Source organism: Camarhynchus parvulus, chromosome 20 (genome assembly GCF_901933205.1).
Source record: "Camarhynchus parvulus chromosome 20, STF_HiC, whole genome shotgun sequence".
In the NCBI taxonomy this organism is placed as follows: domain Eukaryota; kingdom Metazoa; phylum Chordata; class Aves; order Passeriformes; family Thraupidae; genus Camarhynchus; species Camarhynchus parvulus.
Genome location: NC_044590.1, coordinates 12,276,089 through 12,560,143, shown reverse-complemented (window position 1 = coordinate 12,560,143; position 284,055 = coordinate 12,276,089). Strand labels below are relative to the sequence as shown.

General features: G+C 49.9%; 7 protein-coding genes across 10 annotated transcripts; 3 read left to right on the top strand and 4 right to left on the bottom strand.

Annotated features, from left to right (window-relative positions):
* Positions 1-30,338: 30,338 nt before the first annotated feature.
* On the bottom strand, positions 30,339-33,887 carry LOC115912105 (perilipin-3-like). Its single transcript, XM_030963488.1, has 7 exons — positions 33,825-33,887; positions 32,869-33,043; positions 32,499-32,581; positions 31,909-32,140; positions 31,122-31,321; positions 30,861-30,989; positions 30,339-30,770 (listed from the first exon to the last, which is right to left on the bottom strand). Exons 1-7 carry the CDS (start codon positions 33,885-33,887, stop codon positions 30,339-30,341), a joined length of 1,314 nt encoding a protein of 437 aa, XP_030819348.1.
* Positions 33,888-91,377: 57,490 nt separating this feature from the next.
* CHMP4B (charged multivesicular body protein 4B) lies at positions 91,378-117,701 on the bottom strand. The gene is made up of 5 exons (XM_030963332.1): positions 117,380-117,701; positions 96,542-96,719; positions 95,743-95,857; positions 95,104-95,230; positions 91,378-92,200 (listed from the first exon to the last, which is right to left on the bottom strand). Exons 1-5 carry the CDS (start codon positions 117,573-117,575, stop codon positions 92,133-92,135), a joined length of 684 nt encoding a protein of 227 aa, XP_030819192.1. The 5' UTR covers positions 117,576-117,701; the 3' UTR covers positions 91,378-92,132.
* Positions 117,702-122,905: 5,204 nt separating this feature from the next.
* ZNF341 (zinc finger protein 341) lies at positions 122,906-144,731 on the bottom strand. The gene is made up of 15 exons (XM_030963364.1): positions 144,445-144,731; positions 140,395-140,505; positions 139,144-139,331; positions 137,944-138,096; positions 136,821-137,054; positions 135,402-135,597; positions 134,755-134,839; positions 133,556-133,746; positions 132,125-132,312; positions 130,949-131,157; positions 128,380-128,476; positions 126,906-127,038; positions 126,021-126,132; positions 125,165-125,235; positions 122,906-123,981 (listed from the first exon to the last, which is right to left on the bottom strand). The coding sequence occupies exons 1-15, from the start codon at positions 144,473-144,475 to the stop codon at positions 123,482-123,484; spliced, it is 2,499 nt and encodes an 832-aa protein (XP_030819224.1). The 5' UTR covers positions 144,476-144,731; the 3' UTR covers positions 122,906-123,481.
* Positions 144,728-153,368, top strand: PXMP4 (peroxisomal membrane protein 4). Its single transcript, XM_030963365.1, has 4 exons — positions 144,728-145,050; positions 145,403-145,465; positions 145,992-146,190; positions 147,945-153,368. The coding sequence occupies exons 1-4, from the start codon at positions 144,920-144,922 to the stop codon at positions 148,206-148,208; spliced, it is 657 nt and encodes a 218-aa protein (XP_030819225.1). The 5' UTR covers positions 144,728-144,919; the 3' UTR covers positions 148,209-153,368.
* A 5,084-nt stretch (positions 153,369-158,452) lies between these two features.
* Positions 158,453-162,969, top strand: E2F1 (E2F transcription factor 1). The gene is made up of 7 exons (XM_030963267.1): positions 158,453-158,814; positions 159,476-159,566; positions 160,129-160,348; positions 160,641-160,793; positions 160,910-161,024; positions 161,770-161,974; positions 162,374-162,969. Exons 1-7 carry the CDS (start codon positions 158,620-158,622, stop codon positions 162,628-162,630), a joined length of 1,236 nt encoding a protein of 411 aa, XP_030819127.1. The 5' UTR covers positions 158,453-158,619; the 3' UTR covers positions 162,631-162,969.
* A 6,598-nt stretch (positions 162,970-169,567) lies between these two features.
* Positions 169,568-203,567, top strand: NECAB3 (N-terminal EF-hand calcium binding protein 3). The gene is made up of 12 exons (XM_030963583.1): positions 169,568-170,222; positions 175,332-175,356; positions 176,448-176,556; positions 183,223-183,248; positions 184,442-184,539; positions 196,888-197,024; positions 197,752-197,873; positions 198,272-198,459; positions 199,787-199,899; positions 201,331-201,408; positions 201,646-201,737; positions 203,016-203,567. The coding sequence occupies exons 1-12, from the start codon at positions 170,130-170,132 to the stop codon at positions 203,042-203,044; spliced, it is 1,110 nt and encodes a 369-aa protein (XP_030819443.1). The 5' UTR covers positions 169,568-170,129; the 3' UTR covers positions 203,045-203,567.
* Positions 203,568-205,184: 1,617 nt separating this feature from the next.
* CBFA2T2 (CBFA2/RUNX1 partner transcriptional co-repressor 2) lies at positions 205,185-267,771 on the bottom strand. Of its 4 annotated transcripts, XM_030963185.1 has the most exons (12): positions 267,707-267,748; positions 244,229-244,475; positions 222,834-222,977; positions 219,488-219,729; positions 217,845-217,934; positions 216,953-217,134; positions 216,079-216,332; positions 215,328-215,413; positions 213,004-213,199; positions 210,675-210,746; positions 209,930-210,120; positions 205,185-207,591 (listed from the first exon to the last, which is right to left on the bottom strand). In XM_030963185.1, the coding sequence occupies exons 3-12, from the start codon at positions 222,949-222,951 to the stop codon at positions 207,310-207,312; spliced, it is 1,713 nt and encodes a 570-aa protein (XP_030819045.1). In that variant the 5' UTR covers positions 222,952-222,977; positions 244,229-244,475; positions 267,707-267,748; the 3' UTR covers positions 205,185-207,309. The 4 variants fall into 4 exon arrangements, with proteins under 4 accessions (XP_030819045.1, XP_030819042.1, XP_030819043.1 ...); XM_030963182.1 differs by lacking the exon at positions 244,229-244,475 and having other exon boundaries at positions 267,707-267,771; XM_030963183.1 differs by lacking the exon at positions 244,229-244,475 and having other exon boundaries at positions 210,675-210,743; positions 267,707-267,771.
* Positions 267,772-284,055: the final 16,284 nt, after the last annotated feature.

Genomic DNA, 284,055 nt, shown 5'->3' with positions numbered 1-284,055 from the left:
CAAGCCACCAAGTGTTCCAGGCATCATGCCAAGATCTCCGAGCCCCCCGATGGGGTCTCGGCTCTCGACGTGGTCTCGGGAGGCTCCTCACATCTGAAGTGATGTGCTGAGTTCCCACAGCTCAGCCTCTCAGGCTCCTCAGTGGGATGAAGGGAGGCAGCAGCACCAGCCTGGCACAGAATCCACTCCTGTGCTCCTGAGTCGCCTTGGGAGGAATTCACAGGTTGGTAATGGGCCCCAAGTGGGGAACAAGTGTCATTCCAGCTGTAATGGAAGTGCTTTAGTCCCCAAAAAAACCCAACCTGGCTTTAAAAAGAAGCATGAGATGGATTCATTCCAGGATTACTCAAATACCTTGCTTTGGGGGAATATCCTTCACTTCTCTTTTAACTTTTATATCACATTAGAGACTGCTGGCTGGGGTGGTGGAGGCTGTATCCTGAATACTTTATTGCCAGGCTCTGAGAGCTGGTGGAGTGTTTTGGATAATAGAAATGAATAATGTATCATGCATTCATTGCCTACCAGACTGATTTGTTTACTAATAATTTAGTTTAAAGTACATTATTGTTTTACTACTCACACACTGATTTACTTCCTAACATTGACTAAACAGATATCATTAAACAAGACTAATTTTTAACTCTAAAAATATATTGTTTACAATTTGCTCCTTGGAAGGCAATTGGTCTCAGCTGCATAAACTTGTCTCCAGGATTATGTGTCCAAAGTGTTCTTTAAGCCATCTCTGGGATATTTCCAGACTTTGTGTGTGGTACCCAGGGTTCATTCCAGCCCTCGCTGCTCAGCTCCTCAGCAGAGGAACTCAGTAAAGCAAGAGGAGCCCATCACTGCAGAGCTCCCCAAGCCACTCTTACAGGAGCAAGGCTGAGGCTCCATGGAGAGTTTTCCCTGCAGTGACTCTGGCTCCTGGCAGGAGCAGCATCTGCATCATTCCAGATTCCTGCTCCAGCTCTGCAGAGCCACTCACACCTGGGACCTTCAGCAGCCTGTGCAGCAAGGGCTGGGCTGGAGAAATGCAGAAGCAGAAACTTCTGAGGGGCTGGGGACACAAACCCTGTGAGGAACCCCTGAGGGAGCTGGGGCTGCTCAGCCTGGAGAAAAGGAGACTCAGGGCTGCCCCCATCACTCTCTGCAGCTCCTGAAAGGTGCCTGTGCTCACCTGGGGCTGGGCTCTTTCTCCAGCAGCACTGACACAGCCAGAGCACACAGCCTCAAGCTGTCCCAAGGGAAATACAGGTTGGAGATTGGGAAAAAGTTTTTCATGGGAAGGGTGATAAAGTTCTGGAATGTTCTGCCCAGGGAGGTGGTGGAGTCCCCATCCCTGGGTGTGTTTAACAAAGCCTGGATGTGGCACTGGGTGCCAGGGTTTAGTTGAGGGGCTGGGACTGGGTTGGACTCAATGATCTTGGAGGTCTCTTCCAATCTGGTCATTCTGGGAATTTTGTGAATTCTTCAGCCTTTGAAGCCTTTCTCTCTAGTTCAGCCTATGGAATGAATCCAGAGGCTACAGCTGAAGGGATGGAATGAGGTTTAGGATTGTTGCTAATAACCCTGACACCTGTTTGCAGCCATTTCACTGAAGCTCACCTGATTTTGTACTGATGCCATGAAGGAAAAGATCTCTTAGTCACAAGTTTCATTCTTGTGAATAAAACTCATCCCTTGCAGTTATGCCATATTTTAGCTCCCCAACCTATGGAGAAAGGTGAACCAATTGGGGCTTCTCAGCATAAACCAGAGGAGACAGAAGAAGGGGAGGATGCAGAAACACTCTTCAAAAATGCTGCAAAGAAAGAGATTGAGTTTTTTCCACTTGTGTGGATGGCAGGAAACCATTCATTTCAAATACTGTATGAAATCCTCTTAACTCGTCAGGAACTTTAAGAAAATTGTTGCAGGCAGTAGAGGACTGGAGGAGATTGGTGCAAGCCCAGTGAATCCTTCATGGGAGGCTGCAAGGAGTGGCTGGAGCAGCATCTGTGGGGTGAGATGGGGTTGAAACCTGGCTCAGCTCCAGACTTTCCCACAGCTTCTTCCCAAGCTCCTGCACCCCTGGCTGGGCAGCCCAGTTCTGGATCTCTGGGGTGTGGGAGTGTCAGTGCCTTCAGAAACCTGGCTTCCAAAAGAAACAAATGTACTCTTTAATTATTTATACCTTCCATACTTACATTTGAGTAATTCCAACCATGCTGGAAGAGGGTTCTGGATGGATTCACTGCCAAGGATGTTCAGCCTCCATCTGCTCCTACCTGAGCTCTGAGGGGGGTTTGGAGAAGGGCTGGGCTCTCTGCTGTGTGGACAACCTTCACTCGAGGTAAAGGGGTCAAAGGATGTTTGCTGAAGTGGGAAATTTCCTCTCTGTTGCTATAGGACATGAAATAAAACTATACACATGCTGGAACTTCTAAAGTAAAAAGAAGGGAAGTTTAATTTCTGACTCTAACATTTATAAATTTCCAAAAGTGGCAGTGGATTGGAGGATGACAGTGCCACCTCTCCAATGACACTGGACAAACCAACAGTCCATCAAATTTCTCCTCCTTCAGAAAAGAATGTAAAACAGTAATTATTTACATAAAAGTGCGTGAGAAAGTTCGTTACAAGAATGTCAAACATCAGAAGGCTTAGAAGAACTTAGAAGAACAGGGCAACCCCTGTCAGCTGTTAATTTGTGACAAAGAGGAGCTGAGGTGTAACAAACCCTCAGAATTGGCTCTCCAGCCAGACTTTGCAAATCTCCAGAGAGAAAATCAGCACAAGGTGCTGGGCTGCTGTGGTTATTAATTGTTGTGGTGTTGATGTGAGGGTCCCCAGGATGAGGTGAGAGATGAGAATTGACTCCAAGTTCTCAGAAGGCTGATTTATTATTTTATTATATTATGTTATATTAAAAGAAAATTATATACTAAAACTATACTAAAGAAAGAGAAAGGAGACATCAGAAAGCTAGAAAGGAATTATAATAAAATCTTGTGACTGACCAGAGTCCCAACACAGCTGGACTGGGATTGGTCATCAAGTAAAAACAATTCACATGGAACCAATCAAAGATGCACCTGTTGGTAAGCTCCAAACCACATTCCAGAGGAGCAAAACATGGAGAAGCTGAAGCTTCCCAGCTTCTCAGGAGAAGAAATCCTGGCAAAGGGATATTTAATAAAATATAACAGTGACAGGCTACAGAGCCGGCAACTTTCTTTTGAGATTCCTCTTAGACTTGGAGGAGTTAACAGTGTCAGAGCAGAGGGGAGCATCCCAACATTGCTCTCAGGGATAAGAGCTGGGGAGAGATTGCAGAGCTTACAGGATGAGAAAGAAATTAAATCACAGCACACAAAAACCCCAATGTCCCCGCTGCAGGCTCATCCACTCGGTGAAACCAATCTAATTTGTTGGACTCTTTATTTCCAAAGCCTCCTGAGACCTTGGAGTAACAAAATGAAGCTCTCTGGGGAGAAAAGAAAGTTTCCAGCCCGGAGGAGCAAAAGGGATGTCACGTTTATATGAAAAGAGAGAGGGGACAGTGACACAGGAGGAAATCCTGGGTGCCTCCAAGCCCTGGCAGGCAGATCCCAGAGGACAGCAGGCGTCAGAAGTGGCATTGTACTGAAACAGCTCTGATAACACCAAAGGAGGAGCCCTTGTGGTGGCAGTGGTGGGAAAGGTGTTGGTGCAAAGGTGAAACAAGAGCTGGAGCAAATCTTTCCTCAGATCCAGCGGTGTCAGCTCCTGGTATTCATCCCAGGATTTTGCTTTTGTGTTTATTGACCTTTCTGAGGCTCCCAGCAGCCCATTCCTGCAGCTGGCCAGGTCCCCATGGCCAGTAGCCCTGTCCTCAGGGCCCCCACCCATCCCCAAAATGTGGGGGAGCTGCTCCAAGGTCTGTGCTGCCAAGCTGAGCAGTTTTATTCTGAAACAGCTGCAAGAACATTGCTATGTTTCCATACAATTTAAAACAGAAACTAATAAGATTATTTTTTAATTGAAATGGAGTCGGCATTCTGTGCTCCAAACTCTGCACAAACCAAAATTTCTGAAGCCTGACCTGTTGGTGTAGCTAAATCTGCCTTCCCTCATTCAGACAGAGCTGCTCACATTAATACATTATTCAGTGCTTCAGTCCTTCTGTCCACGAGCCAAACCCATTTTTGCAAATGTATTCATTGCTCCCTCCTGTTTGTTGACTTGTTATGTGAAGGACATTCAGCCTGGGAGGAGGATTTAGGAATATTTTGCTTTGTTTGCCAAAGAGGGAGGGCAGAATTTTACTCAGAGCCTGGCTGAGACACTCTGAGGTCAGTCCCACCCGGACATGAACCTGTCCCATGTCCCTGCCAGGGAGGATTGAGCCCTCAGGAATTCCTGAGCTTGGTCTCAGCCCTTGTTGTCCATGTGCTGGAGAAAATCTTGGATTGTGTTTCCGTGATATTGGCATCAAATTCCTTCATTTAGCCATTGAAGCATTTCCCCCTTCTCTGGTTATCTTACTGTGATATTTTGGAAACTTCTGAAATGCTGCTTTTAAAATTTCAGGTCAGGAAATGCCCAGGATTTACCCTCTCACAGAAAGATAAACAATAACGTGCAAAAAGAAAATAATCACATTTCCACTGAATAGAAATGTCCTTTCTGGGTCCTCTGGGACATCTACAGCTCTGGGGATATCTGGGCAGGCCCCCCTCCCACGGGCTGGAGCCTCTGTCCCAAAGAACATCTGGATCTCACCTCTGGCAGCAGGGAGGGATGTGCACAGCCACACACACCCCAGTCACTGTCCCCCATCAGAAAGCCCATGATGTGGCAGTAATTTGGCCATGAGTTGTTGCTGGAGCTCTGCTCTCCCTCCTGCCTGGGGCTGCAAAAGCTCTCAGGTGAAAGATTTACAGTGTTTTGGAGAGACAGGGTTATCCTTCACGAGACGGGAACAGTGACAAGCTGGGTTGTTTCATCTTCATTCCCCTCCTGAAATCCCTCTTGATTCATTACCCTTTGTCCTTCCCGTTGCTGTAATGAAATAAAAATGTTTATGTTGATATATAAAGATAGCAACATTGATTTTCCTTTCTGCAGTAGATTTGATTACTATCAAGCTCCCAAAGCCTTCCCCGGGTCTTTATTTTATTGCAACACCTTTTCAAACTCACAGCTTTTTCCTAATTGTGTTTTGTGCTGAGAGAAGCATGTGGAAGGGCTGAAGAGGGAAGCAGGTGAGCTCTCAGAGGGGCCCTTTCAATGCATTAAGATTTTGAGATGCTCTGATTTTACCAAGATGCTGCTCCGAAAATTCCATATTTGCAAAGACTGGAGATGAAATTATAAATATGAGACTGCGAGCAAAGTTATTTCAGATTTATTATTGCTGCTTCTGGATTTTCATTTCATCTCTGATCCCTGGGGGTTTTAGAGGTTTACCAATATTTTGACACTATTTGTATTCCTGTCTCAGTGCAGGATGCCTGCGATGTGCTCATAGGAAGGGATGAACAGCTGTGGGGAAGATATTCAGGTGCCTTAAATATGATCAAAACCAGAGGCAGATTTAAAGTTTAGACAGCATGTTCTGTGTTAAACCAGAAGAAAAAATTCCAGCCTGGAAATCTCTGGGAGGACAGAAGGATTTGATATTTACAGCTGAATTTTACACCTTGGTGTCTCAAGGTTCCTTCTCCACCCCCCCTCTGCCCTGTGGCACAGGGACAGCAGAGGCTGAGGCTGTGCTGGTGCAATATTTCCAACCCTCGAGATACAAAAAGCACTGGAAGCTCTAACATTGCCGGTGCTGTTTCAGAGCAGGACACAGAAATCACCCCCAGGCTCCGGGACAATCTCCAGCACAGCTGCTCTGCTGCCAGGGCTGAGCTGGTCCTACAGCAAAGCCTGCCTTGTTAAGCTGCTTAGAGTTATTGATTACTCAGGCAGAATGTTCATTATTCTGGGACCCATGGAAAGGCTGCTTGTTTCCATTTTTTCCTAATGACCAGCATTCCCCAATTAATCTTGGCTTTGTTATGAATGCAGGAAAGATTCCTCGTAACCACGGAAGGAATTGATTTTTTGGGTTTCAGTGTGTTTCTGTTCAGCACAACTTCACCCTTTCCTTGTTTGCCTAAAAGAAAAAAAAAAAAAAAAAAAAAGGGGGATGTACAAGAAGCTGGAGCAGGCTTTTCCCTCCAGGTGTTCACTTGGTGGTTTAAAGATCCGTTTCCCAACAGTGCCTGGAACACATGTTTGAATAAGGCTGGATTCAAAATGTTTGTGGAATTCAGCTGCTTCCTCAGTGAGTTTTCTGGGAAGATCCTGGATGAGCCTTCCCAATCCACCAACACTGAATGTTAAATGTGCATAGACGTGGGACTGATGGCCACACATCCCTCTTGGGAATCCTGTAATTCTTCCATGGCCCTACAGAAGCAATTCCACAAGTTTCTCCCTAAAGTCCTTTTGTTTTCCAAAAAATCACTCACTGAAAATCACTCACATGAAATCTCAGCATGCCAGCAAAAGTTTCAGAACATTTCTAAGAAGAGTCGCTCTCCTGCTTCCCTGTAGCTCCTTCACACCTTGGAAAGGTTCTGGGAGGTCTCCACACAACCTTCTCTTCTCCAGGCTGAGCAGCCCCAGCTCTCTCAACCTCTCTGCAGAGAGGGGTGCACACCAGAGGGAGGCTCTGAGCAGTCCCACACCTGCTGACAGGCAGGATTTTCAGTACTGCGGTGTTGGTGAGATAAATGCTGGTGTCTCTTGGCTATTTCCACCCCCAAGACCCACTGGGGGTGGTGACAATCTCAAGTTTCAACTCAAGAATTACACCTCCACCAACCTAGCCCTGAGCTACACGCCTCACTTGGTACTTCTTGTCTCCAGATGCAGCTGAATGCCCAGGAAACTCCCCCGGCATGAAACCCTTTGTTAGCTGGATTAGCCCAGGAGGGGCTGCTAATGGAGCATTGTTAGGGCTGTGTGAAAAATGCATATTTTATGATTGGCTTCTTGCAAATATTAAAATGAATATTATATGTGTTATGTTGGAAAGTTATGCTGTGTTAATTTACTTAAGTAGTGTGTTAAATATAGTTTTAGGTTATAACATAATGTTAAAATAGAAACTATGCTATGTAAGATTTTTTTATGAGAGGACTTGCACCGAGATAGCAGCCACAGGACACCTAAATCTTTCAGAGAAAAAGAATTTATTGCTCTTTTATCGAGTTCTTCCTGCCTCACTGAGCCCTGAGACGCCGTCAGGATTAAGAGGAAGAAGCTGTCACTGACCAGACAGAATCCTGTGTTTGAATGGAATTTATGCATCATGTAGGAGGTGTATGAATATGCAACAGGTTATTGTTTTTAAGGGTTAATCCTCTGTTAATGTGTGTCCTTTTTTGGGCTTATTTTGCCCAGAAAAGGTACCCAGACTGCCCATAACTCTTTGGGTTTTTTTATTGTCTTGTATTGTCCTAATCCTAATTGTCCAAATTTTTATTTCTCTAATTATATTACTATTTTATAACTATTTTATTACTATTCAACTTTTAAAATTTTGAAAACAAGTGACTGGAGTTTTTCACAGGCTGCTTTTCATCCCCCACCACTCTGGCAGAGATGCTTTCACTCTCAGAATCCTGTGGTTTTCCTGGCTCTGGGCTGGGCACAAACCCCTGGCTAAGCTGAGATGTCTTTTCTGTAAAGTCAATTACCGTAGAAAATCCACCAATACAAAGGGCATAATGCAATTATTTGGAATTGATTTCTAATAAGCTTATGAATAGACACGTGGGCAAGTTCAAGTTTGCTGAGGGAGTTTATAATAATAGCTGTCACATTCCCATTAGCTTCCATCCCAGGGGATTTCACAGCACTCCGCAAATCCTGAACTCACATCCCTAAAGAGGAAGTGTTGCCCAACACCCACTTGCCTTTTGCTTGGGAAATCTGCATTTAATTCCCATTTTCAACACCAGAACAATTCATCAGAAGTCTTCCAACAAAGCAAAGAAGAAAAAAACGCGTTCCTTCTGCAGGAGACGGAGGAGACACCGCACGAGGATCAGCAGGGGCAGGAAGGTGCAAAACAAGGTGACAGCCTGGGCTAGGGAAAGGTGTCCCCACCCATGGGAGGGGCTGGAATGAGATATAAGGTCCCTTCCCATCCAAACCATTCTGGGATTCTCAAAATTTCAAAGAAGCCCATTTGGACCAAAATCAGCCCTAAGAGGGGAGGATCAGTATTGTATTTGCTGGGTGCCCCAGTGAAGGCAGGAATGGTGCATCTGACTCCATGTTCTCAGAAGGCTCATTTATTACTTTATAATAAATATAATACTATATTATATTGAAGAATATTATACTATACTAAAGAATACAGAAAGGATACTTACCGAATGATAAAAAGATAATAATGAAAACTGGTGACTCTCTCCAGAGTCCTGACACAGCTTGGCCCTGATTGGCCAAAGAGTGAAAACAACTCACAGCAGAATGCAATGAAACAATCACCTGTGGGTAAACAATCTCCAAACACATTCCACATATGAGCACAACACAGGAGAAGCAAATGAGATAAGAATTATTTTCCTTTTCTCTGAGGCTTTTCAGCTTCCCAGGAGAAAAATCCTGGGGGAAGGGATCTTTCCAGAGAATGTGAATGCCACAGATCCATCCTATCTTCAGGCCTGAAATGGGAGACTTGTCCCACTGCCAGCTGCTTTCTGTGGGCTTTAGAGGAGCCTAAGAGGGAAGAACATGGATTTACTCTCGCAGCTTTTCACAGCCAAAAACTCCTTCCTGCTCTGCCATGCAGTCCCAGCACGATTCCAAGGTGAGGGCATTTGGATTTCAGCAGGAGAGTCGAGTGAGGATGCGCACAGCAACCCCAGGGACAAGAGAGAGCTGGGAGCAGCTGCAGGAGGATGCAGCACCTGCCAGCAAGGGAGGAGGGAAGGAGCAGGGGGATGGAGATGGGTGAAAACACAGGGGCTCCTGCTGCATTTATGAGTGAATTAGGTTGAAAGATGTTAGTGGGGGCTGTGTATTCTGTCCCCATCTGTCAGAGCTGGGGCAGCTCTCTGCTGTTCATGGGCAGTTTTCTTTATCTCTGCCACAGCCAATCCTCCCTCCAGGAGATCTCTGCTGTCCATGGCCACTGAGTGTCCCTGCAGGGCTGATCCAATTCCAGCATCCCATGGGGAGATGCTGCGCCCAGGGGAGGAGCCAAGCATTCCTACCTGGATCCAATCTGAGCCTGGAGCAGCACAGCAGCCTTTGCCCACTGCATTGCCAGAGGAGCAGCTTTCTGCTGCCCTGCATTGCCAGAGGGAGCCCAGGCCCATCTGCAGCAGCCCTGGAGCTGCAGAGGAAAACTCCCCCCTTGTGCAGGATCCCTGCTCCAGCAGCAGCACAGCTGGCACTGCAGGAGGGCTGAGCCCCCATGGGATGGGGCTGTGCCCCCACCCTGACACACAGGGGGCAGGGCCTGCTCTCACTCTGGCAGGGTTGGTTTGTATTGCTGCATTGTTTATTTTAAATTTCCTTCATAAAGAACTGTTATTCCTGCTCCCATATCTTTGCCTGAGAACCCCTTAATTTCAAAATTATAATAATTTGGAGGGAGGGGGTTTGCATTTTCCATTTCAGTGGAGGCTCCTGCCTTCCTTAGCAGAAACCTGTCTGTTCAAACCAAGACAATGAGAAACTTTATGTGCTCACTCTGCAAAGCTCCAGAGCCATCCAAAGGCAGGAGCTGCCCAGGAAAAGAGGAATGACACCAGCAGGAGCTTTCACGAGGCTATCAGGGTTGGTGTTGGCCTTTCCTGACCAGGGCAGCCTGGCCCCTGGAGAGATTTCACGGCAAATCTAAATAAAGCTGAGGTACCCAAGTGAAACTGAAGCATTCATGCCCCCTACAATAAATATCTCCTCCTGTGTGAGGAACATGGAATCACGGCTTTATTTATTTTTCCTTCTGAGATGAGCTTCACATAAGTTTGCAGACCAGGAAAAGCAGCATCAGCATAGAGAGGATTGTGATGGAATAAATCCATTTCTTCATCTGGCATCCCCCACATTTATTTGGCCTCCTGGTCCAGCCTTTTTTAGTTGGGTTTTTTTTTTTTTTAGAGTTGCAATGGACATAAGATAAACCCCACCCTTCCTAATTTATATTCATCTCAATTGATGCCATTTGCAGAAGAGTTTTCACTTTCTAAGCACACCAGATAATAATTAATAGACTAGATAATTGCACCATCAGGCCTGCCATTTTGCATGAATGGGGATGTGTTACTTTAATATTTTAAAACTTCCCAGATTGTTTCAGACATATGGGGATTTCAGAATATTTACTGTGCCAGGCTGCTGAAGGACCAGGCTTAACTGAAGTTATTGTAATCATGCCATTGTTTTCGAAAAACCCTGAAAAAAAAAGACATTGTAAAGAAATATTGACAGCTGAAACAGATTCCAGGATGAGAACTGGGAAATTGCTCCATTAGAGCACGTGTGTATTACAACATTAGGCAATTATTGAATTAACAGATGGCAGAGGCTGCTCAGAGCCCTGCAAATGGAGCCCAGCAGCAAGTGAGGAAGGGAAAGTCAGATGCTACTGCAGGCAGGAGCCTGAATAGCCCTTCAATCACTGGCCCCTGGGAATTGCAGGGATTAAAGGGATGCCTTGGTCTCCCAGCAGCAATAAAGTGATGAATCACTCACTAATGGAAATCTGTGCCTTCCCCCACTCCCCCTGTTTATGGCAAAGTGGTCCCCAAAAGGTGAATTCCCTGGTTCTCCCAGCAGCAGAGGAAAAACACTGAGCAAAGAGAGGGGAGGCCAAGAAGGTGAAGTCACAAAATGGGATATTGTGGAATTTGGCCAGGTGTGAGTCTGGGAATGGTCGCCTGGGACACAGCAAGGCCCAGGTCACCCCAGCCCCTCTCCTGGAGGGATCCCAACCCCAGCCTGCAGTGACACCTGGCATCTCTGTTCCTTGGAATATTCCCCTTGTGAAGGGATGAAATTTCACTGGAGCAAAGGCTGTAAGGCTGGGGAGCCACCACAAATCCCTGGGGGCAGGAGGGTCTTAAAACCTCCTGGGAAAGCCCTGTGGACACAATTCCTGGCCCTCTTATAAATACATATTATATTGTTGTCTTTTCACAAATATTGAGATAAATTCTATATGTATGATGTTTAAATAACTTTGCTTTTATTTCTGCTAATAAAAAAAACTTAGACATAGTAGTAGTGGTAGCTGATATAGTTATGAGTGAACTGTTTGGTCAAGATAACATCCAGTGAACATACAATGAAGACCCTGCTATTAATATACGAACTATCAGCAATTGCCATCTAAAAAAATGTATAGACCAAAGCCCAAACTAGAAGAAAAAAATAAAAGAAATAATAATTTAATAAAGAAAACAGACCAAAACCACAACCAAGAAACATGCATACTCTAAAAAGGAACACCCAAGGAAGGGCCATGCAAAATAGTTCCTAGAATATGTAAACTAGTTAATGAAAAATAGGAATATGCATTAGAGTCTATAAATATACAACAAGCTAATGTAATAGAAAAAATATTTAAGGAATACCTCCAAAGATAACAATGTGCTCTTAGCTGAATGCCAAGCACCTGGTATTTTTAACCCTATGCTTTATTTCTGTCTCCTACTGTCTTTTTAATAAACTTTTGTCTTGGTTTGGAAAGCCAGGTGTTTGCTAAGGAAGGCAGGAGCCTCCCCTGAAATGGAAAATGTAAACCCCCTCCCTCTGAATTGCTATAAATTTTAAATTAAGGGGCTCTCAGGCAAAAATATGGGAGCAGGAAATAACAGTTCTTTACTAGGGAAGAAAATAAAAAGATAAAATAAACAATGCAGTGAACCAAAACAACACTGCCAGAGTCAGAAACCAACCTGACACCCTGTGGGTCAGGGTGCTGGCAGCAGTCCCATTGGAATTGTGGCTCAGCCCTCCTGCAGTGTCAGGGGTGGTTCTGCTGGAGCAGGGATCCTGGAGAAAGGTGCAGTCTCCTCTGAAGATCCAGTGGCAGAGGCAGCTGCTGTTCCTCTGGGCAATCCAGTGCAGAAGCCGTGCTGGTGTTCCAGAATCTCCAGATTCTATCCAGGTAGGAATGCTTGGCTCCTCCCTCTGGGCTCAGATCTCCCAATGGGATGCTGTAGTTCTTATCAGCCATGCAGGGACATTCAATAGCTGTTATCAGCAGGTGCCTCCCCTGAGGGAGGAGTGGGTGTGGCAGAGATAAGGAAAACTGCCCACTGAACAGAAGACAACTGCCATACAGATGGTAATAGAATGCATCTTGCCTTGCAGTCTGGGACAACTTTTTAAATTTTACAAGAAAAGTAAACCTTGTTTTTCACAGCCCTGCTCTGGGCATGGAGGAGGATTTTGAGCCTGGGCCCAGCCCTGTCCCCTCCAGGAGAAGAACTCTGCTCCTGCCTCTGCAGTTCCTTGTGGGAAATGATTAAGTTTATATGCATTGATTGTTATAGTGACAGTGCCTTGTCTACTTCACTGTGCACAGCAATCGACGAACGAGGCCATCAAAGAAGTTTCTTCTGTCCAAGAGAGAGGGGGAAATGTGGGAAATGAATTTGTAGAAAATTCTCAAAGCCTGACAGAGGGCCCACACAGTGTGCATCTGTATGCAAGGTTTAAGATAAGAAATACTGACTCAGAAATGCCATGGAATAGGACAGGCATTTTTGAGAGAGAAATAGAGCTAGAAACAAGTTTCAAAGGGTGGCCTTGCAAATATGACTAGATACTTTGGAGAAAGAGAACTATGAAAGATGCATTGCAGTGGGACCCACAAGGGGTAGTTTTAGATTATTGGCTTTAAGGTATTTAAAGCATGGTGTGACAAAAAGCTGATAGGCCAAGAAACACTTATAGTGTATTGTAATCAGGAAATAGTTGCCTTCTGATTGTGTGAATTATAACATCTGTATTGTCTCACCCTTCTCATGAGACTGAAAATGGAATAAAAGGTTTTAAATCACCTCGCAGTTGCCCCATCTCTGGGTTCAGGAAAGGGATGAATCTGACAGTTCCTCAGCTGGGAGGAGGTTTAGTCCTTGTGAATTCCAAGAGCAAAAGCTTGAGAAAGGTTCATTAGCCTGGAGGAGGGAGCAGGAGCTTGGGAAGTGGCTTTGCTCAGGGAACAGGGAATTATTTGTACAAAGTTTCACAGCTGGAAAAGTGGGATTTACCATGGAGGCACCCAGGGCCTCTCCTGGCACTGCCTGTGGCCACAGCACTGCCCTGGGCACATGGCTCATCCCCTAAATCCCCTCAGGCAGCAAGAAAATTCAGATGACACTAACTTCTTGAGCAGTTTATAACCCCAGGCCTCTATTTTCAGCATGAGAAGTTTTGCATTAAGTGGAAAAATGTGCATTGAGCCACATGAAGTATTTAAGAGCTGGATTTTTAGGAGATGGACAGTGAGTGTTTTTTCAGCTCTCCGAAGCTCAACAGTTCCTTCAAAAAGTTTGGCTGTCACATGGAAAAAGAAATCAATCATTCACACCATTTTAGCAATTATCCCCCTTTTTAGATTTAATTTGTCAGAATTGGAACCCCTGGAGTTCAATTCAAACCTAAAATAGCTGTTACATTGTTCTGGACTTTTTAATATTTACTAACTTCAAATTCTATCAAATACAAGTAAAAGTCCTCTTTTTTTGCAATTTTTTTCCCACTGCTGACAAGGTCTGGTCTGCACATAGAGCTCCCCTGGATGGCAGCAGGGATTAAACACAACTTTTGCCTGCAGGAACCTTTGGGTGTTAAGAATTAAATAGGGAATGAGTGGTTGGAGGGGCTGTAGCCACACTGCAGCCCGATCCTCCCCTGACACAGCCCCATGTTGTTAATATCTTATATCTATAATTAACTTTTATCTTCTGATTTAAAGATGAGCCACAGCTTGGCTTAGAACTTTTTCCCTCTCCTAGGTAGGGACTGGGGATGAATTATCTGTGGGGAACATGGAAAACAAAGACATTTTGGGGATTTGGGAGCCCAAGTCCTGTTTCAGTGGCACCATGGAAACTCAGGCATGCTGAGGGCCAGGTTCCCAACGGCATGGGGGGTTCAGGGATGCAGATGGATGGGGGCAAAGGCACAGCAGGCAGGGAAAAGGATGGTTTAAAATGCAGGTGCAACAGGAAGAGCTCAGCTCTAGGTCAGGGATCTCAGGTTGTGATCTGAGAGCTGTGGGCAGGGGACAGGGGGCAGAGGGCCCTGAGCCAGGGCAGGGGAGTCCACAAGGGACTTAAAAAATGACTTTCACCCACACAGCTGCACAATCCACAATGCCCAAGTGTTTGCTTCTCCACTCAAAGCTGAAGTAGAATCCAGAGGTTTGGAGATGGTTGAAGGTCACAGACACATTTTCTGAAAAATACCTTTGCCAGGATTTCTTCTCTTGAGAAGCTGAGAAGCCTCAGAAAATAAATGTCAACAATAATTATCTGCTGCTGTGGAATGTGGCAGGTGCATCTTTGATTGGTCTCATGTGGATTGTTTTTACTTGATGACCAATCATGGTCCAGCTGTGTCAAGGCTCTGAGCAGCCACAAGTTTTTATTATTCATTCCTTTCTAGCTTCCTGATGAAATCCTTTCTTCTATTTTTTTAGTATAGTTTTAGTATGGCATTGATATGATATGATATGATATAGTATGATATGGTATAGTATGATATGGTATAGTATGATATGGTATAGTATGATACGGTATAGTATGATATGGTATAGTATGATACGGTATAATATAATATAATATAATATAATATAATATAATATAATATAATATAATATAATATAATATAATATAATATAATATAATATAATATAATATAATATAATATAATATAATATAATATAATATAATATAATATAATATAATATAATATAATATAATATAATATAATATAATATAATATAATATAATATAATATAATATAATATATCAGCCTTCTGAAACATGGAGCCAAGAGTCTCATCTCATCCTGGGGACCCTCAAACACCACCACAGTTGAAAATTCCTGGTCTAGCCCGTTTGGAAGACCCAGACTCCAGCAAGAAGGGCAAAACAACTCTAATGATCCTTCTCCCCAAAGAAATCATTTATGCTTACAGAGAAAGTAGAAATTGAATTGGGCATTATGAAAAATTCTCTGTGTAGCTGCAACTACAACCCAGATAATTCATTTAGGCTAAATATACGGCTGTAATTGAAAAATCCAAATAAGGGATGCATATGCATTGATCCATATGATTTAAATCAAGCTATAAAACATCAACATTATCCAGCAAAAGCTGCTGAGGAAACAGCAGCCAAGCAGAATATGAAATTCCAGGGAGACCATTGCACTGGTTGGGAGGAGGACTTAATTGATTTTGACAAAGAAACCTATTTGCTGTTTAATTGATTCCTACTCTAAATTCCTAGCACTTTCAGAGCCAGCAGAGAGAAGCAGCAGAATAGTGATTACCCAGAGCAAATTACAGCTGGCCAGGGCTGAAGTACTTCAGGTCTGGTAATTCTCTGTTTACCAAATTACTGCTGTGGATTTTCAGAGAAACACTGAAACGAGCTCCTAGAAGCACACAAATCAGCCTGAGTTACAGGAGGGTTGAAAGAGTGCCCAGGCCCCAGAAGGACCTGGGGGGAAGCAGTAAAATCCTCACTTTATCCCAAAAGTGTCCCTGCACCTCTCTTTACAGTAACAAGAGCTGTGTGTGCTGGGAAGGACGGGCTCACAAATTAAGCCAGTGCTGTAAAATCCTCTTGGAATCCCTTCCCAGCTTTGACAGGTGTCTGTGTCACACTTCTCCAGGAGCTGCCACCACCTGACTGAGCTCCAGGGTGTCCTCCCTGCTCAGCAGCCCCAGCAGTGGCAGCACATCTGGGTCCAGCTGTGTAACCCTGGGTTAGGCTGGAGCCCATGGGGCTGCTGCCCCTCTCACATCTCCAGTGCCTCCCCAGGGACTTCATGGGCATCACTGAGCCTTTGCCTGTGGTGGTGTTTGAGGGTCTCCAGGATGAGGGAAGTGATGAGAATTTGACTCCATGTTTCAGAAGGCATATTATATTATATTGTATTATATTATTATATTATATTATATTATATTATATTATATTATATTATATTATATTATATTATATTATATTATATTTTTATATTTATTATATTATATTATATTATATTATATTATATTATATTATATTATATTATATTATATTATAAAGAAAGAGAAAGGATTTAATCAGAAAGCTAGAAAGGAATGAATAATAAAATCTTGTGACTGACCAGAGAGTCTGACACAGCTGGACCATGACTGGTCATCAAGTAAAAACAATTCACATGGAACCAATCAAAGATGCACCTGTTGGTGAGCAACCTCCAAACCACATTCCAAGCAATCAGATAATCATTGTTGACATTTCGTTTCTGAGGCCTCTCAGCTTCTCAGGAGAAAAATCCTGGCAAAAGTATTTTTCAGAAAATATCATAGTGACATTTGTGCTCCTACCAGGGATGGGAGGAGAATGATTTTCTTCCCATCTTAAACCAGAGAAGCAACCCCTGCAAGTCAGGCACTGCCTCACACCCAGGTCACTTTATAGACAGTGATGGTGTGAAGGTGCTCAGCAAAGTCATGGAAATGGGAAAAGGAGCTCAGAAATGGCTCAGGACCTCAGAAATGGGACAAGAGACAGAAATGGGAACAGGATCTCTATTCTGCTCTCCACAGCTACCTGAAAGGAGGTTGAGGCATGGTGGGGTCACCCTCTGCACCCACAACAGGGCGTGGGAGAATGGCCTCAGGTTGTGCCAGGAGAGGTTCAGGCTGGAGACCTGGAAAAATTGTTTCATGGAAAGCCTTGGAACCTTGGGACAGCAGCAGAGTCACCACCCGTGGAAGGTTCAAAAAGAAAACAAGAAGAGCAGATTTCACAGTCTGGTTTAGGAGATGGTGTTTGGTCAAATGTGACTTGATGGTCTTGAAGGTCTTTCCCAATCTTACAGATGCTGTGATTTCCAGCATCACAGGGAATGCACAGCTGGACACTGACTGTGCAGAGTTGCCAAGCCCAGCTCCATGGGCCCTTTCCTGTGCTAATTCCAGCTGTGCCCAACAGCTGGAGGATGCCCAGTTCCTCCTGCTGCTGCCAGCCCTGGAAGCACAAACCAGAACCCCAAGGCATCACCTCACTGTTTATAACCCCCTGCTTCCCCAGGGCCTCCCTGACAGTGCCCAATGGACTCAGGGCAGAGATTTCTCCATTTGAGAAATCCCCTCCCATTTCAGAGGCCCTCCTCCTCCCAGCTCACCCATCTGTCACACAGGTAGAGCTGGGGCTGGCACCCACAGGGAGCAAAGGTCCATGGAAAGCCAGGATAGAAATGTGACAATTACAGCCTGGATAGGGAGAATAACCCACTGGCTTTGTTCCAAAATAATTAAAGAAAGCATGTTTGGAAGTGTTAAGAGGTAGGTTGAATCTAGGAAATTTTTTTTTCTTTAATTACCTGGAAGGAGGGTGCAAGCAGTAAGGGTGCAGTGTCACCATGATATTTTCTGAAAGATCCCTTCACCAGGATTTCTTTTCCTGGGAAGCTGAGAAGCCTCAGAAAAGAATGAAAACAATAATTATCTGACTGTTTGGGAATGTGATCTGGAGATCGTTTACCAACAGGTGCATCTTGGATTGGTTCCATGTGAATTGTTTTTAATTAATGACCAATCACCATCAGCTGTGTTGGACTCTTTCATTATCATTCTTGTTAAGCCTGCTGATGTATCCTTTCTCTTTCTTTAGTATAGTTTTAGTATAGCATTTCATAATATCATATCATATCAGCCTTCTGAGAACTTGAAGTCAAATTCTCATCTCTCACCTCATCCTGGGGATCTCACAACACCCCAGGGTTGGGTTCTTCTCCCAGGGAACAAGGGACAGGACAAGTGGACACAGCCTGGAATTTCATCAGGGGATGTTCATACTGGATATTGGGGCAAATGCCTTCACTAAAAGGGCTGTAAGCATGGGAACAGGTTGTGCAGGGAAGCAGTGGAATCCCTATCCCCAGAACATTCTAGAAACATGTGCATGTGGCACTTGAGGACATGGGTTAGTGGTGAGTGTGGCTGATGGTTGGACTTGATGATCTCAAAGGTCTTTTCCAAACTTAACGATTGTGTGATTCTGTGATTATTATCAACAATATTTTAGGACAGATCTCATTCTTTCAGGACTTAGACACTTCTTCCCCCTCTCCTGCTGAAAGTGACAGAGCAGAACCCCCCGAAGACCTCACCACAAACCTCTGTCCAGAGCTGGCACTTGTCCACAAGCCACTGAAGTTTTCTGTAACCTCCAGGAAATGCTTGAAGGGAAACTCCAGCTCTGTGTAAAGCTGGGTAAATGCCATGAGCAGGGCTCAGGATCAGAGAGGGGAAACCATTCCCTGCTCTGGCACAGGGACACAGCCCCAGGTGACAGCAGCAGGGAGCTGGGGGACCCAGACACCCCAAAGTGTCACATCTTGGTGCTGCCCTCTCTTCCAAAGCCCATTTATTGGTGAGTTTGGGCTCCAGCTCTTTTGTCCCATAGAAGTGAGTGGAAATTCAGGACAAAGGGGTGGCCAGTGCCAGCTTGAGAAGGGGACAGGAGGTGGCAGGAGGCAGGGAGAACTCCTGCACCTTTTTTAGGCAGTTTCTATCTCTAGACCTGTCCCAAGGAGATGATGGGACAGGGACAGAAGGTAGGGACACAATAGCTGGGGTGATAACTGGGGTACAGAACTTGTAATATTCTTAGAACCCCCTCCCAAACCCTCAATCACCTCACAGATAGGAGGAAACAATGGATAGAACTTCCCAACCCAAAAATCCCCTTCAGCTTGCAGAAAATAGAGCTTTTACCCAACCTTATCCCAAAAGCCAACAGGCCAAACTAACTCACACATAACACCCAGAAAATATTTGAAAATCCAATGAAAAAAAACCCTTTTAAATCCCCCTTAGAGAACCTTACATTATTTCCAACAAGGGTATTAGAAACTTGGGAATAAACTTCTTTCTGCTCTTGTCTGACCCCTCTGGGAAAGCAAAGGTTGTTCCACATCTTCCAAGCCTCCCAATCCCACAGGAAAGCAGCACCCCAAGGCTTGTCCTGCTGTGCTCAAACACTGCACTGTGGATTAGCCAGCAGCAGGTTTGATCTAGGACTGTTTCAGTATGAGCAGGAAAGAAAAAGAAATGTTAAAAAGCAAAATTAAAAGTCAAAAGCCAAACAGAGCCTTCACCTGAGGGTGGCACTGAAGCTGCTGCAGGGGTGTCCATCAAAATCCAGCGTGGGCACAAAGGGAGGTGGGAACAATTTAGCTCTCAGGGCTTTTAGGAAAGCACAACAGGATCATCCCCCTGGGGAGTGTGTCCAGGGAAGGGAACAGAGCTGGGAAGGGTCTGGAGCCCCATGGGGGCTGAGGGAGCTGGGAAGGGGCTCAGCCTGGAGAAAAGGAGGCTCAGGGGAACCTTGTGGCTCTGCACAGCTCCTGACAGGAGGGGACAGCCAGGGGGGTCGGGCTGTGCTCCCAGGGAACAGGGACAGGAGGAGAGGGAACTGTCGGGACCCAGGACATGCCTCTGACTCTCTTGGAGGACTCAAGACCCTGGCAGGGGGCTCAGAGACCTTGGAATGGAGTCAAAGACACCTGTGCCTTCCATTTTAACCCATGGAAACAATTACCAACTTTGTGTGAAGGTTTACAAACCACAAGAGTTTGAGTAGAATGATAGTGAATTTGTCACAGGGTGAAAATGTAGAATTTTGGGGTTTTAGAAGGGGGTTCAAGAGGCAAGATGGAGGAATCTGGGTGTGTCCTGTCCTTCTTCTTGTCCTCCATCTGCTGCTGTGATGGTGGCACTTCTGGATTGGTTTAGAGTAGAGACAAACTGTCTAACATAGGTGACAGGTATTGGAAAATTATTGTAAATAAAGTACATGTAGTTTTTAGTATAAAAAGCTAACACCACCCTGAGGGCAGGGACTGTGCCACAACTCGACCTGCTGGACAGATCTCAGCAGGTCAGAGAAAGAATGGAATAGATAAGAGGAAATAAACAACCTTGAAAACCAGAGCTGATGAATCTCGAATTCTTCTTCGGTCACGGGGCTGGGAAAAAACGAGACTTTCTGATACCTTGGGGTCATCTCAACCACAGAAACACTGAGAGGGAACGGCCTCAGGCTGGGCCAGGACAGGCTCAGGTTGGACATCAGGAGGAATTTCTTCATGCAAAGGCTGGTTTAGCACTGGGAAGGGCTAGAAAAGACCTCCAAGATCATCAAAACCAATCCTTCCCCAGCACCATCAAGCTGTCAGAGAATAAAAGTGGGTCCAAAAGCAGGAATTTAATACAGAACAAAAATGCAGCAATGGTTGTCTCCAGTGGGATGTCTGGGCTTCCAGCCAGTCCTCTATGCTCCACAGTCCAACCTGGCCTTGGACACTTCCAGGGATCCAGGAGCTGCTCTGGGCACCTGTGCCAGGGCCTGCCCACCCTCACAGGGAAGAATTCCTTCCCAATTTCCCACCTACAGCTCCACCCTGTCAGCTCAAAGCCATTCCCCTGTGCTGTCACAGTGATGTGCTCAGGACCACCTCAGATCTGATCCTCCCCTGCTCCAACCACTTCTCCAGTGCCCAAACCATCAGTGAAGCACAAACCCCTCCGTGCTCCCTGCACCTGGGGCTCACCTGCCCTCCTTGGGGCCGTGGTTCAGCCTCCCCAGGGGGATGAGAGGCCCCAAAACAGCCACACCACCACACAGCCAGTGCCAGACCATGATCTGTTGGGGATCAGTGGGACAGGACACAGCCAACAGGAGACATCACAAGCAAAAATACTTCAAACTCCTAAAATTGCTTTTTTTCTGTTCCACAAAGTGGCACAGGTGTTCCCAATCCATCTCTCACAAGGTAAACACAGCATTTGGGCTGTAATTTGTTTAGCAAATGTATTTCCAGCTGTAATTACCCCATGGAGGCAGCTAAATGAGGATGGCATTTCAGGTGACCTTCAGCTTCCAGCTGCAGTCACCCTCCCACGGGAGGGATGGAGCAGGGAGGGGAGGCAGCACAGGGCTCCCCAGGTGAGAGGGGCCAGGTGTTCCTCCAAAATCAGCCAGCTCCAGGCACAGTGGGGTTTTAGGGAGGACAACAGGCATAAACCCAAAATGATGGATTTTTCTGCCAGGAAAAAGGCCACTGCAGTTGGTGTTTCCTCAGCTGGGAGTGTGGAATTTGCAGGCAACCCCAGCAAGGGAAGAGATGAGAATTTCACTCCATGTTTCAGAAGGCTGATTTATTATTTTATTATATATATTATATTAAAAGAAAATTATATACTAAAACTATACTAAGGAAAGAGAAAGGAGACATCAGAAGGCTGGCAAAAAATGGTTATAAAATCTTGTGACTGACCAGAGTCCCAACACAGCTGGACCATGACTGGTCATCAAGTAAAAACAATCCACATGAGACCAAAGATGCACCTGTTGGTAAAGCATCTCCAGACCACATTCCACAGCCATCAGAGAGCTATTGTTTACATTTCTTTTCTGAGTCTTCTCAGCAGAAAATCCTAGCAAAAGGATTTTCATAAAATATCACAGTGACAGGGAGAGCTCAGGATTTGTTTCCTTATAGAAAATCTTGCAAAGCCAAAATGAACGACTGTTGAAGATTGCATGTATGATGTTTTCCATTACCATCTGTATGGCTGATTACCTTGTCAAGTGAGCAGTTTGCCTTATCTCTCTCTTTGAATGACCACATTCACACCTTCCTCGGGAGGGGACCTCCGCTGATAACAGACTATTGAATATCAGTGCGTGACTGATAAGAACTGTAACATCCCATTGTGAGATGCTCCGCCCAGAGGGAGGAGGCAAGCACTGCTACCCGCAATACACTTTGAGATTCTGAAAAACTCCAGCAGAGTTTCTCTCCACGGGATTTCTCAGAGGAACAGCAGCTGCCTTTTCCTCCACTGGATCTCCAGAGGAAGACTACATCCTTCTCTACAGATCTTCCTTACTCCAACAGAACCACCCCTGACACTGCAGGAGGGCTGAGCCACAATTCCAATGGGACTGCTGCCAACACCCTGACCCACAGCGTGTCAGGTTGGGTTCTGACTCTGTCAGTGTTGTTCTAGTGGACTGCATTGTTTATTTTATTCTTTGTTTTCTTCCCTATTAAAGAACCGTTATTTCCTGCTCCCATATCTTTGCCTGAGTGCCCCTTAATCTAAAATTATAGCAATTCGGAGGGGTGGGAGGGTTTACATTCTCCATTTCAGGGGAGGCTCCTGCCTTCCTTAGCAGACTCCTGTCTTTCCAAACCAAGACAACGACACTCACAGCTGAGATGTTTAAGGCAAAAAAGCCACGTTTATTTCCAGACCTCGATATTTATAGAATTCCAAAAGCGACTATGGAATGGAGGATGAAATTGCCACTTCTCCAACCACACTGGTCAAACCAACAGTCCATCAATTCTCTCCTCCTCCAGAAAGGAATGCAAACCAATCATTATTTACATGAAAAGTGTGTGAGAAACTCCATTACAAAAATGTAACATCAGAAGCCTTAGAAGAACTTCAGAAGAACAGGGTGACACAGGTGTGTGAGGACACCACCCTGCAGGATGGTCCAGGCAGGAAATATTTTGGGGTTCCCTTGCAGAGGAGTGGGGTTTTCTCCAACATTCCCTTGCCAAAGGGCAGAGATGGTGTTTTGCCTTGCACTGAGACACCTTGATAAGTGACAACTTGATAAGAGACACACGCAGTACCCTTAAAATAACTGTACAAAAGAAATTTCCAGTCCCTTCCATCTGCTCTTCCTCTCCTGCTCTCCAGTTTTCTGCACTTTTCCCCAGGTGAGCCCATCCCAGTCCAGCATTCCCTGCTCCCTCAGACTCCCTGAATTCTCACCTTTCATCCCAATCCATTCTGGGGGATTTTCCACTGGTTTTTCATCCAGCCTCTCACCTGCTCTCTGGCTGTTCCCAGCCCTCCTGGTGGCTCCTCCTCCAGGTCTCTTTGCTTTCCCACTCCACCTCAAACTTCTCCCCCCACCTTCCCAGCTGTTTCTGTCCCAGATAATCTCCTTTAACAGCCCCCATGGCACAGCCAGGCAGGACTCTATCACCAGCTGGGGGCTCTGTACAAATCACAAACAGGACAGGACTGCTGTGGAACGTGCCTTGAGCTGTTTTATTTTCCAGCATCAGTCTCATTACATGGTTATGACAATGGGAAGATGCCACCAGCTCACATCCCAGGCAGCAGACCCAGAACTTAATGTTACAACTTACTTTATAAGTTTTTTGACCAATCACACAAAGCAAAAGCACATTGACAGTAGTTCCATCCAACCACTATAAGCACAGGTACCTTTGGTTAAACAATGCTTGCTTATTTCAAATACAATACCTGCTTGTGAGCCTTAAAGCACAGTGCACAGAGCTCCATTATTAAGCTTCAAACTTCCTAATATCTCACTAGATAAACTTTTCTGTAGCTTAGACAGTTATTTTCGACAAGTGTTAATATACAGACCATTGTTCTATTTGTCCTTACTTTCTACTTTTTACATAATTTTTCTGCTGACCAATCTCATGGCTGCTGCTTAGCTCTAATCACAGTTCTGCTGTCTCTGAGGCTTGCCTTTTGCAGCTTTCCCAAAACCCTCCGATTTTGTGGATTCCCACAGACTCTGTGCCTCCTGCATCAAACTCCTGCCACTGTGAAGCAAGCTTAACAAAAACATGAATTAAAAAGTGAAATGCATGCAGAGAATGGCACAACCCCAGCCATTTCAGCATCCAGCAGGTCACTCACCCCCTGGATCACCTCCCCTCCACCTCAACTGCTGGAGAAGCCAAAGCCATTCCTGGATCTGAGTAAATACAGGAATCAGAGGCACTCCAGGAAGTCCATGCTGCAAATTAACTGCTCCTACAAATGGATTTTCCTTCTCACAGGGGCAGCAGCAGTGGCCAGAGGCAGCAGGGCAGGGCTGTGCTCTGTACCCACAGCAGCAGCTGGGCCCTGTTCCTGCAGCCAGGGGCAGCCCAACATCGATCAGGGCAGCAGCCTGTCAGTGCTGCAGGCACCAGGGCCTTCAACAAGCCCTGCCAAGATCGTTTGAGCTGTCACAAGCTCACACTCACTTTGTAAGGCAGTCTGAAGCAGATTTATTGACCCCCACACCGCAAGGAACAGAGGGAAGGGAAGGGAAGGGAAGGGAAGGGAAGGGAAGGGAAGGGAAGGGAAGGGAAGGGAAGGGAAGGGAAGGGAAGGGAAGGGAAGGGAAGGGAAGGGAAGGGAAGGGAAGGGAAGGGAAGGGAAGGGAAGGGGAAGGGAAGGGAAGGGAAGGGAAGCCCAAAGTCCAGCTCCAAATTCTGCCAGGACCTGCCACAAGCATCTGAAGGGGGGAAGAGCCGAATGTTTCCAGCAGCAAATATTCTGGCTGGAAAAGCACTGGAATGCTTCACCATGTGTCCTAGGGTGACGTTATGATGCTTGTATCCCCATCTGTGTGTTCTGTTTATGCTGGATATTATGTTCTGTGCCTTCAAGACTGGCTCTGAAGAGTGAAAGTTTTGTTTTGGTTTCTTATCAGCTGCTCCCCCATGACTGGTAGGACACACAGACAGGGCAGTACATGGTGCTGCTTTGGCTTTTTGCTTTGCTCTTGCTTTTTGCTCCTGCTCATTAGTTAGTTTAGCTAAGCAGTCCAAATTTTCCCTGGACTGTTTTTCTTTCCCTTTCTTGGAACCCCTCGAGCCTGCTCCGGACTGGGCCCCTTTGTGGCCTAGCGGGGCCTACTCTGGGCAGCAGCCAGAGGGACTGAGAACAGAGCGACCACCCCCAGAGAGACTTTCTGAATTTGTCATCTTTTCCAGAGCAGTGACAGAGTGGTGTCACCCAGTATTGTTCATTCTGTGTGCTGGGGGTGCTGTGCCTGTTAAATAAACAGGTTCTTTCCACTTTTCTCTGAGGAATCCTTCCCAAACCAGTTGGGGGCAGGGGCTGTGTGGGTTTGCATTCTGGAGGGGCCCCTTTGGAGCGTTTCTCCCAAGTTTGCCCTAAACTGGGACAAAATTTGGTGTCCCAGTCCACAGGGCACTGCAAAGGGATGGCCCTGCAAGCACCTGTGGCCTCTCACACAAACCTGTGTTCTCTGGGGCTCCCAAACCCACTCTGATCTCACCTGGCCACTGCAGGCTGCCACAATCCAGCTCAGAGAGCCTCCAGGGTTCCCTCCCGTGACAGCGGTCACAAGGGTTCTTGGATGAGGCAAGAGACGAGAATGTTGACTTTATGTTCAGAAGGCTTGATTTATTATTTTATGATATATAAATATTACATTATAGCTATACTAAAAAGAAAAGGAAAGGTTTCCTCAGAAGCTAGCTAAGCTAAGAATAGAATAGAAAAGAATGATAACAAAAGCAGCTGGCTCGAACAGAGAGCGAGAGCCAGCTCTGCCGTGACTGGTCACTGAATCAAAACATCTACACGAGACCAATCATGGACTCACTTGTTGCATCCCACAGCAGCAGATAAGTATTGTTTACATTCTGTTTCTGAGGCCTCAGCTTCTCAGAAGGGAAAATCCTAAAGAAAAGGATTTTCACAAAATATGTCTGCGACACCCTCCAGTGCCCTGAACTCTTGGCTTCCTCTAATACAAGAGAAGATGCAGTAGGACAGGGAGGGGAGAGGGGAGGAAAGCACAGAACCAAGTGAGACCCAGCAGAACAAAGCCCTGCCTGCCCACATCAGCCACCAGAGCACGGCCCACAATCAGATTTTGCTCCCACACTGACCAGCCACAGCAGCTTCAACCCATCCCATTCCAAATTAATGCCTATAAGCTCTGAACATCTTGAATTTTATGGGAATAAATCACACATGACCCCATTTTCTTCATGATGGAAAAAGCCCCTTTTTTATTCACATAACTCATTTTTATCCAGTTTTACAGATCTTATGTGACTCCCATTGGTCAGAAGCTTTTTTGCCAATTATTAGTCAGTAACAAGTTGTTATTTTGTATTAATTGGTCACTCAAACCCCGGGTTTACATGCAGGAAAAGTTGTTTGTGAGAGATGTTTTTACATCATTAGATAGAAAAATGAAAACTACTTTATACAGGTGCTGGTTGTTTTTCACCCAGGAATAGATTGTTCTGTTAATGAACTGCTCACACCAGGATTGCTTTCGCATGGGAACTTGCAAAGGACTACCTTGACAAGGCCAGCCACTGATTCCAGGAGAGCAGGCTTGATTTGATGATTTCTTTATGATTTTTCTACTTTATTGCAACAAATTTTCCAAGCACAAGACCTCGAGGTGACCCAGAAATTGGAACCCAACAGCTCCTGGCTGGGCAGGGCCTCAGCTCCCCAAGCAGCCCTTCAGGGAGGCCTCAAACCTGTTTTATACTCGGTATATTTACAGCAAGTAATAACACAGCTCTGGAAAAGGCAGGACAATATCCAGGAGTGACAGAAAACATGGAAGGGAGAAGGGGAAATCAAGCTCCTTGAAGCAGCTACAGAGCTTTTGCCTTCCAGCACTTCCTGAGAGCTTCCCTTTCCCAATCTATTGCCTTAAAGCTGCTTGGGAAACTTTCCTTAATCCATTCCCTCTACCAGGTAGGAAAACATCGAAATAACTTGGTTAATGGCTCCTGATTTCAGTCATAAGAATTGTCAGCCCAAGAGGCCCCCACCCAACAGCAGCACATTCAATCCCTGACCCACAGCTCAGGCTTTTGAGCAGAGAACAGCAGGGAGGGAAGGAAGAACAGCATCAGGACATGAATGTGTGAATGAAATTAATTAAAATGTTACAAAAGCTGGCAGAGGGATGTGGTGGCACCCACCAAAAGTGGAACAAGAAGCCCCTGTGAGTGCATTTAAAGTTTAAATCAGCCCAGAAGTGGGCTGGCACAGGGGAGGGTGAGACAATCACCAGGACAATAATTAGCAGGATTAAGGAACACTGCAGCATTCCCCAAGGCTGCTGGGAGCAGAGGAGGTCCCTCAAGGCACAGCTTCCCTGCCAAGGTGTTTGCTTGGGGTTGTCACATCACCAGCACATTTCTCATTTCTGTCCAAAACTCCTCAAAATAAGCATGGAGAATCACCCGAGCTTGGAGATGATGAAGAACAACCTGGATGCTTTCCCAGAGCTCAGAGGAGCTTCTGCCTTAAACACTGCAGGAAGCCAGTCCATTCATCATTCTCAACTTCTTCCCACCTTCATCCCCTGCTGTTTCTGCAGCATGGATGAGAGCAGATCAAATTTAAAAGTCAAACTCTTCCCACATGCAGCTGCTCAGAGTTCTCCCTTCTAGTCTGGTGTAAGAAGTCTCCCTGGCTCCCTGGATCTTTGGATGTTAAACAGTAAAATGAGGAGAGGCTGCTATTCCTCAAACTCTGCTTGAGAAGCCTCCTCTTTTCAAATTCAAGCAGAGCTTTAGGAGCTGCCACAGGAAGGGCCTTTCAGCCTGTGGCAGCTCTTCTGCTACAGTCTCTGTAGCCTTTCTGGAGGCTTTTTTAGATTTACAGGTGCTGGGCTGTTCATCACCAGCTCCAGCACAGGGAGATTCCAGCCACACACAGCACTGGAGTTCCCAGAGGGTCCCATGAGCTGTGGGCTCAGGCAGCCAGGAGTGTTCTCAGTAAATAGATTTAATGCCCATGCAAGAACACATCCCTCTGATCCACGGGCAGGAGCAGCAGGATTTGCTGGCTAAGCACTCTGTTAGCACAGCTCAGATGTGCTGCACTGACAGATCAATATCAAGTGTGGGAATGCCCAGCTATTCCTTAAAATTCCCTTTATTATCAGGTAAATTTAAATTGCAGGCATTCCTAGGTGGTAAGGGGCAACTTTGCTATTGAGAGGAATGACAGATTTGTCTTTAAACAAGCTGTGGGTCTGCTGGTAGATAAAACCAGCACTGGGAAATAAAAGAAACAATGGGAAGGATTCCACTGATTGATGAATGGAAAAAGATATTTGCCTTTACAAATAAACTTTAGGTTTGCTGATAAATGAAATTAAACATTGCAAGATGAAAGAAACAATGGGGAAAACCCCTAAATTCCATAAGAATTAAAAATTAAAAGGGAGGGTTATACATTGGAGGGAAATCTTCAGTATCAGGCAATTTGGGAACTCTGAACCTCTCAAGTACCTCAGCCAATGGGGAAAGAGAGAAGGGAAATGTGGCTGGGAAATTGGGATAAAAAGGAGGCCGAGTCCTCCAAAAACTGGAGAGATCCCAGGGGAATGCCCCATGGCCTCTCCCTTTATTGGAATAAAGGAAAAGGACTCCTCTGTCTCCTTTTTGGACATAAACCTCTGGTGTTTGTGGATTAAATTCCCTAACACTATGAAGAAGACAGCACCCAGATTATTTCCCACCAAGCAGCAAGACTAGCTCCAATATCCCCAATTCCCACTTCCCAAATCCAGCAGGAGTTACAGGAGACAGAACTGCTGAGCTTTTTTCCAGAGAGAATTCCCTGTGCAGCTGAGAGCTCATAGTGCAGGGATGACCCCTGCAATTCCTCTCTCACATCTCAGCATCACCTCAGCCTGGCAACTTAAACTGCCTGATCATTTTGCCTTTAGCACAAACTGGTTGCTACAGGAGGAAGACCCTTGTCTGGTACATGCTGAGCTCAGGGAATCAGGATCCAAATTCCTCCATGAGGGGGTTGTGTTCCATGAAGGAATAATTGCTGCCCACACGCTGCTGCTTCAGCACAAAGCCTTTACACACAGGGCTGAGGATGAGGAGTGCTGCTGGAAAAGTGGTCACTTCTATGTGAGAGAGGAGCAACTTCCACCTCTTCTCTCACCGTGATATTTTCTGAAAAATCCCTTCACCAGGATTTCTTCTCCTGGGAAGATGAGAAGCCTCAGCCTCTCCATGTTTTGCTGCCCTGGAATGTGGCCTGGAGATTGTTTATCCAAACATGTGAATTGTTTTTTTTTATTAATGACCAATCACAGTCCAGCTGTGTCAGATTCTGAGGGGTCAGTCACAAGTTTTTAATATTCATTTTTGTAAACAAATGTATCCTTTCTCTTTCTTTTTAGCCTTCTGATGTATCCTTTCTCTTTCTTTTTAGCACAGTTTTAGTATAGTATAGTAAAAGACAACAAATATAATATAATAAATATAACATTAATAAAAATTATAAAAATATAGTAAAATAAAAATAAATATATCAGGCTTCTGAAAACTTGGAGACAGATTCTCATCTCTCACCTTCTCCTGGAGACGCTCACAAACACCACACTCTTCAAGCCTGCATTCACTACCCACAAAGAAAGCCCCATACCCAGCCCCTGTCTCTGACTGCCATGAAACAACTTTAATTATCTTTATATAAAAAAATAACTCTGGAAGAAGCAGTACTCACATGAGAGCAGATTCTACTTCTGGTCTCAAAGACAGAGGGATGGGAAGCCAGGAGCAGAGTTTTCCTCTCAAAGTCCCACAGGCACCTGGTCCATCCCACAGCCCTTCCTGGCCAGTCTGAAGGCATTGGGCTGTTCCAAAAGGAGCTGGACATGGCACTGGCAGAGTCTGAGCTCCCCAGAAACCCTGTGCTGGCAGCAGGTGTCTGTCACCCACAGCCTGGTGCCCCCACCAGTGAGGCCACAGCTCCCCCACCCCCCCAAACCAACCTGCTCCAGGCAGCAGCAGGGACATGCAGGAGAAGAATTTGGCCTTGGAGGAGCAATGCCAAGGGATGCCAGGGCTCTGACAGCTCTCCCAAGCACAAGGCAGTGCCAGCAGGGCATGTATTTGCCTCCAGGCTTGGGAGAGAGAAGGAATTACAACCTCCCAGGACAGCATCAGTGCTCACCAGCACTCACCAGTGCTCACCCAGAACAGGATCAGTGCTGTGATCCTTCCTGTACAGCTCACTGCTCTTCCTCCATCCCCGAGTGGAATTCCAGCAAGGAAGAAGTGGAAGAGCACAGCTCACACCCACTGAGCAATCCTCCCAGTCTTTGTCCCAGAGAGACCAGAGACAGGGTTTTGTATGCAGCAGTTTTATTTTAAGCAGTTATCACCCAGTACAAGCAGCTTTTTGGAAGACAATTCTTTACACTTTCCACTTACTGAGGGTTTAACACCAACAGCCATTAATGTTTTATCCTTTACATGGGGTTGCTGGAGGTTTCCAGGTGCCCAGCTCCTGCTGCCCCTGCCTCCTCCTCCTCCTGGGAGGACTGATCCTGTTCCTCCTCCTGGGAGGATTCATCCTCCTCCTCCTCCTCCCTGGGGGAGAAGGGTCCCACTAGCCAGGACAGAGGAGTGTTGTTCTTCAGGTAATCCAGCAGCTCCTCCATGTACTCCGGGATCACAGCCAGCTCCCTCTGGCTCTGGGTCAGGACACTGCTGGACAAGTCCTGGAAGGAGTGTGCCTCTGAGAAAGCAGCATGCAGCTCCCTGATGGCATGCAGAGCCTGCTGCAGCTTGTCCTGCAGGCTGCAGGGAAGGTCCTGCACGGCAGCCACCACCCCCGAGCAGGAGAGCTGCAGCTGCTGGCTGATCCTGCAGGCCATCAGCAGTGTCAGACGCTCCATCTCCTGGGGGGGAAGGCAGGACACCATCAGGAATAAGTCACTCAGAAATCCAGGGGATGCCCAGAGCCCTTGGCCTCCCTCCCCAGGAGGTACCTCAGGCTCTGCAGGGCTTTCAGCTCCACTCTCTTTGAGATACTTCCTACTCCAGTCCAGCCTCATCTGGTGTAGTTTCTCCTGCCCCTCCTGAAGTTTTTGATTAAATTCTTGCTTGAACGCCTCAACCTGTGGCAGGGGAAGAGCAGAGAGCCAGGACAGACAGCTCAGCTGGGGAACTGCAAAGCTCCTCAGCACAGCAATGAGCTGAGACAACACCAGGGCTTTGGTGCCCTCCTCCCAGGGCTGGGCTTCACCTACCAGCTCGATGATGCCGTGGAGCTGTGCCAGGGCCCCCTGCATGCCCTGCCAGAGCTGCTGGATCCTGGCTGTGGAGCGCAGCTGTGCCAAGAGACGCAGATCCTCAGGGAGAGAGGTCGGGTACACAAAGTACCGTCCGTGCCGCCACTGCTGCTCCAGGGGCAGAGCTGCCGTGCCCTCCTCACACACTGCCAGCTGGGCTGGGGACACAGTGCCAGGGTCACAGGGGCACAGCAACAGGCTCAGCACACCCCAGACTAGCAGCCAGGCACCCTCCAGTGAGGCACAGAGCAGCTGGGGCTGCCCCTGGATCCCTGAAGTGTCCAAGGACAGGCTAGACAGGGCTTGGAGCAGCCTGGGACAGTGGAAGGTGTCCCTGCCATGGTGAGATGTCACAGACATATTTTATGAAAAATCCTTTTGCTAGGACTTTTTTCTCCTGAGAAGCTGAGAGGTCTCAGAAATGAAATGTAAACAATGATTATCTGCTGCTGTGGAATGCAACAGGTGGATCTGTGATTGGTCTCATGTGGTTGTTTGTAATTAATGGCCAATCACAGTCCAGCTGTGACGGTGTTCACAGGGGTCCCAGGATGAGGGAAGAGATGAGGATCTGACTCCATGTTTCAGAAGGCTTGATTTATTATTTTATGATATATATTACATTAAAACTATGCTAAAAGAATAGAAGAAAGGATTTCATCAGAAGGGTGGCTAAGAATAGAAAAGCAAGAACAATAACAAAAGCTTGTGTCTCAGACAGAGAGTCCGAGCCAGCTGGGCTTACCTAGCTCCTCATTTCCAGTGGGGAGAGAGCCACCTTCTGCTGTCCCCAGCACAGCCCCTGCTCCAAGGACACCCATCTGTGCCACTGCAGGCCCCAGACCGGTCACTGCAGGTGTGGCTGTCCCCTCGCTGCCCTGCAGGGTGTCCCTGGTGACATCCAGCACTCTGCTGCTCACAGCCTCCTTCACCTCAGCCCCTCTGGATGACAGCAGCTCCTTTGTGCCAGAGAGAATGTGGGGAACAGGGGGAATGGCAGGTGATGGAGTGGGTTGTGTCTCTCACTGAAATTCTGAACTGCACCAAGAGGGCAAATAGCACGGTGTCAGTTCAGTGTTTACTCAGGTGTGGGAGCCTACATCTTCTTTCCACTTTCCACTTACTGCGGGTTTCATGCCATTATTGTTTTATCCTTTACCTGGGGGTGCTGGAGGTTTCCAGGTGCTCAGCTCCTGCTGGCCCTGCCTCCTCCTCCTCCTGGGAGGATTGATCCTGATTCTCCTCCTCCTCCCTGGGGGAGAAGGGTCCTAGCTTAGAAATCCCACAAGAACCAAGCCCCTCTGCCTGCCAGGGACAGCAGAGAATAACTCTTACCTGTTCCGCTGGCTTTGGAAGGAGTGGCATCTTCTCCCCCAGTTCATCCAAACCCTTGGCAGCATATTCACTCACTGCAGTGACTGAGGAGAGAACCAAAAAAAGTGTCAAAATTTGGTTTTCTGCAGCTTCACCTCAAGTTCCACCCTGCAAAAATCAGTTTTAGGAAAACCAGCATCAGAGTCAATCCCTGACTCTCCCTCACACTGCTGGGATCAGGGCCCAGCTTTAGCCTGATTTACAAGCCATGGGTTGTCCTTGCACTATGGCAATGGGGAGGTGCATTTCCCCACCCCAGGACTCCTCCCAGGTGCGGAAGGAGCCCAGAGAGCCCATCCCAGGCAGGGCCTGCCCTTCCCCAGGGATTTACCGTGGGGCTGCACACAGCTGGCCATGGCCTGGGTCACATTCTGCGCTCCCTTCTCTGCAGCATCACACACAGAGCTCAGGCAGGGGTGGCTCTCCTTGCTGGAGGGATCAGCTGCAGAAACCACCTCACAGGCAGAGCTCACCAGGCTCAGATTGGCCATCTCCTGCACTGCAGCCTGGAAGAGCAAAGAAAAGTGCAGCCATGAAGCTCCAAACGTGGCCCTGAGGAGTTCTGCCCTGAAATTCCCTCTTTGGGAGGAATTGTCACCAAATCACCTGGCCTGGCTGAGGGAGAAACTCTTGCCTTGCTCACACATCTAATTAAATCCATAATTCAGTCGTGACATGAGCTGGGGAGATTTGGCATGAATGATTGACCACCTCAGGAAAGTTTGCCTCGAGCGCAAAGAACAACCAAGTTTGGGGCAACCTCAGTCCTTCTGCCATGTACCCATCTCCAGTTCACCTGGAATGGTTATTTGACAAGGCAATATTCCAAGAAAAGCTCCACCAGGCAGGACTGAGTTGGTTTTAAGCTGACAGACTTGGTCACAGGAGCAGAGCAAGAGCAGCAGGTCTCAGGGAGGCTGAAACACTGCAGTCTTTCCATGGAGCCAGGATCCTGGGTTAGAGAAACATCCTTCCCAGCCCAGAACCAGCTAATTTTGCTGAGCCTAAGAGGCTACAGGGACTTCAGGCCCACATCTTTGTCTGTGTTGTCTCCCAGAAGCTGCAGGGCACAGCCTGAGCAGAGGAAACCCCCATTGTTGGGGGCTCAGCTCCCCTCAGCCACAGCAGGGCCACCTCCTCACTCTGCACCCCAGAGCTGCCACTCCACATCCCACAGGGAGCACCAACCTCCTGCTCCTCCTCCTCCTTCTCCAGGGAGCTCTGGGCAACCTCCTCCTTCTCCAGGGAGCTCTGGGCAACCTCCTCCTTCTCCAGGGAGCTCTGGGCAACCTCCTCCTTTTCCAGGGAGCTCTGGGCAACCTCCTCCTCGTGGGGCACAGCAGAGGCCATGGCAGCTGCAATGCAAGGAACACCCAGGCTTTAGGGAAACATCCCCCTTCAAGGGGACACATCCCTCAAGGGTCATAAAAGACAGAAATCCCTTTCAGGAATTCAGGGAAAACCCCAAAACAGCCTCATAGGAGGGGGTCTGTGCCGCTTGCAAATCCACCCAATTTCAAGTTTAAGTTCCAGGTGATTTGTGATAATTAAAGGAACAAGGAGAGCATTCTTTCACAGAACTCACAGAATCACTGGGTTGGAAGAGACCTTCAAGATCATCGAGTCCAACCCAGCCCCAACAGCTCAACTCAACCCCAGCACCCCATGCCACATCCAGGCTTTGTTAAACACACCCAGGGATGGGGACTCCACCACCTCCCTTTCCTCACCCTAGACACCAAGTATTATTAATATGTTTATATTAGGGAGAGGCACAAGGACCTGGGGGGCTTTGTTTGCCCAAAGTGTACCCAAAGACCCCTCAATAAACATAACTGCTTTTTTACCCTCTTAATTTTGCCCAGCCTCTGTTTTTAGGTAGCCCCAGAAGAGGCATCACCTCCCCACCAAGGCTTCAAAAAACAACAACACCAGCAGCAGAACTGAGGGAAAACAGAGCTCAAGGGTCTGTCCTGCTGCTTCCACACCCCAGCACCTGAACATTCCCCCTGGAAACTCCAGAACAGCCCCTGTATTACCTGCTGGAGGTGAACAGAACAGCAGCAAGGAAGACCCAAACACCAACCACACTCCAGCAGCTCTCCTGCCTTTTTATGGTGCCTGGGATGGGGCAAGGCGGGACCCTCAGGGACTGACAGCTCTGGGGAGCAGCAGGAAGGAGCCAGGCCCTGCCCTGGCCAATTAGAGGGGAATAGAGCTGCTGGGGCTCGTTAATTACTGTTAATTACTCCGGAGTTAGGCAGGCACACCTTGCCCTGTGTGAAGCAGCTTCACTTGGAGGCCTCCATTTCATCAGCAATGACTACGGGAATGTCTACTAAGTTTTCTGCTTTGTAATGTCACACGTTTTTATTTAAACTCTGCACTTGTAATCTCAGTGTTATAAATTAATTTTGGAAGTTTTCTGTATGGTTTTAGGTTAAATACAGTATTTTGTTGTGGGTTTGTGCTTTTCAGCACAGAAAGTTTACAATTCTCAGTATCTAGGGGTCCAACAGGAACATGTGAAAGCAGTTTCCTATTCCTGAATGAATGCTATTTCATGATTAATCATGTCCCTAGATGACGGATGAGCAATAAGATTTCAGGTTATTTAAGGGGTGAGTTCCCCTTAGATATTTATTTACTTAAGGGATAAGTTCCCCTTAATCTCTAAGTTTGTCTGAGATGCCACAAGCCTTAGCCAAGCATGTTTAGTGCTCTCTCACCGGTTGCCTACAGTTCTCCTTTTGGATTCTGAATCTCCCTGGATTCTGAACATTGCAAGCAATTGCAATTTATTTATTTATTTTAAATTTTATTTAATTTTATATTTATTTTATTTAAATTTATTTATTTATTTATTTATTTAAATGGTTTTTCTGATGGCAAACACTAAGTACCAAAGATCATCATTTTTACACTAAATAGATGGCATTATCTGTGCTTTCTCAGGCACACCTAATGGTAAACTCAGTGCTAGAAAAAGGAAAAAAAAAACCCTTTGGGATGGCCCTGGATGCACAGAGATCACAGTCCCGTGCAGTTCTCTGTGTGATGAGCCTGGCTGATTGTGAGGCTCCAAACAAAGCTGTGTGAATGGCCCTGGAGCTGCTGCTGGAGGCTCACCCAGGAAATCTGGGGCTCTGACACACTGCCTGGAATCAGAGCTCACTATCCCCACAACAGAGGCCAGGAGAGCAATCACTGAAATGTCTCTGTGTGTTCCCTGGGCTCTGTGCTGCAACAGAGGAAAAAAACCCTCCTGTTACTAACAGACACGAACACGCTGCTGTTCTCAAGGTAAAAAAGGGGAAGTTTATTTTCTGACTCTAACATTTATAAACTTCCAAAAGTGACAGTGGATTGGAGGGTGACAGTGCCACCTCTCCAATGACACTGGACAAACCAACAGTCCATCAAATTTCTCCTCCTCCATAAAAAAAATGCAAAACAATGAGTTATTTACATAAAGTGTGTGAGAAAGTTTGTTATAAAAACGTAAACATCGAAAAGCTTAGAAAATCTGAAAAAATCAAAACAACACCCTCCAAGCACCCTCTGCTCTCCAGGCCAGCCCTGGAGCAGGGGGGATCCCTCAGCCCAGAAGGCCTGGAGGGAGGAGCAGGGGTTGTGCTTTGCCTGGACTTTGTCCCTCTGCTTTGGGCTGTGACAGCAGTAGCCCTGGAAGGTGTCACCCTCCTGCACAGAGCTCCCACTGCTCTGTAAGGCTGTGGATGACCATGCTCGTGGTGCTTCTCGCCTCCTACAGGGACAAAAAGGTCCTTGGTGGCCTGAGATGTCCAGGCAGTCCCTCTGCCTGCAGCAGGAACAGCCTTGAGTTTCACCAGGGGAAGTTCAGGTTGGATGTTGGGAGGAGTTTCCTCACCTAAAGGCTGGTGAGGCATTAGAACAGCTGCCCAGGGCACTGGTGGCATCACCATCCCTGGAACTGCTCCAAAAACCTGGGGGGTGTGTGTTTGATTAGGCCCTTTCCTGACCCAGAGATGGAGTAACTGAGAGGTGTTTTAAAAACTTTTATTCCATTTTCAGTCTCATGAGAAGGGTGAGACAATACAGATGTTATAACTCACACCATCACGATCAGAAGCCAACAATTTCCTAATTACAATATAAGCATTTCTTGGCCTAACAGCTTCTGCCACACCATGCTGTAGATGCCTTAAAGCCAATCATCTAAAATTACCCCTCGTGGGTCCCACTACAATGCATGTTTCATAATTTTATTTCTTATTTCTCCAAAGTATCCACTCTTATTTGCAAGGGGCTTGGGGACATGGTTTGCTGGAGGGATGGTTCGACTCTATGGTCTGAAGTGCCTTTTCCAACCTTAATAATTCCATGATCCCATGATTCTGATTCCATCTTCTGAGGATGTTTACATGGGAAATTGGATTTTCAACCTGTTGAAATGGGAGCTACCATACTCCAGAGGATGAGCTTCATCTGGCTCATCAGCACAGCACAAGCCATGGCTCTGAGGCTGCCAGAGCTCCTGGAGTGTTTGGACATTGCTTGGACAGCTCTGCCAGGAATGCTCAGGGTGGAGCTGTTGGGTCTCTGTGCAGGAGCTGGACTCCATGATCCTTCTGGGTCCCTTCCAGATGAGGATATTCCACAATTCTATGAAAGAAAAAGGGCATGGGAAGAAGCCAAACAGGCATTGGCTGTTTGGGCTTTTCCCCATAATCCACCCAATTTCAGCCAAGTCACAGCTTGGTTCTCACCTGGGTCTCTCTGCAGCTGCAGCCTCCTCAGGGGATGCTTTGTGTGGGTGTGGTGGGTGTTTCCACTGCTGGGCCCACCCAAGGCAAGGGCAGGGACAGAGGGGTACTGTGGGCCTGGGAAGTGTCACTCTAGGACACAAAATAAAACTACACAGACACTGGACTTTCTAAGGTAAAAAAGACAGTGTTTAATTTCTGACTCCAACATTTATAGATTTCTAAAAGTAACAGTGAATTGGAGGATGACAATGCCACTTCTCCAATGACCCTGGACAAACCAACAGTTCATCAAATTTCTCTTCTTTCATAAAAGAATACAAAACAATATTTTTTTTACATAAAAAGCGTAAGAAAGTTCGTTCCAAAAATGTAAACATCAGAAGGCTTAAAAAACCCAAAACAACAGGGAAGGGCACAAGCTGTGTGTGAATCCTGCACAGAACTGTTGAGAGGTTGTCGCAGACATCTTTTATGAAAAATCCTTTCCTTTGGATTTTTCCTCCTGAGAAGCTGAGAGGCCTCAGGAACAAAATGTAAACAATGATTATCTGCTGCTGTGGAATGCAACAGGTGGATCTGTGATTGGTCTCATGTGGGTGTTTCTAATTAATGGCCAATCCCAGCCCAGCTGGCTTGGACAGAGAGCCAAGCCACAAACCTTTGTTATCATTCTTTCTTATTCTATTCTTAGCTAGCCTTCTGATGAAATCCTTTCTTCTATTCTTTTAGTATAGTTTTAATATAATATATATCATAAAATAATAAATCAGCCTTCTGAAACATGGAGTCAGATCCTCGTCTCTTCCCTCATCCTCAGACCCCTGTGAGCACGGTCACAAGAGGTGACTCCACAGGTCCTGGCAGCTGTTGGCACTGGGGACACTGGTGACTCCAGCAGCTGGGTCAGTCCCAGATGTGCCAGCTCAGTCTGTGCTGTGAAGTCCTCACCCTCCCTATGCTGATGGCTGCACTGGTGTCTGAAGCCCCCAGAGCTCCTGTGGAAGAGCAGCAGCACAGCCTGTGGATGCTGTATCCATGACAACAGCTCCTTCCAGCCCCCCTCAGCCGCCTGACAGCAGTGAGCAGTGGCCATCCCAGTGCTGCTGCTGGGAATGGGGCTGGAACACTGGGCTGTGCTTGAGGAATCTGGGACTGAGTCCCCAGCCCTGCCAGCTGCCTGTGGGGTGGCTTTGTCTGAGGCTGTTGGGCTTTGTGTCTCAGCTTTTAAATGGTGTCCATGATTTTGACCTTTTTCCAAAACAGGCTTTGGGATCAGTTGGTGCAAAGTGCCAGGTAGGAGCTGGGGTTACTGAGCACATCCTGCTCAACTCACAGCCCGCCAGCCAGGGAAATAAGAGTTTCCCAGAGCAGATCTGGCCATCAGAAGTTGCTAAATCCTTGGATGTGCTCCCCTCTGGGAGGAGGAGGCACAGCCAGTCGCTGATGTGGCAGAGTTCTGGTGCAGGAGCTGCACTCAAGGTGACAGCAGGGCTGCCAGGAGGTCAGGCTGGGCTCTTCTCTCCAGCCCATGCAGCCCCTCCTCCAGACACCTGGAGGAAACACATCCAAGGGTATGGAAGCTTCTGCAGTGGCTCCAGAGCAGGCACTGAGGTGATCAGAGGGGTGGAGCTGCTCTGATGGAAAGGCTGAGAGAGCTGAGTTGTTCAGCCTGGAAAAGAGAAGGTTCTGGGGGGATCTAATTCCAGCCTTGCAGTGCCTGAAGGAGCCAACAGGAAAGATGGAGAGAACCTACTGACAAGGGCCTGGAGTGACAGGACAAGGGGGAATGGCTTCAGGCTGAGAGGGAGTGGGTTTGGATGGGATTTTGGGGGGGAATCTCCCCTGAGAGGGTGGTCAGGCCCTGGCACAGGGTGCCCAGAGCAGCTGGGGCTGCCCCTGGATCCCTGGCAGTGCCCAAGGCCAGGCTGGACAGGGCTGGGAGCAGCCTGGGACAGTGGGAGGTGTCCCTGCCATGGCAGGGGTAGAATTGATAGGCTTTAAGGTCCTTCCACCCCATTCTGTGATGATTCTGTGATGAAACAGACCCTGTCCCCCAGAAGAGGCCTTGCACCAGCACCCCTTGTATCTGGGCCAGAACTTCCAAAGCAGGCTGGACCTCTGGACAGGTTCTGGCTGCAGCAGGCAGGGGCATCCACAGGAGACCACCCACACCCCTCCAAGGGCATCCTTAGAGAGTGATACCAGGCTCAGTGCCTGCATTTGAAGGGTGGCATGGTGCACGTGCACAGAGGGAGTCACAAAGGAGAAGAGGAGCTCTGGGTGCCCCTCTGTCCCACAACACACTTGCTTAGAGTGTCCTGGCCTCTTTCAGTCATCCCCACATCATGCCATCAGCAGGTGGCATGTATTTCAAGAGGGTGACCAGCAAACTGTCATAAACACCCCTCAGAAATATTATTTGAAGTCCTTTCCATAAAAAGAAACTGGAGTTTGATATATGTGCAGAGCACAAAGAATGGGCTCCAGCAGCACATTTTGAAAATCACTGCTTTAGGCAATCTCCTTAGCAGCTTGTTAGATGTTTTATAAGTGTCCTTCCCAGCTCCAAAAGAAATAATACCACTAATGATTGTGTCAGATACAAAATAATTTCACAGCCTTTTTTGTCTGCCAGCTTTCCAATTGCAATAAATCACATGCCCTTCTGTGCAGCTGAAGAAATCCAAATCCCAAGGAGCAGGCAGCTTGGCTGGGAAAGAAAATAAAAATAGGAAGGACACTGAGGCCATTTTTTTCCTGTATTAATTCCAGCAATACTTTGTTTGCCTTAGCAAGCCAGGCCTTGCTGAGCTGGGATTCCTGCTCAGCCTGGGATGAGCACTCCTGGGATGCCTTGGGATGGCTGGGATTAAATGTGGAGAGAGATAATGAAGGAATCTGCACAGCCCTGCATGTGTCACCAGCCTGCAGAGTGGACTGGTGTCCCTGAGAACATCCCAGCCCCAGGGAGGTGTGGAGATGTGCCATGCCAGATCTCCTGTCACATCCCAGGGAAGGGATCTGCAGGAGCTGGGCAGGGCTTTGAGCAGGGAAGTGTGGGGACCTGAAAGCTCCCTGCAAATCCCCCAGTGCCCAGGAGATTGTTGTCTTGGTTTGAACAGACAGGCCCTCCTGCAGTGCCAGCTGTGCTGCTGCTGGAGCAGGGATCCTGCACAAGGGGGGAGTTTTCCTCTGCAGCTCCAGGGCTGCTGCAGATGGGCCTGGGCTCCCTCTGGCAATGCAGGGCAGCAGAAAGCTGCTCCTCTGGCAATGCAGGGGGCAAAGGCTGCTGTGCTGTGCCAGGCTCAGATTGGATCCAGGTAGGAATGCTTGGCTCCTCCCCTGGGTGCAGCATCTCCCCATGGGATGCTGGAATTGGATCAGCCCTGCAGGGACACTCAGTGGCCATGGACAGCAGAGATCTCCTGGAGGGAGGGTTGGCTGTGGCAGAGATAAAGAAAACTGCCCCATGAACAGCAGAGAACTGCCCCAGCTCTGACAGATGGGGACAGAACAGACACATATCTTATAACCCAGTACATGGGGTAAGGCCAGAATTTCTCTGGCCTGATGCTCCAGAGGCCTGTGGAGCACTTGAGAAGAAGTTCTGTGCATCCTTTGGCCCCATGCTGTCCCCACACACTGGGGCTGATGGAGCAGGTTTAGTCTCATGACTAATTCCAGGTCCCGACTGAGCTTCCCCTGGGATTTGCACTCTCTCCACCCAATCCTGCAGTGGCTGCTGCTCTCCCAGCTCACACAGTGCTGTCTCCAGCACTTAGGATGCTTCCCCTGCCTGTCTCTTGGCCAGCTGCCCATTTCTTTAACATTTTGTAAGAATTTAATTACCTTTGAAACCTTTTCCGTGCTCTGTAAGACCTGATTGAAATTTAGTAATGGATGTAGAAAGCACAACTTAAACACCCAAAGGAGACAGTTACTCTGCAATGTGAAATAACATCTGATCCAGTTGAGTTTCATTCACCCACAGAAATTACAATTTTTCCTTATTTGCTGACTGACAGAATTTTGAGAAATTTATTCCAGTCCTGCATAGTCCCTCATTTTCCATTGAGATTCCTGGAGTACCTGGCACCACCAGGGAGATCATCCCACTCAAGGCCTGCCAGGGACCCCTCTCTGGGTGGAGCCACAGCCTCAGCTCATCACCTACAAAATAAAAAATATAACTCAAATGAGAAGGAAAAACTCAGAAAGCACATGACTAACTAATTTTTTGTGTGTATGCATAGATATTTATGGTTTTAATTGTAAAAGCTGTCCCTGAACTCCTGGGCTTTGCCCCAGAGGTGAGAGGGTAACTCAGGTGTGATGATCTCCATCTCCCACCCGTGGTGTTTTCACTTCTCTGCTCTGGGTTGGGGTCTTCTCTTGAATATTCCCCTGGCTCAAGTGGTGCTAAACCCCCACAAAATCCTTGTTCCTTTCATCCATGGCCACTGTCTGGGGTCCCTCACACTGATCCCTCATGGGCCATGGATAGTTTGGGATGGTTCTTCCAGGCAGGAGAAACCCCCAGTAACTGCAGGAGATGGATAAGAATGGTTGGGGCATTTGGGTGTTTTGAATCCTCCCATTTATTGTCCTTTTTTTTGAAAATCACCATTACCACCCTTTGAATTGTACTGATCCCAAAAAGAAGCCTCTCTTCCCCATGGCTTGAGGCTTTCATGGGACAATGATGATGAAGTGTGGAGCCCTGAAGTTTGGAAACATCATTTCACAGGGGACAATCTGTGCTGTGCCCTTGGCAGGGTGACACAGGGTAGGAGTCATTAATTGTGTGGCTCCAAATGAAGGTTGTCTGTCACACTTTATCTTCTTTTTCTACCTGGGTCAGAGTCAGGATTGAAAGTGCTAGAGATGGTATTTCTTGTTCAGACTCAAATGTTTATTAATTCTTATTTTTATTACAGTCTTACAAATAGTGAGTTCTACAGCATTTCACTAACAAGGTACAAAATGGCCCCATATCTATCTCTGCAAGGCCTTTTAAGGATAAGCTGTCCAATTAAGAAATGACACCTAAATTATTTTTACTTTTAACCCAATAACTAATCACCCATGTCCCACAATGCAGACTTTTCTGTCCAATAACAAAATACCACCCAAACCCATGGAGAAGAAGGTGAAGAAGAAGGTGAAGAAGAAGGACCGACCACCGCCCTAAAACCTCCATTTTGCTTTATATATATTACTATATTCTAAATCCTTAAACTCTAAGTTTTCCACCATGGGATATTACACATTTCTATTCAAACTCCACACCCACAATCCCAGTGCTATCATTCCATTTTTGAAGCCTTCTCCACGGCCTCAGGTCAATGCAGTGTTCTCTTGAGGGTCTGTGCCTAAAAACACAGAACATCTGAAATTCTCTGCACCCAGGGTTCCAACAATTGAATTCCAGCTGCCCAACCCAAACTCTGAGGTTCTGAACTTCCACAGAACACCTGGAATGTGCTGTCACCAGTTTAAGTGCAGTTGGGAGATTCATTTCCCTGTGGTTCAGTTTGCACTTTAATGACATCAGGGGCAGGATGGATCACAGCCATCCCCTCTGCCCTGGGGCTGCAACGCCAGTGCCAGGCTGAATTCCAGGAAGGTTTTGGGAATAGCACAAATTCCAGGAAGGCTTTGGGTATATCACCTTGCTGAATTCCAGGAAGGTTTTGGGAATATCACAGTATGGAAGCAGCAGCAGCAGCCTGGGCACCAGCCCAGCTATTTTGCACTTGAATTTCAGACCTGGAGGCCTGAGGGCTGAAACAGTTTTAATGCTTGGTTCTGCAAATAAACATCCAATCTTACATGGCTACACGATGCCAGGCAGCCAAGATAATTTATAAATGCAGGAATATTATGGATAACCCCGATGGAATCAAAGGTGACTTCCCTTTAACACTCACATATTGCTTTCCCACGTCCCAGCAGCTTTTTCATTGCTTTTTTTAGTGGTTTGCATTTTTGAAGGCAGAAGTTAAAGATGTTACAGCTGACTTTGGAGTGATGCCTTCAGCTCCAAAGAGGGATTTTCCAGCAGCCCCATTTCCAAGCCAATGCTGCTGTGGCTTCGTGGCCATGCTGCCCCAGCATCCTGCAGGATGCTCTGGGAGGTGAAGGTGTATTTTCCTTGCTGTAAATCTCCTTTCTGAGTGCCTGGAGGCTCAGAGCTCCTGCCAGTGGTGAGCTGTAGCATTCACATTCCCTGAACATTATTCCTTTGCCTATGGTTTTTCTCCTGGAAAGCTGGAAGGCAGCAAAAGGCCTCAGAGAAAAGGAAAACAACTCTTATCTCATTTGCTTCTCCTGCATTGTGCTCACATGTGCAATGTGTTTGGAGATTGTTTACCCACAGGTGATTGTTCCATTGCATTCTGCTGTGAGTTGTTTTCACTCTTTGGCCAAACAGGGCCAAGCTGTGTCAGGACTCTGGAGAGAGTCACCAGTTTCCATTATTATCTTTTCAGCATTCAATAAGTATCCTTCCTGTATTCTTTAGTATAGTTTAGTATTCTTTAATATAATATAGTATCATAGAGTAATAAATGAGCCTTCTGATAAGCTGGAGTCCTCCTCATCATTCCTGACTTCATCAGTGGACCTGCATTTATAGTAGTGAGCCATGGCCAGGAGCTCCTCTCCTGCTCAATGGGATTGCAGACTTTTCCAGCAATCCCTGTGTTCCAGGGAGGTGCTGGGGTTTTATCCCAGTGGTGCTCTGAAGGAGCCTTTGTTTGCATTATTATCCTGAGCAGTGGGATAGGACTGCCCTACTTTGCCTCCCATAAAAATAGCCCTGAAATAAGGTTTGATCTTTTTCCAGCCACAGAAATAATTGTGAGCTGTTTGCTTCCATGCTCTTCCCCATCAGTTGTTGGAGCTATTCTAAAATTATTCTTTCAGTGCCTTTTTTTTTCTGATGGGGTCACTGAGATTGCTGGTAAATCTTGATGCACCTGTCAAAATACCTTTTTTTTCCCACTAACAGAACATTTTGTATTCGATGTTGCAGCATTAGTGTATTTTAATATGTATCCCTTTCTTTTGCCGTTCTCTAAAGTAGTTGGAAGATGCAATTTTCAAATCTTTTATTGTACAGCCTTTTATCAAACTGTCTCTATAGCTGCTGCTTTTTTTAAATCAGATTTCTCTCTGATAGGATCAGATCTGAAATAATTTGTTACATTCCTTGCATTTCTCATTTCTAAAGCCAGGCATTGCTTTTTTTACACAGTTTCTGTGGGGCTTTTTGAGCCTTTTGTACTTCTTTTCTCCCCTTTTAATATCGATTCTAATGTTTGTCAGACCATTTTATTCCTGCCTTCTTTGTTCTCCGCTTTTTTGATCTTTCCTGTTGGTGCTTCCCTATGAGTTTTATAACTAAATTTCTTTAATTTCCACTTGATCTCCTTTCTTTAAGTACTGTTGATACTGAAGAAATGCAGAAGAAACGTGATAGATTTTCTGCTGGTTTGACATCTAATAAGAGGTGGGACAAACCACACACTCCAGCTCCTCAGAAATCCTACAGGTTTCTTGTAATGGGAGGAGAATGTGTCTGAAAAATATCAGTGACATCCAGGGAACATCATCCAGGTGTGGATCCAGTCAAGCCAGATTGGGACCATAAATAAATTGCTTTACAAAGTACATCTCTATTTCAGGAATCATAGAATCATGGAGTGCCCTGAGCTGGAAGGAACCCACAGAAAACACCCAGTCCAGCCCCTGGCCCTGCACAGACACCCCAATAATCCATCCCTGAGAGCGTGGTCCAAAAGGAGGAGAATTGGAGTGACTTCCAGCAGACTCTGATATATGATATATTTAGGTCTGGGTAGGGATGGATCTCTTCACTCCCTTCCCAGAAGAATTCAGCAAGAGGGATTTATCACTCAGCAGGCTGAAATTCCAACTCCAATAATAGACTCGCTGAAGAGTGATGTGAAAAATTAATGAGCAGTTTGGAAAAACTCAGTATCCAGCTGCTGAGGAAGGCTGGGCTGGCTCGTGCCCAACTGCTGCTGGTTCCAGTCCTCATGCTCTGCTTGTTCCTTCCCTTCCTTGCCACCTTCTTTGTTTGGGATCTTTTCTGCATGTCCCCATGCAGCCCAGGATCATGGAGGGGCACTCCTAAACCATTCCTCCTTCACTGTTTAATGCATGAAATGTGTATGGGCAGCACTGGTGTGGACCTGAGAGTCTGGGTGGGCTGTTCTCACACACACACAGGTATCCTCTGCCTCTAGAGGCACCATTTGTGTTTGGAGGTTTTTCCACAACTGCTGGGATTTGTTCCTTGAGCTTTTATTGCAGCATCACCCTCATCACATGGTTGAGACAACAGAAGGATGGCAAAAGCTCATATATAACCAGGAGGAGCCAAAGATTTCTTTGTTACAGAGCATTTAAAAAACTTTCTAGCCAATAGAATATTGCTAAAGCTTACAAACAATTGTTTTAGCCAATTATTAAAAGCACACATACACCTGCTTCACACAATGTATACCTTCTATTAACAATACAATGTCCATTATTGTACCATTACCATTATTCTATTATTATTACCAATACCATTACCATTATATTATTATTATTATTATACACAATACTTCGTTATTAAGCTTAAAAACTTCTACTATCTTGCTAGGCATATTTTCCTGCAGTCTTAAGGTCTTAGCCAAGCCTAAAACTCAAGCTCTTGTTTCATGTCCTTGCTTTATTGGTTATTAACAAGTTGTTATCCTGTATTCATTGGTCACTCAAACCCCCAGTGTGTACATGCAGGAAAAGTTGTTTGTGAGAGATAGTTTTCATTTTTCTATCTAACAGTGTAACAGTTTATACAGGTGCTGATTGTTCTTCACCCAGGAACAGATTGTTCTGTTAATGAACTGCTTACACTAGGATTGCTTTCACATGGGAACTTGCAAAGGGCTACCTTGACAAGGCCAGGGACTGATTTTAGGAGAGCAGGCTTGATTTTATGAAGCTTTCTTTATAATCTTTCTACCTTACTGCAACAGAATAGTTTTCTTTTTTTCCAAAATGCTGAACTTTCCCATCCTTCAGCAGCATCTCCCCAGAGCCCCCTTGGCTCGAGAGCTGCTCATTTTAAACCATCCTCTCCTCCCTGTTAAGGGGAAAGTGCCAGGGCTCCCAAAGGAAAACTGAGCAGCAATACAACCTTTTAACAGGGCTGTTTTCTGTGTGAGGAAACCAAGCCAGCCACAGAGAAATTGTTCCCTGAGGATCAGGAATATCCTGAGTCCTTCTCTCCATGTTGCCAAGAATCAGCCCCTGCTGCTGATCAGGCACAGCCTCCATCCATTCCTGCTTTCTCATTCAAGAGCCTGCTTAAAAAAAGTTATAACTCAGCTGTTGGGGCAGGATCAAAGGAGGAGGTGACAGGAATGTGTCACATTTGGGAATTCTGCTGGAAGATGCCACTTGCAGACAGTCTCTTCTCCCAGCCCTTGGCAAGCCTGGCCTGGCCCTCCCCGAGGACTCATCTAAACTAAGAACAAACACTGCACTCAACAATCCCAAGGGAGGAGAGGTTTCCACCACCTTCTCCTGCAGCCTTCCCATTCTCTTTAGATGGAGGAAAAAGAATAAAAGGAAAAAAATAGATCTTATAAAATCATAAGATGATGTAGCTTTTTTGCTTAGAAGACAATTTTAGATTTGGGTTCTTTTGCACATCTGCTGCCTTTGTTTAATTGCAAATAACAAACTGGGGTTTCCTTTAGGAAGCCCGGAGGTGACACATGTCCCAGCTGTGCCAAACATCCATAAAATTGGGGTTTTACCAGAGGTTCCAGTGTCCAAACTGATAGGCAGTGAGACACACCCAGAGTCCTGCTAAGTCCTCACCCCCATGTGAGCCTTTTCATCACCCAGGAGTCCAGGATTTCACTTTAAATCATTCTCATGGTTTGGGTTCAGCTGAGAGGCTGATGAACAGCCCAAAGCCAAACCTGTCCATGTTCTCCTTGCCCCAGCCCTGCTGCATCGTGCTCAGAGCAGTGATTTACTGAGGTGCAGCTGGCACGGGGCCCAGCCATGCTCTGAGCCCCAGCAGTGCCCAGGAAAACAAATCCTGGCAGAAAATTTCTTTCTTTGCAGGCAGAAGAAGCCGGCCCAGAAGATTCCAAGCAGGAGCTGCTCTGCAAGTCAGGAGCCACTGATATATCCAGCCTGAGGGAATTAATGCAGGAGGGGTGCAGCTGTTCAGAGGAGGTTTGGTGAAAGTAAAACTAAGCTAAAAACTGAGATTTGCTGCCTCTTTCTACCAAATGTCCAGTGGCTGGTGTGTTTGCAAAGCCCTTGCTTTGGTCAAGTGGCACATGAGCATTTTCTCTTTCTCAAGAGAGGGAGCACAGGGGAAAGAGGTGCCTGTGTGGCAAACCTTGACATTTCCTGCAAAGCAGTGGATTGCCTGGGTGTCATAATGAAAACGAAAATGAAAATTAATTTTAAAAAATTTATATATATATATATCTATATATATATTCTAATAATAACAATATTTTAGATATTATTGATATAATTATTAGTTATTTTTAAATATTAGAATATAATAATGGTAATAAATTATTATTGTTATTGTTATTATTATTGTTATTGTTATTATTATTATTATTATTATTATTATGGCTCCCTGCTTCTGCAGCAATGGGAGCACAGGTGCCCAAAACCTGGCTGCCCACAAGCTTCCCTGAACTTGGAGAACTGCTGAGGACTCTGAAAAGCCCCTCCACTCCAGACCCCTGCAGCCAAAAACATCTCTGAGAAAGCAAGACAACAAAATTCCCTTTGAAAAGATCAAAGGGCAAAACGTCACTTAAAAATGCTCAAAGTATTTTAGGGCATTCTTCTTTTAAATCTTTTTTCTCACTCAAAACCATACACTGAGCCTCACCCTGGGCTGTTTCACACCCTCAGAAACATGGTTTTAGGGCAAACACCCTGTTCATGGCAATGTTTCACCCAGCTCTTGTTTTATAGCCAACCAAGCATCAAATTTACAGATGCAGGAGGCACAAATGTGCCGGGAGCTTGGAGCAAGAGCCCTGGGCTCTGCAGTCACTGCTGTGACTGGAATTAGTGCAGGTTTGCAAGAACAGGTTGGCAGATGCCAGCCCCCCTAATGGCAGCTCTGTGTCTGTCCATGCACAATCCCATTTCTGAATCTCCAGCCCCCAGTCTCACAGCTCCAGGAGGTTTTGTTATCACATCTTGACACTGAAGATCTCCAGGAGATAAGGGCTCAGATGCTGCTGGTATTGGACACCAGCACCATCTGCTCCCCGTCCTTATTCACTCTACATTAAAGACTAGAGAGCTCTCATGAAGGCAGAAGAAAGAAAAAATCATGGATATGTCATCTGGGATTCCTGCTGTTTGCTGGTAATTAAGTTTGTCACAATCTTGACAAGAGCTGGGAACAATGGAGGGAATCAGAAAGAAAAGGCAGAGGGAGGGAAAATATAAAAGAGTCACTCTGGAGCTTTTTCCTTCTATTCTGATGCTAAAGAAAATGATTAAAGGAAATGATGATATCTCATGGTGTTTGCTCTCCAGTTCCACTAGAGATAGGAATTCAGCCTAACAATTTGTCAATTTTTTCTCAAACTCAGGTAATGTCATTCCAATATTTACTGGGCTGCACACTGTTCCTGGGGTTTCTATCAACTCAAATCTAGGCCTTCCCTCTTTGTCACACTCCCTCTGTTGTTTTGTCCTAGTTTTAGCCTATCTTTTACTTTGGGAGAGCAAATAAAGCTGGGCCCAGCTTTGCAGCAGTGTCCCAGTGCTGGCCTGAAGGGCACCTCAGGAGAAGGACCTGCTCATCCTCATCTTCCTGCAGGAAAAGGGATCACTGGAGTTCATTTTCACCTCTTGCTGTGCTCACTGCAGCTCATTGGGGTTGGGTAAAGCTCTTAGATGATCAGACAGTGTGCAAAGATGCAGGAGAAGCAGGAGCTGTTGGCAGAGCTTCTTTTGGGTGGTGAGAGCTGCAGGAAACCAAACCAAGGGGCCACAAGTTTTGCCCTGCGGCACCCAGAGAGTGCAAGAAGGGCACTGCTGCTGGGGCTTCTCCTCTGGAGAGGAGTTTCCAGGCTGGAAAGACACATTTCCCGGGAAAACAGCAGCCTTGGTACCAGGAGTAGAGGGTACAGGAATGTAGAGGTGTCTTGGTTTGGAAAGCCAGGTGTCTGCTAAGGAAGGCAGGAACCTCTCCTGAAATGGAAAATGCAAACCGCCTCCCTCTCTGAATTGCTATAAATTTTAAATTAAGGGGCTCATAGGCAAAAATATGGGAGCAGGAAATAACAGTTCTTTACTAGGGAAGAAAATAAAAAGATAACCAATGCAGTAAACTAAACCAACACTGCCGGAGTCAGAACCCAACCTGACACCCTGTGGGTCAGGGTGCTGGCAGCAGTGCCATTGGAATTGTGGCTCAGCCCTCCTGCAGTGTCAGGGGTGGTTCTGCTGGAGCAGGGATCCTGGAGAAAGGTGCAGTCTCTTCCTCTGAAGATCCAGTGGCAGAGGCAGCTGCTGTTCCTCTGGGAAATCCAGTGCAGAAGCCATGCTGGTGTTCCAGAATCTCCAGATTATATCCAGGTAGGAATGCTTGGCTCCTCCCTCTGGGCTCAGATCTCCCAATGGGATGCTGTAGTTCTTATCAGCCATGCAGGGACATTCAATAGCTGTTATCAGCAGGTGTCCCCCTGAGGGAGGATTGGGTGTGGCAGAGATAAGGAAAACTGCCCACTGAACAGAAGACAGCTGCCACACAGATGGCAAATAGATACAATTTGCTTGGCAATCCCAGACAGGAGGGGTCATTGCAGACAATCCCCCCAAAGCAGTTCTGGAGTTGGCCCCATCCCTGCTCTGTCACAGCTCTGGGGCTGCTGCTGGCACCTCCCTGTCCATGGGATCACTGGTGGGTCTGGAAAGGCTGAGTTCATGCTTGGATCAGATCTTAGACATCTTTTCCAACCTAAAAATTTCTGTGATTCCTGCTTATTTTCCTTTAGTTTCCTGGACCGAATAATAATCATTTGCTCTTTGGTTAAAAATATAGACCCTGCCAAAATAACTGCAGGAAGTGGAAGTATTTTGAAGGAAACTGGAGGAGAAATTCAGTCCATCTCACCTGTGTCCTCAGAGCAAAATTTTAGAGGCATTTCCTCTAAATTTAAAGGCATTTCCTGTGCATTCCCAACTTCATGGCCAGAGTTGAGGCTGGGTTTGAAAAATGTGGACAGCACAGGGCTGCTGCTGTGGTGTGCATCTGGTGCTGCCCCACCTCCTCCCAAACTGCTACATCTGCAGAGGGTTCTCAGAGTGGACTTTGCAGAGGGCCATGAAAACAGATTTATTTTGGAATATTTTCACTTTCCATTACAATTAATCACCAGAAGCCAAGGAAAAGAAGTGCAGTTTATGAAAACATCAAGCAGGGAATGTGCCTGCAGGAAGCTGACAAATGGGACAGCCACACAGAGAGATGGTTTAGAATAATCCATTTTCATGCCAGCTCCAGTAAAGAGAACAGGGAAAGACTGAGCAGCATCCTCCACTCTGACAACCTCCAGAGCATAATTGTGGCCCTCATCTGAAACCTTACAGTGGCTCCTCAGAGCATTTTTGAAAGACAAGACATTGTATTTTTCAAACTCTGTCTCAAGCAGGAAACTCAAAAGAGTTCCCTCTGCTGTGAAAAAAATAAATGTTCCTCAATAAAAGAAGTAGATCCACATTTTTCAAACCCAGCCTCAACTCTGGCCATGAAGTTGGGAACACACAGATTTTGCCATCTGAAGTTTTGCTCTGAGGCACTGGTGAGATGGACTCAGTTTCTGCCCCTTTTCCTTGGGAATGCTTCCACTTCCTTCCACCACCTGCCAGGAAGCAACAGGCTCCTCTGGGATGTGTCTTTGTAGTGTGACCATCATTAGGATGTAAGAGAAGTGAGGAGTGGCTGTTTCTAACTCAGCCTGGGTGAAGAGTCCCAACCTCCAAATTCCCTGAAAGGATGATGAAGAGAACTTAGAGGAAGAGAAGATCCTCTTCCAGCATCTTGGTTTGAACAGACAGGTGTCTGCTAAGGAAGGCAGAAGCCTCCCTTGAAATGGAAAATGCAAACCCTCTCCCTCTGAATTATTATAATTTTGAAAGTAAGGGGTTCTCAGGCAAAGATGTGGGAGTAGGAACAACAGTTCTTTATTAGGGAAAACTAAAAAATACAAATGTAATAGTACAAAAAAACCCCAACCCTGCCAGAGTGAGAGCAGGCCCTGCCCCTGTGTGTCAGGGGGTGGCACAGCCCCATCCCATGGGGGCTCAGCCCTCCTGCAGTGCCAGCTGTGCTGCTGCTGGAGCAGGGATCCTGCACAAGGGGGGAGTTTTCCTCTGCAGCTCCAGGGCTGCTGCAGATGGGCCTGGGCTCCCTCTGGCAATGCAGGGCAGCAGAAAGCTGCTCCTCTGGCAATGCAGGGGGCAAAGGCTGCTGTGCTGCTCCAGGCTCAGATTGGATCCAGGTAGGAATGCTTGGCTCCTCCCCTGGGCGCAGCATCTCCCCATGGGATGCTGGAATTGGATCAGCCCTGCAGGGACACTCAGTGGCCATGGACAGCAGAGATCTCCTGGAGGGAGGGTTGGCTGTGGCAGAGAGAAAGAAAACTGCCCATGAACAGCAGAGAGCTGCCCCAGCTCTGACAGATACAATTCACACAGACGTTACAACCCAGGACATCCAGTGATCCCCACCTTTGGCTCTGTGCAGTGTCAGGCACTCACAGCAGAGCAGATGGTTCAGTCCAACAGGAATTCCTTCAGACCTTCACTACACAGACAATAAATGTCTTCTGTGTCCATCCAAACCAATTTCCTTTTTGCATCCTGGCATTTGAGCTGTAAAGGCAAAACAAACAAATGCCCGAAGTGCAGCCCTGCTTTGGGAAATCAGCTCCTCAGTGCCCTGAAGGCAGGTGTTTGGGGAAGGCTGGGGGGTTCTGGAGTTTGCCTCCCTGTGGGACAGAGGGATGGAGCTCCCATGTCCAGGCAGTTCAGGGAGGATGATCCAGAGCCTCATGGCTCTCGTCCAGTCTCTGTGGGAGGCAGGAAGAGATCAGGCAGGTTTCCTCCAAGATCTCGTTCCAGCCTTCCAGGAAGCAGAGTTTTGCTTTCTCCTACTCTGCTTCCCCAAACCTGTGTGTCTCTTCATCTGCTCCACCCCTGAGTGCACTCACAGCCATGCCCAAATAATTAGAGGTGTTGTGTGGCTGGTAATTCAAAAGCTATGAAAGCTCACAGATGTATTTTGTGGGGTTGGTTGGAAAGACAGAGCGAGTTTTGGAGGGTCTTTGCTCTCTTTGCTCTTCATCTGCCTCTGGTGACCAACCTGGACAGGTCTTCACACAGCAACACCCCCATGTGCCATTACAAGTCCCAGCCAGAGCTCCTGCTGGGTGAAGGAGAAGCTCCATAACCATGAAGTGGAGCATTCCTTTCATCCCTTTCATTGATCAGGAACTCCACGGGTCACTGTGAGGAAGTTCATGGCCAAATTTCACCAGGAGTAGTTCATAACCAGGAAAAGGCACTCCTGGGAGCCCCAAAATGAGTTGTTATTAGGGAGTGCCTCCTGAATAGATCATTATCCAAGGCATGATGCCTTCTGAACATGCTCCTAGCAGGGAGGCTCCCATGGGACGTGCATTTTAAGTGGATACACCAAAACCCTCTCCAGCATTCCCCAGCAAGGAATCCCTCAGCTGGAACCTGCAGAGGGAGGGAACTCATTGCTCCAATAGCTGAAATTTAATTTGACCTTAATAATTAAGCTTCCAAATAACAGCTTTCACACGCCAGCTGAACCATTAAATTCCAGGAGTGGATACAAGCCTTTTTGCACTGAGCGGAGTTTACTCATGTGGAAATTTCCTGGTGCTCTGCTGGACTTGTTATTGATGTGAATTTCATGGCACTGATTAAAAATGTTTCTTTTCCCTTTCAGACTACGATAGAATCTGTGAGTTGCTTGGTTGGGCTGGGTATTTTCAATCCACTTGGCACAAAGAAATTCCTCATTGAGCTGTGCCTCAGTGATGATGCACAGGACCTTTCCCAGAGGTGCAGTTGGAACTGGAGTCACTTCACAGCAGCCTCAGCTGGAGTCTATGGGGCTGGTAAAATTGAACAGTGGTGGCTCCAGAACCCCTCTGAGAGTCTGTAAAATTCAACCGTGGTGCCTCCAGAATCCCTGTGAGAGTCTTCTCCAGGGCCTTCTTCTGAGCCTCATCCTTCAGGATGCACCAGCCAAGAAATGCAGTGGGACCCCATGGCACCAGCACTTCCTGACGGACTCAACCACAGGAAATTAAACCAGAGGGTCTGAAATATCAGATTTGCTCTTGTTCCTTGCTCTACTCAAATGGCATTGTACAACACAACCAAACAAACGTCCCTGAGGTTGGCTCAGTTTGGCAGGTTTGGATAAAACCACTTTGCCATCACATGTGTAAGGCCAGCAGAAAGGCTTCCCGCAAGCAGCTCCTCCTAGATTCCAACCACAGACCTCTTTTTAAATCTAAGTAATTTCAAAGGCACAAGCAAGACCTCTCCAGCTGCTCACACATCCAAATCTGGGTATCTTTGCTCACTGAAAAAGTGATGATTTCATTTCACTAATGAAATTGTAATGTACACCATAATTAATGTACATATTTTCTCAGTAAATTTTGCACAGCTCTAAGTGGCCAAATAAATAATGAATGTTCTGGAATAATTTATGGGAGCTCTGTTTCTTACTGTACATGTTTTAATTACCAGAATGGACGCACCTCAATGAATTATTGAAAGTCAAAGAATAAATAATATTAAAATTAAAAAGTACATGGGAAGCAAAGTTCAAACAGATATTTAATTCTACTAACACGCTGCAGTGTAATCCTTGCCCAATAATTGGCAGCAGGAGAAGAAATGTTCCTCCTGGCCAGCTTGAGTCCATTTCTTCTGGGATTTTTTTGTGCCTTTCAGTGTTGAAATTGATCAGCTAAAGCTACAGAGATGCTTTTCATCATTGGACCTTCAGAAGGAACGATGTTCATTGCATTAATTATGTCAATTCTGCCCTGTGATGGGGCTGAGGGCCTGGCACAGGTTTCCTGTGGCTGCCCCATCCCTGGAAGTGTCCAAGGCCAGGCTGAATGGGGCTTGGAGCACTCTGGGGTGGGGGAAGGTGTCCAGGCTCCTCTGTGATGCCCCAACACCAACTTAGAGCATCAGCAGCAGCTTTTCACACTCACACAATCCTTCAGCAGAGAATTCACACCACTCAGGGGTTTATTAGTGAAGCTTTAAAATTCCCCCGTGGAGCTACAAATTGCCACCTGACTTTTGCACATCAGCCAAAGGCCAGGGATGTTCTGGGCCTCTAAATGCAGTTGTTGCACAATGTGAGCTGGTTTTGCAGCTGGGAACAGAGGTTGGGAACAACTGGGAGATATGGCCAGTAATTAATGCTGCTGGTCATTAGCACACTTGATTGCTTGCTACTTATGCACTGCAGTGTAGTTCTGTGCAATTTCCTACAAACTGTGGGTTCCTCAAAGGTGCTGCTGTGGCCTTTGGAAGAACTGCCCTGGATGCTTTGCCCAATTGCTAAATTTCAGCAGAAGCTGTGCCTGAAGGCCTCCCTCAGGTAAAAGTCAACAGTGGTGCCTCCAGAACCCCTCTGAGATGCTTGACACACCCCTCAGGGGATGTTTGACACACACTGAGAGTGTTCCCTGAGTGGATGGGTGCAGCCACTGCCCTCAGCCCAGCAGGAATCCTCCAGCCAAAACAGCTGCTGGCCTGGCCCTCATCCCCTCCCCAGTGCACTGTGATGGGAACTCTTCATTCCAACCCACTGCCTTTCCCTCCCCAGCAAACCCATGGACTGGGTGGGGTGGTGTCACATTCACATTCTCTGGAAAAATCCCTTCGCCCAGGATTTTTCTCCTGGGAAGCTGAGAGGACTCCGAGAAAAGGAAAACAATTCTTATCTCATTTGCTTCTCCTGTGTTGTGCTCACATGTGCAATGGGTTTGGAGATTGTTTACCCACAGGTGATTGTTCCATTGCATTCTGCTGTGAGTTGTTTTCACTCTTTGGCCAATCAGGGCCAAGCTGTGTCAGGACTCTGGAGAGAGTCACCAGTTTTCATTATTATCTTTTTAGCATTCAGTAAGTATCCTTTCTGTATTCTTTAGTATAGTATAGTATTCTTTAATATAATATAGTATAATAAAATAATAAATGAGCCTTCTGAGAACATGGAGTCAGATGCACCATTCCTGCTTCCATCAGGACATTCCCAGCAAATACAATAGGTTGGTTCACCCCAGCCCCTCTGGCTGCTCAGTCACTCCCCCAGCAGCAGGACCAGGGAGAGAACTGGGAGGGTGGAAGCTGGAAAACACATGGGGTGAGATAAAGACAGTTTGATAGGGGAAGCAAAAGGCACACACACACGGAAAGCAAAATAAGGAATTAATTCACTGCTTCCCAAGGTTGGGCACCTCCAGATGAGCAGGGTCCCATCTCACAGTGAGTTGGGAAGACAAAAACCATCCCTCCAAATGTCCTTCACTTGCACTTTCTTTTCCCCACTTTATATCCTGAGCCCTAAGGTCTGGAACATCCCTGGGGTCACTTGTGGTCACCTGTCCTGGCTGTGTCCCCCCCAGCCTCCCACATACCCCCAGCACATCTATACAAGGGGCAGGAAAGGCCTTGGCTCTGTGCAAGCCCTGCTCAGCAATAACAAAAATTCTGTATATATACAGAATTTATATATAGATTTATATATATATATAATTCTGTAAATATCTGTATTATCAGCCCTGTGTTCAGCAAAATCCAAATCAACCTCTGGGAAGGGAATTAACTCCAGCCCAGCCCAAAGCAGCTCTCTGTGGTACCCTGAATGACAGATTAACCCCCCAGACCCACCCTAGCTGGGATGCTCATGGTGGCATTGCCTTCCCCACGGCCCAGCCAGGAAATGTCCCAGTGGACAGTGCCAAGGCTCATTTCCCTGTGAGGAGCTCCAGTGCCACATCCCACAGCTCCCCTGCTCCATCAGGAGCTCCAGTGTCACCTCCAACATCTCCCCTGCTCCATCAGGAGCTCCAGGGCCACATCCCACACCTTCCCCTACTCCAAGCTAAGCAGCCAGGCTGAACTTGGGCTGAGGTGCCCAGCTGGCACAGCTCAGCTCTGCAGAGCAGCTTTTCCTATCAGGAGCTGATGGGTGATTGAATCATTTATTAAATTATTAGCACATGTGGAAAACAGATCAATGAGCAGATCCTGGCTTGGAAATGCCAAGTCCAGGTCCCTGCTCTGCACTTGTGGGTGCATCCATGGGCATCAGGAGCTGCTTGCCCAGGAGGAGCTGGGGCACCAAGCCCAGTCTCCAGTGATGGATAGAATTCCCTGTTGGGAAGGATGAAAGTTTGACAAGAAAGCCTCACAGATATTCTGCTTAGCAGAAAGATTTTTAAATGTAGAGTCTGATGAAGGAATAGAGATGGAAGCAAGTTTTGATATAGAAGAAAAGAATTGCTGAGCCAGTCTTACTGGATAACCAAGGAGGCAAAGGGTGTGTTGGTTAGAAGGGGTTTTTATGGCTTAGAGCAAAGGATAAACCCACCCCAAACAAGAAGATGTTTTTACCAAGCAGAAAGATGGCACAGGCAAACACGTCAGCAAATGTGGTAAGTAGAAAAAAGGTCTCAGAATTTTCCACTGCAAGAAAACTGAAAAACAACTTCTAGCTTAAACTGTAATGTACTGACTTTTAGTGATTGGAGAACAGTAACATGAATATGGTAATTATAGCAGTTATGATAGACTATAGATAAAAGTTAAGGTATAGATTGGTTCTACTGTATTGAGATGCTCAGCAAAGAAAAGTAGATAATGCAATGTAACCAAAACCAAAGGGTCTCCAGGCCTGCCTGCAGCTGGAGCTGACAGCTGTAGGCGCAGCTCTGTCACCCACCACCCTGGGCTGCTGTAACTCTTGGATACAATAAACTGCATTTTGGAGAGCCCCTGGAGTCCTGCATCCCTCATTTCGGCTCTTACAATTCCCTCTGCCTGCTCACGGAGCACAGGATGGGAGGCCCAGCAGACAAACACCAGGGAATGAGACAGACTGGAAGTGACATTCTTAAATGGTGTCACTTCCAATTAGTCTTTGTGCCTGCAGAATGAGAAGAACTATTTTTAAGTTATGTTGGAGATTTGTTTTCAAGCTTTTTCAAGGTATACCAAGCATTTTCCTTTCAGAGATGTCACAGCTTGTGCTTTTGATCCTTTTTATGAGTTGCTTTTGCTTTTTTTTCCTTTTTTCTTTCATCTGTCATATCCCAAACACTCACCAATCTTCCCCACAAAGACAGTATCCACTTGTGATTTTTTTACAGAAGGGTTTTCTGTGGAAATCCTCAGTAAACAATTAATTCTTTAGCCAGCTCTACAAATGGAAAATACTTGATGGAAGAGCAGCAATACGTGGACACCTCCAAAACAAACACACGAAATATCCTTAAGACAAATTCGTTTTCAAACAAAGATAAAATAAAATTGCAATTTGCAAATACACTGAAGGTAAAATTCACCCACAGAATGGGTTGGATTGGGAGGGACCTCAAAGCTTATTTTATTCCAACCTCCTGCCATGGCAGGGGCATCTTCCACCACCCCAGGCTGCTCCAAGCCCTGTCCAGCCTGGCCTTGGACACTGCCAGGGATCCAGGGGCAGCCCCAGCTGCTCTGGGCACCCTGTGCCAGGGCCTGCCCACCCTCACAGGGAACAACTTCTTGTGTATTTCTAACCTAAATTTCCCCTCTTTCACTTTGATCCCATTCCCCCTTGTCCTGTCACTGCAGTTCCTGAGGAAGAGTCACTCTCCTGCTTCCCTGCAGCCCCTTCACTCACTGGGAAGGTGCTCTGAGGTCTCCTCACAACCTTCTCTTCTCTTCTCTTCTCTTCTCTTCTCTTCTCTTCTCTTCTCTTCTCTTCTCTTCTCTTCTCTTCTCTTCTCTTCTCTTCTCTTCTCTTCTCTTCTCTTCTCTTCTCTTCTCTTCTCTTCTCTTCTCTTCTCTTTCTTCTCTTCTCTTCTCTTCCTTCTCTTTCTTTCTTCTCTTCTCTTCTTTCTTTTCTTCTCTTCTCTTCTCTTCTCTTCTCTTCTCTTCTCTTCTCTTCTCTTCTCTTCTCTTTCTCTCTCCCTCCCCTCCCCTCCCCTCCCCTCCCTCCCTCCCTCCCTCCCTCCCTCCCTCTCCCTCTTCGTTCAACTTTCCCAGCCTGTCCCCATGGACTGCCCCAGTCTCTTTGCCAACATCTCCACCAGGTTCCTCACAGGACGCAACCCATGGCATTGCTCAAGCTCAGCTCATGGACATGACCAGGACAATCCCAGACACTGCAATTTAGACCCCAAATGCTCAGGATGGTGAGGCTGAACACGAGCCAGCCCAGCCCACATCTCAGTCAATAGCCATCCTGGGATGGATTCTCCTCTGCTGATGTCCCCTTTTTCATGTGTCCACCTGCAGGACTGTGAAACTTCCCTCCTTTGAAGTTTCCTTTGCTTTCCCAGAGGAGAAGATGAAAAACCAAATCCCTGGAGAAGAAAGAGGTGAAAAATCATCCCCTTTTCACCACCTGGAAGCAACACAAAATTCTGCTGCTCCAAACAACATCTGGGGCTCTTTGCTAAAAAGGAAGAGCAGAACTCAGGGACTGTTCAGCTCCAGACCAAAAATAAAGTCCAAGAAGCAAGTCAGAGTCCTTGCCAGGCTGTCCCCTGCCCCTGGCCAGCCAGGTGACTGTCTCTGAATACTGAACTAGAGCATCTCACAGGAACTTTGCCTCAGAAATGATAAATCAAGCAGGTTTTTTCAAGTTCCACCTTATCACAGTCTCTCCTCCAGCACTTCCATGGGAAGGAATAATTATTTTGTGCTTGCTGCATGTATAATGAATTTTCAGGCATACTTGTTTGATCTATAGCCTTGAAAATAAAAATCCCATTAGTCTAACAAGCTCACCAATTATTTCTTGGGATCACTGAGCCTATTCCAGCAGAGAAAGTTACATAAAATTGAAAGTGAACAGGGAACAGTGCAATATGTTGTTTTACAGGGTAAAACATTCTAAAACAGTGTTTCACATCATGTTTGGGGGCAGAGGGAAGAGAATTGGAAAGAATAGGGAGCTTGGGTCTGCCTTAGCTGGGTGGATATACCTCGGCAGGGAAGAAACACATTTAAATTTGCCTAAATTTAGATATTAACTACTCATGTGTCTCTGTCCAAGCTAGCTTTATGTTAAGAAAAAAAAAAAAGGCTTTTCCAGGACAGACATTCTCATTCTGAAATCCAGAGTGGTGAATGGCATTCCAGAAAAGTTCATTTCTCTCTCTCAGCTCCAAAAAAAACCTCACTCAGACACAGCTGCCTGCACTGGAGATGCACAAAGTTGGGTGATGCAGATTTCCCCTCCCCACCCAATCTCCCTCAGTCCCCACAAGCTTCTGGGGACACCCAGAGCCACCCAGCCCAGCTCTCTCCAGACCCCAACCTCCAAATTAGTCCTGCTGCCCTCTGGGGTGACCATCTGTCTCTACAGCCTTGGCCAAAATAAAAAATAATTCCAATTGCTCTCAGGAGCTGCCTGAGCTTCAGCTGGATGGTGATGCCAAGCTGACCCCAGCACACAAAGGCATTTACTGATGGCAGCAAGGGGCCAAATCCAAGGCAAAGATTCCCAAGGAAATCTGCAGCTTGGAACAAGCTGGGGGTGGGCATGGACAGGGCACAGCTTCTGTGTCAAAGCATCAGTAAAAAATGTGTGTAGGAGCAAGATTTGGATGTAATCCTGATTTAAACCCCCAACAAGTGATTTATTGCTGGGGGTGTAAATCAGGATTACATCCAAATCTTGCTCCTACACACATTTGGTAACTCCTGGATCTACACATTGAGAGAGGCACCAGGAAAGAGGCTGGATGTTGTTGTTCCTCTGTTGAGGTGGCTCCTGGGCTTTCATCAGCCCTTTCCCTGCCACTCTGAGTGTTGGAAGGAGGAGAACATACCAGAATTCAAAGCACAGCTTCATTCTTGTTTGCCCTTCAGGGATGTTGGGAGATGTTTTTTCTGTGGCTGTGGAGGGGCAGAGGAGTCTTGCAGCAGCAGCAGCAGCAGCAGCAGGCAGTGATTAGAGAAATGCCTAAAATAGACACATGTGACTCTGCCATTCCTGACTTCCAGCACTCCCCTCTGCACCCAGAAAGGTGGGAATGACTGCTCAAACACCCATGAAAATTACAAATTAGACAGACCATGAAAACAGAACTGTTTTGTCCTGAGGGATGGGTCAGCAGCAAAAATGGACTTTCATGGACAGAAAGGATGATGTGAGTTAATCTAACAGGATAATTGCAGTCCTGAAGAGTGTGGGGATTGAGCATGAAGAGTTTTGAGGGTTCCATGGCACCAAATCGAGGCCAGGGTTGTCCCCCAGATGCCATCCCAGCCCTGGGAAGAGCCAGGACCAGAGGCTGCAGGATCTTGTCTGGGCTCACCCAAACTGCTGCCTTCTGCTGTTACCCCCAGCATGTCCTCTTTTCCTGTGCCTTGGAATATCCACCCGTGCTCCTGCCTGTCCTGGACTGCCAAGCAAGTTGTGTTCTCTTTGCCATCTGTATGGCAGCTGTCTTCTGTTCAGTGGGCAGTTTTCCTTATCTCTTCCACACCCAATCCTCCCTCAGGGGGACACCTGCTGATAACAGCTATTGAATGTCCCTGCATGGCTGATAAGAACTACAGCATCCCACTGGGAGATGTGAGCCCAGAGGGAGGAGCCAAGCATTCCTACCCGGATATAATCTGGAGATTCTGGAACACCAGCACAGCTTCTCCACTGGATTTCCCAGAGGAACAGCAGCTGCCTCTGCCACTGGATCTTCAGAGGCAGAGACTGCACCTTTCTCCAGGATCCCTGCTCCAGCAGAACCACCCCTGACACTGCAGGAGGGCTGAGCCACAATTCCAATGGGACTGCTGCCAGCACCCTGACCCACAGGGTGTCAGGTTGGGTTCTGACTCCGGCAGTGTTGGTTTAGTTTACTGCATTGTTTATTTTATCTTTTTTATTTTCTTCCCTGTTAAAGAACTGTTATTCCTGCTCCCATATTTTTTGCCTGAGAGCCCCTTAATTTAAAATTCATAGCAATTTGGAGGGGGGTTTATATTTTCCATTTCAGGGGAGGTTCCTGCCTTCCTTAGCAGACACCTGGCTTTCCAAACCAAGACACTGCCCCTTACCTCCCTACTACAGCTCACAGCTGATTGTAGCATCCCATGGAGCACCTCCAATGGACTTCTGCAGCTGCTCTTCTGTTCTTTGCAGCCTCAGGGGATCCAGGGGCAGCCACAGCTTCTCTGGGTACCCTGTGTTAGGGCCTCACCTCCCTCACAGGCAGGAATTCTTTCCCAGTATCCCATCCATCCCTGCCCTCTGGCAGTGGGAGCCATTCCCTGTGTCCTGTCCCTCCATCCCTTGTCCAAAATCCCTCTCCAGCTCTCCTGGAGCCCCTTTAGGCCCTGGAAGGGCCTCTGAGGTTTCCCTGAAGCCTTCTCTTAATTTCTGCTGGCCCAACCAGTTACACTGCTCACAGAAACTCCCAGAGTTCCTGCCTGGTCTCCAAGAAATGCAGCTTTTCATCTTTGTTTCCCCTTCAAATGGCTGTTTATCATTCCTCTCTATTAGCTGTCTTCCATCATCCAGCTTTACTCCTGCCTGTGAGTCCAGTTGGGAATCTCCACATTTCCTCTTTCCCACCCAAGACCAGAACTTCACCAGAAGCAGAGAGCCCAGCCCAGGCCCCCCGAGCTCTGCAGCAGACTTGGTGTGACTGCCAAGGTGAGGCTGCTGAATTCTGCCTCAGTTCCAGATATATTATCCCAAACCCAAAAGGTTTCTTGAATAAAACATGAAAATCCAGAATGCCATCTGTGTAATATCATTGGGCTAATTAAGTTGATATTAAATACAATTTGTTTTACCCAACTCTTACATTTTAATTTTAAGCGAGTTACAGAATATTCTGGGTGAAACAAGTGTTACCAAAGCTGTTACTGGAAGCTCCAGCAGCTGAGCTGGAAACACCTGGGCTGCAGATGAGGGGGGAGTCTCAGCAGAAACCTCCTGGAGCTCCTGTTAGCAAAACAAAAATGATGACAAATCCCTGGCAAAAGTGACCCTGCCCCCATGGGGCTCTGTGTGGGAAGAGCCCTTTGCAGCCAAAAGAAAATTCTGTTTTTCCAGGAGCAGCCCCGGGGTCTGCCTGAGGGAAAGCTGCCTCTCAGCATCCCCACGAGCCTGTCCAGCCTCTGCCACTTTCTTGGGTGCAGAAAAAAAGTCCAAAAATCTCGTAATGCACTCCAGAGACAGAGCAAGCAGCCCCTGGGCAGGTCACCTGCCTTGTGCCTTGTGAGGCACCAAGAGAAACAACTCCATGGGCTGCCCAGCCACCCTCAGCTCCACGGGGAAAGGTGCCATCCCTCCCCATGCCCCAGATCCATGCTGACCAGGGGGAATTCCCTGCCAGGAAGGCACCAAGGGAGGGGTGGGAGCTGCTGTGCTGCCCTGCAGTGTGCCCAGCCTCTGCACGATTGTCGTAGGTTAGAAATGGGGCTGTGTGTTCTATTTCTGTATCTGTCAGAGCTGGGGCAGTTCTCTGCTGTTCATGGGCAGTTTTCTTTCTCTCTGCCACAGCCAATCCTCCCTCCAGGAGATCTCTGCTGTCCATGGCCACTGAGTGTCCCTGCAGGGCTGATCCAATTCCAGCATCCCATGGGGAGATGCTGCACCCAGGGGAGGAGCCAAGCATTCCTACCTGGATCCAATCTGAGCCTGGAACAGCACAGCAGCCTTTGCCCACTGCATTGCCAGAGGAGCAGCTTTCTGCTGCCCTGCATTGCCAGAGGGAGCCCAGGCCCATCTGCAGCAGCCCTGGAGCTGCAGAGGAAAACTCCCCCCTTGTGCAGGATCCCTGCTCCAGCAGCAGCACAGCTGGCACTGCAGGAGGGCTGAGCCCCCATGGGATGGGGCTGTGCCACCCCCTGACACACAGGGGGCAGGGCCTGCTCTCACTCTGGCAGGGTTGGTTTGTATTACTGCATTGTTTATTTTATTTTAATTTTCTTCCCTAATAAAGAACTGTTATTCCTGCTCCCATATCTTTTCCTGAGAACCCCTTAATTTCAAAATTATAATAATTCGGAGGGAGGGGTTTACATTTTCCATTTCAGGGGAGACTCCTGCCTTCCTTAGCAGACACCTGGCTGTTCAAACCAAGACAATGCTGCACGGCTCCAGGGCACACAGCAGAGCACATGAAGCCACCACAGGTCCGTGGACATGGTGACTGCCAGCTCTGTCACATGGAATCACCAGTGCCAGGGCATGGAAGGACAGCAGGAAGGGTCCCTGCTCTTTGGCCACCACCCCTGCAGTGCTGCAAGCTGGGGCAGAATGGCTGGGAAGGGACCTGAGCTGCTGGGACCGCAGCTGGACACGAGCCCAGGTGGGCAAGGAGAACAATCCCAGGTTGTACCCAAAACAGAGTGGCCAGCAGCACTAGGACAGTGATTGTCCCGTGCTGGCACTGCTGGGGCACCTCGAGTGCTGTGTCCCATTCTGGGCCCCTCATGAGAAAGGCACTGAGGGGCTGGAGTGTCCAGAGATGGGAACAGAGCTGGGAAGGGTCCAGCCCCAGGAGGGGCTGAGGGAGCTGGGAAGGGGCTCAGCCTGGAGAAAAGGAGGCTCAGGGGGGACCCTGTGGCTCTGCACAGCTCCTGACAGGAGGGGACAGCCAGGTGTGAGTTGGGCTGTGCCCCCAGGGAACAGGGACAGGAGCAGAGGGAACGGCCTCAGGCTGGGCCAGGGCAGGCTCAGGTTGGACATCAGGAGGAATTTCTTCATGCAAAGGCTGGTTTAGCACTGGGAAGGGCTAGAAAAGACCTCCAAGATCATCAAAACCAATCCTTCCCCAGCACCATCAAGCTGGCAGAGAATAAAAGAGGGTCCAAAAGCAGGAATTTAATACAGAACAAAAATGCAACAATGGTTGTCTCCAGTGGGATATCTGGGCTTCCAGGATGGGCTTTCAGGTTGGATTTCTGGAAGGATTTCTTCCTGCAAAGGGTGCTCAGGCACTGGCAGGGGCTGCCCAGGGAGGTTTGGAGTGCCCATCCCTGGAGGTGTCCAAGGAAGGGCTGGAGGTGGCACTCAGTGCTCTGGGCTGGGGACAAGGTGGGCATCAGGCACAGCTTGGACTCTGTGACCTTGGAGTTCTTTTCCAACCCCAGTGATCCTGGGATCCTGTGAAGGGGTGCTCACATCAGGAACCCCAAACATAACCAGTGCTGGCTTCACCTGTGCTTTCCCTCCCTCCCAACACACCGCTGCTCCCTGTGGCCTCTGGAAGAGCAGGGATGTGCCTAAACCAGCAAATCCCAGCTGTTAAATGGATCTGGGGTACCAGAGAGGCAGCACAAAGAGAATCCCAAGTGCAGCCACTCACAGCCATGACTGCAGCTGGTGAGATGGCCACTGCTGGACACACAGCAGCCAGTGGGACACTCCTCACCCCTCCATCCTACACACAACTCCAAGTTCTTGGTGCCAAAGAGCTTTATTTGCCATGGATGGAGGGGAAAAAAGCAGGAGGAAAAGAAAAAAATAAAAGCCAACCTGAGGAACTCCAAGCAAGAGTTGAGCTCCCTGACTGAGGCTCAGGACGCTCTTGTCCCCCATGATTCCTCCCAAAACCTGCTGAGCTTTGAAAAGGACACTGAAATAGGCTTAATTTTGTGCAAAAATCTTTCACAGCCTCTCCAGCACCAAGTTTTAATAATAATAAAAAAAAAAAGGATCAGCCATCAGGATGCCCACCAGGCTGAGTGAGAGCTCCTGCATTCCCTGGCACCCTGAATTCCAAGGCCCAAGCCAAAGAAAATGAGCAGAGCAAGCCCTGCTCCTTCCCCTTCCTACTGGGCGAGGCAAGGCAAACCATTCCTGCTGAAATCCAATTCTGAATTGGAAAGGGCTCAAAGATTGATGTGTCCCCTGGATAAGAAAGCTGGCAAGAGGGGAAAATATTATTAAAAATAAAATACATCAATCATTCCACAAATTATACTCCAATACATCCTTCAGGCAGGAAGGTCCCCTGCTTGGTGCCATATTCTCTTTGCGGTTCTCTTTTTTAGGAAACACCTGGATTGCAGCAGCTGAGTGGATCATTTAAGTGGATCCTGCACATAACAGACACAAAAACTGTGTGGGGCATGGGGTCAGGACCCAGGACATTCCTCTGGCTGCCCTGGAGGACTCCAGACCCTGGCAGGGGCTCAGAGACCTTGGCATGGAGTCAAAGACACCTGTGCCTTCCATTTTAACCCATGGAAACAATTACCAACTTTGTGTGAGGATTTACAAGCTGCAAGGGCTTGAATAGAATGATAGTGAATTTATCACAGGGTGAAAAAGTAGAATTTTGGGGATTTAGAATGGGGTCTCAAGAAGCAAGATGGAGGAATCTGGGTGTGTCCTGTCCTTCTTCTTCTTGCCCTCCATCTTCTGCTGTGATGGTGGCACTTTTGGATTGGTTTAGAGTAGAGACAAACTGTCTAACATAGGTGACAGGTATTGGAAAATTATTGTAAATAAAGTACACCTAGTTTTTAGTATAAAAAGATAACACCACCCTGAGGGCAGGGACTGTGCCACAGCCCGACCTGCTGGACAGATCTCAGCAGGTCAGAGAAAGAATGGAATAGATAAGAGAAAATAAACAGCCTTGAAAACCAGAGCTGAGGAATCTCGACTTCTTCTTTGCTCACGGGGCTGGGAAAAAAGACTTTTTAATACGAAACCCGAGAGCATGGCTGTGTGGTGTTCTGGGAGGGATGGGAGCCATAGGATCATCCCAGAGCATCTCTGGGCTCCTCTCTGCAGCACAACACACTGAGAAGAGCAGCATGGGCTGTAAGCACTGCGAGGAACCCCTGAGCCATCTCCCTCCTCCTCCTTCCCTGCAGAGGATGTGCTTCCCTTCATCCCCTCAGTCCCAGGGCTTTTCCCCTCCCATTGTCATTCCTGCTCTTCAGCTGCATCCCAGTGCTTGTGTTTGTTTTTGATGTTGGGAATGAAAAATCAAAGCTTTCCTGGTGTTTCAGGGCTGGCTGCAAACCTCTCACGGGGATCAGCCAGGTCTGGCACAGCACCCTCGAGTTAAGGATACAAACAAGAGCTGTTATCACCCTGCTTTTCACATCCAGGTAACTTTTCCAGCCCTTCATTCTTTATTTAAGGGTGAAACTTCCTGTATTTTGTGTCTGCCTGAACTGTTTGAGAAGGAAAATGGTTTGAAGAACATATTGTCTTTTTTCCGGTTTTTGGGGAATTGAAAGATGCTTTCCCCAGTGGTTTAAAAAGAAAATAACCATAGATGCATTTCACAGTCATATTTTCTGAAAAATCCCTTCCCCAAGGGTTTTTCTCCTGGGAAGCTGAGAGACCTCAGAGAAAAGGAAAACAATTCTTATCTCATTTGCTTCTCCTGTGTTGTGCTCACATGTGCAATGTGTTTGGAGATTGTTTACCCACAGGTGATTGTTCCATTGCATTCTGCTGTGAGTTGTTTTCACTCTTTGGCCAATCAGGGCCAAGCTGTGTCGGGGCTCTGGAGAGAGTCACCAGTTTTCATTATTATCTTTTTAGCATTCAGTAAGTATTCTTTCTGTATTCTTTAGTATAGTTTAGTATAGCATTCTTTAATATAATATCATATCATATCATACAATAATAAATGAGCCTTCTGAGAACATGGAGTCAGATTCATCATTCCTGCCTTCATCTGGGAACCCCACAAGTACAATAGATGCACTTTTCCGAACTGGAATAACACACCAAAAAAACAAAGAAAGCACAAAAGCTTGAAATTGGTTAAGTTTCAAGCAAAACACTTGAAAATCAGATGAATAAATCAGGTCACTTCAGGAGCAGGAGCAGCTGATCTCTGTCCCTTCAGTCAGCTTCTGTGTGATGGCTTTCTTTGCTTCTTTGTGCAGAGGAGCCAAACCAATTCCTTTCCCCTCCATTCCTCCTCTGGCGCCGGTGGAAAATCTTCCCTCACCCCTTCTCCTGGAGTGTTCTGCAGGAGGCTGCTGTGGCTGTGTCAGGGGCACAGGGAGCCTGAGGAAGCTGAAAAGTGGGAGCCTGGAAAAGGAAGGAAGGAAGGTCTGCAGCCTTAGGCTGTGTGCTGTGTAAAATACTGCAAAAACTGCCATGAAAACTGGTCATTCCCCTCCTCTCCACCATCAATCACAGCAGATTTCTTTCAGGAATGAGGGCTCTGGCCTCAGCTCAGCCCCTGGGGACTCTCATCACCCATGGAGCCACTCAGAGCATGCAGAGGCCACTGGGACTCCGTGGGATGAGGTTTGTGTGGATACAAACCCCAATACCAACCAGAGTTCCCTTCTTGGGCTCCATAAAGCAGATTTAGCTCCTAACCCATCTCTAAAATGTCTGCTCCTCATAGCCAGATGAATAATGAACAAATATAAATCACAAGGAATTTATCTGATGATGGCAAGGAGAGAAAGGGATGAATAATTTATTTGATGGATATTATTCATCCATCCATGGAGCCAGCCAAGTAATGAAAACATTTATTCACAAATCACTCTGTTGACAATCGAAAACTTTGTACAAGAAGTAATTCATATGTATGATTTGACTCCCTAAAACCCAAAATAGAGAGCTGACCTTGCAGAGGAGCAAGAAGTGCCAGAGCTGTGCTTATCTTAGACCCAACCTCATGCTTTCCATCTCTTTTCCATCTCTGGGACTATGGAAAACAGATTTCCAGCTTTGAACTATGGAAAACCTGACTTTCACCCACAGCCACAACCAAAAATTATTAAAACATGGCATGTGACTCCCATGAAGGCAGAGATGCTCTTCCCACCAACCCAGCCCCATTCCAGAGTGCAGGAGCTCTCTCCATAAATAAACCACTAGAAAGGCCTAAAAATAACTTTGCTTTTTTTCTTCTAGAAGACATTCAGCTGCTTTCCAAGCCTTGTGCAGTTTATTCCATTATCAGAACTCATTCCTCCATCCCATCTTGGAGCTTCCAGACTGTCTAAATAACCCCAAAGTGTCCATGTTCCCTCTAAATAACACCAACAGCAGTCAAGCAAAGTTAGAGCTGCCACAGATGAAAACATGCTATTTATGGCCCCCTGAATCCCAGTCACTATTTTATGGCCTCAGCTCCTCTGAAAAGGATCACAAATCTACACAAAGTCCCCAAGTGCAGCTCTGTGCATTTGGGTCCTCCAGGATATTTAAAATCACATGAAGATGGACTGCTCCCTATTGACCATCCAACCAGAGAGGCACAGAAACACACATTATTCCAACATGACTATGGAATAAATTGCCATCTGCTTCCAAGAAGAAGAGGAAGAATTCCTATGGCCACAGCTCTGGAGCTGGTGAGCCAGAAAACTTGTCATGGTTCAATTAATCTCATAGAAAGAATCAAAATCACTGCTGCCTCTCTGAAATAGATGCAAATCTCCATTCCCCTCTGATGAGGGAAGCAGGGCTGGCACTCGTGTCTGAGCAGGTTGCTGATGAGATTTTAGTGCTTGTGGGAAAGCACAGTGGCACAGCCCTGGGCATATGGCATTTGTAAGGTACTGTCTCCTCCCAGGGAGATCCTCTGTGGGAAGGAGAAGGAACACAAAAGTTCAGGCAGGCTGAGCACATGGCTGGGGGCTCTTGGCAACAAAATCCCTGGAGAAGACCTAAGTTTGGGGGGAGAAAGGTGGGAGGGATTAGAGGAGACTGGGATGACTTAGGACACAGGGCTGGGCTTCACACCCAGGTCCCAGCAAAAGCTCAATGAAGGCAAATGTGTTCCCAGGTAAGAAACTGCTCTTGGAACCCCAGACTGGGCTGGAAGGGACCTTAAAGATCACACCTTCCACTCTCCCAGGGTGCTCCAAGTCCCATCCAGCCTGGCCTTGGGCACTGCCAGGGATCCAGGGGCAGCCACAGCTGCTCTGTGCCAGGGCCTCCCCACCCAGAGTAAAAAATTTCTTCCCAAAATCCAATCTAAGCTTGTCCTCCTTCAGTTTAAAACCATTCCCCTTGTCCTGTCACTGTCTGCCCCTATGAAAAGCCCCTCTTTCTGTTTTTTATCAGCCACTTCAGGCATGGGAAGGGGCTCTGAGGACTCCCCAGAACCTTCTCTCCTCCAGGCTGAGCCTCCCCAGCTCTCCAGGTCTGTCTCTACAGATCAGAGGTGCTCCAGCCCTCCTCATCCCCATCTCCACCTGCACTAGGGCAGGATCTGAGCAGCAGGACAGGATCTGAGCAGCAGGACCTCAGCCAAACTCCCAGCCCAGGCACAGGCACTCAGCTTTTGGTCCAGATTAAAGAACCCCTGTGTCTCCTCCTTCCCAGCACCCAAAGGGAGATCACCCAGAGGGGCCATCCCCAGCCCTGCCCAGAGCCAGCCCCAGGGGTGACCAGCCCTCACCCCAAGGAGCTGCTCCCTCCTCCCCCATCCTCAGCCAGGCCATAGTTCCCATATTTCCATGAAAGTTTTCAGTGGCACACAAAAACAGCCACAAAATTAGCAAAGTTTCATCTGAAAAATAACCCAGAGCTGGGCTTGGAGCCTTCCCTGGAAGCAGAGCTTTGGCTGAGACACAATTCCCTGCTCCCCACAGGAACAGTTGATCTCTTAGAGAGCAAAACCTGCTTTATCCAGTCCGACTCTGCTACTGAAGGGCCATACTGAATATCAGACACTCCTTCAACCAGAGAGATGCCCCATTCCATCAGCAGCGACCTGGGCAGCCTCTACAGCCCAACACCTTCACTTAATATACAGTGCTTCCATTTCTAACCCTCTCAGTAGCACTGTACTCAGAAGAGCCACAAAAATGATCACAGTCAATGTTTTGGACTCTTAACAGAGGCTTTAGTACCATTTATAAAGGGAATTTTTAATAAACCGCTCCTGCCTGGAGAGCAGGATCTCGCTGAGAGCCCAAGAACTTCAGAAAGATTGCAAAGTTCCACCCCAACCATTCACCTTCTGCACTTCCATTAATTTCCCCCTAATTACCAAACCCAGCACTTTCCATTAGCCCCAGTCAAACCTCCATCGGTGTCTACTAAGCCAGATTGAAGGGAAATTTGCACCACAAGAACCTGCCAGCAAGTTTTATTTAAAGAAACAAAGAAATCTCCTCCCTCAAGTAAATTCCTCCAGACTCAGCCAGCAGCAGGTGAGCTGAGGGCAAGACCTACCAGCCCTTCTCTGTCCTGATTCCCAGGAGGATGGGATGCTCTGCCTTTGGGCTGACCAAAGGGATGGAAGAGGGAAGGAGGAGCATCCAGTGGGGGCAACGAGGCTGGAGAGGGGCTGGGAACACAAACGCTGTGAGGAACCCCTGAGGGAGCTGGGGGTGCTCAGCCTGGACAAAAGGAGACTCAGGGCTGCCCCCATCACTCTCTGCAGCTCCTGAAAGGTGCCTGTGCTCACCTGGGGCTGGGCTCTTTCTCCAGCAGCACTGACACAACCAGAGCACACAGCCTCAAGCTGTGCCAAGGGAAATACAGGTTGGAGATCGGGAAAAAGTTTTTCATGGAAAGAGTGATAAAGTTCTGGAATGTTCTGCCCAGGGAGGTGGTGCAGTCCCCATCCCTGGGTGTGTTTAACAAAGCCTGGATGTGGCACTGGGTGTTGTGGCATTCACATTCCCTGGAAAAATCCCTTCCACCAGGGTTTTTCTCCTGGGAAGCTGAGAAGCCTCAGAGAAAAGGAAAACAATTCTTATCTCATTTGCTTCTCCTGTGTTGTGCTCACATGTGCAATGGGTTTGGAGATTGTTTACCCACAGGTGATTGTTCCATTGCATTCTGCTGTGAGTTGTTTTCACTCTTTGGCCAATCAGGGCCAAGCTGTGTCAGGACTCTGGAGAGAGTCACCAGTTTTCATTATTATCTTTTTAGCATTCAGTAAGTATCCTTTCTGTATTCTTTAGTATAGTATAGTATTCTTTAATATAATATAGTATCATAAAATAATAAATGAGCCTTCTGAGAACATGGAGTCAGATTCATCATCTCTCCCCTTGTCAGGGTTGCCTGCATTTACAATAGGGTGCCATGAGCTGTTGAGGTTGGGGCTGGGTTGGACTCGATGATCTTGAAGGTCTCTTCCAACCTGGTCATTCTGTGAATTCTGTGAATTTTTGAGCCTTTTTTGTTTTTACAGGCAGCCAAACCAGCCTGGAGGCACCAAACAACATCAGCTAAAGGCATCCTGGGGGCTTTGCTGGATGGGCAGGATGGTCACTGATGTCCTGGTGCAGGTCACGTCCAGCAGCTCCCTGTGTCCAGGCACCTTGCAGTGCTGGGCAGGAGCAGGAGCTCTCACCAAGGAGAGCCAGCTGTCCTGGAGCTCCATCTAGTGCAAGGCACCCTGGGTTTATTCCTGTCTCTACATTTGGAGAAGCTCTGGCTCCTGGAGTCAGGATTTCCAGAGACTTGTGCTTCAGAGTCCCCCATCAGTAAATGAGTCCATTTGCCGCTGTTGCTGCTGCAGGTGACACCATAAAAGCACAGTAAACACATAGGGATTCTCTGTTTTTTTTAATCCTCTGGATTTATTTTAGTTTTGACTTGGAAGCACTTGGGGATGCAAAAGGTGTTGCTCACAAGCACTGAAACCTCTGAAAGAGCAGGGCAGCACCGGGGCTGGGGTGGCTGAAACACAGCTCTGGTTTTCAGGAGGATTCACACTTTTCATGTCTTACACCTGCTCCATTGTCTCTGAAAGCCTCCACCACACCAGAGCTCCAGAAAAGGTGATTTCCCCTGGAATTCTTGCTGGAAGCTGTCAGCAAACAGGGAACTGCACCATGAGCGTGAGCTCCTGGTTTTGCTTTAAACACCAGTATCAAAAATGGTGGTGGTGGGGAGAGAAGAAAAATAAAGAAGCCTTTTTGGGAAAAGGGCAATGCTATTTTTCAAATGAAGAAGGAAAAAGTGGGATGAGATCCTTCACGCTGCTTTTTCCCCAGATGCACTCAACACAGAGATCAAGATCTCTCTCCCCAGTACTCTGTGCAAATCCTTTTCCTAAAGCCCTTCTGCCATCCATGCCCACCACAACAGCCCCAAATCCCAGAGTTTTCCCCTCCTCCTGCACAGTTGCTCCTCAGGGAAGCCAGGACTTTGTGCACATCATAATATTTTTAACCACCCCCAATATTCAAGGAGTTTCAACTCCTGAGAGGGAGGGGAGATTTAAACAAAGGGAGATGTGCAAATACCTGAATAAAGACATGAATGATTAACAGAAATAACTGTTAATAACTGTTAATAACTGTTAATTGTTTCCATGCCAATTGCCAAGATGCATTAAAGAGGCTACAAAGGGATTTCCAGCTATTAAGCTATTATGTCCACACCTCCAGGTGGGGAGGCAGTGGTGTTAAATGAAGGTCACAGAGCAATTTATTCAACATGCTACAACACTTTTGCTCACTTTTTTATTAAATATCTCTGCAGTGCTATTCCCTGGGAACTCTTGCTTTACACACCTCACAACTGCTCAGCTTTCCATGGAATCACAGGATCATTAAGGTTGGAAAAGATCAAGTTCAATTTTGAACCAAACACCACCATCCCCACTAAACTGTATTGCCAAGTTCCACAAATAGTTGGTTTTGAACACTTCCAGGGAAGGTGACAACAAAATCTGTGGCCAAAATGTGGGGGTTTGCAGCAAACAGTGGGATGTCCCCAATGCACAACTCCTCTGGAGAAATATCAGGCAAACTCCATGCTGTCAGGCTTGGGAGTTTGAAAACTCTCAAAACCAAGAAAGAAATCAAAGCACAAATGTGTTAATTCCTTGGAATAAAATACCTGTGGTTCCCCATGCTGGCTCCAGGGCCGGGGAGTGCCCGGCAGGGGTGGGCTCCAGCCAGACACAGCCCCCCATCCCAGGGGGACGCTCCATTTTCTGTGAGCCCATCAGCTGCTGGGTTCATTTGGCCTTGAGCTCCATGTGTGTCACAAAACAACTTCCAGAAATGCTTTTATTCCGAGGATGTTCTGACTTGAATGCATCTGATTCATCCCCCCTCTAAATGACCCTTTTACAGCACAGCCTGAGCAGCCAAAGGGAAGCAGGGTTGTTTTCTCCCTGCTATCACAATCAAGTTGTTTGGTATAAAATGTGGCTGAGAAGCGAATCCATAATGTTCCTGGCCATGTAAGGAAACTGCTATTACCAGGAGGAAAATGCAGGTAGTAACTCTGTGGGTTTTTCTCCACTGGAACTGTAATTAATGTGGATGCTGTGCACTAAGTGCAGGGAGAAATACAGACTTCACAGCAGTGAAAATGCATCTCATTAACACACAAACTACTGTATCGTCCAAATGCATTATGTTCAGCAAGGAAAAGCTGTGTAATTGAATTCCCACCAAAGCACACTTCATCTGCATCAAACAGCACCGTGCTCATCCTGCAGCTCCTTCAGGCTGCTGCTGGAAATGAGGATTAATTAGGATACCTGCTCCTTACTCAGGGAGCAGGCACACACGCTGTGCTCAGGCTTGGGGCTGCAGTGAGAGGCTCTGCTCAAACCCCAGCCAGGCAGAGCAGGGTGACTCCAAACATTTGGATCTTCTTGCACTCAGGATGCACCAAAAAAATCAACATTCTTTTGTCCGTGCAGAAAATGCTGGTAAAAAACCCCAACAATTCACAGGAAGGCACCTCTGCTGCATAAATACTTCAGTAATAATTTATAAATGATTTATGGAATTGGTTTTGAATTATTCTAGGCTGGATTGGCTCGAGTGGCAGGGATGTGTATAAATCATTCTGTGCACAGCACCTCCCAGTTCCAACATGCAGCTAATGAATCCTCTGGAGCTGAACACGCTCCTCCTTCAGGAAGAACCCACTGATCTGCAGCATTTTAATAAGTAAATTATTATTAATTTAAATAAATACAGTAATAACTCCTAAATACAGCAGAGGGGAGAGTTTGGGAAGGGGTAGGAGGCATCCAGACAGAAACAGCAGAGAGGGTTTGGAGATTTGGAGCGGGAAATCTGTGCTTTTCTCTCTATTTCAGTGAGATCCAAGTGGGACTAATCCATCTCTTTGCTACAGAACCTCCCATCCATGAGCCCTGGCACTGGGGTGTGTAAGGGCAGCAGGAGCTTGTTAAATGCATTTTAGCTCATCATCATCATGGATTCTCCCTTTTCTACCCCTGTCCCATGTTCACCAGAGCCCCAGCACGCAGCTCTCCAGCATCCCACCAGCACAACTTCCAGGCTGAGAAAGCCCTGCAAAGCCAAACCCCAGAGTTTTTCTGGTCAGAGCCATCCTGGGGCAAAGCAGCACACAGGGAGGAGGTCACCCCATCTCATGCTATGATTTTCCTCCATGTTCACCCCAGACCCTGAGTCCCACAGTCCCCCACAGTAAGAAGGGCTCAGCCCCCTCAGCATCCCCTTTGGGTGTCATTTTGGTCTGGAGGGGAGGCAGTGGGAGCAATCCATCACCCTCAACCTTTGGAAAACCAGCTGGGATATCATCTTAACCTGCCAGTTGGGTGAATTTTACTCACTGGAGGTGCCAGGTGTGAAAAACGCCAATCACTTGTTTTAAAATTTTAAAGGTTTAATAGTAATAAAATGGTTATAAAAATAGTAATACAAATTAGAGCAACAAGAATTTGGACAATCAGAGTTAGGACAATCAAGGGCAATAAAAGCAAAGAATTATGAACATTTGGATGCTTTCCTCTTGAAAGCATGGCTCACTAACAAAGGATTAACCCTTAAAAGCAATAGCCTGTTGCATATTAATACACCTCATATATGATTCAAAAACTCTTTTCAAACAAAGGGTGTCCTCTGGTTATTGTCAATTTCTCTCCCTTAATCCTGTTGGTGCCTCAAAGATGAGAAGGAGGTGAAAGAAAGTTTGTCTTCTCCAATAAGGGGCAATAATTCTTCTCTTTTGGATCTTAGTGTCTTGATCTCTGTGTGAAGAATTCCTTGATTATCCCATGTCTTTCTTGAGCTAGTTAAAAAGTATCTTACCTAGCATGGTTTCTATTTTAACATTATGTTATAACCTAAAACTATATTTAACACACTACTTAAGAGAATGAATACAGCATAACTTTCTAACATAACACATATAATATTCATTTTAATATTTGCAAAAAGCCAATCATATAATACACATTTTTCACACCAGGGATGCTGAGCTCTGGCTCATTCTGGCTCCCTAAATATGTGGGACATGATGCCATCACTGCCAGGACCTCACTGTGCTCACCAGTGCCTCAGCTCCCATGCAGCCTGGCACACCCCATTACTTCCGTGTTTCAAACGCCATTATTCAGCTCTAACGAGGAAATAATTTTAATTAAGGAAATTAAAAATGTATTTGTGTTGGAATTTTAAGTAGGTGCTAATTTGAAGTCATGGAAAGGAGCCCTGGGGCCTGTTTGTATCAGGAGCAGCAGGAGATGGGGATGGAGGAGGGGAGGGGCCCTCTGCATCCCCTGGCGACAGCAAAGGGTCCCTGGGGAGCAGGGACAGGGCACAAAGGCAGGAGCAGCTGTGAGAAACAAGTGCTCACTTTGAAAATTTAAAAAAAGGTTTATTAAACCTTGACAAAAAATACAACAAAGGACTATATAAGGAAAAAGCTGCAGCAGTGGGATGAATACCACGTGGCAGGTTCATCTTCAGGATGGATTCTCAGTCTTTTATACCCCTGGGGTTGCATCAGCCAGCCCTGGGCTCTCCCAAAATCTGTCAGTCAGCTCTTCTTTGCCATTTATCAGTGGAGACTGCTTTCTTGTAACTGGATTGGAGATCAGGTGCCGTCTGCCTCACCCCCTAAGCACCAAGCTTTTCCATTCCCAACTGCCCCATGCAAGGGGCACATGTGCAGCTTCTTTGTACCTGTCCTAGACAACCCCAGCTGTCTGATGGTAACAATACAGGGGAAAAGGGGGAAAGGGAACTATGTGGAGAACAGAGGACATCTAAACTACAATAACATAACTATACATCATTAAAGCTTTTCTTAATATTCACACAATAGTTATCCCTGAATTGCCAGAGCCAATCATCTTATTATCCATCTATAACACAGCAAAAGGCAGAGCCACCCCCCAGCTAAGGAGGGCTCCTGCTGACTCCACTCCTGAGGGAGGCTGCAGCCAGGTGCCAGTCGGGCTCTGCACAAAAGGAGTAGGCCTCAAGTTGCCAGGGCAGCTTTAGGTTGGATGTTAGGGAAAATTTCATCATGGAAAGGGCTGTCAAACATTGGAACAGCTGCCCGGGGCAGTGGTGGAGTCTCCATCCCTGCAGGAATTTCAAAGCCCAGTGCATGTGGCACTTGGGAACATGGTTTAGTGGTGGGCCTGGCAGTGCCGGGAGAACAGCTGGTAGTCAGTGATCACAGAGGGCTTTCCCAACCTTAATGACTCTACAGATCTATGAAAAGCAGAAAAAAAGGAGTTGGAAAGTCCTTCAGAGAAGCTCTGAAGCCATGAGGCCACAAGGAGGGATGAGAATATTCCCAAGGTGTCCCAGATCCCCATGGGCTGCAGAGGCCTCTCGTGCCCCCTGCACAGGCAGCCCCAAGGGCTCAGGATCATCCAGAGGTGCCAGGTGTCTTCCATTCCCTCCTTTACTTGACATTGGAACAGTGCCCGGGGGTGGTGGAGTCTCCATCCCTGCAGGAATTTCAAGCGGGACTTGGGCATGGTTGTGGGGGCGCGGCTGGGAGAACAGCTGGTAGTCAGTGATCACAGAGGGCTTTCCCAACCTTCATGATTCTGCAGATCTCTGAAAAGCAGAGAAAAATGAGTTGGAAAGTCCTTCAGAGAAGCTGTGAAGCCATGCAGCCACAAGGAGGGATGAGAATATTTCCAAGGTGGCCCAGATCCCCATGGGCTGCAGAGGCCTCTTGTGTCCTCATCTGGAGGTGCCAGGTCCTGCTTCCATTCCCTCCTTCACTTGTTGCTGGTCTCCAAACTCCATCAGCACTGTCCCACGCTTTCCACAGGTGCCACCAACCCACTGGGAGCTCAGCTGAGTGACAGTGCCACGGGGAGGTGGCTTTTGGCCAGAAGGAAGGAGATGCTTCTCATTTTGTGTCCTTGCAGCAGAGACAGCCCAGAGAAGGCTGCAATGCAAGGCTCAGCTTAATGCAGCTGGGTAAGAGTCCTATCAAAACCAGCAGCTAATTAAAGTAACATCCAGCGTTATTAATGCTGCAGCTCTGCCATCACCCATGTATTTATAATAATAGTGTTCCCACTGTAATAGCATTAATCATAATGGATTTACTAAGAAATTAAGGGGGAAGGGATATTATCTCCCTCGGGAACAGCACTTGACAGCAGCCCTGCTTAGTGTGTGGATTTGGATTGCTTTAATTCTCAATGTCTCACTCATTAATCTGCTTTTCTAAGGGCTCCTCACAAACATCCCTGTGGGAGTGCAAGCACAGGAGGAAGGAGGCAGGACAAGCAGAGCCAGGAGAGGGGGGCTCAGGCAGAGCAGCCCCAGGGAATCCTGGCAGAGGGTCAGCACAACCACCAGGGCTTCCTCATGGGGTGTGAGGGCACGCTCCTCTCCTGCCTTGGTGGGCTGTGTCCATGTCTTAGCATCATCTTTTTCCCCAGCCAATCTGCTGTTCTCAGCTCCATGCTTAAAAGACTCTTCTAGCTTTACCTGGGGAGCAAGGAATATTCAGCATCTCTTCCCAACATTTATAATGAGCACTCAAAGGTTTTATTGAAACTTGTTTTCCCATAATAAGCCTTTCTCCTCATCAGGCTTCTGGTTCAGGACACCTGGACCAACAGCAGCTTGTCTGGGCCAGGGAATGCAGTGAGACACCCACAAGACTCAGGCCCACCATCCCCACCAGAACCCACCCATGATCAGCACATGGAGCTTCCACCAGCAGCTCCTGTCTGATAAAAATGAAAGCTTGATGTATCTCCTAAAAGTCAGATGATCTGAATAAATGAAATCCTGTTAAAATCAAAGCTTGATAAAAATAAAAGCCTGAAGTCCAAAGTGATCCAATGATTTTTACCAGGAGTTCAGCTTTCCTTGATTAGTTTACAGCTGTGTGTAAAGACAGACATTTTATCACAACTTGCATTAAACCCTTCTGATGCCTTTGCCTGGGAGAGTGGAAATGGCCTGGAAGGTGTTCACCTGCCAGCAGGAAAACAAGCTGGAGGAAAAATGCTCCCAAACCTCGGAAAGCCCTGGAGCCCTTGGGGCTGGTGTCCCCAACACTGGCATCTGGCTGTCCCCAGCGTGGCCTCTAAGGAAACGTGGGGGTTCCACAGCTCATGAGTACCTGGATTTATTGTGCCTACCCTTTGCATCCCACAAAGGGCCTGAGGACACCAGGTTCATTTTTTCCCCCCAAGTTCTTGATACACAAATAAACACATTTCCTCCTTTTCTTTGCCCATTTAATTTTTTTTCTTTCTTTTTTCTACTTAAGGAGAGGGCTGGGCTGAGATTCATGAGTGCCCACGGACACCCCCATGCCCTCCCCCAGCCAGGGAGGCCACAGTGAGGCCTCCCCAGGGCCTTGTCTCCTCCTGGCTGAGCAACCCCAACTCTCTCAGCCTTTCCTCAGAGCAGAGAGGCTCCAGCCCCTGCAGCATCTCTGGGGCCTCCTCTGCACTCCCTCCAACAGCTCCAGGTGCTTCCCGTGCTCACGACCCAGAGCTGGGGCAGGGCTGAGCCCGGGAGGGGCCTGCAGCTTCATGGGCACCAGCAGGGAATTCTGTGTTATCCCTAGAGAGGAACTAAGTGCGCTTGGATGCTGAGGGATAAAATGGAAGGAATGAATGTGCTGGGCAGTTCCTTGTGGAGGCTGAAGGGATCTGGCAGGGGCAGATCCTGGGGCTCCCCTTGTCACTCCCCCCACACCGGAGTGGCTGCAAGGGGCAGCAGGGCCAGGCTGTGGGTCCATGCCCGACTCAGCTCAGAGCTCCCTGTGCCATGGGTCCATGCCCAGCTCAGAGCTCCCTGTGCCATGGGTCCGTGTTCAGCTCAGCTCAAAGCTCCCTATGCCATGGGTCCATGCCCAGCTCTGCTCAGAGCTCCCTGTGCCATGGGTCCGTGTTCAGCTCAGAGCTCCCTGTGCTGTGGGCCCATGCCCAGCCCAGAGCTCCCTGTGCCGTGGGTCCATGCCCAGCTCAGAGCTCCCTGTGCCATGGGTCCATGCCCAGCTCAGAGCTCCCTGTGCTGTGGGCCCATGCCCAGCCCAGAGCTGTCTGTGCCGTGGGTCCATGCCCAGCTCAGAGCTCCCTGTGCCATGGGTCCATGCCCAGCTCAGAGCTCTCTGTGCCGTGGGTCCATGCCCAGCCCAGAGCTCTCTGTGCCGTGGGTCCATGCCCAGCTCAGCTCAGAGCTCCCTGTGCCGTGTGTCCATGCCCAGCTCAGAGCTCCCTGTGCCATGGGTCCATGCTCAGCTCAGAGCTCCCTGTGCCATGGGTCCAGGCCCAGCTCAGAGCTCCCTGTGCTCCCATAAGTACAGGCTCCAAAGCAAACCCTGCCCATGGGGACACAGCAGCCGTGCCATGCTGGCTCCCTGCAGCTGAGGCTGGGCCTGCAGCACCCAGGGGTGCCCACACAGCCCAGATTGTCCCCAAGGCTTCCTGGACCCTGAACCCAAGCCAGAGGCCCCTGTACTGAGACTCCCTTCTGTCTCCAGCCCCTCGGGGTGCCCGGGAGCAGGGCGTGCCCACAGCCCAGCGCAGCCTCGGTGGCACTGGGGACACCAAGGGAGGAGCCGTGGCTGAGGCTCTGCAGGACCATGCAGGCTCAGCCCTGCTCCCTCATGGGCTCCCATGGCCCAGGGCCCACTGGGATTTTGCCCAGCAACTGCAGGGGCAGAGGGAGCTCTGCCAGTGGGACCCCCTGTGCACAGGGACCCCCAGCCCCAGGTGTCTGTGCCAGCACCCCCAGAGACCTCCAGCCCCAGGAACCCAGAGAAAGTGGAAACCACAACTCAGCAAACGCTGCTTGTGCCCAAAGAAAATGCAAAGAGAGCTGTGACAAACAAGGACAATGTATTTACAGAAGAGCAGCAACAACAACGAACTACAGAATGTATTTACAATACGTTATAAGAATATTTATAGCAACAACAATCTGTGAAGTGTATTTACAGTAAAAGGATCTATATAGCAATCTAAGAAATGTATTTACAGATGAACCTAACTACAGCTTATAGAACATATATACAGAAGGGACTGTGTCCAGCATCTCTGTCAGTTCTGGAAGAGAGGGAAGCAGCACAGGCCATTCCAGCCCGGCCCTGAGGGCTGTTCCCTGTGCCCCCAGGCTGGCACACACTGGCACAGTGGGACTCTGCTGCCAGCACTGAGCCCAGCTGGGCTGGGAGCTGGGCCCCAGGCGCTGGGACGGGGCTGGTGTGGCCCAAAGCAAGCACAGGGCAGGCTGGGTGGTGTTTGTGCCACCACAATGCAGAGTCCCCTGGGCACTGCTGCTGTGCCACCCAGCCCAGCCCCGGCCTGGAAGCAGGGAACCCACCCTGCCTGTGGGCAGGGCATGGCCAGCACCTGCCTGTGCTGCTGTGGGGCTCCATCTTCATCCCAGGATCATGGGCTCCTCCTCATCTTCCTCATCGACCTCCATGTCCTCCATCTCTTCCTCCATATCAACCTCCATCATCTCCTCCAGCTCCTCTGCCTCATCAACCTCCATGTCCTCTGCAGTGTCTTCTACATCTACTTCCATACTCTCTTCACTATCCATATGCACTTGCATGTCCTCTTGGGTGTCTCTGCCAGGCTATATCAGGAAGGTGCCTCAGAGGGAGTCTCTGTTCCACACCAGCAACACTTTGCTCCAGCCTGCCCAAGCAGTCAGGGGTATCCCCCTCCCTAGAATGGCACTGTATCTTCACTGGGACGGCAGTGCACTTTTTTCATCAGTGATTTGCAGGAAATGAGCTTTGGAAGAGGCTGAGATTGAATTGTCCTGGGATGGGAAATGGTTCCGTTTTGGGAAAGGGATCCCAGCAAACTGCTGCCAGACCGTGGTGCTCCTCTGTAGGCAGCTCGTGGGGAGTGTCCAGGCTCTGCAGCAGGCAGGGCGTGGGGCTGGGAGCACAGCAACAGGGGGGGCAAAGAGGGAGGTCAGCCCAATCCCCTGGCTTTTGACTTTGTTGCCTACTCAAGGGTAAAGTCGAAAGACTTGATGTTTTCTGGGGTGGTAAGAGGCCCTGTCTTGGTGTGGGCAGAGCAGCTTTTCCCTGGGACTTGTCTCTGAGCTCTGTCACACCGCTCCAGTGTTCCTTTGGTAGCCTCCTGCCTGTCCTCCATACCCACCCTGGACTGCTCCTCACCCTCCCAAAGCTTCTCAGCAGCTCCTGGCTGGAAATGCCAGCAGCTATCAAAGCCTCTACTCTGCAGGGCTGACTCCCTGGGGACTTCGTCGCTTAGAGGAGACCACAAGGAGCAGAGCAGAGTCAATGAGGGTCCTGCTTACTCTCTCTCTCACGGTGGGGCACAGGGTATTTCTAAAGTCTTACTAACGAAGCTGCAAACCCTGTGGAAGCTGCTGGCCGGGGTGGGAGCGGACAGCGGCAGCAGCAGGGTTTGGTGCGGGGCCGGCCCGGCTGTGGATCCGCAGGCGGAGCGGGCAGGACGGGCCGGGCCAGGGGCCGTGGAGCGGAGCGGCCAAGGCAGGAGAGCGCCGGGTGCGGGGCCCGGGCCCTGCTCCCTGCAGCGAGGGCTGAGCGGGGCTGCAGCGAGGGCAGCGGAGCGGGCCGGCAGGCCTGCCCCGCTGCCCCAGAGCTCCAGCGGGGCCGAGCCCCCGGGCTGCCCCAGAGCCTCCAGCGGGGCCGAGCCCCCGGGGCTGCCCCCGGAGCCTCCAGCGGCGCCGGGCCGAGCCCCTGGGGCTGCCCCGCAGACTGCAGCGCTGCCGGGCAGAACCCCGGGGATCCCTCGGAGCCTGCAGCGCTGCCGGGCCGAGCCCCCGGGGCTGCCCCGGTGCTGCCGGCCCCCTGCTCCGGGCAGGGGCTGCCTGGGAGCTCCTGCCTGCCCGGGGGTGCTCGGGTAGCGCCTGCGGAAGCTGCCCGGGAAGGGGCCGAGTTCGGGCACTGCTGGGCCCCGGGCTCGGTGCGGAGCGGCCTCGGCTGCTGTGGGAGCCCGCAGCCCTGCCCTGCCCGCCGGGGCTCGGTGCCAGCGCCCAGCGCTCCCACAGCGACCCTGCAGCCACCGCGGGCACCGGCACCGCGGGGCACAGAGCCCCCGGCCCTGCCCAGCACGGCCAGCGCTGGGCCCTCCACAGAAGTCCTAGGGCCACTCCACAGTGAGAGACAGAGATCATAGAATGATCGAATCCTTGAATGGTTTGGCTTGGATGAGACCCTAAAGATAATCCCATTCCATGCTGAGCACCCTCCCTGCAGACCAGGTTGCTCAGGGTCCCATCCAGCCTGATGCTGAATGCTCCCAGGGATGGGGCATCCACAATTTGTGCCAATGTCTCACCAGCCACACTGGGGAAAAAAAAATCTTCCTCTGATCGAACCTAAATCACCTTCCCTCCGTTTTCAGCCATTCCCCCTTCTCCTCTCTCCGCAGTGCTGAACACTCTTGTCCCCATCTTCCATGTGGGCCTTTCCTCAGCTGCTCTGAGGCTTCCCAGGCTTCCTGACCTCGCCTTTGCTGGTGCTCCTTTCTCAGAAGCCACCTTCCTCTGAGAGTCTTTATGGCTTTTCTCTCCCTGCTGTCCCGTGTTAAAATCACCCTTCCATCTCCACAGCAGCTCCTCTCCATGTTGCCATAACCATGCAATAACACAGCCCATCTCCACCAGGCTGCCAGGGCGTTAAATACAGAACTGCTTCCTCCTATTCCATAAATAAATGCTAAAGCAAGCCCTTACTAGTGTTTTGTCCTGGTTTTCTGGACATTGCTAGAAGAGAACATCACCTGTGGGTGAAGCTGGGATGGTTTGTGGGGTGTGGGAGCAGTGGGTGTCACAGAGGGGGACACCCCAATGGGTGGGAGTAGGTCACAGGAAGATTGAAGGAAGCTTTTAAAGGTGAAGACTTAAGTGAGACATTAAATTGAGAATGAACATGTGGAGATGAAGCCTCAGCTGCAGGGTCAGTGTGTGTGCCCATGCTGAGAAGCCACCACGGATTGTGGATCAGGGGAGGGAGCAGTGGGATGTTCACCCTGCCTAAGCCAAAACCTTTGGCTCCAGTTCAAGGCAACAGATTTGAGGCAGTTCATGCCCACAGTGTCACCAAACCCAGAGCCCCAGCAGGGACAGCCCCAGCCCCTCAATGGTCACACAGAAGGGGTGGGAGCCCTGTCAGCACGTGTCCAGGAGAAGCTGCAGCGCTCCCTCAGTCTCTATCCCAACATTCCCATGGCTCTCCCTGAGCTGGAATTGCTGTTTGGTGGATTGGTAAAACAAAAGCATCCCAAACTTTCCAAGCAATAATGTGAGCCCTGCTGAGGAGCTGAGTTAGGACCTCCTGACCTTGCAGCGGGATGGTTTGGCAGGGGAGAATAACATCAGGTGAGGGGTGGAAGAGGTGGTGAGGGAAGATTTGTCACATTCTCTGATGGCAAATATGTCCTGGAGGGTTTTGCAGCTGGACCAGGACACTGGAATGAGTCCCTGGGCACAGAGGATGCCCCCACAGCCACGCAGTGCTGACAATCCTGATATGGGCAGACATGGGGGAAGAGCATTCCTGGTCCCCAAAAGCCCTCCCAGCAAACCACATGCACACACAGCCCCTCTGCCCTTGTCCTTTATTTTCCAGTTTAACTCGGCTCGTGTCCCTTGGCTCCTGGCCAGGGGATGTGGAGGGCACCAAGCTCCCTGCAAACAGAAGGGAGTTCTCCAGCACTGTGCTTGTGGGATTCTATCAGATTTGTCAATATTTGCTCAGGACTGAGGTGGAACTGAATTCAATGAGGCTGAAGAATAATGTCAGATATTGGACTGGGAAGTGCTGTGACAGCCCATGGAGGTGCCTACTGAGGCATCCCCAGCTGTTCAACTAAAAATGTACGCTTTTTTTCCCCTTTTTCTCCCTCTTTGTATTTTAATTTAATTTGAACTTTAATTTTGTATTTTAACTTACATGCCAGGCAGAGCTGCTCCCTGTTGCAATAAATAAGGGTGTTTTGCATTTTATCTCGGTGTCATTGCTGGTCAGGTGGAGCTGATACCAAACCATCCCTGGCATGAGAGGACAGGAGCCAGGAGAGGCCGTGCCTGACCCCAGGGAATCACAGAATCCCTTAGGTTGGAACAGACCCCCAGGATCATCGAGTCCAGCCATGAACCCGGCCTTGCCAAACCCAGCCCGAAGCAGACAGGCCCAGCCTGGATCTGTGTGAGCTGTGCCCACACTCAGCATCAGCCCCAGCCTGGTTTGGGACACCCCAACCCCGCCGCCCGTGACAGAGGGTGGCAGCTCCCGGTGTCACCTCCAGGGACAGGGGTGTGCTGGGCTGTCCCCTCCTGCCGGGGCTGAGGCACTTGGGGACCCCAGCATCTGTCACCTTCTCCTCCTGCACCGGAGCTGGTTCAGCGCCCTGAGCTGCTCAGGGAGGGAAACCCATCCCGGCATTGCCCTCTGCTGGCAAATCCCTCTCGGATGAGCTTTTCCTCCGCTGTGTTCTCCCAAAATATCCTGGGGAGAAGCTGCGCTGGCTCTGGATGCCATCTGGGTACCCACAGCGTCCCCAAATCCCGGCTGGTGGCACCAGTGACCTCAGCTGGAGGGATTGGGTGAGGAGGGCCTTCCCTGGGGCTTGGAGCAGGGTCAGGAAAGCAGCTGAGTGACCAAAAACAGGGACTGGAGCCCTTCAGGGCTGGGCCTTCCCTTGGGGAAAAGGGAGCCTGAAGTTAAAGTGAGGGAAAATGTTTTTATTAAAGGTGGCAGCCAGTGACCCCATCACAGCAGGGAAATATTTAATTTAAAGAAGTTTTGTGGTACTCAGGAGAGAGACACAGAGAGTGGTTTGTTGGGAGATGGTTTTCCAGAGAAGTGGGGCGCTGGGTGAGTGACACTGTTATTTAGGGTGTGGGTGACGTTGTCAGGGTGGCCTCAGCAGGGTCACCTGTGCCCCATCACCTTTGTCCCCCCGGCTGAAGGTCGGGGGCTGGCAGAGCACCCCGGGTCAGGCCCTACATTCAGGACAAGTGGCTTGTGGGGTTAGTGATCCCCGAATGTCAGGGGAAGAGCCAGGAAGGTGGGCAGGAGCCTCTGCTGTGCCACCACCCCACAGCAGGGAGGCATCCGGCTGTCCCACGTCTGTCTGTCTGTCCAGAAAAGCAGCTTTGCCTCCAAGTGTTCGAGTGGGAAATTGCAGGGACGGGCCCACGCTCTGGCTTGGAGAGGGGTTTGTGTCACTGCAGGGGTTGGGGAGGGGGATACTGAGCAGGAATCCTTCCTGTGAGGGTGGGCAGGCCCTGGCACAGGTGCCCAGAGCAGCTGGGGCTGCCCCTGGATCCCTGGCAGTGCCCAAGGCCAGGCTGGACAGGGCTGGGAGCAGCCTGGGACAGTGGGAGGTGTCCCTGCCATGGCAGGGGTGGGATGGGATGGGATTTAAGGTCCCTTCCCAAACAAATCCAAGGATTCTGCAGGCACAGCAGAGAGGATGGGCCAAGGCAGGGCAGCAGGACAAGCTTTGAGGTTGTGTCTCTGCTGGACAGCCCAGCCTAAACCCCACTGGTGCCTGGGACATTTGGGATCCTGAAGCCAGGGTGCTGCCAAGCCAGCACCCTAGGAATTCCCAGAAGCCTCAGTTCTACCTCATCCCAAAGCCATCTCCTCCCTAATGCCCACAGGGGAGTCCCAGGAGCTGCAGAGGTTTTGGAAAACTCACCGGGGATGGGGAAAATCTGCCCAAGCCCTGCACATCATGTCCCTGTTCCTGCTGAGCAAACCCCTCTGAAACCTCCTCCCATCAAACACAGAGGAGGATGGGCCAGAGCAGGGGAACAGTTCAGCAGAGGGCAGGAGAACCCCAAGGACAGCAGGAGAACCCCAAGGACGGCAGGAGTACTCCAAAAACGGCAGGAGAACCCCAAGGACGGCAGGAGAACCTCCAGGGTGGCAGGAGAACCCCAAGGACGGCAGGAGAACCTCCAGGGTGGCAGGAGAACCCCAAGGACAGTGGGAGAACACCAAGGATGACAGGAGAACCCCAAAGATGGCAGAAGAACCCCAAGGACGACAGGAAAACCCCAAGGATGGCAGGAGAACCCCAAGAATGACAGGAAAACCCCAAGAATGACAGGAAAACCCCAAGGATGACAGGAGTACTCCAAGGATGGCAGGAGAACTTCAAGGATGACAGGAGAACCCCAAGGATGACAGGAGAACCCCAAGGACGGCAGGAGAACCCCAAGGATGACAGGAGAACACCAAGAATGGCAGGAGAACCCCAAGGACAGCAGGAGGGTGACGTGAAGGCAGCCCCAGCCGCAGCTGGATCCACCCCTCCTTCATTCCCAAGGGACAGCCAGCTCTGGCCACAGCTCTGAGGTGACACAGAGGAGGTCACCAGGTTCCCACAGCACAGACCAGGAAAGGGAAACCTCTGATAATGCCCTAAAACGTGGCCTCAATATCCTGCCAGCTGAGCAGATTGGGAGATGTCCAGCTGAGCTGAAGGCCTGGAGCCAGGGGAGGGAGGGAGGGAGGAAGGGAGGGATGGGGCTGGGCTGCTGAGAGCCACAAGATTTGGAAAGCATCACTTTGATTTAATGGGCCTTGATGTTTGAAAATGAAGTTGAGAGCTCTTTTCTTTGCCACAGGGCTGAGCAGCCAGCAGGATGTAGAAGGGCAAGAGCTTTCCAGATGAGCCGTGCAATTTTGTCATAAGAACCAAAATAATGATACAAATAATGAGCAGGGGAAGGAGGGAGTGCTGGGCTCATACAAATGTTAACCTGAGGGTCCTCTCAGCAGCACCTAATAAAGGGATTAACCTGGACTATCAATTAGTGGTGTTACACCTCTAGAGTGGGAATAAATTCATCCTAATTCCATAAACATGCTGCACGCAGGGCCTTCAGTGAGCAGAGTGCTTTTAATGAAAGGAATGAGATTTAAACACAAATGAGATTTAAACACACACCTCTCTGCCAAGGGATTAGAGAGAGTGGCCCCTGCTCTTGGCATCTTTGGGGCTGGAGCCACGTTGCAATAATAACCCAAAAGGCTGGGATGCAATGGGGGCACCCCAGAGTGGGGAGTGCATCCCAGGGGAGCTGTGGAGGGATGGAACCCCCTGGTGAACCCACAGCCAGGGCAGCCAAGGGGGTGCCCAGCCCTCTCTGCTGTTTGGGTGCCCTGAGCTGGCAAACCCTCACCTGGCAGCAGCAGCCCGGAGTGACAGAGGTGTCCCCAGCAGCCCGGGGTGTGGCCCTGGGGCTGTGCCTGGGCGTGGAGGAGCTGCAGCATCACCGGAGTGCCCTGGGGATTTTGGGGTGGGGTTTAGCAGAGGGAGAGCAGCAGGAGACAAGCACGAGCAGCTCAGCCCAGGCTGTGAGCTCCAGGCCACCAGCTCTGTCCCTCAGCCTCCTTCTAGAGCGAGCACAGCAGAGGCTCCCAGCTGCAGCTGGGGCACAGCACATCCCACATGGCACCGTCAGCCCTGCAGGACAGCCCAGCACTGGGACACCTGCAGGACTCCAGAGCCTGAGGGTCCAGTTGGGGCTGGGAAAACTGGGAGCAGATGGAATGAGGCAGTAACTCAGGTGAGACAGGGTGGGGCAGTGCCAGGGAGCTGGGATGTGCTGCTGTGAGAGCTGCAGCAGTGGAACAAGGTCAGCTGGTGCCAGAGCAGGACCTAAGGGTGACATGTCACAGGAAGGGAGAATGTGACACAGGGGAAGGCACCTGATTTATGGCACTGCCAGCCACGAGCTCTCACTCACAGGAAATGCCACATGCTGTGTGCTGCTCCAGGGGACACTTCCCTGCAGGCAGAGCACACAGGGATCTATCTATCTGATGGCATTGTATGGAGAAGTTGTGCTGTCCCTCAAATGCTTCAAATACCAAACTGTAGATGACAGATTTTAGTGAGGACATTCCCCTCAGTGCACGCTCAGAGGTTCCCTGGCATGTTTCTGTACCCACCTGCTTCCATGTGAGGCCAAAGGGTCTCCAGAGAGCTCTCAGCTCCTCAGAATCCCCTACTAACCCATTGCTAACCCACTACTAACCCATACACACATTAACAACTCACCAGTGAAGCCATTGAACAGCAATTTGCCTCCCCAGTGGCTGATGGAGCCCCCCATTCCCTGCCTCTCTAACATTGCACTGAAGTTCAATGTCTGTGCCTTAGAACAGTCCCAGAAGAGCGGGAGAGGCCCACAGGAGAGCCATTTATCCACCTGGGAAGGGAAAGATCCAGCTGGATCCAGTCTGACAGGGTAGTACTGGGCAGAGCCATGGATTCCCATTATTCCTGGAGGGAACAGTGCCCCAGCTGCTGCAGCCCCAGGGATGATGTCTGCTCAGGTTTATTTATCCTCAGGTTTATTTATCCTGGTTTATCCACCTCACCTCGGCCTCTCTGGCCCAGCTTTTCCAAGTGTTCTCTGAGTGTTCACCCTGTTCCAAAGGTACAAACACAGATCCTCAATGTCAGTGGACTCTGAGCCTTGAGCAGCCACCAAGGAGGGATCTCCTTCCTACTCCCCTGACCCAAATGTGCAGCACAAACACAAAACCCTTCCCTGTCCCTCCCAGGGTTGTGCTTCCCTTGGATCCCAGTACAAATTCCATGTCCTGGCTTCTCCAGCTGCACAACAGCCACTGTCTCTGTGCTGAAAGCATTCCAAGGGAAAAGCAGGGATGATGAGACCCTTCAGCCCAGTCTGTATTTTCACAGAATCCCAGAATGGTTTGGGTTGGAGGGGACCCTAAAGCCCATCCAGTGCCACCCCTGCCATGGCAGGGACACCTTCCACTGTCCCAGGCTGCTCCAAGCCACATCCAGCCTGGTCTTCCAGGGGATCCAGAGGCAGCCACACCTTTTCACCCTGCTTTAAATGAATCATCTCACACACACATACAGCAGTGACAATGCTTTCCACCTTCCCCAGAGGAAAAACCAAGGATTTTCCCTAAACTGAAAACACCTGGATCCCAGATTTGTGCTTGCCTCCTTTGACAGCTCCACAAGAAAACACTGGCACAGCTGAACTTGAGTTGCTGGGGGCAAATGAATTGAGCTGAGTTTCCCAGCAGGAACTGGAGTGGCTTTGCCAGGAAAAGGGACTGAGTGACACTGAGTGGCACCCACAGAAAGTGCTGGCAGGCACAGCTGCTCCCTCCTGCACTGCCCCAAGGTGCTCTGGACAGGGAAGTTCTGCCCTCAGAATCTCTGAGCAAGGCAGAAAGTGTTCCCTGTAATTATCCAGCTGCTCACTAAGGCAGGGATAAGGAATTCAGGGAAACCCAAAGCAGAAAGGTGCTCAGTCCTCAGACATACTGTGAACCTGAAGGAATAAGAACCACCCCATCACTGATTAAAAGGATGAAGAAAGAAGAGGCTGTAGGGGCTGAGGTTGTCATCTCTCAGAGTAACCAGGAAGCCCAACACACACTGCCTGCTGCATCTCCCCTGTGCTTGGGTACAGCTGAGTGAACAGCTAAGCTTCGAAATGAAATGTTAGAGGGACAGCTTAGTGCTTTACACGACCAGTCCCTGAACAAGTACTAAAAAATTTACTTAAGAATTAAAATATATAAGAAAGCTTTTACAAAAAGTAACTAAACAAAACCACAGAGTTTAATCAAATAACATATTAACACTTGTTAACTTTACTTACTTACTTTTGCAATACAGCTATACCTATAAATCAACCAAAGATGAATGTTTAAGTTACTTTAACCAAGTAACAAACTCAGACACCGTATGTTTAACCAATTCAAAGCCAGACCAACTCTTTAGGATCTATTTAGTCAGTGCACCAGGGCTAACCAAGGAGTGGCCAATACCCAATGGTAACAATTATTGGATAAAGCTGCCAGTGAGATAAATCCCATCACCAATGCCAGGGGCATCACTGGCCCCTGTCACTGGGCTGCCAGGGGCTGCCCTGCCACCCCCAGCTCTCAGCTCTCACATCAGGACACTGCACAGCATGAATGGTGCTGGTGGGGCTGGGTTTTCCCCTCCCAGCTCCACCTGAATGCTCCTGCTGGGATATTTCACTGCATTTGAGATGCCCCCTGGAATTCCCAGAATAAAACACAGCTGCTTTAACAACATCTCTTAGCACAGTGCACAGTAGAGGTGATTTCCATGATGAAAAACAAAGCCAAGGGCCCCAGCTCTGTCCCTAAACCTCTTGCTTTGAACTTAATTCAGGTGATTTGTCCTTGGAGTGGGGATTTTCACACAGAACAGAATCCCAGGATCACTGATGTTGGAAAAGATCTCCAAAGTCACTGAGTCCAACCTGTGACTGATCCCCACCTTGTCACCAGCCCACAGCACTTGTTCACATCCAGCTGTTCCTTGAGTCCCTCCAGGGATGGGGACTCCACCACTTTCCTGGGCAGCCCCTTCCATGAAGAAATTCCTCCTGATGTCCAACCTGAACCTCCCTTGGCACAGCTTGAGGTTCTCTCCTCTTGTCCTTCCCCGTTCCCCATAGCTCAGCATGCTTTAGAATGGATGTCCCTCATGTAGAAAGAGGCCAAACTCCACCTAAAGCACAGCCAGATCACTTAAACAGGACACAGAATTGACCACAGCAGCCACAGGTGAAAATTAATCGAGATATTTAATACAGTGCAATCCATAGTAGTTTCTTAATTAAAATAATTGTGTGCATGTATCTGAATGGGTTATCAATTATCACAAAAAAGCAATAAACATTGTAGTGCTGTGTAGAAAAATGTACAACAGAACTTGAAACCTTCCCTACTTCCAAGAGAGTGTGGATCAACTGCAGATCATTCTCAGCAATTAAAATGGGCACAGTGACTACGTCGTTGCAGTGACAGACACAGGGCTGGCACACAGCAGTCAAGGGATATAAATAGACCTGGCAAAGAACTAAAAACCTAAAGCATTCTTGCACCTAAAACACAATAAAGAAGCCAATGGGGGCTTACGACTTTTCCTGGTTTTTAAATGCCTTACAAGACTCCTAGACACACTTAAACTGACTTAAAATTACAGAGTGTTTTGCAGCTTATTTCAATTCAATGTATGGCCCAAATTGAAGATGAAGATCCAGCAGTGGCAGGAGCACAGTCCCAAAGCTGAGTGTTTGATTTTGCAAATACCTTTTCTACAGAAATTCAACCGTATCGACAGCAGGCAATTCCCCTGCTCCCCTTCTCTCCTCTGGGCAGACTTTTTTCCATGCTATGCAGAAAACAGCAATGCAGTTCCCACTGCTCTGGGTTAAAATTAAAGATAAAGACATTTTGCTTATGCTTTCTCCTCAACAAAACACATTTGCACCCAGAATAGGTAACCAAAGTCTTTTTTCCAGCCAGGGGCTGCTGTGGTTACATGGTTCCTGCCCAAGCTTCCAGCTCTTTCATGTCATCATCCTCTTCTTCCTCTTTCTTCTTGGCTGCAAAATCACAAAAGAGAACAGGTGAGTGGGAATCCTGACAGAACCCTCTTTGCCACTGACAAACCAGTAAATGAAGAACCTAAGGCCAGCTGTGGACAAAAAAAATACATAAAATCTTTTTGAACTGAAGTAAAAGGTGATTTGCTGAAAGAGCCAGCGTGGGCTAAACTTCCTGAGTGGCAAAAAACAACAGCTCCCACAGGAAGAAGGCAGGGGGCATGAAAGTTCAAGTGTGATATTTTTCCATAATTTCCAAGCCTCTTTCAGAGGGATGCAGCTTCTTACAGAAACTCATCTGATGTCTCCAGTGGGAATCTCTTCCCCATCCAAATGTAATTCCTTATTGCATCACTGAATACTGTGACTGCAGGGAATGAGGTGTTTGGGTCAGGTACAGAATGTGGAGGGGCTGGAGAGCCCTGGGAACATCCCACTCCCCCACTCCTGTGCTCCCTGGCAGCTGCTGGATGTGGATGTGGATGGGAGGGAGCAGCCTGGACACTGCCCCCTCCTCCTTCCTGGCTGTTCCAGGGCAGAAAATGCTGCTCTTTGTTAGAATCTGACAAATTCAGTTTCCATTAACTCAGCAAAAAAGGTTTGAACCCACAAATAGCTGCAAAAATTCTGGAAAAGGTAAAAAAACCGAAGAGTGAAACAATTCCTGGTCCAAGTGGTGTGTGTCATTCCAAAGGAAATGTTTACATCAGGAAAACTGAGTCAGCTCCAAGCTCCAGACCCCTCACTTGTACAAGGCTGGAATTTGGTTTTCTATATTAAGCTCCTCCAGCCACCATTAAACAAAAACAGCTTCTGCCTGAATTTCTCCTGACACCACCAACATCAAAATTCCTCATTCAGACTGATTAAAGCCAAAGTCCAGAATGCTCCTGAGAAGTGGAAAAGCAGGAAAGCTTATGGTAATCTTCCCTTCAATGGATAAAAAGGAGGTAACAGACTCAGCTCTACCTCAAAAGACACATTATTATTCCCAAAAAGACAATTACACATGAACCTGAACCATGAGGGACAGTATTCCCTTTGGAGGTCTGACCATGGTATGCACAAACAAACTTTTAATCCCAGTGTTAAGTCAGTTTTAAGTGAAAATCAATTTAGGTTCAAAAAATAAACCCACACAAAATCCCCACCCAACACTACCCCAGAATCCCAATTTTTCCCAAATGCCAGCCTTGGAGGCAGCTTTACTGAAGCAAAAATTGCCACTTAAATACCTTAATGGAATTCATGGAATTCTCATTTCCATCCAAAAGCAGCTTAGCATAAATCCTGTGAAACACTGAGCTTTATGCTTGCAGCTTTTACTACCAAACTTGTACACAATTTGTATTATTTTAGGGAGTTTCCCCAAGTTTTAGGCTGTGTAGCTCCTTAAATATATCCACAATTACAACACCCCTTACTTGTGTGCAGCCACAAAATGCAAAGAGTAGATTTGGGTCCAGACATTGTGTTTTAAGAATATTTAGAGAACAAACCTCATTAAACCAGCCAGGCAATAAAAAGGCAATGCACTGGTTCATTTAATCTATTTCTCCTGAATCTGATAAAGTCTCAGATTTCAGATATTCTGATAGAACTCCCTCCCCCTCTCACCAACTCTGGTCAGCAGTTCTGGCTGGTAAAACACAACCAGGAACACACAAAATCAGTGGTGGTAGAATAAGGAACACACAAAATCAGTGGTGGCAGAATAAAACCAGAGGAACACACAAAATCAGTGGTGGCAGAATAAAACCAGAGGAACACACAAAGTCAGTGGTGTCAGAATGAAAGCAGAGTAACACACAAAATCAGTGGTGGCAGAATAAAACCAGAGGAACACACAAAGTCAGTGGTGTCAGAATGAAAGCAGACTAACACCAGGAGCAGTGGCACAAAGCAGAACCTGCTCAGGCAGTGCTGCTGTTTCCCACACCCATCCAAGCCTGGAAAGGCAGCAGGATAATTACAGATACACTGACCAACTGGGATTATTTGCATCCACTGCTCTTTTGGAGGTTTTTTTTTCCTGTTCCAAGTAAGGGCATGGAATAGAGCTGCAAATTCTGTAAGTTATTCATCATAGTCAGGCAGATTCAGCAAAATGGGCTTGTAAAGCTTTATATCCCATTAGTGCTGCCAGAGGTGTCCCAGCTCAGCTGAATTCCATGGGAATGTTCACACAAGAGGGACCAGTTCAGATTTAAGTGCAGCTTTGAACCCTCTGTGTAAATTCAAACATTTCTTGTCCATCCTCCAGGTAAAATCCTCACACCAGTTACAATTCCCTGGGTATGTGTGGGCTAGGACTGGGATGATCCTGACTTTGGGAATGCCTGGTTTGGGTACTGCAGAGGAGCCCCCAGCCTTCCCAAAGAGGGAACCCCAAAGGAAGATCCTCCCAAGGCCAGAAAAGCAGGGATCAAATTCAAACCCAAAGGAAACATGGATCCACGGGGGAATCTGAACCTGCCTGGGACTGGATGACCCTGGAGGTCTTTTCCAACTGCAATGATTTTATGAGTTCATTTACTCTGCCTTCCTTTTTACCTCCTCAGGGTGTCTTGTCAAGATTTCCTCCTTGTTGGCCCAACAGCAGCTGGAAAAAGGCTCTTTTCTCCCATACCTCCACAGCACCCTGAGCATCATGCAGAGTACCTGGATGAGCTGGAGCAGAAAACAGCTGCTCCTGTGACAGGGAGTGATTTTTGTGCTGCTTCTGAAAGGCAGGTGCCCCTCACAGAGAAATGGCAATCACTGGGTGTGATTTGGGATTCAGGAAGCAATTCCAAGCAAAATGTCTGTGCTGTTTGCAGCCAGATCTCCCAAATCCAAGGAACTGGCAGATGAATAAGCACATTTTTAATGATGCAGGATGTTTCAGTAAAGGTTGATCATACCTGGCTTGGAGGGTATTGATATTGAGGGCACGTTTGGTAGTGGTACTGTCTCCGGCCCACTGATTTCCAGCAAGTTTTTGTCTAGTTCTTCTTGTTCTAGTTCCTCTAGCTCTGCCATGAGTTCATCCTAGGATTTCAAGGAGAAAAAAGAAAAAAGAAGGAACTTTAAGTTATATTTATTATCAATCAGATATAGCTGATCGCATTATTAAAGAAAATAGCACAAATGCACAGGGTCAGAGCGAAGTGAGGAGATGAGGAGTCTGATTCTGATGTGATTCCTGTACTTCATCTCTTGGAGGGAAAGCAGAGGAGGGAAGGGGAAATCCAAGCCCAAATATTCTCAGGTCAGGCCATCCAGACCATTCTGAGCATAAAGTCCAAGTCACAGCCACCAAGAACTGCAGGAGAGATTTCAGAGCCCAGTCCTGCAGCCAGGCACACACAGCATGCAGATCTCCAGAGAGAGATCCTGGGGGACATAATTCCTGCAGGGATTTCAAAGCCTTCACAAGAAGATGTGCTCAGGGTTGGTGATGGGGCTGGCAGTGCTGGGCCAATGGTTGGACTCCCTGACCTTCCCATCCCAGAGGATTCCATCATTCACTGGTGCAAAGAGAAGCAAATTAAAAACCATACCTCATCAAATTCCTCCCCAAATCCTACTGGCTTGGAGATGGCTGTAGAGATCTCATCTGCCAGCTCTTGCTGTTCTGCAATGTCCTGCATTAATTCATCTACTTTATCAATGTCCCTGGAAAAGAAAGGAAAGAATTCAGTATCAGCAGGCTCCTTCCCAATCAACACTGCATTTCCTGACTTCTGTAGAAATGCCCTACCACAGTGACATTTCCAAGGCCCTTCCCCAAAATACACTTTGCATGCAAGTCTGGGTTTTATCCCCCTGGTCTCAACTCAATTAGAGATGTATTTTTAACTCTTCCCTGCAAGCTTAGCTCCCAGCAGTTATACAGACACCAGGGAGAGCATTTGTTCTGCATCACTGATATTAATAATAATTTGCTCTCTTCCCTGATTCAGCATTATTACATCCACAATATTTGCTTGTGGAGCAAGCACAACATTCCCATAATGCACTTTTACCTTTAATTATTGCTACATACACCAACTCCACTACAGAAAAACAAGTTTTAAGACCCCCCTTGAGGCTTAAAATTCTTGCTGTTACAAGATGGATCTGTAACTGCTGCAGGCTCCCATTTTCTTTAGACCACACTGGTGCTACCCAGCTTTTGGATAAATGTAGTAGTAAACTGAGGAAGCATCATATTTGTGTGTTTTGTTCAATTTTAGTTTGAAGTGAGAGCCTTTCACAAGAAGGTTTTGCTGCTCCAGCTCCACCTTTGGTTTGGAACAGCAGATCTGACAAATGCCAAACTACAGATCCCGTGGGAAGATGCAGGAGGGAGTGACTTACATGTTGTCATGAGCAGCTTTCATAGCCTTAGCAGCAAACCCCATGTTCTTGAGCACTTCAGTGTTGGTGTTGGCATTCTCCAGGGCTTCCCTCTGGAATTCAATTGTTGATAACGTGCCATCAATCTGTGCCAGCTGCTTCTCATACCTCTTCTTGCGCTTCAGGGCCTGCAGGGCAGCTGCAGAGCAAAGGACAGGGTGGCACTGGTGAGCTCTGTGCCCAGAACAGCCCCTCACTCTTTGCACCAAGCGCTGCTCAGCACAGAGAGATATTTAGCATGTTCTGGTGTTTGTTGTCTACACAGATCACCTGTGCTGCCCAACCCTTGATTTGCCATCCTTCAAGGGTGGCACAGAGGTGGCTGCTGCCCTGTGGCTGTCACCTGTCACCTGTCACAGCAGGATGCCAGCCCAGACTCACTCCTGACACACCACAGACAGAGACCATGCTACAGCAAACAGAAACCTTCAATATCCAGGCTCATCCACCAAAACCAGCCTTGTTCACCTTCCCCCCCATCACAGGAAGGCAGCACTGCTGGTGCAGCTCCTGCCAGCTGAGATCTTTGTGCTGCTGCAGATCCCCCCCTCCTGCTGAACCCCTGTTCAAATCCAAGGAGAAATGTTCCCTCAGCTTTGCACTTAAACGTGAAATACACATTCTAAAAATGTTGGTATTTATGGATGTTTTGTGTTACTCCTCCTAGAAGGTGTTTACACAACAGCCTGAGCTGGGAGAAGCCTCACTGAAGGTGGTTTGAGAAATTTGCTGCTTGTGGGCTGTGCAGGAGGAGCCCCCCCAGGACAGCTCCCACCCCTGGCACCAGTGTGGGAGGACTGCTCCAACCTGCCCTACCCAGGGAGCAGCCAGCAGGTGACAACAGCCCACAGCCAGCTCATCCCAAGACACCTGGGCAGAAATCATGGCCATTCCTGAGACAGACAGGTGTGAAAAACACGTTCACTCTCTTGTAAAAATTTAAGTTGAATAAAGGACTTTTAAAAAGTTTTAAAAAGTTTAATAGGAGATAAAGATTATAAAGCAAAGATTATTAGAGTCAGTTGTGTCTGGCACTGAGCTAAGAGCACATTTGCTATTTTGGAAACACTCTTTATACCCAATTTTTACTGCACTAGTTTGTTACATATTTATAAACAATTATTCATAGTAAACTTTTTTCTTCAAATTAGTTTACATATTCTAAGAAGTGTTTAGTATAGTCCTTTTTCAGATTTGTTTTTTTAGCGCATGTGTATTCTTTGGCTATGGTTTTAGTCTATTCTTATTATAACTTCTGGTTTTGGGCTTTGGTCCATAATGTCTTTAGATGGTGAGTGTTGATACTTGGTATATCTGTAGTGTCTTCTTCATATGTTTACTGGATGTTATCTAAGTAGGTATTTTAACATAAGCATACTTTTATCAGCTATTTCACTACCACGTCTAAGCTTAATTAACAACAGAAATAAAAACTATATATTTATAGCAAAGTTACTTTAACACCACACATACAAAATCCATTTTAATATTTGTGAAAAGCCAATATTATAATAGGTATGTATAACCCAGGGAACACCAACTACCTTTACCCAGAGCTGTACAAGATGTGCTTAATGCCACAGCCCTGGCAGGGTCCACGAATGGTGGCAAATAAAAGCTTTACATCTTGCCATCTCTGAGAGAGATGCTTTCCTGCTTTCCAGAGCAGGAAACGAGGAGTAGGAAATCCTGACAAGAGACAGGTTCCCTTATCTCTCCTTGCAGAGGGCTGCTAACTCAGGGATGTGATGAATATGTTTATAAAGTGGCTGCTGATGGAGCCCACAGGCAGCCCAGGTGTTCTGGACTTTGCCATCCTGAGATGCTGACAGTCCTGCAAGGTAAAGTCCTAAACAGAGCTCCAGCTCTGCAACTGGTTATGAATATGCTGTATTTGGTTAATTTCAAATTAATGTGTTAGAAAACAAACAAAAAAAAAAGCACTTTTTTATGGGAAGGCCCAGCTAAGGATGCCAAGCACACAAAGCAGCTCAGGATTATTTAGGAGAAGTCAGTAAAAACATCTCAACTGCTGCAAGAGAAGCCAAGGACCCAAAACAAACCACTCACAAACAGTGAGTGCAAAACAAACAGCACCTCTGCACTGACTTTCTCTCCAGGGTCAGTAAATCTGCCCAGTTTTGGGCCAGTCCAACATCCATGTGTGTGACAGGACTGAGAACAGGGGGTGTGCAAAGGACAATGTTTGATCTGCAGAATGAGGCACAACACAAACATCCCAAACATTCCAGCTTGATGCCAGATCATAAATCGATGAGCAACACATTGCTGGGATATTTAGGCTGGTTCATTCTGCCCTAATGGTTTCATTAAGGATATAGGAAGTTTTCTTACTCAGAAAGATTAAAAACTGTTAATAGCTGTGTTTATATAGTGACAGATGCTGGGGAAATGCCCAACAATAAGGGGATGTGAGAATTTTGTGCCTCATGGAGAATTACTAGCAAAAGCAGAAATTTTTTAAGCATTATATAACATTATACAAAGCCAAGTAAAGTGCTGCAATTTCTGTACAGCTCCCCACTCCAGCCTTCTCTGAGAACAATTAGAGTTTGCCTGCATTTCATGCAGAGTTTAAAACAAGCTGCTCAGACACAAACACTGCAGGGATCACTGTGAGTGATCACAGGATCTTATCAGGATCACAAGTTCTTATGAGGCTTGTTGGGTAACCCTGTCCCTCCCATCCCCACCCACACCTCTCGTGCACCAGAACTGCCCTAAACTGCTCATGGATTTGTGGGATTTTCTGTTTCCCACCCCTTCAGACCAAGGAAAATATTCTTTTCTCCTCCCTAAGGCCAAAGATCAGGAACATACTGAAATCTTATGAACTGCCAGAGTAACATGTTTTTGTCAAGTTTTTATTAAAGCCAAAGCTATAAAAATTTAATCTGAAGGGAATTACATTGGCTTTTTTTCCCAAAAAAACCCATCTTTTCCCAAAATCAGAAATAAATAAGTGTTGGAACCCTGGTTGCTGAGAATTTTAGACTTTCTGTGCTGCCAGGCACTGACCCCCAAGAAAACACTGCATTTGACCTGAAACCATAGAGAAAACTTCCAAAATTAAAGAACAGAACTAAGATTATGAGTGGGTAGCTTGAATAGAAGTGTGTATATCACATAGTAGAAAACTTAAAGTTTTAGAATATAGTAAGATACATAAAACAAGATAGAAGTTTTAGGGCAGAGACCAGTCCTTCTTCTTCATAAATTTAAGTAGTATTATATAAGTAAATTAAAAAATCTACACTGCAAGCCACAAATAATTAGTTATTAAGTTAAAAATAAAATTATTTTAAGTGTCATTTCTTAAATAAAAGTTTATCCTTAAAAGACCTTATACAGACATACCTCTCCATTTTAACTAATTAAAATTAAGCACTACAAAATTCACAACTTAAGACTATAATATAAATAAGAACTAATAAACATCCAAGTCCAAACAAAAAATACATTTAATCCCAACCTTAACAAAAAAAAAAACACAACAAAAAATCCATTAAATAAGAACCAGAGACAGTGGGATACAAATGTCCTGTAGCAATTTTAACTTATTAGAATTACGCACTACAAAACTCACAACTTAGAAGACTATAATATAAATAAGAACTAATAAACATCCAAGTCCAAACAAAAAATACCTTCTCATACATTTAATCCCAACCTTAACAAAAAAAAATCCAAAAAATCCATTAAATAAGAAGCAGAGACAGTGGAGTACAAAAATGTCTATAGTATTTTAAGTTATTAGAATTAAGGACTACAAAACTTACAACTTATAAGACTATAATATAAATCAAAACTAATAAACACCTAAGTCCAAACAAAAAATAGATCTTCATACATTTAATCCCAACAAACAAACAAAAAAAAAAAATTAAAAAAAATCCATTAAATAAGCACCAGAGACAGTGGGGTACAAATGCCCTGTAGCATTTTTAACTTATTAGAATTAAGCACTACAAAACTCACAACTTATAAGACTATAATATAAGTCAGAACTAGTAAACATCTAAGTCTAAACAAAAAATACCTCCTCATACATTTAATCCCCCTCCCAAAAAAAAATCCATTAAATAAGCACCAGAGACAGCGGGTACCAATGCCCTGTAGCATTTTTAACTTACTAGAATTAAGCACTACAAAACTCACAACTTATAAGATTATAATATAAATAAGAACTAATAAATATCTAAGTCCAAACAAAAAATACATTTAATCCCAACCTTAACAAAAAAAAACCAAATAAAAAATGCATTAAATAAGCACCAGAGAGAGTGGGGTACGGATGCCCTGTGGCACTGAGCACATGCAAGAACTGGGTGTGTCTGAAATCAGAGTGGGACGGGGCCCTCCTCACAGGCTGCTATCACATCCAACAGCCATGGCAGAGGCTCTCCTCAGCACCCACACCCCAAATGATGCCTTTACTGCTTCCAAGGCAGTAATTAGAGGCAGAAATGCAGTTTACAGCCAGCTTTAATTGCTGTGCAGCTGCTTCAGCAGCACCTGGGACCATACACTCGGTTAAAAACATTTATCCCTGGCCAGCCAGAGTTCACTCACACCCTAGAATGTGCTGTAGAGATCACCCAGCAGGGTTTTCTAGAATCAGCTGATCTCAGCTTCCCAGCAGTGGGACAAACTCCTTATCTTGCACCCAAAAGCCATGCAGGATTTCCAGGGCCAGCCTCTCCCAGCAGCTCCTGCACAGGGCCTGATATGCAGAGTCCAGCTGGGCTGAACTCCCCTGGAATATCCCTGGCACATAAAAACCAGGACCAGGAGGACCATGGAGCATACAAAACCTTACTCTGCTAACCCCCAACAATGCTGCTTTTACAAAATACAGGAGTAAAAGGTTTGTTCATCAGTATAAAGCAGACTACAGTGATAATTTTATACCTTGGGTTCCCCAAAAAGACCCCCAACAGCTCTTCTGCCACAGCTTAATGGCTGAACTCACTCTGGATTATCCCTGGGACATAAAATCCAGGACCATGGAGCTTACAAAACCTTACTCTGCTAACACCCAGCAATACTGCTTTTACAAAAAAGAAATAAAGGTTTGTTCATCAGCATAAAGCAGACTGCAATGACAATTTTACACCCTGAGTTCCCCAAAAAGCTCTTTTTCTGTCACAGTTTAATGGCTGAACTCACTCTGGAATATCCCCCTCCATAAAATCCAGGACCATGAGGACCATGGAGCTCACAAAAACGTACTCTGCTAACACTCAACAATGCTGCTTTTACCAAACACAGAAATAAAAGGTTTGTTCATCAGTATAAAGCAGACTGCAATGATAATTTTATACCTTGGATTCCCCAAAAAAACTCCCAACAGCTCTTCTGCCACAGCTCAGTGGCTGAACTCACTCTGGAATATCCCTGTGACATAAAAACCAGGACCATGGAGCATAGAAAACCTTACTCTGCTAATACCCAACAACACTTGCTTTTTACAAAACATGGAAGTAAAAGGTTTGTTCATCACTATAAAGCAGACTGCAATGATAATTTTATACCTTGAGCTCCCTAAAAAGACTCCCAACAGCTCTTCTGCCACAGCCTGATGGCTGAACTCACTGTGGAATATCCCTGTGACATAAAATCCAGGACCAAGAGGACCATGGAGGATACAAAAACTTATTCTGCTAACACCCAGCAATGCTGCTTTTACAAAATACAGGAGTAAGAGGTTTGTTCATCAGTATAAAGCAGACTGCAATGATAATTTTCTACCTTGGGTTCCCCAAAAAGCTCTTCTTCTGCCACAGCTCAGTGGCTGAACTCACTCTGGAATATCCCCCTGAAATAAAAACCAGCTGCTCTAAGAGGGGATTTAACAACCCTCAATGCCAGCAAAATATCTCATCATTCCATGGGCAGTTTTCACAAGGTAATAGCAAGAACCTGCCAATAAAGAATGTTTTCCACACCTCCTCCTTACCAGGCACACTGGTGGTTTAACTTGTAAGTCCAATGTGCAGCATGAATTGCAAGCACTTAAAAGATCCTCTAAAAAAAACAATCAGCAGATAACAAACCTCAGCTGTACTTTATCTGAATTGTAATAAAGCTTTCAGAGAATATATATGACTGAGGGAAAAGCAGTTAGATATATTTGTATATAATTATTATTATAATTGAATTAAAGGTAATATATTTAATACTACCTGGGTGACTTCTGCCATCCATCAGGAGACAGTGAGTAGGCTCAAAATTCCCTTTTCCATATGAAATTTTGATATATTAATTGTCTTTATTATCAGCTGTGATGGGGATGTTGGAGACAATTTTTATTCATAAAGATTAAAATGATTGCCCCACAGAGCCCTGACCAGTTAAAATGGGTATCAATAGTTTATTATCTCTTTTTCATTGGCAAAGGAATGTAAAATTTCTGTGTTAATGAACATCAGACTGTGATCTCTGCAGTTCCTTTTCACAGAGAAATTCTGACAAAGAAAACACCACATCCAAGAGAGGAATAAAACTGCAGCTGAGTCCAGTCACACCTGGGCTGGCTGCTTCAATTTCTTGAATGTAAAACCTGCCTAAAACTACATTCAAAGAACATTTCTCAAGCTTTATAACACTTAAAAACCTATTCCTTCCTCTGCTTTTTTTGTTTGCTTTGGGGTTTTTTGAGGGATGACTTGTCATTGATTGTTGGTTGGTTGGGTTTTTTTTTATTTCCAGTCTTTGATTGAAGTATAAAATACTGTTTCAATTGTCTATTTCTTTGAATTTCTGTGGTATCCCCCACTGCTAGAAATACCAGCAGAAGTTCTACACCTCCTGTTTGACCATGGAGATTCCCAAGAATGCAGGGTTTCACTGGGATGTCACCATGGCAGGTGACAGCAGTGACAAGCAGAACTCGTGTCACTGTTTCCAGTCACTCCTCCTGACTGATGAACACCCAGAAATGAAAAGAGCAGAGTCACTCAGCCAGACTCTCCTCTGTCAGCAGATCAGTCAGAAAAACATGACTGCTCACCCAGATAATTTCACTTTGTCCTCCAGAAATGCTATCTGTAAGAATGTGATGTATTTTGAATTATTTTAATCCGTGTATAGGCAAATTATTATTATTAAATGAACTGTTGTAAGTCTGATGATTTTCTTTGCCATATTTACAGCAGTTTGCTAGTCAAATGAGATGAATGTTCACTGTGATAAGCAGCTTGCAGGATAATAAAATATAATTTTACTACATGCTATTGCATTCAGAGAGGGAAAATTGACTATGAATGTCAGTGGTTTTGTTAAAAATCAACAGCCCTCCTGCAAATAAATATTCCTTACACACTGGTAGGACAGGCAGTGTTCCTGGGATATTTATGTACAGCAAAGCTGGGGAATTAATGCTTTTAAATATCATTAGCAGAAAAGAGTAGATCAGCAGATAAAAACCTGGAAGAACAAGGCTTTCTTACATAATTGGAACTTCAAAATTTGCTGGCAAAACCACATTTCAGCTTGAGAGGAGCAAAGAGCACTGGGAATAGAACTCAGGAATTTCACTGAATTCAAGAATACACCTGGCCAAGTTTCACTGAATTCAAGAATACACCTGGCCAAGTTTCACTGAATTCAAGAATACACCTGGCCAAGTTTCACTGAATTCAAAAATACACCGGGCCAAGGTGGAAGTGTTGATGATGCCACAGGATTTGTCCCCCCACAGTGCAGGTGTCTCCTTCCTCTGCAAAACCCTCCCAAAATTCACACTGACACCTAAAATAGGGGTCAAAATTTTTGCCTAAAATAGAGAGGCTTCTCCTCTAGGGGAAAACACTGCAGTTAGTAGCTCTAATTATTCCAACTGAAGGGGAAAATAACTTCATCTCACAGCTAATTCTTGCATTCTCTCTGGCAGAAATGGCAGCAGCAGAGATGCCAGGGCACAGGGACAGCAGCAATTTGAATATGGCATGAGAGAGTTCCACAGCAGCCTCAGGAAATAATGTGCACCAAATGTCAGCCACACCAAAATAATAAAGAGTGCAGGAGCTGCAGAGGAGCTGCCCAAATTGGGGTGCCTTGGCCCCTTGAGCTGCAAGCCCAGGCACTAAATAGGATTGAGATAATCAACTTAATAGTGGAAGAGCATTTTGGACATTACCCTGTACATCCAGCTGTAATTTGCTCTGCAGAAAGAAGCATCTTTATTTTTGCTGCTTCTGAAAATCCCATTCCATCTTCCTGGCACTCGCCTGGGCAGCAAATTTCATCAGGAACAACATCCTGGCTGTCCTTGGAATGGGATAAACAAGGAATTGCCTGCCTTGCCTGCAGTCAGGAGCTTTATCCTGGGCAGCAACTGCTCATCTCTCACTGCTGAGATCCAGCAAACTGCCTACAGATCTCAAAAAAAAAAAAAAAACTAAAAAGAGAATTGCCAAGTTATGCCCCAATAACAGATAAATGTGTCTGTGAGCAGATAAAAAGACTGCTGACTACAGACTGATCAAACTCTGATTTTTGCCTTGAGTAAGAACCTTTCTGCAGAGGTTTGACGGCTCCAGGAGTTGTTACACCAGGACTGCCCTCGTTGGTTCCATACAGAGGCATCCAGGCCATAGCAAGGATGGCTCATCCCAGGTGAGTCTCAGAACACAAAATGTCAGAAGTCCAAACAGCCAGGTGTGATTTTAAGCTCCAAAAAACCTGGTGTGATTTTAAGGCCCAAAAAACCTGGTGTGATTTTGAGGTTCAAACAGCCAGGTGTGATTTTAGGTCCAAAAAAACTGGTGTGATTTTAAGGCCCAAAAAACCTGGTGTGATTTTGAGCTCCATAAAGCCAGGTGTGATTTTAAGGCCCAAACAGCCAGGTGTGATTGTAAGATCCAAAAAACCTGGTGTGATATTAAGGCCCAAAAAACAAGGTGTGATTTTAAGGCCCAAAGAGCCAGGTGTGATTTTTAAGCCCTGTGGTGTCCAAGTGGCTGGGACACAGAGGTACCAAAGGATGGTTATAAATAAATATATTTATGATCCTGTGTGCAGCAGCAGCTCCTTTCCTGTGAGATCACCTCCTGAGAGCTCTGCTGCCTCAGGGATGTGTTCAGCTCTAAAAGCCATGATCCATGTTTGTCCCTGATGCCAGGGCCTGTCTCAACAGTGTCCTGTGCTTTTCTTTTGGGAAATGTGCACTTTTAGCAGAGAATCATAGGCAGAGTTAAGGCTTGGTGCTTCCCTTGTCTTTCTCTGCCTGTTTATTAAATTTCTAATAAAGTTTCCAAACCCTGCCCTCAAAGGAAGGCAACTATTCCCAGCTCAGAGATTGGGACTGATTAAAACAATTTCAATAAAGGACCCAAACCCAAGCAGAGAATACAAAGTTTTTGCCTTTTAAAATACAAGATTACAACTTCCTCTTGAGCAAAGCAGTGCCAGAACATTTAGTCTAGTGTGCAAGAGATGGAACAAAACAATAAACACTCCTGCTTTAAAAATCTATAAATGTATAAAAGAAACAAAAAAAACCCCAAAGAGATAAAGAAAAAAGCATCTGTAGAGCAGCAATCAGGGCTGTGATACAGCAACACCCAAACACAAGAGGAAGCAGCACTTTCACACCACCCTGGCTCTAATTCTCTGTAAAATAATCTCCAGGCAAGCCTGGGACAGTTTTGTCCAAAAAAAAAAGCTATAAAAAAAAAGTCATTAAAAATGTCATCAAAAAAAAGGTCATAAAAAGTCAGTTTTGTCCCAAAAAAAATTTAAAAAAGGAAAAAAAATGTAATCAAAAAAAGGGTCATCAAAAAGAAGTAATAAAAAAGGGTCATCTAAAAAAAGGGCCATCAAAAAAAAGTCATTTTTGTCAACAAAAAAAGGGGAAAAAATGTAATAAAAAAAGGGTCATCCAAAAAAAAGGGTCATCACAAAAAAGGTCAGTTTTGTCCAAAAAAAAAAAGGTGAAAAAAAGTAATCAAAAAAGGGTCATAAAAAAGTGATTAAAAAAGTAATCAAAAAAAAGGTAACAAAAAAGTCAATTCTGTCCAAAAAAAGGAAAAAAATGTAATAAAAAAAAGGGTCATCAAAAAAATAAAAAAATAAAGAGTCATCAAAAAAAGGTCATCAAAAAAAGTCAATTTTAAAAAAAAAAAAAAATTAAAAAAGAAAAAAAATGTAATCAAAAAAAGTAATTAAAAAAAGATTCATCAAAAACAGGTCATAAAAAGGCCATAAAAAAAAGTCAGTTTTGTCAAAAAAAAGAAAAGAAATGTAATTTAAAAAAAGGGTCATCAAAAAAAGTAATAAAAAAGGGTCATGAAAAAAGTAATCAGAAAAAGGTCATCAAAAAAAGTCATCAAAAAAAAGTCAGTTTTGTCAAAAAAAAATTTAAAAAAGGAAAAAAAAAATGTAATAAAAAAAGGGCCATCCAAAAAAAGTAATAAAAAATGGTCATAAAAAAAGTAATATTAAAAAAGGCCATCAAAAAAAGGAAAAAAATGTAATTAAAAAAACGGGTCATCAAAAAAAGTAATTAAAAAAAGGGTCAAGTCATCAAAAAAAGTCAGTTTTGTCAAAAAAAAATTTTTAAAAAGGAAAAAAAATGTAATCAAAAATGGGTCATCCAGAAAAAGTAATAAAAAATGGTCATCAAAAAAAGGTAATAAAAAAATAGTCATCAAAAGAAGGTGAATTTTTTCAAAAAAATTTTAAAAAAAGGAAAAATAATGTAATAAAAAAAAGATCATCAAAAAAAAGTAATTAAAAAAAGAGTCATTAAAAAAAGGTCATAAAAAAGGCCATCAAAAGAAGTCAGTTCTGTCAAAAAAAGGAAAAAAAAAGTAACAAAAAAAAGGGTCATCAAAAAAAGTAATTAAAAAAGGGTCATGAAAAAAATAATCAAAAAAAATCAAAAAAGTCATCCAAAAAAAGTCATTTTGTCAAAAAAAATTTTTAAAAAGGAAAAAAAAATGTAATCAAAAATGGGTCATCCAAAAAAAGTAATAAAAAAATAAAGTCGTCAAAAAAAAGGTCATCATAAAAAGGTCAATTTTTTCCAAAAAAAAATTTTAAAAAGGAAAGAAAATGTAATCAAAAAAAGGGTAATCAAAAAAAGTAATTAAAAAATGGTCATCAAAAAAGGTCATTAAAAAAGGCCATCAAAAAAAGGTCAATTTTTAAAAAAGGAAAAAATATGTAATCAAAAAAGGGTCATCAAAAAAAAGTCATAAAAAAGGCCATCAAAAAAAGTCAGTTTTGTCAAAAAAAAGGTAAGAAATGTAATTTTAAAAAAGGGTCATCCAAAAAAAGTAATTAAAAACGGTCATCAAAAAAAGGTAACAAAAAAAATAAAGAGTCATCAAAAAAAGGTCAATTTTTTCAAAAAAAAATTTTTTAAAGGAAAAATAATGTAATTTAAAAAAGGGTCATCAAAAAAAGTAATTTAAAAATGGTAATCAAAAAAAGTAATAAAAAAAAGTCATCAAAAAAAGTCAGTTTTGTCAAAAAAAAGGTAAGAAATGTAATTTAAAAAAAGGGTAATGAAAAAAGTAATCACAAAAAGGTCATCAAAAAAAGTCATCAAAAAAAAGTCAGTTTTGTCCAAAAAAAACAGGAAAAAAAATGTCATCTACAGTGAGTCTTGAAGTTCAAATGAGCAAACCAGGAATGAGAAAGCGCAGTTCCAGAGACAGCTTTGTCCCACGCAGGAGCTGGAAGGAGTCTCAGAAATGCCGGTTCAGCCAAAACCATCCAGGCCTGAAGCTGCAAACCATTCCCTGAAATGTGATCCAGGCTCTGGCAGCAAAGCCTGCTCTGCATTTCCCAATTCCCAGTGCCACTCCTCAGGGTCCTGCAGGTCTTTGGGTGATGGCAGGGGATTGCAAAAGAAAGGGATTTCCAAATTAAATTACGTATTTTCTAAGGCTGCCTGAGTAAATTATCCTCTCTTACTCTTTCCAACTGCCACCAACTTTGCCAGTTAAAAATCTGCACCTTCTTTGATACACACATACAATTCTGGTGTGAAATGAGGTAATTATTCAGTATTCAACCAAAGTTTAAACTTTTAGGATGAGAAATGTGTGTTCCCTAAGGTGTCCCTGAGATCCTCACAGCCTGCAAACACTCTTCATGAGTTTTCTATTTTATTTTGTAATTGCTGAAGGTACCTTGTTAAAGAGAATTTCAGTGAAAACTCAGCATCTTCCTTTGAATCCCTGCCAGAAATGCATCAGGCTTTGCAGGAACAGCTCTTAAGTATCTCCAAATGCTGGTTTCTCACAGGAAAAAAAACAACCAACCAACCAACCCAGTTCCCTAAGCTGAACAGTATTTTTGTAATTAATTCACAAACTGAGAAGCTCCTACCCAAAAGTGGCACCCTTCAAGACCTTTTCTTGCTGGGGAATTCAAAGAGTGGCTGCCTGGGAATCCATCAGGCATTTTCCAGCCTTGGACCATTATTATTAGAGCCTTGCCAAGTCTAAAAATTTCATTGATGCTGTCATAATATTTAGCATTTCTCTTAGCAGCCTGACTTCCCCAGATGAGATATTCTGGGATGTAAAAAGCACTTTTTTTTGAATGCTGAGATTCCAACACTGACATGGGAGGGAAAGCTGAGAACACAACCCTTTAGAAAGCCAAAAGTTATAAAGCAAATAAGACAAACCATATTTATATTTAAAATTTTGTACTTGACACAACCTCCAAACACTCCTGTGGCAACACTGCAGTACTTTTTTGAGGCTGAATTGCAGTTTTGAATGGCAATCCCATGTTCTGAGGCTGGGATCAGCTCCAGAGCCAGGCTCAGCAATAAATTCTGCTCCTGCTGATGGGGCTGCCAGGGAAGCAGTCCCAAAAAAGCCTTTCTGCCTCTCACTGTCCCCCCAGGACAGGGCACGTGCAGAGCCCACCATGGAGAGCCCCAGGGCATTTTCAGGAGGTAAAATCATCACCTTCACTGCAGATGCAGTTCCCAGGGAGCCCATGATGAAGTTTGCTTTCTATTAACTTGTTTTGTTTCATAACCAACCAAAATCACCTCCAAATGTTTGAATACCACTGATTCCTGTCACTCTGCCATTTCTCTTTTCAGTTCACAACATCTGAGCAACCTCTGTGCACAGAATCCCTGAATCTGGATGAAATCCTGCCAGGCCATGAGGAGCACACACAATGTGGGTGTTTGGTGACACTTTCACCCCACCACTGCACATCCCATCACATCCCAGGAAATGATACTGATCACATCCCAGAGATGTCACACTGGTTATTTGGACACCTCCAAACTTCAGAGGGCTTTCTGTTTGAGCTGTAGATGTAAATTACTATTAACATGTTTAATAGTTAGAAAATTAGAATTTATCAAGAAGCAGTTCAAAAAATTAAAAATATACAGTGCCTTTTATAAGTGTTTTGAGGGGCTAATGTCCTTCTTTTGTTTTCCAACATTGAAATAAGACAATTTATACAGTGAAATAAGAAGCTCAGAATAGGCTAGAATAAATAACACATGTGAAAATAAATTATTATTAACGTCTAAAATATTGTACTATCACCAAATTCACTGCCACCAGTCAAGAGCTGCAAGACAACAGCTGCCCACACAATTATCCTAAAACTCTGTTAGCTCCTAGAAACTGCTAATTGGCAAAGCTTCATCTCAACAGTGAACCCACAGCAGAGCTTTTACCAGCTGGGCTTCCACCTGGAAGGACATCATGGACAGAACTGCTACTGCCTTTGCCACAGCCCGGCACTGAGCTTCACACTCTGCTCTTCTGGGTCCCACCAGTGCTGGGCCACTGTGGCCACCCCAGTGCCCTTGGTAGTGGACACAAGGAAGGATCCATGGGATCACAGTGGTTTGGGTTGAGAGGGACCTTAAACATCACCCAGTGCCACCCCTGCCATGGCAGGGACACCTTCCATCATCCCAGGCTGCTTCCAAGCCCTGTCCAGCCTGGCCTTGGGCACTGCCAGGGATCCAGGGGCAGCCCCAGCTGCTCTGGGCACCCTGTGCCAGGGCCTCAGCACCCTCAGAGTGAGGAATTCCTGCCCAACGTCCCACTCTGGCAGTGTGAAACCATTCCTGGTTATCGTGTCCCTCCATCCCTTGTCCCCAGTCCCTCTGCAGCTCTCCTGGAGCCCCTTTAGGCCCTGGAAGGGGCTCTGGGCTCTCCTCAGAGCCCTCACCTGTGCAGGTGAGCCCCCCCAGCTCCAGCCCTTCCTTCAGGATCTGGATCCCTGCTCCAGACTCTGGGGGATGATTCAGAGCAGAATCAACCTCCTGATCACCAGCTCTGCTGCAGCCTTGGGCTGTCTCAGGGAAAGGCAAAAAACCCCGACAACATTGATGTCTGGTCTGTTCTGGATTCTCCACCTGCATCCTGTTTGTTTCACACACTTTGTGCCAGGAGTTCCAGTTTCTTGAACACCTGGTTGCAAATATGACGGGAAGTCAAGAATGAGATTGCTCCAGCTTTTAGTTTTGCAAAAATCATCCATTTTTAAGCAGTGGGAGTAAATGACAAGATTTTACTTTAAACCCCACTCATGTCCACACTTTGCTGGCTGCAAAATTCAGGCCACAATCTGCTACCCAAAGTCTCTGGGACAAACATCACATACTCAAAAACCAGAAATGGCAATGCAATTTTGGGTTTTTGGGAGCAATAAGGGACTGACAGAGAGACCTGAATGATACAAATGCAAAACCCAACATATCCCAGTGCAGATAAACTCTCCACAACTCAGCATAAGTCTAAAAGAGGGTTAAACCAAATTGATGATTTGCATCACCTGCAAATTATAGTTTTTGAATTAGCCTAGGAGCAGGATTCAGTAATTAGGCCTGGAGTTTAATAAGATACTAGAATCCAACATCTAATACATTTGGAGAGAAAAAGTAATAAACACAAAGTTAGTAGCTGCAATCATGCCAGGTTTCCCTCCTGACAGGGTACAGGAACAGAGGAAGGATGTATTGCATCAAGTACAGTTACCAAATCATGTATTTCAGAATCACAGGGTTTGGGGTTTTTTTTAATGCCACTTTTTAAAGCAGTTTTTTCAAATGGTGTTTGTGAATCCCACCACTGCTGTTTTATACCTGAGAGTCTTGTCTCCAAAAACCCCTGCTAAACATAGGTAGGGTGAAATGCAAAGAAGATGATCTAATTAAAAAGAGCAATTATCGCTTTTCCCAAGGCAGGTGATGAATGCCCATCTCATTACCTCGGGGGAAGATGAAAGACTCAGGCCTGCACTGCCATCAATACTCCAGCACTGAAACCCTGGGTTATGGAGAAGCACCTGGAACTCAAACATCAATTTTGCTTTAGACTGTGACTTAAAACACAGAGAGGGCAGGCTGAGGGCCTGAAGATGGGCTGGAAGTGCTGCAGGACTCCCTACACAGCACCTGATGATTCATGGAAACAAAACCAGGGGCACATTTGATTCTGGGAGAACCACTTCTGCTGGCAAACAGGAGTTTTGAGCCACACTCCCCAAACCTGAGCCCTTGCAAACACTCACAAGGATTCACCCTCTGAATCCCTGCCCGTGCCCAGAGCTGAGGCTGCAGCTTGCCCTGCCTCACTGCCAGCTTTGAAGCACCCAGCCTTGCACACAGAACCACCCTGGCCCTCCTCCCTGCTGCCATGAGCTCAATAATGAGCCCTGTGTCCCTCAGATGTTATCACAGGTACTGTGATAACAGAGCTGCCCTCTGAGCAGGGACTGCTGCCAGCAGAGGCAGAACTGCCCTCCCTCCTCCTTCCCATCAAATTCCTGCCTCCCTCTCCCAGCCAGCTCCAGCATTTGTGTGGTTAAGTGTGGAAAACAACTTTTTTCTCTCTTTTTTTTTTTTTTGCTAAGAGTTGGGTTTTGTCTGGCTCAGCGAGTTAATCCAAGTCATGGTCTGCCCACACAAAGGGGAAGAGCAGCACAGAGGAACGGGCAGGGCCACTCCTGGAGCAGCCTCACTCAGCCAGTCCCAGCTGGACATTCCAGGCAGGGTCCCAGACAGGGGCAGCTCTGACACCAGAACCCTCCAGCTGCAGGGAAATCACATCAACAGACTGATGGGACAGCTTAAAAAAGGTAAAGGGATGTAAGGAGTTAATTTCCATTACAAACCATCACCTGAGGCAGCACTGAGAGCCCCAGGTGGGCCCAAAGTCAGGACTTCAGCCAAGCCCAAGTCCTGGTTTGTTTGGTTTTGGTGCTGGGTGGAGAACAGGAGTGTTCTCTCTCCAGGAAAAGCCTGAATTATACAGCAGGAATCTAGCAGTGGGTTTGCATCTATTTTGTGTACTTAGTGCTGGGGAAAAACCCAACATTATATTTATGTACAGTGAAAAGAAAAACTTTGACATCAGGAAAGAAAAACTGCTCACTGAGAGAAAATCCATGAAATGTCCCTCTGTTGCTAAAGCCTCAATATATTTTGGCACAAAATTGGCTTTTCACCCATTGCACTGTTTGTAGCCGTAGTGTTAACTAACAGACAGGTAAGATCAGTGGCAGGCAGGCACAAAAGTGCATCCACTCACCCTGGATCTGAATGAGCTCCTTTTAACACTGGCACTCTAAAGCAGCACTGAGCTTCTCTCCCTCCTGTAACGTTCACACGGAGACAGAACTTGAGCTTCAGGTTCCAGGAGAAACAGACTCTGGAATTGTTATACCCGAGGTAGTCAGAGCTCAAGGCATTAACCCCTTGTTGTCTGTGTGCCTGGGCTATTCCTCTGTGTCCTAGGGTGACGTTATGATGCTTGTATCCCCCTTTGTGTGTTCTGTTTACGCTGGGTATCATGTTCTGTGCCTTCAAGACTGGCTCTGAAGAGTGAAAGTTTTGTTTTGGTTTTGTTATCAGCCACTCCCCCACAGCTGGTGGGACACAGAGATGGGGCAGTACATGGTGCTGCTTTTGATTTTTGCTTGGCTTTTTGTTTTTGCTCATTAGTTAGTTTAGCTAAGCAGTCTGAATTTTCCCTGGACTGTTTCTTCCTTTCCCTTTTTTGGAACCCCTCGAGCCTGCTCTGGACTGGAACCTGGGAACACCGAGAGTTTGCACCTTGTAGCTGCAGCAGCTGCCCCAGCTGGAGGGACTGAGAACAGAGCGACCACCCCCAGAGAGACTTTCTGAATTTGTCATCTTTTCCAGAGCAGTGACAGAGTGGTGTCACCCGGTATTGTTCATTCTGTGTGCTGGGGGTGCTGTGCCTGTTAAATAAACAGGTTCTTTCCACTTTTCTCCGAGGAATCCTTCCCAAACTGGCTGGGGGTAAGGACTGTGTGGGTTTGCTTTCTGGAGGTTTTCTCCCAAATTTGCCCTAAACCAGGACAGTGAGGCAGCTCAGCTTTGCGTGATCAGCCACAGGAACAGAAACACCAGAGCAGCAGAGATTAGGATCAGCTTCAACTCCCCTGAAACTGAACCCAGAACCGTTGGAGTAGATGGAGCAGCTTAGTTTGTATCACGAGGTTTGAGCGCTGAGAAAACATCCCAGACGAAACAACAGCACGGACAAACTGGAGCGGAATAAAAGGAGGCAGCAGCAGCAGCACGGGGCTCCCAGAGCATCAGGCTCACAGCTGCACTCTGCTTTTGTTAGAGCAAAGTTGGTTTTCAGGGCAGATGTAAAATGAGTGAGATACTGGCTGAGCAGCGTTCAAATTAGTCAGCACTGCTGCTGCTGTTGTGAGAAATTCATTGAGGAGTAAATCACTACTCACGAGGTAGAGTTGAAGTGTGGGAGGGTTTCTCAGAGGGGTGGGGACAAAGCCCAGAACGCTGTTTTCGAAAGATTGAACGTTTCCATGAGAACACAAAGCACAAGCACAACCCAAGTTCCTCCCAGAAGAGGGAAGAGTAATGTGCCTGTTTTCAAACAACCCTTCCAATGATGATTAATCTTGAGAGTTTTTCATCCCATGAACAAAACACAGCAAGCACATTAAAGCCATCACTGCTGCTCTCCCCAGCACACTCAGAACTTTTCATACAACATGAAAGCCTCCCATGCCAAGAAACAACACAGATTGAGTAAATTTATACTGCAAAGTTCCTTATTATAACCTCAGAACGTCCTGAGTTGTTTGGTTACACAGCCTGGATACCTTAAATACGGATTACAAAAAATACACACGTAAAATAAGTTCATAAATTAACAAAACCCTGCATGTGCTTGGGGCAGGCACAGGAACCAGAAGCCTCTAAATTTCTTAGATTAAGCTTTCCTTAGACTCCAGAAGTGCTGCAGGAATGAGTGAATGAGCCTTTGGAAAGCAGCTCACTTGGCACCTGAACAATCACCCAGTGTGCTGGGGAGCTGAGAATGTTTCCTTTTGTTTCCTCAAGTGTTCCAGACACCCGCCTTTCCTCTGGGACAACAAAAACGCCATTCCAGGTTTTCCCAAGGTGATTTTAAGCTTCCAGGTAAACTCCCCGCACCACTCTACCACCTTCTTCTGGCTGTCCCACAGCAGCTTCCAGGGCCATCAGCAGGACTGCCCAGCTCAGATCACCAATGTGCAGCATCCACAGGAGATCCTCCAGGAGCAGCAGGGATTCCAGAGTGAAGTGATTAAATCTTGGAGAACTAAGCCTAAGGATTCTCCAAATTTAATTTTTTAAAAGTTGATCCAACACTTAAAATAATCTCTAGCTAATTATCTTTCGTTCAATTTTACTTGAAAGCATTTTAACCATATCAAAGTATTTCCATTAAAATGACAGACTTTCACATATAAAACCAATATATTTTTATATTCAGTTAAAATATGGTTTCAAGTGACTTTGCATCAAAATCGCATAGATAATGGATTATAAACCAACCTAAGGTCAGAGAAAATCCAGTATCTGGATATCAAAAAAATGCAATTTGTAGGAGCTCAGTATTGATGAACTCAGAAAAACTGAGTGTGTCCTGAGGGGAATTCACTTCCCAACAAGCCACAGACAATCAGCTGCCTTAACTCCCAGCCCGGTAAGAACAGTTGGCCTCTCAGTTCCAGAAATGGAAAAAGAGTGGTTTCCTTTTCCAGCAGAAACCCATCCCTGCCCTTCTCCTATTCACAGCTCCTTAATTACTCCTCAGGCTCCTGCGCTGCTGCAAGCCCTCAATTAGTGTGAGCCAGAGCCCCGCCGTGAATGGGCAGGTTTTCCTCCTTCCTCCACCTCCGAGGAAATTTAATCCCTCCCCGGCCAGGTTCTGAAGGGCAGCAGACAGAGAGATGCCTTTACAGCAGAGAGACGAAGCTCAACAGAAAGTTTAGCAGTTCAAAGGCCCAGTGTGACCCAGGAGATGAAGAAACTGCAGAGCCACATTTTGGTTCTCATTCTGAGCTCATTGCCACAAAAACCACAGCCCAGGCTCACTTCTTAGAACTGCTGCAGTGTATTTAAATTAGAACTGACTTGGTTAAGCCTGAAGTCAGGCTCTGCTGAGGTCTCTGATAATCCCTGAGCCCTCATGAGCCAGCTCCATCCACGTCACCCACACACAAGGAAGTTCTGGAGTCTGCAAGGAGCTAGAAGTGCTGACTGAAGGAGTGACATGAAACTCCTGAGGGTAATTACTGCCGACGAGCCCTTGCCAGACGCGTGTTTGCAGCTCCCTGTGCCACAGGCAGAGCCACTCCTGCTCCTGCACAGAGAGGGCAACAACATCCACGCAGAAATCAGGATGTGCTTTCCTGGAAACTTTTACTGACCAAGCTAAAACAAGGAAGAAGTTGGTTTTCAGAGCACTGGAATATATAATGCGACAACTGCCTTATCTCTAGACATATCAAGCACTGCCTGGAAAACACAGCCAGACCTGTCTGGGGAAGTCAAGTTCCACCCGGGAAACAGCAATTCCATTAATTAACTTAAGAGTGTGTGTGGAAGAGCCTCTTGGAGGGGGCTGAGCAGTGGGAATAAACCCCAAAACAAACACTGCTTCCGAAAGAATGAGTATTTCCATGAGAACACAAAACAAAGGACAAGCATAACCCAAGTTATTCTCAGAAGAGGAAATATTAACTATTCAATCTATGTTTATTTTCATCAGCTCTTACCAAAAGTTCTGAGTGCGTTGGGGAGACCAGGAGCTACAGCCGGAATGTGTGTGCTGTTTGTTGTCTCTGGGATATTAACTTACCTATTTTACAGAAACCCTTTTAATGCTGGCCAGTTTTCTCCTAGAAATTCTTCATCCCAACAACAAAAAACAACCAACACACACAATCAGGCTGTAACTCCTGCCCTCCCTAGCACGCTCAGAACTTTTGGTAAGACGTGACAAAAATAAACACAGATAGTAAAGACTTTTGTGGGTTGGAATTAAAACCACCAGCAGGGTAAATCAAGGGCTGACGGCAGGGTGCTGCCCTGCTTTTCCCTTTCCTTTTCAGGGATATTCCCCTGAGCTCTCCCCACAGTGAAGGGCAGGAACAGCACGGAGGAGCCGAGCACTATCGCGACATGGGAGTCACGGGGGAGTGACGGGACTTCACACGGGGCAGCCCCAGGGAAGGGAAGGGACGGGAAGGGAAGGGAAGGGAAGGGAAGGTGTCCTCCCCTCACACTGAGGAAACCCGGCTGGGGCGGGAACTGCGCCGGGAAGGGCGGTACGGCCGCGGAGAGGTGGGATACCGGCAGTAGGTACAAAATAAAGCCACTACGGTATAAAAATAAAGGCTCTGGGTGTAAAACACAGCAGCACAGCTGCGTCTGCGCTGGCCAAGGCCCTCCCGACCTGTTGCCCGGGTTCGGCGCGGCCCGGCCCGGCCCCCCCCGCTCACCGCGCTTGTTTTTGGTGCCGTGCTTGCGGGCGGCCGCCAGCTCCTGCTCGATCTTCTTTTCCAGGAACTCCTGCTTCTTGCTCAGCATCTCCTCCGTGTCGCGGAGCCGCTGGATCGCCTCCTGCGGGGACGGGCCCTTCCCGCCGCCCTTCCCGCCGGCGCCCGTCCCGAACAGCTTCCCCAGGAGCCCCGACATGGCTGCGCGGGGCCGGGCCGAGGCCGTGCAGCTGCGGTGCCCGCTCCCCTCGCTCCGCTCCCCGCACACACCGACCCGAGGCCCGAGGCCGCCGCTGCCGCCGCCCGACTCCGCCCGCTCGCCTCGCCCCGCCGCCCCCGCACCGCCTACAACTCCCGGCGTGCCTTGCGCCGAAGCGCCGCGCGCGCCGGCGGGCTCCGCGCGCGGGGGCTGCTGGGAGATAGAGGCGCGGCCGCAGTGAGGCGCGGGGCACGCCGGGAAGGCGGTGCCTCCCGAGCGAAACCCGGCAGTGGCGCTGGGGCGCGTGCCGTTACGTGTGTGGTGACGTCACGCTCCCCGTGACGTCACGCGCGGTGCCGGGCCGGGCTGCGGCCGGGATGGAGCGGGGGCGGCTGCGGCGGAGCGGCTCCGGCGGGCAGCGACCGGGCAGGGGACACACGAGGGCACGGCCCAGGGAGCCGCGGGTGAAGCGTCACAGAGTCACTGGAGTTGGAAAAGCCCGGCAAGGTCACTGAGGGGTTAACCTGGGCCCGAGCCACACCGAGCGGCGCGTCCAGGCCTTCCTTGGACACTTCCAGGCACGGGGACTCCGAACCTCCCTGGGCAGACCCTGCCAATGCCTGATGTTAAAAACGGGCTATCAACAGTTTCTAACATACTTTTAACGCCTGACAACTTTTTCCATCAATAAATTCTTTGTAATAACCATCCTGGCCCAGCCTGAGGCTGTTCCCTCCCTCCTGGCCCTGGAGTCCCCCCGGCTGTCCCCTCCCGGCAGGAGCTGTGCAGAGCCACAGGGTCCCCCCTGAGCCTCTCTTTCCCCAGCCCCTTTCCAGCTGTTCCCGGTGCTCCATTCCCCTCCCTGGAGACACCTGAGGTGCCCAAGTGCTCAGGGGAGCCTGCCCAGGAGCAGAGCCCCGTGTCAGTGCCAACCCCTTCCTCCAGCACCCATCCCCACGGCCGGGGTGACTCCCCTCTATGTACCCCTCAAGCCTGCTCCAGTGCTGAGATATTTACTCTTTCAAACTTCCTTTTCTGACGTGCCGACTGTACAGAGGCGAGTGTTTAACTCCACAATTACCAGCAGGGATGTTTCATGGGTGGTGACTCACTATGAGCTCATTTCCTGGACACTTGAGGCACATGCTCTGAGCTGTGAGGGCAGCATGATGTATTCCATAATTTCACAGTACCTACAGACAAAATCCTATAAGGAAATTGAGTCTTGAGTACCTCAGCCTGCTGATAACTGGACACTTTTGACTTGTCTTTCTTTGTGTTTGGCCTCAACAACCTGTAAAAGTGATAACCCCCTCTCCATCTCCAGTCACAGCAGGGTTGTGAGAACAGATAATTAATAACAGACTTTAGACAATAATATTGTTTGTCAGTGGAAATCACCCAAGAAAATTGATCACTGCTTTGGAGCAGGGCTGGGATATCACACATCACATGGAAAAGAGGAAAAATGACCCAAACAAATGCTGGTTGGGTTAGAGAGCTTTTCTGTGCCCTGAACAAGAGGGAAAAGCACTGCTCTGGGAAACACAAAGAATGTCCTACGTGGCAGGTGGGAGTTGAGCAAGAGTCCTGTAATGGCTCCTGCCCTGTTCCACCTCCCTGACACTGCAGGTGGGTGGGAAAGGAAAATACACAGAAAAAAATCAGAGGCTGATGGAAACACTGCCAGGGCAGGAAAGCTCCAGCTGACAGCACTGGAGGCTGAGAACAGGGGAGGGGATAGCTGTTATGTGCCCTTTGCTTCCTCCCACACAAGTGTCTGCTGTCACTGAGCACCACAGACCTTTGCTCTGATCCACTTCTCCCTGGGCATGGCTCTGGTGCTGGGGTTCTCCTGGGAACTTCCAGAAAATGCTTCCAAAAGATGCTTCCAGAGCTGGGTTTGTAAAGAAAACAGCAGTGCCCAGGTGTGCAAACCCAGGGCACAGGGAATATTTCTCTCTCTGCTCTGGGGTGCCCTGACCCCCAGGGCAGCACTGACTCTGACCCTCATTCATGGAGAAAGTTTCCCAGACTTCAAGACAGACTGGAATCCACAAAAGTGTGAAACAGATTGTAGAGAGTAGTGCAGGTGTATCACTTGGTGAGACATTGAGGTTTTGGGATTTTTAGTGTGTTGTGGATGGAAGCAAGATGGAGGGCACAGGGTGTCATCCTGGGTTTCTTCTTCATGCTTCTTCTTCCTCCTCCTTCACGGGTTTGGGGGGCACTTTGTAATGGGACAGAAAAGTCTGCATTGGGGGCTGTTTGGGATCAGTTATTGGGTTAAAAGGGGAAACAATCCAGGTGTCAGTTCTTAATTGGATAGTTTAGTCTTGAAAGACCTTGGAACAAGAGATTGTTGGCCATTTTGTGCCTTCTAATGAAAAGCTGCAGAACTCACCGTGGTGAGACTGTTTTACTGATAAGGAATAACAAACACCTGAGTCCAAACATGAATTACTGCCTGAAGTGCCTTCAATCCAGACCCAGAGAAACCCACAACTGGGACCCCCACACCCAAGACACAGGGAGAAAACCAGTGCCCTGAGCACCTCTGATCCACCCCAGCCCATGGGCAGGGCTGTGCCAGGGAAACAGAAACAGAGGGAATTTGGGCAGAAATCTTCCCTGCAGTAAATGAAGAGCTTGTAGACATCTGAGTTTGCAGGAGCTGAGGCAGCTGGGCAAGAGCAGGGCAGGGAGGACAGTCACTCTGAGGTTTACTCCAAGAGGACAACCATTTTGCTCAGGATAAAACTTGTTCTGGTTCAACACCACCCCATATGCAAACACCTATCAAACACCCAGGGTGGCATCTCTGAGCCCTGGTGTCCCACAGGTGTCCCACAGTCGTGTCAGGGGAAGTCCCCAGCCTTGTATCCCTCAGCAGTCACACTGAGCTGGGTGGCTCTGCTCCCATTGCCAGCGTAGCCAGCTGGGTGCCAGCATCCCACTGAGCTGGGGGAAAGCAGCATTTGGGAAGGGCAGGCCAGGTCTCCAGACAGATCCCTGCCCTAAAGCCAGTGCATCCTCTGGCAGTGCAAAAGCAGAGGCTGAGGGCAGTACAGGGGCAAGAAGCCTGGCAGGGCACTGGAATGCCCTGCCAATGGGAATTTTCAGTTTCTGGGTTTGGTGCTCCCATGCTGGCTTTGGGACTCCTGCTTAGGAAATCAGAAAAGCCAAGAGGACAACAAATGTCCCACTGACACCAGCCCAGACAGGGCTTGTGAGCTGGAGGAGCTGCACCACACAGCAGCACCCCAAAATAGACCTGAGTGCATAGGACACATAATGACACAGTGGGACAGAGGAGAGGGAAATAGGAAAAGTATATTTAGCCAACTATTTCCTGATCCTGTTCCCCTCCTGGGAGAGCAGGATAAAATAAACACTGTGGGTAAATAAACTGCCCTTCAAAGCAGACAGGAGCTTTCATAGAAGCATGGGCACACCTAAGGAGGAAGGACCACCTGGATGTCCCCAGCCCAGTTAGCTCATGCCAAGCACATCCACCCAGGGCAGGACAATCTGTGCAAATTGGTGATGAGGTCTCAGGACCTCTCTGCAGCCTCCTTCCTTATACTGAGTCAGATGATGGAATCAAGGAGTGGTTTGGGTTGTAAGGGACCTCAAAAATCATCTTATCCCACCCCCTGCCATGGCAGGGACACCTTCCACTATCCCAGGGTGCTCTAAGCCACGTCCAGCCTGGCCTTGGGCACTGCCAGGGATCCAGGGGCAGCCACAGCTGCTCTGGGCACCCTGTGCCAGGGCCTCACAGGGAACAATTTCTTCCTAATATCACATTTAAATCTTCCATCAGTTTGAGGCCATTCCCCCTTGTCCTGTCACTCCAGGCCCTTGTGAAAAGTCCCTCTCCAGCCTTCTCATAATCCCCTTTAAGTACTGGCAGTTGCCACATTTCAACACATCCCTGTTACCTCTCTTCCCATGCCTGTGCACCCCTGGAGCCTGGCACCTTCTCCACCCCCTTCTATGAGGCAGGGGCAAGACTTTTCCTTAGCCTCACTAAATCCTCAACAAGCCCTTCTCCCAGCCTCCCCTGGAAGCCCTGAGCTCCATTTCCTCCTGCCTCCAACAGCTGGAGGTGCACAAACATCATCAAAAAATGAAATGAGCAGAAAGTAAGTCAGGAAGTGAGTGAGCAAAGTGAACTGGTGGCAGACCAGTGCAGACTGTCACTGTGTGACAGTGTCCCAGGAGTGACAGTGTAAAACATCATTACACAGAGCACTCAGGGAGCACAGTGCACAGCTCTCTGCAAGCTGCTGGTTTTAAGATTTTAAGAATCAAGGAAGGAGACAAGAACACCTTGAGGTCAGACAATGGGCTGGATCAGACCAGTCAGACCAGTAATGCTGGGCTGACTGCTGCAGTGGCCAGAACAGGCACAGAGTCCCTGACACAGCCAGGATTTCCATACTCAGGACTGACTGAACCCTGCCAGGATTTCCATAGCCAGGACTGACTGAACCCTGCCAGGATTTCCATAGCCAGGACTGACTGAACTCTGGATAAACAGGATGGGAATGCAGCAGTTTGCAGCCACAGACACCTCAGCAGCTCATCACACAAACTCACCTGGGAAAGCTCAGCTTGGCTTGCCCTACCTTGGAGCAGGGAGAAGCTGTGGGAGAGCAGAGCATGGGGACACAAATCCCAGCAGGCAGCAGGGATGAGCAGGTCTGGGTGCAGATCCTTCCCCTAAAGCCAGTGCATCCTGTGGCAGTGGAAAAGCAGAGGCTGAGGGCAGTGCAGGGAGAAGGAGCCTGGCAGGGCACTGGAGCAGGCAGCAGCACCCCTGCCTGCTCCCAGCCCTGCCTGGCTCCAGACCCACCCCTGCACAATGGGAATTTTCAGTTTCTGGCTTTGGGACTCCTGCTTAAAAAATCAGAGAAGCCAAGAGGACAACAAATGTCCCAGTGACACCAGACTTCCTTGCTGCTGAACCACACCAACTCCCCACAGAAACTGCTGACAAGCACTGAGCTGAGGGAATGTAGAGGCTGGGAAGCAGCAGGCAGAGCTTCCCTGCAGCACCTGGCCCAGAGCTCACACTGGGACATTGGCTCCTGGAGGCATCACAGGTTTCCTGTGTGACCTGGCCAGGTCACCTTACCCTGTTCACCCTTAGGGAACAAAGGGGTCACATTGATCTGCTCCCAGGGATTGACTCATTGATGTCTAAGGCACACAGAAATCCCTGGATCTGGGGAAAAGCCATGAGCAAACACTGTGGAGAGACCAGCACCGAGACAGAAGAGCCCCCCCCACATACACAGGATCTCACACACTGACTCCACAGGTGAGGTCCAGCGTGTTTATAACTTGTAGTACAGACACGGTGATCTTTCTACTGAGACAGACAGAGAGAAGATACCAGACAAAAGTCTATCAGGGTATTTCTGAACAGTGTTCCCAAAGGATCTCAGGATGAACTTGCTTCCACTAGGAAGGATGTTTGCTCTCAGAAGGGCCACCCAAATACTGGGCAATACAGTTTTTAGGCCAGAAAAACCACAGATGGGACAGGCTGTGATTTGCAAAGCCACCTGATTTCAGCAGCTGTGTTTGTTGCAAGTTTGTATGGTCCTTCTTCTTCCCTGATTCAGGGATCTTTGTCTTTCTTGCCCTAAGCTGACCCGTGGTACAGAGGGACAAGAAATAATGGAGCCACCCTCTTCAGTGCCTTGTAGGCATCGGTGGCCACCAAGCAGTCCTCTGCCCAAGGATGGGAAGAACCACTGGAGATGGAAGCCATTCCCTCCCATATCCATCTACCTCCCCAGAAGAGCTTTGGTCTTTTCCACAGGGATAAACTTGAGCACCAAGTGGGACAGTGCCAGCAGCAGCCCCCAGCCACACAGTGGCTCTGGGCATTGTCACTCGGAGGTCTGGATGTACACAGGCACAGCCAGCATGGTGCAGGGCCCATCTGAGGCCGTCTGCAGCTCTGTCAGGGCCAGGTTGGAGCCCATGCTGTTGGGCTGCCCAGGAACCAGCTCAGGGTCTGCAGTTCCTGACCCACCAACCACGATGGACAGGACAGCGTCCGACTCCTGGAAGGGCTCCTTGTTGGGGCCCCCCTCGGGGGAGCTGTCCCCGGCAGCGCCGTCCTTGAGCTCGGGCAGCCCCAGCGGCAGCCCCGCCTTGCGGCCCCGCGCCGCCCGCTTCTTCTGGGCCTTCCTGAGCTGCAGCTCCTTGTCCTTGGGCGAGCCCAGGCGGCACTTGTGCTCCCTCATGTACTTGTGGCGGGTGAAGCCCTTGCTGCACGTGGGACAGCGGTATTTGTAGTTGCCGGTGTGCGAGCGCTGGTGCTCCACCATGTGGGCGCGGCGGCTGAAGGACTTGTTACAGTACTGGCACTTATGGATCTTCATCCCTGCACACAGAGGGAGCCAAGTTACACCCAGCCATCCCCCCAGGGGGACAGCTTTGCCTCCTCCAAGGAGGTGCTCCCTGATCAAAGGGAGGAGATATTGTGCCACACACAGTAAAGGGTGGGTGGCTACAGCCTCAATGTCTGTGTTTAACCATACCCACTTGTGACTTTGTAAAGTCATAAAATGTCCTGAGGTGGAATGGACCCACAGGATCATCCAGTCTAACCCCTGGCCCTGCCCAGACCCCCCCAACAACCCCACCCTGGGCATCCCTGGCAGCTCCTGGAGCTCTGGCAGCCTCGGGGCCGTGCCCATTCCCTGGGGAGCCTGGGCAGTGCCAGCACCCTCTGGGGAAGAACCTTTCCCTGATCTTCAGCCTAAAACCCTTCTGACATAGCTCCAGCCATTCCCTGGGTCCTGTCACTGTCACAGAGAGCAGAGATCAGTGCCTGTCCCTTCGCTGTCCCTCAGGAGGAAGATGCAGATTGCAAATAAATATTCTTGCCTCAAGTAAGAGCATTAAAATAGTGCCAGAAAAACATGTCAAGTTAATTGTGATGAAAATGCAAAACAATCTTGAAGTACTGTTTTTACCAAGTATATTTAGTAAATAAATTTTCACTTTTTTTCCTCTCCAAAATATGGCAATGTACAGTCAGAAAGAACCCATGACTGCACTATCAGCCCATCCCATCTGCTCCCACTCTGTAGGGCTTTGGGCACAAGGAAAGATGTCCAGTTTTACCCCAAGAGATAAAAGTCTGATTGTTGCCCTGGGGCAATGGGAATAAATTATTTGTATTTATTGTAACTGGGAGCATCATTTCTAGAACACAAGAAGGGAATCAAATCCCATGAAATTTTCTTTTGCATGTGAGATGGGACTGGGGAGGAGTGGACAGAGCACTCTGAATATTCACTTGATAGCAAACAGACCAAATAATGCAGCTCAGCTCCTTAGTCTCATCAGCAGGTCTTGCCTACAAATTATATTGTCTTAGAAACCAGCCCAAAGTTTAAACATAACCCTGAACAGACACTCACTTAAACAGGCCTGCAGCAAAACAGAGAGAAATAAATCTAAAGCTAGTAAATTATTCTTATTTCCCAGGCTTAATCCTTCTGTCACATGCTCCTACAGCACCACAGGGAATCCCAGTGACTGCATTCCCAACCACTCACCTGAATGGGACAGAATGTGAGCCTTCAGCTTGTCAGGCCTGTTGAATTCTTTATTGCAGCCTGTGTGGCTTCTGCAACAACAACAAATGCTGGTGAGATGTGGGAACGAGCTGAGGAGCAATGCACAGACAGATCCCAGATCATAAGGATATCCATGACCCTTCTCCTTAGCAGCAGCTGGATGTTTCTCTTGGTGCAGCCTCAGCAGGAGTTCCACCATTTCAGCCTTTCTGGGGAGGGGCAAGGACTAAAGAGGCTGCCACAGAGACATGTGGCTTTTCCTAAACTACACATGGTCTGTGTCTCACTATGAATGCTCTAAAATGCAGCAGGTTCAAGATCCCAGCTGGAGACAGAAGCATTTTGGAAGGAGGTTGGTTGGAGCAGGGAGAAGCTAGTCAGCCTTAGCTATCTCAGAAAGTCCATGGCTGTGCCATGGATTTGGGACTGCACCTTCCAAAACTCGATTCCTCTGGTTTGTACGTTAGGTCCTATGTTGTCACATGCTTTTGGATGTGACAAAATCATGCCACATGATTTTGTGACAGTGAGTGAGAGCTCATCATCCAGGGAACCTCTGTGGTCAAATAATGCTCCTTCTCTTTCTAGTGTTCCCCCAAGCCTGCCATGAAGGCAGAATTATTTACAGGGCTGATGAAGCAATGAAATGTGGCCCTACAGGAAGTCAGTGACAAAGAATCGAGACTCTTGGGTTCCCAGTTCAACAGCACACAGCATTCCAACCTCCCCAGGCAGCCTGGGAGGTGCCACAGTGTCCCCTCGGACACCTGCAGGACACATTTCCCCCCTCCCAACCCCATTCAGATATGCTGCCATGTGCAGACACACTACATACGAGAAGGGACATTTGTATTTCTTGAAGGGCTCGTGGATGAGCATGTGGCGCTTGAGCTTGTCCTTGCGATTGAACGCTGCGTCACACACCGAGCACTTGAAGGGCTTCTCACCTGGGGAGGAACAGAGCAGGCCTCAGGGACACTGCAGCCACACAGGCTGCTCTGGCCATGGACAGGCCAGCTGTGCCACACTATAAACTGCCCTGCCTTATGGATAAATCACACAGAATTTGGTTGGAAAAGACATTTGAAATCATCAAATCCAACCTATAATCTAACACCACCTTGTCAACTACACCATGGCACTGAGTCCCACATCCAGCTTTTCTCAAACACCTCCAGGGATGGTGACTCCACCACTTCCCTGAGCAGTCCATTCCAGTGCCCAATCACCCTTTCTGTGAAATTCTTCCTGATGTCCAGCCTAAACTTCCAGCCTAAACTTCCCCTGGTCAAATTGGCACAGCTTTATGCTGTGTCCTCCTGTCCTGTTGCTGGTTGCCTGGGAGAAGAGACCGACCCCTACCTGACTACAGCCTCTTGTCAGGGAGGTGTAGACAGTGATAAGGTCTCCCCTGAGCCTCCTTTTCTCCAGGCCAAACAACCCTAAATCCCTCAGCCACTTCTCAATAAAATAATAAATGGATGGGCACAACCTGTGCTGCACACTGCTCCTGCTCTCCAGGGCCAGACTCCTTAGCTCTGCCAGCACAGCAAGTGGGGGAGCCCTGTGTCCCCCATTTCTAACGAGTGCAGTGCTAAACCAAACCCACTGATCTGAAACCACGTTACTACAAATAACTCTGTCACTCCTGCTGCCAGGGCACAGAGCAGTCGGGGCTGTGGCACAGAGGTGGGGAGCACTGGCAGCAGGGGAGCCGTACCCGAGTGGATGTGGGCGTGCAGCTTGAGGTAGTGCTCCCGCCGGAAGAACTTCTTACAGATCTGGCACTTGAACTTGCTGCCCCCGCCGTGTGTGGGGATGTGGCGGCGCAGGTACCGCTCACAGGGGAACACCTGGAACACAAACCCCGAAATCAGAAGGGACACCGCCCACACCTGCAACACACACAAAAAAACACAGACATCAGGGGAACACCTGGAACACACAAACACAGCTCAGGGGACACCTGGAACAAACACAGATCAGGGGGACACCTGCAACACACTGCAACACACAAACACAGAGATCAGGGGAACACCTGGAACACACAAACACAGACATCAGGGGACACTGCAACACAGCAACACACAAACACAGAGATCAGGGGAACACCTGGAACACACAAACACAGAGATCAGGGGGAACACCTGCAACACACAAACACAGAGATCAGGGGGACACCTGCAACACATAAACACACACCTGCAAACACAAACACACATACCTGCAACACACACACACACACCCCTGCAGCACACAAACACAGAGCTCAGGGGGACACCTGCAGCACACAAACACACATTTGCAACACAAACACATGGCTCAGAGGGGAACACCTATACCACAAACACACAGCTCAGAGGGAACATCTGCAACATACACACACAGAACTCAGGGGGACACCTGCAACATACAAACACAGAGGTCAGAGGAAACATCTGCAGCACACAAACACACACCTGCAGCACACAAACACAGGGCTCAGGGGGAACACCTGCAACACACACACACCAGCAACACCCAAACACACAGCTCAGAGCTGGCACCACACACAGGACATCACAGAGCTAGCACAGAGTGTGTAGCCAGGATAAAACACATAAGAATCATGGAATGGTTTGGGTTGGAAGGGACCTTAAAGATCAACCAGTCCTGCTGCTGTAAGCAGGGGCACCTTCCACTATCCCAGGCTGCTCCAAGCCCTGGCCAACCTGGCCTGGGACACTGCCAGGGACGGGGCAGCCACAGCTGCTCTGGGCAACCTGAGCAAGAAGCTCAGTCACTGCTTTCCCAGGAAGGATGCACTGTGAAAACCTTCAGGATTGTATAATGAAAGTATAGATAGGGCTTTAAAAACAAGCCAACAAAAATTTGAAACAGAAAAAGTGTCAGAACTTTCTTAAGAAGCACACAAGCTGAAACCTTGCTGTCAATTATGTAACACTGTGCTGAGCAGCAGCATCCCAGAAGGATGCCCAGCCTCCCACCAAACCCAGCAGTAGGATGGGCTGGGCGAGGATCCCCAGCAATTCCTACCTTCCCCACAGAGTTAACTTCACTTTCTGAAGTGAAGCTTCATCATAATCTATCCAAGGCTCCTACTTATGGAGCTGAGGGTTCCTGTCCCCCTCAGAGCCCTTGGTGTCCAGGCCTGGCTCAGCAGGCCATGCTGACCATCCATGGTCAGCACTCACCTTCTGGCAGTGAGGGCAGGGGAAGTTGTGCGTTGCTGTCTGCAGATGGTGCTCCAGGGCTTCTGGGGTGGAGTATTTATTGACACACTTCACACACCTGCATGTGGAAAGGACAGAGCCTGTGAGCAAGGCTACTGCAGCACACCCCACACCACAGGCACACCTGCCCAGCCCAGCCACCTTCCAGGGTGATCTTTGACAGGACTGATACACAAAATAACCACTCAGGTGCTCTAAAACCTCAGCAACCCACGTGCCAGTTCACACTCACACTTAGCATCCTTCAGAGAGGGAGATGCTGGAAAACTGGGTGGAGAAGCCTTTAAATACCAGTGCACTTGCCACAGGCTGCCATGGGAGCAGCCAGACTTGAGCACATATTCCACACTGCTTCCTTATGGAGACAAGCCTTAGGTAAGGACTTCACTTTCCTTCAAACACCTCCTCCCATCTTCACTGCTTGAAGACGACAGCCCCCAGAGAAGGAGCTGAGAGTGGGAACACAGCATGGCAGGGGTCACACATCCTGCCAGTGCTTCTGCCAGAGGGCTCTGCCAAAGCTGACTGATAGCAGGTACTGGGGATAGGCACCATCAGCAGTGAGGTCAGAGGCACTCACGCCCTGCTCCTGCTGTGAAACCCCTTCTCCCTAGGTCAGACTAAAACCTCCTCAAGCTCAAGCAAGGTTCTGATCTCAGGGATCCCCACTACCAAGCTGTAGAACAAAGCTCAGTAGTGCAAGGATAACTAGAAACCATGGTCTAGGCAAGAATTAGCAGATATTTATTCCATGAAGTTCCTAAGTGACTCCAGTATCTCCTGGGCTTCCTACTTCCCCTGAACATATCCATGGGCTTTCCAAAAGCTATGTAGAGCTCTTTGTGGAACTCCTCACACCTTCCCTCCACAGGTGTAGAAAACCTTTCCAAGGAACAGACCCTTTTGCAGCAAATGGATAGGAAACTTTTTTCTGGGCACGGCTTCTACAACTGTTCCAGACTGCAAGGCAAGATGCATTCTATTACCATCTGCATGGCAGTTATCTTCTGTTCAGTGGGCAGTTTTCCTTATCTCTGCCACATCCAATCCTCCCTCAGGGGAGGCACCTGCTGATAACAGCTATTGAATGTCCCTGCATGACTGATAAGAACTACAGCATCCCACTGGGAGATGTGAGCCCAGAGGGAGGAGCCAAGCATTCCTACCTGGATATAATCTGGAGATTCTGGAACACCAGCACAGCTTCTGCACTGGATTTCCCAGAGGAACAGCAGCTGCCTCTGCCACTGGATCTTCAGAGGAAGAGACTGCACCTTTCTCCAGGATCCCTGCTCCAGCAGAACCACCCCTGACACTGCAGGAGGGCTGAGCCACAATTCCAATGGGACTGCTGCCAGCACCCTGACCCACAGGGTGTCAGGTTGGGTTCTGACTCTGGCAGTGTTGTTTTAGTTTACTGCATTGTTTATCTTTTTGTTTTCTTCCCTATTAAAGAACTGTTATTTCCTGCTCCCATATTTTTGCCTGAAAGCCCCTTAATTTAAAATTTATAGCAATTCAGAGGGGTGAGGAGGGTTTACATTCTCCATTTCAGGGGAGGCTCCTGCTTTCCTTAGCAGAAACGTAGCTTTCCAAACCAAGACAACAACCCACAATCCCTTTGCTGCAGGCAAAGAATCATAGAAAACAGGCTGGGAAGGGCTTCCCTGGGTCTCTGACCCAGCCTAGGGCAGGTTCAGCCATGTGTATTTGTCCTGGTTTAGGGTCCTGGTTCCCTAGGAACTTCACTGCCTGCCTTCACTGTCAGAATCAGTCTTAAAGGTGCAAAACTTATTTCTGGGCTAAACAGATGAATGGAGATACAATTCAGCATCATAAAGTCACCCCAGGACACCATCTCACTCTTGACTGGTGATAAGAAGAATTGCAGTGATGGGATCTTCCCACATAAGCAATCCCAGCTTTTCACTGTCATTCAAAGAGACTCCCTGAAGCCATGATATTTTCTGAAAAATCCCTTTGCCAGGATTTTCTCCTGAGAAGCTGAGAAGCCTCAGAGGAAAAGAAAAACAATGATTATCTGCTGCTGTAGAATGCAACAGGCGCATCTTTGATTGGTCTTATGTGGTTGTTTCTAATTAATGGCCAATCACAGTCCAGCTGTCTGGGACTCTCTGATCAGTCACAAGATTTTATTATCATTCCATTCCACTTCTCTCCTTGCTAGCCTTCTGATGAAATCCTTTCTTCTATTCTTTTAGTATAGTTTTAATATAATATATATCATAAAATAATAAATCAGCCTTCTGAAACATGGAGTCAGGATTCTCATCTCTTCCCTGGTCCTGGGACCCCTGTGAACATCACCACAACTCCCGGCATTCCAAATGACTCCCTGCATTCAAAGTGCTTGGCCTTTGCAGTCTGGTGGAGGGAACCCACCCCCTGTGTCACCTGGGTGTCCAAAAGCACCACAGCCACAGGGCCCCCTGTCCCCTCTAAGGTCCCACCAAGCATGCTCTGCACCCACTCACTCCTACAAGCCTTGTGAGCAGCGATTGTACTGTACTTGTACACGGCCATGTCCTTCTTGGGGCTGTGCTGGGGCAGCAGGCTGTGTGAGTACTGGTGCACGCCCAGCTCGTACAGCGAGGGGAAGTCCTTGCTGCAGAGGTGGCAGCGGTAACTCAGCTCCTCCTGGTGGCTCTTGATGTGCTCAAGGAAGGACTCCAGCTTCTGGAAGGTCTGGGCACAGGTCTTCACCACACATTTGTATACCTGGGGGAAGGGAGAGCAACTGGAGAGGCTCACCATGGAAACAGGCAGGGAAAGCCCTCTGCCAACAGGCAGAAGTGCCTTCCTTTCTGGAAAGAAGCACAGACTGTCAGGGCACACCCCTGAGAAAGCAAGGTGGGACAAAGGGGTGTTGATGTGAGGGCCTGAAACCACTTGAGTGGGTGGGACCACAATACCCCGAAGTGATTGTCCCAGGACCTAAGAGCTGCCACTTACACTGAAAATTTTGGACTTCACAGAATCATAAAGGTTGGAAAAGACTTCCAAGGTCAGTGAGTCCAATCTTTGAGAGAACACCACCTCGTTAACTAAACCACAGCACCAAGTGCAGTCAGTTACTGAACACTTCCAGGGAGGATGACTGCACCAGTTTCCTGGACAGCCTAGTGCAATGCCTGAAAATCCTCTCAGTAAAGCAATTCCTTCTGATGTCCAACCTGAACTTCCCCTGGCACAGCTTGAGGCTGTTTCCTCTAGTCCTGTCCCTTGTGGGAACAGAGCCTGACTCCCCTCTGGTTGCACCCTCCTGTCAGGAGTTGTGGAGAATGAGGAGGTTCCCTCTGAGCCTCCTTTTCTTCAGGCTGAGCCTCCCCAGCTCCCTCAGCCCCTCTCCTCTGCCTTACTCTCTAGAACCCTTCCCCAGCTCTGCTGCTCTTTTCTGGCAGGCTCCAGCACCTCCATGTCTTTCTGAAAGTGAAGGGCCCAGAACTGGACACACTTCACTTCTTTGCTTCCTCTCTAGCCACCCAAACCTTCTTTCTGAATTTCTCACTCAGTTTTCAAAGGAGTTTCCAAAGCCACCCAGCCACACAGTTACAACCCTGAGAGTTGAGCTGCATGTGAAGAACTGGCAGCTCTACAGATCAAAAGGCTCAGGTCAAACCCTGAAAACACATTATATGGAGCCAATCACAATATTGCCACCCAGCCAGGCACCCTCTGTCCCTACCTGCTCATTCTTGTGCTGTGTCATGTGTGACTTGAGCTGGAAGTAGGTGTTGAACTTGCTGGGGCAGAACTGGCACTGGTAGGAGCTGTCAATGAGGACAACCTGCTTGGCCTCCAGCTTGGCCGCCTCGCTCTCCTCCAAGGGGCTCAGCTCCTGGGCCGGGGGCACCGTGTTCCTGGGGGGCAGTCCTGGGGAGAGAGAGTCCCAGCCTGCCATGAGACAGCTCTGCAAGCTGCTCTGCAAGCCCTGTGCTGCCAGCACACACCAGGCCAGGCCCTCCTCCCTTTCAAAGACAGGCTCTTCAGATCACATGAATCTCACTAACAGGGTTGTTTAAAATTTGTTGACAGATTATTAAGGGCTCTGACCCTTCCATCTTCCCCTCCCTAGCCCATTCTCTTTTTCCAGGGATATAACTGTGCTCTGTGGAGCAGTCAGAAAAGGCCTCCTGTCACAGACATGAAAAATTCTTTCGATAGGATTTTTTCTCCTGAGAAGCCGAGAGGCCTCAAAAACAAAATGTAAACAATAATTATATGCTGCTGTGGAATGCAACAGGTAGATCTGTAATTAGTGTCATGTAGTTGTTTCTAATTAATAGCCAATCACAGTCCAGCTGTCTCAGACTGTCTCAGTCAATCACAAACCTTTGTTATCATTCCTTTTCTATTCTTAGCTAGCCTTCTGATGAAATCCTTTCTTCTATTCTTTTAGTATAGTTTTAATATAATATATATCATAATATAATAAATCAAACCTTCTAAAACAGAGTTAATATTCTTGTCTTTTCCCTCATCCTAAAACCCCTGCAAACACCACCACAGCCTCCACCAGTGAACCAGCGCCAGGAGACAGGAGGTAAGATCCAGCCAGTGGTTCACAGTCCAGGATGCATACAAACAGAGTTCCAGTTGTCCTAGACATGACATTGCCACTGCATTCCCTCCCCTAGATGCCACCAGCAGAAAAGGCACCCAGACACCAGCAAGGAGCTCTTCTCTGCCTCAAGTATTTACAGGTGGCCACTATGGGCAGATCCAGACCTGCACAGTGCAAAGCCAGAGCACTGGGCTATCCTAAACCAGCAGCTGTGTGTCCCCTGGGGCAGAGCTGCCAGGTGTGGCTTGTGCACTGCCAAAGCTGTACTGCCAGGGAGTGAGAAGGAGAAGACACCTGGCCCTGTTTATGCACATACTGGGACAGAGTCTGGAGCCCCTGTCTCCAGCAGCACCTGAACCCACCATGGGGGTATAAAATGATGCAGCTTCCAGCTGGAGCTGAGCAAATGCCTCTCCTGGTGTGAGATGCTAAACACTACCAAGGAATGCAGACAGCACACACAGCTCCTCTCCCTCCCTGTGGAGGTGCAGCGACCTGCAGCCTCCTCACACCAGTGCTCTGCCCCACACACACCGTGCCCAGGTACCACACCTGTGTTCTCCTCGTCCTCAGGCTGGCTGGGGTTCAGGGCCATGACCTGCACAGTGATGGAGTTGCGGGAGATGGTGCAGCCCAGCCCTGGAGGCCACACCTTATGGGTCTGCATGTGCTTCTTCACGTTGGACTTCTGAGCAAAGGCACGGCCACACACGATGCACTGGAAGGGCTTCTCACCTGTGTGACTGAAGGACAAGGTACCAGGTCAGCAGTGGTGGAGACAGGAGGCAGCCCCCAGGCACAGCCTGTGGGGGGACAAGGACAGTGTCCCCAGATCTGCCAGCACTTGGTTTGGCAGATCACACCTGGACCCACCAAACAAGGCTTTGAGACCTCATTCACCAGAGGAGGTGCATTGTGAGAGGCCTGGGGAAATGAGGCTGGTGCACAGACAAAACACCTGTGGTCTGGGAATGACAGGGGATCAAAGGAAGAAGCAGGAGAGGAAAACAGATCTGCAGCAACATCAGGGTCCCTGCACAGACCTTGGGGACTTCATCACTTTCTTAAGGTTACAAGCTTTTCCTTCCCTGTCACCCTTCTCTCTCCTGCATACATCTTTTCTAGCTTGCAGCCCCCGTATCTGCCCAAATGTGCTCTCCTTTGTCCACAGCAAAAAAGGTTTTTCTACTCCGCCCTTCTGCTTCAAGAGAAAGTAAGAGTCCAGGCTGGGAAGAGGTGCAAAAACCACCACTTGTTCCTTCCCATCAGTTCTGAGTCCAGATGACTCCACTGAGGGAAAGAACTCTGCAGATTTCAGCTTCCTCCTGCCAGGGAAAAGCTCTGTGATTAGAGCTCCCTGTACAGACACCGAGCTTGGCTTACACTTTGCTAACAGCAGCAAACAGGAAGGCTGCAACTTGCTAGGGAGGGAGAGGAAAGGGAAGGGCAGAGGCAAGCAGTGAGAATGCTGCTACTCCAGTGATCAGACAAGAGGTTTGGCTGTCAAGGTCTCATCAACAAGGAAAATAAGCCTCCAGTCCCAGCTCATAATCAGCATGAAGATTACATCCATGATACAGCCTTCATTCCAGTCACTGAGGAAAAGGTATCCTGGGGTGAGAAGCATGAAGAATCCCTCCCATTGCAGCACAGATTCTGGGACATAAACTGGGCTGCACAGACTCCCTCAGCAGAGCTGTGCCCTGCTCCAGCCCAGTCACTCTGCTGTGTGCAGGGCAGGGCACTGTTACCTCCTGATGTGCTGCTGCAGGTCAAAGTTCTTGGTAAAGGCCTTGTCACAGTATGTGCATTTCAGCTTGGGGGACTTGGGTTTGCCTGAAAGGAAGAGCACACACAGGAATGAGATCACTAGGCACAGTCCTGTCCCCACAGCCTCACAGGGCCCTCACCTCAGGACATGACTGCTCAGGACCAATAAAGAGCTTATAGGAAGATAAGATCTGCCTGGCCAGACTGGGCACAAACATTCATTAACACAGCCTGAGACAACTCTACAAATCCTGAGCAGTGCAGTCTGCTGGGGAGGGCATCCCCTCAGGCAACAACCATTGCCTTCCAGGGACCTTTCCAGCTACAAAGCACCAGCCTTAAAGGTGCTCTGGGCATTGGGAAAAGACACAGCATGAGTGAGAGGAAGGGCCTCAGCTCTGTCTCTGCTGTGAAACCCCTAAGGTCATCCACCAATTTCATGCAAGGCCTTGTGTTCCCCTTCCAGAGCTGCACAGCCAATGCCACCCCTCAGGGAGCCCATGGCTCAGCAGCCCAGCTGGGACAAGCGCAGTGACCCTCAGGGCAGGGGTTGGAAGGGATTCACCTTCCTGCAGCCCACTCAGGACAAGCCCAGTGACCCACAGGGAAGGTGCTGGAGGGGACTCACCTTCCTGCAGCCCACTCTCGTTCTTGCAGCGGCGAGTTTTGGCAGCAGCAGGGGAATCAAAACCAACCACAGAGCCTCCTCCTGCACTGCTCAGGGGGGTGGGAGCACTGGTGCTCTTGGCCTTGAAGCCCTGCTTCCCAGGGCTGTACACAGGGGGAGAGGGGTACACTGGGCTTTCCACACACTGGCTTGGTACCTGTGAGAGAGCAGTTCATCAATGGAACGTGTTTGCTACAGAGAATTATACCATGCCCTAACTTCCATCTCTGCCCACACCAGGCTGCAGTTGGGTTGACTTTTCTTCTGCTAAACTGGATCAAATTTCTGGTTCACCAGGCCAACAATGTCTCTCTAACCAAAACTGACACCCTGCACAATGTGGAACTCTCCTGCTGAACATCAAAAGCATTCAGAAGTTATTACACCAGGAACAGGGCAGCAAAGAAACACTCTGAGGAGCTGTCTTGTGCCCCATCTATGTCTCATGCCTGGAAGAGTTTCTTATCCCTCTGGAGCAGGTTACCAGAAGGGTCACTGTTGACCCTGTGGGTTCACACCAGTCCTGAAGCAGGGATCTCCAGGTCCTGCTGCCTGTCCTGGCAGGACTGCAGAAGGAAAGGAAGGCACAAGGAAACTCCAGGTGCCAAAGCACAGCTGTTTATGACAGCAGCAGGATTAGGAAAGAACACTTAAGAGACAGAGTGATGAGTCTGGGGTGACAATTTAAAGGCATTTCTGCTGCCCACTCTGATAAATTAACACAGACCATTATTTAGCCAACATCTCCATCCATTCCTGTCCACTGGCACTTCCAGATCAGATTCCAGTTACACAGGTAAGGATGCCACACCTCAGCCACACCCAGCAGCTCCTGTTGTGAAGGGCAGTGCAAATGCAGAGACTGCAAACAGCTGATCCACCAGTAAATCCACACCTTGCCTGTGCCATTCTTTAGCAAAAGCCACCTTGACAAGCTCATTGAGATTTAGACTGGATTTTTCCCTCCACATAAGCTGAAGTGTGCAGTGTGATGCTCTGTGCTTCTACAGAAGGTGAGGCTCTCACCTCTCACTCCCAGCATATGCAGGCATCCCTCGGCCAGAAACAAGTGTTCAGGTCTCCTAAGCCTGTGCCAGTCCTCTGTCTCTGTTGGCTGTTTCTCCTGTTCTCAGAATCCTCATCATCTTACTGATCTCTTGTTTGCTGCCTTCTCCCAGAGAAGATAATTGTTGTCAAATAACCTAGCCCATCTTCCCACACTGCAATTCCACATTCCTCAAGGCCAGATTGGATGGGGCTTGGAGCAATCTGATCCAGTGGGAGGTGTCCATCCCCAAGGCAGGGGATGAGCTTTAAGATCCCTTCCAACCCAACCCATTCTGTGATTCTCTGAGGACAGATCCTTAGGAGCAGCCTTACCTCCATGGGCGGGTATGGCTGCATGCCCAGGGTCTGGATCTCCACGGTGCTGGATGCTGCCATGGGAGCAGGGGCACTGTACACCTCCACCACGCCGCCGCCGCCGCCGGGCTGCCCGGGAGCCGCCAGGCTCGGCGGGGGAGGCGGGGGCTGCGGAGGGGGCGGCGGCGGGGGCGGCGGCGGCGGAGGGGGCTGGGACAGGTAGCCAGCCCCGGCGTGCATACTCATGCTGCTCTGCAAGCAGAGAGACACGGCACGTTGGAAATGCAGCAGCCACGAGCTGAGGGGCTGCCCCCTCACACATTCCCCATCCCAATCTGCCTGCGGCACCAGCGGGGATGTCTTGGCACACCACAGCACATCCAGCTGGCAGGTTGGACCACAGTGTCTGGAGGCTGGAATGACCTGCAGGTACACACTGCCTCCTCCAAAACCCAGCCTTCAAGTCCCACTGCTTTTATTGATTTGTTTTTAAAGATTTTAATCCTTCTGGTTACAAGGAATATTTTCAGAGCATGGAGAGCGTGTACAGCCCAGCCAGCCTGGGGAAAGCCCAAACAAAGCTCCCAGGAGGAGAGGAATCCATGGAGTAAGCTGACAAGGGCCCTGGAAGCCAATCATGATATGAGGGCTTAAAAAAAGCTGAAGAGACCACATTACAAAGATCTGAGCATCCAGCAACAAACAGGTTTGTGAGCAACACCAAGCTGTGTGGTGCAGTCCAAACACTGGAGGGAAGGAATGGGCATCCAGAGGGATCTGGACAGGACTGAGAGGTGTGTCTGTGTGAACCTCAGGAAGTTCAACCAGACCAAATGCAAAGTGCTGCACCTGGGTCAGGTCACGGCGATCCCAAGCACAGATGGGCACTGAATGGATTGAGGGCAGCCCTGAGGGGAAGGACTTGGGAGTGTTGGTGCATGAGAAGCCAAACGTGACCCAGCTGAGGGCACTGGCAGCTCTGGGAGGCATCCTCAGCAGTGTGGGCAGTATCCCTGGAAGTGGTCAAGGCTGGACAGGGCTTGGAGCAACCTGGCCTAGTGAAGGTGTCACTCCCATGGCCAAGGGGTTGGAATTGGGGGAGCTTTGCCCGTGACTCCCTGGATCCACACGTGCCCCTTACCTGCACTGGGGGCTGCACTGCTGGCATGGGCTGGTCCAAGGAGGTGAAAGCAGACATGGCTGACATCAGCACCTCGTCACTGACCAAGATGTTCCCCTGCACCAGGGTCTGAATCAGAGGGGATGGGGGAACTGTGATGTACGTAGAGATTTGCTGAAAGAAAAGAAAGATACACTATTAACCAGCAACAGGACAAAACAATACCCAAAACACAATGACAATGCTTTTTCCTGAGCCTCAGGGTCTCTGCTTTCACTGCCTCTGGTCAGCAGTGAGCCACAGTAACTATCTGTAGCTTCCTGCTGAGTCTGTGGGAGTTCTTAGCTCCACAAATGTTCTTCAGAAAGGAGGAAAAAAATATCACAGTGGCTCAGGAAGTGGCCACTGGCTGCAAGTCAAATCAGGGGTTATTAAACAAGATCTGCAGGACAGACTGGTCATGGACAAGTTCAGGCCTCTCCTGGGTGCTTGCCCCAGCAAGGGAAGGTGGAAAACTCAGGGAGGCTGCTCTGGCTTAGATGGTGAAGGTCAAGCTCATCTCTTCTGACTGGACTCAGGTTATAGCAGATGAGGGAGGCTGTTGAATTTCTTGGCAGTAAATAACCTGTGTTTACAGCCCTGCGAAGAAGCACCATCCACTGGGACTACATTAACTTGCAAAAAGCAGCTGGTTTGAAATCACTTTGGAAGCCACAACTGCAGGCACATTACGTGTCATGCACCAGGGACTCCCACTGGAGGATTCTCTAGGGAATGAGAATTACTCCAGAGGGGATATTCCCCCAGCAGGCATCACACCACATTACATGGGCTTATTTGCAAGAGTGAGAGAGAAGGGATGCAGGAACAAAGCTGCTCCACGTCTGCCCATGAGCCAGACCACAGCCCAGGGGACAGCAAGAGCACTGTGAGAGTGCACCCAAGCTTGTGGCCAGGCTCTGACACTGGGGCTGTTCAGTAGAGCCAAGGTCTGGCTGCAGCACAGACAGAACACGAAACCCCTTCTGTCCTGTCCTGAAAAAAGCCTGTCAGACACTCCTGCTGTGTCACCTCACTGCAGAGGGCCCCACTTTAACCATGAGGTGAAAAGCCAACAAAAGGACAACAGCTGAGCCTCCTAGTCATGAGACACCACTGATGTCCACCCCCAGCCCCAAATCCCAGCAGCAGAGCACAGAGCCTGTGCCTGCAGCACGGTACCTGGCGGGCAGCACTGGGAGCCTGCTGCACTGAGGTGATGGACGGGGTGTACACGCTGTTGGTGGCCAGAGATACTGAGGAGAGGGATGGGGCACTGCCCTGGCACTGCTCTCTTTTGTGGGTCATGAAGGCAGGCAGGGAGTTGAACTGCTTCTTGCACTTCCCACACAGGAACACGTCTTCGTCATCTGCAATGAGGAAGAGCAGAGATTCAGGCCTTCTGCATTCCCCAGTGCTCCACCCAGCACCCACCTTTGGATCTCAGCACCTTGAGGACATCCTTGTCAGGAGAGAGCAGCTGCAAGGGCCAAGCTGTCCATCCTCTTCTCCCTAAAACTAAGTGATGTGACTGAGCCCATCTTAGCCCTGCTCCCATACACAAACCCCACTGTCTCCCTGGGACACACTAATCCCACTGTCTGTCTTCTCACCCCAAATACAGAACAACCAACCTTGCTCCTGTAGCACCCTCTGCTTTTAGTCAAAGCAGTTCCTTCCAAAGCATCAGCATTATGCTGCCTGAGGCAGATTTTTTTACTCAGACTGCACAAAGCACAAGAAGTACCTTGGATAAGGGCACAGAGTCACTGTCAGCTTGTGTCCTAACACCCCTCCACAACACTGCTGGGTTTTGGCACCTATGCCTGACATTAGAAGCAGAAAGAAGACAACCCAGTTACATGTCCCAGCTGAAATCTGCAGCGTTAGCAAACCACACACCATTTGCACTCCATCCAGCAGACTCACAAGGCTGTTCCCCTGTCTGAGTCACAACCTGAAGTTGATCATTTTTGGGGACACAGACTGTAACTCCTTGGGGGACAACCCCCCATCCACCCAACACATTCTATTCCAGCACTGTGAGGGTCCACATGCACAAAAATGACCAGTTCCCATATTCATTAACACAGAGATGTTGCAGGACTGGAGCACTTGAGCATCTCTAGAGGAGAAGGAGTGGATATTAAATAAAAAACATGAACAGTAACAGGCACTAGATGTGGGGACAGTGGCTTCCCCCTCCCTTTGTGTCTTTATTGGAAGCTCAAGGTCAAGTCTGTAGTCATGACTGTCTCCAAAGACATCACTGCTCGTTTGGGCACTTGTCCCTTCCTCCTGCTCAGTCTGGTCCTGCTGAGGGCTCACAACACTCACAGCAGTATCCTCCACACCCAGCTGTTGTGCCAGCTGTGCAGGGGAGCTGTGCAGCCCTCCTGCCCTGTCCTCTGTCCCAGTGCCAGCAGGACTCACCCATGGGCTGGATGGCGGTGGAGGAGTTGACACTGGGAGCAGACGGGTCCGTGACACCTCCTTGGCCATCCAGTAAGGACTGCACAGCCAGCACTGTCTGGTTATCCATCCCTGAAAGGAGACACAAGCATGGATGGTGAACTGAACACAGCCACACAGGGGTGTCTGGGCACTGGGAGCTCACTCCTGAAACACCCTCCAGCTGCTGCTGCCTCCTCCTGAGCCACTGTCACCTTCTCACCCTCTACCCCACAGCACCAACTACCACACAACAGCAACACCCCCACCTGTCTTCCAAAGTCCTTTGGTGCAAAAAGAGAAGGGAAGAAGGGCAGGGAAAGCCAACAGGGGGTTTGGTTTCAGGCACCTGCTGCAGAGAGGAAAGATGCTTGTCACCCTGGGTATGAAAAGAGCTGAGAATGTCACAGGAGTGTGGGGATGTCACAGGGCAGAGGCCTGGGTGGAACTGCCCAGGGATGCAGCACAGACACCGAGCTCAGGGCAGACAAAATCCTTGTGTGCAGTAGCTCTCCCAGCAGCAGTGTCACAAATGCCTCCCTGCTGCCAAGGCCAGCATGACCACATCTGATCAGACACAGGGCACACACACCCAGTCAGATTTGTTGTTAGAATCAGCTTACTTGCTTTGGCACAAACATTTTTCACTACAGCTAAAACGTTTTAAAATATTCCAGATAAATACAGAAGATTGGGACTGCTCATCTAAGGAGACAACCGGGCCAGCAGCATGGAATTGTGGATTAAGCATGACACACTCTATTTAGAAATTGAATGTAAAGACACAAAGGACAACCTGATTTTGGGAGGAAAAGAGCAAAAAGGGGTGATTTTTACCACTCCTTCCTATCACTCTTATGACACAGAACTCACAAAGGAAGCAAATGGCACAGCAAGGTTGTACAATAGATCTTGTGGATTAAAGGAGAGAAGAAAGCTGCAGGGTTCTTAGGTAATTTTTCACTTCCAGGTCTTTGCAAAACAAAAGAGCAAAGCTCTGAACTCAGAATTATGTGCCACAGGAAAGGAAAATCAATGGGTCTGAGCACTCCTAAAGCAGTGAGGTGAGGACTGTGCTGAGATGAGGGGAGGTTGCTCAGCAGACAGCAGCAGGAAAGACAGTGAAACAGCATCACAGCATAAGGGACCAGCAGAGCAGGAGCATCCACCACCCCAAGTTCCTCTCCTAAAATTTCTCCTGAACAACTGGAATGTTACCTTCATGGTGGGGAATACCCAAATAAACTACAGGCTTTTAAAGATACTCTAAATACTCATTTCTCCTGTATGTCACATTAAGATTCTGTGAACACCTTTCTCATCCTTTCACTGAGGAGATGCTGCAACCCCTGCTCGTGTCCCTGGGAGAGAGCAGAGCACCACCCTCCAAGGGCACAAGCAGCTGCTGGAAGGCAGCAGATCCCAGCACATCACACCCATCAAATTCCCACCATGCCTATGGGAAGCCTTTCACACAGATCAGAGGCACAGCAAAGCTGCAGGTCCAGTTCAGCAAGCCCTGGCTTGCAGGGAGAGCTGGAGGCAGCCCTGCAGCTCAGCCCCACTGGCAGAACAGTGCTGGGAGGATTCCTCACTCCAGCCAAAGCTCTGCTCTAAAATTCACCTCCCTCTGCACAAAGAACCTCTGGGCAACTGCAAAGGGAGTGCTGCAGCCTTCTGATGGCACAGCCAAAGCACACAGTGGCATGGAGCAGCACTTCTCCAGCAAAAATAAGCTAGGAGGAAAAGAAGGATCAAAAATTCAGGTGAAGTATAGTATGGGGATAATCATGACTGCACAAACAGTGCCACTCTTGGCATGCCTGGCACTGGGCAACTGGGTTTCCTTCTGGCACAGAGTCAGATCTTCCAAGGAAAAAAGCCAAACAATTGCCTTGATGCCACAAGGAGGAAAAAGCCTCAGGAGAGGCCAAGACCTGAACAGAATGATGCAGCAACATTGTCAGTGTTGCACTCAGCCTCTCGATGGAGAGAAATGGCCCAAGACAACAGAAATATTTATTTGGCAATTCAGAGCCCCTGCACTTCACTGAGGAACTGCACACCACCACACTGCCCAGAGGGAAACCCCTGAGGACATGGCTAACAACCCATGAAGGCAGGCTGGCAGTTACTTGGTTACATGGATGCCAGTCACAGCCATGCACAGACTCCAGGAGAAAGCTCTGGATCGATCCTGCCCTGCCTACAGCCAGCAGCAGCCTGCAGGATGCTCTTCAGCCATGGAAGTGAAAAATCCCAGCTCCTTTCTCCTGGCAGCAGCAGGAGCTGAGGTGCCCAGAGCCTGACAAAACCAAAGTGATTTGGGGAAGCCAAGATAAAAGCACAGGACTACTGATCTGTACTTTTTTCCTTCCCTTTCAAATTTCCCTCAGCTGGAGATGAAGCAGGACTGTCCATGTCACTCAGGTGCTAATTTACCCCTGCGATAAAGCCTTTTTTTCTGACAGGAGCACCTGGTGCTTCAGTGACAGGTGAAAATGCACCTGTGCCCTGCAGCACCCTGAGACCAGGCTGCTCGAAGAATGCCAAGTCACCATCGACTTGTAATCCAATCAACAAGACAAAACAAACAAGCTCAGGCACTAAAAGCTGCCAATTGCTGCAGGCTTAAAAAACCCCCACTCTTTTTCAATTTGCTAAAAAGCTTTGCTGTCCTGAATGCTGCAGGGAAACTAACACAATGAGGAGCTGATTGCAGAGAGGAAATACGGACCTGTTTCTACACGGGGGTGCTGGCAAATGCACCGAGTAACCTGACAAAATAGAGAAAAAAATATTTATTCTCTGCTCCTCTCTCTGCTGCTGTGGTCACAGGTGATATTCAAAAGCACAGGTAACAATCCCAATGTCACACCTTCCAAGCAGGGCTGTCATGTAAAGGAAAATACATCTGTAATCCAATTTAGAAAATCAATCCCTATGAAATAGTTTCTCTCCAAAGAAGGTCGCCCTAGCCCAATGTGAGACTGCCACAGCTTGGCACCTCATCCTTCAACGGCACCTGGCTGTAACAGTGTCCCAACACTGAAGCGAGATGTATCCGAGCACAGCCTGTTCACCCACACAACAGGCACTGCCCAGCTGTGCCAAGAGCACACACCTCAAAACACACATGCAGGGGCCAGCACCCACCCAGGCACTATCCCTGGGGCTGGCACGGAGCATGGCACAGCAGGGGGACTGGCAGTGTGAGCCCTGGGGCAAGGGGAGGATGGGGGACCCCAGCATGCAGGGACACCAGAGGTGCAGGGGTGGTGAGAGTGCCCTGGGCACTGCTGGTGCTGCTTCCTGGGCACTGAGACAGGGGTGATGGGAATGCCCTGGTGGGCACAGGAGCAGGGATGCGGTGAGAGGGGCTGGAGCAGCAGGGGCAGGATGGGGATGGAATATCCAGGAGCAGTGTGGGGATGGAGTGTCCAGGAGCAGCAGGGGCAGGATGGGGATGGAGTGTCCAGGAGCAGCAGGGGCAGGATGGGGATGGAGTGTCCAGGAGCAGCACTCACAGGGACAGGGTAGGGATGAGGTGCCCCAGAGCAGCAGGGACAGGGGCGGGAAGGCATGGAATGCCTCGGGCCGGCGGGCACTGGCACAGGGTAGGGATGCGTTGCACCGAGCACAGGGCCCGTGGTTAACAAGGGCTGCCCGGTGCTTAGGGCACTGCTCGGGGATGCCGCGGCGCACAGGCAGGAGGTGACACAGGGCCGGGGACCGGAGGTGACAGTGGCGCCGCAGGGAGCCGCGGACGGCGTGGCGAGCCGCGGGCTGCGGCGGGGGCTGCAGCCGTGCCTGCGGTGCGGGCAGCGGAGCAGCAGCGCGGGAGACAGCGCGGGGCTCCCGGGAGCGCCACACGCCGCGCCGGGCCGGGCCTCACGGGGCGGCCCCGCCGCGGCTCCGCGACCGCGCGGCGGCGGTGCTGGACAGGGGGAGCTCGGAGGAGCGGGGGTCGCGCACCCCGGCTGTGGCCGCGGCCCGGGAGGTCCCGGCGCGGCCCCGGTCTGGCCCCGTTACCTTCCAGCGCCTCGAAGATCGCCTGCGCCATCTTGGAGCGGCGGCGGCAGCGGCGCCGCCAGGGGCGCCCGCCGCCCGCTACGGGCCCACAGCGCGGGAGAGGCGGGGGAGGCCCCGGGGGCGGGGGGTTGTGTTCAACTCGGGGCGCGGCGGAACAGCCTGCGCAGACCGGGCAGGGACCGCCCGGTGGCCGCCCCTGCCCCGTTCGGGCTCTCGGCACGGCCGCGGCGGCCACGACCCCCGGCCCATGACCGGGCTGTGCCGGGCCGGGCTCGCAGCGGCGCCCGCCGCCCTCACGGAGCGGGTGGGCGGGACGCCTCGCTCGGCACCCATTGGCTGCAGGACAGACTCTCCACCCTAATGAGAGAGTGAGGTGGTGCCGCTTATTGGCCGAGAGCCGTGATTGACAGGAGTGTGGGCCTATGGGAGCGGCGGGCAGGGCGGCGCCCCCGGACGCGGCGTGCGGCAGGGTGCCATGGCCGGCGGGGCCATGGCGGATGGTGGGGATTCGTTTCGCGCTCTGCTCCGTGCCGCCAACGCGCTCCTGCAGCAGCGCCGCTACCACGCCGCGCTCGCCGTCATCAAGGGCTTCCGCAACGGCGCCGTGTGAGTGCCGGGCCCGGGCCGCGGGGTCTCCATCCCTCCCGGGGTGCTGTGGCGGGGGTGCTGTGAGGGGGAGGCAGCCGTAGTTGGGGTGGCCTGGGCTGCGTTGAGGGTCCCCTTCGGGCCCGAGGGTTGAGGGTCCCCTTCGGGCCCGAGGATTTAGGGTCCTCTTTGGGCCTGGCTTGCTGAGGTGCGTGTGTTCTCTCTCCTGCTCGGGTCCTCCCGGTTTGCTGTGCTGCTGCTGCTGGGCTGGCTTAAAAGTAATAGATTTTTGGCTAAACAACCTTTTTTGTCTGAAATACAATGATTTCATGGTATAAAACGAACTCTGTGAAATATTTGTCGACCTTTACAGTTATGGAGCCAAAATCCGTGCCCCACACGCCCTGGTGATGACTTTCCTGTTCAAGAGTGGAAGGTACAAACGCTAAATCTGTATTTTTGTGTTGCTGTTTAGAATGTTTTCGTCACAGCTGTCTGTTTTCCATGTTTGTAGGGGGTTTAAATAGCAGAAAAGTGTGAGCCATGGTTGAGCCTTGTCCTGATAGTGAAATGCACACAAATATATATAATTGAGGGATTTAATCACTCATGGAATGGTTGATGAGGACAGAAGGGGAATAAACAGATGCCAACAGCAATGTTCTGTGCTGTGTTGAAATATGGGAACCTGGGCTGTAACAGTGCACATTGTGCCTTTCCCTGAGAGCCAGAGGTTTGCATTTAGCAATAAAAAAGTTTTTAAAGGGCTGTTTGAGTAGAGGGAAAATGAAACACAATCTGCAGTCTGGGCAGGGCTGTGCTCTGATGAGGGAATTTCTCCTCCTTCCCAAGACGTTGCTGGGGTGCCCAAACCATCAGTGTAGGTGGGGAGTGCAATGCCCAGGCTGTGAGTGAGTGCAGGATCTTGCCTTTTCTCTCCTATAATTGTTTCTTTCCCTCAGTTTCAGGGAGAAGCTGAAGTCCATTGCCCAGGCCACGTACACCCACTCCCGGAACCTGGCTTATTTCGTGTTCACCTACAAGGGGCTCCTGGCAGCCCAGTCCCGGCTGCAGGGGAAAAAAATCCCATTCCATTCCTTCCTTGCAGCCTGCATTGGGGGCTGGCTGGTGTTTGGTGACAACAATCCCATCAACAGCCAGGTAAAGGCACTTGCTGAAAGTTTCTGTGGCCAGGAAAAATAAGAGGTGTGCCGGGAACTGAGTGGGGGCACCTATTTCTGGTGGTTCTGACCAGAAACAGGAGCTCTCTTATGATGTTCTCTGCACAAATTGCAGTTTTGACTGCTCTGCACTCAAGTCCCAGGTGTGGTTGTGTGTCTCCATGAGCAGTGTGGGCAGCTGCAGTGCTGGAAGCCCAGGTTTGCCTCCAGGGCTGCACTGAGTTTGTAGGAAGGCAGTCAGGTAACCCAAAGCTGTGGGGTTATCCCACCTGTCACCTGAGCTGTGGTCACTGCTGTGTGTTCCTGGTCTGGCCATCACAGGGTTAAACTCTTCACCTGAAGTGTTGTGAGTGTAGAACTTGATCAGTTAGAGCTGCACTGAACTAAACTGGCTAAACTGACCATTAAACTGGTTAATCTGACAGCTAAACTGGCAACTAAACTGGTTAATCTGACAGGTAAACTGGCAACTAAACTGGCAACTAAACTGGTTAATTTGACAGCTAAACTGGCAACTAAACTGGTTAATCTAACAGGTAAACTGGCAACTAAACTGGTTAATTTGACAGGTAAACTGGCAACTAAACTGGTTAAACTGACAGATAAACTGGACACTGAACTGACCACTAAACTGGCAACTAAACTGGGTAAACTTGACAACTAAACTGGCCAAACTGACCACTAAACTGGTTAAACTCACACTAAACTGGTTAAACTGATGAAAGCTGCTCAGGGGGTGTTTGATTTAAAGCTGGTTGTTAACACACAGTCACAAAGCAAGGAATAAAACACAGAGCTGCAGATTAATCCCAAGTGCTCGATTTAAGCCAGGCCTGGTGTTAGGCTGTGTCCAAACTCACACCTGCTTGGCAGGACTGTTCTATCAGCACCATCTGAGGTGGCATGAGCTGGGCAGAGACAGAAGTTGTGCAACTGCCCAGCAGTGCTGCAGGAAAGGCAGCCTGTGATTGCCAAATCAGAGCAGCAGGCCTTGCAGGAGACACAAACAGAGTTTTGGCAGAGTGCTGACAGGGGCAATGACAGCCTGTTTGCTTTGAGCTGGGGGAGCTGTTCTGTCCCTCCTGGCTGGGTTGTCACTTCTGAGCCCCTGGAGGTGGCTGTGCTCAGTTCTCACCCCGCTCCCTGGGTTTCTCTCTTGCTGGCTGGGGGCTCTGTACAAATCACAAACAGGACAGGACTGCTGTGGAACGTGCCTTGAGCTGTTTTATTTTCCATTATCAGTCTCATTCCATGGTTATGACAATGGGAAGATGCCACCAGCTCACATCCCAGGCAGCAGACCCAGAACTTAATGTTACAACTTACTTTATAAGTTTATTGACCAATCACACAAAGCAAAAGCACATTGACAGTAGTTCCATCCAACCACTATAAGCACAGGTACCTTTGGTTAAACAATGCTTGCTCATTTCAAATACAATACCTGCTTGTAAGCCTTAAAGCACAATGCACAGAGCTCCATTATTAAGCTTAGAACTTCCTAATATCTCACTAGGTAAACTTTTCTGTAGCTTAGGGAGTTATTCTAGACAAGTGTTAATACACAGACCATTGTTCTATTTGTCCTTTTCTACTTTTTGCATAATTTTTCTGCTGACCAATCTCATGGCTGCTGCTTAGCTCTAATCACAGTTCTGCTGTCTCTGAAGCCTGCCTTTTGCAGCTTTCCCAAAACCCTCTGATTTTGTGGATTCCCACATTTCTCCTCTGCAGATCATCATGTACCTGCTGTCCCGCATCCTCTTCGGGCTGGCCCGGCTGGCTGTGGAGAAGGGCTACATCCCACAGCCCAGGCAGGATCCCTTCCCTCTGCTGGCTGCCCTGGTGTGGGGGACAGTCCTGTGGCTCTTTGAATACCACAGGGACACACTGCAGCCCTCCCTGCAGTCCTCCATGACCTACCTGTACGAGGACAGTGAGGTGTGGCACGACGTGTCTGACTTCCTCATTTACAACAAAAGGACAGACAGCAAGTAGGTGCTTCCCTCTAAACCACCTTGGAATGGGATGGGACCTCCCAGCAGCTGGGGTAAAAGGTATTCTGTTGCTTTTGACCAGTGATTTTTTAAAATTAACATCTGTCAAGCAGAGTTGGCTCTTGTCTGCAGGCCAGAATGTTCTGATCAGTTTTTTGGCTCCTTTTAGAGCAAGCTCACCCCCCACAGAAACTTGTTGCAGTCTGTTTTTAAGAGGCCTTATTTTCCCTACAAGTGTGGCATTGGGGTTTGTTCTTTAAAAACTAAATATATTTATAAAATGACATCCTGACACAAAGTGGAGAGTATGAAAACATGTTCTAGGGCTCATCTGAATGTTTACAAGTGGTTTTTTCTGTGCTCACTGTGGTGTGTTTGAGGGTGAAGGGAGTGGGGGACCTGCTGAGCTCTGAGAGCAGGGCCATCATTTCTTCATTGCTGTAGATGGCTGAGAATCCTGTGTAAACTATTGTAAGGACAGTTATGTGCTCCTTGAGAGAATTCCTTTGCAGTTTTCCCTCAGGGAGACAATAAAATGTGAGACTAGAACTGTTAGGATTGTCTTGTACCAGCCTGGTAAATCAGGCTGCAAAGACTATTTTTGCTTGGTTTCTTTCCTGCACTTAGGCTGAATCTGTGCCTCTATAAAGTGCACTAATGAATACCCTGTAATTATTTTAAACTTGTTTGTAAAGCTTTTAAAAGCTGCTTGAACTAAATACCAAAAACAGTTACACAACTTGGGCTCCTCTATGACCAGGCCTCAGATCTCATGCTGGGGATTTTGTGTGTCCAAGGGAGCAACATTTCCCAAGCACTTTTATTTATTTTATTTTGGTGGAGCATGGCAAGGGTTTCTCTGAGGTCCAGAGTCTGCCCTCCACAGCAGTGGAATGTGTCAGCTGTAACCAGATTTGAATCTGATTTTGTACCTGTAGTTTGTGCAGGCTTAATGGATTAATTTAATGGATTAATTTATTAATTATCTTCCTCTCAAAAACACTCTGCTGAGCCCCAGGACAGGGCAGCACACCCTGGGTTATGGCAGAAGATAGCTGAGAAAGCACAAAAACTGGTTTAATGAATCAATGAATAAATCAAACTCCTCATAGTGCAAAGCACTACACAATTCACTCAATGATGCGCAGTGAAATAATTCCTGCCACGCTGCTTTGATGTGGTGAAATTTCCAAGAGAATCATGAAATTCCCTGCTCCCTTTTGGCTCAGTTGGGACTGTTTGGTTCACTTTCCCTGTATCCACCTGCTTTTCCCTGACCTGCCCATGGCATTTCATAATCCTGCTGATGATCTCTTCATCATCCTTGGAACTCTTTACCCTCCAGGCTCTGGCAGTTTCTCCTATTCAATGGTACAGGTGAAATGGTACATTTAATTTCAGCGAGCTTCTGAGTGGAAAAAAAATCTCAATTTCTTCTTAAGTCATTTTTCCTTGTCCTCTAACCTCCTTTATTACTGCTGCACATATTCAGAGTCCTCCTTGCTCTTTATTTTTCCATTTTTCTTTGTCCATGCAAATCCATGATGTAATGGTGCCCAAAAACCAAGATACTTCTTTGTCATAATAATTCTCTATCATCCCTTCAACTTCTAATTTCATTGCTAACTTCTAATTAGCTGCTGTTACAGTTTGGACTGAATAATTGAATTGGAATCTATCAGACCCCATGAAAGCTGTAAAATTAGGAATTTGGTTTGTTTCTTTTGATTAAATATTTTTCTCTGTATAGAGAAGCCTAAAGATTCAATGCAAAAAATTGCTGAAGCTACAGGTGAGGTCTGATTCCTTTATAAAAATCTTTCTTTCCACCACTGTTAGGTGTTTGAAGCATCTCAGTTTTTCTGTCAGAAGCCTCAGTATTGTTCCAACTAAGAGCATTTATATTCTGCTAAAATTGCTGAATTCCTGCAAGCTTTGATGGGATTTCAGAAAGCTGACAGCTGTGCCTTGGGAACTGCTCCCTAAAACTATTAAACTCACAAATCCTTGACCATGTGTAATTATTGCAGCAAAAGAAGCTGTGGGCTGGGTGTCTCTGAGAAGGTTTTGATCTTTTAAATTTGTAGCTTGTGGTTCCCTTAGAGGTGGAATAACCTTCCTCTGCTGGGCTTTGTACCACTGTGGCTGCTGTGGAAGGACCAGTGGCCTTTCCTGACCTTTTCACACTGCTGTGTCCTCTCCAGAAAATAAATCCCAGCCAAAAACCAATGTCTCAATCAGCAGTGACCATGACTTCTTGGTTCAAAACTCCTGTTTTTCTTGGGAATCTCTCCCTTTCTTAGAAAGCCATGGCTGAGCCTGCAGTGGAGCTGCCATCCCTGGATCCCAGCTCCTGACCTTTTCACACTGCTGTGTCCTCTCCAGAAAATAAATCTCAGACAAAAACCAATGTCTCAATCAGCCTGGCAGCAGTGACCATGACTTCTTCTTGGTTCCAAACTCCCTTTTTCTCTTGGGAATCTCTTCCTTTCTTAGAAGGCCATGGCTGAGCCTGCCATGGAGCTGCAAGGGGCAGCTGCCATCCCTGGATCCCAGCTCCTGACCTTTTCACACTGCTGTGTCCTCACTAGAAAATAAATCCCAGCCAAAACCCAATGTCTCAGTCAGCCTGGCAGCAGTGACCATGACTTCTCCTTGGTTCAAAACCCCCTTTTTCTCTTGGGAATCTGTCCCTTTTCTAAGAAAGCCATGGCTGAGCCTGCAGTGGAGCTGCCATCCCTAGAATCCCATCTCCTGACCTTTTCACACTGCTGTGTCCTCACTAGAAAATAAATCCCAGCCAAAAACCAATGTCTCAATCAGCAGTGACCATGACTTCTTGGTTCCAAACTCCCTTTTTCTCTTGGGACTCTCAAAGGAAGGCATGGCTGAGCTGCAGGGGGCAGCTGCCATCCCTGGATCCCAGCTCCTCCCGGGATCCCAGCCCCTGGGGCTCTGCTGACCGTTGGTTTTCCTGCTGGGCTGGGCCAGGACGTTAAGCTGCAAGTCACTGCTTTCCCCAGGGAAGTAATTGGGACAGCTCCTTAATGACATCAGCCCCCCTGGCTGTTCCTGGGAGCAGATAGCTGGGGATGAGCCCCTTCTGCTGCCAAGGTGTTGGAACAATGCAGGAGTGTCGTGGGGAAGTGAACTAGAAGTAATTTGTCTGAGTCAGACTTTTGGGATATGTAAGTGACACTCCCTGCCCTCCCCCAGGGCATTGTCTGGGGAATGGAGTGCCCTGTTTGGGTTCCCTTTTTATTAGCATTAAAAGCAAAAGAAATAAAGAGACAGTTGGGAAGCCACCTGCATATGGCCAAGTGCTTAAGGATCACAAAGAAGGGTCATTTTCTCCCTGTAGCCCTGACTGGTTTTGAATTTTAAGATGACCATGGGGTTGTTTGTCTACAACAACTTTATTTTCCTCCTTGTTATTTTTTCCTTGACACCTGACTGATGCTGAGTGTCTCTAAAGAGGAGCAGAGTGTCTCTATCTTTTCTCAGTTTGTCAAAAGCAAGGAACTCTGGATAAAATTGAAGTGTTTAAAATGATGCTTCTCCCTCAGATTTTAAGCCTCTCTTAGAGGCAGTTTTAAAGGTTAATGAATCGAACTGATCAAAAGTTTTCAGCAATCCTGAGCTTTTCAAGCAGACTGACTATCCTGGGCTATTAATCATTTATTTTATGAAGGAACAAAGCAGGCTCAGGGTTATTTACTGCTGCTGCCTGCTGCCCTGGCATACCCACTGTGCTTCCCTTCCCTTTGGAGGACAGCTTGTGTGCTGGGCTGGAGAACCCTTTCCGGGACAATTGCATTATTTAACAAAGGTGAAAATGAGACAGCTGCCTGACATTTGGGTTAGGGAAGCTTTTCTGGGCTGTGTTTGATGCTGGCAGTGAAGGAGAGGGTGTTTGAACCTGTGTTTGGCCATTCAGTGCTGCAGAGGAGGGTTTGAGGAGGCTGCTGGGAGCTGTGAGCCTGTGTCTGTAATGGGACAGTGCATTTGTCCTGGCCACCATCCCTGTGTCTGTGCAATACCCAGAGAACTGGCCCTGGTCAGGGCATTTATCAGGGAGTTGTGGGATGGTTCAGGTTAGATGGGACCTTAAAAACCATCCCACCCTCTGCCATGGGCAGGGACACCTTCCTCTATCCCAGGAGGCTCCAAGCCCCATCCAGCCTGGCCTTGGGCACCTCCAGGGATGGAGCAGCCACAGCTTCTCTGGGCACCCTGTGCCAGGGTGAGGAGGGTGCAGAGCAGCTTTGATATTGGTGCTGTGAGACTTTCCTGCCCTGCTGGAGTAGGTTAAGCTCTGCTTTGGGTGTGGGTGGAAGGGCAGAGATGATCCCTGGCTGCTGACAGAGCCCCAAAGCTGCTGAAAGGGCCAACCTGTGCAGAGTGAGCTCTGCAGCCAGTTGGGAGCTGCCATGGCTGCCTGCATGGTGCTGCTGGAGCCACCAGAACCCTGTGCAGATCCCTCACCCAGGAGAAGCTGCTGGGAAGCTCCAGCTCGTTTTCCCTGCATCAGCACAAAGGTGACCTTTGGTTAATACCCCGAGCTGTGTGTGTGTGCTGCTCCCTGTTTGTCAGGCTCTGTTTGTCTCCCTGGCTCATGGCAGCCTGAAGCTGAATGTGTTTTCTGAAACCCAACAGATAGATAAGGGAGGAGGGGAAATAAGGCATCATGTCTGTCTGCCACTGTTAATATTTTTGGGGTGTTAATCTTGAGTTTTCAACCTGTGTGTTCCTACCAGATTGGTGGAGGAGGTACCTTTTTTCTTTACTTAGAAGAATTTTCATGTCTCTGCTGGTGAGGAGGGAGAAAAACAAACTAAAAGCTCTAGAATACAGGTATTATTACCTCTGCCTTTGAGATATATTTTGTATTCATAATTACTGTGTAATCCAGGCCCTGATTTTTCTGACAGCATAGAATAAAATCAAGAACATAAACTCAGGTAACTTATGTGACACTGATCAGAATGCTTGTAGAAATATCTCGGATTTTGGGTTTAAAACAATAAAAAGAGAGGGCTGGGGGTTGTTGATGTGGCTCTGTCCACTATGAATCACCTTCTTGTGGCCATTAGTTCTGTATAATCACTCTTTGAATATTACAATACTGTACTTTGTCTACAAATAAAAATCCTAATTTTTTGTCTTTTTTTTACTGTCATCATTTTTAAGCTAAAATCTATGATTGATTATTGCATGTCTGTAGTCCTGGATGTAGGGAAGCCATGCACAAGGTGCAGTTTTGGCATGGTTTGGGCTCTGGTCTTACCAGCTTGGAAACAACAGCCAGTGCTGCTTTGACCCCAATATCAGCTTTAACTCCTGCAGGGGTAAGGATGCCAGTTGCAGAAATAAATTGGGATGGCTAACACCCCTTTTTGGTTTTTTAAATGTGGCAAATGGAGAAAATAAAGATGTCTATGGATGGTTTTGCTGCCTCTTCCAAGCCAAAAGGAAATGTGCTGTAGAGGTGACTGCTGTGGTGGTGGGATGAAGCAATTGCTGAGTGGCTGTAAGACCAAACCTCCAGCTTTGTAGCTGTTGGAATGCTGCAGTGTCCAGCCTGGACCATGAGAGGCCAAATTAACACCTCCAAACTGATGCCAGTGCTACCTTCAAGTGGTTTTTTCCTCCTCACAGAGTGTCAAATTCTGTCTGAGCCCTTGTTCTGCTCCAGGTGAAGCTCTGGGTGATCTCTGGGTGATTCTGACAAAAGCAAAAGTGTTCCAACACTTTTGGGTTCTCAGTGACCATGTGGTGGGCAGTGAACCTAGACTGGCTGCAGACTAGGAGAGGTAGAAGCCAAAGCCTGGAATATTCCCAAATCACTCCTGGATAAAAGCCCCAGGCTCCCCAGAAACACTTCAGCCTCCCCATTCTTCCATGGGGTTTGAGTGAAGGAAATGGAAGAGCCTTGTGGGATGGAGTGGCTCTCAGTGTTTGTGGTGTTTTGGCTCAGAGGATGCGACAAGGCTGCCCTGGCTGGGTGTGGAGCAGAGCAGGAGGGGAGAGGGCTCTGTGCCCATGGCTTCCCCTGAGAGACACTGCATGATGTCAGCTTTAAAAGCAGATGCCACCACAGGAGGGGAGGAGGTGGCACTGCTGAGTCTGGTGTGCCCAGCATCCAAAAGAGGAGCTGTTCTGTGGAAAGAACTTTGTTATCTTCTGTAAAGATGCAAGGGAACAGGCACTGCCTGGCTTTTGGGACTGGCATCTGAGAGGAGACAGCTATAAACCAGGGCTGCTCCCTTCTGCCACAAGCCAGCTTTAGACATTGTTTATGCTTCCAGAAAATGGCTTTGGTTTGTACAGAACAACAGTGACGGCTCAGGTGGCAGAGCTGAGGGACTGCAGGGTCAGGGCAGCACAACTGGGGGCTCTGGGCTTTCCCCAGCTGCCTGGTGCCACCACAGGCAGCTTGTGCCACACTGCAAACTCACCATCTTGTGAACAGTGACCTGGGAACGGGGGCGTTGGCAGGAGACCCCAGGGAAGTCCTGCTCTCCTTCCATGTGCCAGCTCAGCACACTCGGTTGGAACCCAGGATATTCCTCTGGCTGCCCTGGGTGACTCCAGACCCTGGCAGGGGCTCAGAGACCTTGGCATGGAGTCAAAGACACCTGTGCCTTCCATTTTAACCCATGGAAACAATTACCAACTTTGTGTGAAGATGTACAAGCCACAAGGGTTTGAGTAGAATGACAGTGAATTTATCACTGGGTGAAAATGTAGAATTTTGGGGTTTTTAGAATGGGGGTTCAAGAAGCAAGATGGAGGAATCTGGGCGTGTTCTGTCCTTCTTCTTGTCCTCCATCTTCTCTGTGATGGTGACACTTTTGGATTGGTTTAGAGGAGAGACAAACTGTCTAACATGGGTGATAGGTATTGGAAAATTATTGTAAATAAAGTACAGGTAGTTCTTGGTATAAAAAGCCAACACCACCCCAAGAGCAGTGACTGTGCCACAACCCAACCTGCTGGACAGATCTCAGCAGCTCAGAGAAAGAATGGAACAGATAAGAGAAAATAAACAACCTTGGAAAGCAGAACCGACGAATCTTGACTTCTTCTTCGACCATGGGGCTGGGAAAAAAAGACTTTCTGATACCTTGGGATCATCTCAACCACAGAAACCCAAGAACGCTCCGTGTGGGAGCTGCTGGAGGCAGGAGTGACTGCCATGGCAGGGACAGTAACTGTGCTCCTGGGACACCCACCTGCTGCCCCTAAGCGAGCCCAGGGCTGTTTCCATCCTGCCAGCTCTCCTCCCCCCTGCTCCCGCTGCCAGCTGATTTTCCAGCACAGGTACCAGCTGTGCTCCAGCTGCAGCCTGTTCCCAGCACACACCCCTTGCTCTGAGTCCATCCCACATTGCCAAACCCACCCGAACTCCCACGGGCTGAATCCTGCTGGGGCACAGAGTGTCTGAGCAGCCTCCTGATGCTCTCCAGGCCGAGCAGGGCTGTGCAGACAGGGCTTTATCTGGGAGCAGCACCTGCCGCACAGCTAATCTTGGGAGCACGTCTGCACTCCTTAGCGGGGCTGCAGTTGTGCAGGAGACAGAATTCATCTGCTTCCCCTCATCCACATGCAAGGAAAGGCCCTGCCCGCCCTTCTCCCACCAGCGTTTGCCTTTCATTTGTCTCCACAGCCGGCCCTTTTCGCGCTGAAAGCCTCCTCCGGCAGAGGGGGCAGAGCCTGCTCCCCCCGAACAGCTCCTGCATGAATTAGGGGGGGTGAAGGCGGCCTTTGTGAGCCGAGCAGGAGCAGCTGGTGCGGCAGCTGTGTCCCAAACCCTGCCTCGTCCCAGGAAACGCCGGGCTGGGGCTCCCCGGGGATGGGGAGAGCACCGCCAGCCATGCGCTCCCGCCCGGCTGCTGGGGCTGCCTCTTCCCCCTTCCCCAGATGGAAGAAGCATTAACTGTGTGCAAACATCTGGTCTAACTGTTGCTTGTGCTTCGTAGTAATGATGATATTGCAGTGGAAGGGCTCTGGAGAGTGGGGCCTGGAATATTAGAAGGGCCAAGTGTTAATTAACTGTATTAATTTCCTTTAAGCAAGGCAGCGTTTCTATTTGCTCTCTGCTGATGAAGAAATGAGGCACAGCGAGTTGATTTGATTGGTCACAGACATGCACCGTGGTCCTGCTGTATTTAAGAATGGAGGGATCCAGGGAAATCACAGCCCTGCTCAGTGCTGGCCGTGCCCATGGGAATTGCAACCACTGCCAAAATATCCAGCATAAAATCCTTTAAAGCCAGAAACCTGTTAGGCCAGCACAGGGGCACTGCATGTCAGGATCTGCTCTGCAGCAGAGGAGTTAACTCATCCCTGCAAATGCCTCCTGCATCCCACGCACTGCTGGGAAAAAACAACCAACCCTTCTTTCTCCTGCACAGCCCTTCTTCTGCAGAACCCTTCTTTCTCCTGCATCCCAGGCAGGTCAGGCTCGGCACTGATGGTACAAACAGCCCTTCTCCTGCCCAGCCCTTCCTTCTCCTGCATCCCAGGCAGGTCAGGCTTGGCAGCAGGGCTGGGGCAGGAGCCAGAGTTGGCTCCCAGCCCTGCCTGGCGGCAGCAGCAGGTTGGGGACCACTGTGCTCCACCACAGACCCCCCAGGGACATGTGGGGCAGCTCCTGGGGGGCACAGAGGGGTGAAACCCTGCCTTGGCTCAGCGGGGTTTGGGTGCCTGGGTCAGAGCCCACTCCACGCTTTCCTCATGAGCTTCCCCTGCAAAAGGCCTAATCTTGAAATGCTTTTTTTTTATTTATTTATTAGCAGGATGTACTTTTTCCCTTTTTAATTTTGCTTCCTCATGCAACAGGAGGTTATCAGTGTCCTGCAGGCAGGAGATAGTGGCGCTGGGAGCCGCCTGTCCCGTGTCTCGGGGGTGGACTCTCATCTCTCTCAGCATATGGGGCCACTCCCGGCTCCGTCTGCCGTCCCTGTGTCCCTGCCTCTCCCCTGCCACACGGTGCCACGGCCGGAGATAGCGCCTGGCACGGTCAAGTGCAGGTTGTGCTGCCGGCAGAGCTTTTCCTCTGCCCTCTGAGGGGTTATCAGGCAGTCCTGAAGGAGCTGCCGAGATCCGCAGCTGTTTGGGGTTTGGAAACACAGAATGCCGTGAATCACCGGCCGAACGAACGGATGGAGCAGATTGCAGCATCCCGGTGCCGCTGTGAGCGCTGCACCCCTGGAGCAGTGTGAGCCTGAAACCTCCGGGCTCCCGACAGCCTCACCCGTGGTCTGGGGGCTGCTTTGAACAAGGGCAGCCCTGAGCTGAGCCCTTCATCGCTCCAGCACTTCTGGACTAAAATCCTGCAGACGCCTGGCCCCGCAGGACAGGAGAGCTCCTGCCAGCACGGCTGAGCACCGCTGATGTCCCCAAAGCAGGGCAGGCTGGGCTGGCTGTCACCCCCGGGCAAGGGGAACACACGGGGACAGCTGGGACACCCTGCACGGCCCAAAGCCACCCTCCTCCCCAGCAGGGACAGCCGTGGCGGGGCGGAGCCCGCAGGGCAGGGAGCGAGCTGAACTTTGCTCGTGGGTGCGTGGCCCGTCCTGCCGGGCACCGGAGCGGGGAGCGGCCGCAGCCGGAGCCCATCAGCCCGGCGGGGCTGAGCCCGGGCCGGCACCGAGCCTGGAACTCCCCACGGGGGAAAACCGGGAGCTGGGGCCGGGTCGGAGCGAGGAATCCGCGGCGGCAACAAGAGGGAACACCCCAGTGGGGGACACAAAGAGGGACAGGGGAGGGGACACCCCCGAGGAGGACACAAAGTGGGACACAGGAGGGGACACCGCTATGGGGGCACAAAGAGGGACACGGGAGGGGACACCGCTATGGGGGCACAAACAGGACAGGGGAGGGGACACCGCTATGGGGGGCACAAAGAGGGACACGGGAGGGGACACCGCTATGGGGGCACAAACAGGACAGGGGAGGGGACACCCCCGGGGGGGACACACACAGCGGGCGCCGCACCCACGCGCCGCCCCCGCCGCGTCCCCGAGCCGCGCTCCCATTGGCCGCCGCCCCGGCGCGGCGCCGCTGATTGGCCGCCTGTCAGCGCGGCCCCCGCCCGCCAATGGCCGCGCGGCACCGCCCGCCTCCCCGCTCGCTCCAGCCAATGGCAGCGCGCCTCGCCTCCCCGCCGCTGCGGGCGCAGCCAATGGGCGGGCGGCGGGGCGGCTCGCGCCGCTTTTCGCGGCAAAAGGATTTGGCGCGCAAAGGCGCGCGGGGCCGGCGCGCCGAACAATCCGGCGGCGGGCGCAGCGGAGCCGGAGCCGGAGCTGGAGCGCAGCGGCCCCGCGCCCGCCATGGGCCGCGCCCCTGTCCGCGCCCTGCCCGCTCCGCCGCCCGCCGCACCGGCGGCACCGGCTACCATGTGAGCCATGGCGGCGGCGGGCGGTGCGGCGGGGCTGGCGGCGCTGCTGGGCAGCGCCTCCCCGCACCTCCTGATCGTCTCCGCCGCCGCCGAGGAGCCTGCGGGCGGCGGCCACCCCGATACCGACCTCCTGCTCTTCGCCACGCCGCAGCCCGCCCGCCCCGGCGCCGCGCCCAGACGGCCCGCGCTGGGCCGCCCGCCGGTAACCCCCGCGAGTGGGATGGGGAGGGGGCGGGGGCCGGGGCCGGGCGGGGGCTCCGGGGACCGGCGGGCCCGGGCTGTGTTCTGGGCTGTGCAATATTGGGCCTCGAACCGGCCGTGTACCGACCGGGCCGTATACCCGACCGGGCTGTACAATGGGCCCGGCTGGATACCGGGCCGTGCTTTGTAGCGAGCCGTGCCATACCGAGCCGGGCTGTATCCCGGACAGGGCTCCATACCGGGCCGGCCCGTACTGCTCCCTGCTGTGCCCCTTGCCATATGCCGTGCCCAGCTCGGTGTCAGCCCGTGCCCGGTGCCCTCGGCTGTGCCAGGCTGTACGGCCGGGCCGTGCCACGCAGCACCTGCCGGGCCGGCCCTGCCCCGCCGCCGCTCCGGAAGCCGCGGGCCCGGGCTCCGGGCCGTGCTTTGCCTCCCCACCCACGGCCCAGGCCGGCTTTGGGGCGCTCCCCGCAGCGGGGCAGGGTCCCCGCGGTGGGGACAGCCCCCCATCCCCGCCGGGGTGTGTGGCAGCTCCTGTCACCCCCTCCTGCCGGGATCTGGGGTGTCTGTACCCCACGGTGCTGGGGGGGTTCCTCACAGACACCCTTCAGCAGCAGGGGAGCCTGCGGTGGCTGTCCCCGTGCTGATCCCGTCCCTTGCAGGTGAAGAGGAAGCTGAACTTGGAGACGGATCACCAGTACATAGCGGAGAGTTTGCCAGTGAGCCGGGGCAAGGCCAGGAACCCTGCTAAAGGTATCTGCTCCACTCCCCCTGGCCCCCTTGCCAGCCCAGCTCAGAGCAGAGCTCCAGCAGCCCCACTCTGCTCCCCCAGGCTCATCCCTGGCAGGTTCTCCCAGGCCCTTTGGGTGGGCTGTCCCTGGGGCTGTCCACTCTCCACACTCACTGCTGTGCCCTGTGCTGGTGGCACGGTTGTGCTGCCCTTCTGCTGGGTGTCACCCTGGCTCTGTCCCTCCCTGTGGGATGGAGCTGTAGGTGCCAGTGTGGTGTCAGTGCAGTGTCCCAGGTGGACCTGCTGCTCTCTCCCCCCGAGCCCTGCCTGGCACTCGGTGTCTCGGTCACAACGGAGCACAGGTGTCACAGCCTGTGCCAGGTGCTGCAACATCCTTCCTGCAGGGGATTTGGGCACCTCACCCCATTGCCCTGACAAAACAGATTGGGTTTGGGGTGCCAGGCCTGGTCACTGATCCACAAGCCACCTGCAAGCAAGTGGCAGGAGTTTTGTGACCTTTCAGCTCTGGCTTTCCCTTGTGGCTGAATGACACTTGGAATGACACTTGTCCTCCACGTCTGGCAGGGGCAAAGTCTCCTGGAGAGAAGTCCCGGTATGAAACCTCCCTGAACCTCACCACCAAGCGCTTCCTGGAGCTGCTGAGCCAGTCCCCAGATGGCGTGGTGGACCTCAACTGGGCGGCCGAGGTGCTGAAGGTGCAGAAGAGGCGCATCTACGACATCACCAACGTCCTGGAGGGCATACAGCTCATCACCAAGAAATCCAAGAACCACATCCAGTGGCTGTATGTCCCTGGGCTCATGGGGCTGTGCCTGGGGTGGGGGAGCTGTCTGCGTGGAGGATGGTCTTACCTGGGTGGAGAGCTTCAGGGTGGGGTCACCAGAGCTTCTGCTGCAGGGGAGGGCTGTGCTCAGTGGCACCAGGCTCCTGTGAGTCCCCATCCAGGGAGAGGGGGGGCTGCATCCAGCTTTGAGGAGTGCTCTGCTGCTAAATCCCTGCAGGGCTGCTTCCCTGGCTGTGAGGTGGGGCACAGGGAGCTGTGGGGGCTGGCTGCTGATGGACACGGCTCTCCCCAGGGGCAGCCAGGCCACCGTGGGAGCGCCAGGCCGGCACCGGCTGCTGCAGAAGGAGCTGCGGGAGCTGCAGGCGGCCGAGCGGCAGCTGGATGACCTCATCCAGATGTGCACGGTGCAGCTGCGCCTGCTCACCGAGGACCCCGCCAACCAGCAATATCCTTTGGTTGTGGGGCGGGGCTGGCTGGGTGGTGGCTGTGGTTGAGCCCCGGAGGCACAGGCAGGGCGTTTCTCTGCCCACATCCCCGTGTCCCTTCCTTGACCTGCCCCACCGCAGCCTATGTCACCTGCCAGGACCTCCGCAGCATCGTGGACCCCGCGGAGCAAATGGTGATGGTGATCAAAGCCCCCCCAGAGACCCAGCTGCAGGTGTCAGACCCTGCAGAGGTGAGTTGGGGTCACGCTCTGCTCCTCCTGTGCCCTCCCTGAGCAGCCCAGTGTTCTCTGCTGTCAGAGCATCAGGGGGTGGGACAGTCAGGACAGACGGACACGAGAGATCTCTGCAGCCAGGGCTGGAACTTGGGGTTTATTGCAGAGGGCCTGGGGGCAGGGCCCTGCTGGGAGCTGCCAGCCACAGCTCAGAGCAGGCTGCGAGAAGAGAGGGGGAGAGAGGATGGGAGGGTTAGAGAGTAAGAGGGTAAGGGAGTAAAAAAGGTAAGAGAGTAAAAAGGGTAAGAGAGTGAAGTTCCTGTTCCAATACAATAAATCTTCTGTGTTGAATATTCTCATTCTCACCAACCAATCTAGTACAAGATACAAATCCTACAGCATTTCCATACAGCCTATAAGAATCACTACATTACCATACTGTGTTCCATTTTAAACCCTAAAAACTCCTCTTTGGGCCCCTTCTGCCAAGCTGTAGGGTCTGCTCTGCCCCTTGGGCCTGTCTGCAAGCAGAGGGTGTTGTTCCATCAGAAGGGGATCACCTTCAGCTGGCCATGCCATTGTTTTCCAGTTGTTCAGTAACTGAGGGATCTCAGAGCTTGCTTTCATTGCAATCTCACTTAGAGTTTCCATATTCTCAAAGTCTTTTGCCAGGCAATCATATTGATAAGGCTTTCCTGTTCCATCTTCCCCAACACTCTGCGTGTCCCTGTGCCACCTTGTGTCACTCCTGTCCCCTCCCCAGGCGTTCCAGGTCTCCGTGAGAAGCACTCAGGGCCCCATTGATGTGTTCCTGTGCCCCGAGGACAGCTCAGGGGTCTGCAGCCCTGTCAAGAGCCCCTTCAAAGGCCCTGCTGAGGACTCTCCTCCCAGCCATTCACAGCCCAGAGCCCCCCTGCTCCTGCATCCTGCCCAGGATGTCAACATGCCTCTGCTGCCCGGAGAGCAAGGTGGGGCTGGGGACAGCCTGGGGACACAAGGGAGGAGCTGGGGACATGAGGGGCCTGGGGACACGAGGGGGCTGGTGGGATGTCACGGTGGCTCTAATCAGCCCCTCTGAAGTGACACAAGCCTGGGGAGGAAAGTGGGGCTGGGGACAGCCTGGGGACACAAGGGAGGGCCGGGGGTCATGAGGGAGGGGGCTGGGGACACAAGGGAGGAGCTGGTGGGATGTCACGGTGGCTCTCATCAGCCCCTCTGAAGTGGCACAAGCAAGGAGCTGGCACGCTGCTCAGGAACCCCAATGAGGCAGGGAGGTGGGAAGGCAGCATCCCCCTAGGCAAAAAAGCTTTTTTGGGGGGTTTCTTTGGGGGGTATTATGGGATTGACAGCTGTTGCCATGCCCACAGAAGCGCTGCTGCCAGGGCCGAGCGTGCTGCCCAGCAAGGGCCCGGAGGAGGAGGAGGAGGTGAGCCTGTCTCCCCTGGCCTCCATGGACATGCTGCTGGAGCAGAGCAGGGAGGAGCTGGCAGGTTTCCTGCCCGATGAGTTCATCAACCTGTCGCCGCCGCAGGCACAGGACTATCACTTTGGGCTGGAGGAGGGCGAGGGCATCAGCGAGCTCTTCGACTGCAACTTTGGGGACCTCCCCTCCTTGGACTTCTGAGGCTGAGCCCCCCTGGGTGCTCAGGGGAGTGCCAGGGGAGGGGCAGCCCCTCTGGCTCCAGTGCTCCCTGTTCCTCCCCAGCCCTTTTTGCAATATTTTCTCGTTATCCCTCCAGCCCGGTGGCATCCCCAGCTCCAGCCCCACGAGGAGGATGCCAGGGTGGGGTTCCCATCTTGGGGGACCCCCCCCATAGGGCCCTGATCAGGGGCACTGCCCAGGGCAGAGCCACTGCCCCCCAGGAGCCCGTTCCAGAGCTTTAAGCTGTCCTGTGTATAGATTAATGATTTGATTAATTTATTATTGTCCCCTGGGGACAGCGTTTCATTTCCGTGGGGGTTTGGGGGGGCTGTACAGCAGAGTGGGGGTGCTGAGAGTTTTTGTTGTGCTGGGAGGGGGTGGTGGAGGTGTGGGGGGTGCTGGCTTAGGGCTGTCCCCCTGCCTGGGGGCTGCCCACAGCCTGGCTGAGCGTGGGGTATTTATTTATTATTTATGGCGTGTGGAGCTCTCCCAGGACGTGGAGGGGGCAGGAGGGAGCAGGAGGACGCTGCTGGTGGGACGTGGAGGGTGTCACCAGGGTCTCACCAGCACATCCTGGCTTTGCTTGTGTCCAGAAGAGGGCTGGCAAGGCCACGGCTGTGGCAGGTGGCAGTGGGGACGGGGCTGGGGGGGCTGGTGGCCCTGGCACCGTGTGCTTGTCCCCTCAGGGGACACAGAGGTGGCCAGGGGGAGCGTCTCTGCAGGTGAGCACCCAACGCTGTCTCCAGGCTTTCCTTCCCCTCCCTGTGCAGCCTTTTGGCTCTGGCTGCCCATGCCCAGGCCACTGGGGCTGGGAGGGGGGTCCTGGGGTCCCCCTGGGCCGAGCTGGAGACGCACTTTCACTTTTACTGCCATTTAACAAGCTTGTGTTCCTCTGAGCTTTGTGTTTAATAAAGGTTTCTACTGACTCTGCCCTTTGGCTCTGCTCAGGTGCCTGGGGGTGTGAGGGGTGCTGGGGACCTCAGCTGAGAAACTGAGGGTTTGGGGTTATTTTGTGCTCTGTTCTCCACTTTGAACTCGAAATCCACGACCAGGTTTGTCCGTACCTGGGTCTGCCAGAGGGGCTTTGGTGCTTGGTCCCACACAGGGTGGGATCTGGGGCTCATCCTGCCCTCCCTGCTCCTGCAAAGAGGCTGAGCTGCAGGAGGATGGGGTGATGGGTCTGGATGGGGTTTGCTTTCCTTGCAGCAGCCCCTGTCCCCACTTGGCTCCTCTCCTGCCTGGTTGTGACCGTGTTCACAGGGGTCCCAGGATGAGGGAAGAGATGAGGATCTGACTCCATGTTTCAGAAGGCTGATTTATTATTTTATCATATATATTAATTACAATAAAACTATACTAAAAGAATAGAAGAAAGGATTTCATCACAACGCCAGCTAAGAATAGAATAGCAAAGAATGATAACAAAGGTTTGTGGCTCGGGCTCTCTGTCCAAGCCAGCTGGGCTGTGATTGGCCATTAATTAGCAACATCCAACATGGGCCAATCACAGATGCACCTGTTGCATTCCACAGCAGCAGATAATCAGTGTTTACATTTTGTTCCTGAGGCCTCTCAGCTTCTCAGGAGGAAAAATCCTAAGGAAAGGATTTTCCATAGGAGATGTCTGTGACACCTGCTTCCCTCCGCCCCTTCCCCCTGGTTTTGGGGCAGCATTTTCCTGCAGCATGGGGCCAGTGTGAATCCACTCCATGCACTGAGTTCCCAGCTTTCCCTGTTCACCCAGCTCTTGGTGCTGCCTCAAGGCACCTGCTGGCACAGGTCTCTGGCCCAAAGTTCGAGGTCCCTGTGTCCTTGCTGCCTGGGGACAGACACACTGCCAGCCAGCAGCAGCCCTGACCCTGCCTGCCCTGGTCCCTCTGCAGCACACCAGGACTGAGGGGCTTTGGGCACCCCCGAGAGGGGAGCTTGGGGTTCCCTGGGGCTCCTGGCAGCCAGGGCTGTGCTCCTTCCTGCCCCTGTTTGTGCCCTTTCTCCCCTCCTCCTGCCCAGCCTCCTGCCTGGTTTGCCTTTCAACAGCCTGATAAATATTTCACCCTGAGCACGTTGTGTAAACTCCCCCTGCTGCTGCAATGGGATCCCAGGTCAGGACAGGCTGCTGGGTGGCACAGAGAGCCCATCACACCGCCTGGCATCCTGCCTGCACCCTTGTGCCTCTCTTCCCACGCCTTCTTCTCCCTGGGTTTGGGTGGCATTTTGTAATTGGGCAGAAAAGCCCTCATTAGGGGCTCTGTGGGATCAGTCATTGGGTTAAAAGGGAAAATAATCCAGGTGTCAGCTCTTAATTGGATAGTTTAGCTTTAAAAGACCTTGGAACAGGAGATTGTTGGCCATTTTGTGGTGCTTTTCCAGTGTGCTGAGCCTGGTGTTGTCAGCATGCAAAACTCTAGATAAGACAATAATAAACAAGAACCTGAAGACCAAAAAGATCCAGTGTGTCTCTCTTTCCTGACACAAAACCACCCCAGGAGGGTCTGCCCCAACAGGGGAGCCCCCTGGGAGGGCCCAGCCATAACCCAGAAGTTGGGAGATCAGCAGCAGGTACCCTGGCACTGCAGGGTGCCCAGCCCAGCCCATGCCAGCTCCTCCCCAGCCATCCCTCCTCCTCTCCTCTGCTTCGTTCTGTCATAATGGATGGTGATGGTGATGGGTGATGGTGATCTGCAGTGCTGCAAAGGGGAGAGACCCTGGTGTTGGGGAAGATGAAACAGGAAAGCCTTATCAATATGATTGCCTGGCAAAAGGTTTTAAGAATATGGAAACTCTAAGTGAGATTGCAATGAAAGCAAGCTTTGAGATCCCTCAGTTACTGAACAACAGGAAAACAATGGCATGGCCACTGAAGGTGATCCCCTTCTGATGGAACAACACCCTCTGCTTGCAGACAGGCCCAAGGGGCAGAGCAGACCCTACAGCTTGGCAGAAGGGGCCCAAAGAGGAGTTTTTAGGGTTTAAAATGTAACACAGTATGGTAATGTAATGATTCTTATAGGCTGTATGGAAATGCTGTGGGATTTGTATCTTGTACTAGATTGGTTGGTGAGAATGAGAATATTCAACACAGAAGATTTATTGTATTGGAACAGGAACTTCGCTCTCTTACCCTTTTTACTCTCTTACCTTTTTTACTCTCTTACGCTTTTACTCTCTCACCCTCCCATCCTCTCTCCCCCTCTCTTCTCTCAGCCTGCTCTGAGCTGTGGCTGGCAGCTCCCAGCAGGGCCCTGCCCCCAGGCCCTTTGCAATAAACCCCAAGTTCCAGCCCTGGCTGCAGAGATCTCTCGTGTCCATCCATCCCCACCGTCCTACCCCCATCACTCCTACACCCCAGCACAGGAAATATTTTTTATGGGATCCAGGGGGCACAGGGAGAGGGGAGAGGACTTGCACTGCCATCCCCAGCTCCACAGGGCTGCTCCCACAGCCAGCCCACCCCAGCAGCAGCACAGCTCTGCCTCTTTTCCCCGAGAGAAGGCAAAGTGTCACAGACATATTTTATGAAAAATCTTTTTGCCAGGATCTTTTCTCCTGAGAAGCTGAGAAGCTTCAGCTTCTCCATGTTCTGCTGCTTTGGAATGTGATCTGGAGAATTGTTTATCCAGCATGGGAAATTGTTTTTATTTGATGACCAATGACATCCACCTGTGTTGAGGCTGTGAGCAGTCACAAGATTTTATTATCATTCTTTTCTATTCCTTGCTAATCTTCTGATGAAATCCTTTCTTCTATTCTTTTAGTATAGTTTTAGTATATAATTTTCTTTTAATATAATATATATCATAGAATAATAAATCAGCCTTCTGAAACATGGAGTCAAGTGTCTCATCTCTTCCCTCATCCTGGGACCCCTGTGAACACCAGCACAGGGACAGGGCTGTGTCCCACTGCAGCAGCACTGCCCAGCCCTGGGGGCTGCACTGCCAGCTCCACATGAGCCACGTAAAAATAACCACTGTGCCTCCCAGGATGATTCATGATGCAGCTGAAGGGCTTCCCTCTGCTATTTCGGGTGCCTGGAGAGGGAGCTGATGGTAGAAGAGCACATGGCAGCGCTGGGAAGCAGCCTCAGGCACTGTCTGGTTTGATTTTTCTGCTCCAAAGCTGCTTTTCTCTGCCAGGTGAAGGCAGCAGGTCAGGGGATGGGCACCTTGCACTCATCCTTGGGCTCTCAGCTCATTGCCAGGAGTGTCACCCCACAGGGACCATGGTGACCCCCCTGGCACTGGAAAATGCTGGGCAGGATGTGGCCACGGTGCTGAGCCCAGGCAGCCCCGCGGTGTCCTGGCCCTGGGCTGTAGGGTTGGGATCTGGGGGGTCAGGAGAGCTCCACAGCGGGGTGAGCTCCAGGACAGGCTGGCAGGGGCATTAATGCCCCCCGTAAGGGTTTGTATCTTTAACCAGATCCCCCTCAGAGGGTCCTAGAGCGGTTTGGGGTCTCTGTAGGCAGGGGTGCCCTGCCCCAGCTCTGCATCCCACGCCACCCTTCCCGATTTGCAAAAATCCCTCCTGTTTCCTCCAAAGGAGGGAGCTCAGGGAGCTGAGGAGCAGCGTTGTTTATTCCTGGGATGCTGCTGAGTGGCTGCTCCCTTTAATTGCTCCCTGCTGAGGTGCTGGGGAGCAGAGCAGAGCCCTGGTGTCCCCCACAGCCAGGGCCATGTCCCCCTTCCCTGCCGTGGCTTTCTGGGAGTTGGGAGCACCTGTCTGTCACAGACATCTTTTATGGAAAATCCTTTCCTTAGGATTTTTCCTCCTGAGAAGCTGAGAGGCCTCAGGAACAAAATGTAAACATTGGTTATCTGCTGCTGTGGAATGCAGCAGGTGGATCTTTGATTGGCCCATGTTGGATGTTGCTAATTAATGACCAATCACAGCCCAGCTGGCTCAGACAGAGAGTCTGAGACCGAGCCTTTGTTATCATTCTTTCTTTTTCTATTCTTAGCTAGCCTTCTGATGAAATCCTTTCTTCTATTCTTTTAGTATAGTTTTAATATAATATATATGATAAAATAATAAATCAGCCTTCTGAAACATGGAGTCAGATCCTCGTCTCTTCCCTCATCCTGGGACCCCTGTGAGCACGGTCACACCTGTCACCTCCTGCCATCAGTCTGAACTTCACCCTCCAGGTGAAGTTCACTCACTCTCAGGCTGCTCCTTCCCACATGGAACCTGATGCTGACTCCCAGGGATCCCACTGGGCACCAAGTGTGGGTTTTTGGGGCAGATGGGAGTGTGGGAACCCTTCCAAGGGGGGGGGATTTTGATCCAGGGCAGAGCCTCGCCATCACCCAAGCTCCTTCCATACTCCATGCAGGGCGAGTCTCCTGTCCCTGCTGCACCCCTTGCCTGTGTTTTGTTCCTGCTCCCATTTCAGATGGATTTGGTGATGGTCACACTCAGCTCCAGCCCTTGGAGCTCTCTGGGGACAGGGACAGCCCCGTGCCAAGGGCAGTGAGTGCACGTGCACCCTGGAGCCCTTGGATGCCCCTGCCAGGGCCCAGCTGGGCTTTTTCCACCTCTTTTGCTTTGCACACACCTGGAACAGCTGGGAGATGCTAAAAATAGCTGTGATGCCGCGGGCTCAGCTTGGAGCACCTTGTCCCAGGGGGAGCAGGGGGTGAGGGAGCTCCACGTGCTGCAGTGGGTCACCTTGGGGTGGGCAAGGGGCTTGCATCTGAGAGCTGGCTCAAGCAGAGCTGAGCTCAGCAATCAGGGCGTCCTGCAGAGCTCCCTGTGAAAGCAGAGGTGGTGCTGAGGGAGGCAAAGCCTGCCTGGGATTCTGCAAAATCCAAGCAAAACAGGTTCATGGCCCTTTTCAGGAAGTGAAATCCTGGAATGGAGGCACAAGCCCCCAGATGCCTGTGCCAGGCAAGGGATGGGCACAGCTCCTCCTCCTCCTCCTCTTCTTCCTCCTCCTCGTGTCCCCCAGCCGGCTGGGGCAGGGGTTCCCATCTCTGGAGGTACTGGGATCCTGGCATGCTGCTCTGGAGGGAAGCAGCTCGGAGCTTGCCTGGCACTGAGGGCATGGAGGGGCTGGCACCACCAGGAACTCATGTGGAACAAGCCTGGGTGTCAGGGGACCACTCCAGGGCCACCAAAACCACAGTGGGACCACCTGTGGTCAAACTGGGGCCAACCCAGGGCCAGCTGAGGAAAGCAGGGCTTTCCCAGTGCCATCAGTGCCCATGTTGGGACCAGCTGTGGTCAAACTGGGACCAACTGGGACAATCAGGGCTGTCCCAAAGCCAACAGTGACCGCACTGGGACCACCTGTGGACAAACTGGGACCAACTGGAGCCACAGTGGGACAACCCAAGCTATGCTAGGACCAGCCATGACCACACTAGGACCAGCCATGGTCAAACTGGGGCAGCCCCAGGGCCATCTGGGCCAACCAGAGCTACCCTGGGGGCAAGAGCAACCACACTGGGACCATCCATGGCTCAACTGGGACCACCTGGGGCCTTGCTTAGGGCACCCAGGGCTACGGTGGGGTCAACAACGACCACACTGGGACCATCCGTCACCAGACTAGAGCCACCCCAGGGCCAGCCGAGGCACCCAGCGTTACTGCGGGGCCAACAGTGACCACACCGAGACCACCTGTGGCCACCCTGGGATCAGCTGGGGCACCCAGGGCTGCTGTGGGGCCAGCACTGATAGCTCTGGTCACACTGGGACACTCAGGGACGGTCACACAGCCCAGCACGGGGATCCCACGGGGCTGTTCTGGGTCCGACCGGGACCGCCTCAGCGGCGAGCGGGCACCGGGACCCAGCGTGGGCCCGCCCCTCTCCCCTCCGCCAAGCCCCTTGGTGGTTTTTGGTGTCAATCACAGCTCGTGACCAATCGGATGGCGGAGGAGGCGGGCCCTCCGCGGAGCCAAAGTTGGGCTGGGCGGCGGAGCCGCTCGGCTGAGTCGGGATCGGCGGGGCGCGACCGGCGCACGGACCGAGCCGGGCTGAACCGAGCCGAGGCAACCAAACCGAGCCACCCTGCCGAACCGAACTGAGCCCAGCCGAACCATCCCTGCCGAACCCATCCCTACAGCACCGAACAGAGCCAAACCCGTCCCTCCGGCACGCAGCTGATCGCTAAGGCACGGAACCAGATCCATCCCTACCGCACCGAGGCCATTTCCGCACCCAGCCCATCTCTACGGTACCGCGCCTAGCCGTGCCCTACGGCACCGCACCGCGTCCTACGGCACCGCACCGAGCCCATCTGTACAGCAGCGCCCCTGCCCTGCGGCACCGCACCGCATCCCGGGGCACCGCACCGAACCCGTGCCCTGCGGTACCGCACCGCATCCCGGGCACCACACCGCATCCCGGGCACCGCACCGAACCCGTGCCCTGCGGTACCGCACCGCATCCCGGGCACCACACCGCGCCCTAAGGCACCGCGCCCTCCGGCACTGCTCCCCTTGCCCCGGTGCCCGCAGCACCGCGCCCGGCGGGACCATGATGTCGTGTGCCGAGCTGCTGGCCGTGTGCCTGCTCTCCGCAGATCGCGGCCCCAAGCCCCGCCGCCAGCCGCTGCCCATCTTCCACGACGTGAGTACCGCGGGCGGGACCCCGCACCCTGTGCCCCGCTCGGGAGCCGCGCACGGCTGGCGTGGGGTGAGGCTCCTTCCCGGAGCAACCGGCCCGGGGGATGTGCCCCTGCCAGCCTGGTCGTGATGGCTTCAGTAATGATGTCGTGTCCTTCTGCTGAATGCTGGGCCTCTGGTGGCTGGGAACAGCCCACGCCTCATCCAGAGCTGGCTGTCATGACTCCCGGAGCGGGAGCTGTGTGGCAGGAGCGCCGTGGAAGGTTCCCTGGAGCTGTTCACAGCCATGGGATCCAGCAGAGCGGTGCCTGCGGCAGCCCCCGGGTGCAGCCCCTGTCCCTGCCCGCTCCCGACGCTCCGGGATTGTGGAGGAGGATGCTCCGTGCGGGTTGGAGGCTGCCTCGGCATCCTGGCGGCTGTGGGTGGCACGGGGGAGTTGGAAATGCAGGTGGTGGCTCTTTGTGTTCGGGGATGCTGGCACGGTTCCTCCTGTCACACCGCGTCCCCTCCTGGGCCAGGGGCCGGGGCTCTGGGAGGGAGGTGGCTGCGTGCTGGCCATGTGCCAGGGCCAGGGGCACAGCCCGGGCACCCCTGGAGCACCTCCGGCCCTCCTGCCCAAATCGCCCTGCTGACAGAGCCCTGGCACTGCCATGTGTCCGGCACCGCTGCACTCCGAGCCACCCTGGGGACCAGGGACATGTGGGGACAGAGGTGCTGCCCCTGCCCTGCCGCAGGGAGGAGGAGGAGGAGAAAGCCAGCCAGGCTTAAGGATGAGGTGCCCGGACACTGGCACAACCCAGGTCGGTGCCAGCTGTCGTGTCCCAGCTGCCATCTCCGTCCTGACCCGCTCCAGGTTCACCCCGTGCCCCAGCCTATCCCAGAGGAGGGGAACAGCAGATCCCGGGCTGGACTAGCCACGTCTGGTGCAGTCCAAACCCCCTGGCATGCCCAGGGAGGCGCTGGGAAGCCGTGGTGCCGCTCAGCTGCCAGCTGGGGTCAGGGTCTCTCTCCTGCCTGGGGGGCTCGGGCTGCCAGGCTCTCCAGCCAGCATCATTAACCGCGCTAATTGCTCGGCTGAGGGGAGGTGGGCAGGAGGGGGCGGCTGGTGACAGCTGTGTTCCAGCTCAGCTCCTCAGGGCACTCGCTGAGTCGCACATCCATCCCTCAGGGTGTCATTAAAGCAATTAAAATGGGAAATGTTAACAACTCTAGCAGCTGCTTTCCGGGTTCTGACGGCTTCTCTTCCTCTACCCTGTGACTCCTTTGCTCCCAGCTTTGCTCCGGAGCTTGGCAGGGTGAGTTTCATCTCTGCACCTTTGGCTCTGGGCACTTGGCTGGTGCCCAGCTGCCCCCAGGTGTGACCGTGTTCACAGGGGTCCCAGGATGAGGGAAGAGATGAGGATCTGACTCCATGTTTCAGAAGGTTTGATTTATTATTTTATGATATATATTACATTAAAACTATACTAAAAGAATAGAAGAAAGGATTTCCTCAGAAGCCTAGCTAAGAATAGAAAAAGAAAGAATGATAACAAAGGTTTGTGTCTCAGACTCTCTGTCCGAGCCAGCTGGGCTGTGATTGGCCATTAATTAGAAACATCTAACATGGGCCAATCACAGAGGCACCTGTTGCATTCCACAGCAGCAGATAATCAATGTTTATATTTTGTTCCTGAGGTCTCGGCTTCTCAGGAGGAAAAATCCTAAGGAAAGGATATTTCATAAAAGATGTCTGTGACACCCAGGCTGGTCGGGGTGAGCATCCCCCGGCAGCAGGGCAGGATCCCTGCCTGCCTCCCGGCAGCGCTGCCCACAGCACATCCCAGCGGCTGCTGCTCCTCTGGGACCTGCCAGCACATCTCCTGCCTTTGGGAGAAGTGAGGAGGAGGAGGAGGAGGGCTTTGCCCGAGACGCTTCGCTGCAGGCGCGGTAGGAGCCGCAGTGCTGCCATGGCCCTGTGCAGCATCTCCAGCCTCGGGGAGATTCATCCCTCAGGCCCAGGGTTTGCTCTGTCCCCCCTGGGACATGGGAGCTGCAGGAAGGACGGGTTCTGCTGCCTGACCACAGCCTGTCCAGCCTGCCGCGGGTCGATGTGACATTGTCCCCAGGGCAGCTGTCCCCTCCCCAGCACCGCGGCTGCCTCCAGACCTGCAGGCAGGGAGGAATCCTATAATCTCCTTCCTTCCCGGGGTATGTGTGGGGCTCATCCCATAAATAAATGCTGTTTCACTGCCTCTTCCCTTGGTCCCATGAGGAAAGGCACAAGCCCAAGGGCTGAGGGAAACATCCCAGGCTCCAGGCAGTGCCCCTGTGCTCTGGGGCTGCACCCTGAGGCAAGAGAGGGATTCCTTGTAGGGCCCTAATCCCACTCCCAGCCTGGCTCTGCATCACCTTCCCCTGGCTTTGTCCAGGCTGCTGTCCTCACTGGGGACAGCGCTCAGCTGCCACCCCTGTGCCCAGGGAGGGGACAGCACCGGCCCTGTGGAGCGTGGAAAGGGCTCTGTGCCGGCTGGGCTGGGCTCAGGCAGGGATGGGCTGGCTGCAGGCAGCCAGAGCCCTGCCATGCCAGGGGCTGTTGGAATAATTACCAATATAGCAGGACAGGATGTGCCTGAGCTTGTCTGGCCCTTGGTGCTGAACCAAACAGCGGCACTGTGGTGTTTCACCCCACAGACACTTTTGGCTGTCTGGGTGTGTGGTGTTTCACCCCACAGACACTTTTGGCTGGCTGGGTGTGTGGTGTTTCACCCCACAGACACTTTTGGCTGGCTGGTGTGTGGTGTTTCACCCCACAGACACTTTGGGCTGGCTGGTGTGTGGTGTTTCACCCCACAGACACTTTTGGCTGGTTGGATGCTGCAATTGGCACGTGGGGACAGGTCCAGGCCTGCAGGAGCTCTGGTGGTGGTGGGATGGAGCTTCCTCCTGTGTTGTGCTCACATGTGCAATGTGTTTGGAGATTGTTTACCCACAGGTGATTGTTCCATTGCATTCTGCTGTGAGTTGTTTGCACTCTTTGGCCAATCAGGGCCAAGCTGTGTCAGGACTCTGGAGAGAGTCACCAGTTTTCATTATTATCTTTTTAGCATTCAGTAAGTATCCTTTCTGTATTCTTTAGTATAGTATAGCATTCTTTAATATAATATAGTATTATAAAGTAATAAATGAGCCTTCTGAGAACATGGAGTCAGATTCATCATTCCTGCCTTTTTTGGGGCAGGAATACAATAAATACAAATTTAAAATAGTAATACAATAAATACTGTAAATACAATACCACAGGTGCTGCCCCTGCAGCTGTGAGACCCCACAAAGAACCCGTTAGCCTGGAGAAAGCTTTGCTCTAAAATCCAGAGAAATCATCACTGTTTGGGAGCTGCAGGTTCCCATCTCAGCTCAGTGTGTGCTGTGTGGTGCTCAGGGCGTGCCCACCCCCTTTCCTGGCCAGCTGGGATCCCAGGGATGGTTGGTTCCCTGACAGTGCCCAGCTCAAGGCAGCCCCAGCTCCTCAGCTTGGGGCAGGAGGAGCTCGCTGTGCTCACAGGAGCATCCTCCAAGGAGCTGCTCCTGCTTCCCAGGGAAGGAACCAGGCAGCTCCAGCCCTAGAAAAGCCTCTGGCCAGCTGCAACCCAGAGGCTCAGGGGGTTTTCCTGAGCAGCTCCTACTTTGCCTCAGTTTCTCAGGGCCTCAGGACGTGCATGGAGCTGGCAGTGGGTGGTGCAGGAGGGGCAGTGGTGCCTCTGTCTGTGCAGCCACTGGGGCTGCTCTGGGCATGGGGGCAAGAACAGAAAAGTTCAGTCTCCTTTCCTGGCCCTTTTTTTTCCTAATCTTTCTTCAGACCTGCAGATTTCTTCATCAGCCAGTATAGTAAATCAAGGCAACCCTGACGAAGGGGAGGAATGATGAGGAGGACTCTATTCAGAAGGCTATCAGAAAGCTAATTAATTATTACTTTATTATATATAGGCTAATTAATTATTTTATTATACTATATTATTCTATACTATATTACACTGAATCTGCACAAGCACCCAGCTGCACTCAACTGTCCAGCATCTCGTGACTGTCAGTGCCAAGCAAAAACTGGTTCATGCCCCTCACACACACCTGGATTCAATTGGTCAATGAATCAAAACACACCAGAATCCAATTATCAATTCCCTTCAGGTAAACAGTCTTCCACAATGCATTCCACTTGTGAACAACAGGAGGAGCAGTAAATGAGATAAGAATTGTTCTTTCTTTCTCTGAGGTTTCTCTCTGTGATTCCCAGAAATATCCTTGGGAAGTTGTACCTTGCTTTTCTCTGTGAACAGAAATGTGGCCACAAGCCAGGATGATATAAAGGACAGTTTCCACATAGACAGTTTTCTGTTGCTGCCTCCATTAGGATGTGCTGGACAAAACCTTGTACATTTTGGTCTGGGAAAATGTTGCCAGGTTCAGAAGCGATGCTGCTCCTCACTGGAGTCAGCCCCAATAACTCCTGGTGAAGCAGATCCCAGCAGGGCTGAGCAGCCCCAGCTCTCTCCTGGGGCATGGGAGAAGCCTCATGGTTGGGAATCTGTGCTGAGACCCTGAGCTGGAGCAGCTCTCCAGCTGTGCCCTGTGGCAGAAGCAGTTACAGATTAATTAACTCATTAATGATTAATTACAGTGAGTGTGCATGCCGAGGAGCTGTGGGGAGGGCTGTGCTGAGGGCTGGTTACAAAGCTCAGGGCAGGAGCTGCTCCTTGATGCAGGTGCTGGAGTGTTGGTGATGCACAAAGTGCTTCCTTACAGACTGGGTTTATTCTTAATGCTCTTTCCTTTAAATGCACTGAAAAATTAAACAGTTGCCATCACAAGGATGCAGCAAAGTCCTTTCTGCTTTGCCTGTGTGTTTTCTAAAGGTGCTTGCTGTGAGTGCCAGGCTCATTCAGCCAAGAGCTCGGTGCATTAGAGGCAAGAAATGGGTTTAATCATTGGTAAAGGGGAATTTCCCAGGGCAGCCTGTGCAATCCCAACAGCTGGGGCTTCTCCCTGAGCTCCTGGAGGTGTTTTTCCGTGGTGCTGGGTGCTGCCTGGCTCACTGCTCAGCTGCCCTTCTCTCCTGTTGTGTTTTGTCTTGCAGATTTTCCGGCGAGCCGACAAGAACGGTGAGTGCTTTGTTCCTGCTGCTGCCTCCCCCTCCCTGCCTGGCTCCTGCCCACTGGGAGCTTTGGCTGCAAGAGGGAGGGTGGAAAATGCTTTTCTGCTTCACCTGGATCCCTGCCCAGGGGCTGGGAATGGGCTCAGGACACAGGACACAGCCCCTTCCAAGCCCTTCTCCTGCCCAGGGGCTGTCAGGATTCTGCTCAGTCCCTCACAGGATTGGTCCTGTCTCTGTGCTCAGTCCAGGGTTTTACAGAGCACACCCTCAGACAGAGTTGTTTTGCAGGAATTTTCAATGTAGGAAGCATGGGGTTTGGGGAGTGCAGGATTTGGTGTTGGATGAGCCTGTGCTGGTGCCCTGCTGTCCCCAGGGTGGCTTGGACAGCCCTTCTCCCCTGGCCTTGTCCCTGGCACTGCCAGGAACTTAATATTTCAGAGAGCTGGCCAAAATTTGCTGCCACACTGAAGAGTATTACAGAGCTGGGCAGCAGCTCCAAGCTCTGCAAGCAGATCTGCTGTGCTGCTTTTGTGTCCTGAAGCTTTAGTGATGATGGGGAAGTTTCACCCTCCTGGCTGGGGGATTCTGTTTCTGGGTGCCCCTGGAGCCCCTGGCATTTGGGATTTAGGCTCTGCTACCCAGTTTTTAATCCAGCACCCATAAGCCAAGAGGTCCAAAATCACAAATGGTTTCCCTGAACCTTCCCACACTCTCTTGGGCTCTTTTCCTGCATGGTAGCTCAGGAGATGCTTTTATTGCAGATCACAGTGCAGCCCAGGAGCTGCAGTCCTCCACAGAACGGAAGGAAAAAGCTCTTGAGTCCATGCAGAGCACTTTCTTTCCATGGAAATCTGATGCTGTTCTTGGACAGTGTGTGTGCCTTTCTGAGAACACCACAGTGGGGCCTTTAGGGAAGGGCTGAAATTCCCACCTGCACTTCCAGCAGCACCCCGTGTTTTTGCTGGGCTGGTGGGCCAGGCTCTCAGGGAGATTTGTGCTGTAATTATCATGCAGAACACGCCCAGCCCCGTCCCACGCAGGGCTGGGATGCTGCTTTCCTCAGATCCATAATTATTCTTCCCTTTCCTTTGAATGCAGATGATGGGAAGCTGTCATTTGAGGAGTTCAAGAACTATTTCTCTGATGGCATCCTGAGCTCGGAGGAGCTGTGGGAGTTGTTCAGTGGCATTGACAGGCGTCACTCAGAGTGAGTACCGTGGTGGTGGCACTGAGGAGATGCAGGAGAAGCTAAAACTGCCTGACTGGAGGTGGAGGAGCTTGGGAGGCGGGTGTGATAAATAATCAGGGTGAGACAAACCCACCTCTTGCCACAGGCAGGTATTCAGAGCCACTGAGAGAGCAGCCCGACATTTTGAGAGCAGCCATGGATTTCCTGCAGCTCCAGAGAGTGAGCAGGCACTGAAAATGCCATTCCTGTGGTTTGGAAAATGTGCTCCAGGAATAGGCAGCCCGTGGAGCAGGCTGTGTGCCTGCAGGAGCCTGTGCTGCTGTGGGGACACACAAAGTCACAGACTCTGCCCCTGCTGACTCAGGAGCTGCTTGGCACTTATGTAAGAGCTGCTTTCCACCACAAGTGGGCCTGGTGCACGGAACAGGGAATTTAGGGCAGCTACTTGTAAAAAAAAAAGCCCCACAGACTGGGAGAAGGAATTGTGTTTAGCTCTGGTCTCCTAACAGGGAATTTAGGGTAGCTACTTCTGAAAAAAAGAAAGCCCCACAGAGCAGAAGGAATTGTGTTTAGTTCTGGTCTCCTCATGAGTGGTGCTATCCAGAGGGTTCTGCTGGGCTCAGCTGGGATTCTCATCCCAGCTTTTTGGATATTTTGGCCTCACTGGGGTCTCTATGCCCAGCTGGGTGCTGTGGGTGGGTCTGTCCTGGCACTGGGAGGAGCTGGGTGCTGCTGACTTGCATGCCTGGGGTCTGCCCACACACTGGGGTGCTGCTGGGGGACAAGGGGCTGCAGCTTCCCCCCAGTCTGGGGGCAGCTTTGGCTTCCCCTGCACCTCTGACACCCTTGACCAGGGCACAGGTCCCTGCCAGGGTGAGGAAATTTGGGGCAGCCTGAGCTGCACATGCTGGCCCCAGGGCAGTGGCACAGAGGGCCCTTGTCACTCTGAGATGCCAACAGCCACCAAATGCCACCAGCAGCAGACACCCAGTGTCACCACCCACTCAGGACTGGGGCAGTGGGGATGGTGAACTCCCAGTGCTGCTGGGGCTGGGTTTGGCTCCCACTGCAGGGGTGGGCAACTATGTGCTGCTTTCCTTGGAGCTGCTGGTTGGGCTTGTGGGTGTGGGCAGCAGGAGAACGTCTCTGGAAACCTCTCTGTCTCTGAGCGGTGATCCCAGGAAGCTGCAGTGAGTGTTCCCTTTCCTCTGGAAATGCTCCTTTCCTCTTGCCCCATTTTGGGGTGATCTCAGAGCCACAACAGCCCTGGAAAACACAGGGTGCAGCAAAAGCTGCGCCAAGGGAAATACAGGTTGGATATTGGGAAAAAGGTTTAACAGAAAGGGTGATAAAGTTCTGGAATGGCTGCCCAGGGAGGTGGTGGAGTCCCCATCCCTGGGTGTGTTTAACAAAGCCTGGATGTGGCACTGGGTGCCAGGGTTCAGTTGAGGGGCTGGGGCTGGGTTGGACTCCATGATCTTGGAGGTCTCTTCCAACCTGGTCATTCTGGGAATTCTGTGAAGCTGGGAGCTTTAACCCAGCTTTAACCTCAAAGCTGAGCAGGGAAGGTCTCCTGCCTTCAGGTGGGGTTTGTTCCATCTGTCTGGAGCAGCTGAGGAGGCCTGGCTGGGCTGTGCTGCCCAGGGAGCCGTGGCTGCAGTGAGGGCAGCTGTGACAGCACTGAGCTGGTGACATCTGTAGCAGGGTGTGAGCCTTGGGTCCTTGTTCTGTTCCTGCCACCAAGAGCAGAAGCAACCCTCAGAGCTGTTTGCAAATTCCTGCAAATGTAGGAAGCATGGGGTTTGGGGAGTGCAGGATTTGGTGTTGGATGAGCCTGGGCTGGTGCCCTGCTGTCCCCATGGTGGCTTGGACAGCCCTTCTCCCCTGGCCTTGTCCCTGGCACTGTCAGGAACTTAATATTTCAGAGAGCTGGCCAAAATTTGCTGCCAGATTGAAGAGTATTACAGAGCTGGGCAGCAGCTCCAAGCTCTGCAAGCAGATCTGCTGTGCTGCTTTTGTGTCCTGAAGCTTTAGTGATGATGGGAAAGTTTCATCCTCAATCCAGCAGGTGGGTTTGGTGCCGTGTTTGCCATGTCCAGGCTGGAATTTGTGTTTCCTCAGCCCTGCCAGGCTGACCTGAGGAGGGGCAGTAGCAGAGACCTCCATGCCCAGACCCCTCCTGACCCTCAGCCACCCCTGGGACCTGCAGCTGCTGGGAACATGAATATTTCAGAGCTCTCCCACATTTCTTGTTGCCCTTCCAGACAGCCCCATGCCCTCCTCTGTTCACCTCCCACCCCTCTGGCTCTCAGGTGAGACACTGGGACCTGTGCATCACACACCTCTGCTGGGGTCACTTCACATTCTACATCTCCACACCAGGCTGGTTTTGTTCTGAATTTCAGAAAATGGTTCCATTTTAGCATAAAGTATCCCCTCACTTTAATTCTGTGACATTTCAAAGTTTATGTTGAAGCCAAATTCAGCTCTGTTTGGCAGCTGGTACAGCAGCAGGTCCATGGCTTTGTGTGGCTGGTCCAGAGCTCCTCACCAGCTCTGGCAGTGGCACAGTGAGGTTCATCTTCCTGGAGAAGAGCATTTTCATCCTCTGACACGTCTGGGTGAGGAGAGACTGATGTTTTTGGAAGTATGTGAGCTCCGCAGCTGCATCCAGAATTGCCTGCCCTGTGAAACCTGCCCAGGGAGTTGCTGTTTGGATTTTACCTGTCCTTCTGTCCTGTACTGTTGGGAAAATTTAGAAAAATAAGGTCTGCAAAATGCATCTTCCCATGAGGGTGTTCAGGAGTTGGGTGCAGATTGCTCAGAGCCTTTGACCTGGAGCCACAAGGGATGGAAGTGCTGACGTGGTGCCTCTTGGTGGAAATAACCTCAAGCCTGTGGTTGTGTAGACAAAGGGATTTGAGTGCATTCCCTCTCCTCTCTTTACTCAGAGACTGCAGAATCTGCCAGCCCCAGATGATGGAGAGAGACTGAAACACTCTGTGTCACACAAAAAAGGTTTGGAAAGCAGATCTGTGATGGCAGTGGAGGTTCCCAACATGATAAATGATAAAAATTAAAAAAAAGTCTACTTTTCTGCAGCTGATTGCTGTTTTCTTGCATAAATTCCAGGCACATTCTGACAAAATCCCAACAGCATAATGATGACAAGCTCCTCCATCATCAGTTCAGGCTTAATTACAGTTAATCAGTGGTTTGAGCACAGTCAAAATACAGCTCTGGGAGATGTGGAGAGTCTCAGGATGAGTGCTTTGGAGGCAGAGATGGCTCTTCTCCTGGAGTGGGAATGGCAGGGAGGAAAGCCTGCTGCCCCTGGCAGCCCTGCAAAGTGGGTCAGCATTTGGTGGGCACATGCTGGGGGTGAGCTCCACCGCGGTTTTGGTGTGAATCACTTCTGGCAGCATCAGAATGGCCCCAGCAGCCCCGGGGTTTGCCTGCTGTGCTCTGTCCTGCCCCTGGCTGTGCCTGGGGGCTGCTGCAGCCTCTGGGACATGGCAGAGGTTCCCCTGCAGGGCTGCTGGTGGAACAGGCTGCAGATCCTCCCCTGGACAGCTCCCACAGGGAGCATTCCTGCCACGAGATGTCATTGATTGGTTCAATGGTCAGTGGTTTAGTGATTGATCAGTTAACATTTCTTCTTACGCAGCCAAGATATAAAGATATATATAACGATATATATGTTTATATATCTTTATATATATATAATTTTTATCTATATATAATTTATATATAAATAAATATATAATTATATATATAATTATATAGAATATAATATATATTTATATATATAAAATATATATATCTATTAAAATATATATAAAGAGATATATAAAGATGTATATAAAGATATATAATTATATAGAATATAATATAGATTAAAAATATATAATTATATAGAATATAATATATATCTATTATATATAATATAATATAATAGATATATATAATGATCTATAATAATATATATTTTTATATATATATAAATATATATCTATAAAAATATATAAATATATATAGATGTGTATAAAAATATATATAATTATATATAATATAATATATATATTTATATATAAAAGATCTATATATCTATAAAAATATATAAAGATGTATATAAAGATATAAAGAGTTATTAATAACCTTGGAAGCCACAGGGTGGGAGCTGATGGCAGCTCCTGTCACACCTTGCTGTTGCTGGCATAGCAGTGATTTGAGCTGGTGGCTCCTTGCTCCTGCTGAAACCAGTCCCAGCCCCAGGTGCTCACTGGGACCAGTGCAAACGCCTGGATAATGTGTGCACCAGGTGTCCACATCCCCTCTGTGGTGATTTTTACCTTCTCTCAGGTGGGAGCCAGGGTTTCCCTGCAGCTCTGGGGCTGTGCTGTGCATGCTGCAGTGCCAGGGCTCTTGCAGCACTGCAGCAGCTCTGCAGGCTCCAGGCAGGTGCCAGAAATAAAGGGGAAAACTTCAGAAGGAGCAAACCCTTTTTCCAGTGCACGCTGGTGCCCCAAACCCCAGTGTCTGTGTCAGGCAGAGCTGGCCTGAGGTGGGATCAGCAGAGTTGGGCAGAGTGAGGGGCTGTGGCTCTGCAGGTTTATCTGGATCGAGTCTCAAGGGAAATAGGATTTTTTTCTCCCCTTTACAAAGTGCCTGCAGTGCCAGGTCAGTGCGCAGAGCCCTGCCTGAATCAGCTGCTGTGTGTTTAAAATAGCTGAGCTGAATGTTCCTGCCCCTCTGTGCTGCTCAGAGCTCCCGGTGCAGTCCCAGAGCAGCCTGCAGCCCCCTGCCCTGGCTCTGCCACCCCTCACACCAAAATATTCCCCAGCTTTGAGCCACTGCCCACTGTTAAAGTGCTCTCAATGGAGCCCAGGAGGAAGGGAGAGACACAAACAGCTTTTGATGTCTCAGGAAAAGCTGTAGGAAGATTTTTGCCTTAATTATTTCACATTAAATGGCATTTTGGACACTTCACACACTGTTCTCTAATTTTACATGGGTGTGTTTTTGTCCCTTTGCCCTGTGAGCAGTGTCGGGGGGGACAGGGTGATGGTTTCCCACCTCTGGGCAGCAGCACTGCAGCATTCCTTGTGCTGGGAGCCTGGCAAACTCCAGGTACTGCCACTTCCCCCATGTGTGACAGCACTTAAACACTTAAAAAACACTTGAAAAGCTCTCTTTGGGGCTCTCTTCCACTTTCCCAATCAGGATTAAAAGTGGTTGTAATCATCTGGGGGATGTTTAGGCAGCAGAAAGCCTGGAGCAGAGGCTGGTTTGAATAAATGCCATGCTGGGCTCTGGCCCTGCAGGCTCTGGGCATGGGGAGCAGCTCTGCCTCCGTGCCTTTGGCCACCTGAGCAGATCCTGCAGCACCCTGCAGACCCATCCCAAAACCTGGGGCTGTTTTTGAGCATTCCCTCCTCCCTCTCTGTCGCTGGCCGGGGGCTCTGTACAAATCACAAACAGGACAGGGCTGCTGTGGAACGTGCCTTGAGCTGTTTTATTTTCCAGCATCAGTCTCATTACATGGTTATGACAATGGGAAGATGCCACCAGCTCACATCCCAGGCAGCAGACCCAGAACTTAATGTTACAACTTACTTTATAAGTTTATTGACCAATCACACAAAGCAAAAGCACATTGACAGTAGCTCTATCCAACCACTATAAGCACAGGCACCTTTGGTTAAACAATGCTTGCTTATTTCAAATACAATACCTGCTTGTGAGCCTTAAAGCACAATGCACAGAGCTCCATTATTAAGTTTAGAACTTCCTAGTATCTCACTAGATAAACTTTTCTGCAGCTTAGGGAGTTATTCTAGACAAGTGTTAATACATTGTTCTATTTGTCCTTACTTTTCTACTTTTTAAATAATTTTTCTGCTGACCTATCTCATGGCTGCTGCTTAGCTCTAATCACAGTTCTGCTGTCTTTGAGTCCTGCCTTTTGCAGCTTTCCCCAAGCCCTCTGATTTTGTGGATTCCCACTCCTCTCCACCCCAGCAGCACCTTTAGCAGCCTCAGGAGGGACCTGCCCCAGCCCTGCAGGGATGCCGGGGGTATTGTGCTCTCTGTTAGTGAAAAGAGTGGGGGTCTGGCCCCTGCCTCCAGGGTTTTGGAGCCAGATCCCTGCTTTAATGACCTTCAGGGGAGGAACAACTGCTCTGGAGCCTGCAGACAGCCCCACAGCACCTGGGCTCTGCAGGAGGAGGAGCTGAGGGGGTCTGGCCATGGGGAGGACCTGGGCTGAGGTCGGAGATGAACAAGGAGGGAGCCCTGGCTGGATGCTCCCCACCTTTGGGGGAAGAGGATGGGTTGAAGAAGCAGCTCCAGGGCTCAGAAATGGCCAGCCAGGGGTGGGGGGCACCTCCATCCAGCCCCACTCTGTTGTCACTCCTCTCCCAGCACACTCCAGCTCCAGGAGATGGTGGTGGAGCAGATCTTCCTGCTCCTTCAGCCCCTGGGTGCTGCAGGGGCTGGCAATGGCTCCTGAGCTGCTGGCTCTGACCCTGTGCAGCTCCTTCTTTTTCTAATGCAGCTTGTGAAAATACACGAACATGAAAATCCACCAGGACTCAAGACAAGCCCCCAAACCCCTGCTCACCCCCACTGTTTCCCTCACACCAGCCCCAGTATCTAACAGGAGCTTTTCTGTGTTTCTTGCAGCAACGTGGACACGGAGAAGTTGTGTGGTAAGTCAGGGATGTTCCTGCTTCCCCTCCCCAGCGTGGGTGGTGGGGTTTGTGTGTGTCTGACCTGGGCACGACTGGGTGGCACCAAAGGTCCCTGTGGCTGGACCCCAGCACAGAGGTGCATTTCCCAAGGGGAGACGTGTCTTGGTTTGAACAGACAGGTGTCTGCTAAGGAAGGCAGCAGCTTCCCCTGAAATGGAAAATGCATTTTCCCTCTGAAGTATTATAATTTTGAAATCATCATAATAATCTCAAAATTATTATTGTAATTTCTAAATCACAATAAATTTTATTCTATTTTAATAGTTTAATAAGAATTAATTATATTTAATAATAACTATTAATAATTAATTTTATTATGATTAATTATATAATTTAACTATAATTATATTTTTATATTTAAATGTTTTTAATTTTTAGATTTTAATTATTATAATTTTGAAATTAAGGGGCTCTCAGGAAAAGATATGGGAGCAGGAATAACAGTTCATTATTAGGGAAAAAATAAAAATAAAATAAACAATGCAGCAATACAAACCAACCCTGCCAGAGTGAGAGCAGGCCCTGCCCCCTGTGTGTCAGGGGGTGGCACAGCCCCATCCCATGGGGGCTCAGCCCTCCTGCAGTGCCAGCTGTGCTGCTGCTGGAGCAGGGATCCTGCACAAGGGGGGAGTTTTCCTCTGCAGCTCCAGGGCTGCTGCAGATGGGCCTGGGCTCCCTCTGGCAATGCAGGGCAGCAGAAAGCTGCTCCTCTGGCAATGCACTGGGCAAAGGCTGCTGTGCTGCTCCAGGCTCAGATTGGATCCAGGTAGGAATGCTTGGCTCCTCCCCTGGGCGCAGCATCTCCCCATGGGATGCTGGAATTGGATCAGCCCTGCAGGGACACTCAGTGGCCATGGACAGCAGAGATCTCCTGGAGGGAGGATTGGCTGTGGGGAGATAAAGAAAACTGCCCATGAACAGAAGAGAACTGCCCCACCTCTGACAGATACAGAAATAGAATTTGCCAAACCACATCTTAATCCCAGGACAATAGGGAAGGACTTTTCCTTTCAGTCCAAGTGGGAGAATGATTCTGGAATGGGAAGTGAGATCCCCCCTTGCAGCTCTGGGCTGAGTGTGGGGAGCAGGAGCAGGGGAGGCAGAGATGGAGATGCTCAGGAGCCTGACCATGGTGTTCTGTCCTGCTGCAGATTATTTCTCAGCATACCTGGGGGAATACAGGAACGTTCTCTCTGCCCTGGAAACGCTCAACGCTGCGGTGCTGGCAGCCATGGACAAAACCAAGCTGGTAAGGATGGCACAGGGGAGGGCAGCTGGGTGGGAAATTGGAGCTGTGGTAAGCTCAGCTGCTTCTTAGGGTGGAATTTGGGGGTTGGAGGCAACAAACCCCTCAAATCAGGAGTGTCTGTGCATGCTTGGGTTGCCTGCATGTGCAGGCACACAGCCTGGAGGAGGGCAAGGGCAGCAGCCTGGTGTTGATGGATGGTGTTTGCTGCTACCTTTCCTGAAAGCATCCTCTGAGAAAGCTGCTCAGGCAAGACTAAATCCACACTGTCAGCACAGCTGGGTCGGCAAAAAGAGCTGGAAAGGGTCTCTGTGTACAGTTCCAGTGAGGTTTGTTGTAGAGTCGCACTGAAGGAACCCAGGGACAAGGACAGGGCAAACAGTGAGTGTCCTTGGTTAAATATGGGGTCAGGAACCAATAGTTTGGGGGCACAGGGACAGTACAAAGGGCAGTGACCTGTGAGCAAAGGGCAGATTAACATTGCTGCAGGACACCATGGGGGAAGCCCCTTTCAGCTCACCCTAAGGTGAGAGGCACTCTCAAAGCCTGTGGTGAATTCTTCCAGGGCAACATCCTAGAGGTTTCCCTAGCAGGCTCAAAGGTGTTCACAGAGAAGGGTAAATCCAGAACTTTTGTGCTGTGGAGACCTTATCTGTGTTCTGGGAGCATCATCAATGCTCTGGGGGCATCATCAATGCTCTGGGGACATCATCCCCACTTGCAGGGCTCTGGCAGTGCCTGTTCCAGCAGCTCCCTGCAGTGTCCTGCCCACAGACACTTTCAGGGAGCATCACTGGGAGCCTGTGTCGAGTTCTGAGCCAGAACAAAGTGTTTCCCACCAGCAGTGAGGCTCCAAACTGCCCTGCAGGGCTGGTGGTGCTCGGGATGGAGCCCAGCCCAGGCTGTGCTGCAGAGGAGGGGCAGGAGCAGCTGCAGTTCCTGCTCTCCCAGCCTGGTACAGGGCTCATTCCTGCCCCAGTGCTCACTCTCTCCCTGCAGTTTGTGCTGATGGAAGCAGTTTGGAGGCTGCTGATCAGGGCAGGCTCTGAGCCCTGGCTGTGCTGGGCAGCCTCAAGATAGGGACAGTGGGGAAAGGCAGCACTGGAAGGGCCCTGCCCAGGGCCCAGCAGCTCCTTCTGCACCTGAGCTGTGTCAGAGGGCTCAGCTGTGTGCTTGGGCTGCTGCTGAGCTTGGGAAGGCCCTTCCTTTGAAGCAGGTGAGGGGCATCATCCGTGTGAATGCTCCTCTGAGCTCTTGGTGAGACAGAGAAGAAAAGGGGGCCCAGTCCCACATTCATCAGATTTGTGTCTCTGTAGTGTCAGTCCCTCTCTGGGCTTTCCTCTGGCTAAACCCAGCCTGAGTTTGTCCTGTGTGCCTGCAGTTACTGCAGTGCCTGATTAAACCCTTTTCTGACCTAGAGATGGGGCAACTGAGAGGTGTTTTCAAACCTACGTGTGCAAATCTTGTGCCAGGAGAGGGAATCTCCTGAAAATGCATTTTCTCATTGGTTCAGGTCCCTGGCCACGCTCACAGCTATTAAATACAAGTCCAGAGGGAGGGGAGGAATCCTCTCCAGAGAGCTGTGCTCTATTTCAGTTCCTTTCTGTTCTGGTTTTTGGGTATTGAATTTGTACACTCATTTGTTTCTCCAAAGGGCAGCACAGTGACTCTCTGCTCCCCAGTATTGCTGTGAGGATTCACTCCCAAAGCTCCTGTGCCACTGCTGTTCCCTGGAAAAGAGAAGCAGGTTTTTCCTGTTGAAGCAAATTTTGCGGGACCTGTTTGGATGTGCCTGGAGCCAGGGCAGTGCAGAGTTCCCAGCACTGCTCCCACCCAGGAGGGCTCTGTGCTGAGCAGGGGCTCTGACCCAGCCCTGATGTGCCCAGTACAGGAATTGATGCTCCTGGGGTCCCTTCCCTGCACTCCCTGCTCTGCTGGGCTCTGGGCAGGAGCTGTGGGAGGGATGCCTGCCCCTGCTGGAGGCTGCAGAGATGATAAATGCTCCATTTCTACCTGCTGGCACCTCAGTGTGTTCCCACATCTGTATTTCCAGAGTTGGACTCCAACTTGACTTGTGATGGGATACATGGGCTGGATTTTAGCCAGAGCTCACACCTCTGTGAGCCAGGGCAGACAATGCCCCACATTCACCTGCCCCTCAGATATTTACACCACATTCACCTGCCCCTCAATTCTTCTGGTTCAAACACTGCTCTGAGCCCCCCTTGGGCAGACAGAGCAGCCTCGTGGAAGAACCAGATGAACTTTCACCCCAGGGAGCTGCTTGTGCACTGAGAAAACTGGAGTGTTGGAACCCTGGGTGCAGAGAATTTCAGACTTTCTGTGCTGGCAGGCACTGACCCTCCCAAGGGAACTCTGCATTTGATCTCAGGCCATGGAGAAAGCTTCCAAAATTAAATAATATAACTAATATTATGGGTGTGTAATTTAAATAGAAGTGTGTAATATCACATAATAGAAAACTTATAGTTTAAGGTTTTAGAATAGAAATATATATATTATAGATTATATATTAAAAATATAATATATATTATATATTAAAATATAAGATAAAATATATAATAGAAAATATACATAACATATATAGAATATATGTTTTATATTTATAAATACAAAAATACATAGAATAAATATATCTATTTATATAAATTTATTTTGGAATATAAATATAGAATATATATAGATAAAATATATATAAAGCAAGATAGATGTTGTAGGGCAGAAGCCACTCCTTCTTCTTCACCTTATTCTTCATGAGTTTGAGTAGGATTGTATAATGGGATAAAAAAATCCACATTACAAGCCACAAGTAGTTAGTTATTAAAAGTAAAAATAATTTAAGTGTCATTTCTTAATGAAACAGTTTATCCTTTAAAAACTTTGTAGAGAGAGAGAGATACAGCTCAATTTTTAGTTTATTATATATATATAGTACTATATAATATATATATTATATATAGTACTATAGAACTCACAATTTGTGAAACATTAATATAGATAAGAACTGATACACATCTAAGTCCAAACAAGAAATACCATCTCACGCATTCAATCCCAACCTTAACAAAAAGGAAGCAAAGACTCTTCAGTGGAAGAGCCCTGCTGAAGGATCTGCAGGCCCTGCCTGCTTTGCCAGGCTGTGCTTAGGAGGACTTTGCCTGACTCTGGAGCAGGCAGTGAGGTCCAGGCTGGCAGGAAGAAGAAGGAGAAGATCTCTGGCTTGAGCTGTGTCCCAGCACAGCATCTCCTGCTTAGGGCATGATCCAGCTCCAGCTGCTCAGCCCTGCATCCTCCAGGGACACAGCTGGAAATGTGCAATATTGTATTTGCAGAGTGCCCCGATGAAGGAAGGAGTGATGCATCTGACTCCATGTTCTCAGAAGGCTCATTTATTACTCTGTAATACTATATTATATTAAAGAATACCATACTATACTAAAGAATACAGAAAGGATACTTACTGAATGCTAAAAAGATAATAATGAAAACTGGTGACTCTCTCCAGAGTCCTGACACAGCTTGGCCCTGATTGGCCAAAGAGTGAAAACAACTCACAGCAGAATGCAATGGAACAATCACCTGTGGGTAAACAATCTCCAAACCCATTGCACATGTGAGCACAACACAGGAGAAGCAAATGAGATAAGAATTGTTTTCCTTTTTCTCTGAGGCTTTTCAGCTTCCCAGGAATAAAACCCTGGGTGAAGGGATTTTTCCAGAGAACATGAATGCAACAGTGGAATGAGCAGGAAAACACCCAGAGAGCCCGGGCAGCTCCATGGGTACTGCTCAGACTGTGCCAGTGAGCTCCCCAGGAGGGGAATCAGGAAATCAAGGCTCAAAGGGAATGTGCCATGAGGGTATTTGGGAGCTGTGGTTTGAGGCAGTGCTGCCAAAAGCCTTCTTGGGATGGAATGTTCCCAGCTCTGTGTCCCTGTGGGCCAGGATACCTGGCTTGGGTCACTGGGCTGTGTCCCAGCTGGCTCTGGCTGGCAGGCTCCTCCGTCTCCTTGTCTGGAGAAACCCTGGGACAAAGTGTGGGAAGTGCAAGCTGGGTTTTCCTGACCCAGAGATGGGGTAACTGAGAGGTGTTTTCAAAACTTTTAATCCACTTTCAGTCTTATGAGAAGGGTGAGACAATACAGATGTTATAATTCACACCATCACAATCAGAAGCCAGCTGTATCCTGATTACAAAACACTATAAGTATTTCTTGGCCTGTCAGCTTTAGCTACACTTTTAAAAAAACTTATTTTATACTTATACTATATTTCATACTTAAATATATATACTTATATATATAGATGTACTTTTTAATATGTATATATAGTATATATACACTATATGTTTAAAGTGTGTATACTATATATATTTTATATACTATATATATTTTTATATATACCATATACAATAGGTATAGTATATATATAGTATATATAATAATATACTCTATTATTATATAGTATAATAATATTTATTATATATATAAATAAATATAGTATATATAATATATACTATATATATTTTTAATATTTATACTTATATATAAAATATATATTTACATACTTTATACTTATACTATGCTTACACTTATAAAAATTTTGGTTTCATTTCTCTCTCAACAATATCTATCTTATTCTATAATATTTCTAAGTTAACATTTCTTATCGCAGTGTTTACATACAAATATGTACTTTGTGAGCCTTCTGTCAGATTTTAAGAATTTTCTATAAATCCCACACTGCAGGAAGCTCTGTGTGTGGGGGAGCAGCAAACCTGCTCCTGGTTGTTTTTATGAATTTACAGGTCAGCAGGAGGAAACCAAACCATTAGGGCTTCCCATGCCTCCATCCTCCCTCACTAGGAATATGCTGAAGAAAATTTGCCTTGTCAAGAAAAGAGAATTTTTCCTTCACATTCTGTCATTCCCACTTATTTGTAAAATATAACTTGGTAGCTGTGCTGTAGTGTGCTAATTACACCTTATTTTGTGTCTGAACTTCATGTTTGCAATATAATTGTGTAAAGGTAGGAGGTGAACAGAGGAAATAGCTCAGAAAACAGCCTGATGTTTCTCACAGGGGGTCTCTGTGTTAAAATCTTTCCATTCCTCAGTGGGCAAACACTGCAAACCATCACATAAATACCTCTCCAAGCCAGGCAGCCTCACTGACCCTCTGACAGGAATTATGTGGCCACCCATTCCATTCTGTCCTGAGCTTAACTATCATCATAAGAAATCAATAAAACCCCTCAAAAGCAGAATTAGAGCAGCTCTTGGCAACTTGGTGATTTTCAGCTGGGTAAACAGAGCTGAAATACCAGTGCAGGACCAAAATTCCTTTGTCTTGAGCTTGCTGAGTTATTTCCTTTTCCATGAGCACAAAATGCTGTACTCGGTGAGTTTATTGATAAGAGAGTTTGACCTCTGTGCAATATCTGATGAGAGGATTTTGGGTTTTTTTGCCCCAAAATGAGGAGTGCGATGGAGGCCGGATTTTAGGTTCTTTCTCTCTCCTGGCACAAAATTTTCCCAAATTGCTGCAGAAATGTGGAGCAGCATTTGGAGCTCTCCTGGGGATGGTTATTTCCATCCTGTCTCCAGCACGTTCCCCTGGGTGTGCTGTGTTTGATGGGGCAGCTGGCACTGCTGCCATGTCCCTGTGGGACCCTGTGCAGCCACGTCCCCTCCTGGCACAGCCTGCCCTGGGCTGCCAGGGGGGTTTGGGGGCTGCCACCCCACACTGCTGCCTGTGCCTGTGTGTTTGGGGGTGTCAGGAAAATTCATCCACAAACATCAGAGGTTTATGTCCAAAAAGGAGACAGAGGAGTGCTTTTACTTTATTCCTATAAAGGGAGATGCCATGGGGCATTGCCCTGGGGTCTCTCAAATTTTTGGAGGACTCAGCCTCCTTTTTATCCCAATTTCCCAGCCACATTTCCCTTCTCTCTTTCCCCTTTGGCTGAGGCACTTGGGAGTACAGACTGAAACACCTGATCCCAAAGATTTCCCTCCAATGTATAACCCTCCCTTTTGATTGTTAATTCTTATGGAATTTAGGGGTTTTTCTTCCCCATTGTTTCTTTCATCTTTCAATGTTTAATTTCATTTGTCAGCAAACCTAAAGTTTATTTGTAAAGGCAAATATCTTTTTCCATTCATGAAACAGTGGAATCCTTCCCATTGTTTCTTTTATCTCCCAGTGCTGGTTTTATCTACCAGCAGCCCCACAGCTGGTTTGGAAAGAGAAATCCCTCATTCCTCTCAGGGTGTAAGGGCTGCCCTGGGCGGGCTGTGGGGCTCAGGGCAGGTGGGATGTGGTGTTGTGAGAGCAGCTCTGCCCCTGCCATAAAACTCCATCCATGGGGGATGTGGGGCTTGGGGCATTCAGGGTGGGAGCTGAGAGGATGAGGAGTGCTGGGATGAAGGGTTGGTGCTTCTCCCAGAACCTGGCCCTGGGAAGGTGCCAGATTATGCTCTTTTCTGACCCAGAGATGAGGCAACTGAGAGGTGTTTTAAAAACTTTTATTCTATTTTTAACAATACAATAACAATATTCTACTTTAACAATTACTGAGTTTCAGTACTAAAAAAATTCCATATTAAATGTTACTCCCCATTATACAGAAACTCAGGTTTGTAGTGCAATTGTACTAGCCCAGTACTCCCTAAAAATAAAATTACTAACCTAAATAAATTCCCGCAGGAAGGGGAGTGATGTGCTTGGGCAGAAGCCTCTAAGCCCCAGGGCAGGGGAAGTGTCTGTGTGCCCAGCTGTGGCAGGGCTGGAAGGAGACTCAGAGATGGAAGCACACCTCATTTGGGTGATGCTGGGGGAAGGGCCCTGGGTGGTGCCAGAGGGATGACAGGGTTTGGATTTGGATTTTGGGCACTGAAACTGATGCCTTGTGAGGGCTGCCCTAGAGCAGAGACTGGACAGAGCTAAAGAATAAAGCAGGGATTTATTCAAAGGCCTCCATGGATCCACCTTGGGCAGCACCAGAGCCCAGCCAGGGCTGCACCCAAGAGGAACCAAAATGGTCCCAAAATGCACGACTGGTCACAGGGTCTGTCACTGTGATCAGCTCTGCTCCATTTGCATCTTGCAGTTCATTGTCCCATTCCAGCTTCAGCCCATGCAGTCCCACCCTGCTTGTTTTTCTCTCTCCAGCCCACGGTGTTTGTGTTCCTGTGCCTGAGATTTGGATCATTTGTCCTTGGTGCCCAGCTGGAGCAGGAATTGTTTTGTCTCCCTGCTCTGTGCACAGAGCTCACGATCCTGATATGAACCCAGACCCACACACTAAAGCAGAACAGAACCTGGAAAATATAAAAGCTAAAACCTGAGGCATCAGAACAGACTGTGCAGGGCTCTGTGGTGGGTGAATAATGTTCCTGCTGTGCCCCCCTGGGCACTCTCCCTCCAGGTGTGTCCTGGGGAGGCTGGAGTGTCTTTGTTCCCCTTCAAGAAGGGAGTGGGTCCCGGCTGGCAGGAGCTGGGCAGGCACAGAGGGGCAGTGCTGGCAGGGCTTTCAGTGCCTGCTCCCCCTGGGAGGAGGAGGGGAAGGGTGGGCAGGGATCCCCAGCCCTGGGCTCCCCATTTCTGGGGCTGTGGGCACAGAAGGCTTTGTGGGAACACGTGGGATGCTTGGCTGGGAGAGGCTGGAGATGCAGAGCTGGAACTCAGTTTGCTGTGGCTGCATCTTGTCGGTGTGGCTGCCATCCTCTCTCTGAGGCAGGAAAATGATTCATTTTCCAGCAGGGATGAAACCCCCATCCCCCTGGCCCCTGGTGCTGGGGGTGGGGGGCTGTGACCATCCTTTGCTGGCTCCAGCATGAGCGCAGAGCTTGGGGGATGAGCATCCATCCTCTCCACTGTCTCCCCTTCCCTTCCCTTCCCTTCCTTTCCCACAGCCACAGCTGTGCCCAGTCAGACACAGCTCCTGGACTGGCACAGAGCAACCAGAGAACCACGAGGGGCTCAGGACCCTCCCCACTGCTCCCTTTCATTGGCACCAGCAGTGGAAGGGTTACAACAAAACCCTTCTGTGCAGAGCTTCTGGAATTCCAGATCCTCAGTGTGCTGGAAAGAAACTCAGCAGGAATTGGAAATATTTGACCCCAGTGATGGGGTGGCATTGCTGGACATTATTTTGGACATGGTTCATGGAGCATGGGGGGGTGAGGGCAGCTCTGGGTGCTGCAGCCTTGGGGTCACACGAGGACACCCAGGGAGGGCAGGGATGCTGCTCCAGCCTTGTCCTGTGCGGGAAAGGGGTGGATTTCTCCTGGTGGATGCTCCTGGGGAGCAGCCAGCCCTCCTGCATCACGTGCAGGCTCCTTCCTCGCCCTCCCACTGCTGCTCCTGTCTCTCTCAGAGCTCACGGTGACTCCTGTGGTCTCTGTGTCCCTTGGGGAGCTGGCATGGGGCTGGCCATGGGGACAGCAGTCTCCTGTGACAGCTGGGCTGTGCTCCCCAGCTGCTTCCTTCACCACCTCTGATCCCTTTCAAACCATCTGCCCAGCTGAGTCAGTTCAGCCAGGCAAGGCCAGGTGAGGAAATGCCTGCTCAGGGAGCTGAACCGGCTGCCTGCAGCACCAAATGACCTTTAGACCAAAAGTGAAGGAGTGAAAGCAGTTCCCTGCTTTCCAGCTCATCTTCCTCAGCCCATGCTGACCTGTTCCAGTGCCAGGTGAGGAATTACCTCCTGCAGGAGTGGCTGCAGTGCAGGTGCTCTGTGGACCTTGCCCTGCTCAGCTCCTTCCTCCCACACCTGTGGCTCCCCTTGAGGGTCCTGCAGCTGGAGAAATTCCCTTCCTCTTCCTGGTAGCTGCATGTCCAGTTGGGAAATGCAGCCTGGAGCATTAGGATTGCCTAAATGTACCCAGACCAGGCCATTAACATGGCCTGGATCCCCAGCATGAGCCCCAGCCCAATGGGACGCACCCTTGTTAGATGGGAAATAACGTGGAGTGGCAGTGAAAAGCACTTTGCTTCTTTTGGGGCATTTTATTGACTTTGCACCCCTGCAGCAGCACAGGAGCCACTCGGTCCCCACTGCTGCAGCTGCCCCTGGGGCAGGGCAGTGTTTCAGCGACACAGTGGGATGGCTGCCACCTCTCTGCTGGAATTTCACGGGCACTCCTGCAGTGCCACAGGGGATGGCTGCCACCTCTCTACTGGAATTTCACGTGCACATACTGGGCCCCGTGCTCCTGGTACTCTCCCTTTGTCATCCAGGTGTGCTGGAAGGAGGTGAGCGAGGCTGCCATGGAGCCCCCAGCCCAGGCTGCCGTGGCCCTCCTGGGGCTGGCCAGCACCTCGATGTGCACACCTGCTCCTCGGAAAAGCAGGTTCAGCTCCAAGCACATCCTCTCAGGAAAGCCAGGGAACATGGAGGAACCCCCTGAGAGCACGATGTTGCCCAGCACGTGTCTCCTGGCCTGCTGAGGCACGGCCTGCAGGCTCTGCCAGGCCAGCTGGTGCAGCCCGGGGCAGCCGAGCTGCAGCAGCTCGGGCCGGAACAGCGGCTCGGGGCAGCAGAAGCGCTCCTTGCCCAGGGTGATCCAGCGCCCGTCAGGGGTCTGGAATCTGGCTCGATGGTGGGATCTCTCCTCCTGGAGGTCTCCCTCGTAGTCCAAGGACACGTAGCAGCACTGCTCCTTCAGCTGGGTCAGCACCTTCTTCGTCAGGGCCTGCAGCGCCGAGGGCTCCGTGTGGCGCTGCTGCAGCAGCAGCTGGTGCAGGTGCCTGGACAGGTGATCCCCGGCCACCCCCAGGCTGCGGGTGCCCTTCCTCAGGGTCTGGCCCCCCCAGACGGAGGTGACATGGGACACGGCTGCCCCAGCCTCCACGGCCAGCCCGGTGACCCTGCCGTGGGCACAGAGCGACAGGAAGCCGGTGTTGGCCAGGTGCAGCGCGGGCACCCCCAGGCCCTCGAACAGCACCTCGGCCGCCTTGGCCCTGTGGGTGCCGGGGCAGGACGGGGACTCAGCCAGCAGCACCGGGTGCTCCTCTGGGGACACCTTGAGGCAGCAGCGGTACAGGTGCTCCCACAGGGTTTTCATGCCGTCCCAGTCCTCAACCAGGCCGTACTTGAGCGGGCAGCGCCGCGGGCCCGCGGCCAAGCACTGCGGGCTCTCCGGGGTGCCCAGGCTGCAGGGCTGCCAGGGGGTGCCCAGGCTGCAGGGCAGCAGTGTCCTCAGCACGCACTGGGGCCGCTCCTGGCCCGCAAAGCCGCCCCGGGTGAAGCGGCTGCCGCTGTCGATGACCACCGCAGGCTTCAGCATGGCTGGGGCTCCACAGGGATAACAGGCACAGAGGAACAGCCTGCAGTGGGACAGGACGGGTCTGGTGAGGGCAAACCAGGCTCAGGTGCCTGCTCTGCCCCTCTGGAGGACAGCAGTGTCTGCTCTAGAAGTGGCTGGGTATGGCCCTCCTGGCTCCCCATCTCGCTGAGCATCCCTCCTTGTCTCCATCCCCTGAGGTTTTCTGACAGTGCAAGGATAGAACCTGAGGTGGTGTTAAGGAAGCAAGGGAACACTGGACAGGAAGGTTGAGTGGTTGGACCAAATCCTGAGCTGTATCTGAAGGAGAGGGACCAGAAGGTCAAAGGAGGTGACTCTGCTCATCTACTCTGCTCTTGTGAGACCCCATTTGGAATATTGTGCACAGCTCTGGTGTGCACAGCTCTGGTGTACCCAGCATAAGAAGGACATGGGACTGTTGGAGCAATTCCAGAGGAGGCCATGGAGTTGCTGAGGGCACTGGAGCACTTCCCCACTGGAGACAGGCTGAGAGAGCTGGGGCTGTTGAGGCTGGAGAAGGGGAGGTTGTGTGGAGACCTCCCAGCACCTTCCCAGGGTGTGAAGGGGCTACAGGGAAGGGGAGAGGACTCTTTGCCAGAACTGTGGTGACAGGACAAGGGGGAATGGCATCAAACTGAAAGAGGGAAAATTTTTGTTGGATATTAAATGCAAGAAGCTCTTTACTGTGAGGGTGCTGAGGCCCTGGCACAGGGTGCCCAGAGCAGCTGGGGCTGCCCCCGGATCCCTGGCAGTGCCCAAGGCCAGGCTGGACAGGGCTTGGAGCAGCCTGGGACAGTGGAAGGTGTCCCTGCCATTGCAGGGGGGGATTGGAACTGGATGATCTCTGAGGTCCATTCCAATCCCTTAACATCCACAGATTCTGTAAATGCTGCTGCCAGCAGAGCCCACAGCACATGGAGCTGAGAGGAGCTGTGATCCCAGCTGGCAGAGAAGGGCAGGAGTTTGGGGTGCCTCTGTGTGTGTCCAGGCCCCTCCCTGGCTCTCTGTGCCTCCCAGACCTGCTCCTGTGGCATGCTGTGCCTCTTGACCCGTTCTTTGGGCACTCTCCAGGCCAGGTCACCCTTTAGAGGACACAGTCTCAAGCTACAGCAGGGAAGGGATAGGTTGGATATTAGGAAAAAGTTTTTCACCAAAAGAATAATAAATACTGGAATGCTCTTCCCAGGGAGGTGATGGAATCACCATCTCTGGATGTGTTTAAAAAAAGACTGGACATGGCACTTGGTGCTATAGTCTAGGTGAGGTGTTAGGGCATGGGTTGGACTTGATGATCTTAGAGGTCTCTTCCAACCTCATTAATCTGTGATTCTGTGATTCTGTGGTTCTGTGATTCTGTGATTCTGTGATTTGTTCTCCCCAAAGCTTCTCACACACCCCTCTGGATGCACTTTTACACCCCCAGTGTAAGCACCCATCAGAAGTTCATCAGGGAGTGTCTCATGGGAGCAGACAGGCTGGCACTGTTTCCCTGGGCACAGAGGGCACAAAGCCAGCCCTGCCTGGGCCTGCCACTGCTGGGGGGTCCCTGGAGGAGCTGCCAGCACCCAGGGGCCACCACAGGCTCCCAGCCTTGTCCCCAGCCCTGCAGTGAGCAGAGCAGTGTGTGAGCAGGGGGCACAGGGGATGCTGTGCCAGCCCTGGGACCCTTCCTGGGGCTGGGGGCTGTCCCTGGCAGTGACCCTGACCTTGTGGCTTGTGTCCATCTGCCCTCCTGGAGCTGGCAGTGCTGGTCAGGGCTGGCAGGGCTGGGCTGTGGGGGCTGGGCAGGAGTGCCCATGGAACCATGGCTGCATGCCCTGCTGTGATCTCACAGCAATGCACCCCGGGGGTTCTTCTGCCCCACAGGCTCACTTCTACCCCCAAGTGTCACTTGTGGTGATAATTAAAATTTGATTGAAACCCACCCTGTTTGGTTTATTTAAGGGACAGCCCCTTCCAGGTGTGGCTCTGCTGCCCCTGCACAGAGGCAGGTCTGACAGATCCTGTCTCCTCTCCCCAGAGGTACGAGACAGCCTCCAAGATGGAGCAGTTCCTGACGCGGTTCCTGCTGCGGGAAACCATGCACCAGCTGCAGTCCCTGCAGGCGTCCCTCGAGTGCGCCGTGGACACCGTGGAGGAGCAGGCGGGGCGGGAGAGGTACCGGGGAGGGATGGGATGGGATGGGATGGGATGGGATGGGATGGGATGGGATGGGATGGGATGGGATGGGACGGGACGGGACGGGCGGGACGTGATGGGATGAATGGGATGGGATGGGATGGGATGGGATGGGATGGGATGGGATGGGATGGGATGGATGGGATGGGATGGATGGGATGAATGGGATGGGATGGGATGGGTTGGGATGGGATGGGATAGGATGGGATGGGAGGAGCAGATGGGACAGCAGAGGTAACAGGGTGGGACAGGAGAGGTACCAGGATGGAATGGGAGAGGTACTAGGGCAGGACAGGAGAAGAAAGGTACCAGGGTGGGATGGGAAAAGTACTGGGATGGGATGGGAGTGGTACTGGGTAGGAACACAAGAGGTACTGGGATGGGATGGGATGGGATGGGATGGGATGGGATGGGAGAGGTACTGGTGTAGGACACAAAAGGTACTGGGGTGGATGGGAGAGGTGGGACAGGGTGGAACAGGAGAGGTACTGGGGAGGGACGAGGGAGGTACCAGGGTAGGAGAGGTACTGAGGTAGGATGGGAGAGGTACTGGGGTGGGACAGGAGCGGTACGGGGTGGAACATGCCCAGCCCCTGTCCCCAGCCCTCCTCCTCACAGCCAGGAGCCCTTTCCCAGCCCAGTGCTGAGCTGACACCTCTAGGAATGACTTCAGCCCCTCCTTTTGCATTTTTTGTTTTAATTCCAGAAAGGAGATCAAGAAGTCGGAGACTTCGGTTGGCCTGAGGTCGGGGAGGCGCTGTGGGCGCAGGGGACAGAAGAACGTCTGTCTCTCCCCAACAGACCCCTACTCTGGGATGCTGACAACAGGTACCTGCTGTTCCTCAGGTTCTTTGTGTCCTGCTGCAGCCTGGAGGGGGTGTGGGACCAGCACAGACTCAGTAAGGTGGGAAAAGATCTCCAAGAATGAGTCCAACCATTCCCCCAGCTCTGCCAAGGCCACCTCTAACCCATGTCCCCAAGTGCCACATCTCCAGCAGCACTGGGCAGTGAGGGCTCCTCCAGGATGGAACCTGGAGCATCTCACCCAGGTGCCAGCTGGAGCTCCTGGGGGATGTTGTGTCTCTTGGGCAGTAGAAAAAAAAAATAAGTTTTTTGGATTAAATGAGAGGTTTAGAAGATTTTGTGGGGTTTGGGTCTTGAGCAAGCTTTGGCTGTGACAAAGCTGAGCTTTTTTGGGTGACACCTCTGTGCCCTTTGCCCTGCAGGTGTTTGTGTCGAGGACAACAGCCAGTGGATGGCTCAGATCAACAGGCTCCAGCAGCTCATCGAGAAGCTGGAGTGCAAGGTGTGTGCCCAGGGGGTGCTGGGGCTGCCCCACACCTGGGCACAGCCACGGCAGTGCTGGGACCCCCCTCCCATCCGTGCCAGCACCCCCTCTTCAGCCCTGGCATGGGCACAGAGCTGCCCCGGCCCCAGCCCTGCATGCCCTTCCCCCCAGCCCTGCTGACCCTGTCCTGGCTTCCCCGGGGGGCTGAGGAGTCCCCCAGGCCCCAGGGACCCCACAGGTGTGCAGGGCACAGCCCTGCCCTGCCCAGGTGCCACAGGGAGTGTCCCTGGGGCGGTCCCCAGCTGTCCCTGGGCTGGTGCCACTCCTGCTGCAGAGCTCTCCTGGTGACTCTGGTCTATCCCAGTAACTCTGGTCTATCCCAGTAACTCTGGTTTATCCCAGTTTTTCCCGGTAACTCTGGTTTTTCCCGGTAAATCTTGTTTTTCCCCGGTGCTAACACAACACGCCTGGTTTATCCAAATAGGACTCAGTAACCCTGCCCTGGTTTACCTCCCTGTTATTTCCCGTCCCTGTCCCTGTCCCTTCCTGTCCCTGTCCCCGGTCAATTCCCTGTCCCTGTCATTTCCCCGGTCCCTTCCCCAGTCCCCACGCCTGCCCCCTGAAATCCCTGTCCCTGCCCCGGCCCCTGTCCCTGTCTCTGTCCCTTTCCCTGTCCCTGTCCCTATCCCTATCCCTGTCCCTGTCCCTGTCCCCATCCCTGTCCCTGTCCCTGTCCCTGTCCCTGTCCCTGTCCCTTTCCCTGCCCCCTGTCCCTGTCCCTTCCCTGTCCCTGTCCCTGTCCCTATCCCTGCCCCTGTCCCTTTCCCTGTCCCTGTCCCTGCCCCTGCCCCTGTCCCCTGTCCCTATCCCTGTCCCCTGTCCCTGTCCCCCTGTCCCTGTCCCTGTCCCTGTCCCTGTCCCTGTCCCTGTCCCTGTCCCTGTCCCTGTCCCTTTCCCTGTCCCTGCCCCTGCCCCTGTCCCTATCATTTCCCTGTCCCTGTCCCTTTCCCTGTCCCTGTCCCTGTCCCTGTCATTTCCCTGTCCCTGTCCCTGTCCCTGTCCCCATCCATGTCCCTGTCCCTGTCCCTGGTGTGCGGTGCCCCCTCTCCCACGCTGCCCATCCTGCAGCTCTGCTGTGGCCGCTGATGGAGCAGCCTGGGGACAAGTGCAGCTCCCCCGTGTCCCTGCCAGCCCCGGGCAGTGCCCCGTGCCAGCCCCGAGGATGGCACCCTCTGCCCGTGAGTGCCCGCAGAGCCAGGGGAGGGGTCCCCAGGCCCCTTTCTGGGGGGGATCTGCAGCAGGACCCCCCCCGGGGGATGGAGCAGCTCCTGTCCGGGTGGGCAGCAGCCCTTGGTGTCCCCGCTGTCCCCAGCGCTGCGGTGGCACAGGATGGCACCGGGGGGGAGCAAGGGGCAGGAGGGGACAGCCCCTGAGCCCGTGCTGTCCCTGGCAGCACATCCTGGTGGCCAAGAGGCAGATCTCGGTGGCCACGAGCAGCATCGAGCAGTTCCGGCGGGCGGTCCGCTCCTACACCGAGGGCACGGCCGGCCACAGCAGCTGCCTGCAGTGAGTGGGGACTCTCTTTTGGGGTCTTTTTGGGGTGTTTTGGGGGTTTCCCCCAGAATTGGGGGTTTTAGCCCCTCGGGGGACACAAGGGTTTGTGTGGGGTGTTTTGGGTGCGAGGCTGGGCTGGGAGCTGGCAGGCAGCGTGCCCCCAGTGCCATCCCACGTGCTGCAGGTATTCCCAGTAAGAACCAGTGCCTGGGGAGGAGCGGGGGGTTTGTGCCCGCAGGAGTGGCTGTGCTGTGCTCCTGTGAGCGAATGCAGCACTGAAGGGCTCAGCAGCAGTGGAAGGTGAAGGGCAGGGCTCCTGCAGAGCTCTGGTGGATGGAGAGCCCGTGGGAAGCTGCCACGAGCACCTGAAGCTGCCCCTGGGGCGGCCAAGGCTGTCCCAGAGCCCTGCAGGGCCGTGGCAGTGCCAGGCTGGCCCTGATGGCACAGCTGCCCCCTCCCCTGTCCCACGGGACTCTCCAGGCTGCCTCCAGCAGGGAATGTTCCTGCTGCTCCCGTTTCAAGTGTCCTTCCTCAGCTCTTCACTTTCAACAGCACAAATTCACATTTTCAGTCCGAACAAAAGGAAGATGCTCGCTGTGACACGTGTGGTGGAGAGAATGGGAGGGGTTTTGTTTGGCATGGATGGGTTTTTTTCTCATCAGGGTTATTTGTGGAGGCAGCAGGGCGGTGTTGTGGGCTGGCTCTCCATGTGAGCACAAAGCTGAGCCTGGGGACACTCCGCGGGGCTGGGTCCCTGCAGGGCATCACAGAGGCTCATGTGGAGCAGGGCACACAGCCCCAGAGCTCCTGGTGACATTCTGTGCTGTCCCCCCGGGCTTGGCCCCCTCCAGCAGCTGCAGGGAAGGCTTGGCCTCAGCTGGAATTGCTGCTGCTGCAGCCCAGCCCAGCTGCTTCCCCTGGCACAGCTGCACCCCAGCCCTGCAGGGAGGCCTGGCTGCCCCTCCTGGGCACGAGGGAATGGGGGAATTGTCACTCTGGGGGCAGAGAGCTGGGGGGCTGTGCTGTGGGCTCAGCTCCTGTCCCCCTGCCTCAGTTTCCCCCCGTGTGAAGGGTGACACACACCCGCTCCAAGGGGATGGAAGGATGAGCTGTGGCAGTGCTGGGGAGGAGTAAGAAATAATAAAACACAGTAAGAAATAATAAAACACAGAAGGTGCTGGTTGCTGGGCAGCAGCAAAGAGCAGTGTGAGGGCTGTCCCTCTGCCACCTGGGCACCGGAGCTGTGGAGCAGGATTTGGGTTTGGGATCCCCTGGAGCTGTGAATGCACCCAGACTGTGCTTTGGGAGCCTCGTGGGGAGAGTGATGGGCACAGCAGTGCCTTGCTGTGCCAGGGCTGTGTCAGGGCTGTGCCAGGGCCATGCCAGGGCTGTGCCAGGGCCGTGCCAGCCTGCCCAGGGCTCAGGGTCCCTCTGTCCCCACAGTGTCTCTGCCTGCAAGCTGACTGACGAGGCGTGCTTCATCCTGTACGAGTTCTGGCAGGACGTGACCTCGTGGAGAAGGTGGGGCAGTGCCCACATGAGGGGCTGGGGGGCTCACAGGGGGTGCCCCCTGCTCCCTTCCCTTGCCCAGCCCGTCCCCTGCCCTGCCCTGTGTGCCCTGGGCCGGCTGCAGCTCACAGGGGGGAACAACACCCCCATCAAGGGTTTGGGGGGCTGGTGCTGGGGGTGCAGGAGCTGCTCTGTGTGGGCACAGGGCCTTGGCACCACATCTCCCTGACCCCACACCCCGTTTTACAGCCATTTGCAGTCCAGCTGCAGCAAGACTTTCCAGCAGTCCATCCTCAGCCTGCTGGAGTCCCCGGAGCTGCTGACCACCATGCTGTTCCCAGGTGAGGCTGCCCCAGCCCTGCTCTGCTGTGCTGCACAGGGCAGGAGCAGGGCAGGAACAGGCACTGGGGCTCCCTCCAGAGCACAAATTGCTTTGGGGTGACCTAAATGAGATTTTTCAAGCCTCAGAATGAGACCTATTGTCCCCAGCAGGTTTGGCTGTGTGAGCTGGGGTCTGTCCCCTGCCCAAGGGTGGGGACAGCCAGCAGCAGGGACACTGCTCAGGCAGCAGATGAGCTGAGTCCTGGCCCAGATACACCTGGTGCCTCATTTTGTGTTTCCCCTGAGCCTAAACCTGCTCTACAAATACTGCTGCTCCCAGCTCAGTGCCAGGGGTTCCAGCCCAGCTGGGGCAGGGGGAGCCCAGCACAGGGAACGTGCCCATTCCCAGGGTACCCATGGAAGTGGGACCAGCTGTGGGGACTGGGAACCAAATTCAGCCCCAGTTCACTTTCAGGGATCACTTCAGGGTCTTGGAAAATATTAGTCCATGAAAGATGGATTAATTTGGACTGAACCCTGCTGCTCCTGAGTTGCCAGTACCACTGACCACACTCCCAGTACCACTGACCACACTCCCAGTACCACTGACCACACTCCCAGGATCACTGACCACACTCCCAGTACCACTGACCACACTCCCAGTACCACTGACCACACTCCCAGGATCACTGACCACACTCCCAGTACCACTGACCACACCCCAGGATACTGACCACACCCCAGACTGACAACCAGTAACGACACACCCAGTACTGACCACACTCCCAGGTTCACTGACCACACTCCCAGTACCACTGACCACACTCCCAGGATCACTGACCACACTCCCAGGATCACTGACCACACTCCCAGTACCACTGACCACACTCCCAGGATCACTGACCACACTCCCAGTACCACTGACCACACCCCAGGATACTGACAACACTCCCAGTACCACTGACCACACTCCCAGTACCACTGACCACACTCCCAGTACCACTGACCACACTCCCAGTACACTGACCACACTCCCAGTACCACTGACCACACTCCCAGTATCACTGACCACACTCCCAGTAACACTGACCACACTCCCACTAACACTGACCATATTCCCAGTGCTCTCCTGCAGGAATTGCCACAGTTCCAGGGGCTCACCCCTCTCCAGGCTCCCTGCCCAGGGTGGGGTGGGTGCTTTAGGGACCTGCAGGGTCAGATCCCCCATCTCAGCCACCCCAAATCCCCATTCCCAGTCTCACACTGCCCTCAGCTCTCTGCTTTCCCTCTCTTCCCAGCTTCCTGGTGGATCATGAACAACAACTGACCCGGGGCAGCGTCTCCAGGACACCATCAGCATGCGGGAGGACGTGGGCACGGCCTTTGTCACCTTTGTCACCTCCCTGTCCCTCCACTCCCTCCTGTGGCCAGCGGGGGCTGCCTGCCCTTGGCCCTGCCGGTGTTTTGCTCCTTTGCTCTTTTCATGTTAATTTATTTATTTCTCCTGCTCCTAAGCCAGTGTCTGAGCTGCCTGGGGGGCTCTGGGTGGGGTGGCAGCCCTGCCCCGGGGGGAGCACCCCAGGAGCCTTCAGTCCCTCTTGCACTCAGCTCCTCTTCCTCCTGCCTCTGGGGCTGCCCAGGGATGGGCAGGGGACACGGCCCTGGCCAGCTGTGACATCCAGCCCAGGGAGCCAGGTGGCCTGATATGGGTTGTCAAGAGTGTTTTATAGGGAAAAAAATATTTCCTGAAGTGCTTCTGGCAAGGTGTACCTGCTCGTGGCCTGCCACGCTGGCAGCATGTGGCTCTGAGGCTGGCTTTGTGCCCCAGCAGCTGTGCCCACGGCTGAACCTGTCCCCAGCACATCCCACTGCCAGGGAAGGCCAGAGGGGCTCCAGTCCCTGCTCAGCTCCCAAAACCCAGCGCTGGCACCGGGCAGAGGTGCCAGGAGTGGAGCTGAGGCAGTGGGGAGGGGGGAATAAGTGAGGGGGGAAGGCTGGGGCAGATCCCACCTGCTCCAGGGTGGCACTGGGGCTTTCCTTGGTGGTGCTGCAGCAGCAGAGCCTCTGCTGAGCTGGGGGGAATGCATTGTCACAGCCAGTGTGGAGGGCACAGGGGCCAGGAGGGACACCCGCTGTGGGAATCTATGAAATCAGAGGGTTTGGGGAAAGCTGCAAAAGGCAACCTCAGAGACAGCAGAACTGTGATTAGAGCTAAGCAGCAGCCATGAGATTGGTCAGATTCCCACAACCAGCCACCCCCCTGGCTTGGAGAACATCATCCTTGTCCTCAGCACCAGTGTGGCACCAGAGGTGCCTGCACCCCCAACCCTCACTCACCCAGGAGCTGCTGCCACCCCCAGGCTCTGCTCCCAGTCCCTGTGGGTGCTGCTCCAGCAGAACACTGACTGGGGTGTTTCTGCCCCAGCCCCTGGCTGCAGGCAGGAGAAGCTGTGCCTGAAGGGGCAGGGGGTGCAGCTCCCTCCTGGGGACCCCAGACACGCTGTGCTGGGTGGCTGTGACCCAGGGGGGACAGCACAGCAGGGGTCACTGGGTTTTAGGGGGCTTCTTCTGCTCCAGCAGAGGCTGCCCGGGTTGGGGTGCCAGGGGCTGACCTGGCTGAAGGCAGGAGGAACCTGCAGGGATCAGGAGGGACAGCAGCTGCTGCCAGCCCAGCCCAGGGCAGCACCCAAACACAAATCCCCTCCCAGGGATGGGGGGCAGAGCCTGGCCCTGTCCCCATTCCCCAAGCACCCTGTTGTCTCCCTAATTATCAATCCCTGCTGCTTCCCCTGGCCAAAGCCAGGATTTGCTGGGACCACAGGGCAGCAGCAGAGCCCTGGGCCACACTCCTGCCCCTGGGAGTGACAAACAAAAGGATGCAGGGAGGTGCTGGAGCCACAGCAGCACCATCAGGAAGGGACAGGCTGTGCCAGGGCACTGCCAGGGTGGGTCAGAGAGGGGCAGCCACAGGGGCAGCCCCGCAGCAGGCACTGCTCTGGGATTCCTGAGCTGCCTCCCCAGCCCCATGTGGGGTTCACCCCTCCGTTTTGGGGTTTTTCACCACTGGATTAATGTTTGCAGCAGCCTGGAGATCAAAATCCTCAGACTAAGCCAAGGTGTGGGCAGGGGCATCCCTGGGGGACCCAGGGCTGGCAGTGGCAGCTGGGACAGCACCCTGCAGGCTGCTCTGTGCTCACATTAAAAAAGATCATTTTAAAAAAGCTCAGAAAACAACACACTGAGCTATAAACTCAAAGAAATCACTGAGGATAGGGCTGAACTCCAGCTCTGCCTGCACTTGCCCCAGGCTTTGCCCACAGCATCACCACCCCAGGGGAGGAAATTTCTGTCCCTAAAAGTTCCCTGGCCACGGCCAAGGTGTGGCAGCATCCCCCAAAAGCCCCAAGAGCTGCCTGAGCACAGTTGGAAACTTCTGCCCCTTCCCAGAGAGAAGGGGAGCTGGAGGATGAATATAGTCTTTTTATTGACTACTTTTGAGTAGAACAAACTAAATACATCTGTAACAGTTTGGGTTCCTTTATACAGGACATTAAATAAGTTATGCACAGGAATGAAGTAACAAATTTCTATTACAGAATTAAATGTCAAAAAAAAAAAAAAAATAGAAACCTTAACCCAATGTCTTCCCACACCCCAAGTTCACATTTATCATTCCATCTTTTAAAAAAAACAACAAAAAAGAAAAGAAGCAATCATTCTAATCATGACTGTTAGTATTTCATTCATTTACACTGGGGTTAATTTTAATACACAGCCATCAAAGTTGCATGAGAATTATGGAAGACAATCTATTTACAAGCAATTCCTTCCAGCCCTGCCCTGCTCCCCCTCCCCACCCCAGCCTGGCACTGCCACCACTCACCCACAGCGTGAAGCTGGTGAGGAGGGGACTCACAACCACGTGGGATTGACCTGAGGCTGTTCCAGAAGTGTCCCTTAGGGCAGGAGATCCCTTCCTGCCAGCCCCAGGATGGGCTGCTGCAGGTCAGGGTGGCTGCAGTGGGAGCTGCCTCAATGCCAGTGTGCTCCAACTCCTGGGGACACAGGGGAGACATCCCCAGGACCCCTGGAGCTGTGGGATTCACTTCAACACCAGGAGACCTCATGGCTTTTTAATAAAACCTTGCAGACCAGCTCCATCCCACAAGAGCAGCTTCCCAAGGGGCCAGGGCTGGAGCAGCAGGTTCCCTGCTCACCCCTGTGACATCTCATTACAGCTCCATTATTGGCCTCCAATTGAAAAAGCGATCAGAAATAATTAGGGCATTCCTGGCCTCGTTGGGCTCCAGCCCAGCAGTGGCACACACACAGTGCCAAGCAGGGCTCTGCTGAGGAGAAGGAGAGTTGGGAGCAGCTCCTGGAGGGCACATCCCCTCCCTGGCACAGGCTGTGCCACTGCCACCCTGTGGGACACTCCTGGCCAGCCCTGCACTGCCCGGGTGCCCCCAATCCCTTTTTCCACCCCACAGCAGGGACTCTGTGCTGGACAGAGCTCCCTGGGCTGGCTCCATTCCCCCCAGGGACCTCGTGATCCTCTGGTTTTGGGATCCTCTGATCCTGGGCTTTCAGGACAATCTCTGAAGGTGGATGCACATCCCTGGGCACCTCTGGATGCAGCACTGAAGGAATCCCCTGGAGCAGGGGATAAAAATCCACGCAGAACACCCAGTCCTGCTGTTCTTGTACCAGTGTGAGTGGAGAGCACAGGCTGTAAACAACCCCTCGCAGCAGTGAGGATCCCTGGGCTCAAAAACAACAGCAGGAACTCACAAACCAGCAGCTTCCAGGCAGTGAAAAAACAAAACAACGGCCCCCAGGTGGAAAGGGCACCTGCACCCAGCCCAGATCTGCTGTGCACATGTTCCCCCAGCACAGGCCCCCCCAGGAAACACCCAACTGTCTCACCATAGACTGGGATGGAATCCAGGCCATCCAGCAGTGCCTCCCTGCCATTGCCTCTTGTTTTAGAGCAGACAAATCCCCTCCTCCCACTCTGCAACCCTCAGCTGCCAGCCTGGAGGCAGAAGTGGGCTCAGCTTTTGCCACTGCACAGAGGATGAGATGCTCCCGCTGGGAAATTGGCTCTGGTCTGTTCACAGCAACAACCGGCCCGCACAGCCAGCTGAGGCACAGCTGCCTGGGAGCAGGGAACAAACGTGGATATTATGGAGGAAAGGTGGCAGGAGGAGGCAGTGGTGGCTCTGGCACCTTGGGAAGCAAGCCTGAGCATGCCACAAGGACAGGGCTCCCTGCTTGGGCACCACACCTCAGCACCTCAGCGTGTGCCAGTGCTCTCCCCATAGTCCAGGTCCCCCGAGCAGGTGCCCAGTGTCCCCCAGGTCCTGGCACTGCTCTGGTGTCCCCCTGAGAGGAGCAGGGAGATGCTGCAGGTGAGGCTCACCCCAGTCCACGAGCCACAAAGGAAAAGGCAGGATGAGAGGGCAAGGCCGGAGTGTCGGTGCCCCGATGTGTCAAATATATCAAGCGATAACAGTTGCTGCAGGGGCTTTTTCAGCTTTAAACCCCCCAGGGAACTCATCCCGTGGAGTGAAGCCAAGCCAAGCCTCCCTCCTAGAGCCCGTTGGTGTCTATGGCTGTCACAGAGGCCGGCGTGGAGGAGCGCGAGGTGGTGGCCGAGCTCTTCTCCAGGGCTGGGCTGGGGATGCCATCGAGGCTCTTGGCTGCCACCCGGCCCGTGGGCAGTGCCAGGGGCTTGCTCTGGCCGTGCAGGCTTTGCCCACAGATGCGGTGGTGCCTCTCCCAGTCCTTGTGCTGGCAGAAGGAGCCGCAGTAGCGGGCGATGTTGCAGCCGCTGCACGTCTCGCTGGCCTTGCGGCCGCAGTTCCAGCAGCTCTGCAAGAGCAAAGACACTGTGCTTGAAAGGGGGTTAGTTTCCCTAGGAGCTGCAGGGTGGTGCTGACTCAGCTCTGGAGGGGACTGTTCATCCCCTCTGGCCCAGATTTGAGAATATGAAAACGAGCAATCCATTAATTCCTGCTATTTCCCAGCTCTTTGCAACGGTTCTAACCCCCACTGCTCTTTGCCCACAGCCGCTGTCACACTGCTCCAGGCACATCCTCTGCCCTAGACCCACTCAAATACAGACAGGAAACAGCAGGCATGGGCTGAAAAACACTCTGCAGATGCTGCTATTGGGCCTTTTTATTTCCTGTTTTAAGCAGCTCTATTTTGGTCTCCCTCCCAGCCAAGTGCTCTCTGGCGGGGATCACGGCGCGCTGCACAGGCACCATTTGCTCCGCACCCTGCCTCGCTGCACAAGAGGTTGGAGCAGGCCAATTTGGAAAAGCAAATGCTCATTTGAAAGCCTCCCAGCCAGGTGGAAGCAGTGCCAGAGCCTGAGCTTCAGCCTGGAAGCAGAGCAAAGCCCCTCTGCCCGCAGGGAGAGGTGTCAGCTGGTGGCTCCCGCGTGCCACCGCTTCCCTCGGAGCTCGGGGCAAGGGGCCAGCCCCGGATCAGGGCTGCAGCTGCTCTGGGGAGGGGAGGGATGGCAGAGCAGCCTCCCTGCAGCTGGAGCAGGGCGTAGCAAACACACACTGGGGAGGGCAGCTCAGCTGTGGGAAGGCAGCTTCTGTCAGAGCTGGCCTTTGTGGGCACACGGCTGCTGTGACCACCCTCAGAGAGCTGTGGGAGCGGGGTGCTGGGAGGTGCTGGGCTCCACCAGGCAGCCCTGCTGTGGCGAAGGGTTGGGAGATTCCCTCTGCCAGGCTCAGCACTGGAGCCACCAGCTCATGGTGGTGATTTATGGGCTGGCAGTGAAGCACCTGACCGGTTCACTTTGGAGTCAGCTGCTCCAGAGCCTCTGTGTCCCCAAGGGTCCTCCACCTTCCAGGAGAAGCAGGACTTGAGACCAAAAAGCCCCTACCAAAGGATGTGGTAGTTCTTTGAAAACTGGGTCACTGCTTCACAGCTGTTTACATTTCAAGTGTTTTTCAACTGTGTTGCAAAGGTTACAAGATGTGTCAGAACACAGGACAGCTTTTAGACAAGGGCTCTAGGGCTTGCACAGGGGTGCTCAGCAGCTCTGAGGTCCCAGACTGCTCCTCAGCACAGCTGGAGGAGGAGGACACTCCTCTGCTATTCCCCTATGGAGAAATCACTACTTGCCTCATTCCTTCCATGGCTTCCTGAGCAGTTCCACCCACTCCCATCATGCGACTGGTGCGTTCAACCCTCAGCAATTTCACTGGGAATTGCACTATGGACATAATTCCCTGAAATAACACCTAGAATTCCATGGTTCTGGCCACACTTCCTGAGCCCCATCTGAGCTGAAACCCACAGGAGGTTTAGACCTGCTGCCCCCACATCCCAGCAGACATGAACAGCACAGTCCCATCAGAATTCTGCTCAGCAAACCCTCTGCTCTTCTATGTGCAGAGAAACTAAAGTAGGGAGCAAACCCCACATGGATGGGATGTGGTAGTGCAGGAATGAGCCATGTGATTCCCCTTTGCCCAAAATCTCAAAAGCTCTACCAAGTGAACTTCATGTTGAGCAACAGGGAAGGTGATTGACGATTGCAGAGTAGAAAGAGATTCTCTGAGGCACCCATTCAGTCATGGCACTGGCTATGACAAACCAAGATCCATCCCTTCTTATCCAACATGCAAGTAGGGGCACAAACCACCAGGAATGTGCAAGGGCTTTTCCTGCAGCCCAGCTTCTGCCCTGTCCTATTTTCAAGCTCACAAACAGCAATTTCTTTCCTGCAAAGATCAAGTACCCCACCATAACTTCTCAGCTAAACTGCTGCATGCACCAGCATCCTTTTCTCTTTGCTTCTACACCTCTTTCAATCCCACAAAATGCCTGGCGATTACACTGAGTCCAGCTCAGGGTGCCCAGTGGCTGCACACAGACGTGTCCACAGACATTGTTCAGGCTGACTCCCTGCCAGCAAAACCTAAAAAGGATTTTTGATTATATTGGTGCATTGCTTTAGTTATTGATTGGAGGGAGACTTCTTAAAGGAAAAGGTGTTGAAGACTGGAGTTTGGAGCACCCTGGTCTAGTGGAAGGTACCCCTGCTCATGGCAGGGGCTTGGAATGAGATGATCTTTGAGGTCTCTTCCAACCCAACCCATGATTCTGTGAAAAGGTGGGGGGGACCTGCAGGTTTGACCTGGAGACTCTGCAGCCTTGGCAAGCCCTTGCCAGGCTGTGCCCTCACCTCAGTGGACTCCTCCTGCTCGTTGATGACCAGGAAGGCATCCTCGGTGGCCTGGCGCTTGGCGTCGGCGATGGTCTGCTCCATGCGCGCCCGCTCCGACGCGATCATCTCAAAGGCCTTCTGCTCCGCCTCAGCCACCGCCTTCTGCACCTCCGACATGGCCTGCCGCTTCACCTCGTTCACAGCTTCTTCTGGAAGGAAAGAGCAGCCTCACCCACCCACCCTGGCAGTGAGGGGAGCCTCCCAGAGAAACACAGCTCCAGCTGCGTGTTCCCAGCACCAGCATCCAACGTGCAGAGAGGCCAGGCTCAGCACCACGGGATCCCTGTGGCACCACAGAGAAGCAGAGCCCTTTGGGAAAGCCAGGGTGGGGATGATGGCAGCCAGATGTGCACACCCTGGGACACTGCTGCAGCTGGGCTCCTGCTGTTTCTGCACAGCAAATCCCCAATTTTGTGTTTAGCCTGGGTGATCCAGCGAGATCCCGGTCATGGTCACCGCAAACACTCATTGGCTTTTTTCCAAATCTCCTCCATGACAGCCATGGGATCCCCATGGCATCATGGGGGAGCAGAGCCCTTTGGGAAAGCCAGGGTGGGGATGATGGCAGCTAGATGTGCACACCCTGGGGCATTGCTGCAGCTGGGCTCCTGCTGTTTCTGCACAGCAAGCCCCCAGCATGTGTGCTTTGTGTTTACCCTGGTGATCCGGCGGGATCCCGGCCGCGCTCACCACGAACACTCACCGGCTTTTTTCCAAATCTCCTCCGTGACATAGCCCGTCCCCGACCTGCTGCTGAACTCCCTCAGGGAATCTGCTGGAGGAAGGGACACAGGAAAGGTTGGCAAAGCCTCATCCCACCCAGCTGCAGCTCACGTGCCCAGTGGTGGCTCAGGACATCGCGGGCAGGGAAGGACTGACCAGCTAAAACTCCAAGCAGAGGATTCCTACGGGTAAAGCCACTCCTCAAACAGCCAGATGATAAATTACAGCGTTTAATTAGCACCTTACATAATTTATGACACTGTATAACCTATCTCCTGGTACTCTAAAACAACAGGCAATGCTTATAAATGTATGTTATCCAACTTCTGCACTGTCCAGAGGCTGTGAGCATCAGTCTGTACACCAGCAGTTTACATTAAGCACAGCACTTCCCAATCCCAGGGCAATTCAAAGGCTTGAACTGATGGACAGATTGTCCTCCAAGACACCTGGAGATGCTGCTTGATGCTTAACTGAACCTTCTCACAAGAGCAATAGAGCTTGAAAATTATCCTTAGGTCCCACTAGGGGAGAAAGCAACAGCTTTCCAAATTTATATAAAAATTTTAATTATATCAACATGGGGCTGGAAGTGTATTAGTCATGATATACTTAAATATAGAAGGGCTAAAAGCTGGCTGTGCCCCCCAGGCTGTCACATACACCCACTGCTCCTCAGGCTTGGTGGCAACTGGAGCCAGGGGCACTTGGATTCCTTGCAGGAGGATTTACTCTATATTTTGTATACAAACAAGTAGAATATACATCGAATTGACATTTATTCTTGCTAGAAGAAATCCATTTTTCTTACTGAATAATCAGAGGGTTTTTCCCCAGAGCTTGAATTGCAGTGGGTTTGTTTGCATGGAAATCTGAATTACACTGAAATAAATCAGCATTTTAGACTTTTTTTTCTATAGAGTCAAACCCCTGCATACTGGATGGGGAAACCAGTCAGCTTTGATAAAGTTGACTCACGATACAAAAACAGAATTAGTACCACAGGTAGCTATTACACTTACAAAAGCCTTTGGTATTTTTAGAATAAATAGACCCCGACATTTAAAATCCTTCAGGCAAGAGGGACTGGAAGGGGGAGAGTGGTGGAGGCTAACACCTCCTCCCTGCCTTTTCACCTCCAGCTTTGGACCAGCTTTGGCCAGCAGTGACAAGGAAAGCACGAGCAAAGGCGCCTTTAGACGCTGACAGAAACTGCTTCCTGTGTCGCCTCTCTTCAAACCCTTGAGAAAAATACTTAAGCACTGGGTGGATGTGACAGCCTGGGAGGTTTTTTTGTTGTTTTGGGGTTTTTTAGTTGTTTTTTTTTTTCCCAGAAGGCAAAAAGGCAAAAGCCCTGTTTATTTGAGCCTCTCTTCGTTTATACCTTAGTTCACTACAGGTGCATCTGATTGGTCAATTTATCAATACATTTCACATGATTGCCTAATTAACAAGACACCAATTTGTAAACAACCTTATGAGAAAAACAGCAAAACAGATTGTTAAAAAACACCACCTGCAGACTGTTTTAATATTTGACTATCATTATTTATCTCCAGCTCCCTAAAGCTTCCCAGGCCAATTCATGTGAAAACTTATCCAGCTTTCTTTCTCTCTGACCAGGCTGTTACAGTATTTGTTGGGAAGTGCCCCAACAAAGGCAGGAATGATGAATCTGACTCCATGTTCTCAGAAGGCTCATTTATTACTTTATGATACTATACTATATTAAAGAATACCATACTATACTAAAGAATACAGAAAGGATACTTACTGAATGCTAAAAAGATAATAATGAAAACTGGTGACTCTCTCCAGAGTCCTGACACAGCTTGGCCCTGATTGGCCAAAGAGTGAAAACAACTCACACGAGTCCAATCAAGCAATCACCTTGGGTAAACAATCTCCAAATGTGTTCTAGCCGAGCACAACACAGGAGAAGCAAATGAGATAAGAATTGTTTTCCTATTCTCTGAGGCTTCTCAGCTTCCCAGGAGAAAAATCCTGGGCACAAAGGGATTTTTCCAGAGAATGTGAATGCCACACCTGTGGGTCCCACCCTGCCATGGACTCTCATCAAGGGAGAAGCTTCATCCTGCAGAGCCCTGTGTCATCAGAGGGACACATGGCTTGTGTGGCTCCAGGTGTCCCAGAGGCCACCTAGCTCATCCCAGAGACAGCCAAGTGTCACCCAGGCACTTTGAGCGAGGGCAAACACATCTGTCCCATCCACAGCAGTGCTCAACCAAGCCCACCCTATGACTGGCACACAGGACCACCCTCCCTGCCCACGCGCCGTGCCCACTCACCGCTGCCCGCGGAGTCGGCGCTGGCTGGGCTGTGCTGGCGGCTGAGCAGCTCAGTGCCCGCCTTGCGCGGCTCGGCCGTCTCGGAGCAGCGTCTCTTCCAGTAGTTGAGCTCCTCCCTGTCGGCCTCCTGGCAGCGCCGCAGCACCGCCATGGAGCGCCGCGTCTTCTCCACCATCTCCATGATGCAGTTCAGGGCCTGCAGGCAGGGGTAAGGGTCTCAGTCATTATAGGAATGTGTCTGTTGTTAACGGAGTGACATAATGTTCCAGATTGCAATGCAAGATGTTTTCTATTACCATCTGTATGGCAGATTATAATTTGTCAAGTGGGCAGTTTGCCTTATCTCTCTCTCTGAGTGACCACAATCACTCCTCCCTCGGGAGGGGATACCTGCTGATAACAGCTATTGAATGTCACTGCATGGCTGATAAGAACTGCAGCATCCCATTGGGAGATGTGAGCCCAGAGGGAGGAGCCAAGCATTGCTACCCAGATATAATCCAGAGGTTCTGGGACACCAGCACGGCTTTCTCCATGGGATTCCCCAGAGGAACAGCAGCTGCCTCTTCTTCCACTGGATCTTCAGAGGAAGAACACATCCTTCTCTACAGGACTCCCTTGCTCCAGCAGAACCACCCCTGACACTGCAGGAGGGCTGAGCCACAATTCCAATGGGACTGCTGCCAGCACCCTGACCCACAGGGTGTCAGGTTGGGTTCTGACTCTGGCAGTGTTGTTCTACTGTACTGCATTGTTTATTTTATCCTTTTTTTTTCTTCCCTATTAAAGAACTGTTATTTCCTGCTCCCATATTTTTGCCTGAGTGCCCCTTAATTTAAAATTTATAGCAATTCGGAGGGGTGGGGAGGGTTTACATTTTCCATTTCAGGGGAGACTCCTGCCTTCCTTAGCAGACTCCTGTCTTTCCAAACCAAGACACAAAACTATCCTTTGTGCCCTTAAAAAGGAAATAAGGCCAGAAGTTTCTCTCCTCAATGAGGTGACAAGGCATCTCATAAGATCTGGGGAACTTCACCTCAAACTTAAGGATAGTGAATTGGACAGGAGCCAAAAAGTCCTGCCTGAGCAATTTACTAGATATAATACTAGAATATAGATAAATACTAGAAATAGAAGAGATAATACTAGAAAAAGAACAAAGAAACTAATTGCTTTTGTGAGGTGTTTTACCAGGGGCAGGAGGGCCTCTTGCACCTGGATTGTTTTTCTCTCGGTAAAGAGTTTTGTTATTTTGCCTTTTATTAAAACCTTTTTGTTTCCAACACTACCACAGAAGCCATCCTGCTGATTTTATGCCTTCTAAGGTAGCTGAGCTATCTTGGGTGTGAAATATATCTCCAAGAGCTTAGGAGACCTGGCTCAAAGAGAATCGTATTTCAATCATCACAGGTTTTGCTGTGGAGGGACCATACCAGGCAGATGAGACAAGAGTGAGGTGGTTTCCCAGGATTTGGGATGGTGTCATGCCCAAGGGCACAGCACTAGGTAGGGTCACCACAAGAGGTAGCTCAACACTCCAGGACATGCTCCTAAAAGTGGAGAGGAAACCCCACCACTTTCCTATGGGATTTGGTTATGATCCTGGTGTCAGTGCTGCAGAGTTACAGTCCAACTCCAAATATTCAGCTACAGGGCCTCTGCTCCACCCCAACACCATCCCCTCAAAAAAACCCATTAGCTTTAAACCATGAGGTCTCTCTGCATTTATGATCAAAGCTGAATTTTAATCCCATCTCTGACAGAAACAGCAGTGAAGTGCCTGGAGGAGCTGCCTTGCTCAGAAGGAAAAAGCTCAGCATAAAATCTGCCAGAAGCACCAGGTCTTGCTGTTGGTGCTTTTTTTGGTCCATAAAAGGCTGGCACCTCAGGGGAAAAAAGTCTTAAAGTAATGATAGGTTTACTCATTTTGTAACTCCATATCCTGAATGCACTTAGTGCATCTGTGCACTTTGCTGGCCAGGGCTGGGGCAGAAAAGATCCCAGTGGGGATAAAGCTGGGGTCGGTTGCTGAGCCAGCCATGGCAGCACCTGGCCATGCTCTGCAGGAGAAGCTCCCCAGCTCTAGACACTTCATCCACACCAAATTTAGTTTCCACTGACCACAGGCAGAGGAAACCTGCCAGGAAAGCGCTACAGCTCCTCTCAGCCCTCCCCACCATCCACCTGCTTGTGGTGGCTTGCTCCTCCACCAGCCACCAGGAGAGCCTGGCTATGGTATCAACAAGGAAATCACCAACTGGAGCAGGTGGAATGCTGGGTTGCTGCTTCCCACAGAGCTTCCCACAGCCCCTGCAGTTCCTTACGTGATCGAGATGCTTCCACTCATCCGCCCACTCCCTCTCTGTCAGGCGGTGATCCACCAGCTCGTCCTGGTAGCCTCCATTCAACCCTGCAACAACACACAGCCACGGAGGGATCAGATGGGCCAGTGGAGAGAGAAGTGTCCCCAAAGCAAGAATAAAGAGCTCTATTTCCAGCTCCACACAGCTGGGATTTTAAAACACATCTCCAGGTGGCAGCTCTACAGGGGTAATTCAATGCTGGTGCTTTTTTATCCCTGTCTGCTTCACTGTCTGGGAAGTGCTACAATCCACTTGTGGCTCCAGCTCTGACCTGCTTGTGGAGCTGGTTCTCCTGTTATAAGCCCACAGCAGCTCAGAGCCTGTGATTCAGGCTGTTGTGTTGGAAAAACATCAGGCACCTCCCACACATCCCTTGGAGAAACAGGGCAGGGGGTCAATCTTGACTCTCCTACTTTGGAGATCTTGGAAAAGTTAATCTCTATTTCCTTGTCCTCTCCTCCTGCCTGCTGGGTTGGCTACACTCAACTCACACACTAAATTCTTCCTCCTCACCCTCAGTGACTCCAGCCTTCATACAGGAAAATACAAACTTTCAATCTTCCTGTTTTCAACTCCCCAGGGGGAGCTGCTTCCTCTCAACTCCCTGCAAAGACTCAGCTGTGAGGACATGCCCAGCATCAACCATCTTTGGTATGAGTGGCCAAGCAGAGACCAACATCAAAACTCAACCAGGAACCCTCCAGGCTCTCACCAAGCCCGCCGTGCCTGTCCCGGATCTCTCTGTGCTCCAACATCTTGCTGGGGTCCCTGTAGAGGTGGGAGGTGGCAATATCTTCCAAGGTGTAGTGCTGGAGGGGTGGTGGGGTGGGGTGGAACTGCCCGCTGGGGTTCATCAGAGGGATGGTGAGAGCAGGGCTGTGCCGGGGCGCGGGGCTGATGGTGCAAACCCTCTTGGCCGGAGGCTCTGTTGGCAGCGGCTCCCTCTCAAAGCTGCTGTCTTCCCTCCTGCAATCACACCAGCACAGGCATTCCTTAGCATCCCATACATGTACTCAGAAAGATGCAGATTTGGAATCAGCAGGGTTTGGGCAGCACGGATTTTACCACGGGGTAAATGCAGAGAGCTCAAACAAATGCGCTCAATTTGTGAGGCGACGCACAAAGTGACCCCGTCAAAGAAAAGGGTTCAGGATGCCTGAGTGTTGTGATTCATCTCTCTGAGCATGACCAAATTAAAATTTCACAGTTTTTATAAATTTGAGGCATGCTCCACATAATTGCATAACAACTTTTATCTTGGAATAAAACGTGGCGAAAATGAAGCGCATCCTTCCCAGCCCTGCCAATGCCTCCGCTCCTTGCCTTGGGGGTGGGAAACTGCTCAGCTCTCTGGCTCAGGCTTTTCAGGGCTACCCAAAAGTCCCTCTGGGACACACCCTGCCTGAAAGAGGAACCCAGCCTGAACTCATAGTGCAGTAGGAGCAGTCATTGAAGTCTCAGAACAGCCAGAACTGTTGTTGGGAGTGATAAGATCCTGAATGCTGCTTAAAGCTTTGTCAGCAGCAAAGATAAAACAAAAGTCACGACTTCAACAACTGAGCAGAGTGACAAAAGCTGTTTGTCACCTGTCTGGACTGTGCCTCTTGCCATTGCCATTGACCTCGATGAGCAGCTCGGAGGAGTCAGCAGGAGATGTGGTGTTGGTGTTGAGCAGGATGTGCTCGTGCTGGGCCAGGTACTGGGAGGGCGTTTGCTTGGCAGCGCGGGCACAGTGCAGCAGCTCCCGCTGCAGCAGAGGGAGGTTGGCCTGGAAAACAAGCGCAGGGCTGGGTTACAGCAGCTGTTCCAAAAGGTTTGGCTTTTATTAATAGCTCAGAGCAGTAACACCTGTGACCCATGACCCCCCCCCATTCAGGATCCCCCAGCTCCTGGTGACTGCACTGGCAGATTTAGCTGTATTTTCCCAGGAGCCTGATGTTGGTGGACCCAAAATCCAAGTGTTACAAGAAGCACTATGTGCTTCCAGCATCTAGTTACCCAGAGGTGTTGTGGAATCCCCATCCCTGGAAGTGCTCAAGGCAAGGTTGGACAGGGCTTGGAGGAACCTGGTCTAGTTTAAGGTGTCCCTGCTCATGGCAGGGGGCTGGAATGAGATGAGCTTTAAGGTCTCTTCCAAGCCAAACCACCCTGTGATTCTGTGATTTAACTATCCCAGACAGACTCCGTGTGCCAGCACTTCAAACATTCTAGATCTGAACATTTGCAAATAAGATTACAGGCTCAGAAGCTGCCACATGGAGCTTGGTTTGCCTCCTTTATCTCCAGCACACAAGCAGACATATGTGGCACACAGCACAACGTCAGCCAGTCCCACACGGCCAGCTCTGTGCAGTCTGTCTTGGGCTCCAGCAGAATTGCTGTGGTGCTTGCAAGGAGAGCTTTCCCAGCAATGTCACAGTGCCAAGAGGCACAGGCAGGCACACAGAGTGGCAGCAAGCCCCAGCAGCTCCCTGTCACCTTCAGGAAGGGGATCACAAATGGCCGCAGGGGGAAGTTGGTCGCCTCTTGCAGCTTGCAGTGAAATTCCTCGATTGTCACCGTTGAGTTCTGAGAAAAGAAATTAAGAAATGAAATGGCAATTTGTTCTTATTTTTAGACATGTGGGAAATGGCTCCAAATGAACAGAACTGGGAGGGAGACAGCATCTGCTGCTCCAGGACTGACAGTGTTTGCATTGGATCCTGCTGGATGCAGCCAGCAAGGCTCAGGCCAGTGGAGCAGGAATGCTGCACTAGGAGAGGGGTGGGAACTGCCTGGCTCAGCACTCCCCCAGCTCCAGAGTGGGAGGCAGAGGCTGACTCCAGGGCAGCAGGACCCAGCTGGCATCTACTGCATGCTGGGGCAGGCTGTGCAGAGTCAGACTTTGATCCCAGCTGCTCAGAACTGCACACCTTCCTCCCCTTCAGTTCTCCTCATCTGACCTACCCATGGAGTCTCAGCAGCCTTCTGTTATCTGTGGTCCTCTCCTGGTCCAGCCCTGCCTCCCCCAGGGCTGCTCAGGCCTCCCTGGGACAGCAGCATTTGATAATCTGCATATACAAAATTCACTCCTGCAGCAACAAGCACGATCTGGGGTGAGAATAACAGCCAAAGGGACCTGGACAGCTTCTCCTTCCCTCCCCAAAAAGGCAGGCTGAGGTACTATCCTACATCCATGGAATTAAATATGCTATATAAATGCAGCCAGCAGCATTTTACATCCAGTGCTTAAGCCCTGGGAGTGACCCAGAGGACACGGACAGACTCAGGTTTGCCTTGGAAGCAGAAATGCTCCAGGCTGCTGCAGTCTAGCTCCCTTCAGAGCCTGCTGAGCCTCAAAACAATGTGCCAAAAAGCAGAGATCAGTGCAGGAGCCCCACGGGACCACAGCTGCCCAGGGCTACAGGGCTTCAGTCCAAGGTCACAGAATGGGTTGGGTTTGAAAACATCCTTAAAGGCCATCTCATTCCACCCCTGCCATGGCAGGGACACCTCCCACTGTCCCAGGCTGCTCCAAGCCCTGTCCAGCCTGGCCTTGGGCACTTCCAGGGATCCAGGGGCAGCCACAGCTGCTCTGGGCACTCTATACCAGAGCCTCATCACCGTCACAGGGAAGAATTTCTTCCTAATACGTAATCCAAACCTCCTCTTTTTCAGTTTAAAGCCATTCCCTCTTGTCCTGTCACTCCATGCCTCTGTAAAGCATGTGCAGTATCATGTCTAATGCACTGGACAGCATTTCTCCCAGTTATTCTGTATAAATGCAAACACTGGATACAATTCTGCAGCAAGACCTGTTCATGTGGGTTTGAAGGGGTGTCCTCATGGCAGGGGTTAGGAATGAGATGATCTTTAAGGTCCCAAATCAAACCAATCTGTGATTCCATGATTTACAGAAAGGCTTTGTTCAATTCCTTCCAGCTTTCCTTAAGTTTAGCTGCACACAATCTCGTGCCTAAGCCACTGGACCAACAGCTTTTTGAAACACAGCACAGATAAAATAAATCATTCATTTTCTCAGGAACCACAAACATAAGAGTCTGGCTCAGCAAAGATGCAAACAAACACTGTGTGCCAGGACCTGGGAGAAGCCAGGCAGCCTGGGATGGTGCAGGACTCACCACGAGTGCCAGGACGAGGGTCCGGACCTTCTCCCCGATCTCCGGTGAGATGTCATTCCCAAACTGCTGCAGGGTGGTGAGGAAACGCTTCAGCTTGCTCAGCTGCCGGGCTCCACACGTGGCTGGGAGCTGCTGGTTGGTCAGTGAGGAGGAGGAGGATGAGGAAGGGCCGTTGCTGAACCTCTGGGGTGGGGATGGGGCCCCGTTCAGTGTGGGGGGGGAATGGTTGATTCCGTTGGGCACTGCAAAGGGGAGATAGAAGCCATGCTGAGCACCAGGTGGGCACATCCCTGTGCCCTGGTGCTGAAGTGGATCCATCCTCCAGCCAGGAGGCTGCTGCTGCTGCTGAGGGGCAGCTCAGGTGGCTCCACCTCACCCAAGGAGGGCTGGCAGAGCCTGCTCTGGGCCTGTCATCCCTCCCTGGGGATTTACAGGGAGTTTCACAAACACAGTTGTTTTTTTCCAACCTGGTCACATCTGCAATTTTGCCTCCTCTAAGTGGTGAGCATGTTGAAACAGACTGAAGGGCTGGAAGTTTGGGAACTCGGCAAGGGATTAGGATAAATTGTTGACATCCCCATGCTGTGGTTGTGCAATGTCGAGCCCTGTCTGATGAGCAGCTGTGCACTGGGGCCCCAGCTTGGTATAAACCCAGAATTTCAGAGTGAAAATACATCATTGGAAATAGAGTCATAGCTGATCCACAGGGCTTATCCTTAAAAACCCAGCCCTGAATCCCTTATGATTTAAGTGCTGACAAGGGGGCCACAAGGTATAAAAAACACTTCAAGTGATGGTGTTCAGAGAAGCCCTGAAACCACCTGGCAGAGTTGCCCCTTGCCTGTGGGAGGAGCAGAAACTTGTGAGAAAAGATGCCAAAATTTCTGCTGCAGCTTCACAAGAATCATACCAAATCCTGATGAACTCAGGGAGGGGTTTTTCAGAGAAGACAGGAGGTACTTGAACAGTTAAACCACTCTGGGGCATGCCAGGGTTGGAGGCTGGAAAGGCTCCACACACCTGGACCTTCGTGGTGAGCACAGGAGGGAAACTTAACCAGAGTCAGTTAAGATGCAAGGAAAGATAAGGCTACAGAGACCAACAAAGGTGGTTCTTGCCAACCAAGGGGTGACAGCCCTCACAGACAGATGATGAGATGAAGGTGAAGGCCAGCACTGAGAGGATGGAGGTACAAAGGCAATGTGAGCTCATGCCTTTTGTTATGGAGCAAAGCAACCTGAAAAACTCCTGTTTTTCACACCCACTCCCAAAGCAGCAAAGCAACAAGGACGTCAGGATGTACTCACGGGTACAGCTCCACAGAGTACACCAGAGCTGTGTGAAAGGCAAGGCCTTTCTGGTAATTACTCATAAAGGCCTTTATTTCACTATAAAAGGGTTACAGACAGGGTGAAGCTGCCAAGAGAAGCTCCTCTCAAACAGCAAAGGTTGTGCAGCTCTGTGCTCTCCGGCAGCCACAGCTGAGGCGCTTTCCCCCTTCTCTATTTCACTTCCTCTTACTCCTTCAGATGAAAGCCTGGGGAAGGCAATGGGCTCTATTTATACCTCAGGAGAAAGAGGAGCTGTGAGACACCCCTGGGGCTGCAGGGGACCCTGGGGAGAGGCTGCCAAGGAGGGAGCAGGGGATGCTGGTGGATGTGGGATGCCGTTAGACACGGCCCCGTAACCGCGCTCTGCGTTTCTGGGCTCAGCCCTCCTGACCCTCTGCCAACGGCACCACCGCAGGGCAGCTGGCACTTATCTGATCCTGCACACCACCAGGACCTGCTCCACCACACACCACACAGCAGGGCTGGCATCTTGACTGCCAGGTGAGAGCACAGCGCTGCAGCAAGTGAGGCAGAGTACCAAGACCAGTGGGATTGCTGGCTTGATAAATGGATGGTATGTATTATCCCAGGATGATAAAATTCCTGGGAACAAAATCATCATCTAAGGCGACTCTTAAATTCTGCCTTAAGTCCTACACAGTCAAAAGGTTTTGCTGCTTCTCCAACCCTGTGTTAGTGATCCATAGGCAGGCACAGCTTTGTTCCAACTGCTCCACATCACCTGCCCAAGCCAGGGCAGGTCACATCCCCACTGAGTGACCAAGACCCTCTGGTGCAACTGAGAAATGAAAAAGCAAGAATGAACTTCATCATAGGTCACATCTCTCATGTGTCTTGGAAAGAGGCAATTAAGTCATCTGCAATCAGCAGATTCAGGCTTCTTGGCCCTTAACAGCGTGCCAAGCATCCTCATTGGAAAAATTAATTTCTGTCACTTTGCTAATGGTCTTTTTCCTGCCTGAGCAAAAGGAGAGCCATTAAAAACGCCTGAGCACATAAAGATGGGGACAATGTGTCTGGCGGGATAACCCAGTGATTAGCGCTGCTGCCAGCACATCACAGTGTGTCCTCCAGGAGGCTGGGCTGGAAATCTCCAAATCCCAGTGCCAGCATGGAACTCTGAGATAGCCCAGGCACTGTCATGGACAGCACAGCAACACAGAACCAGCTAGGGAACACTCTGTGCAGGGAAAAGGGGTGAGGAGAGCATGGAAAATATGTACATGCCATGTGTGGGGGTCAGATAACTCCATGCCCAACAAAGTAAAGCAGCTTTGCTCCGGAACAATGCTTTTTAAAAGACATTAAATGGCTTAAATGTTGGCTAAAGAAGGAAAAAAAAGACCCTTTCTAGGCTGTAAGAAAAGGCTGAAGGTCTTTTCCATCCATAGAGTCACCTCTGAGCAACACTCAGCTAGAAGAAGTGGGTGCAAGGCTGTGCTACAGCTGGGCAGGATCAGGACTGACTGTGGCTTAATAGGAAAGATTATAAAGAGAAGATGGAAAAAAGAGAATCTGGATGGACAGCAAGGAATTTTCAAGGCTGGGAAATTAAAAAAATGAAAAACTTTCTAATCTCAGCTGCAGGAATGCTGCCTGCAAAGTGAGATACAGCAGAGTGGGAATTAACTCCTCCAAAAGATAAAGAGGAAAGCCCAGCTCTTGGCTCACTTGAAGCTGACCTGATAAAAGATTCAATTTCTTAAGGAGTTTATGGTGGAAATCAAGGCTGCACCTGCAAAGAGAAAGACTCAAGGCAGCACCAGGAGCAAGGCAGGAGCAGGCAGGGGGGCAAAGGGGGATTACAAAGGGGGATTTTATGTCCTGCAAGCACTACAGAACTGCAGGAAAGCCCCGGTCCCCGCTCCCGCACAGCCAGGCAGCATCACAGCCGTGTCCTGGCTGATGGCTGGGACATCCCAGTGAGTTCTAGGAGCAGAGCCTTCCCTGCTGGCTGGAGCAGGTCCCAGGACAAGCAGCAACACTGGGCTTACGTGCAGCTGGAGTGAAGGACACGGGCCGGGGGCCGCCGGCGTTGACGGGGGGCAGCGGCGGCATGTTGGGAGGAGAGGACCTGGACTGGATCTTCACTTCCACGGGCGATCCGGGCATCACTGGCACCCTCTTCTCACCAGCAACTGTACCAAGAGAAGGTGGCAAGGCTTAGTGACAGTCCCTGACACGCATTTCCCCACCCAGCACGCCGGGAACAGTTGCAAGGGCGAAGATAAGAGCTGGGGGAAGTCACGCAAAGCTCCAACGCTGCTCTGGAGGGCCCCGAGCTGGGGACAGGCACCAGGGGTCATGTCCGTGGTGTCTGTGCTCACCATCCCAGTCTCCTGACTCCATCTCCTCACCCCTCACACCCAAAGATGCTGTTCAAAGCGCTTCTGTCGATTTGCTTTGCCCCTGTTTAAGATCTCTCTGATACACTGCTCGCTGAGCCTTTCCAGAGGAATCACAACCTTTGGGAGCCATGCAAGCAGTAATCTGGACTTGGGCTGGCCAGAAGTGACTGGAATGGGCCTGGGGTTGTAGAGATGAGCTGATATCAGCTACTCACAGCCCACCTCCTGTGTGCAGTCTCTGGTGTCTAATCCATGACCAGCTCAAACTGCAGCTTCCTTTGCAGTCCTGAGGGGAACAGTGTGACCACACTCCCAGCTCCACTGGCTGGGATCAGCTTCACAAGAGAAAAAGGAAGAAACATCCTAATGTAATAGGGGGATGCTTTTTTTTTAAGGGGTGTTTTGGGGTATTTTTGGTTTTTAAAATGCAGACAGCACAGCAGACAAAGCCTAAGGATCTCCAAAGCGCAGCTCCCATTGGAGCCAGTCCCAATCCAGGGGTGCTTTGTATTGCACTGCCAGCATCTCCAGTGTCCATGAGCCCAAAGCAACCACCCCTCTGAGATGATGGTCCCCACTCCCTGCTCTTCAAGCTGGCCCTCCCCTTGCTCAATTAACTCACTAACGAGATGTGAGCAGCTTGTCCCCCCCAGGAACACGGCCAGGTCTCCAGCTGCACCCCAGCTCAGGCTGCGAGGGAGCTCAACCCAACTTCCACCTCTCCAGGGGTGCAAGCTGGGCTTGGGACCATTACCATGTAATTTGTTATCCACAGCTCTTACCAATCTCTGTCAGCTGCAAGAAACTCAGCTTTTGAGCCCGGGCAAACAATTAAATGCTGCATTCCCATCGAGCGCTGAATAGGTGGCAAAATTCTGCATTGAAACACAACCCAAACCTGCTACTTCTTGATTCCCAACAACAAAAATGCTGCTTCTGAGAGCAGAGAAAACACAAACTGGCACCTGAGCCCTTGTGCTGCTGCCTGGGATCTGCTCTGTCAGCCCCAGCACCTGCTCTGCCACCGAGCTGCCTCATTCATTTTCCTTATGGCAAGGCACGGGAAATGCCAGAGAAGTAACAAATGAACTTTGTTATTCCCAGCATTTCTTTCTGCTGTTTGCAGGAAGGGGGAGCAGGGATGATACACTCTGCAAATCCATGTTTTCCTGCCCTGTCAGTACAGGTGGAATAACATGGGTTGGAATTGCTACAAAACCCACATCTCAGAACATTTGTGTCTTCATTTATCTAAACCTGCTTTCAAGAAAAGGAAAAAAATTCCAGGCTTTGCTTTCATGAAGTGGGGAAATATTGAAGCCACGGGAAGCTACTATTAATTTTAACTTCTAATAACTACATGAATCCCATATTGCAAACTACTGTACATGTGGCCCAGTTTCCATACAATTGAACCCTGATGTGCAGACCCTCCCTGTCATTCCCACACATGAATATGATATTCAGATGAATAACCATGCATTGATGTAGGAACATGACATCATTTATACATGTAGGCACCTATTCCAGCAGGTGAGTTTATCAGCAAGAGCAGGTAAAACCCCCTTTCCTTCCCCTCTAAATACATGCAGCAAAACAGTGAAATTCTGTACACAAAGTTACGGGTATTTCTATCACAAAAAGTCTGAGCTCCCTCACTCAGGCAAGGAAGGGACACATTGCTAAATGACCCAAATTATTCAATCAAACCAGCACTAACTGTGCCTCTCCAGCACTCAGTGTCAGCTGCCCAATGACCATCCAGGGTCCCACTGTCACCCACCTGCCTCCTCCTCTTCTCCCTCTTCCCATGAAACCCCCTTTTCCAGGTGTACATGGCCAATCTGATATTGCCATACTCTGGAGAGCATGAAATCCTTAAGTTTTCTCCTATTCCTTCCTAAAATGTTCCTAAGGCACATAAAGAAAGCAGAACTAATTTGGTTAATTTACAGAGAGGGAGATAAATTTCGCATAGAATTTATAACCCCAAAATAAAACCAGCTACTGTGTCAGACACCAAAACTGAAGCCCACAAGAAGCCAACACCTTCCTTTCCAAGCCCACTCTAACAGACAAGAAGCAAACAGGATTGTTAAATTTAAAAGCTTCCTGCTAATGACCTGGGGCATCTATAAATGCAGATAAAAACCATCTTTCTGAAGCTCTCCTTTTTTAGCCTAAACATGCCCATTTAATGAGAATCATCTGAGCAAACCAGGCTGTGACCAAGGGCATGAGTCAGCCTTGAGCTGACCTGGGGCTAAAACTGAGCCATGAGCAGCTCCCTGGAGAAAGGCTGCCTTCCTGGTCCCATTCTTTCACTTCCACCACTCAGAAATATTTACTGGCTCACCAAGAGCAGCTTTCAGTGCTGCCTCCATCTGCACAGGGAGGATGCAGAGATGCTCCTCAAAATGTGTGCAAATCACTCAGCTGTGTCACTCACCCAAAGAGTCAAATGCCACCACAGACTTTGGATGATACTCTAACAAGAATAATTGTTGTCAATGCCTGAATGCTCCGAGCACCAGAGCGAGACACCTGCCCAAACTGGAAACATTGCACTGTTTTCCTACAAAAACTCCTCCTTCCAAACCTTACCTGGATCAGAAACACAAATGCTGTTGTTCCTTCTCAAGCAGTGCCTGCAGGAGCAGGCCAGACATATTTATGGCACAACACTTTGGCTGTCAAGCTGCCAAATGCCCAAAGTTTGCAGTGACACATGCTCAGCCCTGCACCAGGACGTGCCCAAGGTGACCAGGGACAGGGGACAGTGCGGACACTGGGTGGGAGAGCTGCCTTCCCAGCCTCAGACACACAGGAATTCCCCACGGGAGGAGGACTCAGAGAAAACACAACCCAGTGAGGTGCTGTTTTAGTCCTGGCTCCATGCAGGAATTCCATCTCCTCCAGCAGTGGTGGGTTTGCAGTGTGGATTTTGCAGCTCTCAGCTGGGCAGGGGCAGCTGCAGCACAGAGCAGCCTGTGCTCCTGCCCTAGATATTCCTGTGGCCCATTTAAGGAGCCCAGGTGTGCAAGAGAGCAGAAAGCCCCAGAGCTGTGAGTACACCTGGAGCCCTCCCTCCCTGAGAAGCTGCAAGGCCTGGGTTCATCTGGCTTTGCTCTGGCTGTTGGTGTGCACCAGATTTCCTTCGCTGTTCCAGTCGCCATCCTGGCGTAACAAATTAAAAAGGAACATATGTCAGGATTAAGTGCAGCTGATGATTTTTCTTTCTGGAAAGGAGAAAGAGCTAAGTGAGACAATGGGAGAAGAGGCCAAGAAAGTATCTGGGGTCTCAAGTGATGCTCAGAGAGGTCCCACTCCTGCATTCCCAGCTCTCCCAGCACATTTCAGAGGGGCAGTTTCAACATCAGCTCCAGACAGATCTCATCCTATTTATTTTCTTTAAAGAAGTTTTCCCACCTATGGTGTTTAGTACAAAAAGTGTTGCTGTGACAGGTAACCTCATAATTTACTAGCACTATAAACTGTAAAAAGAAATTGCTTTATTAATCTCTTCATGCCTGGGGGCTTGAGAAAAGGGAAAAGGCAGAAGAAAGAAAACAGCAACAAGTTAGGGAGTATCTTAATTACACTGGAATGTAAATTAATCCCTAAATTCCTTTGGCAATTAGAGAATAAACTAAGTGATGAAAAAGAAGCAAAAACAGTGCATGAGGAGAACTGGATGTTACCTTCCCCAAAAAAGCAAGATTAGGAACTGGAGAAGAGTGACAGTGAGGCAGACAAACACAAATGGTCTCCTCCTCATCCTCTTCCCAAAGTTCAAAATATAATTAGGGCAGTATCAGGAGGTGCTCCACTCTGCTCAAGAGAAAGCCTTGATCTAGATTCCCTGGCAGAGCCGTGGATTTGCTGAGACCAAGGGAAGAGAGGAAGAGCCACTGCAACAGAGCAGAAAACAGGGATGCTTTATCTGAATTTACACTGCAGTGTCTGCATGGGCACAATTTAATCCAGTCACCTCCCTGAGTGGTATCTTCAAGCCATTCCTGATGCACAGGTAGGATTCCCCTTGGTTCCATGGCACAAGAGTTAAGGAGGAAGGATGAACTGTGGAGTGATTTTGGAACTGTCATTTGTAAATAAGCTGCAAAGAGTCAGAACTGTGTCTCACCAACCCATGTGCCAGACTTGAGCTCTCCAGCTTTCTGTAAAAGTCAAACCATGAAATATCTTGGAAGAAACAAGAGAAAACTACATTAAGCATGAGACAGCCCTGCAACACCAGCAGCTATGCCCAGGTAAGGGTTTGCTTTTCCCTTTGGCAGCTTGCAGGACAGAGAACAGGCTCAACATCAGAACTTGTCAACAAAACTTTTACCACTAAGTGGTTATATTGCAAACCTGTAAATTAACAAAGGTGTATTTTGAGTAAAAGGCTGTGTAAAAGGGCTAGCCCAGTGGTTCAGTCTCAGGAGGAAAAGCATGTCATGATTTCAGACAGAAAGAAGAAGTTTAATCAAAGCAGATGTTTTCAACTTTCATCTGGAACAGGCAGAACATATTCATAACCTAAAAAGCCTCTCCCACCCCAAAAAGTTAAAACCCCCAAATTCATACCCGCCTCTTGAGAGCAAGGGACCGGAGAACTGTCCCAGTAACAACAGCCAAGGTCAAGTCCACCAGGAGAAATTCTTTGGTCACCCACGAGCCAGGTCTGAGCTTATTCCAGAGCCAGTGGACAAACAGACACCCCAGAGGGGACCCAGCCCACCCCAAAACATCCCTCAAAGCAAGGGAGATCAGCCACACCTCTCTTTCCTGTGGCCCTGCCACCTCAGGTGAGCACTTGGCATGAAGTATAGACCACCTACAAGTCAGCAAAATGAGGCCTTCCTACAAACAGTCCTGGGAACTTCTTCCCCCACTGTTTATATGGATTTAGGTAGAGCAATGCCAAACTTGGCTAAATGGATAGAGAGGCCACTGGAAAGAGGGAAAAGAGGGAGGGACAGACCTTTAACAGCCCCCTCTGACCCAAACTGTTCTATAACTCTGCAAGTAGCTCCATGTCTCATGCAGGAGGGCAGAGCAGGGAATGCCCCAGCCCAGCCCTGACGTCCCCAGTGAGGAGGATGTGCTGCAGTTGGCTCGTCACAGGGTCCCTGTTGATCATCTGAATGCAGACGAGAGGCAGCATCAGTGTAACCTGACCTGATAATGTAAATAGGGTGAAATGAAATATGGTTCGCCACCTCCCCAGCTTTGGCGAATGTTTATTTTGAATAACATGCTTATCTGCTCCAACTGCTCACCATCTGTTTTCAGTCTCCACCAAGCTAATATTTTTCACATTTAGGAACTGAGAAATGGGAAGAATTACATTTAAATTTTATTAACATCTTTCCTCCGCTCCAAGGTTGCCTTTCCCTCCCCTTGATGGCTCTAAGCCATCTGTAGAGCACCTTTGCAGTTCTCCAAGGCATGCAGATGAGAGGTGATCTACATGCAAAGCAAGAGCATCATTACTCAGGCTTCCAGAAGATGCCATTTACTGCTTCTCCACCGCAATTCCCTCCCTCACCTGCTTCCAGACAGCTTTCCCCAAGCTCAAACTCCAATCACATCGTCAAGGGAGAAGTAATATTTTATCTTTTTGCAGCATTGCTGCATCAAAAAGCGATGGAGAGGGGAGATAAGCATCAGGAACAAGGCAGCCAACACAGCAGCTTTCAGAAAAAAAGGATGGTTGGGTCTGTCCCAATTTGGAGGAGAGTGAGACACTGGGAGGTCTGTAGTCAGGATGACTTCTCTCTACAAATATTGACATTTGTTTGCTTGTGGGGTGGTTTCTAGAGGTCTTTCTTTGCTTGAGTCAACAAAAGGTGATTTACAACCAGCACTGGGGGACATGAGCGTGTGGCATAACCAGGTCACCAGCAAGGGCTGGTCACAGGAGGTCCCTGTCCATCCTCCTCCCTCCATGCCATGGAATTGGCCAAGATGCTGCTCCAGCACCAGTGGCAGTGGGTAACTCATGCCCCTGTACAGATATTTCTCCACTCCATGTGATCAGCCTATTTTTACCGCGTTTAGCTCGAGTTTATAGCACATCCCAGCTCCTGAGCTGTAAGATGCTGTGGGAGTGGAGAGGGCTAGGCACCTCTCAGGAGAGCCTTGCATCACACAGGAGGGAGCTGCTGAGCCTGGGAGAGGCATTTTATAAATCAAAAATAAACGCGTGTATCTCCATTGCCATCTAGTCCTCTCCCACACACAGCTGTTTCACTTTAAATCTCAATTCAATGTGAAACTCAGATAGAAGAACTTGAAAGAGCAAAGTATGTTATCGTTCACAAGCAGTCCAGAAAGCAGTTAATAAGGGAAATAAGATTAATAATTTATTCCTGAAGGCAGACTGCAGATCTTTATCCGTCTTGCCCTTCAGTGATTTTTATAAAATCCTATTAATGTGCCTGGCTCTAGGAACTCAGCAGTAGCACAGGTTGGATTTGGGGCAGTTCCCAGGCAGACAAGGCGGCGGCAGCTCCAGCTCTGCCTGTGCCATGGCCATGTCAGACTCAGCAGCACAAACCTGCCCGCAGGGCACTCCTGCCTCCAGAGCCTTCCTCTGGGGCCACACACTCAGGCCAGGACCAGACCCTGGATGTGGGATTCACCCCACAAACTATCACACCCAACACTCCCCACCAGCTGTTGGACATCAAGCCCCCAAACTCATCTCGCTTCTAGAAGAACACAAACCACCCTGCTGTGGTAATCCCCACTCTGCGGCTCTCTTTTCAAGAAGGAGGCAGGGAATAGTCACTCTGAGAGCCATTTCCACCCAGGAGCTGTAGCTGCTCTAGCCACCACCACAGCCATTCCCTTCCCACACCACTAGCACCCCTACAAGTAAATTCTGCGGACCCAAGTTCATCCCTTGATGTCCCTGGCAGCAGCTTTTGCTCATCACTGTCTCAAAGGGATGCTGTGAGCTCTGCCAGGGAGCCCAAGGTGCCCTGGGGCATGGAACCCTCCTCATCCTCACCAGCTGATTGCTCTGCCCTCATCAGAGACAGCCACCCCAGAGGGAGGCATACACTCCTGGAATACAGCCCAGGAGAAAACATTCCTGGAAACCAAGGCCTGCATTGCAGTTTTAGGATAGGAAGCACTTTGGGGATTGAGGGGAGTGATGCAGCCTCCCCAAACCACCCCTTTGGCTGGGTTATAACCTGGGACAGGGCACTCGTTCAGCAAAGCCAGAGCTGCTCATTAATTCATTTGCTTAGATACTGCTAAGTATTTTGGTAATTTTTCATTAATTCCTTGTTCCATTTAACATCACAGAATCAAGACTTTTTTTTTTTTTTTAAATCACCCACTCCCATAACAGCATTAAGCAATATTTCCTCCTCCGCACTATTTACTCCTTGGGCTAAAGCACTGGGAATGAAAAATGAAAGCTGTTACAGATATCAAACGGGCAATTATCACAATCATGGCAAAAAATGACTTCTTAAAAGTCTCAGCTTGCTGCGCTGCTCTCCAAAGCCTCCGACTCTGAGCAGAACAACGGTGGCGGGAGCAAAGTTTCCAGATGGGAACATCTGTGTCTCATTTGCCTCAGGGAAGAAAACACCAGGAAGATTAACGGCTCCCGAGGCTGGTGGAGCCCAGACACAACACGTACAGAAGGGATACCATGGAGAAAGGCTTGGAGCAACAGCCTGCTAGCAAAGATTGGGTGTTTGTATTTAATGTTATTTTGCGGCACTTCTGCACGTGGGGAAATGAGATGTCAGGGCAAAACACAGCTTGGGTTTTGCTTATTGTAAAAAATAAAATAAAAGCAGTGCTTTTACCATCTCAGCTATTTTTAGATAGAAAAATTAATTTTAAAGTTGGCTTTAAGGGGTTACACTCCTAAAAGGTCTGAAATTGCTCCCTGCCCAGAGCATCAAGGCCATGGGTTCGCCCCTCTGGGGTCCAGTGAACACCAGGTTTACACCAGAGAGAGTAAGAAGTGATTCAACAAGTGGGAAACTCATGGTTGAATGACCAAGTCTCCCCTGGCAATAGCAGTAAAAACCTGTTTCCCTTAGGAGCATTCCTTAAATTCTGTTACAGTTTAGGGACCACATTTCCAAAGGTAGGCAGGCCTATAATCCACAGGTTATACACAAGAACAACTGAGCACTGTAATTTTGAGAGTGCAAATCTGTTTTTCATTCTGCCTAGGCTAAACACCATGGAGTAAATAAAGCTGGAACTTTTGTACCTGTAAAATTTTGGGAGGTCCAAAAGAGAGAAAACACAGTGAAACAAGCTCTAAGTTTAGAAAGCATTTTCCACCTTAACAGAGGCTTCGAGACAGCCTTTAGGACATGATTTTATCTAGCCCTCATAAATCCTTTTAAAACTTGGACTGCTGGCCATTTAACAAGCAGCTCCACCCTTCTCCTGCTCTCCAGATGAAACACATTCACACTGGGCTCCATTTTGTTCCCTCCTTCTCCAACCCAGCAGTACCAGCAAAGCAGCAGAGCCTGGGGAGCCGTGGTTAATTGGCATCCTCTAATTACTAATTAGCTCCAAGGGGCTCTCTGCAGCTCCAAACAGTCAATGGGAATGCATCCACTGATTTAAACAGGCTTGGGAACAGCAGAGCTGCTGGAGCAGGCTCTGAGGAGTGACCCAGGGAACTCACAGGGAACCCACAGCTCCCCAAGGAGGATCCAGCACGGGGCCACCACCACTGCAGCCCTTGCTGGGCTTCTCAGGAATGGCTCAGGGAGGGTTTTAGGGTTCTCTCCTCCAAGGGGAGCATTCTTAGGGGTTCTGGCTGCTCTGCAGCTTCTCCTGCACCTCTCACACATATGCTGCACTTAGAGGTGTCTGAGCAGTGTTTGTGGTTGAAAAATCCATCATAAGAGATTTAAGGCACAAATTCATCCCACCACCACCCCACAAACTCCATTTAGGACCCTGAGCCTCCTCACTGCGTGACTTTACCAGAAGAGCTGAGGAGAGGGCAATGTGCACAGAGCAGAGCCCAGCAGGAGCTGATGGCCACCAGTGCAGTGAGGCCACAGCTCCCAGCCTGCAGCACTGCCCTGCTCCCTGCTCAGCTGCTCCAGGAAATCCAGGGAGCACTGCAGGTCTGGCATTCCCATGGCTTCCCCAGGACAATCCCCCCGCCCAAGGAATCCTGCAGCTTCTGCACTGTGAGCCTGGTTCATCCCAAAAGTGATGGTCACCAGGTGAGAGAGCCTCCTTTTTCACTGCCTGGTGTTTTATGTCCCTGCTCTCAGTTTCAGTAGGAAAAGCTGTGGAAAAGGAGGACATTTTCTAGCCATAAGAGACCGAGGAGGTGCTGAGAAGGATGCTGTTTCTGGGTCAGCACAGTGAGCCCCTTTGCTGAAGGCTTCCCACCACAGTCCCACTGTGCTCACTGCAGGATGAATCCCTGCCTCCCCAAGGATAATAATTTGGGGAATTTCCTCTGAGAAAAGCATGCCATTGAGCAGAGGCCACTGCACTGCCTGGTGCATTTTTAACCCCAAGCAGCTGAGTGATGATGTGATACCACTTATCACAGTGCCAGGTGAGCTCAGATCCCACAGCTCCTGGCACTGCAAATCCTGCCCACCTCTGTGCCTCTGCTCCCAGTTAGCTGCTGGGAATAAGTTTGGTCCCATGCAAGACAAGTTCCTACAGGGATGCGCATGGTCTGTGCAAAAGCTCCCACAGATTGTTATGAGGGCAGCAAGATTTACTCCAGTTTTTTGTCATCAGAGAACCCAGAAATCCCTCAAGAGAGACAGCCTTGTCTGTGCCAACATGTCCTTTCCCCAGGATCCCTGAGATCACAGTGTTCCTGCCTCTCTGGGTACAACAAACACAGGCACTGTCCATGACTTGGACAGGTCCCCATCCCACAGTGACACACGCCAGGGATCTGCACAGCGGGGCAGAGACAGCCTGGAGCACCTTGGAAGTTCAAGCAACACAAGGAAAAAAGGGGAACAGCCTGCAAAATCATTAAATCTTTCAAAAGAAAAGATGAAATCAAACCCACCTTAAAATCATCCAGTGGCTGAATATTTGGGAGCTTTAAACTGGATTACTAAAGACATGCAGGAGGAGCTTAAAGTCAAGCTTTAAAACCATTTAAGAAGACATCCCTCTTGCTGTCCTCCATCTTCCAAATGCTGCTGCTTGATGGTATGGTGCCCAACACTATAAATGAACCTTAAAACCAGCACTGACCTCAGAAAAAACCAGTACTGAGCAAATCTGGGTTTCTTAGAGCATCATGGATATCACTGAGCACAGAGATCTGGCCTAAGGAGAACAGGAACAGCAGCTCTGGGGTTTAGGAGCAGGGGTATCCGGTGAGTAGAGAATACTCCAAATGAGTAAAGCACAAACTGGGATATAAAAAGTCTCTGCATACCAGGCAGACACAAAGCAGCAATGCTAGCAGCTCAAGCACCACTAGCAATAACTGTAAATAACAACAATTAAAAAAAAAAAGCAAGGCCACTTCTTTCAGAAGTGAGATGTCAAGGCAGAAAACCACATTTAATCCATAACAACCAACGTGACCACAGAAAGACACAAATAATACCAAGGACACCCAAAGCTATTACAGAAGTCTATATTAAACTAGGAAAAAAAAACCCCAAACTAACAACAAACCTGTTTGTTAAGCACAGACCAGGTACAAATCCTGACCATCTGGAGAAGGAAGCAATCCAGAAACTCATAGTCAGATGGGCCAGTTTAGATGAAAACAATGGTAATTTCAGCAAAAAACAAAACAGAAACCAAATCCAGTGCAAAACAAACCACTAACCAAGTTCTACCACAAACCCAAAATGAAGCAATCAAGGAAGGATGCAGAAAAACATCCCCCTTGGGTCCCTGAAGTCATAGCATTTCCAAATATAAAGCAGACTCTAACACAGAGTCTCCCTTCTCCAGATGGAGGCTGAAGAGCAGGAGCTCATCACTGCCAGCCAGCCCAGGGCTAAAGCTCCACCAGAATTTATCCAAAACTGGGCAAGTTGTCCAAGAAATCAAGGAGGAACTTGGGAAAGATTTGAGAAATCTCTTCCATCCTCACTATTTACAAGTGCCAGAGGGGACTCCATCCCTCTGTCAGCGTCTGCAGGGAAGGGTCACAGCAGGGACAGACTCTGCTCTGTGGGGACAAGAGGAATAGGCAGGAACTGATGCCCAGGAAGTCACACCTGAACATGAAAAACTTCTTTACTGTGTGGGATTGCCCAGGGAGGGCAAATATCTCCCTCACTGGAGGTGTTCCAGAACTGTCTGGACACAACCCTGTGCCACGTGCTCTGGGATGACCCACCCTGAGCTTGTGTGACCAGGAGTGTCCCTTGTCCCACAGCCAGGCTGGCTTTCCCAGGCAGCCCTGGCACTGCTGCCCACACCAACACCCTCTCTGAGTGCCCTGCTGATACTGCTGGGGTAGCCAAGCCTCACTAATGAGTCCCCAGCTCCCTGGCTCTGTGCAGAGCTCACTTCATTCACTTGGGCGCTAAGTGCGTTCAGTGCTGCCCAGCTAATAGTCCCTGCCATCACTGGCACACACAGGAGCCCTGCCAAGATGACAATTCTGCCTCTAAAAAACACTGCTCATACCACTACACAAATGGCTCTTCCTCTGTGCCCCAAGCCTGAGCAGCCTGTGGGAAATTTCCACCATTCCCCAGAGCTGGAAGCACAGGAGGAACACACTCAGGGTGTGTTTTGGAGGGGTGTGCAGGTCTGATGGTGTAGATGGGTCCTTACACACCAGGAGCCCCATGAACCAGCATCTCCTGCAGAGTCACAGAGAAATCAGGATGGACAGAAGAACCCTCAAAGTTCAGTGTTTAGAATCATGGAATGGTTTGGGTTGGAAGGGACCTTGACGATCACTCTGTTCCAAACCCCTGAACATCTTCCACCAGACCAGGTCACTCCAAGCCCTGTCCAAGTGGAACATGAACACTGCCAGGGATGGGGGATCCACAACTTCTTGGTCTGTTCAGGGAATGATCCCAGCAGAGATGGAGGTACAGCAGTGCCTGTTTCTGTGTGCCTCCTTCCCCTCCCTCTCATGGGCAGCAGAGGTGGAGAATTTCCATGGATAACCTCTGGAGATTCAGTGATGCGCAGGGACTGCAGAGGGAAGGCTGGCTCAGCTGCTGCTGCACTCACTTTCAACCCATCACACAGCCACACAGCACAGACAAGACTTTCTAATTCATCACTCTTAGGGCTGTCCTCAGGTAGTTAGCAGTAACCTTCATTCACCTGCTCCCCATCAACTGGAGCACAGGAGAAAGACAAAAACCCAAAAAGCTCAAAATTGTGAGACCAGGGCACAAAACAAGCCAGCAAACCCCCAAGTTTGTTCTAAACTGTCACTTTCCTTCCTTGGTCACAGCAAAGCCTGTGACACTGTGCCTATAAATTTCCTCTAATGATGCAGCAGTGAGGCAGAGCCCCATCTGTGCCTGGGCACAGGTGAGACTTTTCACTATCGTGTAAGTGCAGGCTGCCTTTCAATTACACTCACCAGCCCATTAGGCAAATTAGATTTGCATATGAGAGGATAACTAGAAAGTCAAGAAATAGGCTCTGAAGGAAAATACATTCTCTAAGCTACATGTCCCTGGGAAGATGTGGACAGGGAGCTTGCTCTCCAACCCTGTAGGGCTACTTTAGGTTTTCATGGTGTTCAGGTTTCTCTCAGTGTCTGAGGACAGCCTCTCCACCAGGCAGAACTGGAGCCAGACAAAGACATCTGCGTTCCCTGCATCCCCACCTCCCTAAAAAGATGCCCATTTCTGCAGGGAAATGCATCATTTGCAGGTTCTGCCTTGCAGTATGCTGGAGAGGAGATTAAAATACTACCGGTGTGAGAGAATTTCAATTGATCCCACCTGGGTTTCAATAATATATCACTGAAGTACAGAATTATTTCCAGCACCCTAAGAAGGTCCAGAGGGACATGATACCCAGTGGTATGGCATTACACAGGTGTCCCATGTCACTGAGGACACTCATGTGGACTAAACAGTTCTGCTCAGGTGATTCTGAAGAATTCATCCGCCTGCACACACTTGTTTTTTTTTTTTTTCCTGGTGAGTGTATGCAAAACAGAGACAACCTAGCTCATCTCCCAGAATCCAGATGGCACTTGCAAACCTTGTCTGTGTATCAAATGTTGTTTTTTAGATCAAGTGTCCCTGGTTGACAACACAGAACTTCACGATGCTATCTTTAGAGAGGCTTCTCTGCAAAGAAACACCCTTGGAGCATACGTTGCAGGAATATGCTAATGTGGCAGGGTGTTTTCAGTGGCCACAAATGGATCTGTTCCTGGGAGCTCAGACACCCCACAACAAGCTGAGACTGGCTGGAGATGAAGGGTCACCCAGCTCCCATGGAAAAGATGCACCAACAAGTTAAAATTTGCAGAGAGAGGTTAAATTACACCACTGGAGAGAGGCAGGGTGAGCTCACAGCAAGTGCACTCACACACAAGTGATGATTACTAAAAAACTCTACAAAATGGGTGAGGGCAGCTCAAAACAGACAGCAAAATCTGAAACTTTTCCATTCCTTGACTTCTCCTACAAGTTTAGGGATTGTTACCCTATTTCTTGTTCAGCTAACTGCAAGGATCTTATAAAAACCCAGTGATTCTTCTTCCTCAAGGTCTTCACTTCCTCCTCCACATCTCATGCAAAGATAAAAGCAGCACATGGCAAAGTAAGTTCTTTAAAACCAACCCATTAAGAAAGAACAAAACTCTACAAAACTTGCAGTTTGACAGATTCCTGAGATGGTGATGTTACCACCTTCAATGAAAAAAATTGTAGCGTTTGTTAAAAGAAAACACCAGCACCCCTCAAAAAACCCACCGAGTTGTTTTCTATTCTCCTCAGCTCCAAGAACAAGAATCATCACCTGCATGTGAAAAAGCATGAAAAAACCCCTGACTTATACACACTCCCCACTAAGCAGCAAAATGGCCTGACAAAAACCAAGAAAAAACAAAAAAGCTGCAGAAACAGGTTATGGTACAGCTCAACCCTGGGATCAGAAGGTGACACCAACAGCACTGAGGTGGCAGAAATAACCCCTCATGCCTGCTGCTGAAAAGAACATTTCAGAACAGTGACATCAGGTAAAGCAGCAGCTTTTGAAAAAAGAAAGTGATCCAGGAGGTAGCTCCTTCCATATTGCAGGCGCTCACAGTAAACACCATATGGCCTGTTAATTTAATTAGGGAGAAGAAACCCCCTAAGTTTGAGATTTGACTTTGAAGGGTTTAAAACAAGTCTGAGGAAAATCACTCGAGATATTCCATGAGGTTGCTTTGCCTCCTTCATCCACGTTCTGACCTGCTGTACCTGGTGTACAGGCCTGGTGCTACCCCAGGCTGCACTCACCCCTAAGAACTGGAATTTTTTTAGAACTCCACCACCTTCCCCACCACTACACCTGCACAGATGCCTCCCAGGAAGATCTGGGTGGTCAGCGCCAGGCAGCCAAGCCAGGAGAGGGCTGGATCAGGAAGGAAGGACAGTAAATGAAGCAAGTACTTCAGCTGAACAATATTCTCAGCTAGCAAGCAGAATTTTTATTTTAAATCCTCACAATCTACATTGGCAGGTCCCACCTGTCAAAGACAGGATGCAGCTCGTGCTGAAGGTCAGCCTGACAAATGGTGGAGCACCAATGCTGAGACACAAAGCCTCAGGGCAAGTCCACTCCCCATTCATAAGTAAGTTTGCATCTGTAATCTTGAGATCAACCAACGAAGCTCCAGCTGTCCCTAAAGACTTTTGTATCTGAGCAAAATCTCAGTGCAGTGACTCTGTTTGCTGAATAAAATGTCGTTCTCCATTATGGATACATCTTCCATCTCTGTGAGCAGAGAGGGGCATTTCTAGGATCATTTCCAGCTAGAGGTTTGCCTTCCTGCACCTGTACCACCATGGGACACTGCAGCACCACTGCCAGGTCTCTGCTCAAACTGCTCAGTGCATCACCAGCAGGAACAGGAGAGATCCCGTGGAAGTGGCTGCTGGGGCACCAGCAAGGATGCAAAGCCACAAAGGTCCCTGAGGAATGGCCTCCCAAGCTGGAAGAGCTGAGGCTGACGAGGCTCTGGTAGGGTCACACCTTCAGCAGCCCCGGAGGCCCAGGCAGCAGCAGGAACATCTCATGGTGCTCCAAGGACCAACATCCCCTCACGAGCTGCTCTGGCAGGAGCCTCCAGCACAAACCCCACCAGCACAGCCTTGGGGGTCCAAGCTGGGTGAGGGAAACCCAGCATTTCTCCAGAGAGGTGCGACCAACCTATCTCAGGCCTGGGTCAGGGCTTTGGCCCCCAGGCAGGGGCACAGAGGGAAGCTCTGCTTGATTCCCCCAGGATGGGCACAGAGGGAAGCTCTGCCTGGTGCCTCCAGGACGGGCACAGAGGGAAGCTCTGCCTGGTGCCTCCAGCACGGGCACAGAGGGAAGCTCTGCCTGGTGCCTCCAGCACGGGCACAGAGGGAAGCTCTGCCTGGTGCCTCCAGGACGGGCACAGAGGGAAGCTCTGCCTGGTGCCTCCAGGACGGGCACAGAGGGAAGCTCTGCCTGGTGCCTCCAGCACAAAGGAAGTTGGCAAGAGAAATGCCTGGTGCCTCCAGGAGGGCACAGAGGGAAGCTCGCCTGGTGCCTCCAGGATGGGCACAGAGGGAAGCTCTGCCTGGTGCCCCCAGGATGGGCACAGAGAGAAGCTCTGCCTGGTGCCCCAGGATGGGCACAGAGAGAAGCTCTGCCTGGTGCCTCCAGGACGGGCACAGAGGGAAGCTCTGCCTGGTGCCTCCAGGACGGGCACAGAGGGAAGCTCTGCCTGGTGCCTCCAGCACGGGCACAGAGGGAAGCTCTGTCTGATGTCTCCAGGATGGGCACAGAGGGAAGCTCTGCCTGATGCCTCCAACAGGGGCACAGAGGGAAGCTCTGCCTGGTGCCTCCAGGACGGGCACAGAGGGAAGCTCTGCCTGGTGCCTCCAGCACGGGCACAGAGGGAAGCTCTGTCTGATGTCTCCAGGATGGGCACGAGCTGCCACCCTCCTCCTCTTCTCCTGCCTGGCACAAAGTGGGTCAGGGCTGTGTGGGCTGATGGCATGTGACAGGATGTGACCCACCTGTGCTCCCACCGTGCCTCTGAAGAGCAGGGGCTTTTCCCAGGTAGGGCAGCAAGGGATGCTCCCTCCCTCCTCCTCTTACCAACTGCAGCCCATCTTGTCTTGAGGAAAACCCAGGATGCTCCATGCCAGCACCACCCCAGGGGATATTTTAGGAGGTTTGGACTTTCATGGAACCTGCTGCCCTGTAGATAAATTGTACCAGGAGGAAATCACATTGCTCCTAGAAATTTGTAACCTCAGTTGGCATGGAGTTTCTCCTTGGCTCCTCTCAACAGCTGACTACACTCACAAATTAACATCCCACTTGTTTAATTGTGTTTTCCTTTCCTATGCAGACCCAGGCTGGGATCTGTGTGTCCCTTTAATAGGTGTGTGTCACAGCAGTATGCCAGAGTTCCCCATTTTCTAGTTAAAAAAAAAAAAAAAGCCAAAAAACAAGCTCAAACCCAGATAACAAAACATCTAAAGCCCAGCAGACTTCTTCCTGCTAGCAAGGAAACCTCCTCTCAGGACACTGCAAAGATTTAATTTACTACCAATTGCCCTCTGGTTATTTTACATTTATGGGGTGGGGGCTGAAGAAAGGAAGAAAGCAGAGAGGGTGTAATTAGCTTTGCTTGTAAAATGTTCATCCCAGTTGTAACAGCAACTGGAGCCTATCGGGGGCTTAATAGATTTCAGGGTTTTGTTGAAGCTGAAGGGTCTATGTGGGGCGGGGGGAAAGGCTAGGAATAAAAAAAAAAAGGGAGAAAAATATTAAAAAAAAAATCAATAAGTGGATCCTACATCTTGCCACAGCCCCATATGGAAGTAATCAAGCACAAGGGTGGCAGCTGGGGCCAATAACAGTCACCTGCAGTTGAGGGACGTGGGGGTTTGGGATGGGTTTTTAATGCTAATTTCCTGGAGGAACAATGCGGGAGCGGGCGCGGAGCGGCTGAATGGGGAGCAGCGGAACAATGGCTGCACCTGGCGCTGCGGGCAGCGCACGGAGCGGCAGCGCCCGGCACATCTGTTCTCACAATGCCCTCCCCCTGCAACAGGTCCGAGCTGCAGCCCTCCTCATCCTCCCTCCACATCCGTTAGCCACACTTTTGGGGCTTTCCAGGGTTTTGGTTTTTGGTTTTTTTTTGGTGAAAGGGATGGTTGCACAGCATCCCGCCGGCAGGTTGCGGCATCCCGCTGCTACAAACGAGGAGAGGAAGGAAAACTGACTCTTGGCTTTGAAGATCTGCAAGTGTTGGTTCTTCTAAGTGGTCTTCTGGCCACCTGTGAGTGTCCCCCTTCAATAGCCCAAGTGGTGCTGCAGGCAGCAGAGATGGGAATCCTGCAGCCAGCAGAGATGGGAATCCCGCACCCGGCAGCGCACCGAGGAAATTCAATACGCATTATTCTAAAACCTTCAGCTTAGCTTATAAAAATGCCACTGCCCAGCCCAATAAAAGGCATGATAGTTACACTTTAAAATGCTTTGAAACCTCTGAAATCGCTATTGTCCTGTTGGACATAAGCTGCTGACACACAAAGCCGTGCTAAGGTCAAGGTCCTGCCTCAGAAAATTGCTTGCAGACCCAGGAACTGAACCCAAGCCTCTCCGTGCTGCACTTTAACTGTGGGATCACTGCTCACCATTTCTTCCTGGCTGCTGCTCCTGCTCTAAACAAAGGTTTTTCCAGCCATTCCCTGAACGCTGCATGAATTAAGGCAGTCTCCATCATAAAAATAAAAGTTGAACAGACTCCCAGAGACCTGCAGTGACGCTGCCCCCGGGGACTGCTCTGGAGTGTCTGTCGAAACACATTTCATACCTAGCTCCTAACAAGCAATCAGATATGGAAATAGTCACTAGATAAAGGCAAGCTTACAATCCAGCCCAGATCAAGTATGGATAAGCCAGCTCTTATAATGGGAAAAAACCCAACAGGCAACAGATTATGACCATCTTCTGCTCAGATTTAAAAACTAGCCAGCATTGACTTAAATCTGCTGCATGTGCCCAAGTCCTCAAATGACTGTGTTCAGCTCTCCAGCTATACTATAAACATCACACATACACGTCAAACAAATCTTGTTTTTTGTCCAAACCTTAAAAAAACAGATCTGGAAAAAACAAGAGGCCACCTGGCTCCCCCATCCCATCCCATAACCGTGGGAGAGCTCTGCCGCCTGCTAAATGCTGCTGGTGGTTACTGCATTTATGGGTCCATTTGGGGACTGGAGGGCTGGTTGACTTGAAAACTCAGCTCCTGCAGTCAAACCACACAAACCTGTCAAACCAGTGATAACCTCTATAAGCCAAACTCCACCATGGGTGACACAAGACAAAGCTCTGTAAAGCAGCAGTAAAATCATTTGGGACTCACACTCCATGTGGCAGGAGAGGCAGCATTAAATGATTGGGGATTCTGGTCCTTTAAGACTGAGAAGAATAAACCAGAAAAAAAACCAAACCCAACAGCCTGACCCAGTATTCACGTGAGCAAAGCTCCCTTTGCCTTGGCGGGTTTGAACAAGCCTCTGCAACACCAGCAGATGCAAGTTGCAAAAATAGCAGCATCTTGGAAGTAAGCAGGGGCTGTGGCTCCAGTCCCTGGGCAGAGCAGAGCCTGGCTTGGCATTTTCACTATTAAATGGAGTTTCTGCTCTTTTCCTGGGGGCATTCCCTGTGTAATAGAGTTCTCAGATTAACGATTTATTCTCCTTGCCTTTAGCAATTGTGCTCCTTCCTCAAACCCTTCAAATCCTTCTCTTGGCTTAGCTGCACTTTCCTGTTGGCAGTATTTGCTCAAACTGCCTTTGCTTTACTCTTTTTTCCCTGTTTCCCACACTGGAGTCTCTGAGTTTTGCATTATTTGTGTGTTTCTCTAACTGCTGGATGGGCTGGGCTACACAGTCATTTAGGTGAAGCCTAGGTAGTTCCAAAAATCAGACAGAACATCTTTTCCATATTAATAGTGACAATCATGTCATACAGTGGACAATAGCAGAGGGGAAAAAAGTGTCTTCACTTGGATGTCCTGCACCATTTCTATAAAATTATTAGGTCTGGTGACAGAGCTTCAAGCCACCCTCTTCCCCAAAATACAATCACCTCTCTCATCTAAGCATTAGGCTCATCAGGCACCCTAAATCCTTTTTAAAAATAAAAGAGCCTGAGGAAAAAAAGAAAGTTTCCTGCAGGGCTTGAGCAAGACTCTACTAAATTAGTTGTTTAATGGGCAAATCGTGCTGCCCTGATGCCGGCAGAACTTCCGTTTGCCTAATCGGGGCTCGACCCGCAAGGAGACCGCAGCAGCAGCTGCTCCAACACCGTGCACTGCCTTCACAAACTCGGGAAGTCTCCAGGAGAGCTGCAGCAGAGGAGCACTGCTCTTTGCTCCTAGATGTCAGCACACCCTGTATGGCTTTGCTGGATGTTTTTGGGGTGTCAAACTCCTTTGTGCTGGTGCACTTTGAGACATTGAAGCACACACTCCTTCTGCCTCCTCTCCAGGGACACACAGGAGGTGTTTGGTGTGTCTCTAGACGCAGATTTATATTTTTTAAAGCCTCTACCCAAATGCTTACGTGCTGCAAAAGAAGGAAAATCTTTGGGTGGCCCACAGAGTAGCCAAACTGACCAAGCACAGAGCTGCACCCCAAGCACACTGCCAGGGAGCCCAGCCAGGCTCTCCCTCAGGAAAACCCATCATTTGGCATGTTTAAAGCTAACCTGGACAAAGCAACACCAAAGGGAATCATCCTGAACCAGGCAGCCCAGCAAATATTCCTCTCTCTTTTTTCAGCCTGACAGCAAGCAATGCTCAGCCACATTTCAGCTCCCCAAACTTTGAGTGCTGATTTTGGTGCATCTCCTGTGGCTGGGCAGGATTTCTCCAGCACATAAAATGGACTGAGCATCATTGCACAGGAGCTGAGTGGTGTAGGGAGCAGAAAAAGCTGATAATATTTGGGGGAGCAGCTTAAACATGCAACAGAGGGATCTCTACAACAAGCTACACCAGAGGGTCAGAGGAGTAATTTCAACTGCTGAACCTTGCCAAAAGACAGGGAGGGAGCAAAAGGGCAGGTTTAAACTAAACATGCAAGATCCAAGGATTACAATAGAAAAAGAGAAAATACAGCCTGTCTACAGCCCGACAGTGAAAATATATAGGGGAGGTGTGTTCTGGTATCACAAGATTGATCTGGGAGATTTAGATGCTGAGAGCATCAGTTGCTGCTCAAGGAGTGCAAAGACAAAAAGGGAGCAGCCTCTGACACAATGCAGAGAAGCCCTGAAAACACGGGGGAAATTAAGGAAATTTGGGAGCCAATAGAAGAAATCCACCTCTGCAGTTTACACCCCCCCAGCTTCAATACCAGCATGCAGAAACCAGAGTAAGCCTAGGCACAGCAGAAAAACACGTTCTGCTAAAACACACAAACCCCTTCCTGCATTGCCATTTCCCCAGAAAACGCCAAATCCCAGCCCTCTGCTCACGGAGGGGGTGGGGGGTGGGGGGAAGGAAAAAAAAAATATATATACCCATTCCATAGCAACCCAGAACGAGCTGTACCGCAGCTCTCCTCAGAGAGAGTTTAGTGTTTTTTCAGCTGCAGAATCCTCGCATGCAGCCGGCTGGGCTATTGAAGTTTTCCCCAGCACTGCAGAGGAGCGAGGCAAGGCTGGCAGAGCGCTGCGGCCGCCGCTCCCCGCCTGTGCCCGTACCTGCTGCCGAGCCGGAGCTCGGAGCTCTCCCCAGCCCAAACCTCGCAGGGCTCAGCATCCCCCCGAGCATCCCCCGCCGCCCCGGGTAAGCCGAGCGCTGCTTCAAAATAATCCCGTTCTTTGCTTACCCTAGCCAGCGAGGTTGCAAGGATCCAGCTGCTGTGCAATACACCTCGTTTCTTTCAAACAGAAAGAAAAGCGCTCTTCCTCCTCCTCCTCCTCCGCCCGTGATCTTCGAGCGCAGCCGGAGCCCAGCCTGCCTTCTCCTTTCATTAGCTGGACATGTGTCAGGTCCCGCACATCTGCGATTTCTCACTGCCTGGAGCCGCCTGTCCGATTCCAGGGAAACACAGATGGATCCCAGATGGGAAGGTCCTGCCAAACAGACCAGCTCTCCACCTTGCCAGAATACCCAGCTTAGAGGCAACACACCCTGGGCTCGCTGCCTGCTCCCTGCCTGCGCCGCGCTGCTGCCAGGCTGCTCGCCAGCTGATGTCACCAGGCACACACCTACCAGCGCCTCGCCGCCCGCCTGACATTAACTTGTTAAATACACCGAATTTGTTTATGGCCGGCAGGAACAGCCGGGCAGAAGCAGCTCCGCCGCCCCCCTCCCCAAAGCCGCCTTGTGCGGCACCGCGGGCACGGCAGCCTCTGCCTCAGTCCGGGGTTTGGAAACCGGGATGAGCTCTTGGTTAATTTTCCGAAGGTTTCCCCATGCACGTAAATCTTCGCTGCAAACTCCCCCCGCCCCGTCCCCAGCAAGCCGGAGTTTGCGGCGCTGGAAAACTGGCATGTGTTAGCAATTAGAAGCAACAACAAGATAACAAGATACTGATGTTGCAAGGGTACCAAACGCGGACTGGAAAATTCAAAGGAAGAGCAATTAAATGTGTAACATACTACCCGGCTCGAAGAGGAAGTGTTAAAGGAAAATGTAAATCCCAAATGTTTTATACCGGGAGTAAACTCCACCAGAGATCTCAGAGCACTGAGGGAGGCCCGGAGCAAGAACCCACAGGGCAGGACCACATTTGACCAATTTCCCCCCTCCCGTTAATGCACAGCCGCGGCTGCTGTGCCACCTACAAACCCCCGGTAATCCTGACAGGCTCTCCCCGAGGTGCGGCGTCAACAACAGATATTAACAGGAGGCCCCTGACTAATCCCATCAGCCCGGCACCATTCACCGCCAGCCCGGCGCTGGGCAAACACGGATTTACACAACAGCATTCCTGGCCACGGCCCTGCGGGGGCAACCACCCCTCCAGAGTGCCCAAACCACCCTGCTCCACACCAGCCCACTGCCAGCTCCCCTCAAACCGCCCCACGAGGAGCAGCAATGCTTGAATTTGCCTGCAGACCATGCACAGGCACACTGTACACCCCAGGAGGAGAAGCAATGGTTGGTTTTTGCCTGCAGACCATGCACAGGCACACTGTACACCCCAGGAGGAGAAGCAACACTTGCATTTTTCCTGCAGACCATGCACAGGCACATATTAAGACCTCAGAAGGGATCCACTGCTCCAGTCCTTACAGCTTAGCAGGCTCAGGTCTTGATCCTTTCCAAATCTCTGCAGTCAACAACACCTCTCTCTCCAGCTACTTTTTTTGAGAACCAGAGACCTCAATACTTCCCCAGCCAGCAAACTAAGAGCCTGACACTGCTCAAGCTGGGGGATGCTGCTTTTTCACAAGTCCAAAAATCATACATGCCAAATTCTCCACAGTTGGTGTAGGCATGACAGGATAGTTACTTGTTCACAGGCAGCAAAATGCTCCTTTTTCTGAAATTCCCATGGCTCTGGCAGGCTACTGCTAACTGCTATGCCTATAAACCTTCTGGAGGTACTTCCCCCTGGCATCTCACCTAACCCTTCGCCCTGGCTTCTCTGCTGCTTATTCCTAATTAGTTTAAGGTACCTTTGCTTCCCTTTGGGAGGGGGAAAAGGCTGTAAAGGGAGAAAAGTGCTTTAAAGGAAGCATTAAAAAGCATTCTGCAAGCAGGCACGGCATGAGTCCATGAACACAGGGGCCACAACCTCCTCCTGCAGAGGACAGGCCTCCCAGTACAGGCAGGATGCTGTGTGATAATGGCGGGCAATTTGGGCAGGAGATTTTTGGGCTGTTGTAGGAGCACATGAAGCTGCTGCTTCCCTGGCTGGGCAAACACATCACTGAGAAGAGCAGCCTGGCTGCAGGCAGAGGGGACACAGGTTTACAGCAGCTCTCCCTCCTCCAAACCTCACCCAAGAGCAGCAATTCCACATGCTTCAGTTAGGAAAAAAGAAGTGAATCACATTCAAGTATCAGCACACAAACACCTGGAGCATCCCATGAGATGATGCTCAGGCAGCAAAACAGGTTGGGAACAGGCAGATCCAGCAGTGCCTCCCAGCACCCCAGTCCCCACTGGAGGGGCTGCTGGCAAGACACATCAATAAAACATTCAGGTTCAGAAAGTTCAGCTCGCTGGGGCTTCTGACACTTCTGATGGAGGTTGCGCAAAATAGCGAAGCTCTCAATATTTCATAAGCTGAGATGGAAAAACCATCTTTAAATTACACAGACAATGAAGGGAGGCACAACCCAAGCAGCTCCACCAACACCAGAACTAATAAAGTTATTTTCCTATGGACTTGCATCTCATGGTTGGCTCCCTGGCACCTCACACTGTGAGGTCCCCAACAGGAGCTGTCCCCGGCCGGGTCGTGGCGACAGTGGTGGCTCTCATGTGGATTCTCTGATGTCTTCCAAGAAGCAAGCTCATGTTGCAGCTCTGTCCCCAGTGGAGATGGTACCAGGCAGATGGATGCAGCCCTGTGCTCCCAGAGTTAAGAATCCAGCATCAGACACTGCTGCTCCCTGTGTTGCTCTGTCCCACCACCCCCAGAGCAGCCTGAACTGGGCAGCGAACTCAAAAGCTGACTTTGGTCTGAGTGTGACACAGGGAGGGATGCTCTGTGATGAACAGCAGATACTCAAGAGATGCCACCTGGGATCTGTCAGGTCTTTGGGTCAAAGCCATAACAGAAGTACCCTCAGAAGGCACAGGAGACACCCTGGGGTTGGGATAAAGGAGCTTTATGTGAAATAGGTAACCAGCACGAGGTGTTCCCTTGCCTGCTTTTTTAACCATATTTCAGTTTAAGGACCTGAACAGCTTGTAATGCTTCATACAAACAAAAGCTGTCCACAAATGTGACAACTGGGTTCTAACTACCCTTTGTCAACCATGGCTAAATAAATCTCTTCAATGTTTTTACAACCTAAAGCACTTTGAAACGTCAAGAACTCAGGTCACTGCAAGTATTTTAAGTATAGTTACAACGACTTTATAAACCTTTTTGAAAAGGCACATAACTCTTTGTCACTGTGTCCACAGCCCAGTGTCTAAAACCCCACCATCCTCAGGGAAGACATCCCTACTTCTTGCTAGGGAGGCAGGAATAAGCCAGACCTCATGGCTCACCATTAGAGTAACAAAGATGGATGTGTGCTTTTGGGTTCTCCAGGTATAAAAACTATGGACATCAGGGTGCCCTGAGTGGAAGTCATTGCCAAACCTTCTTTGAAAGGCTCATGGATTGTGTCTTACATATGATCCTCAGCTCACCCAAACCATGACCTATCCCTAAGCTCATCCCTGGGCTCACACTGGCAGAGGCAGGCCTGTGAAATATAGAATCACAAAATCTCGGACTGGGTTGGGTTGGAAGGGATTTTACAGCTCATCCCATCCCACCCCTGCCATGGCAGGGACACTTTCCACTGCCCCAGGTTGCTCCCAGCCCTGTCCAACCTGTCCTTGGACACTTCCAGGGATCCAGGGACAGCCACAGCTGCTCTGGGCACCCTGTGCCAGGGCCCCAGGTTGCTCCAACCCCCATCCAACCTGGGATGGGAAGTCTATCCACATGTCATCTACTGACCCCCCTCACTGTTCCTAAGAGGCTTTTCTGCTCCTAAATATGCATTAAAGCAGATTTTGTAGCCCACACATCACCAGCACAGTGGAAGGAAGCAGAAGCGCAGGCAGCATGGGGAGAACTACTTTCCCCAGCTCATGTTAATCTGCTTCTGCTTTCTTCTCCTGGGAATGTTCCATGGAAAGAACGATGCAAGCAAACTTTGAACACTGGGAGCTATTGATACCTGCTGCTCAGTGTGGTTTCTGAGGAAAGCAAGGAAATCTGAAGAATTTTTCCAGTTTGCAATGGAATTTTTATGCCTATCACAGCCCATTGCCACACCGAGCACAAGAGACCTGAACTGCTTCTGATTTCTCTGCTATTCCACAGATAGTTCATGATGTGCCTCAGATTTATTTTTTGCCTGCTGTGTTCTTACCTCAGAAAGAAGCTTCACTTGAATTCAAGGCAACCCTGGAAAGCCTTTGCCTTTTTAAGCTGACCACTTTCCATTGCACAGAAAAATAAATCCAAATGCACTAAGGCAGCCAAAGCCATTTATCAGGCTAAGTAGAAACTGTAAATTCATGCTAACTGGAATCTGATGGAAACCAATTGGGATCCTCCTCCTCCTCCAGGCTCAGGTCTGGCAGGAAAGTCAAACATTTTATTGCCTTCTTTATGCCTTACAAGACAGTGGAGCCAAGAAGGGACTGCTCCCTTTGAAGCAATGCTGGTGGGGTTGCAAGGGACACTCAGTGATTTGAGTTCAAGCTCAACTTCCAAAACTGAGATTAGACCTCTCCATTCCTGGCAAATTTATCACATTTAACAAGCATCCTCTTTTCAATACATCCATTATTTGAATTAGCACATAGCAGATTATGTTAACAAGCTTAATTTGTCACAGAATCGTGGAGAAAGGTTTGGATTGGAAGAGATCTTAAAGCTCATCTCCTTCTACTCCCTGCCAGGGACACCTCCCACCATCCCAGGCTGCTCCAAGCCCTGTCCAGCCTGGCCTTGGGCACTGCCAGGGATCCAGGGGCAGCCACAGCTGCTCTGGGCACCCTGTGCCAGGGCCTGCCCACCCTCACAGGGAACAATTCCATCCTAAAATCCTGTCTAACCCTGCTAAGGCACACCCAGATCTTCCAGATCCTTGTCCTACGTCCCTCTCCAGCTCTCTTGGAGCCCTGTTAGGCACTGGAAAGGGCTCTAAGGTCTTCCTGGAACTTTCTCTTCTCCAGGCTGGACATCCCCAGCATTCCCAGCCTTTCTCCAGAGCAGAAGAGCTCCAGCCCTCAACAAAATCCAAATCCAATCACATTGCCTCCTTCAGGAGTGAACACGAGCAGTGTTTGGCTTTTGTGCCATTTTAATCCGCCTCAGAGAGGGGGAAAACCACATTAAAAGTTGGCCTTAACTGAGCTGGAAGAATTTTACACCCAGAACATCCACAATCAGACATTGCCAAAAAAATCCCCCAAACAATCAAGGGGAGCAAAGATGCAACAAGGAATTAAACACAACCTGAGGAAGTTACTGAAACTACTCCTGGCCACCCATTAAGGGAGGGGACACACATCACCTGAGCACATGATGCTTTATTCCTGTAGCCACATATGTAAAGAAAAAACATGCAGGAACTGATGTCCTATGCAAAAATATCCCCTCCAGAACAACAAACCAATTCCTAAATCTAACACCCTTGCTCTGATTAGAAATCCAAGCTTCTGTAGCTGTCACGGTATTTAAACCAAACACAGAAATATGGAAAAAATGAGTAATCCTATTTGGAGAGAGAGTAAAATCCAGCCTGCAGAGGATTAATTCTAGTCCAACAGCCCTGCAGCTTGACAGTATTTTCCAGATCAATAGCAGTGCCATTTGATTACAGAGATTTGTTCAAATACATACATCCACTCCCCTCCAATTGTCATTTCAGTGATTCTCAACTTTAGTTGCCCAAACCAGGAGCTTTCCTGGCACTGGAAGCTGCGTGGATTCAGCTCTGCTGCAGCTCTCAGCCATCTCTCCCCTACTTTAGAAAACCAAATTTCCTGTCTACGTCTGACAGTTTTGCCCCACTCCTTGCAGGACCAGCCTCTTTAGCACCTGTTTATGGTGCAGATAAGCTTTGGAAGCCAAAATCCTCCCTTTTTAGGTGAGGTGGTGGCTCTGAGAGCTGTGTCCTGAATCAGGTATCCTACTCCAGGTTCCCAGTCCTCTCACCAGCAGATGTGGAAGACCATTTACAATTAAGAAAGCACAGGTTAAAGCCTAACAAAGCAGCACAATTTGGGGTTTTTTCACTCATCCCAGGGGCCACTGTGAGCAATAAAATGCAGGTGATGGAACCCAAGCCCCTTCTCTACAGCAGGCTCACTACATCCCAGTTTGCTTCCAGCACTTCCCTCCACTGTGCCTTCCCTGCCACAAGCTCTGGATCTTCCCCTGAGAATGGATTTTCCTTCTTGATCTCGGGCTCTTTTAACAGCAAGAGCTTTTCCTTCTTTATCTCAGGCTCTTTTTATTTCCCAATTTCACCCTGAGCTTCCCTCTGCTCCAGGCCCCTCTCTGTGAGGGCTGCTGGGACTCTGCTCCTTTCCCAGTGCTTCAGAGGAGGAAAGTGGTACCTCCCCACCACACAGCCACCCAAGGAGGGTTCTTTTCTCATTAATCAGTCGTCACTAACCTGGTAACCTTGATTAAAAATATCCCAATTCCCATCTCCCTTAAAAAAAATAAATCCTGAGTTGTTTTGTTCATCACACCCAGCAAACCACCAGCTGTGCATTTCAAGCAAGGCTCCCCAGTAGCATCCCAGTTTAGCACCGAGCAGGGTTCCCTTCCTTCCAGCCTCAACCAATCACAAAAACCACATTTCAAACGTGTTTTTTTGCTAGTTTTTCTTCCATATACTTTTCCCCCATTTTTCTTTGCCAGCTCCCTTCTCCTGCTTCCCGCTGACCCTTTAGACCTGACAAACGCTGCCTTTGGGGGGAGCAAAAAAGAAGAAAGAGCCCAGCGCAGCCCTTTGCGCCTGGCCCGGCATTCCAGCGCCGCGCTGCCGGCTCCACAAAGTCTGATTTAGGAGCACTGCTGGGAGCTATTAGTTTACGAAAGGCCCAGCACGCCCACCCAGGCTCAGGGGCGGCGAGAGGCTCCCCTTTCACCGCTGCCATGTGCCTCCCAGCCCGGCTGGAGCGCTCGGCAGGGCACGGAGCCAAGGCAGAGCCAGCCCGGAGCGCAGGGACAGGGCTGGACATCAGCCACAGCACAGGAGATTCATTCATGGGATGCTGATTGAGAGGCCAGCCCCCATCCAGGCTCTCCTTTTATCACACACAGGATCAGGAGGTTGGAAGAGACCGCTAAGATCATCGAGTCCAGCCTATGCCCTAACACCTCACCTAGACCATAGCACCAAGTGCCATGTCCAGCCTTTGTTTAAACACATCCAGAGATGGTGATTCCACCACCTCCCTGAGAAGAGCATTCCGGTACTTTATTATTCTTTTGGTGAAAAATTTCTTCCTAATATCCAACCTACACCTTCCCTGACATAGCTTGAGACTGTGTCCTCTGGTTCTGTCAGTGCTGCCTGGTGGAAGAGACCGACCCCACCTGTCTGCAGCCTCCCTTCAGGAAGGTGTAGAGAGCAATAAGGTCACCTCTAAGCCTCCTCTTCTCCAGGCTAAACAGCCCCAGTTCCTTCAAACGTTCCTCACAGGGCTTGTGTTCCCAGCCCCTCACCAGCCTTGTTGCCCTCCTCTGGATGTGCTCAAGCATCTCAACATCCTTCCTAAACTGAGGGGCCAGAACTGGACACAGCACTCAAGATGGGGTCTCACCAGTGCTGAGTACAGAGGCAGAATGACCTCCCTGCTCCTGCTGGCCACACAAAATCAGAGCAGGGCAATGAGAAGTGGAATCAATCTTCAAAACCACCTTCCCCCACCCTTCCCTCCTTCTCAAGGGGGAAGCTTCTGAAAATACTATCCCTGTACCCTCCTCCCACCACCAAAACTGGGCAATGCAAACCCAATCCACCAGGAGGGCAAGGATGTTGCTGTTCCTTCTCTCTCCAGATCCCAGGCTGTTGTGGGCAGGGCAACATCTTTGCTTCTGGCAGATCCCACTGTGCTGTCCCCACTCAGAAGCGCTGCCAGGCCCATCTGAGGGTAGGGATCACAGAATCACAGAATAATGAGGTTGGAAGAGATCTCTAAGACCATCGAGTCCAACCCATGCCCTAACACCTCACCTAGACTATAGCACCAAGTGCCATGGCCAGTCTTTATTTAAACACATCCAGAGATGGTGATTCCACCACCTCCCTGGGAAGAGCATTCCAGTACTCTTGTTATTCTTTCAGTGAAAAATTTCTTCCTAATATCCAACCTGTACCTTCCCTGATGTAGCTGGAGACTGTGTCCTCTGGTTCTGTCAGTGCTGCCCGGTGGAAGAGACCAATCCCCACCTGGCTCCCTTCAGGAGGTTGCACCTGCCTGGTGCTCCTTGTTGCCATGTCCTGTAACCACTTCTTCCTTTTTGTATCCTTTTTGTTTCCACTACTACGGTTTTAATCTCTTTTTTGCCATATTTTTTGTGAAAAATGCAAGCATTTTATGATTGGCTTTTTGCAAATATTAAAATGAATATTATATGTGTTGTGTTAGAAAGTGATGCTGTATTAATTCTCTTAAGTAGTGTGTTAAATATAGTTGTAGGTTATAAAAAATGTTAAAATAAAAACTATGCTACATAGGATGCTTTTTTTAAAGAAAGGACTCGCACTGAGATAGCAGCCACAGGACACCTGAATCTTTCAGAGAAAAAGAATTTATTGCCCTCTTACCAGAAGAAACGAACTTCTTCCTGCCTTGAAGGCGCTGTTAGGATTCGGAGGAAGAAGTTGAAGATGACCAGACAGAATCCTGTGTTTGAATGGAATTTATGCATCATGTATGAGGTGTATGAATATGCAACAGGCTGTTGCTTTTAAGGGTTAATCCTCTGTTAACGTGGGTCCTTTTTCAGGTTCATGCTGCCCAGAAAAAGGTACCTGGACATCCGTAACTCTTTGTCTCTATTGTTTCATATTGTCCTAATTCAAATTGTCCAAATTATTATTACTCTAATTGTATTACTATTTTTCTAACCATTTTATTACTATTAAACTTTTAAAATTTTAAAAACAAGTGATTGGCGTTTTTCACATTTTTGACTCCCTTCTCCACTCTCTGCTTCCACCATCTCCAAGCTCCTGATCTGCCTCAGCAGCCCCAACAGCTGATCCTGAAAATCATCACTGTCCTCCCAACCACTGGAATCTGCTGAGCAAGCTCAGCCACCTGCCCAGGTGTCTGCTACCTGACCCTGTTACTCTCCCAGAATTAAAGCATCTATCAGCCTCCCAAAAATGTGAGCCATGGGGAAATTAATGGCTGGCCAGATTTTGGCCAGTTCATTATTCCAAAATGCCTGGTGTGGATGTAAGACAGAGTTAACTCTCCAAAACTGAAGATCAGCTCAGTGGTGGGAGAAGCAGTGAGAAAGGAAAGGGGAAAACAAGCAAATAAAGCATCATTTTGGAGTCATCGGGGTTTTGACATTCTTCAACTGGCTTCTATTAGCATTGCATCTGTTTGGGTGCCTGAAGGAGAAAAAAAAAAAAATCAAAGGCAAGACTTATTTCCAGAGGTACAGAGCAATCAGCAGGTTCTCTGTGCTCTGGAGTGTTTGGATGCAGCTCAAGAAGGACCAGGCACAGTGAACAAGGACCTGAAATTTTATTACCTTCCCCTCCTGCCGGAAGCAGAGCCTATTTGCAGATTTACAGCATGTCAACAGGAAGTTCGTGTTTACAAGTTTCCTGGAAAAAAAGCCAGCATTCCTGTCCTCCACCACAGCCTGGTGGGAATGCTGCCTCGTGGGGGACTGCTCAGATGGGTATGGGAGACAGGAATGAGTTTTGGCCATGTAAAACATACAGACAAATAGATAAAGCTATGAAAAAAACAACAAAAAAAAATGAAGACCAGAAGGAGAACAGTAATTCAGCAACTTGGTGGAAAATGCACAGCAAGACAGCACAGCCGTGTCTGGAAAAATACTTTTGTAGCATCTGGGATTCACACTTCAAAGAAGCAGAAGAATTTTAAGAGGATGAAAAGCTATATTCAGGCTAACATGAATTTTTCTCTTCTGGCCCAACTCTTTTGTCATTCCCATTACACTGTTCCTCCAGGAGTCACAGCCAAGCTCAGCTGGTCACACTGGGGTGGGCCCTCCTCTCCCAGTAAAGGCATTAATGGGACCACAGTGTGTCTGGTGGTGCTGCTGGATCCACCAGGACCTGCCAGGATCCATCCATCCCCAAGCTCAGCCCCAGATGGAGCTGAGGACATTGTTTATTGCCTTCACAAACTGGAGCCCAGGGCCTGAACAGCCCTATCTTGTGAAAGCTGGATTTAAAATCTTCCCCTTTCATATGGTTATTCAAAAAAACAAATCAACAAAAAAACACCAAAAACCAAAACTGAAACCAAACAAAAACCCCCAATATTTGTTCCAAAATTACACAAAACAAGAGGACATGAGGACAGCCAAAGGTCAAGCAGCCACAGCTCTACCAGGATGCCAAAGACCCAGATATTTATTTAGGCCACACTGTACAGTTTAGCAAAGACAGCTATGGAGTGCTTAGGGTGGTATCTGATCTCCTGAGAGAGAACACATTGCTCCCAAGGACAGTTTCTGTCTCGACAGATGGACATTTTCCTACAGAAGGATGATTCAATCACAAGATCCCTCTGACACAAACTCATTCAACAACACACAACAGGTACAGAAAACCAAGTCTCAAAAAGCCACACTCAGCTTCTCCCTAGACAAAGGGCTGGAGAAAACCAAGCTGACAAAGCACTCAACCCACTCAGCCTTACCAACTTCCAGCATTTAACATGCAGAAGCTTGAAACAACTGAGCTGAAGAGGAAACTCAGAACTGGTGCAGGCATCAGGTCCTTCCAACACCACCACAGAGGTCCCCAGCATAGATTTATGTGACCCCCCTCACCCAGAGCTGCACATCTCCACTCATTCCCTGGTATTTGAGCTCTTCTCACACCAACCAGCAGCACTAAGAACAAAATTCCCAGTAGAATCAGAGAGATGGGGAGGTGAGTATCATGCAAAGGTCCCAAAACTTATTTTTCCACCCTGAGTCCTTATCAGGAAACCATTAGTGAGGAGCTGCCTGCCCTGGATCCAAGCATTTCACATCCAGGTGTCACCAGCCCTGTGCAGGAGGATGGAAGCTGAAAGGGAAGATTTTGCAATAGGCTGAAAGGAACATTTGCTGAAAGCATCCCATCAAAGCAGGCAGGTGTCCTCTACCCCACACCCTGGACATACTTGTTCAGACAACTTCAGAGCCAGAAGAACCTAAACACCTGTATGGTGAAGTTAATTTCCATGCACAGAGAGGGAAAAAAGAAGAAAATTATTACCTTCAATCCAAACCTCAGGTTTACTAAACTTGAAACTTCAAAAGTCATCAAAAAAATCTTCATTTTCTACACCACGAGTTACATTAAAAAAACAAAACTCAGGGAGAAGAAAAAGAAAAAGACAACTTAAAAAAAAACCAATAAAAACCTAGAGCAGGAGATAAAAAAGAGATTCATGAGCAAAGCTCCTCTAAAGTGGGGTTGGAGCTGATGGCAGAGGCAGTTAAACTGCAGCATTCTGGGAAGAGCTAATTTGATTTGGCTGTGACTAGTGGGGGGGGGAAAAACCCAACAAAACTAAAGCAGCTCAAGCACATTTACTTCCTCTTCATTTGATTAATGCTACCCAGGGCTGTGGCCAAGGTGAAGCTGAGTTTGTTGCCCTGAGCCCAGGTGAGCCAGCCCCTCCCAGGGCTGCTCTTAACTTCTCCCAGCTGTGTTTTGCCCATGCCCCAAACGTCTCCACCTGGGGCTGCAGATGGAGCAGCTGCAGCTGAAGGCAAACACCTGGTGAGCCACAGCCCTGCCCTGCTTGCAGGGGGAGATCACAGTTACAGCAGCTCCTGCCCTATTTAAGGCCTTACCAGGGTTTTAAGTGCTGTGTTTGTGGTTAATAATCTGCTCCCTTTGAGGCCAGGGAATCTGAAAAGCTCAGCTGGGCAGCTGTGCACTGACCAGCCAGCAAAAACCTCCTGAAGATGTGGAAAGGAGGGATAAATCCAGCACAGGTCCTGCTCAGAGTACACCACCACTGGATGCTCCACTGATTGTACCTCTCCAGCAGCTGCATTTCTCACACACCAGCTCTGGGCTGCACCGACCCAACCACAGGAGCTGCAGATGTGTCCAGGTCCCTGAGGGGCTCCAGGCTGGCAGGAGGCTCCCCTAGGACACAGGAAGGAAGACTCTTGTCCTGTTCACTGCTGATGTCTGATCTGGTGAATACTTGGAAATTCATTCTCTAGAAAAGCATTTGACAAATACCCATCTTGTAGGGAATGTCATGATGAGCAGAGCAAGAGAAGTACCAGGACTGTTTTTTTTAAGGGATTTTTACAGCAGTCACATCAAGTAACACCCCTCTTCAAGTCAATTCTGCAGTCTGAGCAGGCTTTTAGTCTAACAGTTCATTCTTCTTGGAGACTCTTTACAACTTAGCAGCACTGTCATACAACTACCTGGTTAACAGTGCTGCTCCAGCATTTCTTTGCACCATTTTCCTCCAAGTTCTTGCTCAGTGATGGCAATATTAACAATATTTATATTAAGAACATAAATAGTAATAATATTTATATTAATAATATTTCTATTAAGAACACAAGGGTATATAACTATAAGACTACAAACTAGAGAGGCAGACAGTGCATTTCAAAAAACCCCAACCCTCTGCCCAACAGGCTACAGACATTTATGGTCAGCAAAGAACCAGCAAAAGAAAAAACAGACAGAACTGTTTGTTACCTAGCAGTAATTTTCAAGTGACTTGAGCTGAATTCAGTATTGTAATCACACAGGAAAAAAATCCATGAGAAATGCTCAAGGCCAGGTTGGAATGGGCTCTCAGCAACCTGGGATAGGGGAAGGCGTCCCTGCCCACAGCAGGGGGTTGGAACAGGATGGTCTTTAAGGTCCCTTCTAACCCAATCATTCTGGGAGCCTATGTAATAAAATGTTGGAGGAAAAGGAGATAATTTAAGGGTTAAATTAAATCTTGCAAGGTCAAACTGGCAGGAATCAGTTCCAGAAAGCCTGCAGGGTCAACTTGTATCGACTGTAGAAGATCCTTGTGCAAATTAAAAGGTTTCCCCTGGCTGTTTGTTTCGGCATATGGAAAAGCTGCAAATTCACTCCCTGAGGTTTGCACTGAGGAGGCTGTTAAATGCCAGGAGGAGTCTCAGGACTGGGATATTTGGATGCTAAGGAGTGCTGGAGGTGCAGCATTCTCCCATGTGTTCAGGAGTCAAGTCAAATCAAGCCAACATTTGTAAAAGCCCCTCTCAGGCCCTGTTTCCAAACACCTGCATCCCTGGGCCCCCCCTGCTCTCCTGTTCCTCAGTGCATCTCACTATGAAAATGCAGAGTGCCTGTCTTCCTCACCCATGCAGAACAGCTAATCCCAGCAGGATAATCCTGCTTTAATGAGAAAACTATAGGACCTTTGATAAAGCATATAAATCTTATAAAAGCCCTACTACAACATTCCTTAGTCTCTGGGATTGCATGACCGACCTCTAAAATGAATTTTGCATGTGGCTGTCTCAAAGCTGTGGAAGGTAACACGTGGCAGGGAGAGCAAACTGCTCCCTCTTGCTTGCAAGACACCATAAAATCTGTAACAGCGCTGGAGGCAAATTTCCCATGCCTCTGGACATGTGTGCCACTCCATCAACAAAACACCTCATCCTCTGCCTGCCACAGCAGCCAGAGGACACTGGCATCTCCCACTCCTTTTCTCCAGCTCACAGCAGGCTTCCCCAAATGGGAATGGCCATGATAGAACTGACCTGCCCCAAGTCAGGGGCTCCAAAGGTCCAGTAATTCCCTACAGCCCAACAAAGAGCTGGGAGATGGCAGGAACTCTGTGTCTTGGGCTGCAGTGCAGCTGCTGAGCTCCAAGATAAACCTCAGAGCCTCTGCCAAACCAGGCATCTGTGTCAGGTTTTGTACGACAAAAAAAAAAAAAAGATTTGAGAACAATTCCTCACTACAACTTAGGTGTAGAAATCCACAAACACTTTTTTCTGACCTCACAAGACCTTGCTCCAGCTCCAGAGAAGAGCCCAATGAATTGACATTTCAACACTTTCTTTTCCCCTCAAGTGCAAACAGACAACTGCTGAGAAAAAGCAGTGATGCTCTGACCTGACACGACCAGTCGTGTTGAGGGATAATTCCTGCGCTGTATCAGTGACTGGAATTACCAGGGCTTTGCCAACAATTTAATGAGATGGAAACTCGTGCTCCCACTGCCAGAATTTGTTTGTCAGGCCATAAACTATTTAGATGCCCTGAATATTTTGTCCTGTGTTATAAAACAGGTGTGAAGAGGTGCATCTCCATCCACGGAGCTGCTGCTTGGAGCAGCAGGGCCTTTTGGACAGATCTAAATTCCTGGTGTGCTGCATGTGCTCAGGGAGAGCTGTCCCCTGGCTTGCCCTTCACCAGAAGAGGCTCTCAGAGCCTGGATGGGGATGGGGTCACACCTGCCCAGAGCCCACCTGAAGCTGGACCAGCTCTGAGTGGTGCTGCCAGGTTCTCCAGAGCTTCCTGGGCCACCTCAGACCAGCAGGAGCAGCAGCAGGACAGTAAAAATGCAGTGCTGGTGGAAACTGAGGCAATCCTTGGACATGCTCAAGGGAAAAGGGGAGATTCTGTGCCAACCAAACTATCTTGTTTGGTACCTGTGAGACTCAAGGCAAGAATTCCTGCATGGATCAGCTCCTGGTCTTTGGTGCTCTGCTGTCCTTATGCCACCAGGAAAGTCCTCAGCACTGATGGAGGATCAAGATGTGGTAAAAAATGTTCAGGAGCAGTGACTGAGCCTACAAGTGTTTTTTTCTGAGCATATTTTACCATAAAAACATAACAAATTTAATTCCATTAGTTTTATCTCCAACTCAGCTTTTTAAATTAGAGGTACAGGGCTCGAGGGAAACTGCTGTAATTATTAAATGGGAAATAAAATCTGATGAACACAGTAACTGCAGTGATTGAAAACTTAAATAAAACTGGTAGAGGACAAATAAGAACTATCTAAAAATCACCTGCTCAACAGTTTGTGTGCTCTAATAGTTATTTACCTATTCACATGCACAAAGAGGTTTTATTCTCCCTCTTGCTAAAATCAATATCACACAGGAAAAAAAAGAAAAATATTCGAATATTCAAGAAGAAAACAGACAAGCACCTGGGAATGTTTTTGGAGTACTGCAGTGGAAAACCAAGACCCTCCCTCAGAAGATTCCATCAAATTAACTTCTAGGTGCTCAGCATGCCTAGATAAAGAGGGAAAACCAAGCTTTCATGGAAAAAATCATCCCCTGGGGAGATAAAAGGACACCACCAGTGTATTGTGGAATGTGGAAACTCAGGTGGGCCAAGGGCAGTAATCTGAAGTCAGGTGTTCTGCAGCAGAGGGGGGAATAAACACCAGTAAATGGATCAGGGGATCCACCCACAATTCCAGTGTGAGCTGATTTGCAGTCACTGATAGGGGAGCCACAAGAACAAGGGCACTGCCACTCCTGGAGCAGCACGGGTCAGGAGCTGGGTGACACAGGCAGTGCCTCTCTGGAAGAACATTCCTGAGGACACACACTCACTTCCCCAGCCCCACTAAAGTACAGCGTGTCCCGTTACCCACCACGGAAGGTGATCCATCAGCATCTGTAGTGTGAAGAGGGAGGCAAACAGCAGAAGGAAAGCAAAGTGCTAGAAAGAATTCCTGGCTAGAATTTGCTGCTTTAAATCTTCCCATGAACGTGGGCTGTGAGCTGCAGAACGCCACACTCGCACCGGGAAAGCAAAATGGGTACAAGGCTCCCATCCAACTCGGGTTTAATGGCACAGAAGATAGATCTGCTCTTTGAGAAAAATCCCAATTGTTGATTTCTATTTTGTCTGGCGATGGAGTACAGTATTCCTCCTTCCTTCCTGCCAAAAGTGGTGGAAGTACGATGTGCTTTAAAGTAATTACAGCAGCTCATCCCATAAGTGGCTGCATTTCAAACGAGGCAGGAGATGCACAAGTGGGGAGTGGCTGCTCCCAGCTGAATGTTGAACCTGCCTTCAGACCTGGGGATGAAAAGGTTCTCTCCAAAACAAACCACATTTGCTTCTGATAGCTGCCCAACTTGTCCCCTTCTGGTCTGCCTAACCCTGCTGCACCTCCATGTGTGGCTGGAAAACCCAGGGCAGAATTGTCACAGACATTTCTTTTATGAAAAATCCTCTCAGGATTTTCCTGCTGAAGCTGAGAAGTTCAGCAACCAGACATAAACAATAGGTTATCTGCTTCTGTGGAATGCAACAGGTCAGTTCTGGATTGGCCCAGATTGAGTGTTTGGAAATAATAGCCAATCCAGAACTGAGCTCTCTTGGACACAGTCCGAGAGAGCAAGGTTTGTTGATTCATTCTTTACTTTCTATTCTTAGGTAGTTAGCAGCTTCTGGAAACTCTCCTTTTCTTTTCTTTTTAGTATAGTATAATAGATGTATATATCATAACATAATAAATCAAGCCTTCTGATCATGGAGCCCATCTTGTCTCTTCCTTCACCCCGAAAACCTTGTGTCCAACCGACGACACAGAATGGTCCAACGTGGCACCTGTGGGCAGGACATGCCTTCCTACAGAGACTCAGCTAGATCCAAGATTTTTTTAACTGGTATCTCTCTGACTCCTCAGCAGAACTTGCAAATATTTGGCTGTGCCAACCCTGCACCCCTCTAAACGCTGCAGTATTTGGAAGTGTGCAGTATTTTCATTATTGGTAGAACAGCCATAATTATCCAAATAAAACTATTACTATACTGGGCCTTTGATCATAAATAGAACTTAATGGATTTTATTACATCCCAGGAAGCGAGAGCTACAGAAAGAAAAGTATTGCTAAATGTGTTTTGCTACTACCTATCAATTTCTCCTAAACACTGAGCACTTAAGAAATACCCAGAGAAACACACTGCTCCTACTGCATAACCATTGCAAGTTCCCCTCCGAGCTCTTCCCCTTTAGCCAGCTCGCAGGGGACGTTTCAGCAGCTGAAAATTAAAGGGTCACAATATTGAGCCTTCAGGTATCAAGTTCACAATGGAAATAGCAGCTGACACAGAAAGGGCTCTGCTGAGCACGGCGGTGATAATTCTGTTGCCTCGGAGCTGGAAGCAGCTCACTTACACAAAGTTTGTTATTTAACTCAGCGAGGAACGAAATAAAATGCCACAGCCATGGATTTATTCCTTGCACAGCCTCTTTCAAATCATACTCCACACCAGAGACGTGCTAGCAGTGAGTCTTCAACTCTGGCTGCTGTATCCTCTCAAATCCAAGTAATTCCCTGTCAAGGGCTGGGGAAGGCAGTGATGGCCTCAGCAAGGGCTGCTTGTCCTGCAAACTCCTCTGCAGGAGCCCATCTTCCAGAAAACTTCACAGGAGCCAAACACCACTAGATGCCATGGGTCTGTGAGCAAGTGATAACAAATCCAGGATGTCTGACAGCCACCGTGGAGAAGGGCAGGAACGAGGAGGCCTTCAGTGGGGCAGCCAGATATGCCAGCTTCCCACTTGCCCTGCTGACATAACGCAGGAAAAGCCATCTTGCCACCCCCGGGGACTCCCCACCTGGCCCCGCTCCGCGGTGACAGCCCAGGCCTGCTGCTATCTCCCAAACAGATGCATTTATTCTCCTGAGAGCCTCCCACGTCTTATCTAGCTGGCAGTTTCCAAACGTCGAGCGCCAAGTCCAGCTAAAACCACTTTAAGCTCTTTTAGGCAACAATTCCTGAAAGCGTTTTGGCAGGGGAGAGAGGGAGGCGGGGTCCCCCTGCGCTGTCCTGCCGGGATGGGCACGGAAAGCAACCCCTGCACCCCACTCTGGAGATGCTGTAAACAGGACCTGGCACAGCAGTGGATGGATAGTTTACAGAGATGCCTTGCTTCGAGCAAATTTGCCTCTCAACACATGGCCAAACTCTCACGCAATAAATTAACTATTTGGCAGCCACCGAACCAGCGCTGGAGCCAAACCAATTAGGGTTTAATGTGATCCCAATTTCCTATTTCTGAGACGGGGGTCGGGGAGGCGGGGGAAGAAGGGGGAAGAGGAGGGAGGGAGAGCAAAGTAAATCCCCTCCTGGTTTATAAATCCTTGCCAATCATCTCAGATAAACCTGTCACCCACAGCTCTAAATCTGTATTTGCACTTGCGTGCTCCGAGGGACGCGGTGGGAAAAGGCGCGTCGGACGCAGCCAGCCTGACTCCTGACATGTGTTTCCCATACTTGGGAAATTCAATCATTTAAAAAATATTTACCAAGCTTTGTCTTTAATTAGAAAAACATGACGACGGATAAGGCGAGTTATTGTTTCTAAGCTAGAAATGTCAGAGATCCTCATGATGTCAGAGGATAAACCCCATCAGCGACCCGCGGACCCGCTGCCAGGGCTGCAAATGTTTCAAGGGATTTTTTTCATCTCCCCTCAAAGTTCAGCCCTTTCCAGTCACAATTCATCGGTGGCTTCTTGGCCCCCAACAAAGCTAATCCTGAAGGAGGAGGAGGAGGAGATGGAGGGAAGGCTCCTGCAGCAGATCTGCCAGACGGGTGTTTTCATGCAAACGAGCTCGCACAAATGGGGGAGGAACAGAGGAACATTTGACTTCTTTGTGTTTTAACATCCTGGCTCTGGTACCTCCCCTGCACAACTACCTGCCCTCAACTAAGATAAGCAAATTAATCTCAGCTGCACCTGGAAATGCCGCAGGCTGAGCTGTCCCCATACTCTGAAAAAGTGTTAAATTAACTTTCTGCTTAGCCAAGACCCAGGGAAGTGCTCGCTCTCAGGAATACAGCCACAAAATTCTGCAGGCCACAATACCCACCTAAGAAAAGGAAGCTCCAAGCAGACAGCCAAGAGTTCTGCCTGCCCAGGACCATGTGTGACCCTACAGCTGTACCCCACACTACAGCCACCGTTCCACCTCTGATCCAACACCTGCAGCCAGATCCGGAGAGGCTCCGCATGCACAGCTTTAAAGTAGAAAGCAAATATTTGGTTTTTACCAACAAACAAAAGACAGCCGGGATGCAACGAGCTGTCAAGCCCATTTGTGTGCTCACCACTGCTGTTAAGGCGACTGAAGAGTCTCTGCTGACCAGGTGGGGGTCAGGAGGGGTCCCTGGACTGGTTCCTCAGCGCTGCCAGCCTGTTGCGTGCCACCAGCCCCATCCCACCAGTGCCAGCAACTCGACCCAGCCACCCCTCCCCAGCCCACTCCCACACACCCCAAACACGTACAGCCTCCTTATTTTAGATCTCCTTTAGGGCTTTACCCCTCTTTTCCTCCTCCTCCTCCTGCTGCCTCCTGGCAGAAAAGGTGGGATCAAACACACACAAAGGCCAGGTGGGAGCGTGTCAGGTGACAGATCTGGAGAAACTTCCTGCTGCAGCAGCCAGGTGCACTGCTAGGGAGTGAAAGCCAACTCCCAAGAGATCATGAGGATTAAAAAGTACAGATAAGCAGGGAGAAGCTGGTATTGATGCAAACAAACTGGTGTGTCTATCAAGTCCAATCTTACAGCAATTAGTCTGCAAGCATTCACAAAGTATTTGTCTGATTATTTTATATCCACAGACAAAAAAAGGCTAATCCTGCATTTTCCTGTAATGTACCGGTAATGAGAGAATTCTGTAATATTTTTCAAATATTTTTAGCGAGCTTTGAAGTGCCCCAAAGCCAAGCCAAGAGCATGCCACGTATCTTGTGAAAACACCCTTGCAACCCAAGGCTGAGGGCTATGAGCAATGACAACCTTAAACACCAACATAAATCTACACTGGAGAAAATCCCTGCCTGAAGAGTCTGATCCTTTAAATTATCCCAAGTGTGCAAAGCATGTCATTGAAAAAAACATGTGCAGAATTTGACCTCGAAGTCTGAGTGCCAGAAAAGTTGCTACCTGTAGAAGTTAGTACTGCTCTCTCATGAAATGGAGTAAAGAACATTTTAATTGATTTCCAAAGTCAGGGTTGATTAACCTGGAGTGCACAAATACAGCCAAAATGATGTCCAGGATACATCTGTAGCTGAATCAAACAAGGGTGTGCACACACTCAGGATGTGGCACAAAGAGATGGGAAGGTGACAGGGACACAGGAGAAGTTTTAAGCCCCAGACACTGGCTGGACAAATGCCCTCAGGAAGGTGGTTTTCTGGAAGAGTTCCAGGTAAATCGACAGCCTGGGTAGAAACCCTTCCCCTGGGACTTTTTACATCAGATAGGGAGAGGTGGATTTACTTCTCACCTTTCTGGGTCTTACAGCCACCTCCTTCTGAAGGGGAAGAGTTCACCTCTGATTCTTGCCAGCAAGAGGGAAACCTGAGCAGTTCCCCCCTTCTCCAGTGGCTCACGGCAGCCTCTCGAGGTGCCTGTGACTCCTTGGCAGCTCAGGATGATGGAAAGCACTCTGCTCACTATTCCACTCCAGTCCTGCTTCCAAAAGAGTCAATTCCACAAGCCCTTCCCCAAGTACAAACCCTTTTCAATCCTCAGAGCACCAGCAAACCAAAAAACTCTTTTTCTTTCCTGTGACTGCTTTAAAATTTCAGTTTATTTCATTCTCCTGAACACTGGCACAAAGGGAGAGGAACACCTAAAGCTTTTCATTTTACAGCATATGAAAATCAAGACTAAGTCCCTGAATGATGCATTTCAATTCCTGGCCATTGGAAATACCCACATAACAAGAACATATTCATGAGAGCCAGTATGTGCCTTAAATGAACAGGGAACATCCCAAAGTTTCAAAGCAGTCCCACATTTCTTCTTTCCTTCCCCATTGTTAGTTTCACACTGAGCACTGATCCACTTCTCTGTAACACACACCCAAAGAAATCAAGCAACCTCCTGACATTGCCAGGATCTGTAAAAATCAGAAATCATTGGGCTATGCAGATGATTAGATTTATAAAAATTATGAGTCTACAGCTGATTATTCACTTTTATGATAACCCCAACAGTGTTCTTGGCCTTGACACTGGGCCCAAGAACTGAGTGATGTCTCCTGCAACTGTTTACACTGTTCAATAGCTGGCACCAACAGGGCATCCTCACCTGATCTATCCACAAAGGTCCTGATAACTTCAGCACGTATCTGTGTGCTTATCTTTATAAAGCAGCTGCAGGGCTCACCAGGCTTATCCTTAGCATTCCCCAATGGATGCTGGGCCACAGACAGATTAAACTGAATAAAAAACTACACTTTAGCTCCCACTGAGTCACTGCAAGCACTCCAGGTGCCCTCACCCTCTCCTGCCAGGGGCCTTGCTGTCCCTGCTGCCATAGGGTCAGCGAATGTTTGCTCAGTTCTGTCAGCAGGACCCAGATGAAAAGCCCTAATCACAGAATAACAGACTGGTTTGAGCTGCAAAGAACTTGAAAGATCACTTTTTTCCACACCCTGCCATGGGCAGGGACACCTTCCACCATCCCAGGGTGCTCCAAGCCCTGTCCAGCCTGGCCTTGGACACTGCCAGGGATCCAGGGGCAGCCACAGCTGCTCAGGGTACCCTGTGCCAGGGCCTGCCCACCCTCACAAGGAAGGAATTTCTTCCTAATTGCAGATATGCTTTAATATTGCAAAACTCAACAGCCACATACACATCCATACATTCCTGCCAGGATCCAATAAAATATTCAAACAACTTGTCCCATGTTGCAGAAAGTGTCCCAGCTGAGAAGAACTGGTTTCATGTACCCACCCTGAAGCTATGATGGAGGCACAAGATCCCTGTCTCCCTTAGCTTCAAATATTTTTAGCAGGATTTCCAAGGTCTGATTCTCCTCCCTGTGCTCAGTCTGAGGGAAGCAGGGGGGGAATGTGACCAGTCTCTGCACACACCACTGAGCTGCACCACGAGCACACACACTGGGTGGGATTTGCTTCATCCAGCTCCTCACTGCCAAAGCCTAAGCCAGGCTCTCCTGGACTCCCCTTGCAGTCAATGAAAAAGCCCAGGCACCTCCAGTGAGGAATCTGTCTCATTCAGAGAGAGGTGTCCAAGACTGGAGAGATGATCACCCTCAGCAGCGCCTGTTGTGACTGACTTCAAAGGAAGCCTGGGGAAAGGAGACTGGGCACACACTGTGGACAGCAGGGTTACAGCACACGATCTCACCCGAGCTCCTTCTGTGGGGCCTTTTCTTCAGAGCTGACAAGAGGAAGGTCAGGAGCCAGGTGCCCGGGCTCTCCAAAGCCACGTGGACGTGGACACGGCTCTGCCACCGCGGTGCTCTGCAGGCACCTGGGACACCGGCTGGCTGAACTCCACACGCCTCCACAGACTCATATTTCCCACTGCCTCAAGGGGTAACAGCCTCACCCCATCATCTCCTCACATTCTGCCCTAAGCAGCGCCATAAAGTACAAAACCAACTTCTGTCACTTGGTAATTCCTTCTCCATATCGGGAATGCGGCTTTCAGAGTGGTTTCCACATTAGCATCAGCATCTATCTTTACACTGCTTCCCTATGAGCAATCACACTTCATTTGAAGATTCCTGAATTTCCTGAGCTTTGGGATGTGCTTTTAACTGCTTTTCTCCCTTTCCTGAGCAATGGCTTAGCCACAGAGTCACTTTGGGGCCGTGATTCAGCCCCATGTGTGATGGCCATTGCACACACAGACATCCCGGCTCCATCTGGTACCTCACTCCCCATCCAGGATGGCTCAATTTCCATCCCAACCGCGGACAAACCAGCACAGGCCACAAAAACTCTCAGGAAGCTGAAACACGGTGAGAGGCACCACGTGCTCTCCTGCCAACCTCAAAGCTTTCAGAGGGCGCAACACTTCTGGCAACAAACCCGAGATTTTGGGGAAATTAACGCAAAAGGAGCTGAAGATACCCACCCCCCCAGCTGTACGGAGGAGAGGTGCTGCTGCGAGCAGCATTTATGTGCACAGGGCTCGCACACGCGGGGGCCAGGTCGCTGTTTGCAGCAGGGCAAACACTCGTGCCCAGTTCTGCCGTGGATATTTCACTGTGGGTGTTTCCAAAAGTGTCCCAGACACGTCCCGGAGGTGTTCCGGTGCTGGGCAGGCAATGCGGGCAGTGCCAGGAGGGTACAAAGCCCCGCTCTGCTGCAGCACCGCGGTCGGGCACTGCCGGCCCCGGCCCTGCCGAGGGGCTGCACCCCTTGCTCCGGAACCCCTCCAGCCTGGAAATCCCGCACAAACCCGGGCACTGCCGCGCTGGGCTTGCGGCTGGGGGGTCCCCAGGCCCACACTGCGGGGCAGTGAACCCGCACGCTGAGAAACACACATTAATCAGAGGTGCAATTATGGACTATTATACAAAGCGCGGGTCCCCTTCCCCCAGCCCGCTCCCCCCGGCCCGGCCCGGCCCGGCCCGGCGCTGCCTCCCGCCCGTGTTCCGCTCCCGGCTCTTACACTGGCAGCTTCCCGGGATCCCCACCATGGCCCGGATCCTCGGCGCCTCCTGCCCGGCCCGACCCGGCCCTCGCCGTGACGAGAGCGGGGGCGCGGCTTCCCCCGGCCCGCCCCGAGCCGGGCAGGAGGGGCCCGAGGAGGGCAGGGGGGTCTGAGGAGGGCAGGAGGGGCTCCGAGGAGGGCAGGAGGGGCTCCGAGGAGGGCAGGGGTCTCTGAGGAGGGCAGGAGGGGCTGAGGAGGGCAGGAGGGGCTCCGAGGCGGGCAGGAGGGGCCGAGCACGGCAGGAGGGCTCTGCGGAGGGCAGAGGGCTCCGAGGAGGGCAGGGGGCCCTGCGGGGATTTGGGGTGAGATACAGCCGGCTGTGAAGTGTAACCTTCACAGAGCCGACCGGCCGCATGCCGCACCTCCCCGGAGCCCTCCGGCTCCTGTCAAGGTGTAACCATAACTGTACACAACCCCGAAGGTGTGTGATTCCTGTACACACATCTCCAAAGCTGTTACAGTACCTGTACACCCCGAAAAGATGTTAAAATTCCTCTACACACGTCCCCAAACTGTTACAATACCTGTACACCCCAAAAGCTGTTAAAATTCCTGTACACACATCCCCAAAGGTGCTACAATACCTGTACACCGTCAAAATATGTTAAAATTTCTGTACACACATTCCCAAAGGTGCTACAATACCTGTAAACACTCAAAAGCTGTTAAAAGACCTTTACACACATCCCCAAACTGTTACAATACCTGTACGCCCCCAAAAGATGTTAAAATACCTGCACACACATCCCCAAAGGTGCTAAAATCCCTGCACACCCCCAAAAGATGTTAAAATCCCTCTACACACATCCCCAAAAGAGCTACAATACCTGTACACCCCCAAAAGATGTTAAAATCCCGGTACACACATCCCCAAAGGTGTTACAATACCTCTACACCCTCAAAAGATGTTAAAACTCCTGTATACCTGTCCCCAAAGGTGCTATAATACCTGTACACCCCCAAAACATGTTAAAATACCTGTACACACATCTTCAAAAGTGCTACAATACCTGTGAATCCCCCAAAATGTTAAAAGACCCGCACACATAACCCCAAAGGTGCTACAATACCTGCACACCCCCAAAAGCTGTTAAAATTCCTCTATACACATCCCCAAAGGTGCTACAATACCTGCACACCCCCAAAAGATCTTAAAATACCTGCACACAACCCCCAAAGCTGTTACAATACCTGAGGACAGACAGGTCTGTCCCCAGCCCAGCCCCTCAGGTGTGTCGTAGCACAATGTCCCCAGCTGGGTAATAATTGGCATTGACTCCATGATTGCAGAAGGCTGATCAATCAATAATTTATTATACTACATTTATTGAGAAACCCATTGCCTTACAGACAGTCCAATACAGTTTTGACCTAATTGGTCCTTGAAATCCAAACATCATCACCAGTGGCTAATTAAGAAATCATCCTTTGGTAAACAAACCTCCATGACACATTCTGCAAGTTCACAACAACAGGTGCAGCAAGTGGAGATAAGAATTGTTGAAAATAATGTTTCTCATTCTTTTCTCTGCTCTTCTCACAGCCTTCCCCAGGACAATGCCTGGGAAACTTGTGCCTGTTACTCTCTCTGGAGAGAGCAGCTGCCACAAGGTGTTGGTACCAAAGTGGTTTTGCTCCCTCCTGGCACTTCCCATATTCCAAGCCCAGCTCTAAACCACATCCACAGGGTGTCCCAGGGAGCTGTGCTGCACTCAGACATCCTTGGCAATGGTGAGATGTGTTTCCATCCTACAAGCCAAAGCTTTCACTGCATGGATACCTCAAAACCTGGAAATGCCAGAGCTTGGGATCACAAGAGTTTCACTATTCAGAGACTCCTATTCATTGTTTGTCAAGGCTGCAGCCTCATGGAATCATGGAATATCCTGGGCTGGAAGGGACCCCCAGGATCACCCAGGGCAGCCCCAGCCCTGCCCAGACACCCCAACAGCCCCACCCTGGGCATCCCTGGCAGCTCCTGGAGCTCTGGCAGCCTTGGGGCTGTGCCCATTCCCTGGGGAGCCTGGGCAGTGCCAGCACCTCTGGGGAAGAGCCTTTTGAAGTCCAATCAGCATCTGAAAATGAAGGGATTTGCCATTTTAGGTGTTCTCTGGGAAGCTGAAAATATGCCAGCTAGGTCAGGAATGCCCCAAAAGACTTGGGAGTAGCTGTAGGAGGAAGATATGTGCCTGCAAATTGGGTTATAGCTGAGGTTTCCCTTCCCAGCAGGTCCTGAAAGCAGGGCCAGGACCCAGTCTCCTGCCCTAGGGAGATGTTCTCACCAGTTACCAAGTCATGCTGGTACCAGTGTGGCTATGGATACCCTGCTTCAGCCTGGGAAGAGCTCACTCCAGCAAAAGAGAGCTCTTGGGATGTGGCAGGAGATCAAGCTGGCTGCCCTAGGGCACTGTCCATGCCCTCAAGTCACTGCCTGTTTAATCAAGGCATTGAGATCTCTGAGCTCTCCTTGGGAACTGTAGGAGCATCAGGGGGTAGCATTGTTGGGACAGAGGGACACGAGAGATCTCTGCAGCCAGGGCTGGAACTTGGGGTTTATTGCAAAGGGCCTGGGGGCAGGGCCCTGCTGGGAGCTGCCAGCCACAGCTCAGAGCAGGCTGAGAGAAGAGAGGGGGAGAGAGGGTGGGAGGGAAAGAGAGTAAGAGGGTAAAGAGTAAAAGCATAAGAGCGTAGAAGGGTAAGAGAGCGAAGTTCCTGTTCCAATACAATAAATCTTCTTCTGTGTTGAATATTCTCATTCTCACTAACCAATCTAGTACAAGATACAAATCCTACAGCATTTCCATACAGCCTATAAGAATCATTACTTTCCCACACTGGGTTACATTTCAAACCCTAAAAACTCCTCTTTGGGCCCCTTCTGCCAAGCTGTAGGGTCTGCTCTGACCCTTGGGCCTGTCTGCAAGCAGAGGGTGTTGTTCCATCAAAAGGGGATCACCTTCAGCTGGCCACGCCATTGTTTTCCAGTTGTTCAGTAACTGAGGGATCTCAAAGCTTGCTTTCATTTCAATCTCACTTACACTTTCTATATTCTCAAAATCTTTTGCCAGGCAATCATATTGGTAAGGCTTTCTTGTTTCATCTTCCCCAACAGGGGACAAAAGGGCACAGTGCTCAGAGTGCAGTTTCCAGCAGGACCATGCTCCCAGCAGACTGGTGTGACCTGCCCCAGCTCTGGGCTGGTGGTTGCTGGCAGCAGCCCCAGCCCAGCCCTGCAGCTCAGCAGTTTCACCCCTGATGCTCAGTGAGCCACAGGCTCTGTTGGAGTTTGCTGGCCAGGAACAGGAATCTCTTGGGCCCAGATGGCCCAGGATGGAGCAGATCCAAATTTGCACTAGAACAACAGGACCATCCATCCAGTGCCATTGTCCTGGTATTAACTTTGTGGCTTTGCCTGCTCCCCAGCCCCTCTCTGCCAGAGCCCACATCCCCCATGCTGCTCTTATCTCCTGCCGTGCTGGCTGCAGCTTGGCTCTGGCCTGTGTTTGCCACCACTTCATTCCTGTGTCATCTACAGCCTCGCTGGAGCCAGCTTGACACCGGTCAAGCAGAAAGGGCCATTGTGTGGGGCGCTGATAAGGGCTTTGTTTTTATTTAGCTGCTCCTTAAAGCCTGTGAAGCTCCTTGGAGAGTGGCAAGCCGGCCTCTTTCTGAGCCCACCGTGATGGGAGCAGCTTCCCAAGACACCTGAATCTCCCTGGCATTTCCCTGAGGCTCACCCAGGCTGGAGCCCTCCCTGTGCTGATGGAGGCTGCTGTGGTGACAGTGTGCGGCTGTTGCTGCCCCGCTCCATGTCCCATCCCTCCAGAGCACCACAACCCTGAGAGATGAGCCCTGGTGTGAAGTGTCACTGCTCAGCTTGAGGAGAGGGTGAGGAGGACTGGGAGAGCAAAGCAGAGCACTGGGATGTGCTGGGGAAAGCTTTGAAGGAGCAGCCAATGTATTTTCATCTTCCTTTCTCTTCCTCAGCTTTGATGGTGCCCAAGGCAAAGCCATGGAGGGCACAGGGCAGCTCCATGACAGGGTCTGCATTGCTGCTTGGTGTCTAAAGATGGAACAGCTTCTTTGGAAACCTCAGAGAGGAGAGGGTTGTCTAAATTTTCCTGGAATACCAGGAAAAGCTACACACAAAGCTTGGTCTGCCAGGCCTCAATGCAGATGAAGGGGGTAGCTTCTCAGGACAGTAGTTTTGGGGACATTTCCATAGGTTTATGTGACTTCCCCACAGAAGCAGGATCATGTCTGAAATGTGGCCATCCTGCTGCTCCTCCAGCAAGTGTCTTCTAGGGAGAGGCAATGGTGTGAGCAGGGAATGGGATCTCTGTGCTCTTTCTCAGATCTGAGATGAGTAGTGCCAGGTTGTAGCCCCACATTTCTCTTCACAGAGAAAAGCAAGGCACAATTCTTCCCAAGAATATTTCTGGGTTTCACATTCTCTGAACCGCAGAGAAAGAAAACACAATTCTTATCATTTGCTGTGTTTGTGCCAAAGCAGAATGCAACATGGAGATTGTTTTCCCACAGTGATGGGGTTTTGTTTCCTTGGCCTGTCAGGGCCAGGTGTGTGTGTGTGTTGGGACTGTTGGGTGACAGCCACAAGATTCTGTGCAGTGTGTGCAGGGTTGAGTGCTTGGCAGGTTCAGTTTTAGATGTATAGAATAATAGAGTATAATAAAGTAATTAATTAACCTTCTGATATCCATGGAGTCAGATGCATCATTCTCTCCCCTTGGTGGGGCCATCACAGCATTGCAATACCAGCTCATGGGTTGTTGGGGAAGATGAAACAGGAAAGCCTTATCAATATGATTGCCTGGCAAAAGATTTTGAGAATATGGAAACTCTAAGTGAGATTGCAATGAAAGCAAGCTTTGAGATCCCTCAGTTACTGAACAACTGGAAAACAATGGTGTGGCCGGCTGAAGGCGATCCCCTTTTGATGGAACAACACCCTCTGCTTGCAGACAGGCCCAAGGGTCAGAGCAGACCCTACAGCTTGGCAGAAGGGGCCCAAAGAGGAGTTTTTAGGGTTTAAAATGGAACACAGTATGGTAATGTAGTGATTCTTATAGGCTGTATGGAAATGCTGTAGGATTTGTATCTTGTACTAGATTGGTTAGTGAGAATGAGAATATTCAACACAGAAGAAGATTTATGGTATTGTAACAGGAACTTCGCTCTTTTACCCTTCTACGCTCTTATGCTTTTTTACTCTTTACCCTCTTACTCTCTTTCCCTCTCATCCTCTCTCCCCCTCTCTTCTCTCAGCCTGCTCTGAGCTGTGGCTGGCAGCTCCCAGCAGGGCCCTGCCCCCAGGCCCTTTGCAATAAACCCCAAGTTCCAGCCCTGGCTGCAGAGATCTCTCGTGTCCGTCTGTCCTGACTGTCCCACCCCCCGATGCTCCTACAATGGATAAGATGTGGGCATGGTCTTGCAGGGAGGATGAGCTCCAGAGCCTGATGTTCTGTGAGCAAAGGGGGCACACCACATGGAGATCCCCTCTGCCCCAGCCTGCCCTGCAGGGAGCTCTCCTTCCCCACCTCCACCTCCCCAGATTTTAAGCCATACAGACAGCTGAGCTTGTCTCAAGCTCTGTGGAAACAACAGCCATCAAATGAAGGTGTCAGATGCAATTTTTCCTCTGCTGGTACATTGGTAGACAGAGCAGGGTTTATTTGCTCCAAGAGAAAAAACCCACCCAGGCTTTATGAGTCTGGATTTCTGTGCTGCGTCCAACTGAGCAACACCTGTTCACTCAGCTGATGCTGCTGCATGTCCTTGAAATAGGCTGGTGGATGAGACAAGAGACTCTACAGGCATGTGGACCTCATTTGGAACCCTTTTCTTTTTATCACTTGAACACATCATGTATTTGGGACAAGAAAAAGAATTAGCCCAGTGCAGTGTGTGGGGACACACATGCTGGAGAGGTAGATATAGAATAAGATTTACTTCTCAGTATTTCTATACATCTATCACACCCAGTGAGCAGCCACAGTTTTGCAAACAGCACTTTTAGGACTATAAATACACAGCCACTATACAGGGTATGTTTCTATAGCCAGTAAATCACCAAAATATTCATACATGCCCTCCAAAAGTCAAGACGTGCTCCCACCCTCTTTAGAGCATTGAATTGGATCTCAGGCACTTGGGTCACAGACACTTTTCCATGGTGAATTCTCTACCAGGTGCACAGGGAATGGTGCTTGCTGTATGAGCAGGTGCTTGGACCCTGCTCTGGTTGTTTGCTGCCATCCCACAGCTCAGCTCATGCCATGCTGAGCGAGCTGTGCTTTGAGGATGGGTTTTTTCAGCTCTGTTTGCTGTCCTGCCACATCCTTACCCCTACCTGAGCACTGATGTGAAGCACCACCCTGGGTTTGGTCCCCATCCTTCAGCTCATGCAGAAGTTCTACCAAAGGGAGCAGCATGGACAGGAGGGACACGGAGCTGTTGGAGTGAGTCCAGAGGATTGATCAGGTCCAGACCAAGGTGATCAGAGGGATGGAGCAGCTCTGCTGTGAGGAAAGGCTGAGAGAGCTGGGGTTGTTCAGCCTGGAAAAGAGAGGATGATTGTGTCCTTTCAGTACCTGAAGGGAGCCTACAAGAAAGATAAAGAGAGACTGTTTACAAGGGCTTGGAGGGACAGGACAATGGGGAATGGGATCAAACTGAAAGAGAATAGGTTTAGATTGAGATATTGGGAAAAGATTCTTCCCTGTGAGGGTGCTGAGGCCCCAGCACAGGGTGCCCAGAGAAGCTGTGGCTGCCCTGGGTGCCTGAAGTGTCTCAGGCCAGGCTGGACAGGGCTGGGAGCAGCCTGGGATGGTGGAAGGTGTCCCTGCCCATGATGAGAATGAGATGATCTTTAAGGTCCCTTCAACCCAAACTTTCTGTGATTCTCTCATTCTATGAGACCTCATAGGCTGGAGTCCCCCCTGAATAAAACCAACATGACACAGGGGGCTGCAGGCTGAGCTGGAGGGAGGGAGGGTCTCAGCTGATGGCTGCAGCCCTGGGTGGAACAAGCTCTGTCAGGCAAAGATGTATGGCCAGCCTTGCTCCCCACAGCCTTGTCCTGCCCCTTCCTCACCCCATTGCTGCCCCCTCCCAGTTCCCACACCAGTTCTGTCCTTCCATTTCCTCTACAGGGAGGGCAGATCTGTGGCAAGGGTTAATGGCTTTGATCAAGAACAGCAAACACAAAAGCAAGAGGGAACATTGTTTGGAAATTCTCTCATCTCACAGGTATTTGTAGCTCTAAAAATGCTGAAAAAAGTCATTACTGTCATAGAAATGAGTGAGAAATGAGATAAAGGATTTCTCTCACAGGACAGGCCAGAGCACCCTGCCTACTTCCTTCACTGGGAACTGATTTTCCAAACAAGGAAAAGAGAAGGTTCAGTGCAGGCATCATTAACAGGGTGAGAACTGAGTGAAAGGAGAGCGAGGCAGATGGTGCCAGAAGGGAGGTCTGGAGTTTCCAAGGTCAGTCCTGGTGGCTGGTCAGTGTTTCTCCTGGCACAGTGTGAGTGCTCAGCACTGCCAGGAGAGGCAGTGTGTCCAGGGGGAAGGGATGGGATCTCATTGAGCAAAAACTTCTGGAGGAGGGGATGGGTGGGATGAGACCTGTTCAGCAGGTGGGAGGCAGAGCACACAGCGGCTGTCGAGCCCAAACAGGCAATAATTCCGTGATAAAATCTTGGGACATTATTTATCATGCTGGTCCCTTTCTTCAAACACCAATGTTTGAGCATGAGGGTGTCCAGCCCAGCTCAGAAGCTGTAATCCTGTCCCTGAAACCATCTCAGATCTTCCTCGTTTGTATATTCAAGCTGATGGGTGCCTGCTGCAGCCATAAAGAGGCTGATACTGTTTTGAATATCTTACTTGTTTTCCAGAGGCCATCTGGCTGCATTTCTTCATTGTTTGAGAAAGCAGTGACACTGTCAGTGCTGCATTACCCAAAAAATGCCCTGTGCTGGGAGAGTGAGTGACTGGAGAGGCAGAAAAGGGACGTGTGAGCACTCAGCAGTCGCAGCTGTGCATCACGGCTGTGCATGACTCTGTGAGATCTCTCAGCATCTCACTGAGAGCAGCAAACTCACTGCTCAGGGCCCCAGGAGCAAACTCACTGCTCAGGGCCCCAGGAGCAAACTCACTGCTCAGGACCCCAGGAGCAAACTCACTGCTCAGGGCCCCAGGAGCCAGCCAGCAGCTCCTGTGCCATGTCATCAGCTCCTCTGTGATGTGATCAACTTGTCCATGTCAGCGGCTGGCTAGGCACCCCCAGCTTGTGCAGCTCAGGGTTTCAGCTCTGGGTGTCCCAGCCAGTGCAGGCAGACTGGGATGGCTGCTGGGATCCACAGATCTGCTCCCAAGGGAGCAGTGAGGGGGCTCAGTGCCAGGCAGGATCAGGCCAAGGTGATCAGACTCCAGTGCCTGGCAAGAGCTGAGGAAAGGCCAGCCCTCACACGGGTTTGGACTTGTCAGAGGGTGATTCCCTGGTTGCCTTGCTTTTGGTGTCTGGAGGCAGGGACACCACCCAGCCTTGAGGACACAAACCCACAGTGTGTTTTGGTGTCATTCAGGAACCTGCAGCCACAAAACTGCTCAAACTTTTAAATTTGCAGCCTCAACCCAGCCCCTTGTCACACTGAGAGCAGCCCTGAGCTGAGCCCTGCCTGGCTGTGCAGGCTGCCTGCCATCTGGCACGAGCAGGGCCAAGGAGAGTTAAATAAATGTTAAATACACGCTAATGCCATGTGACACCAGCAAAAGGCAGTGAGTTCAAGCTGCAAGAGTCTGCTTATGTAAACAGCATCCTGAAATTAATATTTACCTTTTAAAACAAACAGATATTTGGGGTGTTTCACAGCCTTTCTGCCTAGCAGATGCCAAGAACAACAGCTTGGTACTGCAGGGAATTGGCTTGACAGCTCAGGGGACAGTAAACTCCCCACCAGTCTCCAGACTGCGAGGTCAGAGCCAGTCCCTCTCTTTTCAGGCAGATAAATTCGCACAAGTGCCAGATTAATCTTTGCTCAGGGGCTGCGACCTCTAATGAGGAGCAGGAGCCACCCCGAGTCGCAGGCGGGGAGCGGGATTGGAGCGGCAGATGGGCTGGGGATGGAGGCTTTGGGGATGCTCAGAGTAGTCCCTGGTCCACAGGGGCCCTGGGGAGGCAGGAGGGCAGTCCCGTGGTGCTGCTGCGCTACCCTTCCAGCCAGACCCGCACCTGTGGGTAAATCCCATCACCAAGGAGTGATGGTTTTGCAAATCACCACCACAGACCCTGTCAGAGCACAGCCAGGCTTGGGGATGTTTGGAGCTTCTGCTGCTCCTCCATTGTGGCCATGCCCATCCTCATGTGAGCACCCAGCAGTTTTTTGGGGTTTGCTATGTTATTTTAAAACATTTTTTATCATTTTCCAGCAACAGGATGTGAGCGGCCACAGCCACAAAGCAAAAGTCAGCTGCCACCGTGGAGGTGTTTGGCAGTAAACAGCAAATGAGTAGAGGCTGGGGTAGGAGCCTGATTTTGGGTTTGATAGGATATTTTTTGTAGATGTCTGAAGCAGAAGGAATTTTTGGGGCATTTTGCAGCTCATGACTTCTACCATCATTCCCTGCTGGGTTTTATTTGAGCTCTCTGCTCCTAACACACCTTCACCCCATGGTGCTTCCATCCTCCTCCTCCCAGCTCAGGATGGCTCGTCCCTCTTGGCTGTGGTGCTGATCCCCTCACAATCCTGCCTTTGGCTCTAGGTGCGCTTTTCCCAGAGGATTTTGGGGTGATGGGGCTGTGCAGGGTCCATGCTCACAGCCACCATGTGCCTGTCCTGCTGCTCAGCTGGCTCCTACTTTGGATTTTCAACTCCCTCCAGCAGATTCTTGGTGAGTTTTCAACTTCCCATGGAAGGGGAGAAAGGAGACATGGGATGCTGATGGGCCAGGGCTGCACCAGGGCTCGGAGCAGAGCTGGCAATCCCAAATCCATCCCTCCAGGAGCACAGAGATCCCACAAACATTGGGTGACACGGGGCTGCCACCCGCCGTGGGGTGACAAAGTGACAGCACTTTCGGGGGCCGTTACCTGCCAGGCAGGGCAAAGCAAACGCAGTGACAGTGCGTGGGTGGGAGGATGTGGGCAGGCTCTGTCACCCCTGTAAAACAAAAACCAGCAACGACATCAGCCTGGCTGCCTTGGGGCCCTGCCACGGGCACGGGGGTGATGGGGGCTGATCAAACAGATGACACCCCAAAAGTGACAGCAAGGCAAGCTGAGCTCACTAAACCACACGAGGTTTAGGGTGCTCAGGTGCCAGGGAGGGGCTGCAGCCAGCCTGGGGTGTTCAGCCTTTCCAGAGTGGCTGTGCTGGAAAAACGAGTGTGTTTGTGCTCCTGTTGCATACCTCTTTCTTTTGAAACCTAACCCTCTTTGCATTGGAACTGCTGACAGTGCTTGTCAGGGCTTGTGGCGGTGATTTAAAAGGTGATAGCAGAGCTAAGAAACCCGTCAGCCCCGCCGATGTCGCACGGGAGCTGCAGCTCAGCGCTGGGCAGCAGGGCTGGCGATGCCACCAAGGCGCTGTCACAGCCCCAGCCCGGCAGGAAGGGCCCCGGGCTGCTCCCCGACTGCTGTCCTCCTGCTTTAGGGCAAATTCGGGAGAAAACCTCCAAAGGGGCCCCTCCAGAAAGCAAACCCACACAGCCCCTGCCCACAACCGGTTCGGGAAGGATTCCTCAGAGAAAAGTGGAAAGAACCTGTTTATTTAACAGGCACAGCACCCCCAGCACACAAAATGAACAATACTGGGTGACACCACTCTGTCACTGCTCTGGAAAAGATGACAAATTCAGAAAGTCTCTCTGGGGGTGGTCGCTCTGTTCTCAGTCCCTCCTGTGCTGGGGCAGCTGCTGCAGCCACAAGGTGCAAACTCTCGGTGTTCCCAGGTCCCAGGCCAGAGCAGGCTCGAGGGGTTGCAAGAAAGGGAAAGAAAAACAGTCCAGGGAAAATTCAGACTGCTTAGCTAAACTAACTAATGAGCAGGAGCAAAAAGCAAGAACAAAGCAGGAGCAAAGCAAAAAGCCAAGCAAAAAGTAAAAGCAGCACCATGTACTGCCCTGTCTGTGTGTCCCACCAGCCATGGGGGAGCGGCTGAGAGCAAAACCAAAACAAAACTTTCACTCTTCTAGAGCCGGTCTTGAAGGCACAGAACATGATATCCAGCATGAACACAACACACAAATGGATACAAGTATCATAACGTCACCCTAGGACACCTTCCTACAATCAGCTCCCTTTGCTGATGAGGTCAGGCAAAGCTAATCTGGAAAAAGAGGGGGAGTTTTCTACTGAGTGACAACTTCAGGCTAAATCTGGGAGGATGTGATCGGGTCGCTGGCAGGTCTGTGGGGACATGGGGACAGGACACCATGGGTGGGTCTGGGGAATGCCATCAGCCCTCCTGCTTCCCAGGTCCAGCTCCAAAGGGGTGTCCACAACACTCTTGTGTCTGCACCACACCTCAGCACCCCTTTACAAATAAATTAAAACTCAATTATGATGTTTGGTGCATGGTAATGGGGTGTCAATTTTCCCTAAGTAGTGGCTGATATGTATAAAACAGACCTGTAATCTCTGCTATTAAAATGAATGGGTGAGTTGCATTTTACATGAAAGCCTAAAAACCAAGGCTGCAAATAGGCAGATTCAAATAATCCTCTCTGAACTGGAAAAAAGAAATACTGGAGTTTTCAGGAGGAGCCATGGCTCATATAAACAGGGATGTTGCAGAGAGCAGGACTCCGTATTTCTTCAGGGAATTAACCACAGAGCTTGGTTAGGGGTGATGGATTAGATAAAGGTTTCCTGCCTGCTGATTTTGACCATGGACTTCAGTCACTTTGCTCTGCCCATGTCCAGTTTCCCCAAGGCTTTTGTGTGAGGATTTCTGCACCCTGGGGTTTCCAAGGAATAATTTTATACTACAGAAGAATAATATAAAAGAAACCTTTATATATAAGAATACAAAACATTTAAATATGAATATATAATTTATGAAGAATAGATATAGATATAGATATAGATATAGATATAGATATAGATATAGATATAGATATAGATATAGATATAGATATGGGAGATTTAATTTCTTATCCAAATCAAGCCAGAGAGCAGCAATTCTGTTAAATATGAATATATAATTTATATAGAAGATATAGATATATAGATTCGATATAGATATAGATGTAGATATAGATATAGATATAGATATATAGGTATAGATAGATATAGGTATAGATATAGATATAGATATATGTAGGTATAGATATATGGATTTAATATAGATATAGATAGATATAGATATAGATATAGATATAGATATAGATATAGATATAGATATAGATATAGATATGGGAGATTTAATTTCTTATCCAAACCAAACCAGAGAGCAGCAGTTCTGTTAAATATGAATATATAATTTATATAGAAGATATAGATATATAGATATAGATATAGATAGATATAGATATAGATATATAGATTGGATATAGATATAGATATAGATATAGATATACATATACATATACATATAGATATACATATACATATACATATAGATATACATATACATATAGATGATATAGATATAGATATGAGAGATTTAATTTCTTATCCAAACCAAACCAGAGAGCAGCAGTTCTGTTACAGGTAGCAAGGGCTGGAAAGGATGGAGCTGAGGGAGGGGTTTAGCTGAGGATGATGTGTTGGATATGATCCCCCCAGGCCGTTCCCTTGCACCTCCAGCACCTCTGCCCACCCTCCCCTGTGCCCCTGAACCCAGGAGGGCACAGAGCAGCTGCTGTCCAGGCTGGGGGTTCCCTGAGCACCTGCAGTCTCTCTGTGCAGCCAGAAGGAGCAGCTGGAGCGTTTCCAGGCTGCAGAGATGCCCTGCAGAGGGGCATGGCAGCTCGGGGATGCTCTGCCCGGCGCTTGGCACATGCCCTGGCCGCAGCTCCAGGCCTGGCCTCCTTCCCATGGAGATGGCTTTCCTAGAAAGCTCTGCCTGCTGCTGTGCCCTGGGCCCCTCACCAGAGATGCCATCAGCCTGAAGGCGAGCAGGAGGGGGCCCAGCAGTGCCAGGACTCCTTGCATCCCTGCCCAGGGGCTGATGATCCCAAAATTAGACCTGCTGGAGCACCCAGCTGTGCTCGGGTTTGAGTGTGGATGGACACGTGGGTGTGCCTGTCCTGCCCTGCAACATCACCTGGCACTGCCAAAGGGCTTCAGGTGATAAGGGAATATGCACAACACAGTTTGGTTATCACTTCTTTTTTAATAGCTTTTGGGGTAAAAAAAATAATTCTTTTTAAACAGCTTTTAGGGTCAAAAATAAACCAGGACCACTCAGGAATTAACAACAGTTGAAATAGCTGAGCCTTGAAGGCAGATTTCTCTCCCAGCCTTCTCCTCCAGCCTTCTCCTGCCCTGGGTCCTCTGGGCTGGGGCTCACTGCCCCAGGCTGCCAGGCCATGTGGCACAGGGTGGCTTCAGCTGCAGCAAGGGGACATTCCAGCTGGGCAATGTCCTGTGTCAATTTGGATGGAAGTTCATTTTGGAAAAGAGGAGGGAACAAGTGTGTGACATTTTCGTTCCAAACTCAGGCTTTGCTTTATGTGCTCAGCCGTGGAGTTGGAAATCAGCAGAAATTGAAATAATGAATTTCACTGTTACTGACTTTAAAAAAAAAATCCATTAACTGGCAAATTCTGAAATGTCATGATTTTTCCGGCTGTTCAGCACAAAAACCAATCTGGAAGTGTCAGTATCCGAGCCCCCAGCAGCCCTGTGGACCTGACTGGCTCCAGAGGCTCTGGTGGTTCCTGTTGGGTCCCTTTTGCTTTGGCTTTGCAGGGAGGCCCCTTGGCTGCACCCACGTCTTTAACAGAAGGACATCAGCCTTGCTGCCACGTCCCAGTGGCACCTGGGGCTCTGCCCACAGCACCAGGAGGGTGAGGGGGTGTTTTTGGGAGTCCTGGCTGGACCACCCTGGTGGTCAGCGATGCAGTACCTGCCCCAGGACTGTGCCTTTCCTGGCCAGAGCCAGACCCAGGGGCAGCCCAGGGTGCCCTGGGAGCAGCCAGCTCCACCCGGGAGTGGTGGGGAGCACAAAGCCCATATCAGCAATGATTTCCTGACAAACAGTGCGGCTCATTGTCTGTTCTCATTTATAAACTGCTCCACACCAGCCATCTGATATCCATTATTACAATTACAAACAACCCACAGTAACTCTCCAGCTGGTCAGCTCCATCCTAACAGCACTGCAGCCATTCAAGGATGCCATATGGTACCAGAGTTTCCAAAGCAGCATTGTCAATCAGCCTTATTAATTTCTGAGTTCATTTCTTTTCCTTTTAGGGATATATTTTTTCCTTTCTTTCTATATAAGACAGAGACACTTCTCTGGCCTCAATTTGGAATATGCAGCTTGACGGAATAATTGAAACATCTACATCTCTGAGGCAGCTGGCAGGGAAAGGATGAGCCTGAACTCTGTGAGCAGCCCCCCGAGTACTGGTGCTCATTCAAGACCTCCAAGTGTCTCTTCCCATCTATACCCCAGTGCGTGCCACGAGAATATTAAAAACCCATTAGATCTGGAGTGCCGGACATGGCTGGCTCTTTACTGCAGATGGAGGGTTGCTAATGGCCATTTCCCTTCGATCTCTGAGTCTCCTTTGAGCTATATTTATTTGTTCCCCAACATTTTGGAGCCTACGGGTGGTGTCATTGGAGATGCTGAGATGCTGCCGGCTCTGCTCGTGCCCATCCTGTGGTGAGCAGGAGCTTGGGAGAATCCCAAGGTGATTCCCAGCTGGATAGACTCTTCCTTGGAGGTGATTTCTGGTGATTTTGTGCCTGGCCACTTCTGTGTGGCACCACTGTATGGTGTATCTGTCACAGTGTCACTGTGCACGGTGCTGAGGGAAAGGGCTGTGCTGGATGTGCCATTCCCAGCCCTGCAAACACATCCAGGCACTGCACCACAGCCACTGGCTCCAGGGGCTGCTGGGCCTTACTTTTTGCTTTGCTTTTGTATTTTTAAGCAAAATCAGCCATCAGCCAGAGAGGATTTCTTTCCTCACTTGAGGCAGCAGGATTTTGTGGCTCTGAAATGCTCAGCTCCATCTAAAGCTCAGCACCTGAGCTCCAGCAGGATTTTACTTCCCTGGGGGTGGGATAGAGGTGATGGGGTGAGTGGAGGTGGAGACCTTTCATGATGAGCCATGAGCACCCTCAAAGTGTTCCTGTGAAAATATCTCTGCACACTTTCATGTTTTTTCTCTCCCTAGCTGGAGCAAAAACTTCCTGTTGGGATGTGGGTGCCTCCAGCAGCACCCCAAACATGCTGGGCTGTGGGTACCCACACCTGGCAGAGCTGCTCAGTGCAGGATTTCACTCCTGGCAGTGGTACATCACCAGGGGAGAGGAATCAGGCTGAGAAGAGAGAGGAAGGTCCAGTGGCTCCTTGTGCCATGGCGGGTGAGAGCAGCAGGTTTTGGGGCCGTGCATTATGCAGATCATGGGGGATTATGCAAAATCTCTTTGTTCATCTGCCTCCCTGTCAAGGGCAAAGAGCTCTGTGGGGCCAGGACAGTTTGGGGGGGACATCTGCAGCTGCACAGATGGTGACACTGGGGCTCCAGCCACCAGAGGAGGACATCCCCTGACTCCCTGTCCCAAAGTCTCCTCATTGCTGTTAGCTCTTGGGAGTCCAGCAAGGATCCAGCAGCTGGCCAGAGCTCAGCCCAGCTGTGCCAGGGGCTTTGCCCCTTCCCAGAGCTGTGGGCAGTGCCCACCTGCAGAGGGGAGCACAGGGAACGTGTCAGGCCTCTGGAGCAGCATGTCTCAATGACAGCTGTGACAGTGCAGCATCACCACTGCAGTGCCTTCACCCAGGGCAAGTGCAGGTTATGGTGCTCCTCCTACCTGTGGTGAGGGCTGGGAGCCCCTGTGACGCAGCTATTCCTTACTGCCATCATTTTTGTCTGATGCAGTGCACACACTTTGAAGGGTACACTGAACAGGGTGGATTGTTTGATTTATCTATGATAACAAAATGACATTTTTTTTCTTGCTGTTTCACACTTGTTTGGCTCCCTGTTCCCACCTGGGTCTCTTCAGCCATGGTTTGGTGGCCAGCTCGCACTCCCATGGGCATGAGGTGCTGTCCCAGAGGGCAGGGGAGGTTGTGTCTGCATGGAGGAATTCCCAC

Coding starts and splice junctions, on each gene's coding strand:
- LOC115912105 (XM_030963488.1), bottom strand. CDS start 33,887: ATGGCCTCTGCTGTGCCCCACGAGGAGGAGGTTGCCCAGAGCTCCCTG. Junction 32,582..32,868: donor CAGCTGTGTGCAGCCCCACG/GTAAATCCCTGG, acceptor TTCTCTCCTCAG/TCACTGCAGTGAGTGAATAT. Junction 32,141..32,498: donor TTCCAAAGCCAGCGGAACAG/GTAAGAGTTATT, acceptor CCTGTTCCCCAC/ATTCTCTCTGGCACAAAGGA.
- CHMP4B (XM_030963332.1), bottom strand. CDS start 117,575: ATGTCGGGGCTCCTGGGGAAGCTGTTCGGGACGGGCGCCGGCGGGAAG. Junction 96,720..117,379: donor CGGCACCAAAAACAAGCGCG/GTGAGCGGGGGG, acceptor TTTGCTCTGCAG/CTGCCCTGCAGGCCCTGAAG. Junction 95,231..95,742: donor TTGGGGAGGAATTTGATGAG/GTATGGTTTTTA, acceptor TTGAAATCCTAG/GATGAACTCATGGCAGAGCT.
- ZNF341 (XM_030963364.1), bottom strand. CDS start 144,475: ATGGCGCAGGCGATCTTCGAGGCGCTGGAAG. Junction 139,332..140,394: donor CACCGCCATCCAGCCCATGG/GTGAGTCCTGCT, acceptor TCCTCATTGCAG/ATGACGAAGACGTGTTCCTG. Junction 128,477..130,948: donor AAGGACATGGCCGTGTACAA/GTACAGTACAAT, acceptor TTCCACATGCAG/GTGTGTGAAGTGTGTCAATA.
- PXMP4 (XM_030963365.1), top strand. CDS start 144,920: ATGGCCGGCGGGGCCATGGCGGATGGTGGGGATTCGTTTCGCGCTCTG. Junction 145,051..145,402: donor GGCTTCCGCAACGGCGCCGT/GTGAGTGCCGGG, acceptor CGACCTTTACAG/TTATGGAGCCAAAATCCGTG. Junction 145,466..145,991: donor TTCCTGTTCAAGAGTGGAAG/GTACAAACGCTA, acceptor TCTTTCCCTCAG/TTTCAGGGAGAAGCTGAAGT.
- E2F1 (XM_030963267.1), top strand. CDS start 158,620: ATGGCGGCGGCGGGCGGTGCGGCGGGGCTGGCGGCGCTGCTGGGCAGC. Junction 160,349..160,640: donor AAGAACCACATCCAGTGGCT/GTATGTCCCTGG, acceptor GGCTCTCCCCAG/GGGCAGCCAGGCCACCGTGG. Junction 161,975..162,373: donor TCTGCTGCCCGGAGAGCAAG/GTGGGGCTGGGG, acceptor CCATGCCCACAG/AAGCGCTGCTGCCAGGGCCG.
- NECAB3 (XM_030963583.1), top strand. CDS start 170,130: ATGATGTCGTGTGCCGAGCTGCTGGCCGTGTGCCTGCTCTCCGCAGAT. Junction 175,357..176,447: donor CCGGCGAGCCGACAAGAACG/GTGAGTGCTTTG, acceptor CTTTGAATGCAG/ATGATGGGAAGCTGTCATTT. Junction 184,540..196,887: donor CCATGGACAAAACCAAGCTG/GTAAGGATGGCA, acceptor TCCTCTCCCCAG/AGGTACGAGACAGCCTCCAA.
- CBFA2T2 (XM_030963182.1), bottom strand. CDS start 267,734: ATGGTGGGGATCCCGGGAAGCTGCCAGT. Junction 219,730..222,833: donor GTCCTTCACTCCAGCTGCAC/GTAAGCCCAGTG, acceptor TCCCCTTTGCAG/TGCCCAACGGAATCAACCAT. Junction 213,200..215,327: donor AGTGGAAGCATCTCGATCAC/GTAAGGAACTGC, acceptor CCCTGCCTGCAG/GCCCTGAACTGCATCATGGA.